This window comes from Rhinolophus ferrumequinum, assembly GCF_004115265.2.
Source record: "Rhinolophus ferrumequinum isolate MPI-CBG mRhiFer1 chromosome 15 unlocalized genomic scaffold, mRhiFer1_v1.p scaffold_54_arrow_ctg1_1, whole genome shotgun sequence".
In the NCBI taxonomy this organism is placed as follows: Eukaryota; Metazoa; Chordata; class Mammalia; order Chiroptera; family Rhinolophidae; genus Rhinolophus; species Rhinolophus ferrumequinum.
This window is the reverse complement of record NW_022680357.1, coordinates 12,654,863-12,943,220: the sequence shown is the minus strand read 5'-3', so window position 1 is coordinate 12,943,220 and position 288,358 is coordinate 12,654,863. Positions and strand designations below refer to the sequence as shown.

The 288,358-nt window shown below is 44.3% G+C and overlaps 1 protein-coding gene, 1 long non-coding RNA gene and 1 other non-coding gene across 8 annotated transcripts; 1 reads left to right on the top strand and 2 right to left on the bottom strand.

Annotated features, from left to right (window-relative positions):
* Window positions 1-75,956: 75,956 nt before the first annotated feature.
* On the bottom strand, window positions 75,957-76,028 carry TRNAT-CGU (transfer RNA threonine (anticodon CGU)). The gene has a single exon. It is a non-coding gene; the product is annotated as a tRNA-Thr (tRNA).
* Window positions 76,029-77,803: 1,775 nt separating this feature from the next.
* Window positions 77,804-135,223, top strand: LOC117019848 (uncharacterized). The gene is made up of 3 exons (XR_004422577.1): window positions 77,804-77,898; window positions 122,272-122,334; window positions 134,512-135,223. It is a non-coding gene; the product is annotated as an uncharacterized LOC117019848 (long non-coding RNA).
* On the bottom strand, window positions 95,670-263,971 carry MRTFB (myocardin related transcription factor B). Of its 6 annotated transcripts, none has more exons than XM_033102063.1 (18): window positions 263,799-263,971; window positions 255,970-256,033; window positions 200,036-200,250; window positions 193,991-194,053; window positions 140,633-140,698; window positions 139,142-139,197; window positions 137,960-138,035; window positions 133,498-133,659; window positions 131,758-131,936; window positions 119,505-119,642; window positions 115,958-116,208; window positions 111,350-111,482; window positions 109,548-110,597; window positions 107,940-108,077; window positions 105,295-105,453; window positions 104,829-104,966; window positions 99,811-99,871; window positions 95,670-97,899 (listed from the first exon to the last, which is right to left on the bottom strand). In XM_033102063.1, the coding sequence occupies exons 3-18, from the start codon at window positions 200,187-200,189 to the stop codon at window positions 97,364-97,366; spliced, it is 3,360 nt and encodes a 1,119-aa protein (XP_032957954.1). In that variant the 5' UTR covers window positions 200,190-200,250; window positions 255,970-256,033; window positions 263,799-263,971; the 3' UTR covers window positions 95,670-97,363. The 6 variants fall into 6 exon arrangements, with proteins under 6 accessions (XP_032957954.1, XP_032957953.1, XP_032957955.1 ...); XM_033102062.1 differs by lacking the exon at window positions 263,799-263,971 and adding an exon at window positions 263,527-263,572; XM_033102064.1 differs by lacking the exon at window positions 263,799-263,971 and adding an exon at window positions 263,527-263,572 and having other exon boundaries at window positions 107,949-108,077.
* Between the last annotated feature and the right edge of the window lie 24,387 nt (window positions 263,972-288,358).

Here is a 288,358-nt window from a genome sequence, read left to right as displayed (position 1 = left end):
CCTTCTGCGCGGAGCCAGAAGGATCAAAGGAGGGGATAAGAAGATGGAAACAGAGGTTGGAGTAACGCGCTTTGAAGGTGCAGAAAGGTGCCGTGAGCCAAGCCGTGCAGGCGGCTTCCAGAAGCTGGAAAACGCAAGACTGCTTCTCCCGTGGAGCCCCCAGGAGGAGCGCGGCCCCGCCGACACCTTGCGTTTAGACTTGTGACCTCCAGAACTGTAACTGAATATGTTTATTCACTTATTGTAAGTCACTCACTCTGTGGTGGTTGTCACAGCAGCAGCAGGAGAAGAATTTAGCTGCCTTTAGTGTCTTATTCCTGGGTTGTTACACGTTGAGTGGTGGCTCTGCCCTCTACCCATTAAGTTGCTTCAGGCGTCATTGAATCTCTGCAGAATGGAGGTAATGATTCTTCCTTCCTCACGTCATTGTGGGGCGTCAGTGAGACGATGCACGTGCAGTGGCTCTGAATGTCAGCTGCCATAATTGTTGACCTGGTTTGAGCAGGGGTCGTGGCTGGGGCTGGCTCCTGTGTGACTTTGGGCACGTTACTGAACGGCTCTGCCTGCCTCTGGGGGCAGTTGGGAAGCTGCACTGAGACCCTGGGCCGGACTCCGGGCCCAGGCCTCGTGGAGCAGAACACAGCTGTGTTGGTGGCTGACTTGGGGAGTGTGGAAGGGGATCTCGGGACTTGGGGGCCCCTCGAGGAGCTCTGATCCAAGCGGTCTGAATGCTGGCTGCCGCCGGGTCCTAGGGGAGAAGGACTCTGCTGGCCTTGCTGTGCCCGGGAGCCAAAGGGCCACCTCCACCCTGTTGCCTTTTGCTATAGCTGCGGCATCCCCTCCATGGGGCTCATTCTGGCTGGCCAAGGAGGGGGAAGGGGCTGCTGAGCCAGGGAGGGGCCCAGGGTTCCAGAATCCAGGGTTCCTCCTGTGCTGTGACCCGGGTTCCTGTGGGGTGACGGGGAGTCAGCATGCCAAGGCCAGGCCTCCCTTTCTAGCCAGGCTGGCCTTGTCAGGCTTTGCCGCGCTAAGTTCTAGGCTTGGTTCCCTTGGAGCATATGTTCCACTGGGTTAAAACTGTTTGTCTCTGGAGGGGGTTCCTGGAAGGCAAGAACTTGTTAGATTTAATGCATAGGCTCCCGGCACCCAGCACGGGTCCTGGCTCACAGAAATTGTTTCCTGGACCAGAGAATACATGACCAAAGGGACTGAGAGTTCCCGGCACAAACAAAAAGGGCACTCTTGGTAGTGGCCCCTCTGATAGCCCTCAGGGAATGCCGGTTGGCCAGGTGTGCCCCTGGGAGTCGCTGAAGTGGCCTTAAGGCTCTAAGGATTGAAGGTAGCATTTTACTGAGCTCCTACTGTGTGCAGGTGTGATGCTGAGCGCTGATCTTCTCATCCTGGCCTATCCCCTAATCCCAGGAGGGCACTCTCAGTTCCCTGTGTGTCAGAGATGGGAAGCTTGGAGAAGTTAAATACTGCACCCAGGGGTCTGAGGCAGGTGCTGGGGGTTGCCCAGCTAAGCATCTGGAGGTGTTCTGTAGGAAACAAGGACCACTGAAGGCTTACTTTTTTGGGGGGTGGGGGAGGAAGGCAGGGGGTTGCTACTTTCCTTCTAACATTTTATTATGAAAATGTTCTAACATATAGCAACATTGATTTGTTAACATTTTATTAAACTTGACTTATCACATACCCGTCCATTGCTCTGTACATCCATCCATTGTCCTATTTTTGGTGCATTGTTTGTATTTTGTTAGGAATTTTTTTTTAATTACAGTTGACATAGAATATTAACTTTAGTTTCAGGTGTACAGCAGAGTGATTAGACATTTATATAACTTACGAAGTGATCGCCCTGCTAAATCCAGTACCCGTCTGACAGCAGACATAGTTATTACAATGTCATTCACTGTAATCCTTATGCTGTACCCTACATCCCCATGTCTGCTTTGTAACTGCCAATGGTACTTCTTACTCCCTGCCGCTTTTCCACCCAACCCTCCCCACCCCCCTCCCATCTGGCAACCATCAGTTTGTTCTCTGTATCTATCAATCTATTTCTGTTTTGTCTGTTTGTTTATTTTGTTTTTTAGATTCCGTATACGTGAAATCATATGGTATCTATCTTTCTCTGTCTGATTTACTTCACTCAGCACAATACCCTCTAGGTCCAACCATGTTTTTGCAGACGGCATTATTTCATTCTTTTTATGGCTGAGTAATAGTCCATTGTCTGTATGCACTACTTCTTTATCCATTCTTCCATCTGCCTCCCAGTCTTGGCCATTGTAAACAATGCGGCAGTGAACATATGGATGCACACATCCCCTCAAAGTAGTATTTTGGGTTTCTTCAGATAAATACTCAGAAGTGGGATTACTGGGTCCTTCTTTGTCTCTATCATAGCCTTTGTTTTAAAGTCTATTTTGTCTGGTATAAGTATCGCAGGAAACTTTTCAACATATACGAACTGGGGAAAATAACACAATAAATTCCGACGTGCCCAGCTTGTGACGTCGTAGACATCTTGCCTATTCCCTCTATCCTCTTTCTCCCTGGTTTTTATTTTTTTTTTCCCCTGGAGGATTTTAAGCAAATCCTAGGGACTGTATTCCTGTAAATTTTTCATGAAAAGGCTTGATGTAGAATCGTCTTTAGTTACCACCAGGTAATTGGGCCCCTGGGCCCTATAGGAGGCTGGGGCCGATAGCCCACCAGCCTAGTGGCCTGAGCTGAGCTGACCTGATTGGCCAAGACAGCCTGGCCCGAGCAGGTCAGGCCGTGACCACCCCATCCTGAAGGGCTCCCTTCTGTACCTGTCCTGTAAGGCCGGCCCTTGGACAGCTGCACGTGGAGACAGGGCCACGGTGCAGGTTACATTGGGGGTCATCTTACTTGTTCCTCTCTGCCATTGTACCAGGGGCCCAGGACGCTGCCTGGGTGACATTCAGGTGCCTTCCAGGTCTCAGTATTATTAACAAGGCACCCTTTTCTTTTTTTTAATATATGTAACATAAAATTAACCATTAGAAAATGAACAGTTCAGTGACATGTCATGTATTTACAATATGGTGTGACCATCACCTCCATGTAATTCCCAAACATTTTCATCTCCCTGAATGAGACCCCGTACCCGTTGAGCAGTCCCTCCCCATTCCTGCTCCCCCAGCCCCTGAAAACCACCAGTCTGCTCTCTGTCTCTCTGGATTTACTGATTCCTTCCTATAGAAGGAATGGTGCCACAGGTGGCTTCTGTGTCGGGCATCTTTCATTTTGCATCAGTCTTTGAGGGTCACTCATGTTGGAGCCTGGATCTCATCTCATTCCCAACGGGCATCCTTTTACATGTCTCCAGGGAAACCCCCAGAAGTGGGGTTGCAGCGGCATAGGTGTGTGTACCTCACCTGCCCTCCCAAATATCTGTATCCTTGGGCACTGAAAGGGTCATTTCCCACCACCAAGGCCGGTGGTTGTTACCATTTGGGCCCATCTGAGGAGTGAAAAATAGTATCTCATTTTAATTTGCCTTTTCCTGATTGGTAGCAGGCTTGAGAATCTTTCGGAAATCTTACTCTAATGTGACGTTCCAGTGCTTGTGGCTGAGAAACAAAGGAGGTGAGATACTCTGGGAATCGAGGCCCTTCGGACACCCTCAAATCTCACCAATTGCTCGGGTTGCCCAGGACTGTCCTGGCTTTAGCTCTGACATTCCCACGTCCAAGGAAATCGCTTTGTTCCAGGCAAACAGGGATGATTGCTCACCCCTAGAACTTTCCTGCTGCCCCTGAACTTGGACCATGGGGCTGAGGGCAGGACAGTGGTGCTGAGTGGGAGCCAGGGAGGAGACGGAGATGGTGATGGCACAAGTGTGTGCTGCCCACGGTGGAACCTTCTCGTGGGGGTTTGCACCCAGGACCAGCTCATCCCATACCTGTGCTGACCTGCCCAGTCAGGGCCTGGCAGCTGAGACGCATGTCTGGGGATAGGGGCTCCCTCCACCGTACCCACCCTGGCTGCCACTGCCCGGCTCCTGGAGCTCTCAGGAGACAGGCAGCCTGGCTTCCTCCTGCCAGCTGTGCCTCTATCTGGTGCTTCCCGCAGCGCCTCACTTGTGCCTTAAATATTTGCTCCTACTTCTGGGTCCCCTTCCACGGGCAGAGTTGACATAGGGGTGGTGGACAGGTGCTGAACTGTTGGAGAGTCAGGGGCTGCCCTGCATCTCAGGAGTTGGGGATGGGCCAGGATCCTGATGGAGGGGGCTCCTGGGTGCCCCCCCTGTAGAGAAGTGGAGAAGGTGGGGAGAAAGCCAGAGGCTTGCTTCCGTCTGCTCCTCTGTCTAGGAGGCATGTCTCTGGTCCATCAGCCAGCCAGGCTCCTGAAGATGCGGCAGGAGGACTAGGCTATGTCTGCTTCTGGGTGACGGGGGGAGATGTGAACTGTTTGCCCCCAAATCAGGCCTGGGGAATGGCAGGTGGGGAAAGGAACCAAGCTGGGAGGTGGGGGTTTGGGAAGCAGGCAGCTCTGGGCTTGGCTGCGGCTGTGTTTACGTGTCTCTGTGTCTGGAATGCCAGCAGCTTTAGGACAAGGACGTGTCCCCTACGCCTCCCGCTCATCACAGGACAGGACACATGTAGATACCCAGCAAATCACTTCCGGGTGGGTGGATATAAAAACGTGTCCAACTTCTCAGGCGAGAGGGCAAGTCACTTCTCCCCTGTGCGTCTGCCTCCTCCTCTGTGGGGTGGACCCAGGGGATCCCTCACACTTCTCACAGCTACAACCCAAGCTGACCCCTCCCGCCCCAGCCCAGTTTTGACCCTGACGTGGTTTGTGGACATAGCCCTGCCCTTCAGGGGAAGCCAGGCCGGTCCTGCATCTGGCCTTGGGAGGGGCTGTGCTTGTGGGGGACCAGGGCCAGGCCTGCGCTCCCTCCTTGAGAGACAGTTAGCCGATGGTGTCAGGTCTAGCTTAAAACCCTCGTCCACCCCCCAGTACAGCTGAGATCGAATCCAACCTCCAGATTGTGCCCTGGCCCTGGCGAACCTCCGACACCTCCACCCCCGCCCCTCTCTGGTTCTCTCGTGTCTCAGAGCCTCTGCAGTGCTGTTCCCACTACCTGGAATTTCCCCTCCTCCGTTCTTCCTTTCACTGCCCGTTGGGGGCCTTCCCTGAGCCCCCTGCCAAGTAGACCTCCCACCCACGACTCTCCATCCAGCACCCTGTATTTTCCCTTCATAGGATTATTACAATTATATATACATTGATTTTAGGAAAGCTCAGCTTTCCACCTGCGTGTCTCCTTTACTCTCACGCAGAGCACTTTACTTCTGACCCTTCTGGTCACCGAGTATCTGGTCACGAGCACTTCTCTGTGATGTCCTACAATTCAATCCAATTCTAACACTAACTGGAGTCAGTGTAGACCCTGCAAGTTACGGGCTCAGTCCGAGGAGATGGCCCCCCACCCGCTTCAGACATAAATCAAACTAGTCCTCAGATTACCCACAACTTCTGTCCGACTGGGCTACAAATCAGAGGTTCCCACCGCCCGTCCTCAGCGCCGACTAACGTGCTAGAGCCGCTCACAGAACTCAGGGAAACCCTTACTTACATTTCCCAGGGTGTGGAAGGACAGGCTACAGGGCTCACATCAAGCCGGAGGAAGAGATACAGAGGGCGAGGTCCGGGAGGGTCCCCGAGCGCTGGAGTTTCTGTCCCCATGGCGTTGGGGTGTGTCAGCCTCTGGTACGTGGATGTGGTCACCCACCTGGAAGCTCCCCACACCCCACACTGCTGGGATTGTACACAGGCGTTCTCACGTCGTCAGTTAACCCCACTTTCAGCCTTCCCCCACCCCCTCAAGAAAATAGATAGGCGGGGGAGAGAAATTCCAAGCGTCTGATCATGGCGTGGCCTGTCTGGTGACCAGCCCCCGTCCAGGAGCCACCCAGGAGCCACCTAGGGTCCCCGCATTAGATGCTCCTACTGCTCTTATCACTTCGGAAATTACAAGGGTTTCAGGAGCTCCGTGCCAGGAACCGGGGGCAGAGACAAATGTATATTTTTTTCTGTTATCTCACATTACTTATTCATTTTCTTTGGCCGGCCGGACTGGGACTGTCTGGTTCCCTTCTGTGTCCCCCGTCTGGCACAGCGTACATGCTTAATAAGTGTTTGTTGAACGAAAGCACGAATAAGACCATTACTGGTCTTTGCTCTCCTGCCACCCCCGTCGTATTTCAACATTTTCTGACTGACCTAGGGCTTCTTTTGTGCCAGGTGCTGTGCTAAGCTTTCTGTGTAGCAACCCTCTGAGGGAGGTACCCTTAGTTCCCACACTTCACAGAGGTGTTCACTGAGGCTCAGAGAGGCGAGGGGACAGGCCCCATGTCACACAGCATGGAGCGGGGGGCGTAGGGCCCAATGGAAGTTGCTCCAACTCCGAGGCCCAGGCTTTAAATCTGCACCCAGCCATCCTGAGGTGGGGCCCCTTCCCGGCCCCTGCCCTCTGCAGAAGCAAAGCTAGAGGAGTCTAAGGGCCCCGATGCCCTACCTGGACCGTGGCCTGGCTCAGGCTCGATCCGCCTCCAGGCTCCGGCTTATATTCCGCTGCTCCCCACTGCCTCCCAAATTAGTTCCACGTCCTGCCCAGGGCCCGTGGTTTCCACTTGTTTTCTGTAACCAGAGCTTCCCCAGTGGTTGGCGCTGAGATCCAGAACTTGGCGTCGGCTCAGGTTCCTGATTTCCTTGGATGTCGAGATGTTGTCAAATGATTTCACTGGCAGAGGAAGCCCAGCTGGGGGTCAGTGGGCAGGTCGCCCCCCTCCCCATACTCAGGAGCACAATGCATGGCAGTGCCTGCTTTTCTCATTTCATCCTGGCAACAGATGTTGAAACGAGAGCTCGGAGAGGTTGGGTGATTCGCCCAGTGTCACACAGCAGATGAGTGGCAGGGCAGAATTTGCACCCAGCACCCAAGCTCCTCCTCCCAGATGTCTTTCTAGCTCCAGGCTGCAGACAAAACTGGACCCTGGGGATCCAGAATGCTGAAAACCCAGACTTTGCCCTCAAAGTGCTCCGAAAAAGACCAGATGGAGTGCAAACAGTGATCAAAGCAGTGCCCGCCAACATGAGACAATATGTATTTTTAGACAGAGAGTGAGTCAGTCCTTGATGATTCACAGGCCTGGCTGGGCTCGCAGGGCAGCCCCAGGCCACCAAGGGCAGGGCAGGAGATCAGCCACTCCGGGGGACAGGGGGGCTGGGAAAGGGTTGAGGGCCATTCCAGGTGAGGCTCCCTTGTTCTCCATTATTCTGTCCATGGTTGGATACTTACCGCCTTGTCTGGAAGATGCATTTTTGAATAAATACTTGAAAGTAGATCACGTTAACAGAACTAGAAAGTGATGTTCTAAGCAGCTTCCCATCACTCTATAGCCATGGACACTGGGCTGGACCCTGTACTAGGAGCTGGGGAGACAGCAGAGAACGGAACTGACAAAGCTATAACCGCCTGCAACTTGTAAACCGGTGTAGGCATGCTTTCTCTGTACAGGGCCAGGTAGTAAGTATCGCATGCTCTGTGGGCTGTACACTCTCTATCAACTACTCAGCTCTGCTGTTGTAGCCGAAAAGCAGCCATAGGCATTATGTCAATGAATGTGTGGCCGTGTTCCAATAAAACTTTATTTATAAAAACAAGAAGTGGGCCTGATTTGTCCTGAGGGCCATAGTTTGTTCACCCTGTTCTTGAAGATGCTTTCATCCACCCCGTGGATCCCGTCATTTTCCTTCCATTGTGTGGCTAATAAAACCCCACCATGACCTTCCTAAAACTGTCACCTCCCAGGTGACTTGCTAATTCTGCAGGTAAAAACTTCTACAACACTCTACTGTCAATGAAAAAGTGTTCTTTTTAGGCCTCACAAGCCCCTTACTTGCAGGGATTTACAGATCACATGGGACTCCGGCCTCCGGGAGCAGCAGCATTTGTGTATCACTGTGTCTAGCCTAGTGCTCGGGGCTTGGGACCGAGGAGGGGTGGACGAGCATTTGCAGAACAGACACCCCCAAGGCCGTGCCCAACCCTGTCTGTTTTCTTTACTTCAGTTAGAACCTGGCAAAAATAAATGGGGGACGGGGGTGGTTTGTAACAGACTAGGGCCTCCTCTGGTCTTCTCTGTTCTACCCTCAGTGTCCCTTCCCCACCCCCGTTCACATGACGACAGTCTAGCAGGACAGAGGTGGGGGGCAGGAGGAAGGGCCCTGGCCTGGGGCACTGTGGGCCCAGAAATCACTGTGTCCGCTCAGCCTCTGAAATTCACGGGCGCTCTTCCAAGCGTGCCTCTCAGCTCCACTCTTACAGACCAGTTTACAGGGACTTGGGGCGTTGAGGGGCTGGCTTGAGGTCCCAGCCAGCCAGTACAAGGCGGGGTTCAGACGCGGCCTCCCTGGGCCACCCTGTGTGAGTCAGTGCCATGGGATGGGCACCCTGTGAGTCTCCCTTTGCTGGCACCTGCTACTCCTGGCAACAGCTTTTTCTCTCACCCCCTCCCGCCCTCCAACCCCCATCCCCACCGTTCAGCTGCCAGGCCCGGAACAAGGGTCCTCACCGCCTTGTGGGTGTTTCTGGAGGGAGAGAGGAACCGCGCCCCTAATGGTTCCAGGTGCCTGCATTCTGGGGGAGGGGCTGCAGCACTGGCGGACTCGGGTGCGAATGCCATGTCCAAGGCAGCTAGTGTCGAGATCTTGGAAAGGCACTGAGCTCCCCAAACCAGTTTACTCTATACACACACACACACACACACACTCACACACACCCACCACCTCCACCCTTGTTATTCCCGGTCGTTATATTCTATGTAGTTACTGCAAACACCGAGTTAGCAAATCCTGAACCATTGCTCTTAGGGGAAATACAGGGCTAGGTTCCTGCCAGCCTCTGGTCACATTTTTGTCAATTGGTCATTTACAGCCCTGTGTTGTGTGTGTTTCTGTTTAAAGACACCTCACTCACTTGATTTAATTTACATTGTTGAGTCACTGACATTGAACTCACAGCCCTAACTTGGGCCTGAATGAAGTTGATCTAACGTGTCTTTTCTCTGTGAGGCACATGCCAGCTTTCTTGCACTTGCGAACACCAGGCAGCACTTCAGCACAGACCACAGGAAAGAGTTTTGTCTGCAGGGTGAGAGCTGAAACACGAAGGCAGAGTGTGGCTTTGTTCAGCCTCAGCTGGGAAGGTGCACAGGCGCTGGCTCAAAATTTGTTGCCATTTCATACACATCCGTGAATGACCACAGAAGCATCACGACTATGGATTTGGGGTTGTAAATAAATTCTAATGAGTAGACAATTTTACAAATACAGAATCTGCTATTAAATAATGAGGATTGATTGCATGTGTGTATATATGTGTATACATATATGTGCATAAATGTAGGCGATACATAAATATGGGATATATATATATATATATATACACATACATGTATGGCATCCATCCCCCTTAGGCAGAGGACTTAGTGACCTGCGGCACTCAGCCATTGGTCAGAAGCCACCTATGGAAAGGTGATCTGTTCTTTCTGCACCTAAAAACCTATAACACTATTGAGAAATTGCTTTGTGCCAATCTGAGCTAAGCCCTTCACAGGGCTTATCTGACGTAATCCCCAAACAGTCCTGTGAGTTTGGTACTGTTATTGTCACCATGTTACAGATAAGGCACAGAGAGGTTAAGTAAGTTCTCTGTAGTCACACAGCCAGCAAAAAGGATGCAAACCTGGGCAACTGGACACACCATGCACACAACACCCTTCGCACAGGGCCTGGCATTGAGTGGTAGTAATGACAGCTGGCATGTTTTGACCAGGAGCTGGACCCAGACCTATCTGGATACAAAGTGTACCACAGTGTAGGAGACGAATACATTATTATCCCCAAGAAAAGTAACACAGTTTCAATATCATCTAGTATCCAGTCCACATTCAGATGTTCCCACACTATAAAAATATATTTTATAGTTGCCTTTTAAAACCAGGATCCTATCACACACGGTTCCCACCTTGTATTTGGTTACATCTTTTCAATCTTGTAGTCTGTTTTGTTCCTGCCGTCTTCCCCCCACTCCCCATGACATTAACCTTTAGAAGAATCGAGGTCTTTTATCTTGAAGATTATCTCAAATTCTGTATTTGTTTAATTATTTCTTCAATGAGATTGTTTAATGTTTCTCTGTCGCCTGTAACCTGGAAGTTAGATCTAGAGGCTTGGCTAGATTCTGACGCAATGTTATTAGAAAGAATACCCCCTGGGTAACGGACGTTACATCCATCGTGTTAGGGAACTCACACTGGCGGGTTATAGCATTCCGTGAGGCTGCCTGCCTGGTTTCTCCATCATAAACGCTGTTGTCCCCAGTAAAATAAGTAACTTGTAGGGTGATGGCGTGGCGCCGGGTGAATATCCTGCCGCCCACTGGCCTTTCCCCCAGTGCTTTCATGGCCGGTAGTGGTCCTTGCCCGAATCAGTTATTGCTCCCGCATTTGCAAAACGGTGATGTTGCTATCATTCCTTCTACATTCTTAGCTGGTATTCTCCCACTTTTATTTTTTTAAGTACAATCCTCATTACACGTGGTAGTTACTCGTATGTTCTGTTGAGTCATCGCAAACCCTGAACCATTTGCTCCTAGAGGAAATTCAGGGCTAGGTTCCTGTGAGCCTCTGATCACAACACTTTCAACTGATCCATACATAACCTTGTTTTATGAGTGTTTCTATTTAAAGACATTTTATTTAATATGTGCTTTAGTTTTATTATCAGTGAACTCATGGCCAGCAGCACTGTAAGTTGTGCTGAATGAAGCTTTCCCCGCACACACACATACGTGCCACAAGGCACGTCACGGCCTCCTTGCCCTCGGAACACAAGACAGCACTTCAGCACTGTGCTGGAGGGCGGTTTTAAGCAGCAAAATCACCACCACCAACACCCACAAAACATGCAAAAAGCCTTTCGCATGCAAAACATGCAAAAAGGATTCTTGCTTTCGGCTCTCCGTGTAAGAGCTAAAGCCAGAAGGCAGAGCCCTGTCTGGTTCAGCCTCAGTGGGAACGTGTGTGTCAGGCGACTCAGACTTTTTACCACTCTGCGTTTCTGAGAATGACGGAAAGTATTGATTTTGAGGTTACAATTACATTTGAGCAAGTAGGCAAATTTGCAAGTACAGAATCCATGAATAATGAGGGTCACCTGTGTCAGTATAAACACAGGGTTTTTTATTTATTGAATGTGTTACAGTTCACTGTAGTCACTATGCTTTCAGAGGATCCCAAGTCCCAGTTTGGCGAAGGGGAGTCTCACTGAGTGAGGGTCTAGTTCAAATTCAGTCACGTGCCCAAGCCGTTCAGATGGCACGTTCAGGCGACACCTTCTGTCCAGGCACTATTTTCTAGGCCAAAGAAACAAAGATGACGAGGGCAAGTCCCCCAGGCCATCAAGGATGGCTGCTATGGGGTTGGAGCCAAGTTTTAAAAGTTCAGTACAGTTTTCTGGGTAGAGAAGAGGGAAAGGCTGTTGGAATAGCATGTGGCAAAACAAGGAGCCCTCCGAGGAGAGGAGTCAGGTCCAAGTCCCGAAGGCTGAGATGGGTGGGGAGAGGGGTGTCCCCAGTGCTGGGGGCTAGGGAGCCACCGAAGGTTTCATAGCAGCAGAGGGGCCTGGTTTGGGGAGATGGAGCCGGGGCTGGGGAGCAGCTGCCCAGAGGGCCGGCAAAGGCCTATCTCAGAGGTGCCCCATTTTCCCCAGGTCACTCTGGGCTCTTCGATTCAGAGCCAAGGACAACTCCGGCGTGTCCTGGGGCCTCTCCCTCCCCTCCTGCCTCACCCCTGCCTCTGGGATGGGTTAGGGAGTGTCTCCACCCTGTGGCCTGAGGTCCTCTCCCTCATACTCCACCTGTAGAAAGATGTGGGCCAGGTTGAAATGTTGCGACCACTGCCGGGGGCGGGGAGTCCTGCCCTCAAGCTCCCAGCTCCTTCTCACTCTGAGGCAGCAGCCTTCATGGTGCTTGTACTGGTGAAACGTATGATGGTTTCAGGTGGTACGTGGAGCCGTGTTTTATTTCTATAGTTATTTATTTACTGTAAAGCTGTGGAGTGGGTGGCAGTGGGACAATAAGTAGCTCCTCAGACTCTAATTTCAGCAGGTAGTGATGGAATATTTCCATTGCACGTGAATAATGAATATTTTTTTGAAGTGACCCTATTACGAAGGGTATTAGGTAACTTGTGGCGGAGATCAGATACGTGGGTATAGCAGACGTCAAGGGGCTGGGGAGCCTGGATGAAGTTTGGCAAGTGTGGCCTTGGTGGAAGCAGCTGGAAGCAAAGACCCACAGTCTTCTCTACCCTGCGCCTCCCGCTCTGGCTGCAGCCAAGCTCTGCTGATGGGGTCGGAAAGAATGACTCCCAGCTGGCCTGCCTCAGAGGTCAGGTCACCATGAGCTGGGTCCTGTGCCCACTTCTCAGCCACTCACCCAGCCTGGCCTGCAGCTCCCATGGCCCTTGAGTGGGTCCCATGCCTGGGTCTGGTCCCCATGGAGCAGACTGCCTCTGTCGACACCTGGTGAACACCTTAGGGCTGCATTGACTCCCCTCTGGGCCATCCCGCTGCTTGTGTGGGCCTCAGGCTGGCCCACACGTGGGGTGTCGTCCTCTTGGCAGGGCTCTGTTCTTCATTCATGACCATTTTGGGACATCAAGCTTTGGATTGTGTGCAGAGAGCCAGGTGACAGGGTAGCATTTCCACCCACCCGGAGCCCCTTCCTTGCTCTGGCCTGTGCCAAGTCCGGATGATGGAAGGTGGTGTCTAGTAGATGGAGAAATGGGACAGAGACCCTTGGACGGTCAGCCTGGCTGGGGGGAGGGGTCACCCTTGTCACTGCTTCACTCTGAGGGCGGGAGATGCCTCTTGTAGGAGACGGGTCCCCAGGTAAAGGCTGGGAGGAAGAAGGCAGCTTCCAGGGGGTCGTCCTATGGGTTTGGTATCAGCCAGTGGTGGGGACACCTAGCGTGCCATCCCCTGGACGCTGTGCAGTGAGATGTCCTTCCATCACGGGCTTTTTTTTTTTTTTTTAAAGATTTTATTGGGGAAGGGGAACAGGACTTTATTGGGGGAACAGTGTGCACTTCCAGGCCTGTTTTTCCAAGTCAAGTTGTTGTCCTTTCAATCCCAGCTGTGTCGGGCGCAGCTCAGCTCCAGGTCCAGTCGCCATTTTTTTTTTCTAGTTGCAGGGCACAGCCCACCATCCCTTGCTGGCGTTGAACCAGTAACCTTGTGGTTGAGAAGACGCACTCCAACTAACTGAGCCATCAGGGAGGCAGCTCAGCTCAAGGTGCCGTGTTCAATCTCAGTTGCAGGGGGCGGAGCTCACCATCCCCTGCGGGACTCGAGGAATTGAGCTGGCAACCTTGTGGTTGAGAGCCCACTGGCCCATGTGGGAATCGAACCGGCAGCCTTCGGAGTTAGGAGCATGGAGCTCCAACCGCCTGAGCCACCGGGCCGGCCCACGGGCGTGTCTTCTTGATAACAAACACTCCCTCAACTCTTCCCAGGTGTCAGGGGTGTGGCCAAGGGGTGCCGCCGTAAACACTGCTGAATGGGATCCACTTTTAGAGACAGAATCGACACTGGATACATAGGGGCTAATTCTGCCAGGGGAGAGAGGGGTGGAAAGGGGTCAGGGAAAGCTTAGGGGGGAAATGTCTGCAAAGGAGTTGGTCTTGGGACAAAGAAAAGAAGGTACTCCAGGCAGAGGGAGCAGCCTGTGCAAAGGCCCTGGGGTAGGAAGGAGCCCGTGATGTCGGCCCACTCAGGTGGGTTGAAGCTCATCAAGCTGTTGTTGCTTTACAGATGGGGTAAGGTTGGGGTTCACTCAGAGATGGGCGCTCGCGGCTCAAGTCGCACGGTCACTGGTTTCTGTAGAAAATGTCTGTCCCTTTCTTTATCTCTGATGAACGTCATCATCTGGGCTCTAAAGAAGAGACTGAGACTCTTAGTGTTTCCTGCTTTTGGAGATCAGCCAAGAGGGCAGCTTGTCCCCGGGTCTGGGGGCAAAGGCCGTGTCCCTAGAGACTGGCTGTCCACTTGCCAGACCCTGCTGGTCCACTGCCTGTTTGGGTGGATTACAACATTGCCGCAGCAAGGCCAGCCTCTGGGGCCACCCCAGCAGGGCCTCACAGAAGCTGCTCCCTGGCCTGGGCGTAAGGGCTCCTGGCTTCCAGCTGGTTCTTTCCTCTTCCCCCATGCAGCTGGGGGAGGGGCCGGCTCCAGAACCTTTTCTGGGGCCAAAGCCCTGGGGTGGGGTCCCAGCTCTGCCCTCAGAAGCTGCGTGACTCTGGGTGTAAGACCTTTAGCCTAATGAGCCTCAGGTTCCTCAGCTGAAAACTGAGGACAACGCCGCCAGCCTCCTGGGTCTGTTACCAGTGTGATACAGCAGGCGGTGTTTGCCCAGAGCCCACAGAGCTGGACTGGGGACCCAGGCAGCTGGCTCTGGGGGAGACACTTCAACCTCCGCAGAGGGAATGACCTGGAAATGGGGGTCACGGCATGGAGCCATTGAGCTGCCTCCTGGCTAGGCCTGGCGCTGGGCACAAGGCGCGTAGAGGAAAACAACACAGGCGTGTCCTGGCTGGGTGAGGGGCACCGAGGGGCACACATTTCAGACCCAGTGTTGTCTTGCCTCTAAGACGGGTTTTTTCCTCAGATGTGGCTAATTTCCCAAATCTGAATGTCTTCCAAATAGCGAGCCTGTTTAATGGGCGTTGGCATAGCATGCGTTTATGGGCCTGCACGGAGGGCCGTGTGCTCGGGGGGCCCGGGCGATGTAGCAGGGGAGACACAGGAAGCCCCTGGCTGTGTGGAGGCCACGTCCAAGGGGGGAGATGGAGAGAAAGGATGACGTCAGGGAGCCACGGGTTCCAGAAGGAAATAAAAGAATGCAAAGGGATGGACAGTAACTGGGAGGGGTCTTGGGCGACCTGCCCTGGAGAGTTTGCATGGAGGGCTTCTCTAAGGAGGTGACTTTTGAACGGAGCCCGGAAGGGGAGAATTGATACCGGCTCCAAAGGGGTTAATTTTACTGGTGTGAGGGAGAGGAAACCCCTGAGGAGTTGGTCTTGGGACAAAGTGGAAACAGGCCTCCCTTGCTGAGGGATCTGCCTGGGCAAAGGCCCTGAGGTGTGAAATGTGACGGTGGCCTGATTGGGTGGCTTGAGACCAGTGAAGGGTCACTTTACAAAGGAATAAGGTTGGGGATCCTGAGAGATGTGTGCTCCCTTCCATACACCCCCAGCCCAACCTCTGGCAAGACCTACTGGGAAAGTATTTCAGGCAGACGGAATGGTACGTGCAAAGGTCCTGAGGCAGGAGAGAGCTTGGCACATTCAGGGGCTGAAATAAGGTCAGTGAGGCTGTTGCATAGTAACATGAGGGAGGGAGTAAAATTCAGAGAAGTTGCCAGGGGCCACATCACACTGGACCTGTAGGCCTTGGAGATGAGCTGGGATTTTAACACGTGTGTGTGTGTGTGTGTGTGTGTGTGTGTGTGTTCTCTCTGGGTGCTGTTATCAGATCAACAATGGCTTACAATGGAGGAAGGGAGTTTGAATTAACTGAATCGTCCCATGTGCTACATGCTTTTAGTAGAGGCCCCCTCTGAGTGTCCCCAGGGAACTGAGTCCCCGCACCCTGGAAGCTCAGGGTACTTTTCTGTGAGGTGAGGTTCGCAGGCTGAGGGGTGGCAGAGGAAGGTGGAAACCACTGGCCGGTCCAGGGAGCTGGTGCTACTTCAGGATTCCTTGTGATCTCGAGAGAGGGGAGAAGGGACCTGGGGAGGTGGCCAGTGACCAGGCCACCAGGGCTCAACTTCATCTGAGGCCAAAGGGAAGAGCTAACCACAGATGGGCTTAGGTGTGGCTTGTACAGCATCTAGATCTCTATTTGAGGGGAATTGCAGTGTTTAGAGATCAGGATAAGAAAACAATCCAGATTTCTGACTTGCTTGAACAATGGAAAACTCGAGCAGCTCTGGACCCACCTCCCACAGGACAAGCACCGGTTGGAGCTGAGTGACATCTGCCTGGCGATGGGGGCCTGTGAGCTCCTGTTGTCCAGTGTCCACCAGTGCCACTGTCTCTGCCCAGCCTCCAGCACTTCTTGGTCCCCAGCCGGGTTCCTGAGTGCACGTGAGTGTATGGTTCCTGCGGGGGATAACACGTTAGGGTGGGCCGCTGAGGCTGGAGTGGGGGCTTGGAGGGGACAAGGTGTGCCAGGAACAGGGCTTTGTGGTCACCACCCCCCCCTGGTGCCGACAAGTCTTGACCGCAGGCAGTGGGTGCAGGATGGAAAGATGGCGCCTGCCAGCCTCCGGCCCAGACTGGTCGTGCTGGGTTTCTCATGGGGACACTCTTGAGGGCTCATCTCCTTTTCCCAGGCTGTCTCCATCCCCTCCCCATCAAGCCCTCCCAGCTGACCTTCCATCCCCCAAGGGACCTCTTCGTGAGGGGATCAGACTCTCCATGAACTGAGCCGGTCAGAAGGTTGTCATCAGCCGTAATGGAAGGCTTTCCACCCAACTCTGGGCTCCCCTTGCGCCTTCCTTCCTGGACGCGTGGGGGGCAGGGGGGCCTCTGTGCGGTCCCCAGGGCTTTGCTGTCCTTGCACCTCACTCCCTGTTGTCATGAACCACCGACCAAGGTTCTCGGTGACTCAGCACCCACCTGACAGTGTCTGTGCAAACCAAGCTCCTCCGAGCTCTGTGGAGGGAGGCTGTGGGGCCCGAGACGTGACGTGCAGTCCGGTCTGCCCTGCACCGCTGGGGAGGGCACAGGAGGCAGCTGAGTGGAGCTGAGCACCCCGCGTGGGTCTCACCCTGAGCACGGACGTTCATGTCCCCACAGGCCTCGGGCTGGAGACGTCACTTCTAGTTGCTTCTAACTGCTCATCTCCCTGCACACGGCCCTTTTGTTCCCGTGGGGTGTGGTCTTTTCTTCTTTATGAGGAAGAAGTGCTTCAGGAAGGAAGGATAGTCACGATGGCTGTGGAAGGCTGTGGGCACTGGGCTAATCTCAACGCCACCTGGATGGTAGGCCTGGCTGGCCTAGGGTACAGAGGGGGAAACTGAGACTCGGTCACAGGGTGATGAGTGAGGGCGCGTTGCTTCCGAGCCTGGCAGCCAGGGGTCCTCCCTGCACCCGGAAGCCCCTGCTGCCATTCCCTTGCTCCTCTGTGACATATGCTATTGACAGGGCCACACACGGTAGTGGACCGGGCTGGGGGATCCCTCCTTGCTCCCTCCACTCCAGCTTTCCAGAACTGACTGGCCCTTTCTGGTGGGAGCGCTGGTCTTTGGCCTGGGTTGGGGGCTGGGCCTGGGGACTGGGCTAGCCGGGCCCTTCCAGTCCCCAGCCAGGGCCAAGCAGATGGCAGGTCTTTAAGTGGACCAGAGAGCCATGTTCTGTCCTGTGTTTCCCGCCCAACAAGGGCCTCAGCTAGGAACGTGCTTTATAACTTAAAATCGTCATCATCTTAACATTTACCAGGGGCCTTGAAGTCAGTGCTTTACCTGCAGGTTTGAATCACACACAGCTCCTCAACCTAATGCCTGCGTGACCTTGGGCAAGTTTCTCAACCTCTCTGTGCCTTAGTTTCTCTTCTGGAAAATGTGGGTGGTAACAGTGCCATACTCGTGTACTGACGGGTTTAATAGGCGTAGAGTCCCTCGTGCAGGGCCCGGCTCTGAGTGAGCTCCGTGCGTCTGTGTCCACCTCACTTGACTTCCCAGCAACCCTGTGAGATTTGTATTGTTATTAGACCCATGTTCTAGGTGAGGAAACTGAGGTTTGGAGCAAGAAGTGAAGTGACTCCTCTCAAGATCAGGCCATCATTTTAAAATTTCTTGAAGTAATTACGACATTGAGGGATCAAGCAAGATGGACTGGTACTAGCCATCCCCCCAGTGAACACTGAGGGGCCCCCTCCTCTACCCATCAGTGACATGACCCTTCCCCAGCCTCCCCCTGCCTGGTAGCCAACTTCTCCCCGTCTCCCAGACCCTGGGGCCAGCTGGGGAAACTGTGCTGTGCATCCCACCTCTTCTGGGGAGTCTTCCCCTCCCAACACCCTCTCCCCTCAGGAGCCATCTCAGTCACCCAGCCCCTATCCAATTTCCAGAAAGTTCTCTCTGGGAGTTCCAACAGCGCTGGACCCCTTTTGGCGCTACCCTGCGCATGGCTTGACCAACGTGTGCGCTGGCGTGGCTGGATTCCACAATGGTGGTTAAGCGTTTCTTTAATGCACATGTGTACACATCCGGCTGTTTGGGAGAATTCCTGGGCTGATAGTGAGCCGTGAGTCAGCGCTCTGGGCACCTGCCTGCGCGTGGGTGTCTGAGCGTCCGAGAACCCACCCCTGCATATCAGCATTTTTGATTTAATAGCTTCATTCTGGAAAATTTCAAACACGCACAGAAGTCGGGAGGACCAGGCAAGCAATTCCGCCCTCAGTGTTGTTCGTCGTTGGCAAACGTTTTGCATCTTTTTTTCAATCACCTCCTTGTTGAGCTCCCTCTCCTGCTTTTCCCCCCGTTTGGCTGGAGTGTTTGAAAGCCAACTGCAGACATGATACCATGCGTGTCATTTTAAAACACTTTTCATTTTGAAGGCACAGAAGGTACGAACTTCCAGTGATAAAATAAATAAGTCCTGGGTCTGTCCCATGTGGCATGGTGACCGTAGTTAATGCTGTATCGCGTATTGGGTACAATACAATTAAAAATTTTCATCACTAGAGAAGCCCTGCAGTGGGGGACTCCCCACCGAGCTCTGTCTTCACCCTAGACCCTGCAGCCCGCCCCTATCAGCCGGAGAAGCTGTGGGGACCGCACAGAAAACCCGTTCTTTGCTATCCATCCTTTCCTGGAGGAACTCTGAGCTTCCCTCCTCCTGGACAGTGCTTTGGCATCATGAAGTTGCCACTGGTGACAAGGAGAGTAAAACCTGCCATTTGTTGGGCATCGCAGCTGGTGCTTGAATAACTCACCTCCTGTGATTGTCATGACCACCTTGCGGGCTTCAGAGATGCATTCAGAGGCTCACCCAGCTTGCAAGTGGCAGAAGTAGGATTCAGAACTGTTCCTCTGGCCCAAACCTGGGCATCTCCCAGCTGAGCCATTTAGGACATTCTCTCTCCAACTCTGCTGATGGAGGCTTGTCTTTCATGCCCAGGATGGGGCATCCTGGAACCTGAGATATCTAGACTCAGCACAGGTGGTCCATCTGCCTGGCTGTGGGTCCTTGGTGGTCCAGGTGGCACAGAGGGGCGCTTGGGATGAAATCTCCGCCCCACCCAAGGTTCCAGGCCTGCCCTTCTCTCCTGCCGGCCACTCCCTACCTTACACCTTACCTTTGAAGCTGTGTGAGGCCAGGTAGGTGACTTGGGCTCTCTGAGCCTCCTGTCTCTTCTGTGTGGGAAAATCACTCTTTCCCCTCCTGGACAGGCCTAGCTCTCAACAGATTCCTAACCTGAAAAACACCTACTGGTCAGAAGGAGGACGAGAGCCTGGCAGATGAGGTTCCTACACCAGGTTCCCAGCCCTGAGCCTGGTCCCAACACCCGGCATGACCCTGAGCAAGTCACTTAGCTCACGGCCTCTGTTCCCACTTAGCAAAGGTGGTTATTATGACAGGATTTGCTGAGTTGACTCATGTGACAGCTCTTTGTAAACCGTGAGACACTACATAAATATGGGGCTTTTCTGTTCTATCACACCACGGGTTGGGAGCTCTGTGTTTCCATTTCTGAGCCTGCTTCTCTTTTGTGCCTCCGATTTTGTTTTTTAGAGTTGAGTTGGGCAAGTGAATTTCTGATCAAATCACATTATCTGTATGCTGGGGTAGTGGGGAACGGAATTCTTTCCTCCTGTGCTTGGTTTGGTTCAGTGGCATTTCCTGAGCACCACTGTGTGCCAGGCTCAGCACTGGGGATGGAGAGGGGATCCAGGCATGGTCTCTGCCCTCAAGGGGCCCACAGCCCACTGGGAAGCCAGGCCATCTCGATACAGGGTGGTCTGCGTGGCAGTGGACTGGTGCTCAGGGGCTGAATCCAGCCCAGCCAGGTTAGGGGAGGAGGGCCCATCAGGGGACTTCCTGGAGACACAGAAGCCCAAACTGAGTCGTAAAAGGCTGAGTAGGAGCTGGGCAGGCAAGAAGTGGAGAAGGATGTTCCAGGCAGAAGGAATAGCACAGGCCAAGGCCTGGGGGGAAGCGCGTGCAGTCATGCCCCCTCCCCCTTCTCCGTGTGTCCCAGGTGTGTGATTGCCCAAGTCACCCTCCACTGTGCTCCCTGCTGGAAGCCAAAAGGATTACCTGAAGCCTGGGCTGCTTCCAACATGCGCAGTCTGTGCCTCGGGCCTGCAACATGTCCTCTGTCCTTACAGATTTACAGCTCATCCCTCCACCTGTCCATCTGTTCTTCTGTCTGTCCATCCATCCATCCATCCATCCATCCATCCATCCATCCATGAATCTGTCTGTCTATCTGTCCAACCATCTATTCATCCAGCCGGCCAGTTGTTCATTCGATAAGCATTTATTGAGGGCTGATGGTGGCCAGGCCCTGCCGGGCAGAGTCTTCTCTGGGGAGGTGCAGGGCAGGTGATGAGCAGACGTGGGCTGAGGTTTGCTTCACTCCCTGCTGGGAGGCTGCCCATGACGGGCACAGACTTGCCCCTGGAGTTTCTCCCGCTCCTGGGCTGCCTGGTCTTGTTAGGACGGAGGCAGCCCGCGCCTCTCAGCTTGGGAAACTGCCCCTGACAATCTGCTCTTGAGAGCGTCACCTCCCCAGACAGAGGGTGAGGAAATCAACCCAGACGACAGGCAGCTGCACACTCTCCAGGACGTGGGCCTCCCGCCGGCCCCTGCTGAGAACCCCACCCCTCCCTGCCTTTCTAGGGCTGTGAGCCCCGGGCATACTTAGTCATGGCTTTGTCTCCCCACCCCAGGCCTGTGGGTTTCCAGACACAACTCCAAATGTTCACGCTGCCCATCGAGCCTCTTCCCAGCTGGTCCCGGAGCCTCACAGCAGCCGTTTTAGTTCCATGACTCAAAGCAAGTCCCCCCTGGTGGTGCTGGGAAAAACCGGAATCCTCACTGCCCTCACTTTGGCCCCTGCTGGTGTCCTGAGCCTGGCGTTCCAAGACCTGGGCTGCTATCTGGCCACTGAGAGATGTGGAAAATGTGAGTCCTGTTTTAAAGCAGGGCCTTTTTGTGCCGAAGTATGATACCTGCCTTCTCCTGCAAACGGGAGGATCAGCCAACACGGTGTCCACGTGCCTGCCTGTCGGGGCGGGTGGGGCGCAGCAGGACTGCCCCTTCAGGTGGGGTGTGGACTCCCCAGTATCGGGCTGCGTGGCGGAGAACAGTGCAGAGAGGCGGGACTGAGGTGGCAAAGGTCAAGCGAGAGGAGACACTTGCTGCCTCCCATGGGTGCTCGTGGCACCTGAGTGACTGTGGAAGTCACGATGCTACTGCCTCAGGGTCCAGTGTGATGGGCATTATTTCAGCTGGAGGGCGGGGTGGGCTTTCCACCCCTCATCCAGGAGGAAATCGGCCTGGGCCAGGGATGTGGCCTGAGGACAGGAAGCCTCAGGGCAGGTGACAAGTGGCCTCCTGAGGCTCTGGGACATCGTGGGCCTGGATCTCGGAGGGGTGAAAGCACTGCACCTCCTTTGAGATGGGAGGTGGGTTCAGAGGGGCCCTGAAGATGGGCCTGGGGGCTTTGGGCGGAGTGTCGTCCGTGACTGGTAAAGGCCGGAGCAGCACGTCTGAGCCCCCAGCCCTGGGCACAGAGGAGGGAGCATAACTTGGCAGCTTGGATGAAGTTTCCATGCTCGTGGGATCCTGGCAGAGTCAGTGTCATTTGGACGCGTAATAAAAATCCCACCCTTCGTTGGCACAGGCCCTGTCTTTAGGATGTAATTTATCTGATGCATGTTCATTGTGTACCCACTTTTGGGGTTCCACAGATAAACCAAACCACCATTCCTCCCTCACGGAAAACGTAGCCTTGGGGGCATAGGGCGGGTTTCTTGGAGGAGGTGATGCACCTCCCTGGGAGTTGTAAAGGATGAAGCGAGCATTTCGCCAGGTGAAACTACAAGGAGAAAGGGGCCAGGCAAAGGGAACAGAGGTGCAGAGGGAGACGGCACTGAGGCAAGATGGTGTCCCCTGTTGGGGACAGGGGGACTGAGGTGAATTGGCTCTGGGGGCTGAGGCCGGAGGGAGGTGAGGCAGGTGCTGTAAGTGGTCCCTGGAGGCCTTGTGGCGGCGGCTCAGGAAGCTGCAGTTAGAAATTTACCCTGGTGGCAACGGGGAGTGGTGAAAGGGCTTTTAGTAAGAAAGTGGGGGTGTGTTTCATAGTGTGGGGAACAGAGGGCTGGGTGAGGAGGAACGAGATGTGGGAGACGTTTAGAGGGGGCCCTGGGGACCTATGGCCAGTGGATGAAAGAGGAGGTGTCTTCTCTAGGACGCAGGGAAGCAGAGCCAGGACCCCTGGTGACAGTGGCTCAGGACAGGTCCCTGCAAGCCCCTCCCCCAAACACCACAAGGAGAGATCACGAGATCACTGGCGTTCCAACGGTACGTGGTGTGGGGATCTGAAGGATGACGATGAGCTGGGCACATGTCCAGGAGGGAGTGGGGACGTCTGTGGCGGGTGGCCCAGCATATGCTAAGGCTCTGTGGCCATAGAGACCGAGAGGAGCGGGGCTGGACAGGGAGCGAGGAGTGAGATGAGGATGGAGCGTGCCAGAGCCAGACCATAGGGACAGTGGGAGCCACGGAAGTGCTTTTGGTGGTGACAGCATCTGATGTGTCTGCAGTTGTCACCAGGCTGCAGAAGGTGAGCTTCTTAGATCAGCCCAGGTGCTAGAGCATGTGTCCAGGTGAGAAGTGAACTCATGACTTTCATAGAAAAAAATGTTCAACTGCATATACCATATGTATTCACTTCCTTGGGCTGCCATGACAGAGTGCCACAAACAAGGTGGCTCAAACAACAGAACTTGGTTTGCTCAGGGCTGTGAGGCTAACAGTCTGAAATCAGGGTGTCAGCCAGCCCCCTCTGAAAGCTCTAGGTGAAGAATTCTTCCTTGTCTCTTCTAGCTCCTGGAAGTTGCCCGCAATCTTTCCAGCTCTGTAGCTGCGTCACTCTGATCTCTGCCTCTACCATCTCATGGCCTTCTTCCCTGTGTGTCTGTCTCATCTTAGAAGGACCCCACTCACTGAATCAGAGCCCACCCTCATCCAGTATGACCTCGTCTTGACTTGATTACATCATGGGATCCTGCCTGTGTTTCAAAGGCACACGCCTGCTCATGTTCTGTTTCTTGATTTGGATGCTCGTTATGTGTGAGATTTCACTCTGAAAATTCATCAACTTATACACTTATGACCCATGTACTTTTCTGCACGTGCATTATATTTTAATTAGCATCCTGACATATAGACACTTGCTGAAAACAGACTGGCGGCTGCTGTACCATGAGGTTAATAGAGGCTTCCCCCGGGGGGTGGGTTTGTGGGTTCATCTCATTTTCCAATATGGCCCACATTTTCTGCCTTAAGTATGCGTTACCTTTATCGAATGATAAATCCATGTGTCTCCTAGAAGAGCAGGATGGAACCCTCACTCAACCTACCAGTCCTTCCCTGTCCCCAAAGCTGTTGTAACAGGAGGTGGGGGTTTGAGTGGGGACTTGACCTGCCCTGAGAATCTGTTCCAAATAAATATTTTTAGCCCCATTACCCACCCTCTTCAGATGTCCTTCTCATGATTTGTGGCCCTGATGGCTGTGGGGCGTGGGCTTGGCAGTTACCTCACCTGTGTCCTCTCGGGAGGATGGAGGACGGAGGTATTAATAGAACTGACCTCACGGGTGGCTGGGAGGCTTAATTGGGATAATGCACGTGAAACCCTTTGCAGGGGCCCTGGCACAGGGACGGGCTGCCACGAATACCCTCCTGATTAGAAAATGTCCAGAGTATGCGGCAGGCGTCTCAGTGTCCCAGTTTAATGGTTCAGCTTGTCGGGAAAAGTCCAGTAAAATGATACCTCACCCCGTTGCACATGGTCATCCCTGGGGGACAGACAGGGGTGGCGGAGGCTTCCCTCCCCCGGCGTCTTCTTGCTTTGTTCCCTTTGAACACGTCACCTGTGGTGGCTGTGTGCTGTTTCATCGTGTGTGCATTTAAGGAAATGTGCTGCCAGGACGGGTAAGCCATCTCTGGAAGATTTAGAGGAAGCAGGTGGGAGTGAGATGGCGAGATGGTGGCTGGACTGTAGGTGACATTCAGGGGGGAGGTGCTCTTTCTGCCCTTCAGACACTGCCCCCTGCCCGGGTCCCCTCCCCTGGACCACGCCCTTTGGAGGTGGTATCACAGCTGGTCTCTGCTTCCACCTGCATCCCTAGGGCTTTGGAATTTGGGCTGTGCCCTGTTTGGAACCTGGTCGCTTTTGGCAAGATCTGTCCAAATTATAAATGCAGGAACCCTCTGTCCTGCTGGGCTGCGGCCCAACAAAAATCCTACAGATAAATTGGGGCTTGTGGCACATTATTTAAGTCCAAGGTGATATCCTTTGCTACACTGTGTAAAAGAGAAAGATTGAAAACAACCCAAACCCCCAGCAGCAGGGGTCTGATTAGAGAAACTGGCACAATCTATATAATGGAATTCTGTTTGTGCAGGTATAAAGAGTAGTAAGAAACCATCGCTAAACTTTATTAGGTGAGAAAAACAGGGTTCAAACAGTGTATGTACCTCTTTGCATAAAATAGGCGGGATAAGAATTTATATTTATATTAGCTTATGTTTTCATATAGAAACTGTGGTTACCCACAGAATGACTAAATGTCACCTGAGGAAGTGGGGGTGAAACTTAGTGGTTGGGGGACACAAAGAGGGGAGGGGACACAGATTTGTTCATTGCCTTTTTTCTTCTTTTGAACCCATGTGAACTTACCACTTTTCAAAATTTCAAATTGAAAAAAAGTAGCATCTTTGAAACAATGCATGTTTTAAAGCAGCCGCTTGGGCTCAAGGGTCACACTGAGTATTGTTTCAGCCTCTCATAGCTGCGTGACCTTGGGCAAGTTACTCAACCTCTCTGTTTCAGTTCCTCCATCGATGTAATGGGAGTAAAAATAGTTCCAACCTTGGGCCGTGGGAGGATTAAATGAGCTCATTTGTGCCCAGTGCCTGGCATTCAGGAGGCAAGCAACGGAGTGTATGGTGGTGGTGGTGGGCTTCCTGGAGGAGCCGCAGAACACTGTGAGCTCTCTCTGTCTAGTTTCTGTGTCTTCCCTCTGCGGCAGGGCCCTGGCCGGATGGGAGCCACTTGCCAAGGGACAGTGGGGCCTTCTCCACCCATCTGTCACTACTCAGAGAGCATGGGGAGACTTTGCAGGCTTGAGTCCTGGGCACAGGGGCTAGTTCTGAGGGCACAGCATGGAGAGTCCCTCTCGGAGCAGCTCTGGCCTCCTGCCCTGCCTGTTTCTTTGGCTCTGCTTCCTGGAAACCCCAAGAGTGAGGAGCCCAGCATGCAGTCCATGGCACCGTACCTCATGCCTGCCCTAGCGCTCATGCCGCACCAATGACACCAGCAGAGGGGCACCGCCTGCCCAAAGTCAAGCAGTAAACAAACAGACAGTGTGCCAGATCGTGGCACTCAGCTCAGAGGTCATCTTACTTCCTGCCCAGCGTGGGCTTTTTCCAGAAGGTTCTACTCACATGGCTTTGGGGGCTGGTTTCACTGAAACCTCCCTTTGTTCACCTGTGCAATGGGGGAAAGAACTATCCAGCCTCCTCCCTGTGGGGACAAGCAAGGCTGGAGGCTACTTTGGATGGAACAGGAACCAAGGTACCGGTAGTCTTCTTTGCGTGTCTGCCTCTGCCCAGTGGAGGTGTTCCTGAAATGTGAGCCGACAGGACTGTGTCACATGATCGCTCTTTAAAATAAGGTGGACTTGGGCAGGTGTCTAAGACACACCTTCAGGCTCGGGTATGCTGGAATTCTAGTTTTGTATAAATTAATTTAGTTTCTGTTTAAGCCACCATCCTGCCAAGCTGGCAGAAAAGTTAAGACTCTGGTTTTCAGGGCTAGCCCAGCTCTTGGAGTTCACACGTCGTGCTCTGGCCCTGACACACATAGGTAACGTAGGGGAGGGGCAGTGTCACGGACCCCTTGAGATACGAAGTTCAGGGCTGCTTCGGACAGGACACTGTGCTCAGGGTCATCCCTTCTCCCTCTGGAGGTCTCTTTGTCCCTCAAGAATCAAAATGGATTCCCTTCCTCCCGTTCCTCTCCTACTCAGTGACATCTTTACCCTTTTGCTTCCAGCATGTTCCTGGCCCCAACGTGGTACCCTGGTGTCAGTTCCCTGAAGCCCCCTAGGGCTTGGACAGGGATTGGCAAACTTTCTGGAAAGTGCCAGAGAGTAAAAACTTCAGGCTTTGCTGGCTATATAGTCTCTGTAGCAGTGACTCAACACTGCAATTGTAGGTCAAAAGGCAATACGTAAACCATTGAGCATGGCTGTATTCCAGTAAAGCTTTATTTACAAAAATAGCATAGCAAAAGAAACAATTGACTTGGTAAACAGTATGGCAGTTCCTCACAAAATTAAAAATACAACTGCCTTATGTCCCAGCAGTTCCCCTTCTGGGTATTTATCCGAGGAAAATGAAAACACTAATTTGGAAAGCTGTCTGCACCCCCATGCCTTTTGCAGGGTTATTCGCAGTCGCCAAGATATGGAAATAAACTAAGTGGCCACTGATGGATGAATGGTGAAAGAAAAGGTGACACATACGACACAGTGGAATATTATTCAGGCTTAAAAAAGACACAAATCCTGCCATATGCAACAACAACATGCATGGACCTAGAGCACGTTATGCTGAGTGAAATAAGCCAGTCCCAGAAGGATAAAGACTGTATGATCTCACTTATATGAGGAATATAAAATAGTCAAACTCATGGAAGCAGAGGGTAGAATGAATGGCGGTTGCCAGGGGCTGGGGGCGGGGAAGAGGTGGTCGCTGGTCGGTGGGTGTAGCATTTCAGTTTTCCAAAACGAGTAAGTTCTGCTGTGTAAGGTCGTGCCTGTAGTTAGCAATGCTGTATGGTACACTTACAGCGTAGACCTCGTGTTAGGTGTTCTTGTCACCACCACCACCACCACCACCTCAATAAAAATAACAGAGGGGCAGTGGGCGGAGCTTGGGCCCCAGGCTGTGGTCGGCTGCCCCGGGCCTAGGCCTTGGGAAGCCAAAGTCACAAAGGCCCAGAGAGTCTCTGTCTCCCTCCCGGTGGCACCTCTCGTGGAGGCAGTGAGCAGGGGCCAGCTCTCTGCTTAGTAAGAAGGAAAAGGAGAAAATATCCAGAGGACTGAAAAGAGAATCTCATATTCATCCGAAATCCGGCTCCTTTGTGAAGACTTTTGTAAGTCAAATAGCACTCCCTAGTTTCCCTTTGTGGGGAAGATACATTTCCCTACTGTGATTTGCCTAAAGCTACCTGTGCTCTATGCTGCCGTCACCAGATTCTCGACAGCTCTTCTGTGAACATCTGAGCCTTTGCTCGGCCCACGCACTCGGATGTGTGGCTCAGGTCTCTTGCTGGGAGGTCCAGCCGGTCTGGAGTGGAGTCCTGGTCACGCCACTTTCAGCCTGTGTGACCTTGAGTACGAGATTCTGCCTCTCTGTGCCTTGGTTGCCACATCTGTAAACTGGTGAAAACTCCTGGCGCCAATGCTCAGAGTTGTCACAGGATCACATGACACAAGGGTTTTCAGATGCTCAGCACGGGGCCTGGTGAAGGTGGGCATTTAACAAACTGGCATTGACAACCCGGCATCACACTCTAATTATTGTGGGGACAGACGTGAGGCAACGCATTCGAGAGATGGTTAGAAGATAGAAAGGGCAGGATTCGGCACGGGGGATGGATTATCGTTCAAATGTCATTTAATTCTGTGTGTCCAGAGGCTAGTGGTGTAACTTCTCTGAGCCTGTTTCCTCTTCTGAGAAACAGGGATAATAAGTAGGACCAACTTTTTAAGGACTTCAGGGAGCCAGGGTGCAGTGCCTGGAATACAGTGGGTGCCTGAAGAGCGGGGAGCTATTTAGTGTTTCCCCGTCCTGGGACCTTTCCTCATTGCCTTGCGCTTACGCGTATGTTGGTGGATCTCGGTTTCCCCACCAGCCAGGGACGCCCTGAAGACAGGGTCTGGGTCTTGGCTGCAGCAGGGAGGGTGCTCCAGCGCTTGGATCACTCAGGGAGGAGGTCATGCTGGGACGTCACGCACCCAGACCCTGGATGCCTGGCCGTGCTGGAGTTCATACCATCACTTCATCTTCATTGTCTCCATTGACTCAACTCTCTTCTCATGGCCAGTGGCCCAGGCTTTCCGCTGTGATCAGCGTGGGACGAATCCTTTAAGAATTTTTTTTCAAAATGAGTTTGTTTTTAAAAATGTATGAAGCAGAGAAGGAGTACAGGAGGAAAAACCATACATGACTCAAGTTTGGGAAGCCCTGGAGTAGAATCAAGAGCAGGGCTGGGTAACATGGTGGGGGGCTTGGGGAGGTGAGATAGGAACCAGATTTCAGGGGAGGGGTGTTAAGTTAGTTACTTAACATTTCTGGGCCTCAGTTTCATCATCTGTAAAATGGGGGTGGTGGTGATTATGAGAATTCACTGAGGCCAAGCACAGGGCTTGGGACGTCCCAATACTCAGGTATTAATTTTTAGGATGGGAGAGTGAGCTAAACGCCATGCGGTACCCTGGATTGGGTCCTGGAAGAGAAGAGGGCATTGGTGGAAGTATGGGGACGTCTGAAGAAAGTCTGGAGTGTGGTGAATCGTAACGTCCTAATGTTAACGTCTTGGTTTTGACCATAGTCCCCTAGTTAGGCAAGGCGTCGCCATGAGGGGAAGTGGGGTGGAGGCTGTGCGGGGATTCACATCTGTAAACCCCCAAATTTTCCCCAATGAAGTTTGTTTAGAGGAATTAAAATGGATGTGACAGAGGCTGTAGTTAGTCAGGGAAGGGGAGGTACTGAGTCGCGTGGAGAGGGGAAGGCCGAGTCTTGGGGGAGAAAAGGAGCGACGAGTGTTGCCCACGGAGGGAACAGCTGTCTCCAAGTGGGGGAGCATGGATGCAAGCCCGTCCCCACCTGGCCTTTGCAGCTGCTGTCCCCGCACCTGGAAAAGGCGCTCTGACTCACCTTCATCTGGTCCAAGGCAAATGTCACCCCCTCAAAGAGCTCTCGGGTCCCATTCACTGTCACACACTCTCAGGGGCCCTGTCTTTTCACTTCTCAGCCTGATGAACGAGTTCTTTACGAGATTCGGGGCCGGCTCTGTGGGTGTAGAGCCTGTACAGTGCCCATAGCCCCCACCTTGGTTGAATGCTTTGCTGTCGCCGTTGTGAAATTCTTATTAATTTTTGAACCAAGGGCCCTGCATTTTCATTTTGTACTGAGTCCCCTCACAAGTTATGTATCTGGCCCTGGAGGGATTGGTAGGTGACACCATTCCATTAGTTTCCTGTGGCTGCTCCAATAAATTACCTCAGAGTGAGGGACTTAAAACAAGGCAGATGTTAGTATCTTACAATTCTGGAGGTTTGCAGTCTACGTGGAGCCCCAGCGCTGGTTCCCTCAAGAGACTCTTAGGGAGAAATCGCTGCCCTGCCTTTCCCAGCCTCTCCAGACTGCGTGCATTTGTCGGCCCCTGGTCTCTTTCCTCTATCTTCAAAGCTGACATCATAGCATCGTCTCTCCTCTCTGACCTCTACTCCCACCCTCACTGACTCTGGCCCTCCTGCGTCCCTCCTATAAGGACTCGTGATTAGGCTGAGCCCTGCCCCCAGATAATCCAGGATAATCTCCCCATCTCAAAATCTCACATTTGGTCTCCTCGGCAAAGTCCCTTTTACCACGTAAGTTAACACATGCACAGGTTCTGGGGACCAGGATGGGGAAGTTTTTGGGAAGCCATTGATCAGACTGCAGCAACCGTGATCGCAGGGAGGGCAGGACCTCGTCTGCCCGCCACTGTATCCCCCTGACCTAGCACGGAGCGGTTTATAGTGGATGCTCAGTAAATAATTGGTGAATGAATGAATGAGGCATTGTGTGCACCCTGTGTGAGGACCAGGAGGGCCCTGCGCAGTCACTTTGCTGGGCTGGAGCTCTAGCTCAGGGTGTGGGCAGTGGCCACCGAGAAGCTAGCCCGTGGGGTGATGCGACCTTCCTTCCCTCTCCAGCCTTCCTATAGGAATGTATGTGTCTCTACCATTCTTGTTTATTAGTAGTAGCTGCCAGACCTTTATTCATCCATCTGACTCTCATTTACTGTGGACCTACTATGTGGCACCCGCTGTTCTGGGAGTGGAGGGTCCCGCAGTGAGCGAAAGGCTGTTGTGGTTAGAGCGGGCCGGCTTGAACATGCGAGGGTGGCGGTGGAGTTCCTGGCGAGACGGCATGACTTCCAGTCACTGGCCATAGGAAGGACTGGGGTGTCACCCCAGGGGGTGGGTGGCTGAGACAGGGTGAAGGATGGCACCCTGGAGCCAGGATTAAAGACCCTAGAGGTTCATGGATGGTCAACAAGGATGATGGCAGGAGTGGAGGTGGGGAGAGAGGTGGGCGGGAGCTCTTAGCACCACCTGCACCCCACCACCTCTTGCTGAATCCTCACAGTGAACCTACTGTCCCCATTTCATAGATGTGGAGACTGAGATGCAGATAGAGCTGACAACTTACCTGAGGTCACACCTTGGTCTCTCACTTTGTGAAATTCCGATGGCATCTCTTCCGTGCCATGGCTCAGCCTGTGCCAGACCTCCCGGCACCTCAGGTCAAAGCAGTCTTGTCCAGAGGCTTCTCTGACCACCTGGCTCCCCAGGGCAGGCAGCCTTCTGCTCTGTCTCCATATGATTTCCTAACCTTACTTGTGTTGGCCTTGGAGCCACCGCCTGTCCCCTGGAGCACTGACAAGGGATGAGGGTGACATTTATCTTCATTTGTGTCTGGCGTGGAGATGGCCATGAGACCAGCCTTGTGCTGGGAAGTGATGCCCCGTGAAAATCCAGAACTGGGGTCGTCTGCAGTGCCCACCCATGCTCTTGGTTCTCCGGGTCTTTCTCAGGCTCCCAAAGTAGGACATAGGGCTTTCTGTTTCCCTGCTGGTATGTGAAACTGTGTCCCTTTTGTTGGCTGGAGTGGATGTCTGCCTACTGCTGAGACGCCAGTGAGCTTCTGGAGACAGCAGAATAAATGCCGGGCCGCCCAGGATCGGTCACTCAACACATTCACGTGGCAGCACATTTTTATTAAAAACACAAAACAAAAACTGTACCCACTGACCCCCTAACCACACTTTGGGGAACTTTGCTGTAGAAATGAGCAGGCAGACCCATGGGTATCAGTGCAGCAGGGCTGGATGAGTGAAGGACTGGAAACAGCCTAAGCAGCCGTCAGCAAGGGTGGGGCCGATACCTTGAAATACAGGGAGGTTCACTGCCAATGGGGAATATTAGGAAGCTGCTGAAAAGAATGAGGTTGATTTCTGTCGTAGCGTCCTGGGAAAATATGGATGGAATTAGCTCATTTCTGTAAAAATGAAACAAATTAACCACATGTATGCAAATACGTGACTGTGCGAGGAGAAAGGTTTGGAAGGAAGAATGCCCACCTGTTAGCTTATCCAGGGGCACCTAGGGGGTGTGATGGGGGAAGTGAGGTTGGAGTGAAGGGGAAAAAGGAGATTTGGCCTTTTCCTCTACTCGCCGCTGCTCTTTGGCTTGTTTCAAGGAGCATATATTGCTTCTGTAGCTCAGACAGAAAATCCAATAAAACATATTTTTAGAAATTTCCCGAGCTAGGTTCTGTGCTAACGGCGGTAGCTGCTACATTTTTCCAGCGTGTTCTCTGTGCCCTGCTCTGCACTCAGCACTCACTCACAGACCTTTATGAACTCTCTGGGGAGGGTGCTATCATCACCCCACTATTTCAGTTGAGGAAACTGAGGACCAGGGCGGTTGCGTGAATGACCCAAGAGGGCACAGCTGGCAAGTACGTGTCAGAGCTGGAGCCTGCGGGTGAGAGAGGTCTTACATTATCCAGGCACCCTGTTTGGGGGGTACAGTGGGTTGGCATGGAAGAACAGCCTTGGCTTTCTCGGGGTTGGGTGGGAACACCTCCATCTGCAATACCTGCTGAGTGGCTAGGCTGTCACTCATATGGTAGGAAGGGAATGGCCATTCATATTTGATTGAGCCTTACATGTCCCAGTCTTCCCACTCCACTTAGTGTCTCTGCATAAATCAGCGTTCACGTGGCCAGGAGGAGAAAAGCCACAAGGCACAGTCCCCTCTTTTCCTCCCCCTGCTCCAGAGAAGAGCTGTCAGTCTAGGGACTGGGTCAGAAACCATGGGGATCTGGGAGGCAGAGCGTCCCTCTCCCCCCGCCTCCCATGTAGCCACGGGTCCCAGTGTCCAGGGTCTGGCCAGGGAGGGTCAGGCCAACAGGTGGGCAGCTCCAGGCAGGGCCGTGAGGTGGACCCAGCTCTGACGATTGCTGTCGGGTTCAGTTTCTTTCCAGAGCCTCAGCAAACGGTATTGGACACTTACAAAACCAAGGGCGCTGGGTCACGTATGAAGAACTCTGCCAATGTGCTCACTTCGAGATGGGGCAAAATTAGAACCTGGCTAACAATGAGAATGGTGGGAAATATCTAGCCCTGGTTAGAAACCATATGCGGAAACAAGGTCTTTGTCAGTACTAGCAGTTCAGTCACTATGTTGAGTGCCTCCTAGACCTCAGGCATGTTGTAGACACTGCTGGTGGCGTCTGGTGATGAAGGAGAACCAAGTCTCAGCCTCGGGCAGCTTGGTGTGGGCAGGCAGTAAGTTAGCATTGGAGTTGAGACTCCAATGTGATGAGAAGCAATCAGTTCTGTAGGAAGCTGGGAGAAATGGTATTCCAGGCAGGAGGAGGAGCACGTGCAAGGGCCCAGGGGCAGGAATAAGCTAGAGGAGAGTGGCAGGGGTAGGTTTGGAGATGTGGGCGGGGGAACTTGCAGGCCAAGGGAAGAGCTCGGATGTTGTTATCACGGTGGGCGGCAGGCCCTGAAGGTAGTAAGCTGGGCTGTGGTGTGGTCTGGTTCCCCATAAATGGTCACTCTGGCTGCTGTGCAGAGGGGGAACACAGGGAGGGGCGTCGAGAGGTTGCTCCAGGCAAGAGGTAGGTGGTGGTGGCTAAGATGATGGTGGTGGCACTGGAGGCTGCGAAACTTGGTTGAATTCAGGATATTTTGAGTCAATAGGATTGGATGTTGGGGTATGGGAAAGGGGAGGACGTTGTGAATGACTCCTGGGTTTGGGATCTGAATGACAGTGTTGAATGGAGAGTGGAGAAGAGCACGTTTGGGGGTTGGCTGTCAGAAATAGTGCCATCCAAGAGTCTGGTGACATCAGGACTGTCATGGGGGAAGAAAGAGCCACTGAGGTGGGGAACACTGTCAATAAACCCTATATCTGATAGTGTCTGAGACTACATGAAACTAGAACTTCCGCTTCTCCCAACCAGGAACACACAGGCCATTGCTGATGGTGGCAGACGCAGCTGGTAACTCGTCCACATCCAATCAGCCTCTCTTGCCTCAGGGGCCCTGGCCTGGCTTCCAAATGCAGGACCTGCATTTCTCTGTCTGAGGACATTCTCAGGTTCCTGGAGCCTGCTCTGCCCTCTCACGTGCCAAGAGAGAGTGTGGGAAATTCACATACTCTGGGAGCAGCCCTCAACCAGTGCCTGGAGAGATCTGGGGTATGCAAACCCCAGCTCCCTCGCCTCTCACATGGACTGTTCTGAGGAGTGTGCTCAGCACGGTCGCCCCAGGTTCCTCAGTGGGACAGACCTCCCGTTGCCCACAGAGATAACTTGCTTCATCACCCGCTCCTGTGGTTTCCTTTCTTGTCTCACTTCCCCCACCCCCCACCCAGCCTCCTAGGATCCCCCGCTGCACAGATTTCTTCCACCACAACGATGCAAATCCTTGCCTCGGGGTCTGCTTCTGGGGGAGCTCGAGCTGACATCTGCTACTTCTTTCACCCTCCCCCATCCAATCTTTAAGTCCTATCAAGTCTTCTTCCAAAGCAAATCTCAAATCCCTTTTTCAACCTCACAGCCACCACCCTGGTCCAAGCCACCAACATATCTGCCTGGACAACTGCAGTGACATCTTTATTCATATCCCTTCTTGCATGGCCTCCCCACACCAGAGGTCTCTCTTTAAAATCTCTATAAAATCATGTTCCTCTTCTACTCAAAACTTCCCGTTACTTTTCTAATATACGTGGAGAGAATTTCCACTTCTTTCCCATACCCTCTGCTATAAATTGTACGTTTGTGTGCCCTGAAAATGAGTATGTGAAATGGAATCCTCAGTGTGATGGTTTTAGGGGGTGGAGCCTTGGGGGGTTGTTAGGGGATGCGGATGGAGCCCTCACACATGGGATTAGTGCCCTTACAAAAGACACCCCACAGAGCTCCCTTCCCTTTCGGCCGTGCGAAGACACCATGAGAACATGGCTGTCTATAAACCAGGAAGAGGGTTCACCAGACACCACGTTGGCCGGCACCTCGACCTTGGACTTTCCAGCATCCAGAACTGTGAAGAATACATTTCGTTGTTTCTGAGGCACCCAGTCTGTGGTATTTTAGTTATAGGCCATCTGAATGGAGCGAGACAGCTGCCAGGGTCTGGCCTGGCCCCTCCTTCCATCCTTGCCTTCATCCACTCTCCTCCTCACCCACTCTGCTCCTGCCTTCCTGGAAATTCCAGCCTCTGTTCTTCCTCAGGGCTTTTGCTCATGTAGTTCCTTCCACTTGGGTTATTTTTCCTGTAACTTTTTTTTTTTTTTTACTTATTGGGGAACAGTGTGTTTTCCCAGGATGTCAAGTTGTTGTTTTTCAATCTAGTTGTGGAGGGTGCAGCTCACTGGTCCATGTGGGAACCGAACCGGCAACCTTGGTGGTATGAGCACCGTGCTCCAACCACTGAGCCAACCGGCCGCCCACTAGCGGCTCAGCTGCAAGCTCAAGCCATTGTTTTCCATCTAGCTGTGGAGGGCGCAGCTGACAGTGACCCTTGTGGGAATCGAACCGGCAACCTTGTCGTTAAGAGCTCGCACTCTAACCAACTGAGCTGTCGGCTGCCCTTCCTGTAACTTTTTGCATGTCTCTTTGTCATTCTGGTGGCCCTACTTAAATACCGCCTTCTTGGAGAAATCTTTCCTGATCACTTTATCTCGAGTTATTCTACCTCGTTAGTTTTTGTCCCCAGAGCCTGTTGGTTTCGCAACACTCTTCACCATTTGTAATTGCTTGGTTAGTGGTTTACTTTTGTCTGTCTTCTTCCTTAAATGTTAAGCTTCCTGAGATCAGAGACCATGTCTGTTGCTCGCTGCCACATACCCAACACCTAGGATAGTGACTGTCACTCGATAGGTGTGCAGCAATTGGCTGCTGTATAAGTGAAACAAATAGGTCAGTGTCCTGAGAACCCACGCGGGGACACCCCTCCTGCTGCCCGGGTGCCCCAGCAAGGTCTTTATTGAAGTGTCTGTTCCCTGGGGTCCCCCGCACTCAAGGACTGTGTCTTTTTCAGCTCTGTGGTCTGTCTCTGTCTCTGAGAGGCCCAGATTCTAGAAATGGGAGACCTGAGTTAGAAGCCTGGCTTGGCCTCTTACAATGTGATTCACTTAGTCTTGGCTGCATAACAAATAACCCCCAAAATATAGTTGCTTAAAACAATAATTTATTATTTTTCATAAATCTGTGGATTAGCTGGTGGTTCCTCTGCTGGTTAAGCCTGGGCTCACTCAGCTAGAGGGTTAGCTGGGCCAAAAGGTCCAGACGGCCTCCCTCACCTGTGTGGCAGCCGGTGCTGGCTGTTGGCTGGGTGGCCTCAGTGGCCTCTCATCTTCTAGTAGGTGAGACCTGCTCCCTTTAGTGGAGGCTTCAGGCCAGCATTCCAAGTCGGCAAAGACAGAAGCTGCCAGGCTCCTTGAGACCTGGGCTTGGGGCTCACACAACACTTCTGGCACACGTTCTCTTTGTCAGAGCAAGTCACGAGGCTACCCTAGATTTAGGGAAGTGGAGAAATCACTCTACCTCTTGGAGGGGGAGCAGCAGGGAATATCTGGCTATGTTTAATGTACCATAGTAGGTTGTGAAGTCTTAGGCCAGTGACATAACCTCTCTGTGCCTCACTTTTTTCCTCTGTGAACTGTGTCTATTGGCATTTATTTTATAGAATTGTTTGTGAGAATTTAACAGATGATGCATGCGAAGTGCTTAGCACACAGTCTGTCTGTCAGAAAGTGCCCCCTGAATAGGAACCATCGTTATTATTGCTGTCATTAATATTATTACAGTAATTATAGTGGAAACTTAGCAAATGTTGGATGGATGGATGGATGGATGGGTGGACGGACAGATAGGTGGATGGACAAGTGGAAGAATTGGTGAATGGATGGATGGATAGGTGGGTAGGTTAGATGAATTGGTGAATGGGTGGCTGGGGGGCTGGATGGATAGATGGATGGATTAGCAGACAGATGGCTTTGGCATTCAGGTAGTATACAGCCCTGACGACTTAGCTGATGGTGAGAAGTCATCACATTTCACGGAGTTTAGGATAAACAACAGCTCTTTGATGTTGAGTTCAAACACTCTGATTTCTAAAGAGACCTTGACCTCGTACTCATCATCTGTATTGATGAGTAAGGGGGGGTGTGGGTTCAGGCAATTCTGCTGCAAGCTTTGTGCACAAGAGATGATATACAGCTCTCTCTGTCTCTCTCTCTCTCTCTCTCTCTCTCTCTCTCTCTCACACACACACACACACACACACATCCACATACACACACACACACACACACACACACACACACACACACCTCCACGGCCTTGGTTAAACATAACCAAATACTAACAATCGTGACAAAAACAAGCTTCCCACTGGAAAGCTGAGCAGCAAACCGCATGAGGTTGGAGCACAGAGAGTTTGTTGACACACATCCCTCCAGGCGCTGGCTGCTGGCTGTTGTCCTGGTGAGGCCGGGGTGGACAGCCGTGAGGGGCTCCCCACCTGGGCCTTCCGGAGCAGAGCCCACTTCTTCCAGGTCCTGCTTTAGGGACCTGGCATACCCGCCCCTAGAGTCAGAGCCTGTCCCCAGGGCTGCCATGGGCAAGGGTGGAGGTGACCTTTTTGGAAAAGATGACCTTCGAGAGCATTTTGGCCCTGGGGTTGGCCAGGTGAACTGTGAGGGGGTGAGCAATGTTGCCACCTGCTCGTGACATTTTTTCTTGCACCAGCCTGACAACAGGAGAAGTCAGACCTGGCCTTCTAGGTTGTAGCAAAGGCATGTTTGTCAAAGAGAGAGGTTAGAACAGATTTTCTATACATGGTTTCTTAGCCTGACTTACAACTTTAAATCTAGTTGTACAGTACATGGGCCTCCATTTCTACTCTTGCCCTGGGTCCTGTGCATGTTACAGGCTGAATTGAGAGGGAGGCATCTGGAAGCTCTGGACTCAGTGTCTGAGAATCACCCTTGGTGTCGTCACCCTCTGGATTATGTCGTGTGTGCACGCACACGTGTGAGTATCTGACTTGTTTTTGTCGGTCTCTCTCACCAGCATATAAACTCCATGAGAAAAGGGACCTTTTTATTCCCATCTGTAAAATGGGATTAATAACAGTCACAGCTTTATAGGGCTGCTGGTGGAGTGAGCGAGTGAGTGGGTGTGAAGCACAGAGCGCAGGGCCCAGCCTGAGGCAGGTGCACTGAGAGGCCCACTCGGGTGGCCGCTGGCCAGCTCTGGAGCCCCAGCACAATGCGTGGTGTCTGGGAGTGCTAGCAGCTATTTGTGAAATAAAGGATGAAATGACTGGATGGGTGCAGGGAGCTGTGTCCGCCCTGCTTTTGGGCTTGAAGACTTTGAGCCCAAAAGTCAGGTGGGACCAAGGTGTTGCCTGCCTCTCAAAACCTCCCCAGAGGCAAATGTGTGTCATCAGATCATCAAACCCAGCCCCCCAACCCCAAGCAAGAATATGTGATCAGATTGGCATTTTGAGGCAGTTCCTCTGGGTGCCAATGGCAGGGCATCTGTTGCCTATGGTGAGCCCTGAATGGGTCCAGGGCATCTCTGTCGCAGACCCCACACCCAGTGACTCGGGGACACCATGTTTTACCAGAGGGCATCCCAGGACCTCTGACATCCCCCCACAGCCTGCTCTCTGGAGAGAGGCAGGCAAGCTCAAGAGAACAGGTTTTGCAGAGTTAGACAAAGATCTTTGCGGTTCATAACGTCAGCGAGAAACTTCCAGAACCCCCCGGGCAAGCTGTGATGTGGATGCTCCTTTCAGCAACCCACTTCTGATTGGAGCTGCAGGGAGCTCCCTGCCAATTGGCATGGGCGCTGTGAATCCTGGAACTTTATAGCTTAGCAACGAGAAATCTGGAGGAACTCTGGAATTAATTTAAGGAAAGGGGAAGAAAAAAAAAACAACCAAGAAGGTAATTAGTAGCCAAATAATCAGGCTGCATGGTTTTATTATTACCTTTCCAGCCAAGGCAAGTCATGAACATTTTCAGCATTAATTACAAGCAGAGAGGAAACCAGCCAGCTATCTTGTCTCAAACTCTGGGGCTAATGTTTTTGTTCTGTTTTGTTTTTTTCCTGAGCTGGTGATGGGGTAGGGATGTGAACAGAGCCAAGAAAGAGTGTAAACACAGGTATAATAATTAAAGGGAAAGCCTACCTGCTCCTGGCTGCCCTAACTCCCTGCAGGAGCCTTCCGGCCAGTCTTTTTCTGGGATCATCTTCTGTCATGTGACATCATGGCTACCAACCTATCTGAAATGGGAACTGGAGGTCAAGGTGGCCAGAACGGCTTTCTGTGATTGCAGATGGAGGCTTGGTTGGAGGTGACGGTGGCATTGGTTGGTCCGTTCGATGACTACTTATTGAGCGTATTCATGTGTCACCACTGAGTCGGGGGCTGTAAAACAGAAGTGAACATCACACACCGGTCCCTGCCCCATGGGCTGACGGACTAGCCAGGGGTGAGGAGACTGGATCTTCATGATCAGTTAATTATACAAACAGCTATGTGATTATAACTGTGCTGATTCTGTGGCAGAATAGGGTGGGGTGCTAGGAAAAGGGTAAATGGGTAAGGCGGGTACAGTTAGAAGGTCTCTGGCTATCCTGGTCCTGCTTGGAATATCACAGCAGTGGGGTGGGTTCAACAGGGAGGCTGGGCAGCCAGACTGGGCAAGCCCACCCAGGGGGCTTCCTGGGCCTGCAAAATGTAGTTTGTGCTAAAACAATCGGAAAAATGAGAAACTCTTTAGGCTTGTAAACTGGGGCATTGAGCGCCTAGATTTACAGTTCAGGAAGAGCACTGTGGTTGTTGGGTGGGGATAGACTGGAGAGGCAGGCGTAAGAGAGGGTGTTGGGCGATGGGCCACTCCAGAAGCTGCTGACATGACATGTGGGTGGTACCTCCAGGGACCAAAGGCATGAAACATAGAAGCACTTCTACAGGACCTCGTTGGCAGTTCTCCTCGGCCAGCTCCCTCCCGGGACCTTGTGTCCTGGAAAACATCCCGTTAGGCACCCCGCTGTGAGATAGCGTGACCAACTCATCCCGGCTGGCCCAGGACTTTCCTGGATTTAGCTCCTAAAGTCCCCTGTCCCAGGATACCCCAGGATGGTTGGTCACCCCACTCTGGGACAGGATTAAATGGGGCAGTAAGAGTCGGCTTCCTTCACCTTCTCCTCAAGCAGCCTGGAGACAGGTTCAGCAGCTAATCCTCTGTGTGGCCCAGGACAAGTTGCTTGGCTTCTCTGGGCCACTGTTGCCTCATTTGTAAAATGGAGTTTGTCCTGGAGAGCTTGGTAGTCTCCTGGCAGCCCTGATTTTTCTGGTGCTGCTGCCACACTTGAGAGCTTAATCAAAGCAGAGTGTAGAGCATAGAAGACAGGGCCCTGTCCCCACGGTGCAGCCTTGGGCAAGGAACCCTGCCTCTTTGTCCTTACTTTCCTCCTTCACAATGTGGGGACAATGGTATTTACCCAAAGGAAATGCGAGCGCTAGGTTAAGTGAGCTTATTTTGTGTGTTTGGATTGCTGGACACTCAGCAGTTGGAAAGTGTGGACATCTCTGGTTAATGAAAAGTATGGTTGAGAGTTAAGATATTTCCTAAGTAGTGGCTGCCAGTTTTCAAAAATCTTGGGATATGACTGAGCACACTTACATCTCCAATTTCACACGTGCTTTTTCATAGCACTTTATACTCTATTAAGACTACCTTTCACCTCTGAATGTCTAGTTTCAAGAGGTAGAGACGAGGTCCTTTTTGCTACTGTCCCCCATAATATATATTGAGTTCGTTTGCGGTCACATTGTGCCCATTTTATAGATGAGAAAAATGAGGCTTAGGATGGTTACAGGTCCTGCTGTTAAGTGGGAAAGTCATAATTTGAACCTGAATCCAGTTCAGTGTCCTGTTCTCTCCCCTGATGGGTCTGTTTCCTCAGGGGGTGCAGAGGGAGGGCAAGAGTGACAGGGAGGTGATGCAAGGAGGCAGATCTGGTGGGGGGCTCCCTATGAAGATCTGACTAGGAATTCTCCAAAGGAAGCAGCTGTGGTGGGCCTGGCATGCTGCTGGCAGCTTGGCCTGATCCTCATGGGGACAGGAACCTTTTGGATGCTGTTTTCTCACCTCGCTCGTTGTCATGGATATAGGAGGAGGTGTGTGTGTGCATGCTGAGATGTGCCTCAAACCTGCTACCCAGGCTTGCCTCAAAGATGCCAGCAGTGGGTGGGAAAACCAACCCGATACCCTTGAGAGAAGGGAAGGAAAAGGCTCGTCTTTACTTCTTTATTTATTTTTATTATGAAAAACTTGAAGCCTACACACGACTAGATTATATGGTGCAGGGAATCCCAGCTACCCATCACCCGGCTTCAGCCCTCACCAATTCTCGGCCAATCTTGTTCCATCTAAACGCCTTTCATTCCTCCCTCACCTCAGATATTTAGAAGCAAAATCCAGACAGCAATCACGTCTTTCACACATATTTCAGTATATGACTCCCAAAAAAGGGATAGGGTTTATACCATCATTGTACCTAGTAAAACTAACAGTAATGCCTTAGTATCAGCAAATATCTAATCAGTGTTCGAATTTCTCTGGTTGTCTCATACATGTTTTCTTACAGTTGGTTAAAATCAGGATCCATACAGGGTTCATCCATTGTGATAGGTTGCTATGTCTCTTACGTCTCTCTCAATCTGTAAGTTCTCTCTCTCTCCCTTTTCCTTCCCTTGCGATGTCTTCGTTGAAGACATTGGGTTGGTTGTTCTCTACATTGTTCTACAGCCTGAATTTTGCTTATTGCATCCCCATTTTGGAGTTACACGTGTTCCCCTTTCCCCTATATTTTTTGTAAACCAGTAGTTAGACCTAGAAGCTCATTTAGATTCATGTTTGTTTTGTGTGTGTGTGTGTGTGTGTGTGGCAGTTTTGTGTTTCCACGTGAAGGCACATAATGTCTGGTGATGTTAGCAGTTGATGATCACTGTCCGGGCCCGTCAGAGGTTGCAAAATGGTGGCAAATTAATTCTATCTGTCTGTCTTTGTTTGTTAGCTGGAGTACTTCTATAAAAAGAAACTTCCCTTATCAAGTGTTTAGTTATTGTAAGGTATGGTTCATACCAGAAAGGAGAAATGCTTGATTCTTTCCCTTTACTTGACCGTTTTTAAAATAATGAGTTTGTTTCCAGCATCCTCCAAAGATGACAAATGAGTTTACGTTTTTCCTTTTTTATAAATGTCATTATGAACTTGTAGATTTGTGCATATACAACACGATTCAATCCACTGCAGTTATTCTTCCCACTGATGCTCCAACCGTCCCATCTTTGGCCAGCTGTCACACTGACTGTCCCCTGCATCCTTTCTGACATGATGCCGGAAGTCTTTGAGCGCTTCCAACCTGAGTGGCAGGATGTTCCAGGCTCATCTTGCACGTGTCCTGCCTCAGACCTGGAATCAACTGTATCTGCACAGGACCCTGATTTCTCCTTAGAAGTGGTATTTAGAGACCCTAATCTGGGTGCTGGCAGAGCTCACTGCTACTGAACTGGTCATGATTTCTAACGTTTTCAGTGGACAGAGACCTAGGAAACATCCTCTATTCCGTAAGGTAAAATCGAGCCTGAGTTCATACTGATGCTTCCAATTCAAACTTGGGACTGCAGGTTTCCCGCTTTGTCTCCCTGGTCTCATACCCCATTTCCCTTCTCCCGTGACAGTGTAACAAAGCCTGTTTCTGAAAGCAGAGCCCCTCACTGTGTCTCCCATCGAGCAGGAAGTGTGTGAGAAAGCACTTGAGTCTTTCCCTCAGAAACGAACGAACTGTCTGATGAAAAGGCTTAGACGTGGCCCTGGGAGAAACCCATTTCGGGCTCACAAGGTACCCTCTTCTCACGGCAGAGAAACCAGCTCCTTCCACCATCCTAGAGATGGGTCCTCTCACCTAGCTGCTCTCAATCCTGGCTGAACATTTGAGTCCCACAGGGTATCATAAAAACCCCTCATGCCAGTCCCCGGCTTCCAACACACACATCACAATTAAGTCAGAATCTGGGGCCAGGAGCCTACTACCGTCAGTCCTTTTAACAGCCGTCCACGTAATTTTAATGTGCAGCCAGAGCCTAGAATCCCTGCTCTAAAGGAAGGGGATTTATGAGTACACTCAGCCAAAGGAAGAGAAGAAGGAAGCAAAGGGAAATGATGGAATGACGCTGCCTTCAAAGCGCCTTAGCTCTGGTTTGAATGCTGCCCAGTTTCTACCTGTGAAATCTCTGGAACCGCACTGATCCATAGAACGCTCTACAACAATCGAAACAGTCTCTATCTGCACTCTCACTCGTGGCTCGTGGGCACTGGAACCAGTGACAAGGGCAACCTAGGAAGTGAATAGTTAACATTTTAACTGATTCACCCATAAACAGCCACAAGTGGCGAGTAGCTACCACCCTGGACAGTGCAAATTACTTAACACCTAGGAACCTCGTATCCGTAAAACAGGGACTAATAAGAGTTACTTCATTGGGTTGTTGATGGGATTAGGGATCTTGTATATTACGCGCCTGGTGCACATAAGGCACTCAATAAAATGCCGCTTATGAGCCTTTCACTCTTAAAATAAAAAAGTTTGCATGGAAAAAGGAGTGTTCAGAAACACCCCATCACAGAGACAAAAAATTCTAAGCTGTTCCAGAAAAACCCTCGGAAAATATTCCTTAATTGTCAAGTTCAATTGCAGCAGGAGGCTATCAGTTGCAAGGGCTGTATTTCATTACAGATCTCGCCGCAGCTCAATAAATTAAGCAATCACTCAAAATAACATGTTGCTTTAATCCCCTCTTGGAACAATTTCAAGTTGTTTGGTTTTATATTAGCACAGACTTGAAAGGCGACTCACACTGGCCTCGTTTCTTTTTCCTCAATTCATCAGCTCCTCTGGATATATCTTTGTGTCTCCTGACCAGCAGGAGGGAGGGTTCCAAGGTGAGCAGACCTCCTTTTATCAAAACTGGAGCGTTTTCCATCCTCTGGCCTTTACACGGTCCGCGTTTCATTCGCTGAAATTACTGGCAGGTTTATCTGCAACTAAGACAGAAAGAGACACCTCTCAGCAGCCCAGATCTGGACGTGTCAAGCTAACTTGCAGTGGCTTTTCCATTCTCCTCTTCTCTCTAGTGGTTTATAATCTCACAGTAGAATTTCGTTTCCCTTAGAAACTTGGCAGTGGAGGTGTCAGCCCGGGAACATATTTGTTTGTGTAAATTAGAAGAAAAATATGTTTTGACCATATTTAAGTTCTAACTGCACTAAAAAAATAAATACTGGGTTGTACAACGCTTCTCGCTGCACGGTCCTGGCTCATCTCCTCAAACTCTGCCTTTGTTTATAAAACCCAAGCTAACGAGAACTCTGAACAGCTTGTCACCTCAGAGGGCTGCAGGGACGACCTCAGAGGCCCTGTCCAACCTACCCAGGCCCACATGGAAAGTCTACTTACCGCATTTGGGGTTTGCTTCCCGACACGCTGCGTCCTTGCCAGGGTGGGCGAGGGTATTGGAAGCAGGCACCCTCACACATGCGTTGTTAATGGATATGGGGATGATACCACGTTTTTGAAGGGCCCTGGGCAACAGCTGTAGAAATTAAAAATGCACATATCCTCTGACCAAGAAATGCCACTTCTAGGAACGTATCCTATGAGTACACTTGGACACACGCCAAAAGGCACGTACGTTATCACAGCAAAATCCTGGCGTTGACTGAAGTGTTGGCCAGTGTGGGACAGGTTAGGTAGGTGCAGCCCTAGAAGTCACTAGAAAGAATGAGGTGGGTTGGAGGACTGTCGTGTCTTTAGGATATATTGTAACGCCCCCAACTTTTGTAATGCTAGGTGCAAACAGGTATATGCACTTGAATATGCTTAGAAAATTTATGAGGATTATGCAAACTGCACAGAAGGGTTACTTGTTAGGAAGTGCAGTTGGACTTGGCGTAAACACTGCAAAAGGGCTCCTTTATTTCGCACATTATGCTCTTCTGTGCTATTTTTCTTACCATACGTATGGTATTATTTTTCAAAATTGGGATAATTAAAAAACACAGACTGGTATTTTAAAAATCATTTCCATACTCTGATTGGAGCAACATAGTACAACAAAAATACTCTTGTCATTTCATAGCTGTCAGGCCAGTGCAGGAGTGGTGGGAAGCTTTGTCTTTCTGGTCTTTGTGCAAATAACCTGTAGTGGGATGATTGGTGGCCCCCAGGGAGATAAGACATGTCAATTCCCAATTCCAGAAGCTGTGAGTATTACTCAGATGGCACAAATGTGATTAAGTTAAGGGTCTTGAGAGGAGGAGTGTATCCTGGGTTATCTGGATGGGCACTAAACACGACCACATGCATCCTTATAAGAGAGAAGCAGAGACAGACACAGAGAGGACAGTAAGAAGATAGGCAGAGATTGGCGTAATGCAGCCTCAAGTCAAAGAACATTGGCACCACCAGAAGCGGGAAGAGGCAAGGAATGGATTATCCCCCGAGGCACCTGTGGGGAGCATAACCCTGCCAGGTCTGGGACTTCTGTGAAATAAGATATTTCTGTTGTTTTAAGCCGCTCAGTTTGTAGTACAGTTGACCCTTGAACAATGCAGGGTTAGGAGCACCAACCTCCTATACAGTCAAAAGCCATGTTTAAATTTTGATTCCCGAAAACTTAGTTGTCCCGCGGTATCTTCAGCAGAGTGGTTCCAGGACCCCCACGGATACAAAACGTTGCCGATGCTCAAGTCCCCTGTAAAGTGGCACAAATCAATGCATACAGTCGGCCCCCCTGAGTCTGCGGATTCCCAACCTCGGATCGAAAACAGCACAGGCAGGGATTTCTTGAAAACAATCCGTGTATAAGTGGACCCGTGCAGTCAAACCCATGTTGTTCAAGGGTCAGCTGTCCTTTGTTACAGCAGCCCTGGGAAACAAACACGTCACCCGACTTTCACAGCACCTGTGAAATGCATGATGTGCACAGGCCCTTTAAGAAACGAGTCTGGTAGAACTGTTCTTTGGGTGAACACAAAGAATTCATTCATCCATCCACAGATATTTACTGAGCACCTGCTAGGTGACAGGCCGAGTTCCAGGTGTTGAGGAGACAGCAGAGAACAAAGCAGAGATACATGTCTACCTGGAGCTGGCATTTCAGTGAGAGAGAAATAGTAACTAAAACAAATGGAACATGGGGAAGGAAGGATGGTAGCAGAAGGTGCTAAAGAGAATAAGAAAGCACAGAAGAGGGAAGGGGACTGGGAGAATGCAGGTCACCCGGAAGGTGACACTGGAGTACAGGAAACCAATACAGAACTTGACCCTCCAAGTAACCCACTGGTTGGACCAGAATAAATAGGAATGAGAGCCCCTTTCTCTCCTCCTTCCTTCCCTGCCTCTCTCCCTCCCATGTTTGCTGCCTGCCTGCTGTGTGCCAGCAGCTGGGGGTGAAAAGATGAGTGAGACATGGGTTCCAATGCTTTTAAGGTCAGCACGCATGGGGAGAACAGTCATAAACAAATCATTACAGATATAACATGGTGGGCGTCAGAGCAGAGGCCAGCAAAAGCTTCATGCTCTGTCCATGGTGGAGGGAGAGCAGGGTAGGAGGAGAAGTGGGTGTGTTGGGGATGAGGTCGGGGAAATGGAAGCAAGCAGGAATAGGATGGGACTCAAGTTCAAAAGCAAGTGTTTAGTGCTGATTCAATGGGAAATTAATTTGGGGGGGAGCACATGGAGCTATGTCTGGAGATTCTTTTATTCTCATATACAGCAGGCACACCTAGGAGAGAATGAGTTCTCAGGATAACCTGCCCCCGTTTTGTTTCACACAATCCATGGAGAGGGAAACAGTCTCCGAGTCTGGAACTGGGATGCTTTGTGCTGCACAGAAACCAGAGTTGATCTTATTGGGGTAAAATAGGGGCGTTATTCACTTGGAATAAATAGTTACTTGGGTAACTACGATGAAGAAAGGGGAAGGCTGAGCTGCTCTTGGATCCAGAGGTTAGAAGGCTCTGGGGTCCGAACCAGCGCCAGTGTCTCTTATACTCCGCTACCTCCATCCATCCCATCTCACATTTTCCTTCTCTCTGCTCATTGGCCTCTATCTCTGGGGCTACAGGTAGATCTGGATGCTGCAGAGGGGGCATGCCAGCCCGTTAGGACAATGTTGGGTTGGCCCTGCTTGTGTCACATGACCACTCCTGGACCAATCACTGTGGCTGAGGGATGGCCGTAGTGGGTGGCCATCTTCCCACTGGATGTTAGGTCTGTTACCAGAAGGGGGACAGAAAATGCTGGCAGGAAAAAAACAAAAACAGAACCACCTACCTCTGGAGCCTTCTCTCCTGGCTGTGCTGCTTCTACAGTCACTCTGCTGAGAATTGCCTCAATCCTGAGCTGGGCCTTGCTTTAAGATTCACTCTGGCTCTCTATAAACCCCAAAGCTGCCAGGATTTACTCAGACCTTATTATTGTAGTTGATTTTTGTAACTGTCATTATTTTAATCACATTTAAAGTGTTTTGTTCCCCTTTGGTTTATGATTGCTTCTCCTGCCTCTATGGAGAAGAACGGCATTTTTCTTGTTGGTTACTGTATTGCCCAGGCCCCTTATGTATCACAGGTCCTCAAATGAAAGAATGAATGAATGAACAGTCGCTGATTCACTGAACATTCACCCCCAGAGAACAGGAGGCGCTGCAGTGTCCTTGCCTGTTCTCTTCTCAATGAGCCCCTTTCCCTCCCTCTTCCCAGTCGTGTTGTATACCCCTTCATAACAAGGTTGTTTGTGTAAGTGCATCCTTAGGTGTCATCCTGACTCACACTGAAGGCTCTGAATCTCTGGCTGAATGCTTGGGTTGCGAGTCTAGATAAGTGCAGGAAATAAGGTTCGTTTGGTTGGGGGAGGCTCCCCTTTGAGGAGGATCCTGGAACTACCTGAGCTGGGAAGGACTGGGTGCCATGACTGGTTGCCAATGTCTGCCATGGGCACCTGCCTCTAAAGGGCATCTCTGGTCCTGCTGCTGCTCTGGGTTGTTTGCTAAGCAGCGGGCCTCTGTTTTGAAGCCTGCAGCCCTGTCACTTGCTGTGATACCAGAGTACACTCAGAGTCCAGGACAAAATGGTGCGGCCAAGTAAAACAACTGCAGGCTCTTAGGGAAGAAGGCTTAAGACAAATGGCTATTTTTTTAAGTACTTATAACCCACATGTCAGCTGGGGTCATGTTATTTTTGGAGATTTAAATGTAGTGTGTTTGAACCCTGTCCTACGTGCCATGGGAGACCCAACTTTTCTTGGAACCTTTCCATGAGTTGGGGGTGAGGGGTGCTTATGTGTCTGTCTGCTAGGCACCCAAGACTCTACATTCCTATGTCCAGTGAGTCAGTTCTGCCTGCGTACCCTTTTGCTGGCCTCCTGGGCACGTGACCTCTGCAGCTACATAGGGCCTACATTTGGTTTTGTGCTCTGCTGTCATCTTGAACTTGATTTTTGAACAAAGGGTTCCACACCTTCATTTTGCAAATTATGTAGCCAGTCCTGCTCCGCCCAGGAGCCGTTCCTTTCCCACCCCACAATGACCCACTCTAGACTCTGCCCCGGTTCCTCCATTCTCCCCAAATTCCATCCACACAAGCATGTGGGTGGAGGAGACTTGAACTGAAAGTTTGGCACAAAAGAAAATGTTGACCTGTCAGCCACGTTAACAACACAAAGCGCCATGTTCAAACTGGCATCCAGCTCCTCAGTGGGAAGCAAAGTAGAGAAGGGAAGGCTGATGAATCAAGACTGGCCAAAGGTTGATAATTGTTGAACCTGGATGATGAGTATGGGTGTTTGTTACAGTGTTTTCTCTGCTTTCAGTATGGTAAGAAATTTCCAGAATTCAAAATTGAAAAAGACAATATAAGACGTGCCTCTGGCAGTTCCTCGGAATGTAAAACATGGAGTTACCATGTGACCCAGCAATTCTGCTCCTAGGTATAGACCTAAGAGAAATGAAAAGGTATGTTCACACAGAAATTTACACACAAATGTTCATAGCTGCAGGGTTTATAAAAGCTGAAAAGTGTAAACAAACGTCTATTAACTGACAACTGGATACATTAAATGTGGCTGATACTCAGCCATGAAGAGGAGTGACGTTCTGATCCGTACTACAGCCTGGATGGACCGTGAGAACATTGTGATCAGTGAAAGAAGCCAGGCAGAAAGGATCACATACTTTATGATTCCATTTGGAATACCCAGAACAGGCAAATCTCTAGAGACAGAAAGTAGATTAGTGCTTGCTTAGGGCCGGGGTGGGGACTTGGGGGTGTTGGAGGATTGGGGGGAAGGGGGTGGGGGATGCCAAAGGGTACCGAGTTTCTTTCTGAGGTGATGAAAATATTCTAAAATTGTTATGATGGTTACCCAACTCTGAATATACGCAAAGCCACTGAATTATATACTTGAAATGGGTGAACTCTGTCTACGCAGATTTCCTCATCAGTAAGCCAGATAGAACAGTGCTTCCCTTATATGTTGCTTATGCAACTAAAATGACTTCATACGTGTAAAGTGCCTGGTTCATGTAAAGCACTCAGTATATGTTGGTGGTTATAATGTAATTTAGAAAATGGGGACAGTAACTCCTACTTCACAGGGTTATCTCAAGCAATGAAGACAATGCCTGTGAAAACAGTTGGCAAAAAAGTCTACGTTTTATTATTGTTATAAATCTCTTAAAGGCTTTTGAGAGGATTCTTTACTTCTTAGTAATATTTAAAACTTGGAGATTTGAGAGTGTAGAAGAACTCTACTTTCAGAGATAAAAGGACCTTTAATCCAAAAATCCAAACTCTGTCATTTAACAGTTCAGGAAACTGTGCCCCCGACCCCTGGGATTTGAACCTGCCCACAACGAAAACCTGAGTATTCTTTCAGCTGAATGCTGCATGTTCCCCAGTAACAGGCACTCGAGAACCCAGGCCCACGTGTCTTTAAATACTCGTGTTGTCTCTGAGCTTCCCCCCAGAACCTGTTAAATAGTAATCTGCTACAGGGTTTTGCAGGCAGGTTTAGGGCGGGGAGAGGAAACAGACCTGTGTCTCTCCATACCCTTCAGGGGCTGTCCACAAAGAAGCCTGCTGAGGTGGCCAGGGCTGATACTGCCCCAATGACGACTTGCTTTCCTGGAAGGTGTCATCTAAATAGGCTTGGTTCTGGAGATATAGCAGCCTCCCATTCATTGCTTGTATCAGTTATTAACCGAGCTAATACATGCCAGGCCCTGGGGACACAGCCATGAATGAGTCACGGCCCCTGACTTTGGCAGTTGCCCTGCCTGCCTTCTAATAGGGACAACAGACAAATAGGCATTTGGGCAGTTCAGCTCCATAATAACTCTTCATGTTCTCCCCGGGATTTCAGCCCCACCCTGAACATTGTATTGACTGGAAAACGACTCTGGGCCTGGCTGTGTGGTGTATGGATTGTAGGAGGTAAGAGTGATAGCTTCTGAGTAAGTCAGATCTGGGCAGGACTGGCTCGACATTTGCAAAATGAAAACCCGAGCCCCTGGTTCCAAAATGATTAAGAATTTCAAGATGACAACGGCAGAGCATGAAACCAAGTGCAGGGCCCCCAACCATGAAGTCGGCCCTGCACGTGGGGTGAAAATCCTTTCCCGCTGGGTACCCAAGGGCACATCTCTTCTTCTGCCTGGTCCTTCCCACCACCAGGCCCTTCAGCCTAAGTTTCTTCACCTGACCAGGAGATGGTAAGGCCCACCTGAGGGTTGACTGTGGCTGTTAAAGTGAGATGAGGCACGTAGAGTGCTTAGCAGGGAGGAGGGACTAACAACCTTATCTTACCGATGTCCTCAGCCTGCTGTGACTGCCACGTGGCCTCCCGTAAGGAGAGTGCACATTTATTATTCTTAGGTAAGAGCTAAGACGTATATAGCACTTGGTCGATATGCCAGGCACTGTCCTTAGTTCTTTAGGGGTGTTCGTTTATTTCATCCTCCTTGCAGCCGTATCACGTAGGTACTTTTATTCCAGCACCTTCAGATGGGGAAACTGAGGCCCAAAGACGACTGGAAACTTGCTTGAGGGTTACTGAGGTCACACACTGGTCAGTGGAAGAATCCAGATGCAAACAGGGGACTGGGTCTGGCGCCTGGGTCTGTGTTCTTAACCTACCTGTGTGTCCCAAGAGTTGACACATTACTGGCACGCACACGTGCATACACACGCCGTGTATGCACGTCCCTTCCCTGAGAAGCTAACACCAAGCGTAGAGTATGGAATTTTCCCCATAGCATGGGATTCTTTCTTTCTTTGCTTACTCTTCTATTTCCCCCAACTCCACTGGGAGCCTGATGAGGGCAGGGGCTGTCTTGCTCCCTGCTGTACTTCCGTCAGCTGGTATAGCACTTAGCACACAGTAGGCCTTCAATAGACAAGTGCCCAGTGTTGGGAGTCAGAAAGCAAGTGTCTAGACAGAGAACTCTGATCCAGAATCAACAGAAACCATCTCACCCCCTGTCCTGGCTTTTCTTATTGGGGTTCTCCCTAATCTGTGGGGTAGGGGCACCCTGAGGACCCCCCAATCCTGGCAGGCTGCAGGGCGGGCTGGGTGTGGGTTGTGCTCTGGCAGCTGAGCTGGCAGCTGTCTGCCCGCCTCCCAGTGCCCGCCCCAGCTGGCCAGCTGGGCCCCAATGCCACCCCCCACCCCATGACACAGCAGAAAGTGAAACCAGAGTCCGCCCCTGCCTGCTGGGACCCAGCACACGCTGTTTTCCCCCAAAAGCTACCATCCCAGGGGCAGGTGGGGAGCTGGTACTCAAGCCTGACACAGGGCGGCCTGTCTGAAGAGTGGCGCCTCTGGACCAAGGGCACTGCTATGCCCCTGCCCGTCCCAGGGCCACTGGCGCCCTGTTTGTGAACCATCGTAGCTGCCTGATGAGCCCCTGCTCTGAGGCAGAGCGTTTATTATGCTCCCCATTTCACTGAGAAAAACTGAGGCTCAGAGAGGTGCCCTGGCCAGGAAGGAGGGCGCTGGGCATCACGGGCCTGAAATGCGAGACAGATCAAAGCTATGGGTGGGTGTAGGGGTGGAGGCCTGAGGGGTCTCATTGGTGTCAGTGAGCAGGGGAGGGGTTGTCCCCCTAAAGGAAGAAGACATGTGACACACAGGTTGTCATGGGTGGAGCCCTCCGCTGATTTGAACTGGCCGCCTGCCCTCCTGCCCCACCCCTCCACACCCCAACAACCACATGGGGTCATCTTGAAACTCTGAAATAAACACAAACTCTTAGGTAAGTGGACCTATGAAACTTTAAAACCACCATCCTGATTTCTGCCCCGTCCTCAAACCACCTGTCCTTTCTTTGCTTAATGTTTTTCTTTCAAGCAACTCCCCCTTTTCCACTCATATAAATTGATGTAAAAAAGGGCCTTTCTATCCCTACCCGCAATTGAAAACCAACTGTTTGCTGCAAATAGAAATCAGGTGTGTACCGAGACAGGCCTATTAGCATAACTGACACCTTTAGCCAGGTAGTACTGAAAATCGCCGAGTGGACGAGCACATCAGACTCCGGCAACCTCGATTCCTAAACGTGGGATTCATGCGCGAGGAAATGGAGGCCCAGGGAGGTTGAGTCACCTACCTGGGGTGACACAGGGAGAGTGGCAGAGCTTGGGCTGGCTGCTTCCAGAAGCCAGAGCTTCTCCTTTGCACTAACACCCTCCCCGTTGAAGGCTCTAACTGCCCCATTTTCAAAGCACCTTCAGAGCTGGCGTAGCACTTGCACTTATTATAACATTAGGGGCAACCAAGAACCCTTTGAGGCCAGAGCATGGGGTGCTGCCCCTCCCTTGGCAGACAGGGAAACTGAGGCAGAGAGTGGGGAAAGTGGTCCGTCTCACATTGCTGCTGAGTAAGCCAGGACTGTACAAGGGCTCCTGCCAAGGTGATGATCCCAGTGGTGGCTGGAAGGACCAGGCTGAGGGTGAAATTCGCCTGTCAAACAGGTGGCACTTGTTTCTTTCCCACTTTTCCCAGCTCCCCCCTGGAGCCCCCAGAGCAAATGCTGACGGGAGCCACAGTTGGCCCTGTTCCGCAGGCCTGATCTCCAACATCCCGCCTTTGGAGGGCAAGAAGCATGTTTAATGGGTGGCGTCTTTTTATTTCTCGTGGTAGTAAGCAGTTCTGAGTGCTGTGAGGAGAGATCTATCAGGGACCAGAAGGGAGCACTGGGGGGACCCCTTTCTCTCTTCTTTCGGTGCTGGAGGAAGTCCAAGCTGCGGTCCCAGCCCGGGGACCCCGAGGAATACTGCAAGAGCAATAAGGATTTTTAGGGGCATTATGATAGTGGAATGGAAACACATCTGCCCCCAAAAGTCCCTCATTTTCCCTGCGGTAATGAACCAGCTGGGCGGCAAGTGGTGGCTCTCAGAGCACCCAGAGCCAAAACTAAAAAGGAAAAAATGTACAAAGTTAGAGCAAACTTGCAACAAGCCAAGGCTTTTATGGTGTACGGCGGCTCCACCCAGGCTCCTAAAAAGCTGATAATGTTTGCCTGATACTTGGCTAAATGGGTCTCCATACAGTGGCTTCAATACAGACGCGCCTCCTCTGTGCCCCGAAACCAGGGCAGGTTACAGGCGTCATTCCCTAAAGCCAGGCCATTCCCAGAGCCTGTGCCGTTCCCCCAAGACCCCGAATGGGTACCCCAAACGCTCTATGATCTCAGTGAGCCACGAATCCTCCTCTGGAATGTGGGGGTTAGTCAACTGGGAAAGCAGATGAAAATATCTGGAAAGAGAGCAACTGTTTCCTTGGCTGTACAAGAATCAAGGGCGAAGGCTTGGGTAGGGGAGTCTAGTGGTTATTGCCGATGGGGTTAAAAAGGGAGAAATCACTGCTAAGGTCCAGGGTGCCACCTCTCAGGTCCCGCCACTAATGGCTGAGGATAAGGAGTCCATGGCAGTGGCTCCCCCGGGGCATGTGGCCTTTGAGATCTCTGCAGGCAGGGGCCGCCATGCCAGCCAGCACCCCAGGCCGTGAAAGAGTTAACCCCTCCAACAGTGGCTGACACCCGAGGACGAGGCGGCTCACCCAGCAGCTGGCATATCGCACTGGGCCATCGCAAATGCGAGGGGCTGAAAACAGCCTCTGTGAGTTCTGTGAATGGAAGTGGCCTTATCGCCATCAGAACGAAAACGGGGCGAAAAGCCTTCCCGACACAGAACCGACTACCCGGGTGCTCGCTGGCTCCTTGGCACCTGTCGCGTGGCCCCGGAGCTCTGGCAGGGACTCCGGCATCTGTGCCGGTGAGCACCCGGCCGTCTGGGCCAGGCCTGCGAGGAAGCGATTCTACACTCGCCATGTGACAGCCGGCAACCAGATCTCTTCTTTCAAGCAGCACCTAAAATATTCTTCGGGTGAGCCTAAGGCTAAATATGGCATGGCCTGCAAGTGCCTGGTCTGGACCTTTTAATGCCATTCTAAGATATAATCAGGAACCCACGAGGCCTTTGGGTGGCCTGGAGTCCAGTTACTGGGGCCAAATGGGAGTCCCGTGGGAATGGCTGACTCAGGGCTGGGTGCAGCTTCCCCAGCGGGTTCGTTCTGGTGCCAAGGCAGAGCAGGCTTTTCTTTCCTGCATGTTTTACCCCAGAATGCCCATCCAGTTGTTTCTCTCTCTCTTCACCCCCGGGGGGGCTTAGATGGAAGTCCCCTCATCTGCCCAGCTGACCCTCTGATGGCCCTCCCAAAACCTTCTCCCCATTCCAAGGCTGCACCCCTGCCCTCCTGGCCCGGGTTTTCCTCACTGCCCAGTGAAAGAAGAGGGCTCAGCTCCCTGGTGGATGGGAGGCCCGCTGGCTGGAGGACAGGAGCAAACACGTACGCAGGTAGCTGGCCGGTAGCTTAGCTGTGTGCGTGCTCCGTTGCTGACCCTGTGCCACAACCCCTCAGCTGACCCCAACTGGAAGGCTTGCAGCCCTGTTGGAGAGCCTCAGCCTGGGCTGCGAAAGTACAGCTCTGCTCCTGAACCTTCTAGACTTGAGTCTACTCTCGCACAGGCTGCTTTGCTCCAAGCTGGGAGGACGGCCTCATCTGCTTCCCTTTGAGCATTCAGAACACTGCTTATTTAGGAAAGTGGGGTTCTGCCCTCACGCAGGCCCACTAACTGATAAACCCTGCAGAGCCTCAGAGGAGGCTGCCCTGGGGAGCCAAACACCCCACTTCGGGCCAAGAAATGCTGCGACTAGGTCCCAGGAGGAGAGACCCCCACTCCCACCCTGGGCACCTGTCTGGGGCTTGTTTGTTCTCCGGTGGTGGCTTTAAGGCCACGTTCAGGCCTGGGCTGGCAGTGGTCCAGGCTGTCTTGGGCAGAAATGCCAACAGGCCTGGGCACTGATCTCACGCATGATTCCAACAAGACAGCCTAGCTTTCTGCACGCCTCTGAGGAAACTTTCACACCAGGCTGCACAGCTAACTGAAGGCTCCAGCCAGCAGCCGCTCACTCCTTTCCCAGCCTGGGCCAAATCCTCAGGCAGAGGCTGAATCTGCCCCCATCTTCCCAGTGCATTTTTTAAATGGCTTTGTGGTGACACCAACAGCAGTTTTCGTTTACTAGGTGTGTCTCCCGTTCATCTACTGGTGCAGCCATTCGAGGACACAGAACCAAGTTGGCTGTGTGGGTCCTTAAATGTTTTATATAAGGAAGGTGATGTTAAATCAGAAACTTTAAGTCTTTGTGAATATTTGCTCACACCCCCTACAACTGAGGACACTAAGAAAGCAGCACCTGATGACTGGCTGCTTTGAAAAGAGACCACAAAGAGGGCTAGGGGACTTAGGGTGACAGAGGGACCCCCAAATCCACTCCTTCCAAATTCTCTTCAACACCTATCCTTTTGCCTGAAAAATCTATGGTTGTTTATATCCTGTTTGTGCCGGTGCTTTTGTTCAGGGTTTATTTTCACTCATTCTAAAAATAAGCAAAAAGAACTTCACATTTTCCTGAGTTTGGGATGCTGGGCAAGAAAGAAAATTCCAGTTTCACTGAACTCTGATCAATGTTTTCTATTGTTTGTATACGCCCTCAGTTCCTGGCATGTGATGGTAAGGACCGAGTTTGCCTTAACTTTCCGTCAGATTAGTTTCTATCGTCGTGTCTGAAATAGCTGTATTTACTCTACAATCCCAATTAAAAGAGGGTGAACCCATCTATTAGGACGCTGTAAGTTTTTTATCTGGCAAGAATCTTCTTTCTGTTCTTAATATAAGGTTGGGGGGGGGGCTGGGAAACAAGAAACAGAGGGAGTGTTCTCTCGTAGGGACTTTTCCAGTTTTCATTGGTTTGAGTCATAAATGCATGTTTTAGTTTTAAGGAAATAGTAGTCTTATTGCAGCACGACCTCTAAAAATTTTACAAACCCCCCTCCCTTGCTATACCCTATTCTTTTCTATCGGAACTTTTTTTTTTTTCCCTGAGATTTGCTATGGCTTGTGTATTTCTAAGAACAAAATTCAGAGTTGCTATTTTTTTCTTTTCTTCTAAATCCACTCTTCTTTGGGTAGTAGGGATAGCAACTGCTTGATGAAATTCCACGCAGAGGAGGAATAAAGGAGAAAAGGCAAAATGTCAGTGTGTTCATCAGTTCCATGTTGGGGTTTTTTTTTTTCTTATTGGGTGGGGGGAGGGGCGGTGGTAAGACTATGAAAAGAAGCTGTGATTCTTTGCCGAATTAATGACTGCTCACTTGCAAAGTGCTGACTTATAATCTCTTCATCATACTACTTTGCCTGTTCCCAGACTCGGAGGGTGAGGGGACGTTTCCTAAACGTTTTCATAGTTACATGCCTGGTTTCAGAGGGCTGAATCTAAGCAGTGACTTCTGTACTGGGGCAAACGCCTGCCTTCACATTCAGCACGAAATCCTGCCTGATTTTCCACACGTAACAATTCAGTAATTTCAACATACGGCTTCATCGCCTCGATAATAGCTTAGGATCTTGGCGCATAGCATTCAGTGTTCTGGCCTTGGTAATTCACGGAAAACGCCCTATTTGTAGAAGTATCATTAAAGGCTAATTTGGTGAGATATCCTTATTTAGCAGAGCAAATAGGAACTGACAGCTTGCCAGTGCTCCTATGGGGGTGACGACTCAGCAAAGCACAAACACAATTTTATTTCACAACATGACAATTTCCCATCACCCAGACATGCTGGAATTGTGGACTCCTGAAAATTGTGCTGTTTCATGGTGTCCCGTAACAAAGCGGAGAACTCTGGACATAAAAAACTGCTTTTGCTAAGGCCCCGGGAGTGCAGCTGTCACCTGTGTGTCCCTGCGCCATGTCTATTAAATGCTGAGCCTTAGATCAAGGACTTCGTGTTCAAAAGTTTTCAGGTACAGCTTACTTTTCTATTCCCTGTTGTGAACAGCTGATTGAAACCAGGTTTGCAGATACATAAATTTAAGGTATATGGCTGTCTATGTAGGTTACAACTGGAAGGCAGGGATGTGTGTGTAAATTGATACAACTAAATAAGGTTAATGAACTTAACCTTATTTTGGGAGGGGCATTTGTCCCCCACCATCCTAGCCTTAGAGGGATTTCCTGTGAACACCTTACGCAGAGTGTCTTATAAAATGACTTAGAGCGAGGTAGCAAAGAGCTGCAAAGGAATATTGTGATTCCACGTGGAAGTAAGTAGAGGGTTGCTTCTCTGACAAATCTAATGTAATTACGGTTCACAATTCCAGCGGTGTTTGATTTTGGGGGTGACCTGTACGCTACTCATTCCCTTCAAATCCTATCCACGAAAACACCTCATCAAACCACTTTTCATATCTCCTTTTGGCCTCCCAAAGAATGAGGCCCTTGAAAACACAGCAGGTTCAACAAACTGAGAAAACACACTCATAAAGAATATCCCCCCAAGTGGCCTTTCACTTTTGCCAAAGGTAGCCAACCTGCCTTACAGGAGCCGCTTGGGATGTCAGCTCTCTCCCTCGCTCTCCAGGGGCAGCTGGCGCCTGAATCCCGCGCTGTTGAGAATGACCCCAAAAGCGGGACTTTGTGGGCCAGTTGGATAAAACATAAACTCATCTCGCCCTCAAAACCCCGATTCTGGGACCACAGCCTCCAAAATCTCCTTTCTCAAGAAGTGACCCCTCCCCAGCTCATAGGACTGGGGCAGGCTGACTTTGAGGCAGGATTTTGGAGAATCCTGGCTAATTGAAGGAATCATTACAGGGTTTTCCTGTAGGCATGATAGTTCAGCTCATGGAAAAGCAGGGTCCTGTGTAGGGAGGGGGATGGGTCTGCCCGCCCCCGGGGAGGATCTTTTCCCCTTCTGGCCTCCAACCCCACACCTGGGCTTGGAATCTTTTCAGGAAAGAAGACGCTAGGTGCCCCAAATGTCCCTAAGAAGAGAGCAAAGGAGCGCCCGTGGTGCCTGGTACACTTCCGGCAATTGCCCCCCCCCCCAATCCAGCTAAAGTTTAGTTATTTGTGCCCTTAATTGTCTCTCATTAAAGTCAAATTTGCTGCTTGCCCAGATTTCCATCTTAATAGCTCATTTAGCCTCTGGGTTCTGGAAGGGCCGCCCCCGTATACACACCTTTTCTCCCCACTTGAAACCCCCTCCCTTTTTCACAACTTCTCCTAAAAATAAATTATAAATATGGATGTGTCCTCAGAGGATCTGAGAGGCACATTCCAACGCTCCCCGCCGAGGGGACTGGAAGCAGGAGAAACCAGAAACGCCACTCCCCCACGCCCAAATCAAAATGCCTTTCCCCTTTTTCAGTCTCCCCTAACTTTTGCCAGAGCAACTTGGTGTGGTCTCGGGCCGTGACACCCCGATCCGCACCCTAGAACCTGGCTTTTTAACTCTTGCCCAGCAAAAGCTAAAACCAACGTGCTATGGCCGCCTGCTCCAGGAAGGGAGGAGGGAACAGAGGGAGGGGGCGGCCAACTTAACTTCGGGGAGGTGGTAACTCTCTGGGGACTGTCCTCCCCCGCTCTTCCGGATGTCCCCAGGGCCGGGCGCTGCCCCCCCGCGCCCCCCGCCCGTGCCAGCGCGCGGCCCTGTGCGCACGTGGAGTGGCGGGTGCGGTGGGCGCGGACCCGCAAGCAGGCGGCCTGCTCTCCGCACAGCATTGATATCGGGGTCACGCAGCGAGTCAGTTTCCCGAACGGGCTTTCCAGGGTGGGGGCGGGGTGGCTGCCTTTCCAGCCTCCACGTTAATTTCCCAGCCCTCGTATCGAGAAGGTGGGGGTCTGCCTCGCCCCCATTCCATCTCGACCAACACGCCCCTCTCGGAAGCCAGGGAGAAGGCTGGGGGGTAGCCAACACGCCGCCTCGGGGTGGCGGATCGCAGCCCAGACAAGCGTCTAGCGCCGGGTCCCGGGAGAGCCGCGCGCTACCCCGGCCGCCACCTCCCGGCTCCCATTCCCACTCGCCTCCCAGGCAGCCACCCCGCAGCACTTTCAGCCCCGGGTGCCTGGGCACCCACCTGCCGCGGATCCTGTCCTGACCCGGGGGAGGGTGCCATGCAGAAAAAAAGGGGAGACTCACCGCCGCTGCCTCCTGCGGGCGTGCAGGGGGCCCCCCGGGGCTGCGCCTGGCGGGGCAGTGGGTGCCCCGCGGGCCCTGCAGCCTCCGCCTCGATTGGAGCCCAGTCTCAAATCCTTCTCCGAGGGGTGGGGGGCAGACTTCCAGAAAAAAAATCCCACCCCTCCCCAGACAAGATCTAAGTGACGGGCGGAGGGGGGGGCGTAGAAAATCCTTTTCTGCTGAGAGCACGGAGCCGACCGGGCTGCACCCGGCCTCCACTGTCCGCGGCCGCCACAAAGCCGCGCCCCCGTCCCCCCCTCCCGGCCCAGTCCCCCCTCCCCCGCTCCCCCCACGCCCTGTGGCCGGCCCGGGGCGGGGGCTGGGCCAGCCCGGGGTTGGCCGCTCTGGGGAGGCGGCGGGGCGGCTCCTCCCCAGCCGGCCCTAGAGAGAGAGGGCGAGAGCCTTGAGCAGAGGGCGCCCGCGCCCGCCTGCCCAGAGTGGGGGCTGGGGCGGGGGCCAGGGGGTGCCTTCCTAGAAACCCTCGCCAAATATAGTCAGCGGATAGGGGCATTCCTAGAAATGCGGCAGCGGCGGCGGCGACGTCAGCCTCAACCTATGGAGGGCAGAGCTTGGGGTTCTCCAAACTGGGGGGACGAGGAAGGGGGAACATTCCCCACTTCCAATTTCCTCATGGCCTGGAGGAGGGAGCCCAGGCTGGGTCTCCATTCCTCCAAATGCGCTCCAGGCATCCCTCAGCTGGGGGCGCAGGGGTACCTGAATGGGGACACATCTACTTAAGATTCAGACCCACCCCCGATCTTCCTCCCCCTTTGGGAACACCAGTGACTGTGCCAGAACTCGCTTTTAGCCCTTCCTCCAATTTTCAGCACTCCCCCTACCCCTAGGAACAAACAGTAGAAGTAGGAATGGCACCCAGACTGGCCCACTTGCCTTGGCATGCCCTAATCTCCTTTGGGATGACCAGTGTCCTGGAAGCCTCAGGTTTGAAACTGGACAGACATGCTCTGTTCCCAAGAACTCCCCAAAATACCAACCCAGCTTCAAGCCAAAAGATAAAGTTGTGTTCACCCCTCCCCATTCTAATGTGGCTTTGTTGCTGTTGTCACAGCCCCAGGCGCTGGGAAATACTTGGGAAGTTGGGGTAGGGGCATGCGGGCACCCTGTCCACCTGGCAAAGATCTGGCCTCTGGCGCTGACACCCACCCCCTCCCCAGAAACTACTCTCCCTCCAGAAACTACCTCAGGTTTCACAGTAAGGGGTCCGTCCCCCACACTCAACCACCTCCTGACATCTGCCTCACCTGCACCCCTTGCTCCGGGACCCCCAGATCATGGCAGAAATGTCCCTTCTTGCCTAACGAGGATCCAAATAACTGAGACATGACTTGTCCGTCCTGACCGCACAGCCTCTTTTTGAGTGAACGTGACTGGACTGAGCTTCCGAGGATCATAAAAAATGTATTTGCTGTCCTCTGTTGGCCAACGCGTGTCACACTCAGAAAACACATCACCCAACCCAGTGGGTGCTCCTGCTGCATCAGGGGGCTCCCAGGGGCCCCAGCCAGAAGGAGTGGGTCAGAGAACCCCCTCCTCTCCTTCTGCACGAGCTTCACTCGTACTTCCCCTGATGGGTGTCAGGGAGGAAGGTCCTGGCTTGCAGCCGCTGTCCAGGACTTTGACCCACTGGCCTTGTGGGTCATATCCTTCTCCCTTGTTGAGCCCTAATTCCATAAGCCTGAAGGACCCATGCTCAAGGGGTGGCGGGCTGGCTTCACTCCGGGGCCGGGGGACTCCTAGAGGATGGTTTCTCTAGTAGCAAATGGGAGAGGGAATGTGGTGACAGGGGAATAGGTCAGGTCCCTCTTAAGGCAAAGGGAGGATCGATGATAATCATCAGTCTCCAGTTTTTCTCGAACCTACTACCCTGTTTCCCCGAAAATAAGACCGAGCCAGACAATCAGCTTTAATGCATCTCTTGGAGCAAAAATTAATATGAGACCCAGTATTATATATTATATTATATTATATTATATTATATTATATTATATTATATTATATTATATGAAAGGCCGGTCTTATAGTAACATAAAACTGGGTCTTATATTAATTTTTGCTCCAAAAGACGCATTAGAGCTGATTGTCCGGCTAGCTCTTATTTTGGGGGAAACACGGTCTGTGCCAAGCACATGGCATATACTATCTAACCAAACTCACCCCATTTTCCAGATGAGAAGACTGAGGCTTGGAGGTCAGTTGTTGGTTGATCAGCCGCTTGTTTGCCCTCTGTGTACCAAGCACAGAGATGCTGGAGCCACAGTGACAAACAGGACAGACCCCTGCTCTCAAGGAACTCATTGGCTCAGGCACCATGAGAGTCTCGGGCTGGGCCGGGATATCCCACCAGCTGGGAGACCCTGGGCACTGCTTAGCCTCTCTGGGCCTCAGTTTCCTCATCTGTAAAATAGGAGTTATAATTCCTGCCTTACAGGACTTTTAGGGGGATAAAATGAAACAAAGTCTGGGTAGGGGTATTTGGCAATTTATTTTCCATTTCCTCCTATACATAGTATTTTCCTTTTTTTTGTTCTATGTTTAGAAGTTGCAGTTTTAAGTACTATTAGCAGAAAATACATAACAAAGGCTTCCTAACAAGTGAAAAAAATAATTATAAATGCTAGAAAAATTGGCCTCATTAACATATTGACTTGTCCTTGACACATATTTATTTCATTGGAAATTAGTTCTACGACATCTAGACAAGCATCAACATTTCCAAAGCACTCTGAGTAGTGAGGACATGGGTTCTTTGTCATCTAAATACAACGTAGACAGTCACTCTATGTCTGAATGGAATATGGACAAGTGTCACAGGTGGTCCTTCTGACATACTGCCGACCTACTGTTCCATTCCATCTCCCCGAGATGTTCCTGGTGAGTAAGGGTCCTTCCGCTTTGTTTTCCTCTTTGCTTTGATCTTCCTGCAGCTTCAGAATTATGTTTTGGATTTCTTTTCTCTTTTTGTTCTCATTCCTGGGGAGGGAGACCAGTTTGCCAAATTCAGAGGATAGCTCAGAATTGAGAATTGGATTACTCTTAGAATTTTAACCTTTGACTGAGAAGGGCCTCTGAGTGACTTCACCAGGTGGTTGATTGTGCTTGGTGTTATTACCTGGAGGAGAGGGTGTCTGAACTGAGACGGGAAAGAGTAAAACAACTGGGCCAGCGGGAGGGGTGGAGTCCGGGCATTAGGTACAGTACGTGCAAAGGCCGGGCCCCTCCGAGAGCTGAAATAGTGCCCTCCTGCCAGAGCAGCTCTGGCTCAGGGTCTTGCAGGAGCTGACCCCCATCCACATCCGTGCACTGAGCCTTGCGATTCTGGAAGCTCCCATTGCACCCCCAGTTCAGGCCCTAAGAGCTGGAAGCAGAAGGGAAAGGCAGAGCCTGTGGGCGAGGTCCCACTGAAGGCAGCCAGGGCACTTTCAAAGGCCCCTCAAAGATGCCCCCGATCTTTTGAGGCCGGCTCTTGCCCATTCTGGCTCAGCTACCCGTGACTCAAGCTAGAGCCAGGCCTGAAATCCAGTTAAGCACCGGAAGCGCCGCCAGACTCGGGAAAACAACCCGCTGTCCTGCCGGAAGCCCCAGAGGCCTGCTCTGGCCTTCTCCCAGGAAGGAGCCCCACCCGCACCCAGGTTCTGGCCTGGGGATGATGCCGAGGCCTAGGCCAGAAGTGTAGAGCAGCCACGCCAGGCAGAAGCCGCGTTGGGGAAAGACCTGGACTCCTGGCTCCCAGGAGGGGGAAGGAAGGGAGAGAGGAAGACAGAGAGAGAGACACACGCAGGCCTCACCCTGCCTCTCTATGTTTCCTTGGGGCCTGCAAGACAGAGACAGGAAGAGGGTGCCGATGCCCTCTCACTGCTGTCTCCTGAGACTCCCAGAGTATCAAAAAGGACAAACTTCCAGAGTAGGCCTGCAAAAATTATTGTACCAGAGGTTTTAAACGTTTGCATTGAAAAAAGTATGCGCTTAAAACACACACACACACACACACACACACACACACACACACGCACACACACAGTAATGTAGTAATCGCAACGTAGGTATGCCAGACATGGAACAATGATAGGATTTACAGAAAATACGTTTTTCTGTGCTTCCAGCGATGGTCACAGGACACAGGGTTTGAAGTGACACGATGTCTGTCTTCCTCCCTCGACCCCATCAGAAGGAGGCTGTGACCACCCTCGGGATATCTTCTGGAGATAAAGTTAAGAATCTAGCCTAAAACAAATTTTTCTGAATATGAGGACTCGGGCCAAGTGGTCTTCACAAGTTAGGACCAAAGCACCCTGAAAACCAGAGGTCACCCCGCCCTTGCCTCGGATGCTGAGTGTGGGAACAACTCCACGGCCTTTCATTTTGCCCTGCCCACCTGCCTAGTGGTGTCTGCTCCCTGGAAGGAACAGAGCCCTCGGGCTCCGCAGTGGCAGGCGGGGAGAGTTCCTGGCCTGCCTGGGTTTCCTGAAGACCACCCAGAGCCACAGGTCCCTGTGGGCCTACAGCCTTGAGTTTCTTTATGAAATAAGAAACTCGCTCGTGTCCTGTAGCCCTGTTACCCTGTCCTGTCTGGCACATGGTACAGCAAATAAAGGTTTGTTCAAAAATGAATAAAAGAAGGAAGCAAAAGTACTGGAAGAGAGATTGTGGGGCTGGAATTGTGGTGACATCCTGTTTGTGAGGCCATCGAGACTCCCAGGAGGCAGAGAACTCCAGGTCCTAGGTGGACAGAAGACAGACGGTCATGTGGTGAGACCAGTGGCCTGGGAACAAGACCCTGACCCGCTCAGGTTCTCATGACCCAGGCACTCAAAAGGCTGGTTGAGAAAGGCTATGCAATGAAACAGAAGCGAAAGATCGGTCGGTGAGCTGGGACAGACCCTCCGCCCTCACTGGCAGCAACAGGGATGTGAAAAGGATCAAACTGCCACTTTACACGAAGTCTTTGTCGGGGTCTGGCACGTACTAAGTGCTCAATAAATTGTAGCCGTTATCATGAGCCATTAAATGGGGGTGATGAACCGTCCAGGCCTGTGGATGCTACGAACAGATTTACAAGTGTGAGGTGTTCTCCCTTCTCTCCTGTAAGATGTGGTTGGTGTCCCTGGCGTCAGGTTCGTTCTTGCTCCTCAGCCCAGTGGAATCAAGGTGGAAGTGGCACTGTGGTCTGAGAGGGTGGCCCAGTCTGGCCCGACTGGACCTGGTCACCTACAAATGCAGACTTGGCTTCTTGGAGTTTCAGCAGGGCGGCCAAATTGTGTCGCGAAACTAGAAGAATGCTTCACACATCCAGCCCCAGGGGAAATGGAAGAGTTGCTCCACAGGTCCATCAGCATAGAACCCTTGTCTGGAACCCGCGTGACTGTGAGCCTAGCACCACCTCTCAGACCAATGCCAACTTATGCTGTTGGCTTTGAGTTTTTTGATCAGAGGTTGCAACTGGCAGCCCACAGGCCAAGTGGAGCCCACAGATGTGTTGCATTTGGCCTGCAGAGCGTTTAAAATTGTAATAATAAATTTGATTTGGCTGCCAACATTTTTAAATCAGGAAATTTCGTTTTGAAAAAAATCCAGATTTCTGGCTTCTCTTAAAAAAATCAGATGATCAAAAGATTTGGCAGCAGCGCGCCTGCATTCCCACAGGGCAACAGCTGGTTGGAGCAGAGTAGAGGATAATAGAATATTCGTCAGCGAAGGCTCTCTGCTGTAATGAACAATCCCAAGCTTTCAGTGGCTTACCACAATACAATTTTATTTCTTGCTTATATCACAGTCCAAGAAGGAGGGGGGTTGGGGTGTCCACAGTTATTTAGGAACCCAGGTGTCTTCCATTTCGTGGCTCTGATATCTCCAAGGATTTCCTTCTTTCTAACTGAGCTGGAGGATGGTGAAGGAGGATGTGGAGAAAACAGACCGGTTTTTAATTGCATCAGCTAAGAAATGTCCCAGGTTGGTGAGAACCAGTCATGAGGCCCAACAGGGACCCAAGGGGGCTGTGCAATGTGGTGCCTGGCTCGGGGCCCAGGAGGAACAGAAGAACACAGAAGCTTATAAGCACCAGTGTCTCTGTTTCAAGTGGCTGCCCTACATGCTTTCTCTGCTTGGTCATGGAAGTTCTATTCTTCTCATTGTCCTTCCTCTCATTTCCCCAGCACAGCCATTTGGCTCAGGGGAAACCACCGGTCATTGGTTGAGGAATGGTCATGTGATATAGTCCCAACCAATGAGACGGGATGAATTCGGATGTGATGTCTGGCACTGTAGCAGCCACATTGGGACCAGCCTTGGGGTGAAGCCAACATGGTGATGGCAGAGAAGAGAGATGGAAGGAACCTGAGTCTCTGGTGGCCTGGTGGAGTTGCTTACAACCAGTCCAGAAACCCACTCTACCTCCAGACGTCCTGATGAATGTGTAATAAATTCCCTTACTGGTTAAGGCTGTTTTGAGCCGGAGGAGCTCCTGTTCCTTGTATTCATAGAATAACGTATCCAAACTGGTAAGAGTGTAGTCCCTGCCTGGCTGGAGTCACATAGGTTCATCTGCCTGGCTGTGTACGTATTTGGGTTTTGACCCAACGATTTAAAATTCTTTCTTCCTCCAAGGCAGAGCTGAGGTCAGTTTGGCCAGCCCTGACCTTCATGGCCTAGAATAGAAATGACCCAGTGTCTACCCCCGGAGGGTGCAATGTGCAAGTGTCAGTGTGGTACCATCCAGGGTCTGGATCTCCATGGGCACCTTGGGGATACAGCAGTCCAGGTGTGACACCGACTACAACATGAACACGTGTGTGGGTTTGAGACCAGGCTCCTCCACTTCTTAGCTGTGTGAATTTAGGCAGCCAGGTTATCTCTCAGAGCTTCAGTTTCCTCAGCTGTGCATGGAGCTACCACTTGGATTCCTGTGATCGTCGCCGAACGATTTGATGACTAGATGTGTGAAGGGTCTTGCCCAAGGCTCGGCACCCAGAGAGTTCACAGTAGATACTGGCTGGTGGTCACCGCCCAGCGGCTGAGACCACGGAGTGGTCAGGTGGTGGAAGGCTTGCTTGCTGCCAACTACAGGGTCACTGGGGAAATCCAGCCCTAAAGCACGGGGCCGAATGGTGGAACAAGGTCAGTATTTGATCCTGTTAGAGAAGGCGTTAGATAGCTCTGAAAAACCTAGTAAAAATGTATTCCCTTTTCAGTTTTCTTATCTTCCTCCTGACCTTGTGAAGGAGAAAGTCTCGTTTGTGTGCTTCTCGGTATTTAACCTTTTCCCAACACTTAGTAAACTCCTGTTAAGGAAGGGAACCCAGGCTTCCGGCTTAGAGCATTTCATCGGTAGCATTGGGACGGAATATGTTTGCACCCTTTTGTTTTTGTTGCATTTTGAAATAATCATCTATTTATGGCAGATGGTGCTCTCTTTCCATTTGTGGACTTGAGAGAACATTTCCTTTTGAAATAAAATGGTTCAGGTTATAAAAGCGAGTTAAGTTAAATAAAAATAGTAGTGGAATATACTGCAGGAGGTACATGATACGGCAGAAATCTGGAAGGTGGGGTGTGAAAGACTCAAGCTTGAGGCACTCATCAGGGAAAAACTATGGGGCATGAGGGTCCAGCATAGGCAGGGCCTTTCTGGGTGGTCAGAGGCTGGCGGTCATTCCTAACAGGAGCGATGAGAGCTGTGGTGGCCTGTCCCCAAGCCCTTAAGAGAGTCCCTGAGATGACATTCAAACTGGCTTCCTTCGGAAGGAAGCACAGGTAGGATGACCGATCATCTGTGTCATGAGGAACTGAGGGGTTTCCAGGGTCATTGGACTTTCAGTGATAAAACGGGGTCAGTCCCACATGAGCCGGGGCAGTGGGTCACCCTCCCAGTCTTGAACAGGGGGTGTGTGAGGGCGAACAGTTATTGGTTCATGTCTGTGAGAGTGGCCAGCATTGTGGAAGGGAAGAAAGCAATCTCTAAATACCCACAGCCTCTCCCCAAAGACTCCGAAGAATTCGGAGTCTCGGTATGCCCTTAAGGGTGATGGTTGAGGGGACCAGTCCAAAGGAACCTAGACAGGTTGGAGATACATTGAGTCTGACAAAGAGAATAGATCGTGTATGTGACTATTGCGGGGCTGGTCAGACAGAGGAGAGTCAGCCTGGCTGACAGAGTCTGGGGAGAGGCCAGAGGCGGCTTCCTTCTGACACAGGGCCAGTGGGGAAACAAGAGTGGGAGAATTTGTAAAGCCGTTGAGTTGTGTTATTTTGGAGTTCCTCCCGGCCAACACGCCCTCTGATATCTTCTGGGAGTCCATAGTGGAGATTTAAATAGCTGTTCAGTTTCTTTCTGATATTGGACTGGTGTGGCCTTGGAATGCCACATTTTGCAAAGGTTGCATAAATCTGAGCCAGGGAGGGCTGGTTCTGGGGGAGGCCCAGGGATGGGCTATTTCTACATCTGCCCACGCTTCTCCAACTCTGTAACGAATACCAAGAAACCATCCGGAACCTGGGGAAAAGACCTCCTTTCTCTTTCTCTCAATTACTCCGTCTGGAAAATGAAAGTAGTATGTTCCTTGTCATTTATGTGCCAAGCTCTGTGCTAGGTGGTAAGATTGGGTTAGACCACACTAGGCCCCCTTTTTGTTTTGCTTTTAATTATGATATATTTCAAGCCAACCAAGAAAAGATCTAAAATAAATGAACAGACACCCATGTGCCTTACCAGCCAGCTTAATTAATACATAAATCAAATCGAGATTGCTCTAAGATCCTTCTGTGTCCTTTCTCAGCACATTGTCTGGCATCCCCACTGACTACACCTTCCTGAGTGTAGACTTTATCACTCTCAGGCATGTTGTGATGCTTTTACTACCTACGTAGCTAGAAGCAACAAATAGGGTGTTGTTTGTATAATCTTGACTCTGTATGAATCGTATGGTGGTGTAGCATCTTTCTATGCCTGCCTTTTTTTTTTGTTCCACATTTTGTGAGTCTTACCCATGTCAAGCCATGTTGTCATAGTTTATTCATTTAAACTGCTGAATTTGATTCAAGTCTGTGAGCCTACCACCGTTTGGTTTCCCACCCTCCTCAGTGCTGCTGTGAATGGCCTACTGTACACACATGAGAATTTCTGCACCGTGTACATCTCGCTGTAGGATTCCTGGGGCTCGTCTACATGGGGTTTTTGGAAATGGTGTGGCTTTTAACTAGGCATGTTCCCGCAACTTTTCCTCAGTCCCCACTAGTCCGTGTTGTCTTACAGCCAAGTGGTTTCGTTTCACATGTTCGCATGATCTGTCTGGCCCCTGTGGGCATTTGAGCTTTCAACCTCTGGTCTCTTAAGAGATACAAGGCCACGTAAGCTTGTGATAGGTGCACGAAAGCAGTAAACACAAGGTGCTGGTGGTGCACAGAGGAAATAAAAACTAATTCCACCTGAGAGGTTGAGGAAGGATTCAAATTCATAGTTAATTTAGTAATAGTTAGGTAAGGTTTTGTGGCATGAGTTGGAGTTTTTCTGGAAGATGAGGGTGGAGAAAGGACATTATAGGCAGAGGGAACAGCATATGCATAGGCACAGAGGACTAAGAAACAAGTGGAAGTGAAGGAATAACAAAGGCTGGTGTGACAAGAGGAAGAGAGAGCAAGGTGGGAGGCACAAAGGGGGCCGGAGCTGGGATTTATCCTGGTGGTGGTGGCCTCTTGTGAAGGACTGAAGGATGAGAGAGACATGTTCGCTGCTGTATTTGAGAGAGGTCAGGTGACAGGGACGCAGGATGGAAGACTGAAAGCAAGCAAGACCAGTAAGGAGCCTACTACAGCGTCCAGGCACCAGGCATCAAAGAAGTGGGACAGTGAAGGCTTGAAGCAACACAGAGGTGACTGTTTGGAGAGAGGTTTAGGCCGTGACCAATTGTCTGAGCGGGTGAGGATGGAGGGGTGCATAAGGGATTGGGGTCAGCAGGATAATGCTCTCCCAGGTGCGTCCACACCCTCATCCCTGGAACCTAGGAATATGTTATGTTTCACGACAAAAGGGACTTTGCCGAGGTCACTAAGATGACATACTTTTCAATAGGGAGATTAGTCCAGATGATCTGGATGGGCGCAACCTAAATCCATAAGCCCTGACACGCACAGAACTTGCTTTGGCTCACAGGAGGGAGGTGTAGGAGAGGGAGGAGGCAGAGAGATGGGAACGCGAGATGTAGACGCAAGGATGCCGTGGACTGGAGAGAAGCTTCTAGGAGCCAGCCACACGGCACCGAGTCCTCCCAGCGCAAGGAACTCACTTTGCCAACAATAGGAGTAAACGTGGAAGCAGACTCTTCCCAGAGCCTCCTGATAACAGCCCCCAGGTCAACACCTTGACTTTGACCTTGGGAAACCCAGAGCAGAGTAACCAGCCAAGCCAGCCTAGGCTTCTGACCCAGAGAAACTGTGCTGTTTTAAGCCGCTCTGGTTGTGGTAAGTGTGTGTGTGTGTGTGTGTGTGTGTGTGTGTGTTAGGGGACCTGCATGGAAGATCAGATTTTGGTGTTCCCTATCGGACTCTTCCTGTGTTAGTGACCTGTTACTGCATAGCAATACGACCACAGACTCAGCGGCTGACATTGCAAACAAACAATACACTTTATGGTCTCCTAGTGTTTTGGGTCAGGAGTCCGGCCCAGCCTAGCTGGGTCCTCTGCAAGGAAGCCTGCAGTCAAGGTGTTGGCTGGGTTCTCCTCGGAACGCTCAGCCAGTGTCGCCGTCGGTTTGGCCTGCTGTAATAAAAATACCACGGACTGGGCGGCTTAAAAACAAACATTGATTTCCCAGCTCTGGAGGCTGGGGAGTTTAACACCACGGTGCTGGCACATTTGCTATTTGGTGTGAGCCCGCTTCCTGGCTTGCAAATGGTCGCCTTCTCACTGCGTCCTCTCACAATGCAGGGAGAGAGAGAACCTTCTCATGTCTGGTCCTCTTTTTATAAGGCATTAATTCTACCAATAAGGGCTTCACCCTCGTGACCTCATCTAACCCTAGACACCCCCCAAAGGCCTCACCTCCAATTACATTAGGGTTAGGGCTTTGGCATCTGAATTTGGGGGTACACAAGCATTCAGCCCATAGCTCCGAGAAAGGACTTACTTTCAAGCTCACACAGCTGTTGACAGAATTCAGTTCCTTGTGGCCTGTTGGGCTGAGGGCTTCACTTTTTTCCTGGTTGTTGGCCAGATGAGGCCCTCTGGTTTTTGTCATCCTGGGTCTTCCCAACATGGCTACCTGTTTCATCAAACCAGTAAGAGAGTCTGCTAGCAAGATGGGTGTTGCCATCTTATATAACAGACAAGCGACATCGTGTCACCTTTGCTGTACTCTGTTGTTGGAAGCAGGTCACAGTCCCACTCACGCTTAAGAGGAAAAAATTATACGAGGGTGTGAATACCTGAAGGGAAGGATGACTGGGGACATCTTAGAGTCTATCCTCCAACACTTCTCAGAGGGAGATGTGGGTTTCTTTTCTGGGTGTATTTCAAGAATTGATAGATTTTTCATCCAGCGAGGCGTCGGGTTCCAGGATTCTTTTTTGCCCACAGGAAGTGAAAATCAGCTCCACTCACCTGAGTTGGAAGGGCAGGGCTGGGGGCCGAAGGGAACACAGTCTCGGGAAATGTTCGTCATGTGCCAGCCTGGTGATTTGCTAAGCAAAACTCCAGTTGATGTGACATAAACAACGTCTGCTGCTTCCAGGGGCCTGCCACAATATTTTCTCTTAAGTGCTACTCATGCCTGAAATACGCTTCTGGTTTTGAAATGTGGTTCTCAGCTCATGCACGACTACAAACCACTCACTCCCTTATTAAGAGTCCCATTTTTTATCCTTTAATGTAGGTTTTCCAAGAGCGTGACGTCAGCCCAGATGGGAGAGGTGCCAGGGCACTGGCTTGGAGGCCTCTCCTTGGAGAGGGTCAGTCCAGACGACAAGAGCAAGCGTTTCCACTGCAAAGCTGGCATCTTACCCATGCAGTGCCAGCTCTCTGTTAATGTGTGTGCTCTCCAGAGCCCTGACGTTTGTTTACTCTTTACATTTTCTCTTTTTTCTGTTGTTAGCTTTGTAAGTTTTTGCTGCAAAAGCGGTGAATCCAAGAGGAACATAGATTCCCTTTCCGATGCTACGCTCTCATCGTAAATTAGTAATTGGGATAAAATAGGGAAAAATTAGTAATTGTCTCTGCAATTCCTCCCTACCTCTCACCCCACCTGGGGGTCAGTAGCATGATGTGGAAACTTCCGCGTGGGGTGTGGACTTCCTTCTCATTCTGAGAAACCAATATATACATCCATACATGTATTGATAAATATGCTTATTTATTTTTACAAAAATGACATCAGCTAAAGTTACTGTTTTACAAGATGAATAAACTCTAGACGTTGCCTGCCAGCTCGGTGCTTTTAGTTAACAGTGCTGTACTGTGCGCTGACAGATTTGTTACAAGGGTAGATGCCATGTTAAGTGTCCTATCACATGCAGAAAGAGCAAAGGGATGCAGGAAATGCGGAGGTGGTGGATATGTCTGTTATCATGGTATCCCAGGTGTATGCTTACGTCCAAACTCATTAAATTATATACATTAAATATGTGCAATATTTTGGGTGTGTCAATTATACCTCAAAAAAGCAGCAAAACAAAAACTGAAAAGCAGGACATCAGCTTTTCTCATTTAATGGCATTGCATTATCACCTCTTAGATCAATAAATCATGCTTTTTTAATGGCGACCCGTAATGCCATGATGTGGATGGGTCAGCACTGACATCCCGGCCGGTGGATGTTCACAAGGTTGTCGTCAGGACAACTGCATGAGAGGGGAAGCCAGTGAATGTGTGTCATTCCAGTTTTAGAATGGGAGAAACTGAGGCAGAGAGAGGGTCAGTGGTGGGTCCATGGCTCCCTCCAGTTCCTTAAGGGTGTGGACAGAGAATTGATGTAATGCTGCTCTTGCTTCATGCTGCCACATAGGGGCGCTGTTGAAACTTGCTGCTGTGCAGCCTCTGTTGATACTCAGCCCTTCCCTCCATCTACGGTTTCAAAATTCTTATTAAACCTTTTTCTTTTAATTGGGGAATATTGGGGAACAGTGTGTTACTCCGGGGCCCATCAGCTCCAAGTCATTATCCTTCAGTCTAGTTGTGGAGGGCGCAGCTCATCTCCAAGTCCAGTCGCCATTTTCAGTCTTTAGTTGCAGGAGATGCAGCCCACCATCCCATGTGGGAATTGAACCAGCAACGTTGTTGTGTGTTAAGAGCTCGTGCTCTAACCATCTGGCCACCCCTCTGGCAGCTCAGCGGCAGCTTATTGTCTTCAATCTAGTTGTGGAGGGCACAGCTCACTGGCCCATGTGGGAATCGAACTGGCAACCCTGTTGTTCAGAGCTCGTGCTCTAACTACCACCAGCCATCATGATCTATCCTTACAGGTCTCTCTAACTTTGAATAACAAGGATGTGGGCTGGAAGAGTTTAATTTCTTCTTTCTCAGAAAGCCCTGGGCTGCTTATGAAAATCCACTTTTTCTCCCCACTAGTCAAGTTCGCATATCGAAGTCTCAGAGGGTCTCTCTAGGCTCAGTTACACCTGCCTTTCCTCCCAGCTCCCGCATGGAGGGCCTTAGCTTCCCTTTATATATCTAAAGGAGACCAGACAGTGATTCTTCACAAAACAAAGACTGCCAACTTCAAGGTGACTTTCAGACATGAAATTCATACAAAGTCACAGAAATCCAAACATAGCTTTATATACAGAGGGTGCCAAAAAAAGTATACACATTTTAAGAAAGGAAAACTGTATTAAAGTTGTAATACTCAATATATACCGATAACAAAAGATGAATACAAGTCACATGTGACTTCTGCAATTACAAGAGGTGCTCAAAGTGGTTACCATCAGCGTCCAGACACTTCTGATGATGGCGAACTACTGCTTGAGCAACGTTGACCAAAGTATCCACTTGTATACATTTTTTTTGGCACCCCCGGTGTTCACAAACGCAAGTGGCTTAAATCAACATAAAACGTCTTGCTTATTTAGACACTTTACCCCTTTAAGTGTCAACAGGACCAGAATTCAGGATTTTGCCCAGTAGTGTCTGATTCTCCAGCCTGTGCAAAATGGTTTTACAGCTTCGTGGCACCCCCAGATTTCAACCACAGGTGACAGTTTAGGGATTCATGTGTAATCTTCCAGGCTTAAAAACAAAACAGAACAGCAAGTAATTCTCCACACACGAATATTTATCCTTAGATATCTTGTGCAATTGGGTGGGGGGGAGGCATTAATGGTATCTACAGTACGTTATGTAAACTATCTTTTTCTAAAGTCCATTCTTCACCTGGGCAGGATGTGAGGTGCACTGGGTGGGGTGGGGGCAGTGGTGGGGGTGGATGACAATAGGCTCTTTCCTAAGATGATGTCACAGGGGAGTGCTGCTTCACTCTTTGGGGAGGACAGGAAAATCTGTGTGGACAAGCTCCCCAGATTCTGGCCTACCTGTGGGGGGCAGTGTGGTCCTTTTTATTTTTTAATGGGAGGAACATAAGTGTTCTTTTGTGGCACATCTTATAAGAGAAATTAGTGGACTCCGCAGTGGAGAGAAGAGATCACTCAGTCATTTCTTTGTCTTAATTCTGGATGATTCTAATAGGTTATCTTTGTGTTTGTGGGCTTTGTTGATTCTAGGGGAAAAAAATTACACATGTGATACAGTCATCTTGCAGGAAATCCAAACAATATGCAAGTTTACAGGGTAAGAAGTGCAGTCCTTTCAATAGTTCCCCCACGCTACTTCCCTTGGGAGAGACAACAACTGTTATTTTGGTGTGGATCCTTTTGTCCCCTGGTTACTCAGTGAGGGCGGGCAACAGCCACACCAGACAACAGAGTCAGAACCTGCATTTTAACACGTGTTGAGTATGAGAAGCACTGGCGTTCGTTCGTTCAGTTTTTTATTTAATTAAAAAAAAATTTTTATTGGGGAACAGTGTGTTTCTCCAGGGCCCATCAGCTCCAAGTCGTTGTCTTCAATCTAGCTGTGGAGGGTGCAGCTCACTGGCCCATGTGGGAATCGAATCGGCAACCCTGTTGTTCAGAGCTCAGGGTTGTTCAGAGCTCGCGCTTTAACCCACTGAGCCATCCGGCCCCCTCACCTCCATTCACTGTTTTTATATGTGTTGTCTTACGTATGTATATACATGCAAACATGTGCTCCTGGGTTTAGAATGCGGCTTTAGAATATGGCTCTCTCCGGAAGACTGGTCTCAGTGTGGTTCAACAGTAGCCGGGTCAGCACCACCTGGGAGGTAGTTAGACATGCAGATGTCAGGCCCCAGCTCAGACTAACTGAATGCAGCTGCTCTGGAGGTGTTTCAACAAGCCCTCCAGAGGTGCTGATGAACCTCAAGTGTTAGAATTGGGACTCTAACCCCCTGGCCGCTGGTGCCAGGCTCTGGGCCCCCATCACATCCATCTCCCTCCTCTCTGTCAGAGATAGCCCGCCCTGATCTGGCTGATTCACTGAGGAACCCCCAGATCCGGCTCCGCTAAGCATACACCAGGCACACCATGAGTGCTTCCTTCAGTTAGGAATCTTGGGCTGATACAGGTTTTCAGATAATGCAACACCCCAGTTCCTGAAGACTGAGATCATGGCATAGTCTCTTTCAATGCTTTCCAGAGGCCCCTGCATCCTTTCAGGGTGCAAAGGGAGACAAGTGTCATTGGACGGTAGCTCCATTTACTGAGGCCTGTCACTCTGGCAGCTGCTTTACCAACGCCAGCGCTGGCCAAAGACCCATTTTACAGAGGGGCAAACGGAGGCCCAGAGGGAGAGAGGGGAAAGGGAGAAAGAGAGAGAGAGTTAGTTCTGTTTTTATGTCAGAGCTGCTCCAAATCTGGGCAGGATTTCCTCTCTCTAACGCAGTAGCTACAATGGATTTCCTTTTAAAAATAGCAAGCCAGACGCCAGCTGACTCTGGGTGTGGGCCCGGTGTCAGGCAACAGAGTTCTATCTTTAGAGGACAAAATTGGACTTCAGCAAAAAAATACTTAGTGGCTCTGCAGTGTCTTGCCCGAAGGTGATGGGCATTCGCGGGGTTCGTGGTTTCCAGGTGATCCCTGGGACACTGGAGTTTGCGAGCCCCGCCCACCCGGAGCCCTCCACCCTCCCCTCTCCCCAGACCACCAGGTGCCCGGGGATCTCCGTAGGGTGCAATGTCCCGCGTGGTAAATTTGTGCGCTGGCTGGGACACCCGGACCGCAAGGGCGGGAGGAAGGCGACTTTGAACCTAAACTGAGTGAAAACAGTTGGTCGGCTCGAGCTCGGCTCGGGTCTGAACGCGGAATCCAAGGGGGTGCAGAATACTGAGGAACACTTTGGAAAAGTGGTGTCACCCCTAAAAAGTCTCCCTTCCCCGCGAGGAAGACCTAAGTGGCAGGCACGGACGGGGTTCGAACCCGTGATCTTCGGTTTACGAGACCGACGCCTTACCACTTGGCCACCGCGCCTGCGTTAGAATGGCGGCTCCGCGAGCCTCTATCTTGGCGCCGCTCCCGTGAGCTCGCCCGACGTGCACGAGCACGAAAGGGAGCGCGTCGGCCCGGCTCGCGCGGCCCCGCCCCTCGCCGCGGCCGGGAGATAAGGCGGGGCTCCAGCGGCCGCACGCCGGCTACTTCTCTCGGGCTCCGAGCGGCCTGCCCGGCTGAGGGTCCCTCGGCCCCCGCCTGCCGGGGCGCGGAGTCCCTGGAAGCCCCGTGGCCTTGCCAGGAGGCGTGTCTGGAACTCGGGAGCGGGAGGGACGCTTGTCGACGTCTCAGAGCCTGGTGTTCGAAACCCAGGTCGGCCAGAATCTCTGCGCGACCTCGGACGACCGGACTCGGAGCCTCAGTTTCCCCTTTAGGCGGAGGAATGGTGGCGTGCTCTGCCCGAGCAGGCACTCTGCAAGGGTTGTTGAATGAATACATAAGTCTTCGGAAATGAAAACCCCAAAGCTCCTCCGCTCCCACGTTGCCCGTGTAGCCCAGGGTGTGTGCGGGTCCCGCAACCAGCAGCCTCACCTGGGAGCTGGTTAGAAATGCGGCCCCTCCCGCTCACCCAGACCTGCCCAATTAGACCTGCGAGTGGAGCTCAGCCATCGGGGTTTTAATTAGTCCTCCAGGTGATGCTGATGCTGAGTCCCACGGCTCCGGAGAATTGGTGCGCACCTGCCTATTTATAGATTCAAACGTGCCCTGTCGTTTGTTAGCAAATGGGATGACTTTATAGTTCTCTGTACTTTGATCCTTCATGAATTAATGTGTGATGTGTTAAGTAATACAATGGCTTGCGGTACATAATACAATATTACAATAATCCATATTTAATAAATATAATCAATAACTTCTATTAATGTGAGGTAGAATCTTACAATATTGTGTGGTAAATTAAACTGCAGAATAGACTGTAATATTATGCATAAATTACTGTATTCTCTTTTTTAGCTGCCTGGTTTCCTATTCAGTGGCTGTATCACAATTGATTTAATCAGTTAGACTTTGAGTTATGTGCAGCTTTTTTGCGGCACAGAACATTCTACATGTGTCTTTGCTGCCTGGCACCAGTGATGCTTGTAGGTTATATAGAGACAAAAACTGAGAATGTCCACAGCCCACCAGGCAGGTGTGTAGGCAAATAGGAAACTTAATGCCAGGGAGTTGTGTTCACCAAGTTGCTTTAAACGTCAAGATTTGGGCAAGTGAGTGGAAAAGGCCCCGACATTTACCGTCAGGCACTGACTGGGACAGGAGCCCTGAGACCTTGCACCCACAGTGCTTGATGTCTGCATGCAAACCTCACTGCAGCCCCCTAATAAAAAAAAAAATTGAAGAACATTTTCAAAATTAAAACATGTATTACCGAACATTGCTTCCGACTAGTTGATGATAAAATTGGTTCCATTGTCCCCTTCCTTTTTTGGTGTTGAGTTGTTGGAAATATTGTGCAAAAGTGACAGTGGCTTATAAAATGGGAAAGAACTTAGCAAAATGAGAGAAAATCACATGGGAGCTCAGCCCAGAATTCACTGGCAGGTAGAATGGGAATCAGAGTCTAACAGGTGCTTTTCTCAGCTTTGTCTTAGGAGGGAGGGAAGGAGAGAATGGAATGATGCAGGTGCATCTGTACCTTGGTGGGCAGGTGGGAGGCCAAAGTATCCAGGGCCAGATGTGGGAGGCCTGAGAGAGGCTGACCATCCAACCTTCTATGAGCCCTCAGGTGCTGGGTGGTCTGACCCTATTTATCTTACAGGTGTAAGGAGCCCGGGGAAGCCACAGGTCTTGGACACCGGGATGGAGGGTCTGCCTGTCCTGGCCGCGGTGTTTTAGAGTGATGCTGCACAAGGTAGGTCCTTAAAAAGTATTATAGAAGGAATTAACGTGCGGGATTCTTTTCAACGTGGTCCTTCCATGTGGTTCTGGGGAAGCTCCTTGGCCGGTGCCCACCAACCACAGTGCCAGGACAGCCCTGGCATTGAAATTCTTATAAACCCTTCCCCAATCAAGCAGAAACTTTCAACTTCTCAGTGATAAGGAGCTGTCCGTTGTTCACCCTTACAGAAGGAAACATTTCCTGTGCCCTTACAGAGTCCCTGGGGCAGGTGGGTCCTGACGGCACAAATAATTTTGACTGGAACCCAGGCTTCCCAAATGTTAGGGCAAGAAACCAGAACTGAGTAAAGCAGATGGTACTTTGAGGAGTGTGGAAAGGTGACTTTTTAAGTGAGAAAGCGTCAAAACTAATCTGGTGACAAGGCCAGGTGACATGATAGAATACTTTTGATCTTTTTGTTTCATCTGTATGATTAAGTTGCCTAGGTCTGAACAATTTATAAGCATTTATATTTCTTTCGTGTTGAGACTTCATCACTTATTTCCATTTTAGAAAAAATATACTAGTCTCAGATTGGGTGGGTTTTTTTGTTTTGTTTTTCTCTCTGCACCTGTTTCTGTGTGCCTGTCTCCAAAGCAGGAATTCCTAACCTAAACTCCAGACCAGAAAATCTGTGAATCCCCCAAGAGTATGGGAAACGAATGTGTGTGTCTGGGAAAAGGAGGTCACAAGTTTTTTTCAGGTTTTCAAACTGGCCTCCTGTAGGTCTTAGGTTTGAAGTGATTTTTACTTCCTTGGTTCTCTTCCTGTGGTCCGTGACTCGCCGAAACCCCCCTGAGATGCGGTATCTTTTTGTTTTCTATTTTTTTAATATTTATGTTTTCAGTTATAATTGACATACAATATTAGTTTCAGGTGTACAACACAGTGATTAGAGATTTATATACCTTATGAAATGATACATGAGGTATACAAAACCTCACTTTGTAAGGTATGTAATTGGCTCTCCTGTGTTTTTTTTTTTATTAGTTTTAGGTGTACAAAACAATTTAATAAGACATGTATGCTCCTCACAAAGTGATAACCTCCCTCCCCAACCTACTACCCCTCTGACATCGTATATGGCCGTTACAGTTCCATTGACTCTATTCGTATGCTGTACTCCACGTCCTGTGACTGTGTATATATATTAAATTATAGTTGACATTTATTATTCAGCTTCAGGTGTACACTGCAGTGGTCAGGCATCTACACTGCCCGTGAAGTGGTCTCCATAATGAGTCAAGTGCCCATCGGACACCGTACAAAATCTTTACACATTATTGATTATGTTCCCCAAACTGTCTTCCGTATCCCCGTGGCCATCTTGTGGTTACGGATTGTGCCTCTAATCCCCTCTCCTTCTCCCTCGTCTCCACCCCCCTCCCATCTAGCACCCCTCAGTTTTTTCTCTATATCTCTCAGATCTTAATTGTTTAGCCACAGTTGAGGTTGCTTGAAAAAATAAGGAAGATGTCTCCGCGCCACTCAACCTTTTGCAGGGTCGACTCCTGCTGCAGCCAGTGCCCCGGCCCTGGCCACCCTAGTCCCTGCGGGCTGCCTCCACAGGGCAAGGATTGCATCCATTTTAGCTGTGAGGGGCTTTCACCTGTGTTACCTCAAAGGCGCCTTAGCTGTGGCCTCACAGGGCTTCTCTGGCTGGCAGCTGCACGGCTCATGAAGATGCAGACTGACCAGGCAGGTCTGGGCTGGGCCTGAGGTTCTGCCTTCTAACCTCCCAGATCACGCTGACGTGGCTGGGTCAGGCCCTCACTTGAACAACGCCTGCTCTAAAGTATTCTTGGGGAAATTCAATTGTATGAGAAAGAGGGTGGAAAAAAGCACCTTCCAGGCTTGGATATTTATGCCACCTGAGATAGTGACAGCAGGCTTTTTACTATTAATAATTACCTAAGTCAAGCCTTTACCTCAGAAAAGCTCACTTCGCTGATAATCATAGCATCCCAGCAAATGGATTGTTAGTGATGGCAGGTTTTGAACCCAGGACCAGAGACAGAAAACACAGCCCTTCAATGATTTCAAGCAGCCTGGGCACCTCAAATGCTTGGAGGGGCCAGCCAGGCAGGGTATATAAAGCTGGGAACTGAGCATGTGTAGGACACGGGGGGGCAAGGGGCCCCAGAGCCAGGTGATGCCATTGTTCCTTCCGTCAGAAATAGGACTTCTGGCGACTTCACACTTTCCCGTCCTGTCTTTTTAGTTTTAGCTCTTCTAGTGAGTGTGTGTTTTAATTTGCATTTTTCTCACGACTGATGGTGGGAAGCACCTTTCCATGTGCTTGGTCGCTGTTTGTCACATCTTGTGTGAAGTGTCTGCTCCAATTTTTGTCCACTTTTATAGCTTGTCTTCCTATTATTGACCTTCGGGGTTCGTTGTATATTCCAGATACAAGTCTTTCGTCAGATAGGTGTATTGTGAATATTTTCTCCTCTGTGGTTTGCCTTAACAGTGTCAGTCAGAGTAGTGAAGTTGCTTAATTTTGATGAAGTCCAGGTTATTGGTGCTTTTCTTCTGTGTGCCATGCTTTGTGTGTCCTAAGACATCTTTGTCTACCTAGGTCGCGAAGGTTTGCTCCTAGAATTTTGATCATTTTAGCCTTCATGTTTAGGTCTGGGATCCAATATTTGTGTGCGGTTTCTGGTTGGGTTTGCCGTTCGTTTTCCCCCAGGTGGCTGTCCAGCACCGTTTGCTGACGTGGTTACCTCCTGTCCGTGGGATTGCCGCGGTACCTTTGTTCACTTTCGGCTGACTGCGTCTGTGTGGGCTGTGCCTGCAGTTCGTCTCGTGTTCTCCTGAACTGCATGTCTAGCTTTATACCAATCACCACAGTCTCGATAATTGTATTTTATGGGGAGTTTTGACATCAAGCATTGTAAATCCTCCAAGTTGGTCCTTCTTTTACAAAACTGGTGTGCCTGTTCTCGGCCTTGGCGTTTCCATGTGAGTTTTAGACTCGTTTCATCACTTTCTACAAAATGCCTGCTGGATTTTGATGGGGATTGCCTTGACTCTATAGATGAGTTGGGGGGAACTTGTTGTCTTAACGCTATTGAGCCCTCCTGTCCGTGACTATTTCAGTCGTTTGTTGTTGGGGCCTGTGGGTCTTGGAGTCTAAATTCCTTTCTTTGGCATTTCATTATGTGAGTTCCCGTGATTTTCAGTGGAAGAGTAGTTGGAGTGTTTGTGGTAGCTGTGTTCACCTCCTTTTGACACTCCATCCAAGCACAGATCCCTGATATGTGTAGGAATTGTGTGGGCCCCCCATGAGACACCCCAAGGTGAGGAGGGAAGCAAGATGTGTTGCCTGAGAACTGCTGTGACAAGATTCAGAAGTAAAGGTGTCCAGCCTAGGCGATTATTGTGTCATCGCTGTGAACAGATCATGCCAGCCACACACAAAATGTTGTCAAGACAAAAAGGAAATTTTTTCTGCAGAAAAATGACAGTGGTTCAGATGCCCTGGTATCACCTCAGTCCAGTCAATCTTAGAACCTCCAACCTTGGAAAGTATGTTTCAGTTGGTTCATTCCCAAGACAGAATAAGATCAAGTGGGCAGCTATGAATAATACAAAGTTTTGTTCTTTCCTTTTTCCCTTTTGTTTTTTCCAGAGAAACTCTAAAAAGGTCAACCAGATTAGCTGAGGTACATGCAGAGTTGACAACAGCTTCGTGTATATAGAAAGTGGTAGACAGTAACAGAATGAAATTACTACTTATTGTTCTTCTGCATTTAGCAGAGGACCCTAATCTCCCAGCTCTCCCTTCCCTCTTTCCCTCCCTCCCCCTCCTCCTTTTCCAAGAGACCACTATTATGAGTTTATTTTAGATCTCTCCATACCTTTTTCTTTGCCTTTGTGTTGATCCATGTTTCTGCACAGGAAATGTAGTGTTTGGGGTGGGATTTTTCTCCCCACAAGTGCTATCATAGTGTATATGTTATTTGACATACCTCTTTTTTTACGCTATAAAGCTTCGGAGGTCCAGCCGTATCCTTCCCTATGACTCTAGTTCATTCCTTTTAACTCCTGCATTTTAGTCTACTGAGTGATTGCCACAGAGTTTTTAATAAATCCCCATTGCTGGCCACCTAGGTTGTTTCTGATTTTTCTTCATTACAAACACAGCTGCTCTTGCATCTTTGCACATGCCTCCCTCTGTACAGGTGTGGAGGGGTCGTTGCTCTCCTAAGATAACTTTTCTTTTGTATTTTAGCAGTCCTGAGCAAACAGTTCTGCAAAGGACTGCTTGCCTGTGAGTGAGCCAGCCCTCAGGGCCACTGGGCTACAGGAGCAATATGTGCTTTTGCTCACATCTCTCCTTTTTAACTGTGTGTGGAGTTGGTTGAGGGGAGGCAAAAATAATCAGCCACACACTGTGTGACAGCATGGCTGGGGTCTACCCAACTGGTGGAGACGTGTCATGGGAGTGAGTGTGTCAGAATCAAACTGGACAAATTCCTTGGGTGTTTTGCAGTAGTATGAGCTTGTAAGAAGCAATATGTGAATGTCCAAATTGGTTCCTTCACATATGGTACCACTTTCTATAAAGTAGTACCAACATCTCACACACAAATGACACACGGTGTGTGTTTCTCAATACAACCAAGAATTATTTTCTTTAGATTTCTTAGTATTATGATATTTCAAAAACTCAAACCTTTACTCATATTAACCAGGCAGTCCTTTTGATAGACAGACAGACCTTTTGCTAGGCCTTGTATTTTAAGATCACTGTTAACATAAGTGACACATGACCTACTTGGTTGCAATGTGTTTTTAAACCAGTACAAAGTTTTTGATGAATTTAATGCTGGCTCTTGGGCCATCTTCCACATATATTCCCTCTCCCCCTTTTAAAATATGGGAGTTAAAGCAGTATATACATGGTTAAAGATGAAATATATGGTGCGAAGTTGAAAGTGACTGTTTAAAAATGTCATTTCCCATCATCAGAAGCCAGTTATCATGTCCTAGTGTTTGGCATGGGAGGTGATTATTCCCAGGGCTGTTCTTGGCAACGTGAAAAGATAAATGGGTGGAAGGAAACGAGAGCTCATGTGATGATAAATTGACTTACAGAGAAGAACAGGCCTTTCACGGTTTTCCCTTGTGGCTTTACTTTAGTTGTAAAGCAGTAAATGTATGTGTAAAGCTCAGGTGAAAAACTGTCGAGCACGAAACGTGACTTTTTCCTTCCTTCTCATTCCGTTATGCACATTTTAGAATTTATTTTATGGAAACACGAATAAGATTTTATCGGAAACATTTTTTGTTAACCTTTCTCATTTCCCAATTCTTAGAAAGCTGTCACTGTTTTCTTGTAATGCTTTCTCTCTGTGTAGCTGCTGCTTGGATGTCAGCTAGATGCCTGGAAGGGTGAATGGGTTGCTTCACGTTTACCTCTGTGTGTTTGCCAGTTGCCATGGTATATTAGTGAGTGCTTTTTAATCCTATGCTATCTTTAAAAAGTACCCAAGGGAAAATATTTGGAGAAAGTATAAACACTACACCCAGACCAAAGCTTATCACAAACAAAAGCTGCTTCCTAGTCTTATTCAGATAAAAGCACCCGTAGAAATCCCGGGTGTCTTCGTTCTTTTTTTTTTCTTTTCTCTCTTTTTTTTATTAGTTTCAGGTGTGCAAAACAATGTACTAGTTAGACATTTATACCACTCACAAAGTGGTCACTGTCCTCCCCCAATCTACTACCCCTCTGACATCGTGTATGGCTGTTACAGTTCCATTGACTCTATTCGTATGCTGTACTCCACGTCCTGTGACTATATATATAGTTGACATTCAGTATTATTCAGCGTCAGGTGTACACTGCAGTGGTCAGGCATCTACACTGCCCGTGAAGTGGTCTCCCTAATGGGACAAGTGCCCATCGGACACCCTACAAAATCTTTACAACATTATTGATTATGTTCCCCACGCTGTCTTCCGTATCCCCGTGGCATCTTGTGGTTACGGATTGTGCCTCTAATCCCCTCTCCTTCTCCCTCATCCCCACCCCCTGCCATCCAGCACCCCTCAGTTTTTTTCTCTATCACTGAGACTCTTGCTGATTAGTTTGCTCATTTATTCTGTCCTTTAGATTCCGGGTGCCTTCTTTCTTTTGAATTGGGTTGTTTGATGTATTTGGTTGTTATTTTCATGCCCTGTTGTAATCCTTCTCTCCCATCCCCCTAATAACCACCGGTCTGCTTTTCGTCACTGTGTGTTAGTTTGCATATCCTAGAGTTTTATAGAAATGAAATCAAACAGTATGCTTTTTTGGGGGGTGGGGGCTTCTTCACTCAGCAAAATTATTTCAAGATTCATCCATATTGTACGTTATTGTGTACCAAGAATTTGTTGCTTATTATCACTGAGTGGTGTGGACATTTGGGTTTCCTGTTTTAGGCAATTGCAAATATAGCTACTATGAACATTCATGTATAGACCTTTGAAAGAACACTAAAAGGCTTTCATTTCTCTTGGGTAAATACGTTAGAATAAAATGCCTGGATCATACATTTACCTTTACAAGAAATTGACAAAACTGTTTCCCAAAGTGGTGGTGCCATTTTACATTCCCACGAGTGTTACAGGGGAGTTCCAGTTCCTTCACATCCTCGCTAACACTTGGTGTCGTCAATGTTTTTAATTTAGTCATTCTAGCAAGTGTGCAGTGGTATTTCATTGTAGTTTTAATTTGCATTTTTCTAATGACGGATGATGTTGAGCATTTTTTCATATGTTTATTTACTATTCCTCTATCTTCTTTGGAGAAGTGTCTGTTCAAATCCCTAATGCATTTTTTTTTAATTGGGTTGTTTGTTATTATTAAATTTTGAAATTTCTCCATGTTTTCTGGATACAAATCCTTTATCAGATATGATTTCCAAATATTTTCTCCTGTTCTGTGGCTCTTTTCATTCTCTTAACAGTGTTGCTTTTAGTTAATTAAGAGAAGTTTTAGATTTTGATAAAATCCAATTTATCTGTTTATTCCTTTGTGTATAATTCTTTTTTTGTTATGTCTAAGATATCTTTGCCTAATTGAAAGCCACAAAGGTTTTTTTTTCCCTCTGGTAGTTTTGTAATTGTAGATTTTTACATTTAGTCTATGATCCATTTAGAGTTGATTTTGTATATGACGTAAATAATGAATTGAAGTGCACTTTTTTTGCATATACATGTAAAATTGTTCCAATATCTTTTGTTGAAAAGACCATCCTTTCTTCACTCTGAATTCCCTTTGCACCTTTGTTGAAAACAAGTTGTCCATGTATGTGTGGATCTGTTTCTGGGCTCTATTTTGTTCCATTGATCTATTTGTCTATTTTTACCCTAGTTCCACGCTGTCTTAATTAATGTAGCTTTATAATGTCTTGAAATCAGGTGGTATTAGTATTTCAACTTTGTTCTTTTGGACTATTCTAGTTCCCTTGCATTTCCATGTGAATTTTAGAATCCGGTAAAAATTTCTACAAAAAGCTTCTTGGGAATGCATTAAATCTGTAGGTCAATTTGGAGAGAACTGACATATTGACAATATCGAGTCTTCCAATCCATGGACTTAATATATTTCTTGATTTATTTAGGTCTTCTTTAATTTCTCTAAGCAGTGTTTTGTAGTTTTCCGTGTATATGTCTTTCATACCTATTGTCAGACTTATCCCTGTGTATTTCATATTTTTGATGCTGTTATAAATGATACAATTTAAAATTTTTAATTCCTGATTGTTCATTACTAGTAGTTAGAAGTACACTTAAGGTTTTTATACTGACCTTATATTCTGTCACCTTGTTAAACTCGCATCTTAGTAGTTTTTTGGTACATTATTTGGATTTCTACAAATGCAGTCATGTCCTCTGTGAATAATGACTGTTTCACTTCATTGTCGTGTTCCTGAACGTAGAGCAAAGGGCTTCAGTTTTTCACCGTTAATTATGATATTAACCGAGGGTTTGTCCTATATGGCCTTTATTATGTTAAGTTATTTTCCTTCTATACCTATTTTATTAAGTGTTTTAATTATAAATGGATGTTGTATCTTGTCAAATGCTTCTTCTGCATCAATTGATATAATCATATGATTTTTGTCCTTTATTTTGTTTATGTGATGTATCACATCAATGGATCTGCGGATGTTGAACCATCCTTGTGCCCCGGGGATGAACCCCACTTGGTTGTAATGAATCATCTTTTTAATGTATTATTGCATTCAATTTGCTAGAATTTTGTTTAGGATTTTTACATCTGTATTCATCAGAGATATTTGTCTGTAGTTTTCCTTTTTTGTGTTGTCCTTACCAGGTTTTGGTATCAGGGTAATGTTGGCCTCATAAAATGAGTTAGGGAGTATTCTCTCTTCTTCAATTTTTTGGAAGAGTTTGAGCAGGATTGGTATTAGATCCTCTTTGAAGGTTTGGTAGAATTCACCAGTGACACCACTGTTCTTTGTTGGTAGTTATTTAAATTATTCAGTTTCGTGTTATAAGTCTAGTCAAATTTTCTGTTTCTTGTTGAGTAGTTTTTTGGTAGTTTGTGTCATTCTAGGAATTTGCCTGGTTTTTCTTAGTTAACTAATTTATTGGCATGCAGTTATTAATGGTGTTCCCTTGTAATACTTTTTACTTTTAAACTAATCTTTTTGTACATGAAATATTTCCAACTCATAGAAAAGAATGGGGGAGAATAAAGAAATCAACTGCCAGTGAATAAATATTTTTTTAGATGGCTATAGAATTATTAAAGGAATAAAATATAGATGAAATTAAAGAAATAAAATATTCAATGTTAATCGAAGCCTACATTACACTCTCCACAATCTAATTCCTTTTTTCCCCAGAAGTTATCATGCATCTTGATATTGACATGAGTCCTTACTACCTATTTTTTTTTACTTTAAATCTTTATATATAGAAAAATACACAGCATTATTTTAATTTTTTAAAATTTTTTATTTTTCAATTGCAGTTTACATACAATATTAGTTTCAGGTGTACAACATAGTGATTAAACATTTATATATCTGGCCTTTGATTCTAAATGATAGCTTTGCTGGGTAGAGTAATCTTGGTTGTAGGTCCTTGCTTTTCATCACTTTGAATATTTTATGTTAATCCCTTCCAGCCTGCAAAGTTTCTGTTGAAAAATCAGCTGACAGTCTTATGGGAACTCCCTTGTAGGTAGCTAACTGCTTTTCTCTTGCTGCTTTTAAGATCCTCTGTCTTTAATCTTTGGCATTTTAATTATGATGTGTCTTGGTGTTGTCCTCTTTGGGTTCATCTTTTTTTGGACTCTGCACTTTCTATGCAGGTCTGTCTATTTCCTTCACCAGGTTATGGAAATTTTCTGTCATCATTTCTTTAAATAGGTTTTTAATCCCTTGCTCTCTCTCTTCTTCTTCTGGTACCCTTGTGATAACCTTGACGTCCCAGAGGTCCCTTAAACTCTCTTTTTTTATTGGGGGGGTGGGAATTCGTTTTTCTCTGTGCTGTTCTCATTGGGTGTTTTCTGCTTCTTTGTCTTCCAAATCACTGATTCAGGTCTCTGCTTCATCTAATCTGTTGATTCCAATATATTCTTCATTTCAGTTATTGTATTATTTATTTCTGACTGGTTCTTTTTTATGTTTTCTGTCTCAATTTTTATGCTTTCTATCTCTTTGTTGAAGCTTTTCCTGAGATCACTGAGCACACTTATAACTAGTGATTTGAACTCTGCATGTGGCAGATTGCTTGTCTCCATTTTGTTTAGTTCTTTTTCTGGAGCTTTGTTCTGATATTTCATTTGGGCCATTTTCTTTGTCTCCTTATATTGACTGCCTCCTGTGTTTGTTTCTATGTATTAGAAACATAGTAGCCGAACTACTAAACCTCCCGGTCTTGGTAGAGTGGCCTTATGCAGTAGGTGTCCTGTGGGGCCTCGTAGTGCAGTCTCCCTGGGCACCTGAGCTGGGTGCTCCAGGTGTGTCCCTTGTGTGGGTTGTGTTGTAGTTGAACCTTGATTGCTATTGGCATGTTAACGGGAGGGATTTGCCCTCAGTTGGTTGTGAGGACTGGCTGTGACTACAGCAGAAGAGCTGTGGTGCAGGGCTGACCCGTGCAGCAGAGTTCACTTTAGTGGGGCTCTGGTACCTGCCCAGCCTGCCCTTTGGGTTTGTCATTTGTGGAGGTGGTAGGGCAGTGCTTTGGTGTTGTCTGAAGCTGGCCACCAAGTGTGTTGGTTCTGGGGCCTCTTGGGAGGGGCTCTGTTGCAGGCCAAGGTCAGCCACTGCCTGTGCCCTCCCTGGGGCTGCTTGGTATGAGCTACAACGTGGTCTGCAGACAGTCGCCACTAGTGCTGGGCTTCACGCTGCTTAGCGGGAGGTACGGCCTATGCCAAGGCGAGATGCTGCTTGTTTGGGGTTTGAGAACCTTTGAGAGATTTTGAAATTCTGCAGCATGAGCCAAGACAGGCCGTTTGCATGGAAAAGCCACTGGAAGCAGCTTGTGTGGGCTTGCAGGTTGGGTGTGACAGGGTCTCAGGGAATCAGCTGGGCAGGGTGAACGCTGTTAGCAGTTTGACGGAGACGCAGATATGATGCCTGCCTGTGTCTGCACGTGGGGTTGGGGGAGGGATTAACAAAGGAACAATGGCTGCTGCCAGCACTTCTGTCTGGGACAAAGGTGCCCCTCCAGCCCTTGCACTGACGCCAGACAATTCAGTTCCTCCCAGTATATCCTTGGCAGCTTTCCAGCTGCTGCCCCAGTGCTGGAGCTCAGAGCCAGGGAGTCTGTCAGCAAGTAAATCCATGTGTAAGACCTTTAAGAGGAGCGCCTGGCACTCCAGCTTCCCTCTGTCGCACTCAGCCACAATCTCCCCTGGTTTTCACAGCCAGAAGTTGTGGGGACTTCTCTCCCTGGCCGTGGAGCCCTGGGCTGGATGCCTGGTGTGAGGCTGGGACCCCCCCCCCCCGCTCCTCAGGGGGAGACCTCGGCAGCTGAGATATCGCTCCAAATTTTTTAATGGTCACATGCAGGTGTCAGACCAGACTGTTGTGAATCTCCACCCTCCTGCTAGACCCCACGTGGCTTTAGTTATAAGACTTCTGTTCAGCTAGACCTCAGCTGATTGTCAGTGATGGTGGTTCTGTAGTTTAGTTGTAATTTTGACGTGGTCGTGGGAGCAGGCGAGCACAGCGTTTACTCTGCTATCTTGACTGGAAGCCCCAATTTCACAGCATTATTCTTTAAAAATATTACGGGAATTATGTAGGCTTCATGCTGTACTTTTCTTCCCCTGAGCAGTTTATTTCAAGATTCTTTTACGTTGTCACGTTAGATTTAGTTCATTTATGTAAATTGCTATGTTGAAACGTTCTCCAAATGAAAGGCATACAGGTTGTTTTCAATGTTTGCTGTGTAAACGATGCTTTAGTGTGAATTCTTGCACGTGATTGCCTGTGTGCATGTGTGTTTCTCAAGGATGTGAACCAAAACAGTTGAGTTTTTGTATCTTTAACTGCACTAGGTACTGTAAAGTTGTTTTATGACTTTCGGGCTTTTGGATGTGCTCAGGTAGCGGCAGAAGTCCCAGACAGACAGACAGTGTCTCAGAACGGGTCATTGCGTGTGGCCAGGTCAGTGGCTTTCAGGGAAGGTGCCCCAGGCTTGTAACCCAGGTTCTGGTTGGAGTAGCTACTTTTAAAAACGTGTGAGGTTGAGGAGACTGGGGGACACCCAGTTAGGGTGAACCCCAAGATTGATATCAGTTAGGTCAGCGATAACCGGTTGAATTATAGTGTATTTGAACAAAGATGGAGAGTTGTATGTACTGCATACCACCCAGAAATGGTCTGGGTTCTGAGGCGTCAGAGCGTGGTTTCAAATCCATGCTCTGCTTCCTTTGTCATTTCAGGCATGCCATTTCCCCTCTCTGTCCCTAACTGCCACCTCTGTAAAATGGGGATAATAAGAGTTCCTAGCTCTTAGACTTATAGCTGCATGAGGGTACGTATATAAAGTGTGTGGTGCAGGGCCTGGCGTCTAGCAACATTGATGACGTTTGCTGCTATTCTGTCATCCTCTCTCCGACTGTATTCTGTTCCCTGGTACTGTGTGCAGGGGCGTCGGGAGAAGGTTTTGGTCATGGCGCCTTTCATTTGGTCTCCCTACTGTAGCTTCTGTATCTTGAGTGAATGTGACACCTGGGCCAACTTTCCAAGTTGCTTAGCAGACATGATGTAAGTAAAGAACGTAAGAGTACTTGTTTAAACAGCTCTGCAGACCTTTTCTAGTGCTTAAAGGAGTCCTGTAACAAAACCACTGTAACCTCACTCTTTGTCTAGAGAACTTCATGTAGACAGCTTGTTTGTCACTCTGCTTGGCGTGACGTGGACTCCAGCCAGCTGTGGTGAAAAAACAACAACGCTCTCAAAGGCCTGTACTTGAGCCTCTGATGGGAAACCCTTTCAGTTCTTATCTGTCAACCTGGATAAAAGCCCTTCCTCACCATCAATCAAACCGGCTTTGTACAGGACAGCGCCAGCCTTGATATCCGTCGGGTTTTGGGTGGTTTTGAGTCTCCTGTCTGGGCAGCACAGGAGTGAGTACCCTGGAGTTACCACCTGCAGGGCCATCCTTGGAGGTTTCCCTCCTGGAATGATCTGTCACACAATCATAGCCAAGAGGGGAATTCAAAAAGGGACTGAGTGTCCCTGGGTTTTTTTGGTCCTATTATACAATGTGGGTTTAGTTTTAATAACTTGTCATACAAATTAGTGGAAGTGATAGCCAGGTGTCAGATGAGGTTTCTTTCTGAACGTCAGTCTCTATCAGAAATGGAAGATAAGCTGTGTGTGGAAGGAGAGGTGAAGGAATGGTCGTTAGGTGACTTGGGAAATCTTCAGGATTATGTTTTGACACCTGAAATTGTCGGTGACATATGGTTTTCATCTGTCCTGAAGTTGGTCTTCTCTGGGCTCCATGGTGCCGTTTTATTGTGATGTAGCCCAGCTGTCACTCATTTCAGCCATCGCTAAGTGTGTGGGTGTGTCGGCATTTTCAAATGCTTTGGTTTTTACCTTGATCTTGGAGCAAACGTGCTGTAGCCGATTATAAAGATGCTGCAGGTTGACGGTATCCAGTATCTGGAAAGCTTTCCAAGGCCCTGTATTACCCAAAGAGAACAGTTACCTACAGAAGAGTCTCAGTCCTTCAGGGACACTGGGATCCTGGAATGCCCAGCTGTGTCCTGCCTTTCCAGAAGGTCCTGCAGCACTTCCTGCATGGGTCTGGCCCACGGCCTGGCAAGAGCAGGGCCTCACCTCAACCAACATCTCATTAGCTTTGACCTTCCCCAACCTGTTTTCTTTGCTTGGAATGTTCTTTCCGTGTCCCTTCTCTTCCATGAACATCCCTAAAGCTCCCAGCTCGGTCCCTTTCTGTGTTCCCTCCATCCTCTTCTCTCCCATGAGTCATGTCCACATTGTCTCTCCCTGAGGTCAGAATCTTGGCTGGTAACATAACATTACAAATGTTTTTGCCCCTAGAAAGCATCGTCTACCTACTGGTCCGTTGCGTTTGCTCTCTGGGTCTCTAAATGTCAGATAATGAAATCTTCCTGTATTTAGCAGTGATCTTTTGTTTTTCTGTGGTTGATATGGTGCCCATTTTCATAATGAGGTATTTATGTGAAGTTAGGGTCGTCAGTCCTGTTTTCTCATTACTATGTTATTTCATCGAAGCAAGGAGGAAACTAGAATGCTGTTCTCCTGAAAACTATTGTAACTGTGCGCTTTTGGGTTGAAAATTAAATGCTATCTTACTAAAAGAATAGTGAAATCTAAAGAGATCATTTTGTGTGGTCTATAAAAATGCATCATATAAATAGTTGCTTTTGAAACTTGGCTCAACTGAAGGATTATTTGGATCTTTCAGAAGTGGTGGTGGTGGTACAGTGGTTATCATCAAAGCACGTCAGGCTTCGCGCATGTATCAGTCCCCAGGGAACTAGTATTTATCATGACTTTCGTTTACTGTCTTCTTCCTTAAGACTGTGGAAGAAGGAACATGATTTTGGTGTAAATCTTGTCAAGGTCAATTTCAGCTAGTGCCTGTTTCTAGTCTATATACCAGGGTCCTGGACCTGGGGCAGGGTGGGGCCTCCTTCCATATCCTCCCCGCCACACCCCACCGGTTACTGTGGCAATCCTGACCCTGAGGTCGCTCTTTTCTCTGCATAGCAAGAATCATAATACATCAAAATGTTTTTTATTTGAGACACAAAAATGCAAAATTGCTGAGATATCAAACATTTTCCGATCAGCTACAATACTGCCACTATGTACAAAAGATCTGATAAATGTGCACACATATAAAAATACAGTATGCATTACCTATGTACAGTACATGTGCAAAATGTATGGCCTTCAAACATGATATGGAATTGATCTCAGGGGTACAAACAGCAAATACAAAGGCATCATGGTTTTTCTTTTAAAAAACAACATAAAGGCAATACCTGAATGGACCCCCGATTGCCATAATATTTTGTTTCTTAAATGAGCGCTGGACTAAGCAGGGCTCTGTAGACTGGTATCTTTCTCCTTTTTTTCATAAAGTGAGATGCTAAGACGTAATGTGACAATGAAAATAAGAAGAGAAACACCTATCACGTTGCATTTCTATTGCAAGCAGGAAAAGAAGAAAACTAATTTGTACGTAGAAAGGAAAAACCTTTGTATTACTACTAAATATGTACTATACCTAAACCAACAAAACAAATCTATACTATTTTACATGAAAACAATAGTGAAATATCTACATCTTTGTGAAAATTATAACCTTAAGTGGGTAATACCTTTTGGGACTGATTTTTGAGATCTCATTAGTCTCAAATGTTAAATAAAAAGTGCCTCCTCCTTTTGGCAAATACTTGGCAATGCCTTTGGTTCCTTGAAAGCAAGTTTGCATTCCTGTTGGTTACTTGAGGTGAAGTACGTTAGGTCGATACTAAACCCTTCCCTAAATGCTTCTTCCTCCTACCAGATCAGCAGGTTTTCTTACAGCACAATGTCGAGAGGTAATCGTTAGGAGTCTCAGTGAGTCCATGACCTCAGTTAAAGCTTTGTCTTAGTGTTGGCACAAAGCTCTGTGAAACACCACCGCTGGGTCTCATCGCCAATGACAGATTTTATCTGATTCCAGACAGCACCTTGGAGATCTGAGATTGCCATCCTGTGGTCACCAAGTTGTGACATTTTTCAGCAGTGAGTCACAGAGCAATGTGTTCGTGCGGAGGGTAAGAGCGCTTTTGTAAACATGTGCAGCTTTTTGAATTACAGGCCTCCAACCACAGATTTCTGGTAGAAACCCTCCCTTTGCAATGATGCATTTCGTCAAATACTGAAAGAAAGGGTGAACGGGGAAAACATGTATGTAGACCTGCTTATTGCCATGCGGACAATCACTTCACAAATAAAAACGTAGCCTGGGAAGGTCACTGAGCAAGACACAGAGAGTCTGAAAAGAGTTCCTACATCGGAATTGTTATCTTCCAGTTTTGACCGAAGCCACTTAACAGACGAGTGAAGTGCAGTTAGGGAGCTCTCCAGGTACAGCCGTGCTTCTTGACAAAGCTGACCTTCCAGTTCATGTTGGTTTGATGATTTGGGTGAATTTTGTGGCCTCAGGGCAGTGGACAGTCTGTTTGGTATTCTGCTTCCTTGCCTGTAGGCAGGATTCGTGTTTGGGATGGATGGCAAAAAGAGAGGGTTAGCTGGGAACGCGGTGCAATGGGCCTGTGCTGCTGGACACCCAGTGGCCGTTCTCCCCAAGTTCCCTACAACGCCCGCGCGCCCTGCGTGACAGCAGCGTGGGCGAGGCTCGCCCCAGGCGGCCCCTGGGACCCCGTGCGCTGTGGACCGAACACAGCACTTCCCTACGGCCACGTCTGTCTGCAGACAGTGGAAGGACTGTCCGTCACGTGTGGGGACAGCTGTTTTGTCAGCTGGTGTGGCTGGTTTCAGCCCGGGAGTTCTGAAGGACTCTGAGGGGAGCTGTGCGGCCTGGAATGCTGGGGGGCGGAGAGGGGAGGAGGCGCGAGTCACCTTTGCTGAGTGGGGAGCGCGCGCCTGCTCCAGCGGCTGCCCGCTGGCGGCACAGCTCGCGGCGCTGTCTCACTGCCGTGACCGCCGTCAGCGGGCGGCAGCGCGAGGCAGCGCCACACTGGCCTTGCCACTGGCCTTAAGCTGCACTTACAAAAGTGTCAGTTACAAGGGTCACAGGACCGTGCAGTTTTCTAAAAGGAAATTTAAATAGATCTCTTTAGTATTATAAAAATATTCATATAAAACAAACACGACTAGTATCTGAGCAAGAAACACCATGAACTCAGAATACATCTATGTACAAATATGTGGCAAATACTCTACAGTAGATTGCACATTTCAGGAAAAACCCTAGAACATGAACGAGTAACACTGTCCAAGGGTTTCCAGTACATGCACTGCTGAAATGTACAAGGCGACCACATACCCCTCCACTTGCAAGGGCTCTGGAGAAGCTTTGGTGTAACTTGCTGTTCACCTCACCCCAGCGACATGACCTGAGGCCTACAGACACGAGAAAGGTAAGCTTGACTTCCTGCTTCAGGAACATTTGGGGAGGTAAGACTGGATGTGACACGGTATGTTTCTAGGAGTTACTCGTTTTCTTGGCAATAGGATATTCTGCAAGATGACATACAACCACCTCTAAGCTACACACATGCAACCAGCTGTTCCAACTGGGTTTAATGGCCGTGGGACTCACCTCGAACACTCAGAACAGTCCTGTTTAGTAAACACTCACCCTTCCCACTGAGTACGCTGAGTGAGGTCAGAGGGGCCCTGGTTGGTGTGTCATTTGGTCACGTCACTTGCTGCGTGTGGTCTGTGTCCTCACTCGCACCGGGAACGTGTGCTGGGGCCCCGGCGAGCAGCACAGGGACCAGGCTCAGTGCTCCAGCCAGGACGGGCGGGCCCAGCGGAATGGTGCGAGTGGTGGCCGGGAGGCTCCGTCACTAGAGACGCCGTGCCTGCCTTTCGAAGGAAACGCTGGTACGTGAAGTGTGCACCTCAGCAACATGGTGAGGAGAGGGCAGGCTCAGGAGATGGCATTCTGTGCCCTGCAGGGAGTGTGTTTGGAGAGCAGCCTTCTGGGCAGATTTCAAACCCTATTTTAAAAAGCACTAATGGGAGCTGAGGGCTATAAAACGATCTATGTACACAACTCGGAAAGATGGAGACAGACAGGTATTCAACAGGAGTGAGCAGCACTGGCTGTTCAGTCGCCGCCTACAATCCCACTGAGCCTTGGTGCTAAGAAGCCATTTCCATCTGAGCATCTGAATGACGAAGATGCTCAGAGTCTAACTGTGGACCAGATAAGCGCCGGCCAAAACCCCACCGCTAAGACCTTCCTCGGTCAGTAACCTGCCTGGACACAGGCCCTTCTTTCCGAGAGGAACTGACTCCAGGTGCGCGGCCCGCCCAGGAGGCGTAACTCTTGCTCGGCTTGGTCAGATGGTGGCGTTCTGGTCAGCGGTTACTGGATCACCAATTTCTAAACACTTCAGCTACCGTGTGTCCCCGAAAATAAGACCCAACCGGAAAATCAGCCCTAGCATGAATTTTCAGGATGCCGTCCCCTGAACAGAAGCCCCAAAGCGTATCTTGGAGCAAGAATTAACATAAGACCCGGTCGTATTTTCGGGGACACGGAGCTCACCACAGAGCACACTGAGCACAACCGCCTCTGCCTTGAAACGTTCACCGGCGTTTTGTTACCAGGGCTGCAGTTTCTGGGCGACTGAATTCTGGGAAAACGGACTTTTCTTACATGTAGTGAAATTTACAAACTGCAATACAAATTTGAAATCAGATCAGCACTTAGGCAAAAACAAGCCCAGAAATGATTCACAAATTCTTTCCAAATACCAGGTCAGGTTGTCTTTGCACATCACTGTGAGGTCACCACTTACTGACCCAGAGAAAGCAGCCTGACCCGAGTGCTTACACAGGTGAGGTGGAGAGCACAACAATATTTAGTAAGAACCTCCACACTTTGTGGTAGATACAAAGAGTTTTTTTTTTTTTTCAGTTATATATACATTTTGTCATATACTTAAATGACTACTTTGAAATTATTTTGGAAATTCTGTGATAGTTGGCATTTTAGAAAATTCTTAAACTACTCAACAAATTATGTGGTAACTTTTGGTCTATATAAAAAATAACTAATAAAACCTCCAGTTTTTCAAAATCTAGTGAGAGCTCGGGCATGACATCCAGTTACAAGCCTGTCAAATGGTGACCAGGATAAGCGATGGCGAAGGGGACAGCCAGAGCTGGGGCCCGAGGCCACCCTGGTGACAGTCCAGCCTGGGACTGGGCCTGGGACGCTCTCCCTCGCCCTCGCTTTGCCACTCTCCAGCTCAGAAAGGTGTTTTACGCTAAAGCCTTTTCTTGGTTCTTTGAGATGGGTCTGGTTACCTGAAAGCTAGTCAGTGATTCTTTAAATACAGAAATACACGTGGCTCAAGTACTCTAGAAAAATGCGCGTTATTGAGAGAAATAGGGCCACTGGGGATACCCAATTCCTTACCCCAACACAGGCTGTACAAATCCCAACTTCAGAGTGGACATACAAATGTCTTCTTTACACATTAAATCAATCTGATCAACCCAGAGGGTTGCGGATAGAATTTTCAGTGTTATCAATAGACCTGGACTTTTTACAGTGGATTGTTTATGACAGTATTTTGTAGACATTGTCTGCTTATGGTGAAAGAGCTTCCATTTAAATTTAAATTTGGAAATCTAAAGTAAGATTCCCAAAATCATAAAATAAACTGCAACACAAAACAATTACACTGGTTTCTGAATGGAAGCAAAAGTCATCAGCTGGAAGCTGGCGCCGACCAGCGGGGCTCTGGCTGTGCACCGGGCCGGGCTCAGGCCCTTTCTGGGAACTGCATGTGCCCTAAAAACCGGCGTGCTGCTTTGAGTGGAGCCGTCTGCCTTTCAGTTAGAGCCCGAAAGTGACCCCAGAGGTTTGAATGTAGTTGATTACCAGAGAACCCTCGTGTCCTTATCCTGTGCACGTGACTCTTCTGTATGTTTTTATCTAAGATACTTTCCATTTGTTATTGGAGTCTGGAGAAACAGATGAGTCTTCCTGGACGGAGGTTTTTCAGAAGGCCCGGAGCCGTGCCAGGTTGCAGACACTCACTGCTGGAGCCAGTGAAATGGTCTCCAACTTGGTTTCCAGGCTGTGACCATCCGTTCTTTCTGTGACAATGTATTTTAATTGCAACAGTGGATCTGTCTCTAAACTGACCTTCTAGAATCACATTCATCCTCTTAAACCTCATGAACTGGGAGACGAGAAGCCTGTGATGTTAGTCCCATGGCAGCGGTAGGTCTTGGGGATCTAGAAAGTCAGCAGAGAACATGCTGGGCGCAGTGGCGCTGAGAGGAGTGAGGCCCGACGACGAGGTGGGCATCGTGATGTCTAACCACTCCATGTTGTCCAAGTTTGAGTCGGAAAGGTCAAGTGACAGACAGGGAGTACTCGCAGCAAACTGGGCCTCGGATGTCTCCATGGGTGAGTGCGAATGGTCCAGCACGCTCGAGTGACTCAGCAGATCGTTCTGCAGGTCCTGCATCAGAGAGAAGGGCTCTCTGTCTTCACTGCTGCTTTGTAGTGGAGCAATTTCATTGGCTGAAGGTAAAGTTCCATCCAAGAAAGCTTCCAGTTGGTTCTCTAAGCTGACAGATAAGCTGCTCATAGGCTCTAAGGATATGGGTGGTGCCATTTGCACCTGAGGTGGTGGCCGGGACACCACGGTGCTGACGGGCATTGTGGTGATGCTGGCTGTCACTGGTCTCATTTTGGAAATAGGAGAAGGCTCTTCCTTTATGGGGAGGGAAATCTCTGTGCAAAACAACGCAAGTAGTTAGTAAGCAAAGATTTACTATTTACAATTCTTACTAATTACTAAGACAATTATTTTGCTATTTTGCGGTGACTTATACACAGTCCATCTTAGAGGTAGGCATCTTAGACACTGTCTTTGGTCCTTGATAACCGCTTGGATGACAGATCATTTTAGTTAAACAGATAAACGTTTGTTTCTAACATTCTGATATGCGTTCAATTCTTTTTAGTAAGAGGAAGCAACAGAAGCAGTTATAGACGACTTGGTCCTTGGGCCCTATTCTCAGCCATTTTGGGCTTCAGACGGGGCCCCTGACCCCACTCTGTCTCGCGGATGTGCCTCCACAGACACACAGCGCTCCCAGGTGAGCGTGGAGATGCACCCCAAGAGGGTGCAGCCTGAGGCACACCCCTCACACCGTGAGAAGCCTTTGTTGTTGCTGCTGAACTGTGTGCCCTTCTAGCCATCTTACGTCACTACAAAGTGCAGCTAACACATGGCTCTTCTGACCTTGTTTTGCTCCCTTTTTTGGTCTTGTTTTCTAAATCGATATAAAATCTTGAGGATGGTAAATGTCTTAATAAGCACTAATTATGTGTTATTTCTTGTCAGATTCAGCAAATTAATGGACCATCTGCTATAGATAGCAGTGTTCACTTAGTTACATATTTGAATGAAGTATCTTTTTTACTTTTGTGGGTCTGATTTGGTTTTATTACATGCAGATACACTAGGAAAAATGGAGGTAATGACAGCTCTTACAACTCAATGGTTGGGATGCGTAAATAAGTGAGAAAAACCTGAAGATTTGCTTCCTCTATATGAAATGTCCACTCTGTGTACTGTGTGTGGTTTTAGGACAGTTTGTTCTTTCTATTCTCTGTAGTCATCTCTGGAATTGTTTTGAAAGCTGAAAGTGCAATCTAAGTAACTAGTCTTATATTCAACTATTTAAATATGTTCTCATCATTACTGGTATTAGTTTACAATAAGATGAAGTAACGTACTCATTGGATACTTTGCCATAAAAAATCATTCCTTTTAGAAAATAACTCACTTGTGTGATAATTTTGTCACATCTTAATTTCCAAGTTTAGGCAGTAAAAATTATTTTTTTAATCACTAAAAAGTCTATTTTCACATTTGGTAAAAAGCATTTTTTAAAATCTTAAATTCAGAGCATGGAATGTCTATTTCTCTGAATTTAAATTTTTTTGCAAGGTCAATATAGTTCTTAGCAAAAAAAAAAAAAAACTGTTTGCACATGCAGTCCAATATCAAACATTACAACAAGGTCATTAACCTCAAAATCAAATAGTACCTGGTACGAGTGGAGAGATTTTATGACTATTAAAAAATCAGAATAAAACCCTTTTCATTAGGGAAATTTAAGAATAAATATTCCAAAATAGCATTTGCATTTTTGAAATACTGATTTTATACTTATTTTTCAAGATATGTAAGCTGAGGCAGAGAGCTCCTTGATGGTGTGTGTATGTGTGGTTAGGTCCCTTATCCCTTTTAACAAAGTTATTAGAATCCAAGCTAGGTAACTTGGTTGTGACAAAATGACCTCATGAATTGGGATGTTTTTATCCCATCCCCAGTGAAGGATACAACGTACAGAACAAATTTGAGGTTTCTCAGTGTGGCGTTTAAATCGGGTTCTACTTTGCTATTTTGAGATGGTTTTTTTTTTTTCCAGCGGTGTATATGTATGGATAAATCTAACACTGTCTAACTTTTTTAACCTGAAACAATGGCTTTTCCTCCACATATAAGTTGTTCTAATGGCCTAACTTGAACAGATTTTTAAACAGTAACTGCAGTTAGAGTTAGAACGCGTGAGCTCTTGAGGAAAGCTCTCGTGCTGAGAAGAGGGGCGTGGTGTGGCTGACCGGACCCACCTCCACTCTTGATGAGAATGTCAAAGAGGTCGTCCATCTGCTGGCTGTGGGCGCTGGAAACCTACGACAAAGCAGAATCGAGATTAGCTCGCTTTCACACAAACTTGGAAGCGTCAGGCACCTGGCAGCACTAAGGGACCTTACAGAATGTCTAGTTCTAAGCATTTGGTAACTTTGAGGTCCCCCTGAGAAGTTAAACCATTTATTCAAAGTATCACAGCTGGTTAATTGACAGCAAGAATGGGGCTAGTACCCAGCTCAGCTGACTTGTACACTGATTGCATTTTGAGAGGTTTCTGTACTTTATTTTAAAAATGTCTTTATTTATTTGCGTTTAGGTAAAAATACAAAGTGTACGGATAAGTGAGCATGCTGTTTCTTCAGCTTTATTGAGAGGAACCTTACATACAGTAAACTGCACTTTTATGAAGTAGACAATTTGACGAGTTCTGACGTACGCATTCACCCATAGGACTGTCAGCAAAATCAAGATAACGAATGTATCCACTGCTCTTAGGTTCCTCAGGCTCCTTTGTAATAATGCTTCCCTCATCCCAGATTAGTTTACATTTTCTAGAGTTTTATATAAATGGATTCATATAGTACGTACTCATTTCTAGGGGGAAGGGATAGCTTCTTTCACTGAATATAATTTTGAGATTTATCCATGTTGTACAGTAGATCTTAGAAATAGTTCACTCCTTTCTATTGCTGAGAAGATTTTCTTTGTAAGGAAATACCAGTTTGTTTGGGTTGTTTCTAGTTTTCGGCTATTACAGATAAAGTTGCTGTGAGAATTTGTGTACAAGTCTTTGTACAGACATATGGTTTCTTTTCCATAAATACAGAAATGACTGTTTACAAATAATTTATCATTCAATTACACTTGACATACAATATTATATTAATTTCAGGTGTACAACATAGTGGTTAGACATTTCTATCCCTGATCTGCTATCATGCACAGTTATTACAATATTACTGACTATATTGCCTCTGCTGTATTTTATATTCCTGTGACTCTTTTATAACTGGCAATTTGTACTTCTTAATCTCTCCCTCTTTTTCACCCAGCCTCCTGCAACCCAAACCCCTGGCACCCATCAGTTTGTTCTCTGTATCTGTGAGTTTTGTTTGTTCGTTTGTTTTAGATTCTACATATAAATGAAACCATATGGTATTTATCTTTGTCTGTCTTATTTCACTTAGCATAATACCTTCTAGTCCCATCCATGTTGTCACAAATAGCAAAATTTCATTCTTTTTATTGCTGAGTAATAGTCCATTGTATCTGTATGCCACATCTTCTTTATCTAATTGTCTACTGATGGACACTTAGGTTGCTTCCATATCTTGTCTATTGTGAATAGTGCTGCAGTGAACACAGGGTGCATATATCTTTTCAAATTAGTGTTTTAGATTTCTTCAGATAAATACCCACGAGTGGAATTGCTGGGTCATAAGGTAGTTTTATTTTTAATTTTTTGAGGACCCTCCATACTGCTTTCCATAGCGGCTGCACCAATTTGAAATCCCACCAACAGTGCACGTGAGCTCCCTTTTCTCCACATCCTAGCCAGCACTTGTTGATTTATTAATGACGGTCATTCTGACTGCTGTGAAGTGATATCTCATTGTGGTTTTAATTTGCATTTTTCTGATGATTAGTGATGTTGAGCATTTTCCATATGTCTATTGGTCATCTGTATGTCCTCTTTGGAGAGATGTTTGTTCAGGTCCTCTGCCCATTTGTTAATTAGATTGTTTGGTTTTTTGGTGATAAGTTTATGAATTCCTTATATATTGGATATTAACCCCTTATTGGATGTATCATTGGCGAATATCTTCTCCCATTCAGTAGGTTGTCTTTGCATTTTGTTGGTTTCCTTTGCTGTGCAAAACTTTTTAGTTTGGTATAGTCCCATTTGTTTTTTCTTTTCCCTTGCCCGAGGAGACATCTAAAAAAATATTACTAAGAGCAGTGTCAGCGAGTTTACTGTCTATGTTTTCTTCTAGGAGTTCTATGGTTTTAAGTTTTCCATTTAAGTCTTTAATCCATTTTTTTTTTACATATAGTGTAAGAAAGTGATCTAGCTCCATTTTTTTGCATGTATCCAGTTTTCTAAACATCATTTATTGAAGAGACTACTTCCCCCCATTGTATAGTCTTGCTTTCTTTGTCATAGATTGACCACACAGGCGTGGGTTTATTTCTGGACTCTTGAGTCTGATAATCAGTGGCTAAGTGTGGGACTGCATCATATACATGTTCCCTCAGTTATTCTCTGCCCAGTGATTCTAGAACATTCATTATATGCATGCCAGGTGTGTCTGTTACTGAGGAATCTTGTCAGTTGAGGCACATAATCACTTAGCCAAAGCTAACTGAATTTTAGATATGCAGAAAGAAATAAAACTCAAATCACCAGGGGGAAAAATAATCAAAACTGTCAATTTTTTTAAAAAGGAGGTAAAAAAGCAAAATGAAATTGATTTATATCCAAAGCCCAAAGTGTGGCATCTGGATTTGTTAAGAAGGATAAAAATCAGACAGACATGGAAAGAAGACATCACCTCACTCTCTAACCACACTACAGGTAATGCCTCTGTCTTTCATTATGTGGTGAACGTCGTTATCTAGACTCAGCTTTTCAGAGGCCCAGGGAGAGAAACTGCACCCAGCCTTCTGGACGGCATCTTTAGAGAGAGGTGTTGCAAAGCTTGGGGGAAGGTCCAAAACACTGAGATAAACCTGTTCTTGCCTTAGTCAGGATCTTACCAGAAATGCCTGAAAGCTCCTGAGGAAAGTGATTCCTTTCAGCTCCTGACATGCAAGGAGCTTGGATGGCTCACAAAAGATTCTGATAAGCATCTGGCCATCCTGGTTCAGGTCCAGGCCAGACTTTACTTCCTGAGGTGCGTCCATCCATGCTCATTATACTGTCAACAAGTGTGGATGAAAGGCACGTAATAAAATGTCTTGGCACCTATTGTCCATCCTTAACAGAGAAGTGAGGGAGTTCCTTTCTGTGGACAAATGTGGACTGTACATTTGGTCCATCCATCAAACAAGCCAGAAATCTAAAGAGATCCCCGTTCTTCCTCTTTCTGAAAGGAAAAATGAGCCCAGATTTGTAGGCTAGGCACCCATCCCCGAGCAGAGAGGCTTGTGCCAAGCAGATCTGAAAGGTACTCTCTCTCTTACAGTGTCTGGAGGAAAAGGCCTCCCAGGACTGAGTCAGGGTTTCAGCTGCTCTCACCTGTGGACGGTCCCGTCTCGCCTCATTAGCCATTAAATCACAGCCACAAATTCCTTCCCTGAGGTCCTAAAATTACCCGTCCATCGGGAGACAATGGCATTATGTTGTCAGTGCCCATAACAGAACGCTAAGCAGAGATTGGGGGTTCCCCTAGGAACACGGGATGGGGAAAGCGGATGGCCGCGGATGGCCTCTTGCCTGCAAATTCAGGAATCAAGCACCACATCTAAGGGCCACTGCCTCCCAGAAAGGAAATGGAGTTCCTTTCTTCCCTTTTCCTTCAGACATGATTCATATTTAACATTTGTGATCTCCTGTGTTTGAATTTTTATAAGCTGCTTGGTGTTGGCAGAAGTGTTAATCCTTTTAAAAGAAAGCTTCAGCTCTCTTCTTTCCAGCAGCCTGAGTGAGTAGTAATCAAACATCTGAGCAGAGCCACTGCCGTGTTCTTATTCCACAATGGCTTCTCCCCTGATTTTGACCTCCAGGGTGTTCAGTGCATTCCAGGAGAGGAAGGGAAAGGAGGTGGGTGAAGAATGGCAGAGAGGTGGAGGAGAAAAAGGTGGGGAGACTGAGTTTTTGGTGTATTTCCACTGAGGAAAGAGGCGAGAAGATGGTGAACAAAGGGCCTCTAAGACAGACTGTCATCTACATCTGGGAGGAGCTGTGGGTCCAGAAATAAATCAGACGTCATCAGTATCTTGTAGGAAGTCACCGTCTAATGGAAAGAAAACATGCAAAGCACTGATCTGAACTCGCTTCTGTAATAAGTACTTTGAGATGCCAGAGGAAGGCTCGAGCTTCGCCGGGAGGGTCTCGGGGTAAACCTGCCGAGACAATACCTGGAACAGATGTTAAGTTGGCCACGTGAGGCGGGGGAGGAAGACTACCAAGAACAAAGAGAGGTGGGAAACCAGTACAGGGGTATTGGTCGAGGTGTAAAGACTTGGGTGAAGGGAAGGTGGGGTGCTGCAGTCAGCCAACTGAACTAGACCTGAATGTTGTTTCACCAAAACGATCAGCTCTGTGGAGAGGACTGTACCTAGCCCATTCAATAAACATTTAAAAAATTATGTTTTAGTTTCCCAAATATATTTTTAAAAATTCTAAGGACATAAAAATGGACTAATATATATAGCAGAATGTTAATACAAGGACTTTGGGACCACTGGTGATTGTTTTTCTATTGCACTTTCCTGGGATTTCCAAATTTTCTAAATGAATAACACATTTTTATAATTAGAAAACAAGTTACGCACACAGAAATGTTAAGTGACACATTAGTGACAAGCTCTTCAGGAGCGTGCTAGCACTTCCCTTGAAGGAAAAGCTGACAGCAGACTGTTTCAAAACTTTAGACATACCAACATCTCTCTGAATCTATGAGAATTTAGGAGACCTGGTCAGTGCTTAGATTTGTCTTCATTTTCCATGACTAGCAAGGTGTCAGTTTCACGTAGGGGGGAGGAGTTTATGTAGGAGAAAAAGAAGGACCTGTGTAACAATCACCTCTAACCTAAATGAGCCAGCCCCAGGCCCCATAGAAAAACTTAAAAGGTGAACCCGGAATTTGAGTAATTGCAGGTTAGAGCTGCTGAAATCGGTTTGGAAGTCAGAGTGTTCATAGTAAAGGATATTTTCATTTTAAATTGCATTTAAAATGAAAAGAAGGCTCCTGTGAAACTTATTTTTCTACTGAGGCAAGTCAGAAAAGGGATTCAATCCAATGCAGGAACCCGAGGCCAGGCCCTCACTTACCTCTGGGAGGGAGGACTGGGCACTGCGCGTCTGCTTGATGGCCTCCTCGTAGCGGGGAGGGTCTTTTGTCTTGGGGATGGGGCTCCCAAACAGAGAGTGCTGGACAACAAACTGCTGGGGTGGAGGGGGCGAACTGGGCTGTGACAAACAGAGGAGCACAAGTCAGTTGTGGGCAGTAAGCTTCCTCGTGGCCTGGCCGGGCTCAGCCCTACCGTTCCTTACGCGGTGGCCAAACCATGGAATTCCTAAGCCACCCAGCCTTCCGACCTAAGCTCTATGCGGCTGACAGCACAGGTGGGCATCTTCACTGTAACGCCGGCCGAGCCGCCCCAACAGCGATCATCGGGGTATTTCCGGCTACTTCCCCCATGAATGCGGAACCTCAGTGGCCCCAAGCCTGACGCTGCGGGCCTTGCACCGGGCCACCCAGGGAGCGTGTCACTGCCGACCCCACAGGACGACCTACCTTGCTGGGAGGCTTCAGCCCATTCTGCAGGGCTGGCAGGGGCCCGCTTCTGGACTGGAGAGCGCTGCTGGGGGCCTTGTTAGTGAAGGGCTGGGGGCCCGCTGGGGCGGGTGGTCGCTGATACGGGACAACAGGAGCGGCCACCGAATTTGCAAACACCTGCAGTGGAGAAATGCCTTCCCCTCAGTATGTTCTTTGGCTTTTCCTACTAAAGGAAACCACATTTCAAACAGGTTGGCAAACGATTTCTACAAAGGGCCGGAGAGTATATAGTTTAGGGTCTGCGGGCTGTGTGGTCTCTGGTGATTGCTCACGTCTCCCGCTGCAGGTAAAGGCAGCCGGACAGTAAAACACACACACACACACACACACGAGTGGGCTGGTTTTCCCTAGAACTGGATCTACCTAGCAGGCGGCCCACAGCCACGTTTGCCCCCGGATCTTCCATCAGTGGTCCCTTTACTCAGTGGCCGGCTTTGATGGCAGTGGGACAGTGCTTTGTGGGAAAGCAGCATTTGCTCAGTGGAATTTTCCTTGTGACAGCTGAGTTGGTACCATTCCTCACTAGGGTGATCTCGTCTCCTCTCCTGGCTTTAGTTAATGTTCACGATTAATCTGGTAATCCCCAAGCCCACCTCTCTTCCAGCCTTGCTCCCAACTGCCCGGCCACACTTACATTTACAAACATAAATTTGGGACATTGCACATCGAATATATTCCAAACTAAATTTCCTCCTTTCTTCTCTCCACCCCCAGCCTTAGAGGGAAAGTAAATCCTGGTTGTGCGATTTAAACTTTAGGAATTGGAGCCATCAGTCCAGCCTGCCTTCTGCCCCCACTGCTTCCACTTCTTAGAAAAGCCTCTTCAGTCAGGCCTGTTCTCTGCTGTCCTGATCCAGGCCCTTACCACCTCTCCCTGGAATCTGCCTGCACCTGCCTGCCTCCACCGCGGTGAGCCTTGGCACACACACCTGCTGGAGCCCCCACGCTCACTGGCTCCTCTGTCTTTGCGGTAAAATCCCCATCTTTGGCTGGTGTGCAAACTTCCTTACTACCCGGCCCCCTTTCCAATCCTACCCAAAAGGCTACACATACTGTGGCCACACTCAGTTTTCTAGTTTCTTGAAAATCTCTCCAAATCCTTAAAAGGCCCCATTTACAGTCTGCCGCCTTCCAAGAAGCCATCTTCTGCTCTGTCAGGCAGAGGGGAGCACCTCATCCTGTGGAACTACAAAGTGTTTTGTTTAGGCCTCAGCAAGAGCCAGAAGTTTTAAGGTCTTTTACAAAATATGGCCATGATATTTAACTGTATTTCACAGAACTGGTTTGCTTATAAAAATACTTACTATACTTTATGCCACTAGTATCCTGAAAGTGAAAATTTTATCCCCTATATTTTTACTATAAATATACATAAATATTTCTTAAGCATGAACGTATAAATGTGTCTGCTTATATCACTGCGAACAGTACAACTGTGGGTGATGAGTTCTGTAAGTATACTCTTTGCAAAGGTGAATTTCCTTGTATTTGGTAAAAAAAATTCTTCCTTTAAATTGGAAGTAATAATTCCTAATTCTAGTATTTGGAGACTTAATGAATAAGCCCTTATTATCCTGTCTATAAATTGTTTCTCTTCCCTAAAACAAAACTGTCTTAACGTTTGAACGTTCACTAAGCTTATCACTACACTAAAACGTTACTTTGAGCCCAAATGAAGTAAAATGCAAGAACTCCTTGCTCCCTGCATCTCTCAGAGGAGGGTCCAAGAGAGCGTGGGTGCTGGTGTGACCACTGATGGCCGAGAAGTCGTTTCTGTCTGCCCCTCAAGTTGTCATAGCAGACAGCTCACACCACCCTGGGGGTATCTACAAGTGCACCTAATATCCAGGTTCTTTTATGCTGAAGATGAAAACTCGGGGACTAACTGTTCTCAAGGTTTAAAATAGTAAGACCTATTTTTGAGGCCTTAAGATTTTTCTGGCAAGGAGATGTACACACAACGCCACCTGCTGGATAAGTGGGAATTTTGGTAACTTTGGGGGCTATTTAAACATCCGAACTTTCGGGTGGGAACTTGGGTGGAGGACACTTAGCCAGAGATCACCACCATCACTGTATAGATGAGGAAACTGACACTCAGAGAAAGAAAGTGAACTGTGTGTAAGGCCCAACATATAAGACCCAACAGGTAGGCAGTGGTGACCCAGGACGACAGCCAGACCTAGACCTTCCGGCTCTTAACCTGTGAGATGGCAGACTCTGAAAATACGAAGATCTTACTCCAGATAACATTTCAGAAAGTATTTTTTTCATCTTCAAATATCTTTTCCCAGGAAACAGCACTTTTTTGTTTTCACAAAATGAGTAATTTGACCCAGGAAATTCTATATATATAAGGATAAAAAAAACACCTTTGAAAATTTTACTTGGAAAAGGGGTTTAACTGTTAAGACGAGCTACCTTTTAGTAACAGAGGACTCTTTCTGTCTCCCAAATAACTGGATAACCTGCAGTCAAATGGCATCTGACCTGAGGCTCCCGTGATGGTGGATGGATCGCAGAAAAGAACAAACAGGAATGTCACCGGAGGACAAGACGAGAGGACAAAGCAGAAAGTCTGCCACTGGTTAGCATTCACCAACCTTTCTGACCTGCTGTGGCTGGCTGAGCACACGCGGCATGAATGGGTCTTGTTTCTGAGGCCCAGTCTGGGCCAAGCCCGAGGACAAAGCAGCGGTCGCTATCTGAGGCTGAGTCTGGATTCCTGTTTGCGGTGGAGTCTAGGAGGCAAAAAAATAAATACAATAATTGTCAAAATCAAAGTTAGAATCAAGAGTTCAGATGTAGAAGAACTGGTCACTTGGGGACAGATCTGAAATAAGATAAAATGTTTACAGATGCACAGTGCAACTCACCACCACCTAAATTTGAGCCTCAACAATTCTAAACCAGAGTTAAACACCAGACAGTTATTTTCATGCTCTTATTGTTCCTTAAGTGGCTCAGATTTTCCTTTGAAAATTTTGGGAAAATAGGAAATAAAAAAACCACAGCAGGTCTACCTACACCTAGTAGGTCACGTGTTGTAATAATTTTGAGAAATGTGTGAGGGTTAACTGTCCAGAGTCCTGCTTTGAAGGACACTCGCTGGGGACAGACAGCCAGGAGGCAGGCACACACGCCCAGAAGGAAACGCGGTTCTTCCTCCCAGAACATCAACTCTAGTGGAAGATTTGGACAGAAAAGAACGTTTAGAAAAACTAAAGAACAGACTGCATTTCACAGACACTCTAAAGATTAAACAGGGGAGTTAGGATTTTTGCGAATGCCTTTGGGTCATGCCTCCTAAACCCAGGGGTTCACTCTGCTGGGAAGGGGGTCTGGGGGGTCAGGTTGAGCAGCACTGCGGCAAATGGTTTCTGTTTACTGGGGCCATTTTGTTCAAACCTACCCGGATCACGTCACATGCAAATAGCTTAAGGTCAGGGCACAGGTTATGTGGGCCTAAAAGGCAACCTCACCAATGACATCTCTCAGTAACACCCTCCTGCCAGGTTTGGGTCCCGTTTTCCTTAGGGCAGGCATCTTGAGTTAATGGAGTCCTTTGAGAACTGCATTTGGGAGGCAGAATAGAGGAGGGAACGCAGTGGGCCAGACGGCCTCTGTGCAAACACGAGGCTGTCCCTGGGCAACCTGCCAAACCCTCAAGGACCTGTTTCCTCACCTACAAACGGGCTTTAACACTAGGATCTTTGGGGGGTGGGGGGATAAATGAAGTAAGCCATTTAAAGTACTTGGTGCTGTACCATGTGAACAAAAAGTACACAGTGACAGCAGCTACTGACGTTATCATAATGTCACAGGCATTTAAAAATGTCCACCTGTATGATATTGTGTCAAAGGTAACAGGTACAAAATAAAGAAGCGCCCCGGGGGTGGCCGCTTAGCTCAGCTGGTTAAAGCGCGGTGCTCTTAACACCAAGGTTGCCGGTTCGATCCCCGCATGGGCCAGTGAGCTGCACCCTCCTTAAAGAAAAAAAGAAGCACCCCTTGTTTGTTTTTACTGTATAAAAACAGTGCTATTCAAATTTTTGAACATCCCACACACATACTCCTCTCTCCACCCCGCCCCCGCATCTCCGAAGCCTGACTGGCCTGCATCTGCATCTATGGGGAGCCTGGTGTTCCCATCAGCAGCGTCTCCATTCTCGCAGCTGGCGGGCACAGCACTGAGAAGACGCCCTGCACACCTGGAGTTGGAGGCCGCCCACGGGGAGCTGCACCGACGTGACGCTGGAGCCCTGGATGGACACGGGCAGCAGCAGCTGAGCAGTCTGCGTGGCCAGCAAGGCCTGAGGCTGGGCGACGACGGCAGGCGGCGGCTGGCCCTGGGCACTCACGTAGAACTGCGGGACGATGGCCTGCTGCTCGGCCTGGGCCGCGGGCACCTCCTGCTTGATCACGACAGCTGTTGTGGCACCGAGGGTCTGGCCACCTGCAGAGACGGGCGGGGCTGCAGAGTGGCTGGCTCCGGGGACAGGGACGGGCTGCCTGGGGCTGGAGCAGTCATTGAGCGAGGACGTCTCGTCTTTGACAGAGGAAGCCACAGCGCCATGCGTCTCTAACTTACTGACAGAATTCCCTGGGGCGCTGGGCTGGCACTCCAGGGGCCGCGGCTGCTGCTGCTGGCCTCGTTTTTCAACCTCCAGTTGCATTTTCAGAACCTCCACGAGCTTCTGCTCTTGTTCCAGTTTCCTCTTCAGCTCTTCGATCTGCTTTTCTTTCTCCTGCAGCTTGCGGTCCTTCTCAGCTGCATCCAGTTCCAGGCTGGACAGAGTGCTGCTGGTGGGGCTCAGGCTGTCCTCGTTACTCGTCACTCTCAAAGGAGAGGAGCACAGGAACTGGGAAGGGGACATCATGGTCAGAATCTCGGTGAAAGTGTCCGCCATGTTTGTGTCCTCGGCACTGAGACTGGACTGCTCGGAGGGAGACGGCGAGATTGGCAGAGGCGAACTAACATTTTCCACGTGGGCCGTGCTGCTGCTGCCAGCGGATGGCAATTCTGCCTTGAAAGTGGAGCCTGCACTAGTCACAGAGCTGTGCAGTGCGGTCACTGGCAGTGCCTTGGTGACTTCTGGGCTGCTGGTGACAACGGCAGATGTGGACACCGCCACGATGCCATCAGTGGCAGCGCTGCTGCTGGTCGCTTCCTGGAAGGGTTTCAGGCGCTCGATCAGGTTGGGCTTGGTGCCCGACACCGGAAGACCCCTCAGCTTCAGCTCCGTCTTCAGTTCCGATACCTGGAAGTACAAACAAATCAGCTCTCTGCTCTGGTGTCACAACTTTTTGACAAACCTACAGGATACTTTCTGTGACAGAAAAAAGGCTCTTACATCTGTCAGACAATCCATATTACAGCACATCTGAAAGTGGGACAATTTCTTTTTCTTTTTTAACACACAACTACATACCTGAAGAACTTGAAAGGCTTGTGATAATAAAGCAAGGGTTTTCAGAGGGTAACTCCTGTTATAACAGCTACATTTACTGAGCAATTGCTATGTACCAGGCGGTGTCGGAAGTGCTTTATTTTTTCAGTTACGCTTCACATGAGGTGTAGATTATTATTCTTATTCCCATTTTATAGATAAGGAGATTGAGGCAGAGAGAGTTCAGTCACTCGTCCAAGCTACCAGATTGCTGAGCTGGGGTAGAAACCCAGAAAGGGTGGCCTTGGAGATCAGGTTTTTAACTGTTACATGTTTCTGCTTCTCCCAAACTTGGCAATGAGCAAGGAAGAAAAACAATCTGCCTCTGGAGTCAGAACTGGTATGGAACCAGCACATGGTATGTGTTCAATAACTGCGAGTTACTACTGGCCATTCTAAAAGACACTTACTGGACGTAAGAGGAAAGTACCTCTCTAAGGCCTGTCACAGTGTTGGGGGAGGTGAATGTCTATTGAAAACTCCCTACGTCCGCCTGACAAACCTGGCAGATCATTACATTTCTGGGGTGCTTATGGTGAATAAACTCCCCTGAGAATTATCACCTTTAAGTCGTCCAGGCTAGAAGGCAGGGGTCCTGGCTTTCTCACAGGAGCACATGTGTTCTGTCTGGCTGCGTTAGGTGTCGTATTGTTCAAAGCCGAATTCCCACTGTTGTTAGTTTTGTCATTGAGTGGCCTTCAAAAGAAAACGATAGAGTTTATTATAATTTCTGGACCTGACATTGCTTCCACTAAAAATTTGACTGTTAGTTTATATAGAGAGAAAAAAAAAACACAAAAATACCCCCATGGTCATGGATTGGAAATCTCAATATGGTAAAGATGTCAATCAAATTAGATCCCACGAAAAATACGTGCAGGTTTTGTCTGTTGGCCTGGTAGAGATTTACAGGGTGATTCTAAGCTTTACATGGAAATGCAGAGGACCAAAAATGGCCATGGCATCCTTGAAGAAGAAAAGCAAAGCTGGGAGAGTCATGCCACTATATGCCAATATCTCCGACAAAGCCAGTTAGCGAGACGGCATGATGCTGGTGCCAGAGCAGGACAGCAGCCCAGCGGGAGAGAAAGGTGGATCTGGAAAACAATAATGCTTTTAGAAGAAAACTGAGGATACTACCTTCATGGTTTCTTAAGCAGGACAGAAAAAGCACTAACTAAAAGGGACACCTTTACGAGGGTGAAAAGTCAAGCCACAGGAGAAATATCTGTAACAACACTTTTCTGACAAAGGCCTCATATCTATAATATACAAAGAAGTCCTGCAAGTCAGTAAGAAAAAGACAGAAAACCCAATGGGAAAATCTTGAACAAGCATACCACGAGAAAATTTGCCCAAATGGTCAGTAAATAAGTGACCAAAGTCTTCACCTCAGCAGGTGTAAGGAAAATGAAAATCACACCTAGAAGGATCACTGCTGCAATGAGCAAGACTGACCATACCAAGTACTTGGAGCAGCCAGGGCTCGCAGACCCCACGGGGACACCCACTTTGGAGAACTATTTCATAGCATCTACTAAACAAAAGCCCACCAATTCCATTCCTAGGCAGACACCTGACAAAGACAGCTGGCAGCCAAAAGACGCAGTCTAGAATGATTACGGCATCCTTCATAACATCCTCAACTGGAAGGAGCCCAATGGTCCATCAAGAGAATGATGGGTGGAGAAGGCAATAAAGACTGACCGCTGCTAGCTGCACCAATAAAGATGCGTCTCACAAACAACGTGGAGCAAGGAGCCAGACACACACGTGTACTGTGGGGTTGCATTTATATAATGTCAGTCGGTAGCAGGCAAAATCATCTGTGGGACAGACGTCAGCATGGTCACCCAGAGGGACGCAACAGGCTCTTTCAGACACCGGGAACGTTCCATTCTTTGATTTAGATGGTAGTTACAGGGGGTTGCTTACTTTGGCATCAGTTTTCACTTATGATTTTATGGGCTTCTCTGTATATAAGTTATACTTCATTATTTAAAAAATGTTGGTGAACTAGTTGTGAAGGTCCAGAGTTAGGTGCTTTCGTACTAATTTCCCTAAACCCCTTTCCATGTCACCCCCACCCCCACTTTCTGACGCGACAGTCCTGGCAATGGTGGCGTTTCCTTTTCTGGTGGTTGATACATATTAAAGAAAGGTGAAACAATGGCTGACGCTGTACAGCCAATTCCGTTGCAGCCTCAGGCTTTGTCATCATGTAAGCCCTGGCACTGAAGCCAGACCGACTCTGCGTTCCACGTCCTGAAATAGGGTTTGAGGTGGGCAGCTCAGAGGTGAGGATGGCCTGGATGAGTTTTACGAAGCCTGTGTTTGAAACCAGTTCTGGGCGGGCTTGTCAGCTGCTAACTCGTCACATTCATTCAAGTCTTTTGAAACCTGCCTGAAATTTTGTTCAGGTTAACTATCTGAAATGAAGTTTCTTGGATTTTGGATGAAATGACAAATATTTTCGTATCATTGTTTTCGTTTCTAAAAATTCAATTTGTAAATCTTTTTGAATATGAAAACATTTTATTTCTATCAGTTTCTCAACCTTATATTCATTATTGTCCCAACCAGGAACCTTTGTAGACACTTTTTTCCTGATCACTCTCCCTATGAGATTTTAATACCGTAGACATACTGCACATTTATGTATTGTATGTGTCTGTGATTTATTGAATACAAAGTTGTATTCAATAAATCATGTAAGAATGCATGATTTCAGTTAATTATTCTATTCACCGCCTTTTTGGTTGCGATTCTACAATACTGTTACTGATGAACAGTTCAGTGTTTAATTCAACCTTTAAAATAACAGAAATACGTTGATCTATTTTTTTCCCCAAATCAAGAGAAAGGAGGGGTGGCTGACGAATGTGATCACGTACAGAAGAGAAACCTGAAGCTGAGACACAGAGTGGCCTCCAGGGCCCTCCAGCCAGTGGCCACACTGGGGCAACGTGTCTTCGGGCTCTCGCCCTCTCCCTGGTACCAAAGGGCTGTGACCAGAAAACACCCCCTGCTGCGGGCACTACTGGACTTCCACATTCAGTTTCTTGCAATGAATTTTGGTAAAAATAAAGTGTGTTAAAAAACAACATCTCCATTTTTAGGACCTGGGAATTAAACAGAACTGATGTTCAGTCTTTGAGTGGTGAAATAATCCTCCAAACTAAGTGATCCTTGCTCGTGCTGGTTCCTGGATCTTTTCCTTGGGCGGGTGCTTGGTCACTTTGGTGGTGGGAGCATCTGAGGGGGGAGGGGCCCGAAGCCTTGATGGAGAGACGGAGCACTGTGTGGAGTTCGGGACCCCACACGTTGGGTGCATCCTTCCCATCTACAGTCGGCCCCACACAGCCCGGTTCCTTCATACAGGAAAGACTGTTTCATAGACAGACAGCACCAAAACAACCCCCCCGGGGATTTCAGTTCAACAACTTCCTCATCTGGGAGTGGGCTCAACAGCATCCGTCTTCCTAGAGTCACTGCGGGGATGGACGGAGATGACATGCAGGGTTGAGCACAGCGCTCAGAGCGCCGGAAGGAGGCCAGTAAACGTGAGCCGTCACCAGCACCACCGGTGCCAGCCAGCGCAGCGCAGGGCAGTGGGATGCCTCCCAGGGCGTGGAGAGGCGGTACAGCAGTGGCCCTTTGTCTCTGATGCGCTCCCAGTTCTCTTTGGCTTTCCCTGGTCCCCTGCCAATGTCAGCAGCTCCCTCAGGCCTGCTCGCTCTTAAAATAACAACATGCTCCAAAAATTCTTCCTTCCTTCGTGTCTGTGTCCTGATGTTTTAGATTTAAGTGCTTCACAGTAAGGCCTGAATGACTAATCCATCCAATCTTCTTGAGATATTTAGTTCTTGAAAGAAGCAAGTCAACTGACAATCACTAGCATGTGAGGAGATATTTCTTACAGAGAAGGTTTTTAGGGGGTCTTCACTGGTTTCTACCCTGTGGAGGAATGCTGAGCCTACATGGAGAAAACAGAAGCAAAGTCTCTCTAGATCACATGATTACAGAGAATAATTTTTCCTTGTAATGAGACTTGATTTTTTTCTAGAGATTCTTTTATCAAGTTGAATGTAAATATCCCTTTCTCCTGAAAAGTGAACAAAATGAAGGACATTTTTATCTGTTTCCCAGAAAAGGCATGTTGAGGATGTATATATAGAAGTTTCCTTTGTTACGTAATTAAAATAAGCTAAGTAAGATGTCTTGCTATGAATTCAGCCTCAGAAATTGTGAGAACTCCCTTGCTCTGTCCCTCCCAGCTGGGCTCAAACTCCGGAAACAAGCTCCTTCGCCACCGCCTTGGTTACCGCGCACGACTGCCTGCCTGGACCGCCTGTCCTCTGCCCCTTCACTTCCGTTATCAGTGCCCTTCCATCTTCTCGCATCAACTTGACTTCAGAATTTCCAACTGGTTTTCCCGTTTCCAGGCTCCCCTCCAGTACTGGACTCAAACTGTTCTTTCTTGGTTTTGATTTCACCAGGTCACTGCGGCCTCCGAAACACCCACCCCCTCAGGATAAGGGTCTGCTCACCTTCAGGGTCCGCCGGACACTGGCTCCACTTTTCTAAAAGTTAACCATATGTTATTTAACAGGGCACTTTGCCCACCATCCTGCAAACAGGCATTGCTACGCCTGCCTCGCTACCTGTGCGCACATCACTGCCCTTTTGCTTGGAGGGGCCCCTCCCAACTTGAAGGCTCTTTCCCACATACGCAGCCTGCCTTTTTCATAAAGCTTTCCTTGACCACTCCAGCTTTTCTGCTCATTGTTTTAAAAAAACCGTTTGTATCACGTTCTTATACTTATGGTTTTCTCACAGCATTTAACACTACCCGAGTAAATGATAGGCAAATCTTTCCTGAGTGAGTAACTGAAAAGTCACTTCTAACTTGAAAAGTCCAGACAAAACTCCTCTGGAGGACAAACGCTGGACTGGCACACAGGCCACTCTCCCACTGTGTGACAAGCTCTGATGACAACGAAATGAAAAGAATCACTGAACACAAATCAATCTCAACATCCCACGTTCAGTGACTAGTGGTTCCGCTTAAAGAACCACGGCGGCGCGGTCTCCCCCCGCCCCCCACCGCACGGAGCCGGCCCCGGCCCCGCCCCGCCGGCCCCGCCCACGAGGAGCCCCGCCCCCCGTACTTGAGTGGCGCGGGCAGGATGGTCTGGTAGTTGTAGTGCTGCTGCTGCTGCTGGCTCAGGATCTGCAGCTGCAGGAAGAGCTGCTGCTGCTGGAGCAGGCGCGCGTAGTTGGAGTCCAGCGGCGGCTCGCTCTTCTCGCCTTTCTGGTCTGGTGGAATGTACTGGTGGTACTTCAGCTTCTTCACCCGGGGTTTGGGGTCTTTGCACTTTTTGCTGCGGTGCTTGTCGTTCGGATTCTTGGGGTGGCTTTGCTATTTGCGAGAAAAAGGAGATAACATTGTAAGCGATGCCGCCACCGCACGCGCGCAATCGGTCCTACTGCGCCTCGGCGGTTTGCAATGAAATAGCAGTGCGCCTTCGGAACCGGTAGAGCCACCCTGGAAAGCAATATACTAGACACATTTCAATAGCCAGGAAAGCATCTGCATGCGCCCGTGACCAAGAAATCTTGCTCCTAAGAACTTATTTCACCTGCTGCCGTGCTCCCTTAGCCCAAGGGCCAGAAGCTCAGCTCTGCATTATCTATCTATTCAAGTCCAGCAGACATTCACTTTGCGTCTCCTTGTGTGGACACACTGCTGGGAGCCTACGTATATTATCTCCTAGTGAAAAACAGGTTGTATACTACATATTCAATAGAAAAAAGATTAGGTATATTTCACTATAACTATGTAATGTTTTTTTTTTTTTTGTAATGTTTTATAATCATTAAAAACTCTATGGAGAATATGCAAAACCAGAAAAAGGCTTCTAATGAGAATAAAGCAGAATATACAGCCATGTGTTTCTGTGGAAAATATACAAAAAAGAAAATCGTAATGTGAATATGAATTTAAAGAAATTTTTCAAAAATACTACATTTTTTTCAAAGTGGGGTGTAAGACCCCTACTTATTAAGAATCAGATGTCTTTTTCCTGAGTTCTTTTCTTGTTAATTTATTAGTTGTCACATCACTTTCTACTTTTTAGTTATTCATATTATAACTTCATCTGGAAAAAAAAGTCCACTAGCAAAACAAAACAAGGTATAGGAAATTATTCCTAAGCTGCTTTAGGTAAAATACTCAAGACAACTCTGAGAAGTACTAAATTAAATATAGTTACAGAGGGGGCCAAAAAAATGTATACACATTTTAAAAAAGGAAAAAACGGTATTAAAATTACGCTTTTGGTAACCACTTTGAGCACCGTTTATAATCGCAGAAGTTAAACGTATTCATCTCGTTACAATTTTAAACAATTTTTTCCTTTCTTAAAATGCGTATACATTTGTTTTGGCATCCTCTGTACTGGTGTGATGTTATATGTGTTCTCATTCAAAGAATTGGGACATTTCAAAAACAATCCCCCAAAAAACAAAGAAGAAAATAAAAATCGCCATATTCTACAGAGCAGAGATTGTCACTGTTAATATCTACTTTTTACTCCTTGGCCATCTCTGTTCAGTCATACTGGCGTCCTTGTTCAGTGACTTCCGGTTTTCTTCCCACAGACAATCTCATGGCAACTCCCTCACCTTTCAGATCTCTGCCCCAATGTCCTCAGCTGCTTTTGCCCGAGCCCTCTATTTGAAATAAACGTCTCCTCCTGTCTCCCCAGCAACCCCTAGACTCACTTTATTCTTCACCACCCACTCCCTTTGTTTTGTCCTGTTTACCTCCCACTCCTAATCAAGGAGGGGGATGCTTTGTGATCTTTTCGTCACTGCGTTGTTTGCTCCTCGTGCCCAGAACTGCCTGGCACACAGAAGGTGCTCAATAAGTATCTGCTGAATAAATGAATGATGAATTTGTATGCTATTTAGAAATCACTTGGATTACCAGGGACTTGAAATACATCACAATGTCAGACAATATTCTTGCCTGCTAAAAATCCTCCTGCGCTGTCACAATATTAATCAATTCCCTGTCACCTGCTTATTTTGTTACCAAGAAATTTTATTTCTAGTCTTTTCAAACTGATCATAACAACGGATGGGGTCTGGGTTAAGGAGGTTTGACTATTATTGTTATGTGATGACAAAGAGACCCAGCCACAATCAGAAAGGGACCTGTTGAAGAGGGAGGGGCACATAAACACAAGAACCAATATTCCTCAGACCAAATCCGCTGTGGCCTATTAGCCAGCACATGTCTGTTCTCTCGGGTAGTGAGGGTGGGAAGCAGCTCTCCTCACAGCAGGACCCCGATACGTGCCTGTCCTCTGCTGCCACAGTCCCAGGGCTCCCCACCTGAGCCAGTGTCCCACAGTCTGAAGCAGTGCCAGCTGCCCTAGAACCAAGCCAGACACCCATGAAGAGCAGAATGTCAGGGACCAGGAGAGGCAGAGAACAAATATTCAGTATCTGCATCCAAACCCTCTTTGCACCATTAGTGGTCCCTGCTTGGGGATGTGGGAAGAGGACGGAAGAGCTGATTTGACTGGCACAGTTGCCAATTGCCACCTTCTGGAATTTGTGGCACTAACACTAAGTGATGGAAGATGGTGAAATACCCTCTGCCCTGAAGCCACATACACTCGGCCACACCGACGGAGAGCCTGGAATAGAAAGAGAGCCATCTCTCCAGGAAGGTCAAGGACAAGGGCCAGTGCAGGGGACAGGAGGAGGTGAGGACTATGCGCCAGGCTAACCGCTTCCGAGGTGTCCTGTAACAGGTGAGCCCAGAAGGCGGCACGAAGGGTGGCCTGGAATTCAGGAGGCTGGTCTGTCCTGGCTTCGTCGCTTCTTCGCTTCTTTGGGCCTCAGTCTCCTCATCTGAATGGTGAGGGTCAGCTAGCTCTCTAATGTCCTTTTTTAGTTCCAAATGTTTGAGATCTGTGTCTGCTAGTTTTGGCAAAAGCCACACCTGACAAGATTAAACTATTCTTCAGTTTATTCCCCCCACCCCCTTCATTTAGCAGTTCTAAATACTAAACACTTGAAAAATGTACTATATATTAAAATTTTTAATCTTCCGTGGGATTTATTCTAACTGAATAATTTTGACCAAGTAAAATGCAGGGAACAGTGCCACAGATCTGCAGCTTATCTGAAGAACAAGCTAAGCTTCAATGGGCCAAATCAGCTAAATCACAAAAACATATTTGCTTCTCTAAAACCTTTAACCTATCGTGTAATATATCTGGAATAGCACTGCGTTTGACCTTGTGTACAAAGCCCCAAATCATGTAACCACTAAAGACATCTGTTGGTGAGAGTCATGCTTCTCGTGCTGTGTTAAGGCAGCGCCACCTTCCTCTGTCCCCCATGCTGTGTCTTGGTGGCCTGGATGAGGCAGGATGGTCCCGAAGGCCCTCTGCGCTGCTCCAAAGTTTCACACAGACTACCTTGTGTGCTCTTCTGTGACTACAGAATAACAGGTCATTTGTTGAAGGTGGCAGTTTCAAATTGTAAAGCCTGGTCTAGCAAGTCCTCCCGTGGTTTTGTTTTCAGGCTTCAGGCTACAAGGCAGGCGGGCGAGGCGGACACATGCCTTTGTCCTCTGTGCACAGGGCTACAGACGATAGTCACGGTACAGACAGTCCTGCGTGTGTGCGGGGTACCCACCTTCACCAGTGCTGGCCCAGGCTTTGCTGAGGACACAGTGTTTGTGGGGAGCACAGGAGCTGTGGACCTTGGGGGGGGCTGATCCGCAGGAGTGGGAGTTTTCAAGAATTCAGGAACTGCTGGGGACACTGAAGTAAACTGGTGGAAAAGGCAGAAAGGGAACAAGTCTGTGAAATCAATGACAGTAAAAATAGGAAAACCAGAATTATAAGAGAATGACCTCATTTTTCTTTTTTTCTTTTAAGTCCACTAGAAAAGAAACAAAAGAAAAGCATACTAGTACTTCTGAGACCCAAACGGAGGAAGAACATGCATCACCCTGGTGAAGCCAATTATTTAGTCTTTGCCCCAACAGCAACGAGAAGCTAAAGCTAAATAAGGCTAGACTGGCTGAACTGCACAACTGTTTTCTCAGAAATACGGTCAGAACCACCCTTTTTTGGCAGAAAAGACATCCACGGCTCTTGTAAAAATGTTCAAAACAATACATGGTATTCATAGGTTTTCCTGCCGTGCAGGTCATGCTAATCTGGCCTAATTCAAATGTCATGTTGAAGTGCTCGGGCACCGGCCGAATCCCCTGCCACACCCAGGTCCGGTCGGCCCGTCGGGGAGGAAGGCTCCACTCCTGCCCCGTGGCTGGGGCTCCCACCTGCAAACCCGACTGGTACTCTTGTTAACCACTTCTCCCCATTCCTGCAATGGGATACATTCTGGGAAGACGGACCTTGTCACTGACTGTCCCCTCACACTTAAAGCAAGAAGTCAGTGTGTCACCTAGACCCAGATAAGCAATTTCTGAATCTCAACCTGGAGTCATACATGAACAAAGGAGCGACAGAAGGCTTTGTGAGGTTTCTATCAACCACCTCACAGCCTCTTCCCACTGGCAACCTGCTTTAAGTAGATTTCAAGTATTCATTTACTGGAAAGAGATACCACTATTACAAGACATCAGTTAAATGCTGCCTATTGATTACTACTTGGACTTACTATTGCCAGCCTTATCTTAAGGAAAAACGTCTTCTTCCTTTATCACTTTCACTTCCCTGAACAACTCTTCAATTCATTACAACCATCAAAATCAGTTCTCCTGTTGAAGTATTTGGGTTTAAAAATAGCAAACTGTATTTTCCCTCCTGAAAATAAATGACCTGAAAAGTCAGAGGGCTATTAGCAACAAGAAATATGAAGCTTGGCGCGTACTAGTTACTCAATAAATATTTGTTTAATGGGTGAATGGGAATTCTTTGTGGCTTTACTCATGCTAGGTCACACTCGCGAGCCCGCTGAGACTGTGAGTACGTGAGTGAGTGTGCAATTAATTGTGCGTGCCCATGGCGGCTCTCTCCCTGAGGCTTGTTTTCACTTTGCCATGGCTTTCAGCTCTTAAGTAATTATCAGTAACTGTAAGTGCTAACAATGTAAAAGACTTGACCTTTTAAAGATGGCTATCCTCCATTTCATTTTCAAACAGAAAGGAAAGGACTTATCCAACAGTTTTGACACCTGTGTTCCAGCAGACTTCCACCCCAGATAGCTCCTCAGTGAACCTCTGACAGGAAGTGGAAGATGACAGCGCTGATCACTGCTTTAAGGGACAGGGTTTTATGTTACTTGTTTTCCTTTCACTTAGCACATTTTGGGGACATTGGGATACTTATCTCTGGGATAATTTTCACACAAGGGAAACATTCCTTGGCTATTAAATAATTGGCATACGAAATAGAATCAGATATTTGAATTTTGAAATATATGTATTTCCTTGCAGATAAATTCTACTAACCTGGCAAGCTATTTTACCAGTCCAGCCCCACTGACTGATGTGATAGTGGTGACACATTTGAGAGCAGTGTTAATAATCTGAAAAATAACCCAGGAACACGAATGTGCTATCAATTGTGAGATTTATGAAAATGTTTTGCCTGTAATTCTAGACCCTGCCTAGCTGACCTCAGCCTTAATTACTGATATTCCCATCTTAATAGCTCTTTTGGTATTTCAGTGTGACTTTGCTACCCAGAAAACCACAGACTCCAGCATAACACAAGAATAACTCAACTGAGATATAGTGATAAACTTTACCTAACGTAGAGATAAATTCCGGTTAAAAAGGGAGAAGTATCTAAACACTTCTTTACATTTTGCCAGCCTTTTTTTCTGTGCCTTAGAAAGGACCTCCCCAAAACACCTTGGATCATATCTAGATGTTAGAATCCTAGTGGTTAGGGTCCCCCCACCCCCAAATCTAAATATTAATGCTTTTGAAATTACAGTATTCCAAAAAGGATTAAAAGAATATCCAAGCCATAGAGGTGACCACACTTATTTTGTTTCATAGTATGCGATATGTTAAAATCTTTTTTAAAAAAATCTTTAAATATGTTTAAATCACCACCAAACTTGTTTACGTTATGTACTATCAAAATTTAACCTCAAAATGATTCAGAATCTCTTCTGCAAAAAACACACAAAAACCCACAAAAAACAAAAAAGCCCAAAACTTTGTTTTGCGGCATCTAAGAGCTATTATTATCCTAAGTTAGAGGTCTCATGACCACCAGTTCTTGTTATCCTAACACACGAAATGTCAGAGAAACACTTGTTTTATGATGGGTATTTATGTATTAAATAAAATTCAAAAGAAAGCACTTCCAATCTTAAAGACTGTCCTCTTATTAGATATTGTTATGGGAAAGTCCTGTGACAAAAGAAGCGCATGACAGAAAAAATGTTTATGCTGATTTAAAGTTATGTAACATTTCAGGTGTCTGCAGTGGTTCGTTCTGAAAAGATGACACACTTGCCCAGGACCGATCAATGTCCTCTGGTAAGTTTCTTTTCCACTAGAATTTCTTTATGCAATTCAGAGGGACAGAAACTACATATTTAAAAACACTGCTTTTTTTGTTCTGTAGATTTAAAAATCTATAATAAATGTGTTTTTATTTAGGATGCAGCAGAAATCTTAATTAAGATGGCAAAATGCAAATAAATTCAAATTACAGTTATTCTTTAAATATTGTTTCCATATTCCAATCCCCAGACAAATAAAACGAACACTAGTCAATGAATGAGTTGAATACAAATAAAAAACATATGCTTTGTGCATTTAATAGATGGATATTTTCTGTAAAAGTCAAGCTTTGTTAAAACATATCACCTAGAACTGACCACTTGTTCCTATAATATATAGTTATAAGTTTAAACATTTCATTTTTAGAACAAGTCACTGAACATTAAAAGGGAATTAAATGACCCATCAGCACAACAGTTAGTGGACATTTACCTGATTATTAGTAAGGACTTGCACACACCTCGCATTTAAAAAAATCTATTATTTAAAAAAATTGTGGTAAAACACACAACATAAAATTTACCACTTACACCATTTAAAGCGCATAGTTCCACGGCCGTAAGGACATTTGCATTGTTCTGCAACCATCACCACCATCCGTCTTCATTTGCTGCTGGCTATCCAGTTTTCTCAACACCATTTTTTGAAAAGACCGTCCTTTCCCCATTGAGTGACCTTGGTACCCTTGTCGAAAATCATTTAATCATAAAAAAGAAGATTTGTTTCTGGGCTCTCTATTCTATTCCATTGGTCTCTCTCTCTGTCTTTATGCCAGAACCACACTGTTTCGATTACTGTAGCTCTTTGGTACATTTTGAAATCAGGAAATGTGACACCTCCAACTCTGTTTTTGTTTAAGAATGTTTTGGCTATCTAGGGTCCCTTGAGATTCCATGTGAATTTTAGGATGAATTTTTGTACTTCTGCAAAAAATTTGCATTGTGATGTTGATAGAATAGCACTGAATCTGCAGATTGCTTTGTGTAGTACTGACATCTCAATTAAGTCTAATCCTTGAACACGGGATACCTTTCCATTTATGTTTTTGGCTGATTTTCTGTAGTGACTCCTTTCTCGTTTCCTTTGTGCGTATTCTATAGATATGTCCTTTGTGGTTACCATGGGGATTATATATAACATCCTAAAGCTATGACTGCCACCTTCTATTGATACCAACTTCAGTTACACACAAAACTACTTCACAGCTACGTTCCTCCACTTTATGTTACAGATGTCACAAATTATATCTTTATATACTGTGTGGCCATTAATATAGTTATGATTCTTTTGTGCATTGGTCGCTTAAACCCTGTAGAAAACAAAAGAGGATTTGCAAACGAACTCACACCCCGTTGTCTGTGGGCCTCGTTCCCTCCACACTTCCACATGCCACGCTTCCTGCCACTCCCGTCCACGGCTTCACAGCCAAACCATGTGCTTTTCCCTGAGTTCTGAGTCAGACAAGACAGAAACCAGTCCCTCGGGCAGCCCACAGACAGGCCGGAATGCTGCAAACAAGTGCTGCTGGGCTCCTTCCGTCCTGAGGGAGGGAGCCAGCCAGGTACTGGGCCGCTTCTTTCTGACTGTGCCTAGTGGGAGGAGGTGAGCGAGGGTGGCATGTTCTCTACCCTCCTGAAGGTGGCTGGGTGTCCGTGTGGTTGGTATAGTCTGCTGACCGGTTTCCAGAGCTCTTACAAAGTTATTTCAGTCAGCCTGTAGTTTATTTAATGTTTCTGTGGGAGAGCGAGGGCCTGGGCCTTCCTGCATTAGCTTCCAAAGTGAGATTTTCTGTCACTTGTGAGACAGTGGTAAGCATGCAAAGACATGCACAAAAATCTAAAATGTGAGTCTATTTATTTAGTGCTAAATTTTAATATTTCGATTATGACCAATACTGCAACAACGAGAAATGCTACAAAGCTGCAAGGTGATTAGTCACTTAAAATATCACCAATCTTTGGGTGGTAAGTTCACAGAAGGATCAACATAAAGATTTCGTTAATACTTAGGACAACTTTGGAAACTCTTAATGTCCACCTCATTTAAGTATAGTCCTCTTTATAAAGATGTCACATATTATGTATTATATCCTGCCGAATCATACCGAATGTCTGTTACCACCTTGGTGTGACCCTGTTGGGGATTCACCAGTTAGTTAAAGTGACCATGGGGGGCCAGAATGTGGAAGCACACTAAGTATTAGAATTACTGTTATTCATTTTTGGTAACTGAGTTATGATACTTGACTAGACTGTACAGGAGAGGAAACAATGGCATGCATGTATTTCTTGGATGAGACAAACTAGAGCTGTCACTGGGACTCATAACAGGATGACCCCGGGTGATGTGTTAGACACTCACCTGCAGAAAAATCTCAAACCGTTGGCCTGATAAGAAGTCGTACGTTCAAACCCTGTGTGGGCCACACAGGTGCCCACACTTCCCGACATCTGCCCCAGGAGATGCACGGAGGACATGGAGCTCAGTGCTGGCTCGTTAGGTGCTCGGCAAGCGTTGGCCGTTATTCCTTATCATTGTCTCGATGGCATTCGATAAACGTTTCTTTATTTCCAGAGAAATGGAAAAGGCCTATTGTGCGTAATGCACTACCTTTGGCCCTTCCCATACTGGTCACAGGGGAGTTAAGACTTGGGATGGAAGACAACTTCACAGCTAACGCTGGACACCAACTCAAATCTAAGTGTGAATAGCGGCAGAGTCCTTTTTTTTTTTCTTCCTGTTGTTGTTCATTTACTTTGTTCTTTAGATTCCACAAATAAGTGAGAGCATATGGTATTTGTCTTTCTCTGTCTGACTTATTTCACTTAGCATAATACCCTCTAGGTCCATCCATGTTGCAAATGGTAAGATTTTATTCTTTTTATGGCTGAGTAACGTTCCATTTTATATACATACCACCTCTTCTTTATCCAGTCTTCTGTTGATGGACATTTGGGTTGCTTCCATATCTTTTTTTTTTTTTAATTAATCAGGTGCACAAGACAAAGTACTACTTAGACGTTTATCCTTTATATCCCTCACACAGTGACAACCCCCCTGCCCCCATCCACTACCCCTCTGACATCGCACAGAGCCATTACATTTCCACTGTCTCTATTCCTAATGCTGTACTCCGCTTCTTGCAAGTATGTACATACATATATATACATATACATATATATATATGTATGAAATTATAGTGGACATTATTGTTCAGCTTCAGCTTCAGGTGTACAGTGCGGCAATCAGGCATCTATCTACATCATCCCTGAGGTGGTGGCAGAGTCCTCTTGACACTTGCTATAAAAGGCATAGCTGAAGGGGTAACAATAGAAATTACTACAGTCTGTATCTCTGCTACCTTACTCAGAATTTTATCGCTGAGTATTTCTAATAAGTTTGTTTAATTCTGGTTATCTATATATGGGTGCATGGCTGGCCTATTAGACCTTGCTCATTTTCTTTGTTAGCTTAAACCCAAGGTCTCTATATTATAAATTGGCTGAAGGTTGTCTACCTGAAAAGTTGCTTGATACAATGGGAAAAAATAGATAGTAGATAAGTTTACCAAATTCTCCTGAGCTTGTCTTCCGGAAAATATGCAGAGTAACTGACCAACAAGGTTCCTTTCAGCACAACTTTGAATTCAGCACAGGCTCTGTTCTTGTAGCCCAGGCTTGAAAATTAACACAGATCCTGTCAGATCACAGGATAAATATCTGTGTTTATCATATTAATAAATGATTAATTAAGCGGCTTACGAAATTGCTCAGAGGAAAGTCTTCAGCTTAAAAGAACCAGTGTAACGGCTCCTGGTCCCCCCTGCGGCTAGCTGTCCTTAATTTCCTACAGCTTCTCATTGTTCATGCATAAAGGAAGCTGAGCTCCAATGTGTGATGTGTGTTCCATTAATATTTTGCCCAATTTCTTTCCAGCTGTACTTTGATCAGAACTAAAAAGACAAAAGAGCCCAAGGAAAAGCAGTTTTAGTCTCTTACAGGCCACACAGAAATATGTTTTTTCACTGTTAAAATTTACATTTTGAAGGAAGGACATGGTGGTGTATTGCACTGTCCACATTGCAAGGTCATTAGCATTTTAGCTCTGAGACTGCAAGACAAGTGCTTGAAAAAATCTTTTCTTTCCTAGATATTAGGTGGTAATTTTTTTTTTTTTTTGGTAGGGGATGTTTCTTTTACTTGCATACTTCCCTATAGGACTTAATCCCCCGGTATCTGTGTGTTCTGAAAAGAATTAAGGAGACTCTGTGTCCTAAGACATTTTGGAATAAGCAAAGCATTAAGAAATCTTGAGCCTAATTTCCTCTCAACTAATTATCTGTAAATATAATTTTTGAAGAACCTAAAAGAAATTCCCTACACTGCCTTGAACTATACATTAGGCCAAGTATTTAAAGAACTGAACAGGGAAATTAGAAGAATGTATTTAAGCCATAGGATTAAACATGCAGTATGAAATGATTAATCAACATATGAGAAAAACTTGGGTTAGGTAAACAGGAAGCGAAGTGAAATCTATGGCAGAGCTACGGAGAATGTGGTCTGTAGACCTTTGTTACTTGCCTGCGACAAGCACAGGAACTCTTACAGAAATCTGGTGGCACCCCACAATTTTTATTGTATTTTACAAGAGGATTAGCCCACTATGCACTAGAAATCAAACAAACCATATAAACAACAAACACACACTAGTCCTCCCTTACAAGCAATGTGAGAACCACCAGTCTATAGTAACTAACTTCACCATCCAACCCTTAAACCAAGTGTCCATTTTAAAGATTAAAAATTAAGAATCTCAAAGCATACCCAAAATACAAGACATTTATGTCTCTCTTTTATTATCTTTGCTTTGTAAGGACTATTTTAATAATAGTGATGAGACTGATTTTTCAGAGGTGGGGGTTCAATGACAATTCTAAAGCAGGAAAAAATAAATTGCAGAGGATTTTTCATTCATTAAAGCAATAGCACTTGCTGTGTGTTGGACCCCGTGTGTTCGGTATGAAGTTACCAAGACAAAATGAAGGGACACCCCTGCCTTCTGGAAACTTGATGTCTGATGAGAAGCAATGTTTTCAGGTACTTTCCTCTTCAACTACAAATGTGAAAGTATTATATTTAGGGATATATATATATATGTATATATATATATATATAGTTATTTTATATCAAGTGAGATGTCTGGACAAATTCTATAAACAAACACTAGAACAGTGAAAATAATTAAAGTACAAAATTTGCCAAAATGAGACCTAATTATCACTTCTAGATGACACAAAAATCTAAAAGATTTTATAGGCATCATAAAGTTTGCCTCTGTAGTTGATTAAAAAAACAAAAGGGGGCCAGCCCGGTGGCTCAGGCAATTAGAGCTCCATGCTCCTAACTCCGAAGGCTGCAGGTTCGATTCCCACATGGGCCAGTGGGCTCTCAACCACAAGGTTGCCAGTTCGATTCCTCGAGTCCCGTAAGGGATGGTGGGCAGCGCCCCTGCAACTAAGACTGAACACGGCACCTTGAGCTGAGCTGCCGCTGAGCTCCCGGATGGCTCAGTTAGTTGGAGCGCGTCCTCTCAACCACAAGGTTGCCGGTTCGACTCCCGCGACCCCTGCAACTAGAAACGGCAGCTGGACGTGGAGCTGAGCTTCGCCCTCCACAACTAAGACTGAAAGGACAATAACTTGAAGCTGAACGGTAACCTCCACAACTGAGATTGAAAGGACAACAACTTGACGTGGAAAAAAGTCCTGGAAGTACACACTGTTCCCCAATAAAGTCCTGTTCCCCTTCCCCAATGTAATCTTTAAAAAAAAAAAAACCACACAGAAAAACAAACAAAAGCCTACAACAATCCTACTTAAGGATTATCTTTCTTCCATATCCATGTAGCACAGTTAACAGAGAGATGTTTCTTTAATTGCATAAATAAAAGTATAGCAAGACTTTGTCCGATTCCTTACTTATAAATATGAAAACGTGCAACACAAGGGAATTTTATGAAGGACACAATTTAAGAAAGCCTCGAGGTACATGGCACAGGAATTACGTGCCAGGTCAAGCTGAGGGAACCAGCTCTGCTTCTAGATTCTCTGACTTATTTGAAGGTCTAAGTAAGGAGGGTACCATTCTCTAAAGTGGGGCTTCCCCCAGGCCTGGTGACAGGTCAGAGTGGTGGTGGTCTGCACACAGACAGAACAGGTGCTGCAGCAACGCTAGTGTGTTATCAAAACTAATGTCACGCTCAGGAAAGACCCGAGTCTCAGTGTGTGTTGCACTGATGACAAATAGACCATATTTATTCTTCAAGAAACACTGCTATTCCTTTTTTCCTTCACGGAATTCTGGAATGTCAGCCCACTGGGTGTGACTGCCTCTGGTTAAAGCTTCTCACTTATGAACTTAGCTGGAGACCAAGTTTCATGAGCAAAGTTAAAAACCCAACAGTGCAAGCAATGTTGGGACAAGGAGAATGCCATCTCCTACAGGTGGTGGTGTCATGAAGCCATCACTAGGTAGACAGTGACAAGGTCTGTGTTACTACAAGCTAAGGCCATGCTAATAGCTGTCTGATATCCTGACCTACTCAGCCAGAAGCAGAGAACAGACAGCCCCCATGGATAAGTACAACTGTTTTTTATGGTATTTACTTGCATACTTGACATTCTTGTTAGCCCTATTTTTAAAGCTCAAAACCGGGTGCAGCAAACATGTGAGAATACAGGAGGGGCTGGTCTCCCTCACCCTCCCTTTCTGCCTGAGACCTCAGGCCACGGGTTGGTCACTGACGCTCATCCTTCTGCCAGGCCAGCAAAGCCGAGAGGTTAGTCATTGCTGCCATGTAAGCTTCAACAGGACAATATGAGCTGTCACTACCCACACGACCTTTGATGAACTCAAGATGGAGAGGCTCTACTCTCAGACGGAGGGACACAAACACACGCGGCTTGCACAGTGGGCGTCAGCCAGCGCTCACGGTGCGGAATTCGATTCAACATTTCCTACGCACTTTTCTGTACCAGGCCCCGTGCGAGATGTTGCACATGTATGCACACGTGTGCACACACACACACACACGTAGTTCTTGTCCTCTCAGAGGCCCTCTCCTCATAGGCTCACATTTTCCTTAGAGGCATATACACAATAAACACATAAGTTAATATATTTCAGATCAAGGGTGGTAAGTGCAAGGAAGAAAACACTAACGACATAGTCACTAACAAATAGATATTCATGTATGAGAAGTGCTGTCAGAAAACATGCCAACATCTTGAATCCCCAAACTTCCATACCTCTGTGAACTCAGGCCTCCCTTGGGGTAAGGGTTGAGGCTGACACCTGCTGACTTCCTTTCTAACTCAAACATGCTATGATGCTAGGCTTTAACAAGAACATTTTCTACTGAACTTGACCAATCACATTAAGTAGGTCAATAGTTCTGACTTTAAAATAACAAAATACTATTCAAGTTTCAGTTAAGTCAAAAACACCATACGGAGAGATGAAAAACAAGTTATGTGCAGCATAGGAGTTCTTATAAAACCAACAGATACATGAACATGCATGGAAAAATAAGAAATGTTAATTTCCAATCAAAAAAAATTATTAGATTCCTTTGCATGCACTGGACGCAGTCCCCCATACAATCTGACACATAATAGGTGCTCAATAAATATTTGTTGAACAAATGAATTCAATCTTACCAAAATGAAGGAGCCAATTAAAACACTCAAAACTCCCAGCAGTGTGCAAGGCTTAAGGTAATATTACCTATGTGTGGTAAAGACATAGTGAGTGGAAATCTGTATTACCTTCCAGGAAGGCAGTTCAAGTGTCTATCTTCTGCCTACCGAAAGATCCACGTCCATTTCAGTATCTGGTAGTTATCCAAAGAAATGATGAGACAAGTACCCAACAAAAACCAGGGTATAGCAAATGTGACAGAATACAATAGAGGCTCTTGTTGTTTGTAGAAGAGTGAAAAATAGGAAACAACTCCAAATAACCAACAACAGGGAATTGGTTCAAGAAGACACAGTACATCAGTTCAAGTGAATACCATGTAGCAATTAAAGTGATATAAGTATCTATTTACTGACCAGAGACTATATCAAACTTAAAACTTCTATGCATTAGAGGACACTATCAACAGAGTGAAAAGGTGACACATGGGAGAAAATATTTGCAAATCATATATCTGACATGAGGTTAGCATCTAGAATATATAAAGAAGTACAACTCAACAATAGGAAAACCTGAAATAAAAAATAACCTGATTGAAAAACAGGCAAAGGACTTGAACAGACATTTCTCCAAAGATAATAAACAGATGGCCAATAAGCACACGAAAAGATGCTCAACATCACTAAGCATTAGAGAAATGCAACTCAAAACCACAAAGAGGTATGACTTCATACCACTGGAATGGCTAATTATCAAAAGAACATAAATCAACAAGTGTCAGCAAGGATGTGGAGAAACTGGGACCCCTGTCACTGTCGGGAGTATGAAATGGTGCAACCACTGTGGAAACCAGTGTGGAGGTTCCTTAACAAATTAAAAATAGAACGGCCATATGATCCAGCAATCCCACTGCTGGGTATATGCCCAAAAGATCTGAAAGTGGGGTCTCGAAGAGATGTTTCCACACCATGTTCACAGCACCATTATTCACAATAGCCACGAGATGGGAGCCCCCCCAACGGCTCTGACCGATGGGTAGACACCAGGGGCGTTGGCCATACAATGACAACTTATGCGGCCTTAAAAATAAAGGCGATCCTGTCACACGCTACAATATGGAGGAATCTTGAGCACATTACGTTAAGTGAAGTAAGCCGGTTACAAAAAGACAAATGCTGTGATTCCATGCAGATGTCTAAAGTAGTCAAACTCACAGAGAGAGAAACAGAACGGTGGGTACCAGGCCTGGGGGCAGGCAGGAACTGGGACTTGTTCAATGGGTATAGTTTCAGTTTTGCACGATGAAGAAGTTCTGGTGATGGTTGCACAACAAGGAGAGTACACGTAACACTACTGGACTGAACACCTTAAAATGGTGAAGATAATAAAAATAATAAGGTGGATTTTATGGTATGTGAATTATAGCCCCCAAAAAAGTTAGGTGGAAAAAATGTTAAAAGTGAGTTACAAAACTGTAAAATAAAAATGCATGTATAGGACAGAAATAAAATATAAGATTCTATTGAAAAATGTTAACAGTGGTTAGATTACAGGTGGGAAATCTTTACTTTCTTATATTTTCAGACTTGTCTTCTGGTGAGAATGTACTGATATGTAAAACACAAGATATATACTTGACATGTGAAAAACAAGACACATTCTCTATTTAAGGGTAAAAAAAAAAGAAAGGTCATACCTGGGCTGGAGTGTTTGCAGTAGCAGGAGATGGCGACTCATTCGCTTTTGGCTCACTTGGGGACGCGGCTGACCCCTGCGACTCCTGGCTGGCTGGCTGGTCTGGAGACAAAGCGTCACTGCTGTCTTCATCAAATGAGAAATCACCCTGAGTTTGGGGATACTCCTCCTTCCCAACACCTAAAGAAAGAAATGATACTTAACTTGTCTTGCCCTTGGAATACTAAGCTTAAAGTGAAAAAAGGAGGAGAAAGATTGTTTACTGTAAGAACTTAAGAAGCTGGTTCAAAAAAAAATAAACAAACATACTGTACTTCCCAATGGAAGGACCCCACTACCTATGATGAGTAGTTGGAAAAAATAAACCTGAATCAGATCAAGCCTCTGGCTCCAACTACCAGCGACAGGAAGTACAGGAAACACGAAAAGTTTTAGTGACACCTGGGAACACGTATGCATCCAGTGGAATCCAGAATGCGGAGATGCTAGAGGACAAAACAAGCTCGTCCATCACCTAATAAACAGAGACGGGAGGCGGCGGACTACCCACCCAAAAGAGTAAGACTTCAGAGGTGCATCAGCCAACGCAACGTGTGGGCCTCGTCTGGATCCTGATTTTGAGCTCAGCTGCTAAAACCCACTCCGAGGCAACGGGGAAAATGGGGCCATGACTGGGTCTCTTGTTAAGTCCCACGTCACAGAGCAGCCCGGCTATACTGTCACCTTATTTGGGGGCCCATTTTCTTGTGATTGAATGGAGTCATATTTAATTGTACTAAGAATTTTTGACTACAAGCTGCCTAAGTTTGAAACTCATACTAATGCAAAATAAGAAGTCCCAGCGTGTCATGGAACTATCATAGTGGAAAAAAAAGTGGGGGGGCATTAGTAACCAGGTAGCTAAGAGATGAAATGGATGGGTACTACCTTTTTTAACGGATACAACTACATTCATCTGCTGGTCGCCTTCCTGAACTAACACTAAACAAGCTGTTTATCTTTCCTGGAAGTAAACAGAACGAAAATAATGAAAAGTTGCAAAACTTATACAGAAACTCACCAGTATAATAGAGTAAGTTTGGCTTAGAAAACATGCTAATGAAATCAGAACTTAAAGACTAAAACCTCAGATATAAGTAGAATCTGTTCTTTGGTTAGAGACGCTGGTTTGTAATGCATAATACACAGCTGGCCCTCTGTACCGGCAGGTTCTGCATCCCCAGACTCGAATAGCCCCAGATTGCAAATATTGGGGGGGGGGGGAGAGTTACATTGTTGCTGACGTGCACTGTGTAGTCAGGCCTGGGATGGTTACATCTGTATTGAACTCCTACAGACTGTTTTCCTTGTCATGATCCCCTACACAATACAGTATAACAACTATGTACACAGCATTTACATTGTATTAGGTATTTATTACAAGTAATCGAGATGATTTCAAGTATGCAAGGTCGGGGGGAGGGGGAAATGTGTGTAGGTTATATGCAAATACCACGCCATTTTCTCTAGGGCACTTGGGCATCTGAGCACTGTGGTACCCACGGGGGCTCCTGGAACTAATCCACCTGGGACACCGAGGGACGACTACAGTAACAATAACGGAAATCAGTCTAGTGTCAATTTCTACTTCACCCAGAAAACAATCCTCATGATTGGTGCTGGGCTTTTTAACTCAATGTGTTTTAACCTAAAAATCACGAGAGTGTCTTCTCCCAGAAAAGGGTCCCGTTTAGAGACTTGCCTATAATTGCTTCCTTGACACTGGAGTCGACAGGCAGGATGTTCTTCTCCACCAGCTCCATAGGACCAGGCCTTTGTGCAATCTTTTCATTCAGATCATCGGCTAGACGAGCTCTTTTCAACTTCATCTGAGTGGCCTGCAGGGACGGCTCTGCAAACGTTTCTAAAGGAAGAAACACAGTTTAACCATGACTTGAATCACTATCTCTATTCCATAAAGCTATTTCAGGGCAACAAATTTAATTTAAACTGGCTTAAACATATGTGTGTGTTCTCAAGATATTTACGGCAAGAGAAGATGACTGTTTAAGAATGCTCCAGAATACAGCTTATATTTTTAGTCCTGAGTAGCTTTATCTTGTCTATGCAACATGGATGCCCTCAGACTCAAATTCACGTGAATTCAAGTGGAGAATGGGGCACTGCTATAGCTCATTTATGAAAAGAGGGCCCTATTCACATTTATTAGGTGTTGGGGACACAGAGGATGGACAAGACAGAGGTGGTCCACGGCCCAAGAAGTCACTGTTTTAGATTTGGCTTCATTGGAAAGTCAATTCCTAGAGGGGGGACGTCGTGTCTTAGGATGTAAGTGTCTCTGCAGGACTCACTGGGAAAAGCTACGAATTCCTGGATGGAGCCCTGTGTGTCTGAGCCGATCGATTGCTGTAATTAAGGATCTGGCTTTATTTCTGAATACATAACCTTGTATCTGTCAGGAACAGTCAAGTACTGTACATAGTAACAAATGTGCAGACGGAAGCATCAACTCATCTACTTACAAATTCATCAAGCTGTACAACAGATAAATATAACTTGTTCATTTACATAATTCTGTCAATTACTTGTGTTTATGGTAACTCTATCATTTTATTACATTGTCCTCAAATAATGATCAGGTGTTAGCCCAAAATTCCGAGTTGCAAGTTGCTTGTGTCTTAAATTATATACTAGGTCTTTTAATGAAATTCCCCATAGACATTCTCAGGATTAACTGATATTCTCCATTTTGTAGGTAAAACGTCCTGGGTGAAGCCCGAAGCTTACTCAAAGCCTGTGACCGATGAACTACTTTCCAGCAGGTCTGGGACAGCTGACCCTTGAACAACATGGGGGATTAGGGGCGCCGACTCCCCATACAGTCAAAAGTCCACGTATAATGTTTTTCTCCCCAAAAATTTAACTACTAATAGTCTACTGTTGACCAGAAGCCTGACTGACAACATACAGTCAACAAACACATATTTTGTATGTTATACATATATCACCTACTGCATTCTCACACTAGAGTAAGCCAGAAAAAAGAAAATGCTATTAAGAAAAACATAAGGAAGAGAAAATACATTTACCTTATTTTTTGAAATAAATAAGTGGACTTGCACAGTTCAAAGCCGTGCTGTTCAAGGGTCAACTGTACTTCTCTTTCCACTAGCTGAGTTACACGCTTACCAAGAGTCAACCCTGACTGCCCATAAAATAGTTCAAATCTGTTGGGATTGCAACTGTCAATACATATTTAACTAACATATTGACAATTTCATGGGAAAATGATAAACTTCAAAAATATAATTACTATTTCTTGGAAACCTAAGTTAAATGCTTTGGAACAACTTGATAAAGGTGAGTCATTAAAAAAAAAATCACTGTCAAAATAGGGCAATTAGCAAAGATTTGGGAAAACATTGGAAAATGTAGGATTTTTTTTTAGGACTTTATTGGGGAAGAGTGTGTACTTCTAGGACTTTTTTCTCTTTTTTCCAAGTCAAGTTGTTGTCCTTTCAGTCTTAGTTGTGGAGGGTGCAGCTCAGCTACAGGTCCAGCCACCACTGCCTGTTGCAGGGGGCACAGCCCACAATCCCTTGTGGGAGTCGAACCGGCAACCTTGTGGTTGAGAGGACGCGCTCCAACCAACTGAGCCATCCGGGAGCTCAGCGGCAGCTCAGCTCAAGGTGCCGTGTTCAATCTTAGTTGCAGGGGGCAGGGCCCACCATTCCTTGCAGGACTCAAGGAGTTGAACCGGCAACCTTATGGTTGAGAGCCCACTGGCCCATGTGGGAATCGAACCGGTAGCCTTCGGAGTTAGGAGCATGGAGCTCTAACCGCCTGAGCCACCGGGCAGGCCTCGAAAATGTAGGATTTTAAAACTCAGATTGCTTTTCAAGTCGTTAAGTTTTTGTTCCACTAAATGGAAGTGGTGGGAGATGTACAATAACTGTGCTTTGTTCAGGAAGGAGAACGTGGACTCCATTCATTAAAGCCTTTCCCAAAGGCAGAATTTTGGCAAATAAATGTACATTTCTGTAAGTTAAAATAACGTGTGGTCTTCTCATTTTATACTTTTCCTATATAACCATATAACCAACTGTGGCCCCAATCTTGTTATAAAACACTTCTAACCACCCAGGAAGGTGACAGGTGCAGACCACTGTTAGGGTGATATTTAATGCTTTTGTTAAGATCTCGGTAGGATAGTCTTCTGCCTTTCTGCTCTCTCCCACTAAGGCCATCTGAGAGGTATCAGGAATACGTTTGGAAAGAAAATATCTCAAAAGTAAACCATCAGAGGCTGGCATTTTGGTTCGTGTCTGTTCATAGTATGAACACAGTAGGAACCTCCTCATGTCCCTGAGATCGAACCTGGCTTTTAGCCGCTGAACTTCAGAAAATAATTAAGACTTTTGCCTGCCAAACATCCAATTCAATCCTAATTGGGATAATGTTAAAATAAGTGTGTGTGGGGGGGGTAAGGTGGGGGGAGGGTTTAAGGTAATTTTCAAATTATAGATGACATGTTAGTTCCTACTTCAAAAATCCCAACTTGAGAACAGATGTCCTAAAAGCATCACTTATGGTTCATTCATATACATGGTTAGGTTTTTAAACGTTGGGTAGTCTTCTTTTAAAAAAAAGCAAATATGATCCCTTTTGATAGTTAAATGTGTTTGTCTTTGTTTTAATTATATTAATAATACCTGTTATAGTCAGAAGGCAAGTGGAAAGAGACAGCACTTCTCCTACTAAAATGTCCCTTGTAGGGCAAGATATTTTCAGGCAGAGAAGGAGCCATGTATCGAGTTATTTACCAGGAAACTTGCTTCTCTGAAGATGTACTTTTCTCTGACAGCTGGTAGCTGCTCCTACCCAACCACTGGAGTTGTGGAAAAGCTTTTTTAGTCTAGTGGACTTCTGAGAACACAACCCAAAGTAGAGAAAGGCATATACCTCTCACCTCCTGCCCCAGATCTGAAGACAGATGCATAATTGTAGATTCTCTGGATTAGAAGAGACCCCACTTGGGGTTACAGAGACAAACGTGATACGTGGAACTTCTTTATAATATCCTTGATGTGCTTATTCCCTATCTCAGCAGCCTGTTTATTCCCTATAAAGCACTTTGACACTCTGTAATTATTTGTTTGGCCTGTTTCTTACCTGTCTGTGCCATTAGAATGTAAGCCCCGTGAGGACAAGCGTCCACCTGGCTCACCTGCTGGGCATCTGGCTCACTGGCCAGTGAATGAATGAGCACCTCTGATAACAGCAACCAAATCACTTCCTGACGATTTTATGTTGGGACACGTCTGACCATTAGGACATTATTCCTTCTGTTGAGCTACAACCTAAAACTTTGTAAAATCAACCTAACTCGGACACTAACGCTGTCATCAGGACAGAGAGAACAAACTGAAAGTTCCTCTTCCCTAATAATCGTTTCTAAATGTCTGAGAGTTTTCAGATTCTTTCTGTATCTTCTCAAGGTTTAACACACTCAGGGCTAGCACAGGCTTAAGGGCCTCGTCTTGTCCAGTAAATTGGTCAGAGAAGCAAAACAATGGCAGAAAATGTAACTTGGGGAATTTACAGTGCAAAACCAGAATGCATTGTCTTTAGAAAGAAAAACACCTGGCCTGAGCCGTGCGTCTCACCAAAGAGCTGACCCCACCAGCTTCACACGGGATGAGGCTAGCTCATCGAGAAAGTCTGGCCCCGTGAAGGGGGTGTGTGCTGACGGTCGGAGAGAGCTGGATTGTGCGTAAGCAGCAACCGAGAGAAAACGTGAGGTGTGGGTGTCATAGCAGGCAGACATAAAAGGGTCCAAGGAGCTGGAAATCTAGGGTTAGGCTTGTGGCTCTCACACCCTTTCTGACTCAGTGAGAGGGCACGTGTCCTTCACTGATGACAAAATCTTCCGGACCAAAAATGTTTTTCCACAACAGTGTGGTAGAGAAACCTATGGTACCAGCTGGTGGGGAAGAGTCAGTCCAGCAGCTGGTTATTTGGAGAATGAAACCTTCCCCATGTCTCTAACATAACATTTAACTTTGGCTCTTTATGCTGCTCTCCGATTTGGAGGATATCAGCCTGTGGGGTAAAAAGTTACTAAAGTGGGAACACACAGAAACAGCATTCTCACTTCTTCCCTTGAGCAAAATTCAGCAAAATAACAGAAATAAAACCTTCACCTTCTAAAATGTGCATCCTGACAAGTTCAGAGCGATCTGGCCGGCTCCTGATCTTGTGCTTCAAAAAGTTTTCGGTCTTAAAAAAAAAAGAGAAAGTCTTACCATAAATTGTTTATGACTTATTGTGGTTTTACATTTTTTCTCTCAAGGTACTTCATTTAAATAAATTGATATACTTTTGGTCATGATTTTAAGAGGAAGAAAAGAGTAGACATTAGTACTCTGAGAAACTATTATCCAATACATGATTTAAACTGCAGCCTTCAAAATCGTACGGGGATGTGAAATGTATGATGGTACAAACACTTTAAAACTTGGGAAAGGCATAACTTTGAAGTTGATTTTTTAACAGACATAGGATTTTGATCATTTTAAATATCTGAAATCAATAAAATCTACACTTCAGGTCAAGTAAAAATCCACCTAGATAATTTCCTAAAAGTTCTCATGTATTTTCTTGGATGAGTTAATATCTTTGATCATATTTTCTTATTCAGAACTGTACTCAACTCCAAACAATAAGTCTTTAAAATAGGTTTTATATTTTATAAGACTTTTAGAGATCATTTTGCATCCTGGGAAAAATCTTAAGGAATTTTTGGAACATGCTTTTCATAACACATGATAGAAGTTTTCCCTAAAATAAAAAGCATAGATGTGCATAACGGTATTTTTAAAGAAAAATATTAAACATTAGTTTGATGTGCAGCTATGACAGAGTCAACTCAAAGTCTTACGCAGAGTTGAACGTAGCAATATTCTTTCATTCAGCCAAATTCTCTCACTCTTGGTCAAATACACGCTCAGTAGGGAAACCACCAAAGAATCTGGTATCAGTATCTCACTGGGACAGCCTGTCTGCTAGGGTGACAAATGGCAGAATTACTCCACTATTATTCTAAAAACTGTGGTTAGACTCTGTAAGCAAGAAAGTGAAGAGGTGTGATGTGTCCTGTATGTACAAAAATTAGTTACTAGTTTTAAAAGAACAAAATGTGAACGTCACGTATTTTCTTCAAACTTCCAACATAAAACTACCCCAGAATATATTACCCTGTTTGCCATGTGTCCTGAAAATACACCGCATTTTCTCTACTGACATATGTGGAAGTAAGGTCACTAGTCCACAGGTACTTTAAAATACGAGAGAGAAGGAGAACATTTCAAACTGAGATTTCTTACTCTGGCTCGTTCCAAGCTTTTTATCTGCTCATGGAATGCCGCTGGGCTCTTCAAAGCTGTGAGAGGAAAAGAAATCATTTCCATGGTATAAATGGAGGAGTTCAGCCTTCAGCCAAATGTTACAGTACATCTTGTTGCTGTTTCCTCTTAATCTTATTAGTTTGCATCTACAGTTTCATTTATTTACTAGTTCCTTTAGGAGATCTGTAAAATGTGGAACCTTAAATGTTTCAGAATTGTGTATTTCACAAATAAAACAGGTGTACATTTAAAACAGAGTTGTATACATCATGACAATGCAAATATCAGGTCAGACTAGTTCTAACCAGTAGTTGGGGCAAATTACCATTACCGAGGGAACTGTGATGATTCCGTGACAGATTTTTGCTTTTGATGGAAATAATAAGCTACTGGGAAAAGCCCAGTGTCCTCGGGATATTTAACACTGAGTGATCTAACCTTGAACATGAGGACACTCTGCAGTGTTTACTAAAATATCACTCAACTATTGTTATTAATTGTCTTTGTAAAATTTTTTGCGTGTCTACCGTGTTTCCCCGAAAATAAGACCTAGCCAGGCAATCAGCTCTAATGAGTCTTTTGGAGCAAAAATTAATATAAGACCCGGTACTATATTATATTATACCTGGTATTATATGATATGATATGATATGGTATGATATGATATATTATATGGGACCCAGTCTTATAGTAAAATAAGACCGGATCTTACATTAATGTTTGCTCCAAAAGATGCACTGGAGCTGATGATCCGGCTAGGTCTTATTTTCGGGGAAGCAGGTATCCATCACTGTCTGATATAACGCCGTGCACTTACGACTCCGGGCAGTTAGATGACGGATGGGATGTAAGACTAGGCTTACTTGCTCCGTCACTTCCCAACCCTAACCCATCAGTCTCGGTAGCATTATGACTGTCAGGTCTGCTGGTACGTGAAGTGCTGCAAAGACGCCCAGCCCAAACAGGTTTGGCACCAGCTTCCAAAAGCGGAGCAGAGCCGGCTCGGCAGTGGTGTCTTACATGTCACAATTTGATCCTGCTTGATTGATCCTGTTCAGGAATGCAGTGCTGGCGAAATCGGGCAGATTATGAAACAAGCTTTGACTCTGTCACAATGTTAGCTTTAAGATAGTTAGCTACTCCATTAATAGGGGTCCAGAAAACAAAGTCTCATTGGGAAATAACTACTGCAGAGGAAAATTGTTCTGTATCATAAAGCAATACATTGTCCTATCAATGGTTCAGAAGATTGGCAGGCATAAAAGCGTAATTCCTTTCTTGATTTTTAAAGCAAAATAAGTTACTTCTTAGGTTGGCGACACTGAAGCCCGGTGCTTCCTTACAAACTCGTTTGGTAACTAAATACTGATTAAATGGCTACAACTGAAAGTGGAGTGGGACACAGGTGCTTCTTGGACATGCCCATTTTGTTACATCACGTGAGAGATGACAAAGACATTTAAATCTTACGTGGCATGATGCCCTGGTCCACTAGTTGCTCTCGCGTCCTCCTTTGTTGCAGCCTCAGCTGGAGCACTGTGGAAAGGAAATAAGCACCATTGGAGTTTAGAAGCAACTTACGAAGTTCCAGAGGAGACATAACTGAGCTTCACTGCACACCTTCTAATTCATAACTGAATAAGGATACTACCTGGCACCATCCACCTGTAAAAAGAACTTCAGTTCATGCTTTCTGCCTGTTTGGTGAACCTGGAAATTCTCTCGGAATATTTTCATTTTCTTAGTTAATAATCTTAATTTGATGAATAAAGCTAAGTACAGAGGATGCCAAAACAATGTATACACATTTTACAAAAGGAAAAAAACTGAATTAAAATTGTAATACTCAATATATACCAATAACAAAAGATGAATACAAGTCACGTTTGACTTCTGCAAATACAAGAGGTGCTCCAACTGGTTACCATCAACGTAATTTTAATACAGTGTTTTGCTTTCTTAAAGTGTGCATACTTTTTTTTTTGGCACCCAAAATACAAACACAATTGGCAAACAAACAAAAACAATTGGCTCATCCATTGTCTTATTTGTAGGAAGAGAAATGTGAAATTCTTTGACTTTCCTTAGTTTTATTCTTTTAAACGAGTTATAGCAAAAAACGTGTTTTAAGACTGACTTCTTTGGAGGGTCTTACGCCATCTGGAACAAATTTTAAATAGCTTTAATGAAGGTCAACTGCATAATAAAAAGTAGACCTACGAGCTATTACAAATGACCCCAGGGAAATCTTCTAAATTAAGAACTTAAAGTTTAATAATCTTTGCACAAACAAAACACCGTGTCTCGTTCCACAAGTTCTAAGAAATTCCCAAATTGATGGACACCTGATCATTTTAATAAAAAGAGTAAATAAATCATTAGGACTCGTACAAAACAAAGCATATATCACAAAATGTGGAAATCCAGTTTGCCAAATTTAATAAAAATAGACCCCCCCCCGCCCCCCTCCAGGTATCTCAAGTGGATTCTTTTCACAGCATCTCTGTATTTTTATCTGGAAAATGAGCCAATTTCAAAAAAGAGGAATATATGAAGTAACTTTGAAAAATACTTTCCATGGTTTACCTTACATTCAATTTTAGGTTTCCATTTTTATTTTTGTTTTAAACCCTGGATGAAAACCAAGGTTAGGATTATAAAGGGTCTGCTTAGCCAATTAAAAAAAAAAATTACCTATGTGTATTTCTTAAATGGCAGAGAAGGAAGACAGAGAATTTCCTAGTAAGGGGGTGCTGGCTGGACCAGCGGGCCGCCTTGCACCAGTCTCTACCCAGGCCTGAGTGCAGTACACAGGATGGCTCCTACCTGCAATAAACCCCCGAGGCCTGAAGATGCAGGGCCCGTGGCCTCATCCCTTTGCTTTCTGCTTGCCTGCGTGCTGATTCCAGAGCACAGCACAATCTTAGATGTGCTTCGAAAAGAGGCTAGACTGTAAAACAGCTTTTAAACATATTTTCTTATTCATTGGTAGATATGAATGTCATCCTTTATTAAAAACTGAAAACAAGTTTTTTTGCTTCTTTTGGGGGCCATCGGATCACAAAGTTTCATGACATCCCATTTAGAACTGAAGTAATTGACATAAGATTCTATTACACAAAGCAAAAGAAAAATGTAATGAGTCAAAAAAATATACTTATGTGTTTCTCACATTAAACTGTTTTGTGATACTTTGAATCAGTTATGCTCCAACACAAAGATCTTTTCCCTGATAATTTACAGTTTACTGAGGATAGTATGTTCCCAGTGTACTTTAGTAGGGACAAAAATAACCAAGGAGTGACCTGCAGATCGGATAGTACCCAAATGCCTGCATTCTCTAACAGTCTCCCGTGAATGTTAGAGTCAGTATTTGTCTAAAATTAAGATGGTCATAGTCAAGAGGTACAAATCCCAAGGAAAGGATTACTGAGAGGAGAAAATGGTCAGAACAATCCCCAGTTCAAAGGCTGACACTTCTGGAACACGGTGGTCCGTGTCTGTCGGAGAATCTCTAGCAGTCTCTTTCTTTTCTCCCAAGGGAGTCCTCAGAGAAAGGAGTAAAAAGAAAGGGTAATGAAAACATCAATAGCCCCCTTCTTTGGTTTAAAACAAACAAACAAACAAACAAAGCACTATACTTGTGAGACAAACGCGTCAAACACAACGTCTGCTTTTGGGCAAGGGCATGTTGGAATGATGGGCACATCTGCAACAATCTGATTTGCAAACCAACACTACGGCCACAGGTAGTCTCGGAGCCTCTCCTGATTCTACACTGGTCAGCCGCTCTCACGCACCTCGAGAGCAGCCCTGTCAGCTCTACTGTCTTTGATTAGAAATCACACTTTCGTGCTGACGTGCAAAGATATCTGCTACCATGAGGGTAACACACAAAATGAACGCATGTCACCTACCACCAATTGTTAAAACAAAACAAAAAACAGCCAAACGCAAACCATTTGTGTTTGCCATCCGGTCTGTTTGATGGCAAAACAAACAGTGGGTCCTACTTTGGTCAAAATGCTCGAAGGTAGGAGAGCAGTCTCCCCAATCAGCTCTCATCACTGCCTACATCCCCTTCCCAAGAAGCGACACCACACAAAAGGGTTACTCAGAGCAGCGCAGCAGGCAGTCTCCCCCAGGCAGGCTCATTTCTGAAGACATTAGGAAGAACACGTTGTACCAAGAGGAGGCACGTAAGCAGTCGTGTTGTGCAGGCGGTTGATGACCCTGCTTGATTTAGCTTCATCTGCACCAGTAGCTGGGCAGTCCTGGGCACTTTATATTGAAATGAGGCACCGGGCCCCATCAAGAGACGGGTGCACTGCCACTTTGGGTTCATGTTGAAACACAATTAGAGGATTTGTTCTTATGAAATATAACCAGTCACTCACAACTTGATAGAGGCTCTTCTGAGAACAAGTAATAGTTATCAAAAGAACTGATCAAATAGGTACAGACTCCTAATTCTGGAAAATATCGAACTTCCTTTTAGTACTTCCCACTCAACAAATTTGTAAAAAAGTTAATGTATAATAAATGACAACGGACATCTGAATCTCACAGAAGGTCCAAGGCCGGGAACAAGGCTTGAATGATGTGGACAGCTGAACTGCCCTGCAACGCTGGAAAACTAGACTCGGGCAGCACATGGCAGTGCTTATCCAGTACTGTGAAGGGGTAAGAGATCCTGCAAACCCGACTCCCTTAATGACCGGTTGTGGGATCAAGGTGCTTTACCAGGTTTTTGTGGGACCTTTCTGAATTAAGCCTGGAGATCAACTTCCTCCCTTTGCATCCCCCACACGCATGTCTGCATGGAAGGAGGGAAGGCCCAGATCACCAAATGCTACCAGGCCTGTCCCACAGATATAGTTCTTAAGACCACTGAGGACACCGGCACGCTGGCTGATCTGTGGACAACCTGGCACTGCAGTGTGGATGGGACCGCGTTTCTGTAGTCCAAGCTGAAGCCCAGGTGCTGGCCCAGCTCTGCTCTCCTTCACTGGCATGGGTGGTGGTGGTACAGCTGCCTAGGAAGCCAGTCTTCCCGGCCATCACCTCGTGTCCGAAAACTGAACCTGAGAACAGTCTCCCCCGGAGCCTGGCTGAGCTGATGAACTGTATTACAGGGCTGACATCATAGCTTCCGTCCTACTAGTGAACTCACTAAAACTCAGTATCCCCCATGGCCATCCTGCCACTAACTAACTACAAGCAAGAGAAGAAAACAGGTAAGTCTACAGAATTGTCAGGGAGAAAAAAGTTCAAAACACCCAGTGAGCGAGCGGCTACATCCTTTCAGAAAACAGAGGACACAGTCATCATAAGACTTGAAATAGAATTCATGTCACAATTGCTCACCTTTGAAAGTTTTCAGAGAATGTCTTTATCTTTGAAAAATAAACGAAAAGAATCTAACATATGGTCCTAAGAAATCCTCAAGTTTAAAATGGTTGGCTTTAAACCTGTTTAATCTTCCCCAAAAGGCTGGAGGGCAAATACAAAAAAGTGCACGCAGCTAGCATACAGCTGGCATTGTATCCTCGGTGCAGAAACAGGACACGGTGAGATGCAGGAACGGCTGTGTTTCCCGATGGCCAAGCTCACGAGAGGATGCAAAGGACCTGACCATCGCCAGGACGTGAGGTTCTCGGGGCACCTGCTTCCGGTGTGTTTCACATCTTTCTTAATTAGCCTCAGTCCAAGGCCTTTATTTGTTACTAAAAAATCTTTTCGCCTATTATGAAAGTCATAATATGTTCCCCATCCCCATGAGGTCCCTATCAGGCCTGGCCATAAGGAAAGGAGGCCAATTTCTCTGTGTGCAGACGATCATCTTTGAAATTAGAGTAGATGTGTCAGAATATGGATACAGACTATTCTACATTCTCTGCGTTTAGAGAAAACAAATTTAATTGTCGAATTTTTCCAAGGTGATGTGTCGTATTATTATCTCTTAGGACTAATGTTATGGTTTCCTATTATATTTCAACAAAGAGAAAAATACATGTACTTTTGAAAATTCTACTTAGTGTTATAGCAGATAAAAACTATATTGTGTCAACAGAACTGTTTTGAACTTGCTCTTTTTTTATCCAAGAAAAGTAAAAATTCAATTTTAACCACCATTCCAAAAAATGAAACGTAGCTTATCTAACGGTAAAGATGAAATGTCATTCTTATTCTGCATCACAAATAGTTCAGCTATTTAAAGTATCTTCTTTTAGTTCCTTACCCTGCTTCTTAAATGGTTTAAAGTGCTTTTAGAACAGAATTTTAGGATTCGTTTCCAATATGAAAACCCTTAAAATACAATACTGTCTTTCACATAATACTTATGCCTCACTTCAAAATTTCCAGCTGCTTTGGGAACCAAGATGATATGTCTATTCTCTTTTGCTTCTATAAGTAGAATGTTTGAAATGTTTCCTTAATATGACGTTATCAAAGGGCCTTTTCACAAGAAAGAAAAAAGAACCACATTATGTAGCATTTTAATAACATATAGCAGTTTAGCATGAATTGAATATACCAAAACGAAGCAGAGTTTTGGCCCAGGGGGTTTGTAAGGGGACATCTGAGGACTGTATATTATAAAAACAAGGCAGAAATGACATTTTCTGGGAAGCAGTATGGCAGACAGCCATTGTCTTGGAAATTCTTTATATAAATAGCTAGTTTTGGGGTATGAAGGGGGGTGGGTTGAGAAGGGGAGGGGAGGTGAGCAGCTGTCTGAAAGCTAGAGAGAGGACCCATGTATATTATTTAATTATGTGACACTGGACAGAATTAATGACAATGCAGAATCACGAGGGGTGAAAAAACAAAAATACCGGAGCAGTCAAGTGACAGTTGGGAAAACCAGAGGTAAAAGCAAAGATGGGAAGCTAAAGAATTGGAATTGACTACGTATAGATTCTCAAGTCAATACGAGGGAAAAAACAAAAAGAACCCAGACCCTAGTTTCGGGTTTTTAAAATATTTTCAAACAGATGTTTGAGTAGTTAAGAGAATAAAGTGGTTGGACTTTGGCATTGTTTAAATAGCATTAAATTAGGGGCTTGATCTTATAAAACAAGACAATTCAGAAAAGCCAACATCCTCACCCTCTTTTGAACTTAGCGCAGGAGGCTTATCCAGGCCTAAGTACCGCCTCAGGGCAGTTAATCGTGACGGCCCCTTCAGTTGGGTCCCAGCGTTTTATCAGCAGCAGTTCAGCAGTCAAGTTCACAACTGCATTTATTTCTTCAGGTAGGGGCAAAAGACATCTTAAAAAATTTATATTGAAAGGGCAAAAGACTGATGAACTACTCTTCCTTTACCTTAAAAATAAATGTGGAAATGTTGTTATTGTTAATATTACTGCTATTACTTTAGATACCTGCACAAGATAACCACTTTTTCCCAGATATAAAGCCATCAAGATTTTTTAAAAGACGTAATTTTTCAGAGCAGTTTTAGGTTTACAACAGAACTGAAAGGGAGGTACAGAGATTTCCCATACACCCCTGCTTCCCCCATCATCAGCAGGATTTTTAAAAAACGTAATTCCACAAAGATTCACGTATTTCGAGTTCTTTGCTGTGAATGGTTTACTTTGCAGTCAAGGGGTAAAAAGTCACATCCTGACGGATTTCCTACTGAGCCTGGGGCTCAGAAATACGCCACTATATGTACCACGAATACCTCTATTTAAAAATCTGTATTTTATAAGAAATTTTTCTATTTATTTGTTAAAATAAAGGTGACACATGCACATGAAAAAGGCATTAAAAAGTGAAAGTGCATGCCACCCTGGACCTTCAGTTCTTCTCCACAGGAGTAACCACTGTTAAATTCCTATGGCTCCAGAAAATCCTTTGTAAATATTTGGCAATATTAAATATAAAACATGCAAAGGAAATACATGGGGTTACATCATACTAGTCATGCACTTTGGTCATGTGGTTTGGAAAACATGAAATCTAGCTCATTCTTCTCACTGATTGTATCAATGGCTGTATCTGACATACGGATGTGTCAATTATATACACTTAAGTTTCTAGATATTTTGCCATTATAAACAATGCTGCAATGCTTATCCTGATTCATTTGTTGGCATGCTTTGATTTTATACACACACACACACACACACACACACACACACACACGCCTATTACATTTCTAATAATGGAACACACATTTAAAATTTTAATAGGGGCACTTTGTAATCCAAATGGTTCTACCAATTTGTATTCCCACTTACAAGGTTAAGGGTATACCTTTTTGGTCATTCCCTTCCCCACAATGTAAATCATCACATTTTAAAGTAACTTTAAATTCACTTCCTCTTACCTAAAATTACTGGTAATATCATCCCGAAATAACAGTAAAATTTGGTACACTTAATAAGCAGTAAAGGACCAAAAGACATCAAAAGAATCAGTGAGGGTTACGTGGGGCTGGGGGTTTGACTGGTCGTCAGAAGCTCAAGTTAAGCTTTCTCTTGTAAACCACACACTTATTTACAAATTTGGTAGAATTTTTCGGACGTTCTAGAGTAGAAACTTTAAGCACAAGACTTCCCATTTTTTATTTCAACTCCAACACAGCTGAGAGGGTGTAATGGCCAAATCTGAGATCTATTTACAATAAAAGCAACAGTGTGCGGTAAGGGATTGATGTTGTGTTTGAAGGAGAAAGACAAAACAAAGATGACCGCTGGGTTTCTGGCTAAAGCACCTGGTAGACCATTTACTGAGCTAAAGAGCACGGGCGGCCATCAGGGAGTTCAGTCTTGGACACGCTGGAATCGGAAGTGGAGCTCTGAAAGTGACAGCGGCTCTATGGGTCCAGATTCCAGAAGGCAGCTCTTGGCAGGAGCTTGGAATTTGGAAATTGTCACTTATGGAGTATTTGAAGCCACAGGAGTTTGCCAAGGTAGAGAATGTAGAAAGGCGAGGCAAGAAGCAGCCCATGCCTGCGCTCCTAGGAACCCCAACAACTCAAAGCACATTTGTAGGTCAGTTAGGAGATGAAGACACAACAAAGACGTCCGAGGAAGCTGCCCAGGAGGAGGAGCCTGGAGGGGTGTGCAAAGTGTTTCCAGAAAGGCGCCATGACCAACTGGTCCAAATGCTGCTGTTTTCATGCACGGAGGAGCTCCTTTTTGGAGTGATGGGTGGAAGTCACACTGGAGCAGGTTAAGGAAGAAAGGAGGAGCACAAGTGTGAATGACATGAATGGAAGCGATATTTTCAAGATGCCGCCCATGAAAGGTACCAAGGAGGGTGAAAAGGTTGGTGTGGCACTTCAGGCTGGAACATAGCTGAGCAAGCTTGTAAGATGAAGAGCGAGAGAGCGGAGGGGAGGGAGAGAGTGGGAATGAATGAATATGAATGAGAATGAACAAGAGACAAGAGGCAGCAGGTCCCTGGAAGGGGAGGGAGTTGGGAGCACACAGGACTGGCTTTGCGAAGAGACCCTTCCTCCATCAGAACAGGAAGGCAGAGAGGACTGGACGCAGCTGCAAATCGGTTTACAGCCTTGGTCTGGGAACCCAGGGAGTTCCCAGAGGATGGCTTTTAATTTCTCAGAGGAGGAAGAAGAAAGGTCATCTCTTGAAAGTGAGAGGAACGAAGGAAAAGTTAGTTTTGAGGCCAGTGAAACAGGTATGAAATAAATTGCAGACTCTGAAGAAAAAGCTGAGAAGACAAATGTGGTCATTTATTACCGAGATGCTTCAACTAATAATGGCGAAGCTTGGAGGAGAGAAGTTAGTCAGGAAACTGGCAAGTCACTCATTGGCTCCGAACTGCATCATTTTTATGAGAGAAAAAGACCGCAACATATAAAATAAGAACATTGGCAGCTCTTTCTAAAGCTCATTATATGAAATTTTAGCTACGAACAGTTAGTTGCAGCCTAGCGATTCCACCTCTAGGTGAACTGAAAAAATGGAAAACAGGGACTCACACACACATGCACGTACACACACGTTCACAGCAGTATTATTCACAACAGCCAGATGGTGGGGACAGGTGGATAGACGTATGGCCACAGTGGTCTGTCCATCCTACGGAATGTTACTCAGCCAGAAACACATACGAAACACTGGTACACGCTACCACATGCACGAACCTGAAAAACGGTCTGTGGGGTGAAAAAGGCCAGGCACAAAAGGCCACATATTACATGACTGCACACGTGTGAAACATCCAGAACTGGTATACCCCCCGAGACAGAGCCTGATTGGTGGCTGCCAGGAACTGGGGGCAACAGGGCATGGGAGTAACTGCTTAATGGCTACAGGGTTTTCTTCTTGGGAGATGGAAATGTTTGGGAGCAAGAGGTGTGTGTGTACAACACTGTGAAGATTACTAGATGCCTCTGGATCATTCATCTTAAAATGGTTGATTTTATGTTCCGTGAATTTTATCTCAAAGAAAAAGAACAGTTAGAACAACGGATTTTAAGAAACTAATTATGCAGCAATTAAATTTCCTATTTTTCCCACCACCCCCCATAATTATATTGACCACTAATGGTGATTTCATCTTTTAATGATTTGGCAAGTACAATAACACTACATTATATATTCCTGATCAAACTGAATTCTAGGTTTTGGTGTGTGTGTGTGTGTGTGTGTGTGTGTGTGTGTGTGTGTTGGCCTCTCTTGCCCCTTCTAGACCTCATACTTATATTCTAGCACCCTCTACAATGCTCACTAGAAATCTTAATAAACACATTTTATTTAATTTTGCATATTTATATAAAATATTAATATATAACTGAGTTACTATTTTCTAAGGAAAGAATACGAGGCTAGATTTAAATACAACTCACCAAAAGGATTTTCTATGGGCAAGTGATTATCACGGGGCAGAACCAACACTGTTTTGCTTTGGTGTAGGAATTTGGGGCTCAGTGTATTTTTTAATTGATATTGGTGGTACAACAGAAGACAAAATCTAATTATGATGTTTTGAAGGGTAAAAGAAGGCTAAAAAAGGGTAAAAGAAGACTAAGGGTAAAGGGGTGAAGAGCACCATGGAAAACTGGTAGATACTAGTCCCTTTTCATTTCCACTCACAATTAATGTGAAATTCATGCTGCATTAAAGAAAGAATACTTAAGTACTCTCACAGATGACAAAAAGTAGCAACCAAAGATTACAGACCTTTGGTTATACTTTCAGGGGTCTAGTTTGCCAATTACAAACTAAGGTTCTTCAAGTAATTTTTAAAAAATGGAATGCAAAGAGGCCAAAAATAAAATGATGCTTGGTCCTGTGAGAGCCACGCTATTTGCATGGATTAAAGCAAACGTCCATCACCATTTCCTGTGTGAAGCAACACGGAGTTAGTTACACGGTGTGCACGTAAGTCGAAACCCCCAACAGCAGGATGAGCAAACAGCATTTTGATCAGGAATTTTTATATAATGGTTATTTTCCACTGAAAAAAAGGGAGAGACAACGTCAACTAAAAACAAAAACAAAAAACCAAAAACTGCGCAAGTTAGTGTTTGAGAAAGTTAGGCGTTAGACTACGTAGAAAATACTGCTTTTCGTTCCAATGTCAGAAAATCTCCTGCATCCTTATGAAATCCATTGGGGTGGGGGGCGTGGGGGAAGACGCAGGTGGTACAAACGGTGGAATTCTAAATGGCCGACAGTCCCTTACTGGTAAGGGGGTCACCGTCTGGAATGCAGCATTTACCCTCTACTTGGATTAAAAGAGCAAAAATGAAGTCAAAGCTAAGATGCCAGCAGTCCAGGCTAACACACTGCAGCTTTCCTGCATTAATCTGCAGCATGAGGTCAGGAAGACAATGTTTTCAATACTGTGCCTTGGAAATTTACAGGCACTTTGATAACTCTGTGGTTGGCTGCTGCTTCTGTCACCATGGAAACAGACTGCTAAAAATGGGGCATGTTTCTTTAAACTGATCATACCTTCGCACAAATTCCCTTCTCCTTTTTGTCAAAAGTTGGAATGAATTTAAAGTATGCTCTCGTGGTATGACACCGTGAGGTTAACCCATGGGCCTGGTACGGACGCAGGGATAATATTAGCCTGTGGCAGACATACAGAAAGCTATTACACGTACATGCATTTTTAAAAGTCTCATTTGGTTAAAAATTGGTGAAAATAAAGTACACAGTGGGGTAAAATGGAAGTATAATACATACAACAGGCACTTTAAAAGCAAAATCATCCACTTAATTGCTCGATCGCCAGCTACAGTGCAGAGGAGAGGTTGAAACAATCCTTGATTTGTTTTTTTCGGACAATTAGTTTTTAATCTGTAGGACTGTGCTTTTTCTACACTCAAACTTCTAGATTTCTTACCCTACGTATTCCAACAGAAGATAACGTTTATACTTCTTATTTGGGGGGCAACTCTACCACTGTGTTAGGATTTCACTGCGCAGCTATAGCTAGAAGTGTTTATGGGTGAAAGCTCTTTCCTAATCCCTCTAAAATGGGAAAATGTACGTTGTAGAAAAGTACGACAGAGGCAGAGCCTCACTCAGAAAAGGGGTCCGCGTCGAGGGTGGGGGTGAGGTGGAGGTGGGGGGCAGGAGCAGCTGGGCGGCTTCATCCCTACTTGAGTAGAGATTGGATTTGAGGAAGGGGACCTGGTAGTGGCTCTGGTGCAGCAGTGCTGTGGGTAAGTTGTGGACAATGAAATCGTTTTGAGGCAGAAGTGACCGATTTGGTAGCGGGATTTGATGACAGGTTTTGAGGAGGAGGTGAAGGAAGGTGTTAAGGTGGCTCCCGCTCGGGGCCCTAGTGTGAGCCAACGGCTGGGCAGAGGTGCCCTTAACGAGACAGGAAACCCGGAGGGATGGACGTGTTTCAGGGGAAGGATACGGGCCCCACCGCAGACGCCAGGGACGCAGAGGGCTGGCCGGGTCGCCGCACAGGACGGAGGCCTGGCCCCTGCACTCTGTGACCCTCATCGTTCCGACCGAAGCACACCCGGTTTCTTCTGTATCCCTTTTATGCGTGTGAGTATTCTAAGTCCTACGCCATCGTTTCATTTCTCGCTTTTTACGCTAGGAGCTCCATGGATGTCGTGGCTTAGAGGGTTACAACCTCTGACATCATGCTGTGTAGCAGCACGCAAATTTCTGCCCTATGAAACGATTTCTAATTAAAAATTAAACTATTTCATTTCATCTCAGAAGTAGCATGCGCCCATTTAAAAAAAATTGAATCATTTAAATGTATTATAAGGACCATATCTTACTTTTCAGATTTATTTTTTAAAAACATTAATTTAGTGATACCTCACTTGTACACCACTTCCAATCACGTAGAACAGTGGCAGAAAATGAAAAAAGAAAAATTCCCAGAGAAATTAAAACAGGCATTGCCAAATTCATGTGCTTTACTTATAAAAGAGGTGTTGTAGTGTTCTTTATTTCAACTGTCCATTAGCTTCTCCCACTATGGCTCCATACATTTCAGGTGAAACAATAGAATCAGAATTCCATTACCACATTTCATTAATTTTTTGCTTAAAGTAGAAGCTGCAAATCAGAAAAAGGAAAGCAGCTGGAAGTGGAAGATGACACAAATCAAATAATAAATACTAATTCTAGTAACCTACTGTGTTTCCCCGAAAATGAGATCTAGCCAGACCATCAGCTCTAATGCGTCTTTTGGAGCAAAAATTAATATAAGACCCAGTATTATATTTTATATTATATTATATTATATATTATATTTTATTATATAAGACCCGGTCTTATATTATAATAAAATAAGACCGGGTTTTATATTAATTTTTGCTTCAAAAGATGCATTAGAGCTGACAGTCCGGCTAGGTCTTATTTTCGGGGAAACACGGTAGTAATGACCTAGGGGTCCTTCTGGCCAATAGGCAGACAACCCCCTACACCCCAACACGGCCTCCAGCCCCAATGCATTACATTTGGGGCTCGCTATTCATTTATAATTGAATTATAAATTATATTTGAAGGTCATAGTTCAAATTACATTCTCTTTCAGAAGGCAGGGAGGGGTACAGTACTCTTTAAATACTTGTGGCATAATAATAATGAGTCTATGAGATGCAGGACGCTGGGGTGAGCTAGCAAAATGATCCAAAGAGCGATTCCATCTCCAGGAAATATCATGGTCTAATAATGAAGCCAGTACTGACATCTATCACATGGCAAAAGCTGAAAAGCCATAAAGAGATGCAGATCAATTATCAGGAATATGGGGGAGAGAAAAACTTATTTTTAGCTGACAGGATCAAGTGACTTTCTTTAGGAAATGGAAAGGGGAGAGGGTTACGGGCCTTTGAGCCTGCACAGCGGGGCGAGAGCAACACTGAGCAAAGGCTTGGAGGAGGGATGTGAGCAGCTGCTCTGTCCAGCAGCACCTCACGCAGTGATGACAACGCTGTACAATCCGCACTGTGCAGCGCAGCCGCCACTAACCACATACGGCTACTGAGTAGCTGACACGTGGCTCATGGGACCAAGGAGCTGAAGTTTCAAAAAATTTATTTCGCTTTAATTATTTTAAACAGCCATATGTGGCTAAAAGGGAGCACAGGTAGAGTATGAGTGACATGGTTTCCATCACTTAAAAACGTTCTGGTGTTTTGATAAAGGTATTTATTTAATCTATTTCCCCAGGTTGGATTCCTCAAAATATCTCAGACAAACGTGCATTTTTTCATAAACAGACCTACATAGCCACGTCCCAGCACCACGTTAATCTACTCCGCTGTCTACTACACAATCTGCCACAAACTTCCACATGCTTTCTCTCAACGGTTACTGACCAGCCTGGGAAAGACTGGGAAGGTGGTCCCCCAAATCTGTAACTCCTTCCCCCTCCTCCTGTGCCCGAGACACACAATGAAAGGAGCCCAGATCCCCGAGTCACTTTTTGAGGACAGCTGACTCAGACAGCTGTCCAATCCACCTTGGATATGTTTTGAGCAAGAAAAGCACTTTGGTTGGTTAAAACACTGAGTCTGGGGTTGTTTGTTAGAGCAGTGAGTTTAGCCCAGGTAATTAACATGCAACCCGGTTTTCTTTCTGTGGCTTTTCATTTTGACCACAGGAGAGCTCTGCATACTGGACATCAACTCTTCCTCTTTAAACCCACTTTGTCTTTAATATGGGGTATAACTAGCTGGTAGCACCGGTAGGACGACTCCTTGTCTCAATAATGACTCATATTAAGCCATTTATCTGAATGAAACCACTTCAATTTATTTGCTTTCCCCTCAAAATTCATAATTAGTAATTCTTAAATTGTCGAGTCAGTGATTTGTAATATCCTTCTTTAGTGGTAGAATCAGAAATTAAATGTAAATCTCAGCATGTTGAACATTAGAAAATGTTCTAACCCTTTTACGGCTAAGTCAAAAATTGAGATTCCCTATCGCTGCTTTGACAAAAGAAACTAGTCTAAGGAAAATTCCCTATTTTGAAATTGATCAGAATTCATGACATTTACTGCTAGTGTCACTTAAAGCAAAAAATACTTAAATTCTCCGACGACACACATGGGTTGGTATTTATCACAGTTTACATACATGAGCACTAACAAAGCTGTGAGGTGAGACGCTTTGTTATCCAAACAGGCCGCATCCCCTGGCGTGTGATGACAACCACTCACAGATGGCACACACTTGAGCAGTTTCAATAGGTAGCACTGAACTTTCTTGTGAAGGTGTCACACAATCTCTCGGAACCTAGTATGAGGACGTTTCCCCCCAGTAATAATTGCAGCCGACTGGCACTGTCATCAACAGTGGGAATTCCAATCTACCCCAACATAAGCCAGACGAGAGCGACTGCCTGTGGGGCAGTGTGACCTCAAGTCCTTAAAGGAGCCACTTGTGAGAAGCAGCAGGGAGACCGACCTGAGAACTGAACGGACCCAAATTATCCTTCCTTCATTAGCTGGAAACTTATGAAATTTCCAGATATTAAAAAAAATCTTAGCGGTTGCTCTTTCCAACAAACAAAACCAAAAACCAATGTTGCCAAAACTGAGTGGAAAATCAACCACGGGTGACGCGAACTGTCATACTTTCGGTGTCCCCTAACCATGAGGCATAAACCATTAGGCATTACTAACATCATATATATTCATCCTTCCTGACAGAACAGCAGAGCATTTCATTAGACCCTAGGGTGTTCAGTGTTTCAACAGCGGCAGCCACATCAGTCAACTTGCGTGGATCACTAGAGCTGACGTCTGAGCCGAGGCTGAACGGCACACGAAGCTCTGCAGTGGCTTGTCCCTTGTTTGATTCCACGCGTCTGATAAGCTGAGTGCTGGTGCTCACCTGCAAGCAGTGATGGGACACTGAATTCCAGGAGCTCACTCTCACCTAGGAACCAAGTTACGTTCCTACTCCTCCAGATAAAAAAAGCAGCTTTCTGCAAAATTCCTCCTATGTTTTCTGTTCTCATTAAACCCGGGTCAAATCTTTTTTCCCTGTCACTAACTTTGAGGTACCTGATCACCCCCAATATCCGTATGTTTTTTGCCCTCAGCGCTGGCTGGGGCAGAATATGAGTAGAAATACAGTCTGTTGAGATAGAAAGCAAAACCCAGTTCTACACAACTGTGGGGAGACGGATGAATTGTATCATGCAGTCACTTCTGTGGAATGTTTTAAAATACAAATTTCTCTCCCCTTACCTCTTTATACCCATGAATCTACATAACACTAAAATATAAAATACTTTCCAGTTTTGTCAACATCGATAGGATTTTAAAAATTTAATCTTAAATAGAAAAGTAACAAAGGGTTAAAACAAAAAGCAAGTAAGAAAAGGGATGACAAACTGGCATAAAGCCAGGCAGCTCACAAAAACACTATGAAGTGCGTATGGTCTCCCCTCATCGTACAAAACTTGTCCAGAGTCACAAAGTGAGAAAACGGTGACCTGGGACCTGACCCTGAGTATGTATGTCATTTGTAAGTCCACGCTCTTGCCCTCTGACGTTCTGGTATCACACATGTAAAAATAAACGGAGAGCGTGGTCATTGTTAGGGAAACAAGCTATTATGTCAGCATCTCAGCTCTGCTCGGCTGTCCCTGGTGATAACCCCCGTCCCGTTTTTATACTTTTAACCCTTGCTTTCTATGCTCCTTCATCATATTCTGCTGTTGCGACACCTCTTTATTTTCCTATTCCATTTTCCTCTACTTGCTCAGTTTTTCAAGTAGCATGAAAATTGTTTTAAATTTAAGGTATTAATAGTAGCTTAACACTTGAACTTGACTTAAATGATGCATAGATACTGCTTAACTTTTTTTTAAGGGGATGATTTAAAAAATTTTAAGTGCCCCTCACTGAGTATCTAGAATGTGTCCTAAAAAGTCCACCGGTATTGATTCTGTAAGAACCTACAAAGAGGCTTCCTGTGCACCAGCAGAGGCGACCCCATTGTGTGGTTCCTGGCATAGCTATTTATACCTCATTGTGTGTCGTTTGCTTCCATCAGGATGTTTTTTCTGCCCAGACCCAAAAGTAGTTCATCTCTATCTAGCAAGTCCAACTACTGTTTCTTATCATTCTCTTTTAAATCGGTAACAACCTATCGTGCTCATATTCTAAATGAGAAAACCAGGAGGACTGTCCTTTTGGAGAAAGCTCAGACTGCTACTTAGGCGGCGAACTCTTACATTTCCTCTCTGGGTCTCTATAAGCCGAGCAAGAGCCAGTGGAGATGAGGGGGCGGCCAATGGCAGGAGCTGAAAGCAGATAAAATGGAAGGAGGTTGTCGTGGGGCTTTTCCTCCCAAAGAACACTAGAAAATCAAATTTCAAATGAAACCAGTATTGAGAGAAGTGACCTTCGTATCTCCAAAGCAGGAAGAACTTATTCTGTACATCGTGAATTTCTTGCACCGGGGTCCTCGATCTCCAGTTGCTACAGTAAGCGCTTGTGCACAGGTCCTGTCACCTTCCGTATGCCAGGACACAGGGCAGCAGAGAACACACCTCTGCCCTTTTCTTAAACCAATCAGTGAGGTACCTGTGCAGTGGCCACGAACAGTAATTGACAGTATTCTTAAGCTCATTCTTTGCTTTGTTAAAAAAAAGAAAGACCACAAAACTATGCAATAAATAGCAATAACTGTGCTTTGAAAAACAGACGGATGCACTGTGCATCACGACCAATTAAACTAATCGTTTAAAAATATAATTAAGAAAGAGCGAGCTACCTTCCTCGTTTCAAACAATAAGAAACGTAAACATGTCAATTGGAAAAAATTAATTTTCCTGGAATTGTGTGTTTGTAAACCTAAAAGAAGCAGTGTTCTGAATAATATTGAAAAGGAAATGGCCTCTCCAAAGAGGGGGTGGCAAAAACTAGGGAACCCGAGAAAATATACAAAATGAAGGATTTTACTGAAACGAGGACTGGCTTCATCAGTCCCCTTACTGTAGTAATTATTGCAAAATCCCTCGAGTTCTATCAGTTAATGAATCTTTAGAGAGAGCTAACCAAGAAAAGCATTAAGCTTTCATTCCACAGAACTTACAGCCTGTAAGGGAGGTACAGGGGTTCACACAGAGAGCGGACGCACAGCATGGGAAGCAGACACGCGCTCAGCCTGGTGGATGGGAACAGAAATCCGGCAGCTTTGCCCCTGTCCACAGACAGACTGACCTTCCTTGAGACTTTTCTGGTTGCTCCCCTCAAGGCATTCCTTTTCTTTTAATGGCTCGAAATCCCCAGCCGTTAAAATCTCTGGGAAGCCCTGTTGCCGCTTCTTGGAGCTATCGATCATGGTGAGAGGCTTCTGCAGACAGGCAGCGCCCAGCAGGAGGAGAGCTCAATCTGCCGAGCAGCAGAGGCCGGCGCTCAGAGTACCTTGGTCCCTGGGTCCGGGGCGCCTCGGCACAAGGCCCGGTCAGCACTGGGCAGTTACGTCTTGAAGCAGAGCAAGGCAGCCATCAGCCTGCAGTCCCCAGCCCGACCTGCACACGGTCATGCTGCTGGAAGCCCTCAACTCTCTCCCACGTTGGGAGGCACAGCCACGGAGGCACGATGCTCAAGCCCCGCCCCTTTCCCAGCCAGCCCCCCTCCCTTGCCATTGCAGCTCCCCCCGCCCCGCCGGGCGCTTCACTCTGCATGCAGTTCGATGGTCCGAATCATCTGACACACACACTGAGTCAAGCAGTTAAAAATAAATCCTCTAGTTGTTAAAAGAGAAGACTCTGCTGATACCTAAGAGGACAAATTGCTGCCTGTGGCCTCGCTCCCGCTCTCTATAAACACAGCCGCAGGCGGTGGAAATACTTTCTATCAGCCAGACCAGTACATTCATTACTCATTAAGGTCTCCAGCTAAACACACGGCAGCCCAGGGCATCTGCAGGAAGCGGGTCTTATCTCGGCAGAGGCACCACGCTGAATAACCCTGCTCGGAGCCCATCTGGATCAAGGCTGTGCGCTGCACCAGCAAAGAGCGGTCCGTGGGGTGCTTTCTGCAGCGGCCAGCTCTCCCTGGCAAAGCCGTGCTCTTTGTAACAGGGACACACGTGTACTGTCATTGCAGCTTTCTGCACCGCCAGTTCAGACCTGAGCAGCACTTTTCCTCGGTACCACTCGTTGGCCGAGAGAGTTAATATCGCCATTGTTGTTCTAAGGAAACCTCCTCCCTGGTATTAAAAGCAGAGACGCAGAGAGCTTCTATTTCATAACAGACTCAACCAGCGACCAGCCCAAGTTGAATTTCACATGAGCTATCAACAACTGGCACCTCTCCTGCAAATCAGAGTGCTGGCCACTAGACACAGGGATCCGGCCTGAAGGAAACCTCTAGGGATGACCGTTCCAGGCAGATGTGGAGTTAAGCCTGTTTTCCTATACCCCAAACATACACTTAGCTGTAGCTGGAGCCAAAAGAATCTAATTGTTTTAATGGCTCAAAGTCAGCTTCTTTGCAAAGAGCTCCCACGAAGCCCATCAGAGGTTTAAGGGCAGTACACTGAATCCTCTCCCACCAGGGAGTGACCTGTTTTGTTCATGTTTTTATAACCAACATCTAGCAGACTGCCTGGAATATTAGGAGTTGTCAATAAATACATGTTGCAGGAGTGAGGGAATTAATTAAAGCAGAAGAAAGTGCAACAGGAAAACTTTTACTAATCTGCAACAGTCCAAAACTGGAATATTAGGAGTTGTCAATAAATACATGTTGCAGGAGTGAGTGAATTAATTAAAGCAGAAGAAAGTGCAACAGGAAAACTTTTACTAATCTGCAACAGTTCTAAAGAAGTCCTAGATCAATGACCAAGAGTCACTAATTTTAGACGAACTAAATGTTCTCTAAAGGAGGCACATTTTCTCTTTAAAAGAAAAAAATTTTGATTATGCATCTGACACGATCCTTCTGCGGGATAAACAGAGGCTTCCATTTTTCCATCCAGAAAAGTCAATGTTCTCCTCTCCGTTTAAACATAGATGGGAACTAGATGAAGAGTCTGTCCATTGTCCCTGGTTCCAAAGCTAGTATGCACGAACCCCGTGCTGTTCTAGAAAGATAGTTATCTACCCTTCTCCAGCTTCTCTCGAGAATGGGATTACACAACACATGACATGCTCCTTGTCAACTGAAATTCCTTCTGAAGCAATTTAAGCCCATCGTGGGTAGTCTAAACCTCTGCAGGAACAAACAGCTACAACGAGCTTATCACACTTCTCAAAAATGCCCTCAGATGCTCTGCTACTGTTTCTAATCCTAAGGCCTTTATTCTTCTAAATTAACTGTTCCTGCACCTTAAAGGAGTAAGGAAAAGAACCATCATTTTTTGAGGACATTCTTTAGGTTGGTCAATTTATTAGAAGTTTTGCAAAATTTGTCTTCATTTAACCTCCAACAGCCCTTGGGATCTCTATGATTATTTGTACATAGACATTTGACAGACCAAGACCAAAGTTACAAAGCTTCTAAGTGGCAGGTCTGAAATTCAACTCAAGTCTGAGTTCTGTGAAGCCCAAGTCTTTTTTCTTTTGCATTACAATGCCTGCTGTCTTCTAGCATATGCTCCATTTCCAGGCTTTAGCTGGATCCTGGGACAGGTTTAACAGCAGAGGCCATAACTTTTATGGCCTCCTAATAATTCTCCTGGCGAAGGAGAAAGAAGCCAACATAATCATACAAGAAGGGTTTTGTGAAAGCACTTTAACTTTTCCTGAAATAACAACAGCAGCAGCCAGCTTTACTTAGTGCTTATACAGCCTAAGGGCTTTTCGTATATTATCTCATTTATTCTGTTGACAGATTTATGAGTTCAACATTATCACCCTGATTTACAGATGAGAAAACTGAGGCCTAGAAAAATCAAATCCTTTGTCAGAGGTCCTGTATCTTGTAAGTGCAGGCCAGAACTCCAAACAGGAAGCTTGGCTCTAGGGCCTACATTCTTAATTACCTTGCAAAAAGAACAAAAACAATAAACCCCAACATTCGCTTTTTCAGGATGTTGCTTTTTAAAATCCTGTCCAACTGTTTTCAGGCCACAAGTTTAGAAACCTGAGTAGATACACAGCTATACCAGTCACTTTAAATCCTTTACTGGCTTTCGGGTGGGTGGGTGGGTGGGTGTGTGTGTGTGTGTGTGTGTGTGTGTGTGTGTGTGTGTGTGTGTTGCATGTATGTCGAGTGGGTTAAAAAAATAAAACAGTTCTCTTCATTTAAGGATTCTCTGTTTTATTATTTTTGTATCTGATAAATATCAAAAAATCACAATAAGGAAATAGACCTGCTGTAGGTTTACATCAAAAGTCTTGTCTCTGTAGTTTTGAAAGGATATAATCTCTAGTGGTAAATATGCCTGACAGAACATTTGTTTTGCAATTTTATAAAATCTGAAATAACTTCAAGTTCGCAGAGCATTTTTTCTTGAGCTGTCTTTGAGTAGGCTCTGACATGACACCTCCTCTCTACTTCCAGTGCTCGGGTGTGTAAGTCTTACAAACAAGGATATGCTCCTTTCTAACCATAATATAACCATCAATGACAGGAAGTTAACAGATGTACTGCTACCATCTAATCCACAGACTCCACGTGAGTCCCACCGATTGTCCCTACGACGTCCCCAAAAGCAAAAGGATCCAGGGCAGGACCACAAGCGGCACTGAATTAGCAAGTCTCTACTTTTTTGCATCTTTCTTGACTTTCCTTGAATTTTGAAGATTACAGACATGTTATTTTGTGGAATTACCCTCAATTTAAGTTTGTCTGGCGTGTCTTCATGATTAGATCCAGGTGATGGCAGAGATATTTTGGGCAGGAATGCCACAAAATGACACGTTCTTTGCATCCTATCAGGGTGTGCACAAATTCAATCTGTCTCATAACTGATCATGTTTATTTTCACTAGCTGATCAAGACAGTACCGGCCAGCCTTCTTCATTGTACAACGTTTCCTGTTTGTAATTATTTTCTGGGGTTGAATTAATTATTACTATGATGATTGTCAAATGGTGATTTTGAAAATTCTATCATTCCTTCTACATTTATTAGTGACACATCCTACTGTAAAAAGAATTTTCTTTATCTGGTTTATGGTATCCATTTATATCAGCATGGACTCATGGGTTCCTGTTTTATTCAATGGGTTATAACATGTTTCTATCCTGATTTATTTTGATGTGAATTATTCCAGGTTTGGCCTTCCAGCTGGCTTCAATTTCCAGCTGTCATGATCTATCCTCCTTTGAGCACTTGTTTTGCTCTCTGGCACAAGATGTCCCAGGCTCACCTTTTCTGCCTCCTGCTCCGCTGAGAAACCAGGATGCGGACACTAGGTGTGCTCATGGGCGTAGGGTGTCACTGTTCCCCAGCACTCTCTGTAGGTGAGTTAGGGACTATGTCGGTGAGTTACGTGCGTGTACGTGTGCAAACACACACATTTACATCCCTCTGGAGATTACCAGATGTGCAATGTAGGTCTGTGTTTAACTACATACCTTTACACTTATCTTATACTGAAAACCAGGAGTTCACCCTGATGCTCCAACTTGAATCCAATGCCACAGGTTCCCTCTTGTCTGTATTTGTGACCCTCTTCTCCTGTAATGAGAACGCTGTCTCCCACGGTCTCCAGCACGCACCCCCCAACCCCCCATGGATACACTGTTCACCTCCTTACGGTCACTGCTGCAGCCAAACCCTGCCTGTGCCCTGAAGCCCCCCTCCCACAAGGCAGCTGCCTTGCTTCGCCCCACACAATGTCTTCTGGATTGAATGAGGAACGAAGGGCAGAAGGAAGAGAAGCCCATGGTTGTCACAGGAATTGCCTTCCAGTAGGTCTGCCCTTGTTCCTTACTCTGTGTGCTCCATCATCTTCAGTGTCATTCGGCTCTATTGTCATGAGTGACATTTAACTTCAAATGATAGGTGATTCAAGTCACTTTGGCTGATAAATCTGCTTCTGCAGGTTCGCGTGTACACACCCAGAAGAGCTGTGTTCATATAAAACAGATTGCTAAATCAAGTCAATGTTCCCACTACCCCCCAGCACAGACACTTAAGAAGCGTGAGAAAAACTGTATGGCTTGGGGAGGAGGAACAATCCAAGAAAGGCTTCAGGGAATCAGAACAGAAACAAACACGGCTCAAGGGACCTACACAAAAAACTTGGCAGAGTCAATATATGCGTATAAAACTGCTGATAAAAGATTATCTCTGTGACGAGCTGGACTTCAATGAGGAAAAACCTGAGAATATGACCAAGTGGGCAACGTTTCACCGATGTAAAAACTGCCAAAAATAATGGCTGATGTAATTAGAAACCGAGTGCAGAGAGAGCGCTCAGTACTGAGGGTCCGAGGGCCTCTCTTGTAGTGCTCCTGACACTGCGACAGGAGGCAGTGCCTTCTGCTTTGCATTTTCCACATCTCGGTCCTTCATAACAGGTGCTCAAGTAGCCAATCACGGAAGCAAATGCGGGGACACTCTAGGGCTTCCCTTACACAGTCTGAATCGCAGGATTACAAACTTTACGCAGAGTCAATTAGACTCGATACATTTAAGGAGAAAAACTTCAGTTGAGGTTACGCCTCAATTTTTTTTCCTAAGCATACCATATTTTTAGAAAAATACATATTTGATCCTTGATTTTCTCCTATTTACATTATAAAACACCACTATAAAATATATCTTCAGATAATTACTAAATGGTAATGGTGCCCAGTATAATAATTATTAAGCCCAACTTAATAATCCTGATAATTTAAAAATATTTTTTTTGTAAAAAAGGATGATTCAAGACTGCTATATCTGAAATCAGACAGCATACCTTCAAACTCCTTGAGTTTTCTAATTTTTTAAATGCACAGATATCACACACATAGTATGTCAGGTATAAAGAGATTAACAAGTTAGCTTCTATGGAAGCCACTGTTTCATGAGAAAGGATACATTTTTCTGACATTTCTAAGATAATAAGAGTTTAAAGGAATATCAATGATTTGGGCAATTAAGTACTGCAGCATAATTGAACACTACAACAGGGCAAAACGGCCTAATCATTGGGTTTGTAATTTGGGCTCATTGTCACCTTTCATTCTAGAAGACAGACAAGCCTGGCACAGATGGCACGACCCTCCTGTGTCTGCTTTACCCTCCTGAAGACGGGAACTGCAACTCTGGCAAGGTTTTCCAGGATTGGGGTTTTACCATCAATGGTTTGCTGACTGATCTCTGCTTCGACTGAGAAGAGCACTTGGTGGGAACGGGGGTGAGGGGCACACATCACAGCTCGCCTTCAGGCCGTCACATTATGATGGCACCGCCCAAGCCCAGTGATCCGGCGGTACCTACCTAGTGACCGGTGCCGCGTGTCTTCGCCTGCCCAGATCTTTAGTGCGGACAGTCAGGAGATGACAGAATATACTCCATCAGCTTTAAGACAGTCATGCAGACCCTTTCTCTATTTCTGAGTTTTACAGTTACTTATAAACATATCAATACAGACAACTGGCTGGAAGATTACAACAAAGAGCTTTCCTTCGATTATGTATCTTCAGTGCAGTCTCCTGCAAATTCCGAACTGTGGACTTCACAGGGAGAATGAACTACTACAGCTTTGAAGGTTTAGCAGAGGTAGCAGTGAGGAGTGGCAAGGTAAGAGGGTCAAATCCTAGCAAAGACTGGAGGTGATGTCAGGAAGTGACGATCGTGTGATCTGAGGCCAGCACTTGTCATGATGGGGAATCTGCCTACACAGTGTTTCTCAAACTGGTTTTACACCGTTGTCCCTATCTCTCGAGCCTCCTCTATATGCTTTTTTCCCTACACACGTTCCATGAAAGTGTAACACCACATATCTGGTTATGCACTGTCCGTGCATCTGTACCTTCTACATTAAAAACAGAGATTTGGGCGTATCCACCAAGAACCAATTCTCACCCTGCTGAGAATGCTTAATCTACAAGACCGAAAACCAATGTCCCCTATTTTGCTGAGAAAAAATAAAATAAGAGTGAACTGTACATGGGACACCCTCAATGAGAAAATAAGTGTTCACCTGTGACAGTGATTTTAGATTACAAGTATATTTAGTGTATCTTTTGAGGATCTTTTGATTCTTAGCAATTCTGAGGTAGAGGAAACATATATTCATACTTGTTTTGATAAGAAAAAAAAAAGGAAAGAAAAAAACTGCAGTCCAGATATGAAATGATGTGTTTCCATGTCGCTCTACTAGTGAACACATATCTTTAATCTGGGTTTTCTGAGTTGAACATTCTTTTCACCAAAAGCAAAAGCCTGTATGTCTTCCCCCCTGCCTTTTTTTCTAAATTTATATGTGATTTTCAGAGGCATGCATTTTAAATAATAGATCATTTAATTTCAGATGGATAACATCACAGATGGATTTATGAAGGTTAGAGGCAGGATGGTTTTGTGAAAGGAAGACTTCAGACTTAAACACAATTCAGCTGCGAGATCTAGAAAAAGTGGCAACAGCCTTGTGCTGGGCCTGCCTCATCTATAGAAACGAAGTAACAGCAGCAAGAGCTGTTTTCTGTGATTACAAAAATTAGGGGAAAATGCATTTATTAGGAAAATATGCATTTACGATACCTCACATAAGCATGAGGGGTACTCCCCAAATGTCAGGGTCTGTTAGAACGCATTTCTGGAATGATCTTCCTTCTGTTATCCCCTAGGCTACATGTTTAATAGGTTTGGGGTTTCTGTAGCAAGACACACACAAGTTCCACAATTTCCAGCCACGCCCCCTGAGGCTACAGCAGAGTGCAGGTAAAGTGCATTATTTTTTGGTTTGGAACTTAATACCTTCTGGTGAATTCCTACTACTTGAAATTTCACTTTTAAATTTAAAATTTTTATACATGCAGAAAACCCTGCTGACACTTTTTCACTTAAATGGAGTAATGAAATAGAAAAATTGCCCCCAGATGACTAACCATGGCCAAGTAACTCATACAACTTAACACTCAAAAAACAAACAACCTGATCAAAAAATGGACAGAAGACCTGAACAGACATTTCTCCAAAGAGAACACACAGATGGCCAATAGACATATGAAAGGATGCTCAACATCACTAATCATCAGAGAAATGCAAATGAAAACCACCATGAGATATCACCTCACACCTGTCAGGATGGCTATCATCAGTAAATCAACAAATAACAAGTGTTGGCAAGGATGTGGAGAAATGGGTACCCTCGTGCACTGTTGGTGGGATTGCAAATTGGTGCAGCCACTGTGGTAAACAGTATGGAGGTTCCTCAAAAAAATAAAACTAGAACTACCATATGGCTCAGCAATTCCACTTCTGCGTATTTATCTGAAGAACCCAAAACATTAATTTGAAAAGATATATGCATCCCTATGTTCACTGCAGCATTATTTACAATAGCCAAGATATGGCAGCAACCTACGTGTCCATCGATAGACAACGATGGAATATTACTTGGCCATCAAAAAGAAGGTAATCTTGCTATTTGCAATGGCATGGATGGACCTAAGTGAAATAACTCAGACAAAGACAAGAATCATGATTTCACTTATATGCGGAATCCAAAACACAAAATAAATGAATAAACAAAACAGAAACAAACTCATAGATACAGAAAACAAACTGCTGGTTGCCAAAGGGGAGGAGGGATCGAGGGCTGGGTGAAAAAGGGGAAGGGATTAAGACAGAAACCCCAGTCATGGGGATGTAAAGGACAGCATAGGAAATAGAGTCAATAACATTGGAATAACTATGGATGGTGTCAGGTGGGTACTAGACTTATTGTGGGGATCACTTTGTAAGTTATATAAATGTCTAATCTGTATGTTGTACACCCGAAATACAGTATTGCTTGTCAACTGTAACTGAAAAATAAATTTTGAAAAAGAACACTAGGTCATAATATCAGGAATCTAAGCATAGATTCTCAGATGTGTTCTTGAATGAATTCTTTATGAAAATTTAAAAAGTTGTTTTCATTTTGTTAACCTTGAAAAAAAATTGAAGTGTTGCCATATAAGAATGAAGCGTAGAGAGCTGGTCATTGTGATGACACAGTCAAGCCTAGGAAAGGCGAAACAGGATGCAGTCTGCAGTAGTTTGAATAGAGAAATGGGGTGGGAAAAATGAGTCGCCGGCACGGGCCGTGCAGGCTTGAGCCTGTGCTAGAGCAGTGGGCGCCATCGTCCAGCCGCAGTCACATTTATGCAAAACACACGTCATGTCACAGTGAATTGATTTAAATTTTGCTAGCTTTGTAGATTTTTGTAAGTAATATGCAAAAGGGTTTCTGTTTTGTAGTTGTGAAAGTGCTAAGCTCAAGGAGTTTATACTTCATTTATGGTAGTACATAATTCAGCAATATTATACTAATAAAAATTAAGTGATCTGGGCCTTAAGTCGTTTTTCTTTGCGCTCGGCCCACTCCTAATTCTTTGGAGTATACTAGCTCTTCTAATAAACTTTTTTTCACCACTTTAAAAAGAAAAAAGATGAAATCATCTACCCATAGTTTTTAAAGGGTCTGTGTATTAAGTTCATGAAACACTAGTTCACGGTGCAACTGAAATGGGGAGATGGGACCTATTTACTCTGCTGCTTAGCTTCCACGACGTTATCCTGAGGTGGGAATTAAACACTTACCTTTGTTTACCTGATCTGACCTGGTGGCTTACTTTGCCGTCTTGGGAGTCATGACAAAGGTGGAGACAACACCAAGCATCCTTGAGCGCTTAGGGAGGCAGGAAGACCATTATAACACCATCGAAAATCATGTCATGGCCTCACACATGCTCGAAAATGCTTCCTTTGTCACTTACTGACTCTACTTTGAACTGTGTCATTGTCCCCAAAACACTTCCATTTCCCTCAAGGCTGCACTACACGACCGCCTCATGCCTTTCTCAGCAAGTAACTGGGCCCCGGTATTAACTCATACTGAGGTCTTCAGACACTAAGCTCCACTCTGCTTTCTCACTCCCATTCTACCTCCTCTCTTTCAGGAAAAAGTAATCTTTTTTCTGGCCAAAGGGAATCCAGACACTCTGCTTCTACCAACTTACAAACCTGTTATCAATAAATTACACTTCTCCACTAAGATCCTTCATGCCTACCAAGATGTCTGCAGCTCCCTGTTCTCCTCTCTTTTCTAACCTCCTAAGACGTTGACTATTCCGAACGCTCTCCCTTATTAATTCCATCCTTTGCACTGGCATTGACCATAAACTCTAAACACCTCCTCTGTACACACAAACACAATACCTCACCCTCTGGATCATGCACTTCTTGCTTTCTCAATGGCTTTCTAAAGCTCCTGCAGTTAAGATACCCTTGATTTTAAGATTATACGCTATACTCACGACTAAATGATCTCTAATTTTATAACATAGGCTTTGCTTGACTTTCATGGAAAAACAAAAAATTTTTTAAAAAGGGCAAGTGATTCGCTGGCATTGACCTCATGCTGGGCCAGCTCCAGACAATGCACTTCAAAATCAATCCGCACTGTCTTATTCATTCTTGTGGACCTAATAGATGGGACACTGTGACTGCTCAGTTCATGCTGCCTGCATAAACAAGGAATGTCTCTCAGCCGACAGAAACTCATCGGGGCCTCTCCCATACTCAACCTAATTCTGCCCACATTTCTTCACTTTGGCACACAAAGCCATCGATGCTTTGTCACCACTTCCTCATACAGCGTTATTAACCTCCGACGTGTTCCCTATGCTTCAGCTAAGTCAAACTGCTTAACACTCCCAAATATGCTGAGTTTTCCTTGGCTCTGCTCAAGTTTTTTCTTCTGCCTGCAATTCCCTATTTCTGATCTCTGCCCATGCAAAAGTGTGCTCAAGCAATCTTCAAGAATTATTTCTAGTACCAGTCTCCCCGAGAAAATTTCCAGGGTGTCTGTCAACATCCCCAAAGAGGCAGGTCTTTTTCCTCTGCACACTCTGAACACTCGTGATACCTGTCGTGGGAGGACTCAGCATTCTGTGAATGATAATGAAGGAGACAACCGATGCTGGTCACTAACGCATACATGTCACTTGTCACTTCCTGTGCCCTGGAGTGCTCAATTCATCCATGGCATGAAGTGTTTAAATATATTCATTCAGTTTCCTCTTCCCAATCACTCTCTCTACTGCCAGCTCCATGTTAGAGTGAGACACCGAAGTCCACTAGTCCAGCTCCACAGCTTTTAAGGAGTAGAAGACATTTTTAACGTAGGCAGTACAGCAGGCTTCAGTCTACTAGCTCTTCTCACTGGGTCCTATGAGAGAATTAAGCCCTAATGCCCAAAAGTGTCCACTGTACAGAATGAATTAACCTCTCTCCTATGTGTCTAAAATGGTATTAGCTATGTCATCCTTGAGATAATTGAGAAAACACTCGCTCTAATCACATTTGTAAAGATTGATTTTCCCACAGAGCCTTAGTTGAGAAAGACTGGGTGCTTTTAACCACTCCTCTAGGCTTTCTCTAGCACTTGTCTGAATAATTTTCATATTCTTGACATCCCTTCTCCACCTCGGTAAATTTCACAAACGCTGGAACTGCATCTCACTCATCTTTTTATTTCCCGTGAGAGCTAGTCCCGTGCTGTAATTGTGTTCACATGGTCAAGTTTCTCTTTAAGTAAATTCTTATATACCCAGCAGTCCAGGCTAGGCGATAAGTGTCTTCCTTGTAATAAACTAACAATTAAAAATACCTGTTATAATTATGTGGTTCTGCCTGACCATTAAAAATCACAGGTATGAAGACAATAAGATACACCCATGTAAAGGTGTACCTGGGTGGGCTGTGATGGAGGCACACACCTGTGAAGCCACCGCCACGTCCAAGATAAACAACATTTCCACCATTCCCAAGTTTCTTCTTGCCCCTTTGCAGTACATCCTTCTGTTACGCCCATCATTACTGATCTGCTGTCCACCATGATAGATTCGTTTGCCTTTTCTAGAATTTCAAGGAGGCGAAATCATACAGTGTGTAGTCTTTTGTGTTTGAACGCTTTCACCTCACCTAATGATTCTGCAGTTCATCCACGTTGTTGAATGTATCAGCTTTCCTATTATTGAGTAGTAATCCGTTGTATGGACATACCACAGTATGTTTATCAATTCAACTGTTGATGGACATTTGAGCAGTTTCCAGTTTTGAGCTACATGAATAGACCTGTCATGAACATTTATGTATAAATGTTCGTGTAGATACTCACACTCCTTTCTTCTGTATAGAGGCTTTGTCATATAGGAGGTGTACGCTCAGCTTTTGAAGAAACTATGGTTTCTTCAACAGAACTTTATCGGCACCTTTATTTGTAACAGCCAAAAACTGCAAATAACCATCCATGCATATGTGAATGAATAAATAAATTTTAGTATACCCATAGAATGGAATACTACTCAGCAATTAAAAAGAACTTACAACAATAGTGATAAATATCAAAATAATTATGCTGAATGAAAAAAACCAGACAAAAAAGAGCACATGTATACATATTTCCACATAGAAAATACTGGAAAATGGAAACTAATCTACGGTGACAGAAAAGAGACCAGCAGTTGCCTGGAAAGAGGACTGGATTACAAAGCGACATGAGGACATTCTTAAGGGCGATGAAAATGTTATCTTGATTGTGGTGATGTCAAAATTCCTCAAGTTGAATATTTTAAATATGCGCATTTATTGTATGTCAATTATACTTCAATAAATGTGTTTAAAAAAACACAATGGTACTTGTGGGAACAGACAGAGAAATTCCTTTATGTAACATGATAACTCCTAAACTGTCTCTGCTATTTAAAAAACTTTAATGCAATAGATTATTATTTATCTGGGCGTCTAAAATGTGAAAGCAACTATCCAGCAGAACTGCTCTAAAAAATCTTAAAAACAAACAAACAAACAAAAAAAAACAGAAAGGAAAAAGAAAAACCAAACCAACAAACCTATTTATCTACTAAAATAAAGAAAGTGATATGAATCCCAAGTGTAATAACAAGGGTTTCTCAGTGTGTGCTTGGTGACCTGCGTGCTGTGACTGGCGGGTGGGACGACTGGGTGTTCTGACAGGCGCTGCAGGTCAGGGCGGGCAAGAGGCCGTGTTCCTGAGCACAGAAGACAGAATTCAAGCAACAAACATTACACGTGACAAAAAAGGACGCCTAGTAATACCAGAAGCCATATCGATAATAAGCATATAACAGCCATGATTATGCCCAGAACAACATAACCACGGTTATCAAACGAAAATAACAGGAGATACAATCTGACATAGACAGAAACATGCAAATAACCTGCCATTCCCAGTACAAACAGAGGAAGCAGGCGAAGAATCAGTGAGGAGATATAGATACACACACACATGCACATACAAGGTTAACTACGGGGAACTTTACACCTTGATGATAGAGAAAACACCCTCTTGAACATACATGGAATATTTAAAAACGATCACATAATAGTTCACAAGGAAAACTTGAGCGACTTCCATAAAATAAAAAATATTATAAACAACATATACTAGAAACAAAATGAAAAAATTAAAAAGGCCTGTATATGAAAATTAGTAACATTTATTAGCTCATAGAAAAAAGGGGAAAAAAATGAAAGAACTTCTGAAAATAGTGGAGTTTTCTGTATAATCAGAATCAAAGGCATTTATTTAAAGCAGTGATCAGAGAAAAATTCAAATCCATAAACCATATCAATGAATATGAAAGTAAACTACTTGCCTAAGAGGAAAAAAAAAAAGATTAAAACCCCCCAAAGAACAGAGTCCCAGTGACCCATGGGATGGTATCATAAGGTCTATCTTATGTGCAATTGGAGTTCCACAGGAAAGCTGAGAGAAGGGGGAGGAAAAGATATTTGCAAAAATAATGCCTGAGAATTCCCCAAATTTGATGAAATACATAAATCCACAAGTTCAAGAAACCTGGCAAACTTCAGGTAGGATAAATTCAAACACATACAGAAATCAGGAGGCTTCAGATCCACGAACAGTAAGCAGTTGGAGACTAGAACAGTAGAGGAAACCTATTAGGAACAGCAACACAGAAGATAAGCCCTCAGGAGTAAACAAGAAATGGGCACAACACCTGGAAAACACAAGTCGACTTGAACAAATAGAAAGACAGACCTTGTTCTTAGGTGGAATAATACTACATCATAATAATGTTAGTTTTCTGCATGTTAATTTACAAATTTAAAGCAATCTCAATAAAAACAACAGCAAGCTTTTTAAAGGAGCTAGACAAGTTGATACTTAAGTTCATGTGGAAAAAATAAAACCAAGGAAAACACAGAAGAAAAAACAAGTTGCTTTAGGGAGGGAGAAAGAGCCTTATGAGATAAAATTAAACTTCAAGTAGATTGGGCATAAAAAATGTTTTAAATCAGGTACGATACGATCATGGTGGACTTATCATGGTGATCATTTCTTTAGGTATGTAAATGTTGAATAACTACGGTGTACCCCTGAAACTAATATAATGTTGTATGTTACTATTTTTAATAAAAGTATTTTTAAAAATCAGACCATATAGCACTCTAAGTAAATATAGATGGGATTCTCCAATAACCTGAACATAGGAAAAAGTTTTCTAACTTTGACCTCGAAACAAAAGCAATAAAAGACTATAAATTTGGCCATATTTCAAAAAAGAAAAAAATTGAAGAGGAAGGGTTAGTCTCCATAATACATAAATAACTCTTTAAAAATTAAAGTTTAAAAACCTGACAGAGAAATGAACAGGTAATTCACACTCTACTCCAAAAAAAGATTCTGAAATGGCACTTACACATACAAAAAGATGTTGAACCTTACTCATAGCTAGAGAAAGGCAATTAAAATTACAATAAAATACCAGATGGCAAAAAAAAAAAAAAGAAAAAATATATTACAACACATTCTGTTGGTTAGGCTGTGGGGGAAATGAATATTCTCATACACTGCTGATTGGAATGCGACTGGCACAACCCTTTGGGAGAGGAATTCGGCAATATCTTTAAACAAACTACAACAATGCATTTACCTTTTGACCCAGCAATCCCATTTTTAAGAATTTAGCTGCAAGATATACTTCCAACATTATAAAATGGTACATGCCAAAAGTTATTTATTGCGGCATTACCTGTAAAATACTGGGAACAATTTAAATGCCCATACACAGGAGATTGGTTGAATAAACAAACTATGGTACATCCACACCACAGAGTACTATACGGCTGTAAAAAGGACTAAAGAAGATCTCAATGCACTATTATGAGGTGGTCTTCAGATGTTACGTGAAATAGGCAAACAAAAACAGGATCACTGTTACCTCCGGTGTAAAGAAAGAGGGGAAACAAGAAAATGCACTTATAGCTGCTTGTTTGAGAGGAAAAATATGAAAGGAAGAATAAACTAGAAACCAATGTCTGTGGGGAAACAGCACAGGAAGGATGGGGATAGAAGAGAGAGGTGGGCAGTGACACTTCTCTACGGACTTTTTTTTTTTTTGTAGAGTTTTGACTTTTAGAACCTTGTTAGTATATCACATACCCAAAAACAAAAATGGGGGAACATCCAAATTTGAATACAAACACAATCAGTGAACCCAACTGTATTTCAAATAAATGCCACGGAGACACTGACGAGGGGATAGAACCAATCACAGCAACCTTTGAATACAGTATTTTGAGTGCATACCTTTCGGCTCAAGACAAAAAAGAATGTAAACAACTATTCAACTCCAGTTAGCAAATATTTTTAAACAGCTTCACTGAGATGTAACTTACAGACTATAAAGTTTAGCAGAGTTATTTTTCACAGTGGTATGAATTAGCAAGTCTGAAACTGATTTGTGTATTCTAGAGTTAAACACGTAAGAAAATCTACTGTAGATGATGGGGGCAGGTTTCTCACTGTCAGAGAAGGGCCTTACAAATATGAAAGGGAAAAGGCTGGACTGAACCCTTGATTGGGGGGCTGAAAGCATGCCTGATGTTCAATATTCACCTGAATTTAGGTACACAAGAATGGATGGAGACCTAAGTGTGTGTGTGTGTGTGTGTGTGTGTGTGTGTGTGTGTGTGTGTGTGTGTGTGTGAATAAACACATGTGTTTCCTGTCTACTGAGAGGATCTGGAAGCAATGAACCAACGGTAGCAATGAACACAGCTACTAGTTCTTGGTTTATAAATACTCCACTGAAATGAACCAGACTTCCTAGGAGAAATGGCTGATTCCAGGGCTGGGGTGGGAACAGCACAAGTCGAGCCTAGATGATCCTGCTGTGCCAAAAAGCAAAGAAGTACTCAGAGAACGACAGGAACCTATCGAAAGGACATAGAAGCCAGCTTGAAGAAGCTCCCACTGGCCGAATCTAAGACAACGTGAGCTCCAAAATAAGTAATAATAGCAGTACTATTAGTAAACAGCACTATTTATTAATAAATATGCGTCCATGATGCCATACTGATATAAATTAATTAATAAAGAGAGCAGAAAGGAAAGCTTGTCTTTAAAGTAGAATGTCAGCTAATAAATGTTATTTTCGAATGGCTTTATTCTCAATGTTTAAACAAGAAATGTCAGGCATAACTTGTTTGCCAAATAACATAGAGAATGACGATAGTGAGTACTGTACCCGAGTCATTTCCTGGAATAATATCAGAATTACATGAGGTAAGGAAGTATCTCGCCTGCAAAGAGTCAGAATATAATGATTTGTTGACAGGCCTGATAAAACAAATTACTCATTTCTTCTCCATCTTAAATCCATAGAAATGCTTTAAAACTGTTAAATACTTTCTCAATAGCTGTCTTACTTTTTTCTCAAATAGAGGTATATATCTGCTTATCTAGAATTATAACACCTTAACATTTATTTCAATGAATTATATACAGGCTGTTACTATTATGAGACAGTTTGGATTACCAATTCAAAATAATTTTAATATAGAAAATATCTTACTAAGGTTTAATCTTCTTTCATCATAAATATAATGCATGTTCATTTTAGACCATTTTTAAAATTCAGAAAGATAAAAAGCAGAGCACGTAAGTAAACTATAAGTCCTAGGTACCACTCAGTATTTTGTCCTGGTCTTTTTTTCATTCATATAATTTTTAGAAAACAAAATGGAGACCATGCTGAACACACATTTTTATGATCTTCTTTTCTCCTCTCAGCATTACAGTAAACATTTTTCCATGTTATTATCTATTCCTCTGGAAATAAAATCACTTTTTACTTCTTTGGCTCAACTGTAAGGACCCAATAATTATTTTTCTATTTTAAAGCCATTATTTCAGTGGCTGTACAATATATCATTGTGTATGTACCATAATTTTATTACTCCCATGTGTATTCATATTTGGATCACGTTCTGGATTTTGCTGCTATGGTTAATAGTAGGATGGACATCATTGTACATAAATCGTTTTAAATATATAAATAAATAGTCCAGAGTATTTCTTTAGAATAAAGTCATAGATATCGAATTACAGGGTCAGAGAGTTTAAACCTCTTTCTGGGATAATATACTTCTAATGGCTTTCTAGAACTATGATACCAATTTTCACTTTTATTGGTAGTGTTTGACAAGATTCACAGCATTCTTATCTACTTGAAAAATTTTTGTCATTAATTTTTTTTATAGTTGAGCTATATTTTATATACACTAAAATGCATAGATCTGAAATGTACAGTTTGATGAGTTTTTTAAAACTTTATTTGGAAATAATTTCTGATTTACAGGAAAAGTTGCAAAATAGTCCAAAGAATTCCTGTATCTCCTCTCCCCAAATTCCCTGAATGTTAGTTTCTTAATCATACTTGCTTTGTCATGCTCGTTCTGTATCTATATCTAATGTTCCCTGAACCATTTGAGAGTAAGTTACAGAATGTTGCCTTTTTACCTCTAAACACTTTGTTCCCTAAAAATAAGGATATTCTCTTAGATAAACACAGTACAATTATTTAAATCAGTAACTAACATTGATTCAATACTATTTACTACGGAAAGGAAAATAAGTTTTCTCCTTTTCACGATCCAGTCCAGGTTCACACGTTGCATTTGACTGTCAGGTCTCTCAGTCTCCTTTAAAATGGAACAGTTATGTCGTCTTAAATCTTTCCACGCCCCCCCCCCCTTTTTTTGTCTTTTATCACATTTGTGAAGAGTATAGGTCAGTTATTTTGTGTGATGACACTCAATTTGCGTTCATCTCTTGGTTCCTTGAGATTTGATCAGGTTACAGACCAGAGGTGATGCGTCTTCTTGGTGGCACAGGATTACCAGTTTGACCCACCCCAGTGATGTTAAGTTTGGTCACGTGGTTAAGGTGGCGTCTTCCAGGTTTCTCCACTCTGACGTCACTACTTTTTCCCTCTAATGTTGTCGTTAACAAGTATATTGGGAGGAACTATTTTGGCATGAAATCCTTGTCCTCATCAAACTGTGAACTATACTAAGTAGCTTTAGTCTCTATCGGTAATTGTTGCCTAAAACAATTATTATGCTGGTAATTGCCAAGTGATGACTTTCTAATCTTTCTGAATTTTAAAAATGGTCTAAAATGAACACGCATTATATTTAGATGACAGAAGACTAAACCCTGCTGAGATATTTCCTACATTAAAGTGTTTTCATTTGGTAATACAAACTGTCTCCTAATAGCAACGGCATATAATTCACTGAAATAAATGTTAAGGTATTATAGTTCTAGATAAGCAAATAGATACTTCTATTCTAAAAAGCAGCAAGAAAGACGGCCATTGAAAAAGTACTTAACAATTTTAAAGCATTTTTCCGGATTTAAAATTGAGAAGAAATAAGTAATTTATTTCATCAGACCTGTCACCAAATCATTATACTCTTTGCAAAATAGATATCTTCTTACGTCATGTTACTGTTATTGTTCTGATATTGTTCTAGGAAATGACTCTATGTTATTTGGCAAATAAGTTATGTCTGACATTTCTAGTTTAAACATTAAGGATAAAGACATTTGAAAATAATTAACAAGATTAAAAAAAAAAGAACTTCTACATAACATGAATTCCACCTAGTTTGAATATCTGAGGGACAGTCAGATGACATAATATACTACCAAGCTCAATGCCACATTTTTGTAAAGCAGTCTAATAATGCTACAGAAGAACATTTTAATGGAGTCTATGAGTAACGAGCATTCCAGAATTCTAACTACAAAATTAATTTATAACGAGGACTTCTGCCATCTCATATACTGAAATTCTCTTGTTTACCATGTAAACGTAATTTGATGAACTACAAACACAGGAGACGGCATATTAGGCATAATATATAAATTAGACTAAGGTTCACTTTAACTAATCCTTCATTCCTGTGAAATAGAAACAGTTCAACACTAATAATTACTACAGATTTTCTATTGAGCACTAACTGTATGAGACACGGTGTTAAGAACTTTGCTTCATTTCATTTAATTCCCTCAACAACGCTAACAGATAGATACGTTTATTATACTTTCATCCCGATTTATAGACGAAGAAACCAAAACAGTGGTAAGGAAACTTAGAACTGTCCGTGCCCAAAGTTCGTGCTCTTAGCTAGAATACATCTTAAAACTTTATCTGACCTAACTACATAAGGAATACTTTAACACACGGAACTAAAATGTATGTTAACAGTTTCAAAAGTGATAGGACAAAAATTTTAATCTATGGCAAAAAAAAAAATCAATAAATAAAAACAATTTAAGTTTCTAAGCATAAGGATTTGCTTAACTGAACTGTATGTGATGCACTCCCTTGAGCTAGTATGCAGTAATTAAAGTGCTGCTCATGAAGCAAAAAATTACCAAAAAATATGTAAAATTGAAAAAAAAATCAGGAAATTAATTTACACCAGTGACATTTTAAAACCAAACAGTCTATCCAGAAAAAAGATTAAGGAGACACTACAGAATTTAACAGTGATTATCTGAGGATAAGTATGTATTAACCTTTGGCCTCTCCTTTTCTTCTTTCTCACAAATTTACCGTAATATATCCTACTACCATTTTAGATTGAATAATCAAACTATTTTTAAAAGAGCTAGTAGGCTAAGTCTCTAAGCAGCAGAAAAGACCAACGAAAATGCAAAACGAAGAGGGAGAAGTACAAACAATGACTGACAATGAAAACATGTCTCATAAAAGTTGATGTCAGCTATTTATTTATGTATGATCACAATGGTTTCTCTTCCAGAGTAATGTGTTTGTTACGGTTTCAACTTTTCCCTAAATATTATTTTTGGAAACATAAAGGTTTTTTGTTTTTGTTTTAAACTTTAGAGAACATTACTTTCATGTTAACTTAAGAGGACATGGAAGTTTCAAGGAGGAGGGTGCAAGCTTCTCACAAGGAGAAACAGGAAAGAAAATAGGAAATACAAGGGCAAACTCACCTAAAGCACTGTCAAAGAGGAATATTTTCTTAGTCACAACATTGGAGACTATACACAGAATGCAAACATAAACAAAAAAATTTAAGAAGAAAATGAGAAGTGGAATATGAGGTGTAGTCAAGCTGTATTAAGAAGATTTTACATGCACACATACACATAAACAATATTTAATAAGGATGAACAAAAAACCTTCAGAAATAACATGACGAAGTCCATCTCTATTGTTTTTATGAGACTGCATACAATTTTCAAATAAACCAAGAAAAAAGGCTGGAAAACTAGAATACTCTAGAAATAGTCTCACCCTAACAGGGTAAATTCTTGAACGTAGAGCTTTATAAAGTGCTAAATTGTGCATAGCTAAATACATGCAGCTTAGCACGATACTGCTGTCAGCAGTAATCGTGAATTCTTTTCCAAATGCGGTGCACTAGCACTTGAGAACACTCATGACAGCGCGGAAGTCCGCGCAGCACACAGCCCAAACGACGTCCTCTTCCAGCCTAACCAGTCTTCCCAGCGGCGTGCCTGCTGCTGGTACTATGAATCAGGGCGGGAAAAAGTGGATTTCCTAATGTATGGGTCAACTCGGACAGTAATTTTCAGCCACAAATGGCAAGGCTGCTGGGAGATATTCACTGACTGTATATAGGGTCCTACTAAACACTGAAACAAGTTAAAGAAAACAGTATGCTGTTCAGTAATAATATAGAAGCCTTATTTTTATCAGATAAAAAATATTTCCAAAAACATGTGTTTTTCTTGGGTTTCTTTATATTTGCTTGCTGTTTCTGTAGCAAGCACACCACCAGTGACGCTTATCAGTGGTTGCAGAATGAATTAATAAACTGTCAGACTGTTCCTTGAGAGAAGAAACTGTAACTTCCCCCCTTGCAGCCCTAGCACGTCAGAGACCACCATTTAATGTATGTTACATCAATAAACAATAATAAACCAGTTAGGTCAAAATGCATCCACTGACAATGATGGTAATATAACAGCTACCCATTGTTTTCTTTAAAATACACACATGTCTACACACTCATACATGACCATAACACACAGGCACAAATAAACTCACTCTGGGAGGTTTCTAGCAGTTTTGGCAGAAATAAATTATCTGAACTGATGCAGAACGAAATGTCTTTCAAAGGAGTTTTTACCCTATGCTTCACAGAAGCATAAATTAATATGTGACTTCCTGAATCAGTGACAATTAGTTAAGAAATGGTTATTAGAAGTCTACAAAATTATCAGCAAAGAAGAGCAAAAAGCAATGTTTAGGTCTTAAAGTCAGAGTATCTAAAATGAAATTTAAAAATCAATTTCATGGACAATACTGTCAAAATAGATTTAGGTACAAGACCTCTGTACTAAAAACTAGGAAACACGGCTGAGAGAAACGAAGGAAAGCCTCCACAAATGGAGAGCTACACGGATGGGCTGGGATTAAGATGTCAGTTCACTCCACATTAATCTATAGATTGAACACATTCCCAATCATACTCATGCTAGTTCTTAAAAAAAAAAAAAAAGCTGATTCTAAAATAGAAATGAAAATGCAAAGGACCTAGAACATCCACAGCAACACTGTAAAAGGAGAACAAAGTTGGGTGACTTACTCTACCTGATTTCAAGACTAACTGTAAAGCTACCGAAATCAGGGCAGTGTAGTGTGGGCATAGGATAAAGAAACAGATGAATGGAACATAACTCAGAGAGCCCAGGAACAGATAGATCCACACTTAAATGACCACTGGGTTTTAGACAAAGGTGCCAAAGCAATCCAATGGGGAAAGGGCGACTTTTTAACAAATAGTGTTGAAACAACCAGAAATCCACATGAAAAAAGATGAACCTCAACCCCTATCTCATACTAGACACAAAAGATAATTTGAAGTGTATCAAAGACATAAATGTAAATTCAAACCTATAAAGCCTTTGGAAGAACATAAAGGTAGGCACAAGTTTCTTAGGATACAGAAAGCAATGATCATAATAAAACGGATAAATTAAGACTATATCAAAAATTAAAACTTTTGCTTATCAAAAGAAACTTTAAGAAAATGAACCAGGGAAGTCACGGACTGGGAGAACATTATTTGCAAAACATGTTACTTGACAAGTATCAAGGACAAAAACTCCAATAATTTCATGATAAACAGACAGACAACCCAATTTAAAAATGGGCAAAAGTGTTTTGGGCAAAAGTACTGTATGGTTTTAAGAAATCTTCAGAATCAGATCTGAGGGGGACTGACTAATCTAGAGTGCTGCTGGCCAGGAAAGGGGGGCGATGGATTGGGGTTGAAGGAACAGGAGAAGCAGGAGCACAGACAATTTGTTCTCACACTAAGACTCTCCCAAATAAATACTGACTTCTAGGTTGATGACAGACTACAGACGTCTTTAAGGAGAGGTGTACAGATGCCTGCAATTTTGGGGGAAAAACACACTGATGGTTAGACTGATGGTTAGAGGGAGAGAGATGATTGATTGTACACGAGATAAAACAAGCATGGTGAAATAGTAATGGCAGAACCCAGGTTGTGTATCTAGGAATGCTGACTGTAAAATGCGTTTAGTTTCACCACATGAAATATTGTAAAAAGTTGGAAAAATGGGCAAAAGGTTTGAAAAAAACCTTTCACAGAAACAACCAATAAGTACAGTCAAAAGTGCTTATTGGTTGATATTTAACATCAACCAATGGTATTTAATAAACATCATTAAATATCACAGAAATGCAAACTCAGACCACAAGGAGATAGCACTGCATACCAACTGAAATGCTTAAAATGAAAAAGACTAACTGCCAAATGTTGAAAATGTGGCACAATTAGAATACTTTTGGGGAGTGGGGGTGTAAAATAGTACAGCCCCTTTTGAAAAAGGTCTGCAGCTTTTTATAAAACTAAACACCCAGCAGCTCTTCTCCCACATATATACCTAAAGAAATAAGTACTTGTGCGGTATATTCATAGCAACTTTACTCGCACTAGCCCCAAACTGAAACAATCCACGTGTCCACTAAAAGGAAAACGGATAAACAAACCGCGATGTACTCATACAGTGGAGTACAACTAAGGGAAAAAAAAAAAAAAGGAGGAGGTATGACACATACAACGAATCTCAGAAACAAGCTGAGTTCAACAAGCCACTTACACAAAAGAGCACACAACACTGTATAATTCTACTGACATAAAACTCCAAAAAAGATAACCCTAATCTGTGGTGAACAAAACCAGAACAGTGGTTATCTCTGAGGGTTTGAGGTGAAGACTGACTGGGAGAGGTCTGAAGAAACTTTCTGGGGTGACAGCAATGGTGCATATCTTGATTGACAAGGCTGTGGGATACATATGTATATACAAAAACTCAGCTGACGGTGTACTTTAAATCGGCCCATTTCATTACACACACATATATTTTGCCTTACAAAATGTAAACCACTATTGAATTTTATACAATGATGCTCATTCTGCAGGGTTTAGAGGTAAAATGTACAGATGTCCACAACTTTTTTGGAAGTACGACAAAAACTTAATGGATTGATAAGTGGACAGAGGACGTATTCATAATAAATTATAGAAAACTGTTACTTACAAAATCTAGGTGTATGGGTATTTAGTGTACAATGCTTTCAACCTTTCAGTACAGTTGAATTTTTCCAAAATAAGATGTTGGCAAAAAAACAAATTAAGAAACCCAGGGTATCCTTTAATTTTTGTAACAAGAGAATCATCCTATTTTTGCAAGAAGACTGACATGTACACTTGCAAACAGCTGCTCTGTTTTGCACAGAAAGCAAATATGACCACAGTTTCTTCCTTCAAAGTTATTATGTTCTATTTCTTACTTCAACTCCAGGGAAGGAAGGGGGAAATAGAAACATACGGCTTTAACTGCAGCAAAACTATGCCTCTTGTCATTTCAAGTAAAACATTCAGAGAAGGTTAAATTACAACATAGTATCTGGAGAACAAGGAATGCTAAATATTTTATATAACAAAGTGTCCCAACACTGAGGAGATATGACATAATGGTAATCACAGATTCGGGCTTGACACGCAAGGCAAAGACGCTTTTATGGTTTAGAATGACCAACTGACAATGACATGCTCCGACTCATCCAGCTGGATGAAAGCCGTTTATGGTACAGCACGACAAGTAGGAGCGCAGGGAGCTGGTGCCACCGAACAAAGCTGTGGGAGTGCGAAGGGAGAAGGGAAGGCCAGAGAACCTGCGCAGGAAGGCAGGGACCGTGTACGAGGGAGGATACAGAATCCCCAGAGTGAAGAGTGTGGACCTCGGACTCAGCAAGGCTGGAGCACAGGTGCGAATGGCACAAGAGGAGACCGGACAGCCAGGCGAGGGGCAGGAAAAGGTCCCTAAGGGCTTTGGGCCTCAGGGGGCAAGGGGACCACACCTCCACATGCGCAGTAGAAAGGTCCCAGCAGCTGTGTGGAGTGGAGGAGGGTCAGACTCAAGCGGAACAGACCAGTGAGCAGTCTATTGCAATCCTCCATGACGGCAAAGTTGGGAGGCGGAGGAGCAGATCAGAAAGCAATCCCTGTCGTTTCCCGGATAATCTTCACATTAACCATGAGATCTGTCCTCAGTTGGCAGTGCTGACTCAACGTTAGAGCGACACAGCAAGCAATTACACCATCGAACTTACAGCCTCCTAATACCACATACACCCCCATGTTAAAGAAAACTCGGTCTTGGGACAAAAGGTCGGTAATTCAGCATGAAAACTACATTTCCAGGAGCAAAGAGAGCATCAATCGTCTGACCTTTTTTAGTTTGGAAAGAAGTGCTAAAATCTCAAACCTGAAACTTGAAAAGAAAGACGTAATTCGAAATACCATTTTTCTTTGTCTTCTGTTTGTCTCTTTTCTTCTTTATACAGAGTCAACCCTAAACCCCAATTAAAAACCATTTTACTCTAAGAACAGGAAAAATGCTCATAATTGATCATCAGCTTTGGCGGAGCCACAAAGATCTGGGTTCAGATAAATCCCGATCTGCCACCTGCAGCCATGTAACTTTGGGTAAGCTTGCAAATCTCTCGAAGCTTCACTTCTATTAGTTCCTTATTTGTAAAACAGGATTGCTGGGAGGATTAATGGGGTCATGCACGAGAAGCATCCAGTGCAGTGCCCACCGCAGAAGCAGCCATCAATACACACAGGTACCCATTTCACTCTTCCTAGTGCCTCTGTTTCCTAGTGAAAATAACTAAGAGAAAAAAGGATAAAGGTTTGTTCTTTCAAGTGCAATAAAAACACGTGAGCTATTTGGGAAAATGGTTTTTGCTTGGCCTTTATCATTCGATGAACAACATTACTTAAAAGTAAATACCCTATTTAATAAAAATGGAGCCTGGGCTTAGAGCTAGTGTAAACTGATAGATGATGCTAAAATATTGGGAAATGTGTTGACAGAAGTCAAATAACTGATTGTGCCTACAAAAAAAGTGGCAATTCCTTCCTTGTAATTCTGTTGTAAACCTAAAAATGCTCTGAAAAAAACTGAAGTCTTTTTTTTAAAAAGTAGGGGAAATGTTTTAGATGAGAAGAAATTAAGGCATATGACAACTAAATGCATTAGTGATGCTTCATTAGATCCTGCTTTAAAAAACTAATAAAGAGCATTACTGAGAAAAGTGGTGAAATGTGAATATGGGCTGTGTGTTTCATATGTGACCGTACTGATGCTAGTGTTTTGAGAATGACAACCGTTTTGGGGTGTGCAGAGGGTTTATTTATTCTTAGAAGATACATGCTAACCTAGTTAGGCACGCCTGCAACTTGCTTGTAAACGGTTCTTAAGTAAAAGGTTAATAAATTGCTCTAAGTTCAGGAGTTAAAAAGTGAAAAGAGTGTTTCTCTATTACAGGAAATTAGAAGAGAAAAATATCTATTTATGTTTTTCTATAGAAAAGATACAACTGATTTATGGAACAAGTAAAAGTAGGTTTGTGTTTTAGTCTTTAAATGTCAAATACTTTATTAAGAAATAAACTGCCATTAAAAGGATGATCTATTATTAGGCTCTACATTTTACTAGCAAATCTGAAAATATATTTGTTTAAAAGGTTAAAAAGAACAAAATGACTATTTGAACATCTTCCACTAGAGGAATTTAACAAATACCTTCATTCATTTAGCTGAGTACCTTCAAAAGGACTAAGTTAGAATGAAGAGAGAAACAAAAGTGACTTGAGTTCGCTGTAATTCTTCCTAGCATGGTAGTATCTGCAAGGTGTGCAAAGTAACATGTGACATGAGAAGAGAATATTGAACATGCCTCTGAGTTTTTCTTTTTTGTATGAATGTCCACATAAATAAACTTCACACAGCACCCATTGTAGAGGGTGGTGAAACTTAAACCAACAGGAGGCAATCCTGACAGATTCGATGAGGTTGGAGGCCACCGTAAAATATCTTTTTCTTCAACAGGCTTTCAAAGTAAAATGATTCTGCTCAAGTAAAATCTTAACATTTAAAATTGTAGCTTTGTATGTGGCCATATTTATATCTTTTTTAACTACTTTCTTTATATAAACGTTAACAGCAATGATCTATCTTAAAATACCTTTGCTTGAACTTTCTTCTAAATAAAATTTACCTTTCCTATTGTAATAGTATTCTTTATAACCTTAGAGTCAGCCATAACTGTAAAATTTTTTCCTTTGTAGCAGCTTGTCCTTGTATTATTTAACCTCTCTGACCCTCAGTTTATAGGTCTTATAAAGTAGAAACAATTAAGACCTACTACCTCATAAGGGAAAATGCCTTTCCCTATTCAGGGGAGAAAACCTCTCTTTACTGGCAGAATTCAGTACTTTACATTCGTTCTTTACCAGTTTGGGTTCTAGGCCAACTGTGACGGCAATAGGTAGAAACACGTGGCAAAAACCTAACACAGTGCCTCGTTTGTAGGTGATTTAAAAAAAAATCTATGTATCGATTGGTTATATCATAGAAGGGAGTGAGAAAAACAGTGGTTTGTTTTTGTAAGAAGACACAGGGTAACTAAGAAAGTCAGTCCCCCCTTATCTGTGGGGGATACATTCAAGACCCCCAGTGGACACGTGAAAGCACAGATAGTACTAAACCCTATATATACCACGTTTTCTCCTAGACATACATACACACATATGATAAAGTTTATTAAAAAGGCACAGTAAGAGATTAACAATAATGAAAAATCAAATACAGCAATTACAACATTATACTGTAATGAAAGTTATGTGAATGTGGTCTCTCTCAAAAAATCTTATTACACTGTACTCACCCTTCTTCTTGTGACGGTGTGAGACGATACAATGCCTACGTGATGAGAGGAAGTGATGTGAATGACGCAGCCATTGTGACGTGGTGTTGGGCTGGCTACTTGTAAGGGTCACGGGAGATACTGCAAAAGTCGATCAGATAACTGAGATGGCCGCTAAGTGACTAACGGGTGGCTGCACTGGACAAAGGATGATTCGCATCTCTGGTGGGAAAGAGCGCGACTCACAAGGTTTCCTCATGCACTTCAGAATGGCATGCAAGAAATTTGAGAATTGTTTATTTCTGGAATTTTCTGTTTAATATTTTCGAGCCATGGTTGACCAGGTATTAGGTTGGTGGAAAAGTAACTGCGGTTTATAGGTTAAAAAATGGCCAAAACTGCAATTGCTTTTGCACCAACCTAATAACTACGACTGTGTAAAGCGAAACCACAGATAAAGGAAGACTCCTGTATGTGTGTAAGGTGTTTAATTTACACAATTATAGTCCTTAAAAAGGCAAAGGTCGGGAACAGCACCTTATAAAAAGTGCACAGCTTAAAAATAAAAATTCTATTGGAAAGTTTCTGCATTAGCATATTTAAAACACTTAACACATTAATTCAAATAATTATGTTTTCAAACACTAGGGCCAATAAAACACAATAGTACACATGGAACTTGCCTGGTAAAAAAACAAACATAATATATTCTCAAATGTACAGAATCAGTACATATTGACGATTTTAATTTTCAAAAACTTGTTCAGGCCTTTTAATTTCCATTTATTTAACAGTGTCGTATGTATTTGGTGTCTATCTGCCATTATCAACAGGTCAGCTGCGAGAACAACCCGGCAGCTCTTTCATGGAGCTGCCTACCAGCTCCACACTCTCCTTCTTCTGGCCCTCTGGGGCCAGCTGTGACACCTAAGCCTCACTCACCCTGACCACTATGAGGGACTCCCATCTGTTCTTTGCCTCCTAACCCACTCGGGCCTCTCAGTGACCGAGAGAGCCACACAAGGGCACAGGTGGACAGCAGAGTGACCGTGTCAGCCGGGATGGGAGCCCTCAACCTCTGAGCCCCAAGGTAAAGCACCAAGTACAGACTGTGGGGAAGCAGACCACAGAGATTTTGGTCAAATTGTACTCCTATGATTCCCAAAGAAACTCCGTGATATTCTACTTTACTTGCATTATACCGCACAAAAGTGTTTCCCAACACACTCCTTTTAAAGCTGTTCTGCAGCAGAGGGGATCTGCGACGCGTTGTGCAGGTACACCCTGACATGTATGTAGCTGGTTCTAAGTAGAATCCCCCCAATATCATAATATAATCATCAGGTACCAAATAACGCTGACAGTCCTCGTTATATAATGTGGCATGTTTTCAAATGCCATTTGATGTACAGTACTGTATGTGCATTATGAAAAACGCAAAGTATAGAAAAGAAAGCAGGTGGAGTGGTGTATGTAACTGCCAAAAATAATTTGACAGAATTCATTCCAGGGCATTTTTCCCCTATATCGAGGCTTTCTGTTTTGGAGGAAGGAAGAGGTAGTTGATGGGAGGATTAAAGAGGACGGTGACACTCGTGATAAATCTACAGTGTTCCTCCTTGCTTTCTCACTTAATATAACCTATGTATTCTTGACACGAAAATCCCCATTAATACACATGTGAGAAGAAAAATATAATCCTTAGTTATCTCTTCTAAAGGCTGGCTCTTTTGCCAAGTTGAATCAAATTCAAATACTGAGGCAAAAAGAATTTTCTTAGATTCAGCATTTCTGTAAAGAGAAAGCAATATCTAAGAAGTCCTTTGTGGATGAAGAATGGATTCTGCTAACCAGTGAAAGCCTTCCTTCTTGAGGAGCCCCCGTCCAAAGGATGACGTCCTGAACCAACTTCCTAACGAGCCATTGGCTCCTGGAGATCCAAGGGACCCTCCCGGAGTCTCTTTTATGATCGTCTTGCTGACTGTTCCGTGCCAACAGCAAAAGGTGGAAAGCTACTTGCCACGAAAACCAACCATAACCAACAGCCTCAGTCTTTCACCAAGATTTTGGTTTCATTCACTCACTCATCAAAAAGCCAGGAGCAAGCTGGGGTGCTCAGTAAGGTCTAAGTGTTTGGGCAGATCCAAAAATAAAATGACAGTGCTGCTGTAGTCTAGTCAGAAAGCTAAGTTACATGTATTGAGAGAGGAAACATGGTTCAGTGGAAAAGCACAGTCCTCGTGTTAAAATCCCAATGCCAGACTCCCGCTTTCAGCTATGATGGACTACCAAGAACTGTATTTAACCTCTCACAGTAAGAAACTAGAAGACTGGACGGAGTGCGTGAAACAATTGCTTTGGGAAACAGGCAAAGCAGGATTGACCCCTAACAGAAGGAAAACAAATGAGATAAGCCTTACAGCGCCCTAGCTTTCTGCCTGGAGGCAATTTCCAGACTGTGAGTGGTGGGGGAGGGTGGGTAGGTAATTCAGACAGAGCTCCTTAGGCTAGCTGAGCTGTCAGGCTGAATTGAGGAGACATAGACTGGAGAGAGAGCGAGAGAGCGTGGGAGGCTAAGGCAGCAGGAAGCTGCAGGGCAAACTGCTGAAAAGGAGAGTCCGATGCTGAAAAACAGCCCTAGAAATCTACATAAGGGTGCCTTTGAGACTTTGCTGAGTACTAAGCTATATGTGCATAGCGTGAAATTTCACAAGGCTGGGCAAGAAATGCAATGTGAGCTAAACAATACCCAAAGCACACCCAAAGCTCGGGATGTTCAAGCTCCAACCAGCCCCAGTGAAAAGCCCTCCCCGGGGCATTTATCAGGCCATTCAGCAGAAATTCCAAAGGGGGTCAGCCCCTAGGAGTTCAAGCACCATCCCCAGCATGAATGCTACCCTACATCTTTCCTAAGGAGCTTAGAAAAGGCCTTGAGTGTGAGCCAAAAGTCCAACATTCTTACTAAACCAAAGCCCAACACTCTTTAAAGGAAGACAACGAAAACAAAATCCAGCCACCCAGCAACGCAACATTCACAACGTTACATCAAGAAAATAAATAAATAATTAGGCAGACTACTTGCTAAGAGGCAGGAAAATGGGAAAATGTCTCTTTTATAGAAGAAAAAACTGTCAATAAAAGCAGACCCAGAAATGACAGAAAAAAGGGAACTACTAACAGGTGTTCTAACTATGTACAAATATTTAAAGGAAAACATGACAATATGGCAACGAGAAATGGACAATGCAGGAGAAAAGAAGTGAAGCTTGCAGAAATAAAAATTATACATACTATCTAAGATAAACATTTTATTAGATGGGAGCAGCAGCATATTAGACCTGCATTAGGAAAGATCAGTGAACACTTGAAAATAAAAAGTATAGCTAATTAAGATGTAAAAATAATGAAACACTAAAAAAGGAATTAAATTTTTTAAAAAGGCAAGAAAGAGGAATAGAGGAAGAGAGAAGAGACTGGACAAATATACATCAAAATGACAGATTTAAACTCAATTATGGTAGGTCAGGCCTAAGAGTCCCCAGTGATTCCTGCCTTCTGGTATTTATACAGCCTTTCCCCTTCAGTGATTTGTTGCTAATCAATAAAATTAGGCACTGTTGAGGAAATGTTGCAAAAATTTCTCACTTTGTCTTGCTAGCAGGCTTCTCTCTTACTGGCTTTGCTAAATTAAAGTAAGCTGTCATATTGGAGAGGCCCATGTGGCCTCCAAGGAACTAAGGGTCCAACAAGCGCGAAAGAGACTGAATCTCACCAAGAACAATGTAACTAAGTTTGGAAGTGGATCCTTCCCCAGTTGCACCTTCAGATGAAACCCCAGAATTGGCTGACACCCAAACGCAGGCTTGTGAGAGACCTTAAGGTACCCAGCTCAGCTGTGCCTGAATATCTGACCCACAGAAACTGTAAGATGATAAATGTGCCCTGTGTTAAGCTGCTACAGTATAATTTGTTACACAGCAATAGATAATTTGTTACCAATATATCAATAATTATCTTAAATGTGAACACATTGTAACTGAAAGACAGAGATTGTCATACTAAATTAAAAAAAAAGAAAGACCCAGCTCTATGCTGTCCAAAAGAAACGTACTTTACATGTAAAGGTACAGATGGGTTAAAAGTCAAAGCTGGGAAAAGATACATCATGCAATGCTCAACATAAGAAATTCAGAGGGGCTATCTTAATATGAAACAAAGAAGACTTGAGGAGAAGAATCATTACCAAGGATGGAAGGACACTTCATAATGTAAAGGGATCAATTCAGCAAGAACACGTAACAGCGTCTCAAAATACATGAAGGAAAAACAAAACTGAAATGAGAAACAAACAAATCTACAACAGTAGTTTGGAGTTTTCAACATACCTGTCTGAGTCACTGACAGAACAAATAAGATCAGTAAGGATATGTAAGACTTGAACAACCTTTATAAAATAACTGGACCTAACTTACATTTATCTAACATTCCCCCCCTCAAGATACATGAAACATTCATGGTCATTTAAGAAATGTATACATTTTCATGAGAGAGTACACCTTGAATAGTTTCAGTGCAATAGGTGAAGGAAATGAAAGCCAAAGTACACTTGACCCTTGAACAACGGGGGGTGGGGGTGGGGTTAGGGACGCTGACTCCTGTGCGTTGAAAATCATGTATAACTTAGGTTGGCCCTTTGCATTTGTGGATTCCCAAGCGAGGATCGAAAACACTGTTTTCAGTCCACAGCTGGTTGAGTCCACAGATGCGAAACCTGGGGATACAGAGGGCCGAGTGCATATTTACTGGAAACGATCCATGTACAGTGGACCCGCACAGCTCTGAAATTCACAGTTTAGGACTAAGTTCGTGGATTTCTTTAAATTTCCATTTGTTTAGTCCTAACTTGATCTGATTTGTATAAGTTTAAATTCCCTTATCTGGAAAATTCTCCAAATTATACTATTTAGGTGTCCAGATAAAATCTTCAACTTTTTGAAGGAAGCTTTTTGTTTCTGTTGCAGGTTCAGAAAGCATTCAGCAATCAGCCGGGTAGCGACTCTACTTCTGTGCACAAATAAACAAGCACATAATTATGCAGCCAGAGATTTCACTGGTTTATCAGCAAGTTGTTATTTAACCAAATTCCATTTCTTTGAAAAATGAAGGGACTATCTAACAGAAACAGATAGTAAGAGATAGAAAAGTAAATGTTAGGAAAATATAGTATTAGAAAGTTAATACTTTCTCATACCAAGAGCACGACTAGTTAAATATCACTTTGTTATTCTTGGCCTGAGAAAAACAGTAACATAAACATATATATCTTTTTCATCATGTGTATTTTATACAGCAATCAAGAGCCGCACAATTCCTTAGTACATTCAATAATTATCTGTGACCAATTACTGTGCAACTTACTACATCATATTTGTTTCCATTTGATTTTACTAAGAGACCTCTGACATATCCTGGGTTCCTGACAGGTTATTAGAATATGATAAAACAAATTTTATTTTTAGTACTAATTTTAAGAGGCTTGGTTGAGATCGTACGTCAATTTATTTGCCTGTGTCCCATTTTTAAATTTGTTCAAAATATGTTACCGTCCTACAACAGAATGAGGTATCAAATCATAAGAAAGTTTTGGTTGTGTAGAATTCTTTAATAGCTAAAACTTTATACATTCATCCAAAAGATTAACTCATTGAAAAGAAACACGTAAAGAAGAAAACAAACCACACAGAATCTCCCAATAAACCTGACCCTTCAAACGAGGAATGCTGCTCACCTCTGGAATGTCACACATGCCACGCACAGACTTCAGATTGTGACAACCCTGAGGCTGCAGAACTAAAGGCCAACCGTAAACCAAGTAAGGCCTAATGACCCATTTCCTAAGCTGTCCAGGCTCCAAATCTCTTGGGTTCTGCCCTTCTCATTTATTTTTAGGAGTATATTCTTTTTTTAAAAAAAAGAAATGCATAATAATACACAGTAAAATATTTTAAGAGGATTCAGATGAATTGAAAAACAATTTATAGACCCGCCCCCAGCCACGGTCATCTTACAGCGCCCTCTACACAGCTGCCTTCGCAGCAAGATTTCATAGGAGACTCTACGACTCTAAAATTGTCTGTTTTCACATATTCCAAAGGTCATTCATTGGGAAACAAGTTAAGCACACACATATTTTAACATATGCATATTTTTTAAAAGATCATTTCTGAATTTAGTCAATTTCTTTGTTAAATAACTAGGTTAATAATGAGAAAAATTTAATTTAAAGAGATGGTTATGACATAGATTTCCTGGAAGCAAAAAGAAATTTACATGACAACTCAGAGCAAGAAATCTCTTTCAACCTAACAAATCACCGTTTTATTACTTCAAAATACCAACCGTCTTCTGTATAGTACTTATCATATACATCAAACGCCTTGAAAGAGTCTCAGCAACAGTATCTATGATCTTAATCTCTTCAGACCGAGGACATGAGAAGAAGAAAAATCTATAAATCAGTCCTTGGTGACAGAGGGGCTGTGTAGGAGTTTACCACATGGAATGACCCTGCTGGGATTCCTTCCAGCAGCCTGTGAAAATGTCAGAACGGAGTCTGTTTCGGAGGTCACAGTCCCTAGGGAGCTCTGAGTTTGGGCCTGTTTGTCTTTTCACATGCTTTAATATTTGAAAACCATTCCTTGCAGACACTGACTGATGCCCAGGGAATGCAAGGATTGTGGGAACGGGCAGTACCAACACGAGGGACAAACTCCATGGGAAATCAGTGCCTACTTCACTTGCCCTCTCAGCTCTCATCAGGTAAGTTGCTCTTCAAATGTTACGAAGGCACATGGCGAGACATGAAGAAACTGCATGTCACTTTGACATCTTTAAAAAGAAATACTTGGGGAAAATGGGGGGCATTGAATAATGGGGCTATTGAAAGAAACACCAAGTTGTAAAACACCGTGGTGGAACCCTGAAAAGTGATAATCACTTAGCATGACTGAAATACTGCCTTCTCAAAAGATGTACATTCATAACGAATATTAATGTTCTGAGTGTGCCAATTAGATGCTGACACTGTTGTAAATACTTGACTTAAATGATCTCATTTATATCCTCATCGCAACCCTAGGAAGCAGGAACTAGCAGGACCCCCGTTTTGCGGATGAGGAAATTGAGGCAAAGGGAAGATGAGCGAATTTGTTCAAGTTCACATGACTGGTGACGCTGTGGCCAGTGGCCAGGATCTGCACACACACGGCGTCTCCTGTGCCGGTGGCCCTGACCACTGGCAGGTACGTTTACATCAGGCATGCAAGGCCGGCTAACAGCAACGTGTACTGAGCACTTAGGACACGCCGTTACTGTGAACGCTTCATTCCATTCATGCCGCCCAGAAACCTCTGGGTACATCTAACGTGATTCCCATTTACAGAGGAGAGACAGGCTTCACCTGGCCTGCCATGGCCCATCTCGTGCAATGGAGCGGCTCTAGGCTTCACTCAGCAGCCATCCTTCTGTAAAACTAGCTTCCTCTTCCTCTCAGTTATCTGCAAGAATCGTCTCTAAATTAATTTTCTGTATACAGTTGGGGGAATGACTTTCAAAGATCGGTGTTTATGAGAATATGAGAATATACTACATTTTGAGCTGCCAACATTGTACTAGAGGCTTAAAAATCTAAGAATTATTTTAAGGTAAGAGACACAAAGATCATTCAGTAAACGTTCTCTAACAAAAAAAAGTATCCCCATTTCCACTCTTGATTTTTTTTTTTAACTACTTTGGGAGAGCTGAGTATTCTGATATGGCAAACTTTTCTTTTATATAATACATGATGTTTGATCAAGTAGTTCAGTGGTATGCTTCTTCACTGATATGTCAGGATCAAGGATTCTGTCAAAGAGGGTCTCCTAGTTTGTAGCTATGAACCTCCAATCTCCAGAGTGCTGACAAACTCGAATAGTTGTTAAGGTTTTAAACTCAGCCTATAAGAACCAAAGGTAAGTTATGAAGAAGGCTTTTTGCTTTTCTTGTTAAACTGTTATTAAACAGAGAGGTTATACGTCAAAAACTCAAGTTGGTGAAACAGACACCCAACTATTAACATTTTTTTAATGAAAAAACAACATAAGTAACCAGCATAGAACATGAAGAATTTGGGCTTGAAAAAAACAAAAACAACTATAATACTGTTTTAACTGACAGTCTGATGCTATTATAAAAATGTTAATACATACCTGCCAACCCTCGAAAACCATGAATAGGAAGATACAGCATATTCCAAATGAGATACACTATTTTTGAGGATAACTCAAACTGAGTCAATTTCTCTTTCCTTTTCAGTATGCGGGCAAGTCTGACTAGTTGAGCGAGTTGGCATGTATGTGTAACAATACATCCGTGAGGAACGTATTAAACAGCAACATTCCTCTGAGATGGAAGTTACCTTCTATTCTTTCTGTTTCTGTTGCCCCATGAATAGCACATGGCAAAAGTGATGATGCGATATAAGAACATGTGATGTAATGAGGGAGGGCAGCAGAGAGAGACACACGGGCCGAAAGCTGCCACACGGAGAGTACAATAAGCAGACCGTGACACAGAGCTGAGACTTACCCGTGCTCACGGACTGAGTCAGCAGAAGAGGCTGGAGTCCTGACTCCCCAAAGACTACACTTCCTGTTAATAACAGGGAGGGCAGCAGGTGAGGGTCGCAGACAGTATGGATTAATTGAAAGGAGTTAGAAAAACAAAGGGCCTGATATTTACCAGTTAATCTGAGTGATTACTGACTACAAGCCCATCAGAAAATTCTAATACATCTGTTATTCCAACATATTTGTCTTGTTGCTTGTCACAATAGTACTTTATTACTGATGTCTTAAAATAAAATAACAAAGGAAGAAACCTAATCGTGGATCATTTTTTATCTTCCAGTACAGTTCCTACATTTATCAGGCGCTTGTAGAGAGCAGGTATCCAGTATCTACCCTTTCTCTTCCTTTTTAGCTGGAAGAGGTGAGTGCGGTGGGATTCGGTGGCAACATAAGGAAAAAGAGCCCTGACTTAATTTTAATGAAGTTTCTTGGCCCAGCACAGGGTTTGATTGAACTATTCAGCTATAAACTAACTATCCAGTTCCAAGTAGCCACGAATGGTCTAACTGGTGAGAGGGTTATAGCTGAATGAAATGTATTAACTACTCATTCATATTTTATACATTACCTCCTAAAATTGCTTTCTGAGCAACAGGAAAGACTGTTCACTAATAATAAATTAGTTTAATAAATAATAATAATTTCAGGTTATTCACTGGTCCAGTGCCTAATATAAATCATAGGGTGAACTCTAGTTTTATGAAAATTAATCTCAAATAATCTATATAAGAAATAATGTACTTCTATGACATTAGTAATTCTAGAAAAGCTTTGTAAAAATTTTAGGCAAATATTTTTATAAGTTTAAGATAATGCTTGATTAATCATGCTTGATTAAACTGCTAATTATTATTACGTTCTAATCTTTTCATATAAATACATTACTTGCTGACACTCCAAGAGGACACAATTTGAAGACTGAATACATAACGCAAAATGAAGCTGCAGGGGCGCTTTGGAAACTACCCCTCAACGACAACCAAAACTCGCCCATGTCGGTGTTCTGACAATGAGACTGTAACTGAATGACTGCCCACTGCCTGGGGGGCCAGCAAGCTAATCTCCTCGGTGACAACAAAACATCTAAGTGAGAAACTCCGAGTTGAAAAAAGAAGGTGGGCAGGAACCCAGGTGCTTGTTTACATTGTGAAACAAAACATGCTATTTAATAGGAGGCTTTACAAAGCTCATTGTGAAGACAGCACCGCACCTTTAAGCTGCTTACACGGCTTCTTTTTCATTCTGAAGGTTCAAGAGATTGTCACAAACAAAAACAAGATGAGAGCTGCTGCCCCAACTAATCAAGAATTTCACCTGCAATTGTCAGGAGGTTCACAGTTGGCTTTTAAACTTCATAACTGTGTTTAGTAGAAGTCCTCAAGGCTAATTTTCAAAAAATATTAGAAACTGACTAAGGAAAATTATAGTCAAGGAGTACGTATCTCTCTCCTCACTTTAACTACTCTTAAGTAACTCCTGAAAGCAGGCAAAGAAATTATCTAAATTATCAGAATGTTTATTAACGTCTCTGAGAATTATTTTAAACACTCAAGATCCTAAATATGTTAACAGTAAAGCCAGTAACAAGATAATTTTACAGAAATTTACTCATTTCTACTACCTTCAGCTGAAGAAAGGGAAGCAAGAAACCCATAGTTCCATGTCTTGGTTATTTAGCATCTAATTCTTTCTTTCCCATTTACAACACTGAGAATTTTATGCCTGGTGGTCTGTTCCAGAGAAAAGAAGATATACTCTTTCTCCCTCATCAGCCTCCATCAGGACGTCCTCTGTCTCCCTCACCAGCCTCCATCAGGACGTCCTCTCCCCTCACCAGCCTCCATCAGGCCACACCAGCTGTGCACATTCTAAGGAACAAGCTGTACTCCAAACGCCCATCACTTCTGTGCATTTCCAAACACCTGGACTGACAGTAAGTCTAACAGGCTAATGAGGGATGGGGAAATGTTTTCGAAGTAAAACGCAAAGACAAGACCAGCGGTGAACACATGTTATTAACTACTTTCCAGGGTACAAGGCAAGTGGTTTTCTTGGTCTGGGTTCCGTGGCTAGGCCAAGTGCATCTGACTGTTATCAAATGTACTGAATCCAATACAAAGAGATGCCTTGTGTGCAAGAAATTTTGAATAAATTGTTTTCCCTCTAGCAGGTGATCATTCCAGAAGAGAACAGGAGATGGTCTAAAATTGTTCAGTGTGATAAACATAATGGATGGAAACTCTTAGGGGAAAAAAATTCAGGATTAAATTATAAGTTCAAAAACCTAAAACTGCAGTAACTAGTATACCAAGTTTAAAAATAAGGATGATGTGTAAGTCTCTCCTCTTCACTGAGGCCTAAAACGCGCTGACCATTTCATAGTAAATACAGCTGCGAAGAGCCCGTTCATATGGGAAGAGCCGGTTCATATGGCAGATGCTTACTTTCCCCCGACTCGACACTAGTGATAGCTGGCCCGCGGTGTGTCTGTGGCCACGTGAACATGACTGAGCCCCGTCTTGAGACGTACCAAGAAGGACTGAAATGCCAAGCCGTCTGATAAAAGGGGAGTCTGCGTGTCTTACGAGCTTACATTCACCAGCCGGCATACATCAGTCCTGCACATGACGTCACGAGTGCAGAGCTGCTTCTTCATGGTCTCATCTGGGGGAGGGGAGCACCCGCGAAAGAGCCTCTGCTGTCAGGTGTGTTGTCTCCGTCTACTTTCCTTTCCCTGCTTTTATAAAACTACACTCAAGTCGTAGCACCTGAGCTTTTCCCATTTTAACAATACAAGACCTAACTGTCCCCATGACTGATTTCCCTTTTATTCCCAGGGGTAACCATCCGAAGGAATGTTAATATTGAAACATGAAAAGGGATGTATTGTGTATATAAAATGTCAAGACAAAGCTCAATTTCCCTGTGTATGCACTGTTTCACATTTTTATGTGTTTCTGTATATCCACTATCTTTTATGAAGGGCTCACTTGTTGGGAAGAATTAATTATTAAATGGCTGCCTGACTTTTGAGGTGCCACTAACTACAGAATTATTTTGGCCACATTCATGGGTAAAGGAAAACCCTAGCTTATCTTCACTGAACATCTTTCATGTTTACTCCAGTAGTGGGAATATTCTGCCACTCCACTACCACTGCCAAGATAAACATTAATCGAAAGTAAGGGGAGATCCTGGAATCGTTACTTAAATGTCAACTTTATGTCCCTTGCAAAGTTTATTTATAAACTAAAAGTGATACAATCCTCCTACACACTAATTCCAAATTGAAATACCTTCATTTTCTCCCAACAGAAAATAATTCTAACACGTGCAATTCAAATGTGTAGGAATAACAATAAAACACAATCACCAAGAAAACATTTAAATTTGATTATCTCAAAATATCTAAAATGTACTTTGTATTAATTCTGAGGCAAACATCTACATTCGGTATATGATATGATTTAAACATGGCACTAAGAAGGCCTAAAAAAATGAAGAATAAACTTGAAAAAATCATTAAGGTAAGAAAGTTATGGTTCTTCCATCTATCCTGTTTAATGTGGTTCTACCATACTCATATAACTGTATCAAAAACCTAGACTTCTGATAGCTGTACCAGGATTCCATTTATGCCTTGGAATGTATATGCAAATTGTGCTAATACATCATAAGCCTGAAATTAGAGTGTACGCCTAAATAGAAGGTTTTTAACTTGAAGTCGTGTTAGAAAAAAGGAGATTGTCTCATATTCGAGTCCTTACACAGTATCTCATATTATGAGCTGTTCTTTCAATTACTTAATATTAAACAAAAAAGTATTTGAGAAAACTGCATTAGCTTAAAAATCAACTTCATATGAAGCTGGTTTTAGAATGCTTACAGAAATAATAGAATCAGAAAAAAAAAGTGGGAGAAAAAATCAACACATTATTTTAAAATTGAAAAGCGTTGGATGCTGTTACAAAGAAGACTTTTCAAAACTGCCTTTTAAAAAGTCATCAAATACTATTCTCTCAGAAAGGACACAAGTGACAGTTACTAATTCTAGGGAAGTAATTGGCTAGCTAAGGGACAGCGCTGGGAGGGTGGCTGACTTTTTACTGTGTACCCATTTGTGCCATTTACATTGTAAGCCATGTGAATGTATTACTACTCAAAAAAGAAGATAGAATTCTAAAACAGAAACTACAGCCCCATAAAATGTTATAACCAATCACTGATCAAACATGAGTGGTTATGTTATAGAGATTATAAATATACAACTATAACACACACACACACACACACCCATACAGAGAAAAGAAAAGAAAAAGAAACCCAGCCGCTCTATTCTGTGAATGGCACGTCTGGTTAAGACATAAAATCTTCATTGTCAGATCGTGCATGTATTCAAAAACTGCCATAATCAAACAAAAGAGACAGAAATGAAGATGCACCCTGGATTTCAGTGCTAGATGGATGATGCAAAGGGGTTCCACTGATGATAAAACGCCACTAAGATTCAAGGATAGAGTTTGAGCAAGATGGTTTTATGAAATATGAGTGTGGATAAAACAGTCCTTCTATATTACTGCACTGCTTCATAAAATGTGACTTAAATTGTGTACATGTAACTAAATTAATAAATTAAAACTTTCCTCATTTCATCTACCTCCCTTAAATTGTATGAGGGGAGACGACCCTAGATTGAGCTCACCTTATATTCAAGCATACATAATCAAGAGAACATTCTAGTGAGGGAGCATGGTAAGCTGGATCAAATAAATCACCACTAAGTATAAACTCTCCCCACACACTTCTCTCCTCTGTTACGTGTGACCATTTGCTTGAGCAATTGAATATTACCGCAGTGTTATACCTATTCAATTCATTTTTGATGGGTAATTATTTAACCCTATAGTGGTCCAAGTGTGAATCTGATCACATTTGTCATGTTTCAGTAAATGCGGTTATACTGTCTCAGCCCTAACATAAAGCTAGGCTCCTAACTGATGGAAGGTTCTAGAGCCATCACCAGTCAACCACAGCCTCCTGAAGGCTCTGACAGCACCTTAGCCAAAGTGTTCCATACCAACCAAACTGCACAAGGCTTGTGCCTAATAACAAGTATCAGATACAAGTGTCAAGTATCACATTGGAAAGGAGAATAAGTTATACCCTAAAGACATGTACCAAAGAACTGAGAATAGCAGCATGTATCTTTCACCCGTTTTCCTGAATAAGATAAGGCCCATAATGAAAAGAATTGGGAAATACTCATGTTTTAAATATTAAAAATAACTGCATACCATCTCTAATTCATTTATGTTAAAAACTGGCAGTATTGTGTTTCCTGAAAACTGTGGGACGCCTCCGTGATCAATGAAAATTTCCTGAATAGATACAAATTAGTAGAAAATACTCATTTTGTATACAAGGATGAGACAGCCAAAGACTAAGAATATGGTCATATCCAACACCCATTCACACAAAAACCACTCAAATAAAAACTTAGTGCTTTCTGAGTGATCATTTGAGATAGCGTCAATTTTGCCAATTCTGAAATTAAGGTGCAATGCATGGAGATGGGGAAAATAGGGGAGGGGGAAATCTATTCAAACCCACAGTCTATTGAAACCACCTCAACGCCATTCTAGCATGAAATCTTCTGCTTATGCTATTAGGTTGGTGCAAAAGTAATTGCGGTTTAAAAGGTTAAAAATAACTGCAAAAACCACAATTACTTTTGCACCAACCTAATAAAATGGTTGAATCTAAAGCTGATTTCCAAAGAAAAGGTTGCTACCAAAGATACTGGGGAAATAAGGAAAGAATTGGATGAAGAGTGAAATTCTGCCTGTCACTCAAAACCAGCCAGGGCCCCTATGAGGTTGGCTCCTCCGTGGCGGACGGCCGGACGTAACCGGCATGAAAATTACCACCAAAGAGGAATATACTGGGCTCACAAAGAGGCACGTCTGCAAAACCAAGTCCCCACCGCTCGTGTCGAAGGACTCACCATTCTTCCGCTCGTGCAGAGGGGGTAGGTACTGACTGGACTGCAGGGAGAGTTCCTGGAATTCGTGGGCAACGGCTTCGCTCTGAGGACTCGGGGCGAGATGGGCTAAAGGGCCCAGTTCATCCTCGGTGTCCAGTGCCCCTGTGGGATCCATTGTGTTCCAGCCGCCGGTAACGGGGGACGAGACACCTCTTAAACGTGGTCTGTTGAAGAGACTGTCAAAATAAAGAATGTGTGAATCGATGGTGCATTTATTTTTTTCCAACGTGCACAAAAACATTAAAATGGGAACCGTTGGTTCTAGTTCAGTGTCACTGCTGTGTGGCGACTGCCAATGCGTTTATCCTCTCTGACATCACAGGAACACACAGGAATAATGTACTTCCACCTAAAAAAGCACTTACTGCTTGAATACAAGTTGAAAGTATTTTGTATAGTTTTTTGTACTATGGACTAAAGAAAGTTATTGGTGTCACTACTTAAAAGATTTTAATGCACCCTAAAATGAGGCAAGTCAACTAATGCTGATGAAATAAAAAAGCACCTTCTCTGGAAAATCTATCTTAACTCCTACAAATCAAAGAACTTTACATTAAGTCAACAGTCACAGCCCTGAGCAATGGTTTCAGATCAATAACTCCTCCTCCATCAGCCTGGGCCTCAGAGTGAGAACAGGGAACAGAGCTCTCAGCTAACCTGCAATGAACATAGAATTCGTGACAAAGAAAAAACACTTTATTTTAAGCCCCTGGGTTGTTTATCATCACAGCATAAACTCGCCTGTTCTGACTGATACAGAAATCGGTAACCCAAGTGCCAAACACACAACAAAAACCCTACATACATGACACTGGTATAGAGGCTGAGCGGTGGGCAGCAAGAAAACTGTTACTGAAAGCAAGCAGGATGGTGGACCGTATTATGCAGTGGCAAAACATCTGACAAAACCTGGCCTGCTGAGTGGCATTTCATACTACAGCTTGCTTCTCCATTCACCTACTGGTGGACTTCTGAGTTGTTCCCAGGTTTTGAGGATCACACATAAAGATGCTACGAACATTCTCGTACGCATATTTATATGGACGTATGCTTTCACTTCTCGGGTAAAACCTAGGAGTGAAATGGCTCGATTTTATGGCAGCTGCATGTTTAAATTGTAAAGAAACTGAGTTTTCCAAAATGGCTGTGCACTTTTGTATTTTTACCAGCAATGAATGAGAGTTCTTCATGTTCCACATTCTCACCAGCACTTAATTATGGTCAATCTTTTTTATTTTAGTAATTTTAATGGCTACGTAGTGGTATTTCATTGTGGTTTAATTTGCATTTCCCTAAAGATTTTGAGCATCTTTTAATGTTTATTTGCTATCTGTATATCTTTGGTTAAGTAACTCATCAAATCTCTTTGTTCATTTTTAAAATTAGGTGGTTTATTTTCTTATCATTGTTTTGAGAGTTCTTTATGTATTCTGGACAAAAGTCCTCTATCAGATAAGCAATTGGCAAATATTTTCTCCCAGTCTACGACTTATCTTTATATGCTCTTAATAGTGTTTTGTAAAGAACAGATGTTTTTAATTTGATGAAGTCCAATTTATCAATTTTTTCTTTTATAGATTGTTTTTAATGTCATTGCTAAGAAATCTTTGATTAACCCAAGGTCACAAAGTTTATCTCCTATGTTTTCTTTTAGACAGTTTCTAGTTTTGGTTTTACATTTAAATATATGATCCACTTTGAGTTCATTTGTATATGCTGTGAGATCTGAATCAAAGTTTTTTGTTTTTGGCACAAGGACATCTAATTGTCTCAGCACCAATTGTTGAAAAGGTCATCTTTTATTCACGAAATTGCCTTTGCACCTTTGTTGCAAGCCAAGTGACCATGTATACATGGATCAATTTCTTGACTCTACGTTTCGTTCCCAGAAAGGAGAGAGCCACAAAGGAGCCCCTAAACTCTGTGTCTAAACTCTGTCCAAGTCTCTGGTTGACCCCTAAGGATGTACACGGAGGGCAGACTCCCACAGCCTTTGTTACGGCAATGGGAACAGGACTGAGATTTCAGCTGCTGCTCACCACGGGAAAGAGAGTGTGCGCAAAAGTGAGCTCAGCAAAGTTAACTGCCTCTAAAAATAAAACAATACTCTTAAGAGGGAACCTTGCAGAATCCAGAGCCTCTATAACTGTCCATCCAGAATTCCATACTCAACAGAAAAATCCTTTAATAGCGAAGGCAAAATTGTCACCAGCAGACACACACTACAAGAAATGCTAAAAGAATTTCTTCAGGCTGAAGGGCAATGTTACCAGACAGAAACTTGGATCTTAGGAATGAAAAGCATCAGAAATGGTAAGTATGTAGATAAATACCAAAGACTAATTTTTCCTCTTGATATTTTTAATGTTATGATTCAAAGTAAAAATTATAACACCGTGTTATGAGGTTTATAATGTATGTAGGTGTAGTGTATATGAAAGTTATAGCATAAAGGATGGGTGAGGGGTGACCGTATTACAACGTTCTTACTTTTCTATACATTTCATTATAAGGAAGTTGTACAATTTTAACTTGAACTAGACTGAGAAGTTAAGGCTGTATATTGTAATTCCTAGAGAAACCCTTAAAAAATACAAATATTTTTAGCCAAAAAGCCAATAGGGAAATTAAAAAGGAATTCTAAAAATCCTCAACCTAAAAAGAAAGAATAAACAAAACAAAAAAAAGGAAAAACAATACACATAGTAAAATAGACCTAAGTCCAACCTTATCAATAATTTTATTAAATGTAAATGGACTAAACACTATTATTAAAAGACAGAGATTGACAGAATGAATTTTAAAAAGTCTAAAAACATATGCCAATAAGTGACATACTTTAAATATGGAGATATAAATAGGATGGAAGTAAATGGATAGAAAAAGACAGTCCATGCAAGCAAAAATCCCAGGAAGGCTGGCATGACTTACATTAACCTCAAAAAGATGTTAGATAGGTGAATATGAATGTAAAATGACTATTTTGCTATGAAACATTAACATATAACTCCTAGAGTTTTTTCAAAACTATGTATTTTCATTTCAAATTATTTATTCATATAAAATAAAATATGTTCACAGCAAATTAGCTCTGAGATACAGGTACAGGTACCATATGTCCAATAAAAGCAAGAGGTACAAACTCTGACATTAATGCTAACAATTTGGAAGATCCTTTGGGAACAAAATTTTAAAACATTTTCATGCAATATTATCTGTTCTTCACATAGAAGAATTTTTTCAACCTATTATTCCTTGACATGCTCACCTTAAACGCCCATACATCCCTCCAAATTAAGAAAATAAGCTTAGAAAATCTTTACAAAATGTAACAAAAGTAAAATAAGTATTAATCTATTCTGAAATTCTACTACCAAATTTGCAAGCTGTCACCTACTATCTATTTAACTGCTTGATAGTTTTCTTTCGACACTGAAATACAACGTCAAACAAAGAAACACTCTGTCCAGTAGTCTCTAATTGAGCTGTTCAAGACATGGCATTAGAACAGATTTTTTTCATTGGGTCATAATTTAGTTGTGAAAGTAAAGCAATCACTTAGCTTTAATTAAAATGTGATAAAACATTGTCTTGAACTGACAGAATGAATGAATATGAATTTAACGTCTTACCTATCCCAAAACTTTATTCCAAAATGAAACTAATCAAACATTTATCCAGCACTTGGTCAAAGCACAGCACAACACTACATAGTAAAACCAACCTGGGATATGGCTTCTGCTCTCAAAAAACAAAACCCTTCATTATCAGATACTATGCCAGAGACAGATAATATAGTGCAGGAAAAAAACAAGAGGCATCATTTCATTTGTTCATCTTTTGATTCACTCATATCTTTTTTTCTGAATGGAGTCAAGATAACACCAATAATGACCTTATGTTTAAAAACATGCTGGGCTATTAATAGGCTAAGGTAGTCCCAAAATCAATGCTAACATATGTTTTGAATTGAGTGAGGTCCAAAGGCAAATCTCTTTCCACTATGCCTTATTGCTCACAATGACTAATTCACATGAAATATGAGTAAATAAATTGGTTTATAACCACTGCTATATAAATGAAACGCTAATAAAGGAATTCAAAGAACATCAATATCAAACTTCAGAAGTTGAATATAAAATAAGCCAAATGCAGACAGGTAGAATATCCAAATGTACTTAACAAAAAAAATGTTTTTGCAACAGCAAAACTGTTGTCTCTGCCCTTTAAAGCTCCCGTGAATTACAAACATTAAGAAAATAACCAACAAACAGTAAAAATAAATTTCTAAATTCAAGTAAGATAAAACTTGAATTAATAAATTCAAACACAAAATTTTCCACACGCACAAAGTAACTGCCTACATTAGAAGTGTATTTACAATTAAGCCCTATGATCAAACAAGTTGAAAATTTCCTATCAAATACACTTTTGAGAAACAGAGTTTTGTGTCATTGGGTTAGGTACATAACTGATGTCAGCCTTGGATTATTTTATGTTATCTGTTTTTCCTCCAAAGCTCCTGGTGACAATTTATTTTCTAATATAAGAACAAACTTTGTCAACTGTATATATGAAAATATTTTCTTAATAATATTGTTATTTCTGTATTGTCTTCTAAATGAAACTTCTTAAGGGCATCAAGAATTCAGGATCAAATCTGTTTACATTTTTGTATAAATAACATTCGTCTCCCAGTTTTCTAATTGAGGAAAAAAAGAATTGCAGAAAGAAACACTTTATCCAATCTGTCCATATTCAGTTTTAACAATTAGGATGGAACCAGAAAATCAGAGTTCTAAAATTACATGTTTCTACACAAATATTATTTTATTACATACTACTTTTCCTTAACTTTTATCATACAAAGTGTTTTTGTTCCCCTATTTTTTTAAATTTAATTCTTGGTTTGATTACTTGAATGCTCTTAAATTTAAAAAGACTGTAAATTCATAGAACAGACAATTTTAGCTTAAAAGTATCTCTTATTAAAGTTTAGTGGGGTGACAATGGTTGATAAAGTTACATAGGTTTCAAGTGTACGACATCTTTACTACATCATCTATAAATCCCATTGTGTGTTCACTATCCAGAGTTAGTTCTCCCTCCATCACCATATATTTGATCCCCTTTACCCTCACCTACCACCCTCTTCCCCCCTTACCCTCTGGTAACCACTAAACTATTATCTGTGTCTATGAGTTTTTGTTTCTTCATTTGTTTGTCTTGTTCCTTTGTTGCTTTCAGTTTTATATCCCACATATCAGTGAAATCATATGGTTCTCGACTTTTTGTCTGACTTATTTCGCTTAGCATAATAATCTGAAATGTATCTTAAAACCAAGGTCTAGTATAAGTGCTTCTCAGCCTTCCTCACCATATAATAATCATTTGAGGAACTTTAAAAACAAAACAAAACAAAAAAAACCAACCTGACAAGTGAGGGTAAAGGGAGAGGGTCTCCAGAGATGTTGATACAATTGGTCTTAGATGGAGTGATTCTAACGTGTAGCCAGTGTTGAGAATCATTAATCTTGTGGAACCCCCTTATTTTATAGAGAATAAATCATCTGCCCAATGAGTGGGAAGAGAGAACAGAAGCTGATTATTACTGCATGTGTTAAAAATAATAGACTGTAGGGGCCGGCCCGGTGGCTCAGGCGGTTAGAGCTCTATGCTCCTAACTCCGAAGGCTGCTGGTTCGATTCCCACATGGGCCAGTGGGCTCTCAACCACAAGGTTGCCAGTTCAACTCCTCGAGTCCCGCAAGGGATGGTGGGTCCGCCCCCTGCAACTAATATTGAATACGGCACCTTGAGCTGAGCTGCTCCCGGATGGTTCAGTTGAGCTGAGCTGCCACTGAGCTCCCGGATGGCTCTGTTGGTTGGAGCGCATCCTCTCAACCACAAGGTTGCCAGTTCAACTCCTGCAAGGGATGGTGGGCTGCGCCCCCTGCAACTAGCAACGGCAACTGGACTGGGAGCTGAGCTGCGCCCTCCACAACTAAGACTGAAAGGACAACAACTTGAAGCTGAACGGTACCCTCCACAACTAAGATTGAAAGGACAACAACTTGACTTGGAAAACAGGCCTGGAAGTACACACTGTTCCCCAATAAAGTCCTGTTCCCTTCCCCAATAAAATCTTTTAAAAAAATAATAATAATAGACTGTAAATTGGTACAAAGTAGTGCTGTGGGAAGTTTAATAATTGTCTAATTGTATTGGGGTAAGTCAGGAAAGTCTTCAAGGATGAACAGGAGTCTGCAGGCACAGAAGTTTTTCTCATCAGTACAGCGGCATGAACAGTTACCACCTACAGCTAAGGACATGCATTGGCAGAAGACAAGGCTGGCGTGGTGCGTTAAAGCACAACTGTGAAGGAACGTGCACTCACAAACTGATATGATCACTCTGGTATTTTAGAAAGGTAATTCTGGCCGAGGCAGAGTACTGTTAAAATCTCATGCTGAAATGTTGAGGGACTAAATTAAGATGGTGCAAATGGAGAAAAGGGAATGAATTCAAATAATACTTAAGAGGCAAAATTTCAAGGCTTGATGATGGACTGGCTCCTTTGAAAGGTAAAGGGGAATAACGAACTGAGATTTGTGCAGTTGGAAAGGCTGGGCTGAGTCGCGGGGAAGATGAATAAGCCCTCAGGAGGGAGCTCTGAAGAAAAAGATGTGGCTGAAGAGACAGATTTAATTTCTGGAAAGTCACTTAGCTGCCCAATTTTTAAAAAATGAGAATGACAAATGAAAAGAAGGAAAGACTATTTACTACATTTCTACTCAGCTTGGCACTAAGTCTGTCTTATGTTTTCCTTAATTTTGCCCTAATGGCCTCTCTATGGGCAAGTATTACTCCCATTTTACAGATGAGAAAACTAAAGCTTGGAAAAATTAAAATGTGAGAGACTAGCATCAAAGCCAGGATTACCAACTTTAGAGCTCATATTCTTTTCACAATAACACAACATTTATGTGACAATATGCAAATAAGTTGGAGCAAATAATTGGGAGAGACAGAAAACACTGGGGGAGGAGGGAATCTTGAGGAAGAGGAAGATGATGCTGTGAAATGATCCATTTGCACAATTCTTTCACACTCACATTGAAAGCCCAGCGCATTAGGCACTGTGATGGGTACTGGGGATCCAACGACAACACAATCCTACTCCCACGTCTTCTGGAAGTAAAGACCTTGTCAACCAGGCAATTACCACACCACATAGTGCTGCACAGGAGCTAGTGGACACACTTGCTTCGTGGCAGATGAAGGAAACACTCTCCTCTTATTGTTCCATTTTAGCAAAGTGAGAGTGTAACTAGTATTAAACTCCAGACCAGAAGAAAATGAAATCTAGTCATAGATGTACTGAATATAAAAGGACCTATCTGTGACATCAGGTTACAAGTAGTTTCAAATAAACAACTCCTAAGAAGGGATTTTATTTGTAGCAGCTGGATTTTTATGTATACCAACTAAATATCCAGCAAAAATATATTATTAATATACCAAATACCGACAATACACTGTATAGAAAAAAATTATATAACTGTTCTATGCTTGGAGTGGCTGTTATAGTTCTAAAAATGCCAATGTGATGACTTACTTTTTAACTGTTTAATGCAATTTGTTTCAAATGAATATAACATAAAGCAAATTTCTACTTAACACCCTCCAAAATGATGTATTCTTCTTTTTTTTTTTTTTTTTAAGATTTTTATTGGGGAAAGGGAACAGGACCTTATTGGGAAACAGTGTGTGCCTCTGGGTACCTTTCCAAGTCAAGCTGTCATCCCCTCAATCTCAGTTGTGTAGGGCGCAGCTCAGTTCCAGTTGCCGTTGCTAGTTGCAGGGAGCACAGCCCACCATCCCTTGTGGGAGTCGAACCGGCAACCTTGTGGTTGAGAGGACGTGCTCCAACCAACTGAGCCATCCGGGAGCTCAGCGGCAGCTCAGCTCAAGGTGCCATGTTCAATCTTAGTTGCAGGCGACGGAGCCCACCATCCCTTGCGGGACTCGAGGAATCGAACTGGCAACCTTGTGGTTTGAGAGCCCACTGGCCCATGTGGGAATTGAACCAGGAGCCCCGGAGGCAGGAGCACGGAGCTCCAACTGCCTGAGCCACCGGGCCGGCGGACCGGCCCAAAATGATGTATTCTCAAGTACTATAACTGGTACTTAAGTAAACAATGTTTCTGAAATAGTCATTGTGACCCATCTATAAATAAAAATTTGAATTAGCAAAAGTCTAAAACACATGTGGCTTTTAAATTACCATATAAAAAAACAAAGACCTAGAAAATTTTATTTGTTCTCCAAGTAAAATGGCCAAAACTCAAGTCTCTAGCTCGAACAACTGTATTTTCCAAGTTTATCTGAAATGAGGATTCTCAGAGAGTAAGAATTGATTGGAGGATTAATTTTAAGCTAAGGTGATTTTTGTATTCAGCAAATATTAGATTAAAAACAAACTAATTTTTTTGAACCATAAATTAGCATTTGTTTTAAATGCTAAAAGTAAATATTTGAAAATAGATTAAACAAATGTTGTTATTTAGCAGATAAAAATTATACTGTGTTCCTATTTTCAAGTTCTGTAAGGCAGGGAGGGAAGAAGGAAAGGAAAAGGAAGGGAAAAGGGAAAGAGAAAAAGAGAGAAAGAAAGGAGAAAATAAAGGGACACTAAAAAGAGAAATCTCTTTGTTTTCTAGCTCTTTATTCTTCTTGATTTTAGGAATCACTAGGATTTAAATTTAAACAAAGACATTTTGTTAAATTCAAAAACATTGCAAAATACATGAAAAAAAAATCTAAGTTTAATTTACTTGTCCAAGGTATCACGAGTAGTTAAGTAGCAGAGCTGGAACCATGAGTTCTTTAACTTGTAATCCAATTCTTTGGCTCCTAATTAACTAGAGGAGAAAACAACCTGTTTAAAGCAACCATGCCAGGTAGTTAGTTGGTAAATTGAAAAACTCAGTTAAAAGAGGAGTCATTAAAAATGATACACGTAATTCTGACAATATTTTCTTTTAAAGTGCGTAAATGTCCATTTGTTTGTCAGCCTTCCAGTAAAGGGTCAAGACCTCCTATGCCAGATGTGTCAGCTCTCTGGCATAAACCACCACTGTCAATGATTTCTAGTTTCTGTTTATTTAAAGTGGAACAAAAATTTAAAGGATTATGAGCACAGAATGCATCTACATTTTTACAATTTTTAACCCAATTATTTTAGTTTCTTGCCTACACCTGACTCGATAGTATTAAGTAACATGCCTTTGTGTTTGCAAACATCCAACTTTTGTGCACTCGTATTTCACCAGTTTACATAACATTTAAACTACATCATTATGATTCCTACTACTATTGGCATAAACAGATTTAGGAATAAACACAGCTGACTTTTGGTTTGCATACAACTTAGTGAGAACAGATGCAGCGCCAGCTTCAGTGTCATGTCCTAGCCATGACCACTCAGTATGTCCAGGGATAAAGGGAACGGAGGGGGTGGGTAATCCAGCAAACTGGACAAGCAGAGGATGGAGAAGAGAGGTTCTACACAAAGCATATTAAAGATTTATGCTGATACCAAGGACACCAGGTAGCTTCAACTAAGCAGCGAGAAGCCAGCACGAGTGGCGGCTGATCTCAGCTCACACTGCAGTGCCCACCAAAGGGTCTCAAGCCGGGACTAGTGGCAATCAGCCTAGTTCTCAGCACAGCCTCTCCCAAGTGCCTCCAATCCCAGCACAAGTGGCGGCTGACCTTGGCCTGCACCAGAGCCCCTCCCAGGAGGTTGCAGAATCAACACATGCGGCGGTCACCTTAAGGCCACATCGTATCATCACCCAACCAGTTCAACAAATGACATACATGAAGGGTGGACTCGGCTGGCACCATAGTCCTGCTAAAGAGACACCGGCCCATGAGGTCAGTCCGCCTTGCAACAGCTTGTCTGCTACTGTCACAGCCAGCCCTGACAGCTAACCAGCCTGAGGGTCAACCCCACCCACTCACATGCCAACAGCAATCACGGCTCAACTACAACATAAGGGCACACTCAACCCACACAAGGGATACGCCTGGACCACCCAGCTCTGGTGAACAGAGAGACTGTGCTACTCAGCCCCCATAGAACAACTGCCGAAACCAGAAGGGAGCAAGAAATCGAAAACATTTTTGAAGAAATGGTGATGAAAAACTCCTCCAACCTGGCAAAGGAAATAGACATACCAGTCCCAGTGGGAAGCACAGAGTCCCAAACAAGATGAACCCAAAGAGGCCCACACCAAGATACATAATGAAAATGCCAAAGGTTAAAAACAAAGAGAATCTTAAAAGCAGCAAGAGAAAAGCAGTTAGTTACCTACAAGGGAGCGCCCATAAGACTGTCATATGATTTCTCAACAGAAAATTTGCAGGCCAGAAGGGATTGGCACAAAATATTGAAAGCGATGAAAAACAAAGATCTACAACCTAGATGACTCTACCCAGCAAGGTTATCACTTAGAATCAAAGGAAAGATAAAAGTTTCCTAGACAAGAAAAAGCTAAAGGAGTTCATCACCACTAAACCAGTATTACAAGAGACATTAAAGAAACTTCCTTAAAAAGATAAAAAATATGAATAAGAAAATAGGAAAGAAAAAATTCTCACTGACAAAGGCAAACAGTACAAGCACAGTTGATCGACTAACTATAAATCTAGAACAAAGGTTACAAGGCAAAAGTAGGAACATCATGTGTAATTACAACAATAAATTAAGGATACACACAAACATGCACACACAAAAGAATAATGACAAAAACAAACATGTAGGGGGTGAGTAAATGTTGTAGTGATTTTACAATGCATTCTAACTTATGTGACCATCACCTTAAAATAAGACTGCTATAAACATACATAGCTTGGTATATATGAAGCACAAACCAAAAATCTACAGGCAATATGCAAGAAATAAAAAGAATCCAAACACAACACTACAGAAAGTCATCAACACACAAGAAAAGAGAGCAAGAGAATAGAAAGGGACAAAGAACTACGAAAACAATAAAATGGCAATAACTACATACCTATCAATAATTACTTTAAATGTAAATGGACTAAATGCTCCAATCAAAAGACATAAGGGGGCTTAATGCATTAGAAAAATAAAAAGACTAGTACAGATGCTGTCTACAAGAGACCCACTTCAGATTGAAAGACACGCACAGACTGAAAGTAAAAGGATGGAAAATGATTGTTCCATGCAAATAAAAACAAACCTAAAAGCTGAGTAGCAATACTTATATCAGGCAATATTGACTCTGAAACGAGCTGTAACAAGGACAAAGGGCATTTCATAATGATCAAGTGATCAATTCAACAAGGGTTCATTAACACTCATAAACATCCATGCACCTGATGTAAGAGCAGCTAAATATATAAAGCAAATATTGACAGACATAAAGGGGGAGATCAACAGTAATACAGCCGTAGTAGGGGACTTCAACACCCCATGGACATCAGTGAATAGCTCATCCAGGCAGAAAATTAATAAGGAAACAGTGGCCTTAAATGACACATTAGACCAGACGGGCTTAATTGCTATTTTTAGGACATTTCGCCCAAAAGCAGCAGAATATATATTATTTTCAAGTGCACATGGAACACATGATAGCCCACAAAACAAGTCTCAGTAAATTGAAGAACACTGAAATCATAGCAAGCATCTTCTCCAATCTTAATGGTATGAAACGAGAAATCAATTACAAGAAAACTGAAAACCACACAAGGAGGCTAAACGACACGCTACTAAACAATGAACGGGTTAACAACGAGATCAAGGAAGAAATCAAAAGGTACCTTGAGACAAATGAAAATGAAAACCCAGCAACCACCTCTTCCCGTAAGCAGCCTGAGGTGACCTCTGAAAATGATTCGCTGTTTACTTGACCCAGAGAACCCCACAAAATCATGTAAATCGAGAGGTTCAAATCTTCACGTTCACATTAAGAAACTTCCCAGGCCCTCAAAGGTATGCATATCTGAAAAACCACCAAGTGTTAAAAGGACGTCACATTACAGAAGCAGTAAGTGCCATTTCGTCGTCACAATGGTGGAGTTGATAGGCGTGCCCAAGCCAAACAGTGGGGCTAGACGCAGGTCAGAGGCCCAAAGAGTGAATTTTTACTGCACAGGCTTAAAAATGGAGAGAGTGATGCTGAACTTATGGGTTTAGATGTAGACTCTCTGATCACTGAGCACATCCCGGTGAACAAAGCTCCCAGGATGCGGTGCTTAACTTACAGAGCTCACGGGCAGATTAACCCATAATGAGCTCTCCCTGTCACATTGAGGTGATCCTAATTAAAACAGAACAGACTGCTCCTAAACCCGAATAAGAGGCTGCACAGAAAAAACAGATATCCCCCAGAAGAGACTGAAAAAACAGACTTATGGCCCTGGAGTAAATTCAGTATCAAATAAATACTACAATTTTTTGTAGTAAAAAATACAAAAATTTTACTTTTACAAATAAAAGTAAAAGCAAGAAAACAAACCCCACAATGGCCCCAAATCTATAGGATACAGCCAAAGAAATTCTGAGAGAGAAACTAACAGCAATTCAGACCTATCTCAAAGAACAAGGAAAATCTCAAATAAACAATCAAACTTTACACTTAAAGTTAACTAGCAAAACAACAAGAAACATAGCCCAAAGTGAGAAGGATGGAAATGATAAAGATGAGAATGGAAATAAATGAAACAGAGTCTAAAAAAACAATAGAAAAGATAAATAAAACCAAGATCCGGTTCTTTGAAAAGATAAACAAAACTGATAAACCATTAGCCAGACTCATAAAGAATAAAAAGAGAGGACCCAAATAAATGAAATAAAAAATGAAACAGAAGTGACAACTGACACCACAGAAATACAAAGGATTAAGAAATATTACGAACAATTATATGCCAACAAATTGGACAACCTAAAAGAAATGGATAAATTCCTAGAAACATACAATCTTCTAAGAGTGAATTGGAAAGAAACAGAACATTTCAACAGACCAATAACTACTACCAAAATCAAATCAGTAATAAAAAAAATCTCCCATAAACAGAAGTCCTGGACCAGATGGCTTCAGAGGTGAATTTTACAAAATATTCAAAGAAGAATTAATACCTATTCTTCTCAAACTATTCCAAAAAATGGAAGAGGAGAGAAGGCTCCCAAACTCATTTTGCAATAGCATCACATTTTTACAAAACCAGGTAAAAATCCTCAACAAAACATTAGCAAACTGAATTCAGCTATACATTAAAAAAATCATACACCATGATCAAGTGGGATTTATTGCTGGGATGCAAGGTTGTTCAATATCCACAAGTCAATTAAAGTGACACACCACATAAACAAAATAAAAGAGATAAATCATATGATCATATCAATAGATACAGAAAAAGCATTTGACAAAATCCAACTTCCATTTATGAAAAAAAGTCTCAGCAAAGTGGGGATAGAGGAAACATCCCTCAACATAATAAAGGCTACATATGACAAACCCACAGCCAACATCATACTCAATTGTGAAAAGCTCAAAACTTTTCCTTTAAGACCAGGAACAAGACATAGATGTCCACTTTTACCACTTTTATTCAACATATTATTGGAAGTCCTAACCACAGCAATCACACAAGAAATAAAAGGGATCCGAATGGGAAAGGAAGAAGTAAAACTTACATTACTTGCAGGGGATATAATACTACATATAGACAACTCTAAAGATTCCACCAAATAACTATAGGCTATAGTCATCAAAACAGCATGGTACTGGCATAAAAATAGACACATAGACCTAACGGAACAGAATAGAGAGCCCAGAAATAAACTCACACCTATATGGACATTTAATCTATGACAAAGGAAGCAAGAATCCAAGGGGGGTAAATACAGCCTGTTCAGTAAATGGTTCTGGGAAAACTGGATACATACATGCAAAATATAAAAAAATGAAACCGGACCTCCTTCTTACTCCATATACAAGAATACACTCAAAATAGATTAAAGACTTAAATGTAAGACTTGAAACCACAAAACCCCTAGAAGAAAATATAGGCAGTAAACGCTTTCCCATTGCTCTTAGCAATATATATTTGGATATGTCTCCTCGGACAAGGGAGACAAAAGGAAAAATAAATGGGACTACAACAAAAAAAATGGGACTACAACAAAAGTTTTTGCACAGCAAAGGAAACCATCAATAAAACAAAAACACAGCCTACTAAATGGGAGAAGATATTCGCCATTGATATATCTGATAAGGAGTTAATATAAAAAATATACAAGAATAAAACTTAACACCAAAAACAAACAAACAAACAAAACACCCACACTCCATTAAAAATTGGACAGAGGGCCTGAATAGACATTTCTTCAAAGAGGACATACAGATGGCCAACAGACATAAGAAAAGATACTCAATGTCACTAATCATCAGGCAAATGCAAATTAAAACCACAATGAGATAATCACCTCACACCTGTCAGAATGGCTGTCATCAATAAATCAACAAACAAGTGTTGATAAGGATGTGGAGAAAAGGGAACCGTCCTGCACAGTTGGTGGGATTGCAAATTGATACGGCCACAATGGAAAGCAGTATGGAGATTCCTCAGAAACTTAAAAATACAAGTATCATATGACCCAGCAATCCCACTTCTGGATATTTACCTGAGGAAATCCAAAACATTAATTCGAAAAGATATGTTCATTACAGAATTACCCCTATGTTCATTGCAGAATTACTTACAATAGCCAAGATATGGAAGCAACCTAAGTGTCTATCGATGGATGAATGGATAAAGAAGATGTGGTACATTTATAAAATAGAATATTACTTAGCCATAAAAAAGAATAAAATATTGCCATTTGCAATAAATTGGATGGACTTAGAGGGTATTATGCTAAGTGAAATAAGTCAGAGAAAGACAAATACCATGTCGTTTCACCTATATGTGGAATCTAAAAAAACAAAATAAATGAACAAACAAAAAAGAAACAAACTCACAGATACAGAGAACTGATGTGCCTGAGGGGAGGGAGGTTGCAGGTACAGGTGAAAAAGGTGAAGGGATTGAGAAGTACAAATTGACAGTTACAAAATAGCCACGGGGATGTAAAGTACAGCATAGGGAACAGAGTCAATATTGTAATAACTATGTTTGGTGTCAGATGTATGGTACTAGACTTATTAGGGTGATCACTTCATAAGTGATCACTATGTTATACCTGAAACTAATATTGTATGTCAACTGTAATTGAAAAATAAAGTAAGTTTTAAGAAGCAGATAGGTTAAATAAATTATTGTACATCAATAGAATATAATACTACGCAGTTACAAGAAAGAATGAGACAGCTGTCCCAGTAATGCTGATATGGAAAGATACCTGATTTACTGCTAATCAAACAGTACATTAGAAAAAGAGAAAGAAGAATATAAATACTGAGGGCGCCAAAAAAATGTACACACGACTTGTGTTCATCTTTTGTTATCAGTATATATTGAGTATTACAATTTTAATACAGTTTTTTCCTTTCTAAAAAAATGTGTATACTTTTTTGGCACCCTCTGTATTTTCATTTTTCTAAAATGAAACTGGATGAATACACAAGAACGTAATAGAGCCGTTTTCAATTGTGTGAGTGTGAGTGGGGTGTGTGAAGGAGTGGGTGTTGGCAGAGGTGAGAGCGGGTTTTAGGACTGTTTTATTATATTTGAACATGTGAATGTATTACTTATGTGTAAAAAGGAAACAAACCAAAAAGATTTTTTTGAATATTTTTCCATATATACACACACACACATATACTCTCTCTCAGCTTTGTGTCATTTGACATTTGTTTGCCTTTTGTATATTCATCTTAGTCAATGATTATAATATTGAACTAAACAGAACTAGGGAAATCCTTGTAATACACTAATAAAACTCTTTCTTAAATTGATGTTAATCCATTACTCTGCCCTATCCCAACTTCACAAGTTACAAGAAGCACGACTGTGGGCAAGTTATTTAACCTCTGCAAGCTGCTTTGTAAAATGGGTACAAATCGTAAATCCCTTGCAGCGTACAAATTAAATGAGACAATGCATGTCCAGTGCTTGGAACCACACGCTCGGCACTGACAGGCATGCAATAGCTGCTCACTGGCTTCATTTCCAGTTATGATTGTTTCCTGGCTGATGTATCCACCTAACTGCCATAGTATTCAGCCCGTATTTCATGAGAGGCCTTGTCACGTCAGCCCTGTGGTGGTGAAAACTTTCTCTGCTTTCTGTAGGGCTGCTCAGGTTCCAATTCCAGCTCTGAAATGTTCTAGTTGGTGGGCAAGCCACTTCAACTTTCAAAGCCGCAGAATCTTCAGTTAAAAATGTGGGTGACAAAGGTACTTAGTTCACAGGATTAAAGGGAGAACTGAAGAGACATAAGATGTGAGTGCACAGCAGGGTTTTGGGCACATAGTAGGCAGTCAATAAATGCTAGCAATTCGTGCTATTATTTTGTCTACCACATTCCCGGTTCCCTATTATGTGAAATAACAGAAAGTATTGCTGTTATTATCTAAATTTTGTAAAAACCTCATGCTAAATGTCACTTTGAGCTGTCTTGACTTTTTAATTACATGTCAAACTTCCAAATAAAAAGATTATTCCTACCAACTGTTCTGACATACACACAGAGACACACACAGACACACACACACACACACAAATATTCTGGTGAATAAATAATACTAGGGTTTAAAATTTTCCCTAACACAGGCATAACACAGTCTAGCTCTAAAAGTAACACAGGCTGAAATCAGTATCTCTATTTTGTATTGTTTCCTCCAACATTTAGAATTTAACAGGCTTTGGATTTCTAGATATTTGACAATATAACATGACTACATGTATAAACTAAGATTTTCTGAAGAAAAAAACCCCAAAAAACTCTGATTTTTAAAGAGAAGGTACTGTTCCTGTAGTCACTTCTTAAAACTAGGTATGCCAACTGATTTCAGTGGATTATAAGAATTTCCCAAAGTCGGGTTTTGTTTCGTCTTGTTTTTTTTTGGTACAATCAGTAAAATAAAAGCTCTCCATGTACATTTTATTCTTTATAATATTGTTATCTTTTTAGCTTTTTCTTAAAGTAGCCAAAGATGTTCAGGATTTTGAATTTAGTCCTTGAAAGTAATTATTTAGGGTTACAATTTCTGTACTGGAAATGACTAAACTAATGAGGGGAAGGCAGCTCGGATTTCTGTGTTCCGCAAGCCCTTTGTTTTTCAAGCAGCGTTATTTTAATTATTTCCTATAAATACATCATTGTCCTTAAGAAAAATATTTTTCAGATAAAGACTAAAATTCTTTAATCATCAGCTGGAACATCACTTGGAAATGACCTCAGCATATTACTAACCTTCAAAACAGACTTAGTGTGTGAAAACCCATTTGCCAAATAAGAAAAGTTAACTACTATGTGGAATTTCATTAAACAAGTTATTTTAAAAAGACTGAAAGGTTTTTATCAGATGAGGGGCAACAGAATATTTTTAGAAAATTCTGGGATGGATGGCAAAAAACCGGACTGGTCAGAACTGAGGTGTGGTAGCCAGACAAGGTTCCTGCTGACCCTCACCGAGCCCCACCGCTTCCCTCAACTTCCCTGAGGTCTCCCCTCCAAGCTGCCCCCTTTGGCTGATATGACCATTCTCTTTGCCAGGCCAGGATTTTTCCATTTAACCTGGGGGTAGGTATTAAAATTTCCTTTGAAATGAGAGACCTGGAGACCCAAGTATTCATCCCCAGTGGAATTCTGACCAGGAAGCAAAGATGCCCTTTCTGGAGGGGCTGGGCAGAGGGTGTGCCCGGTGCTGCCATGACATACACCCTTGCCAGGATGGACTCGAGAAAGGTAGAGGCAGCCGCACCCGGCAGACCTATGTGAGACAGACCGACAGCCGTGGGCAGCAGCCGTCTCGTCTCTTTCTCCTCAGCATGCTGCACTTTGAAGACTCAGCCTTCTCCCAGTCGTGAGGCTGCAGGCAGTGATGCCAGAGGGGCCTCTATGTGAAGTGCTAAGGGAATTCCAATAGGCACCAAAGTACAAAACCACCCAACCCCACGCACAGCAGCAAGGTACTCAAAGAACACACAGGAAACAATAGGGAAAAGTGTACCAGTCTAAAAAATATTTATAGAGAAAAACTGAAAACAACCTAATGTCCATCAGTAGGTTAAATGGATATTGGTATATTCATTCCACTGAAATTATGCTATAATTGAAGAAAAACAAACCCAGATATACTGTATGTACTGAAAAGGGAAAATGTCCATGATTTATAAAGTAGAAAACCTGGCTACTGAACACAATGGATTTGTGTGTATAGAACACACAGAAAGCAAGAGAACGAGCAGGGCAGGGAGGGAGGGCAGCAGGTAGGCTGGCAGACAAGGGCACGCAGGCTGAGTGACAAAGAAACAGAGAACGGGGGAGGGAAAGAGACAGGCAGGAGACAGACAGAGAGAAGAAATGGGCAGGACGCAGACAGAGAGACCAACAGGTACAGGGGGACAGACAGGAAGTGTCCACTCCAAACTGGCTGTCGCTCTGAGTGTCCCATACGGTAGCCACTAGACACAGGTGTCTGTCTAAATTTAAATTACTTAGAAGTAAATTAAAAATTCCATTCTGCAAGCGCACTGGTCAGATTTCACGTGCTCAACAACCACATGTGGTCAACGGCTCCGGGTGGGCAGCGCCGAGCAGGACATCTCCATCATTACAGAAAGTTCTGCTAGGCACTGCTGTTCTGTACCCTTTGGTAGTCTAAATTTTTCATGCATTTATAGTCTGCGAGGAGAATAAAGATATTTCCAGTTTGAAAAAAGATAGGGGGTTGTTTTTGTGTGTATTTTTAAAAATTTTCTCCTCATTCTGCACTTCTTTCAATAGGTCTTTTTCAAATATCACAGAAGCCCCCGAGATTTCGTCAGGGCCTAATGACCTGTGTACTGCCAACTTTCTCTAAGTTATTTGATTCTGACTAACTCACTTGTACCTAATAAGAGTTCAAATGCCACCAAAACAAGGACATACATTTGGAGCATCGTGACATCGCTCTTGTTCTGCAGAATCAAAAAAGGTCACGTTACTCATCTTGGCAAAAGCAAACAAGCACAGCTGACAGAAACCCCTCGCAGTTTACACAAACATTTTAAATCGAACCTTTTCTTCAAAGGAATAATAGCATTTAAAAATAGCATTCATTTTTTTTCTGACTCAATTCAGTGCAAAGTAGAAAAGAAGAAAAAAAAAGCAAACCTAAAGCGCTAAAAAAAGTGCCACATCAACTAAAAAAGGAAATGGCAACGCTAAGAACCAGTTTTCAAATTCAGGCTATAACACCAAAGCAATAAATGTTCATAATAACCTCATTCTAAAGGCTTTCTCATGTAATACATGAGAAATACAAGTTTGAAGCCCCCAGTGAGATTTTAACAGGGTGACATTTTAAGGAAAAGTTAATAGAAAAGTGTCCAGAGAAAAATTTAAGGCATATATACAAGTTTGTGAGGAATGTGCAGATAATAACACTTTGACATTCTTAGTCTCCCTTGAAAACACCATTGATCGCTACTGAAAGATCACCGCCCAGTCCCTCCTGCTGTCCCCACCGACATCCAGTGACCCACGGGTCCCACAGGCAGATCTAATCCGTGTCCTCAAAACCCTCCACCACATCACGTCCACCTATTTTCCTAATGCGACCACCCACCATTCTATCGCGAGACCCTGAGTTCCAACCATAACTATCTATTCAGGGTTCTTATGCTAAGGCCCTACATCGTGTATAAATCTACAAAGCCACAGTCATTAAGACGGGGGAGAAGTGACACAAGAATATATTAGAGACCAGCGGGCAGACCCGTGCACACAGAGCGATCCAAATGCAAGACCCAGTGGCATTACGACGCAGTGGGGGACAGATGGACTAAGCATCAGGCGCTGGCTTGTGCAACGAGTTCACTCACACGGAAAACCATTCCCTACCTCAAACCCACACACATAAATACACTTCATGTGGATCAGACTTATGCTGAAGAGCACAACAAACTTTCAGAAGAAAATATGGTAGGATCTCTTTATGACCCCAAATACTCAGAGTAGGGAGGGATTTATTAAACACGATGAAAAAGCACCAACCATACATGAACAGACTAATAAATATGACTTGATTAAAATGCAAGACTTGAACACAACAAAGTGCACCATAAACAAAGTGGAAAGATAAGCCACTGGGAGAACACATTTTCAATGTAAAGTATCAACAAAATATAAATAGCCAGAATATATAAAGAACTAAAGCTATAGAAGGGGGGGAAGCAATCCAATAGAAAAATATACAAAAGAGGAAATGGAAAAAGCCAAATAAACATAAGAAATGATGCTCAAACACACTAGAAATCAAGGAAATACACGATTTCAAAGTAGCAAATATGCACAAGTCTGAAAACACCAAGGCTTGGTGCGGATATGGAGCAATGGGGACCCTTGGACAGTGCTGTTAGGGGCTGAGGTTTGTACAAATGATCTGGTGACACGTAGAGAAGTCAAGCGTGCACACACCCTTTGTCCCAGCAATTGTACCGCCAGGTACAGCCCTAGAGAAGCTGTTCACCATGGACAAGAAAATACAGACCCCATGTTCACAGCAACATTGTTTAATAGCAAAGCAAGGAAATAAGGAAAACTTCCAAGGATGAGGGAGAATGAATGAGCTATCGAGTATAATTCTTGAACACCATATAGCAAAACCGAAGGAATTCCTGCACACACATCGACACGGATATATTGCATATGTAATGTTAAATGAAAAAGCAAGTTGCAGAAATAGACACACAGTATGATATCATACTGTACAAGGTTCAAGATGCACGAACTAAATATTCTGCTTACAAATTCACATGCATGAAAAAGTGGGAAGCCATGCAAGGGAATGACACACACTCACTCCAGGATGACATTCTCTGCAGAAGGAAATGGGGAAACGGCATCCGGGAGGGGGACCCAGGGCATCAACTCCATGTGCAATGTCTTACTTTATACCATTTTAAGCTTTTAATGGACAGCGAAGGTAGAACAACAGTAAGATTCGACTATACTGTACAGAGGTTGTATTATTTTATTTTTTCTGTATTCATAAACGATCTCAAAGCATGAAGTAACTTGTATTTATTTTAAAGAAAGAGAGAAAGCAGCAGAGGCTGAAACTTACCAAAATGGTTGTCTCCTGATACTGAGCCTTTGGCTATGGACAGCTTTTCTTTTTCCCTTTCCAGTCTTCTGTATTTTCTAATTTTTTTTCCCCCATAAAGTCAACCCAGATACTTCTAGCCCAATTTATTCTCCCATCTTACTCCCCAAAACAACACTGCACTTCTCTGCTCCTTTGGAACAGAACTTGGCAGCGAAATCCACAGTCTCCTCCACTCGGGCCTGGGTCCTTGGAGAGCCCTCCCCAGGAATTCTCGTCCCGATATGAATTACGTATTGAATGCCCGCAAGGCACCAGTTACTGTGTCAGGAGCTAGAGAAACGTGAAGGAACAGAACATACACTGTCCCTTCTGCCACAGTTTAGTCTCAAGGAATGGAAACATTACATAACAGAAAAAAACTATATAATTGTGAAGACCGGTATGGAGGAAAAGGATCGGTGCTATGGGACCATCCAATACAAAGGCCTAACAGAACCAGGTTGGAGAGGAGAAGCAGGCATATGCCAGGAAGGGACGGGTGGAGGGCCTTCTGGACGGACACAATACCCAGCAGTGGCTCTGTCACGGCGGCAGCTCCCCGAGGGCTTCTCATCGGTACCTGCGCCCACTACTTACACCGCTTAACAAATGCCTCCTGGTTGGTTCTAAGGCACCTCTGAGCATCAGGAGATGCTGTGCCTGCAGCTCTAAGGCAGGAAAGCAGGCCTTGGGGGACGAGCTGGTGGGCAAAGGAGAGGTCAGAGAGGCAGGAAGGGCAGTGTGTGGTCGCTGTCCCCCAGCGAGCACTTGCTGTACATTCTCTCACCCCCACATCGTGAGAGAGCGAACCTGACTCTCTTCATCTGTCCACACACCCGTCCCTTTCTTGCCCAGTCTCCTCCTCCCCACCTTACTCCACAATTGAATTCAGTACATTTAAGGGGACCCATGTGTGCCAAACTAGGGATACGAAGACCCACACAAGCACAGCCTCTGCCTCAAAGGCCTTTCCTTCTAGACCAGTGGAACTCAACTAGGGGTGACTGTGTCCCCAGAGGACATGTTGTCACATTGGGGCGGAGGTGGGGGGTGGGCGTGGTGTGGGGGTGCGCCTGGCACCCGGTGGGTAGAGTCCAGGGTTGGAGGCTGCTAAATCAGCCTACAATGGTGCCCCACAATGACAGCCCCACAACAGACAATGATCTGGCCCCAAATGTCAACAAGGTCAGGATAGCAAAACCTGGTAGAGGTTATCAGAAGCATGTCTAGAAGTTGACTGCCAAAGCAGGGCAAATGTCAGAGGCCAAGTGTCAGAGGCCTAGCAGAGCATCCAAAACCAGGTCATTAGACAAGCCTAGGAAAAAAGTCACCAGCGCTGAGGCCGAGAAAGTTGCTGCCGAGAAACAGCAGCATAATCCCAGCCATCCTAGCACCAGGACAAGGCGTCGCCGCAGACAGCTGAGGCACCCAGTCCAGAACTGCGGTGGAAACGCTTCCTGACATGGAACAGCTGATTCCAAACCTGAAAAACAGACGCGTCAGAAAGGGGTGTGAGGACGGAGGCAGGACAGAGGTGCCACTCCAGGCAGAAAGGACAGCCAGTAGGCAAGTGGGACTATGACGTGAAAGAAGTATGTCTGCAGTGACGAGTGCAGAGTGGCCTGAGAAGGGCTGGAGAGGGAAACGGCCCACACCACAGTGAGCTTGTAGGATGGGTGAAGAAATGGGGACTTCATCTTTAGGACAATAGAAGCCACTGAGAGCATTTACACAGGGGAGTGACACGCCCGGAGCTTGTCTTAGGACACTTGCTCTGGAGAAGGGGACCTGCAATCCAGGTGGCAGGGTCCTGGCTTGACCTAATGGTGGTCTGAGTATGGAGGGGGTCATTCAGGAGATGCTGAGACGGTGAGCGTCACACAAGGTGTGCACCTATCACGGTTCTCTGCCTAGGAATTCCCAAGCTCCCAAACTCCCAAACCTAAACGTTTTTTCATAATTCATCTGTGGCCCAGTCGAACCAGAATTATGTGGCAGCAAGGCCAGCATCTGAACTGACTTGAGGCCACTCATCGTACACTTACCCTATTTAATGTGAATACTTCAAGGCGGAAGCACTAATGTTTGATTATGGGGTGCCACCCCAGACCCCACCGGCTAGTACATTAACTTTTTTTAAATTAAAAAAGTCTGTATTCCAAAATGCAACTGGGACCAAGGGTTTAAGATAAGGGACTGTGGACCTACACAAGTTGCTGAATAAACTTCTGTCGAACTACCCTGAATTGGACAAAGTGGGTTACTGAGCGACTGTGTGTTCGGAATACTTTTCTAAATCACCGTCCTTACTAACAACAGTATGGAACTTCCAGATACTCCATATATACCTACCATATGACTCACTTTGTGGAACTTTGCCTTAAAAACCTAAAAATTTGGCATGTGATCCTAGCAGACTCACAGTAGTGGGATTTGGGGAAAGATGAGAAAAAAATTACTTAACGGAAATCTATTTATTTCCTTTATAATTCCTCCTCCTGGAATCACCACACAGGAAAAAGAGTTAGAAGAACCACCAACATATCAGTGACTTAACTTTCTCCGTAGAGACCGGGCCCTTCCTGTAACGTGTGCCATGGGCTGCAAATACTTGTATCAAGTGGTCACTGGTCACAGCTGAAGTGGCAAGGGCGGGCGGGCCCAGGCCTCAGTCCCATTCACTCGTTCACTCCTTCACCCAACACACATCTGTGGAGAGCTGTGTGTGCGCCAGGCACTGGTGAGCCCCGGAGCCGAGGACGCGGCGACTCAGGAGGCAGACATGGCTCCTCCGAGGGTATGGCACACGGATATGAAGCACATCATGGAAATAAAACGTACAAAGTCACGAGGCGGAAAGTGTAGTGATGACAATATACAGCAGCGGAACCGAGTGTAGTAGGAAGGAAAGAATCCAGGACGATCTCCCTGAGAAAGTGATATTGAAACGGAGATGGAAAGGATAATTAGGAATTATTGATCTTAAGGGACTAGAAAGAGAGAAAGAAACTGAACTGAAGCAAACCAGAAAACAGGAGAAAGCCAGAGAACAGGGGAAAATAATGGTTGAAAGCTGTGGGTGGGAGGCGGAAATCAGTGACGCTCAGAGCCAGAAGAAACATGGAGGGACTCAGCCTCCAGCGTAGCTCGAAGGAGCTACTACCTGGGAGAAAGCCTACTGGAAACTGGCGTACACTGTCTGATGTCCTGCAAGGTACTTTGCACCTAAAAATGTTTTTTAAATGTGGGAAGTGGGGTTTAAAATACTTAAACCTGTATTTTGTGCTTATTTGGGCTGGGTGAAAGCAATCCTTCTATGTAATAAAGTACACCTAAAATGCCCTTCAAGTGGACAAAATGAACACTTGTATGTCCAAAAGCTTAGAGCACTTACAATGAGTTTGAATAATAACTTAGGTCATCATCAACACGCTGCCAACTCTGTAAAGCACTATGGTCTGGCAGGCTGTTTTAAAATAATAAATTTACCAGAAACATAATTGAGATATTCAGATGTCAATTGGGAAGACTTTGGCGACATTCAAGTTTCCAACCACAAATATATCAGTATAAATCATACTCTCTATTTTGAAGCTATGACAGCTTGAAAAGAAAATGCTAGTACTCTCCCCCAAAGATCCGAAGAAACGAGCCATCCACAGCAACTATTTTTATTGACAGACTCTGGTTATCCCAGCCAGAGGACCAGACCTCGAAAATCCAGTGTTAGCACATTTTAGTCCTATCTACTACTTTTTATCCTAAAAAAAACTCAAAGGACCTACTAATCTAAAAGTGCTCACATTTAACTAAATGCACACGGTAGAATTTGGGGGCGGGGAGAGAATCAAGCTTGCGGTTAAGCTGAGGCAGCTCTTCACAACTGTTACTTAGTTGCTTTGGGGATACACTTTTTTTTTTAACCATCTCCCCCCCTCCCCGCAGTTTTTGTTAGTCATCTATTTGTCCACCCAGACTCTCCTAAATTCCTCAGTGACTGGGCCTGATTTATAGCTTTCCACTCTATGTAATCTCTTGCCATAATGCTAGAGAAGTTGGAATTCCCTCTACTTACGCCGTGTCCCAGTAATTCAACTTTCTCAACAAGAACCTTCCCGTTCTCTCCAACCTCCCACAGTAACAATCACATCCTAGACCCACCCTGGAACTTGCATTCTGAAATAACATCCTGTGGCTACATTGTTTCCTCCTCCTTTGTGCCTCCTAAACAAACTCATTCCTCCGTCCACCCCTCCATCTGCCTGTCATCCATCCATCCATCCATCCATCCATCCATCCATCCATCCATCCATCCATCCTACATTCAACTTACATTCATTAAATATCTGCCTTTTGCTCAGTGCAGGGGGAAACACTTTATTTAAAAATAAAGATATAATAACCCAGACAGAAATCTCTCCCCGCTCCCATGGAATATACAAATAAGCAAATAAGTAAAATGTATCTGTCAAATAGGTCAAAAGTGATAGATGCTGGAGAGAAGAACAGAAAAGCAGACCCAGACTGTTAGTGCTCAGCGAGAGGAGCACCAGCCCATCAGGTGGCAGAAAAGCCCGGAGGAGGAGACTCCTGGATGCCCGAACCCTGAAGGAAGCGGGGGACCAAGCAACAGGGGACTCTAAGACGGAAAGGAGACGACGGGGCTTCTGCTATGAAACAGTCGCTCCGGCTGCTGAGCTCAGAACAGACTGTGGTGGCAAAAGAGCAGAAGAAAACCTGGCTCTCACCTTGCTTCCTCTGCAGCCCTTTCAGGTGGTGGTGTTTCTCTCCCGCCACAGCCCTACTGGGCTAGAAGGTGGGGTGGGTGTCATCCTTCCCATCACTGTCTCCAAACCTCTCTCCCTCCCTCCGCCCTGAAGTCCCTCAGCTTTGACTCTCATACCATCAAACTGTCACCACGACGGTGGCTGTTTTCCAGCAGCCCCGCATCCTCTCACCCCCATCACCATTCGCCAAGAACACACCTTCACCATCACAATTCCCTGCATTGACTGCCCACCACCACCTACATTTCCAGCCCACTTTGTTTTCAACTCTGGATCCAACCATCGTTCACCTTCCTGAGGTCGCCACGGCACTGATCCTACCACCTTTTTACTGTCCCTCATTCCTACATATGGTCTCTCCCCTCTTCTACTTCATGGTCAAACTCCATGGCTTCTTTGCACCTGCCTGGCAGACCCTCAGCACTGATTAACCCCCATTCCATTCCTGCTCCACACCTTCCCCTGAACAGGGACAACTGAGGGGGTGGAGGACGCCCCAACTCAGCAGAGCGAAGCTCCTGAGTAGCTCAGAGGGGATGGTAACCAGTAGAGAAGGAACGCCTTGGACGGGGCAGGGAGCGCTTCCTCACAGGAGGGATGGAAAGCTGCGTGCAGGGCACACGTCTATTCAGGTGGGCAGGTTTGGCAGAAGCCTGAGGACGTTCTCTTGTGGTTATTTCTGTCCTCGAGGAATAGCAGCAAGGCCATCAAATGAACCTCGTGAGGTGAGGAAAGACGCGTCAGAGGACTCAGAAAAGAAGAAAACAGCAGTGGGAGAAGGAGAGGACGTGGGACCTCTCAGAAGCTGCAGCACCTCCCTCTTCGAAGTGAACCAGCCGTCTCGTCTCCTGCCCTCACTTACCCCTTCATCCAGTCTAGAACTGGTCAGGGAGTGGCCGAGGGGACAAAGCCACTACAGTGATACCCATACCCAACTCTGGGTTTCCCCATCGAGACCCCGAAATCCAAGCCCTGCTGAACAAATTCAGAAAACTGCCGAGCCCATCATAAACTATGTTAATTAACTCATTTCAACAGGATTCTCAACATCTCTCAGGCCATCCTTCATTCATCTCTGGATAACGCGCATCTCAAAGCCCACAGCAAGTGTGAATTTTCTGCTTTATTCAGATCCGAGGGCCTCCCACCCCCGCCCCCCTAATCACACTGAGTAGACGAACTTGGCTTCTATTTGATTGAGGGCGAAGACCACTTGATGTGAGTGAGCTTCTTTAAAGCTTCCTTTCTCTGTGACTCAAAATCTCTGCATGCCAACATCTATTTGCCCGTCCCTCCTGGCTCCCAAAAATGTTCCTGCCTTTGGTCCATGGCTAACCCCAGTCCTCTTTCCACCACTCCCACCCCCAATCCACAGAGCTTTATTCAGTTACTCTACCTTTCTTGCATCTTGAATTTGTTCAATTTATAGGTTATGAAAAGATATTCCAGATGAAAAAAATGTGAATAAGTTACATGAGTAGGAAAGAACAGGAAATGCTTGGGAAAAGTGATAAACCTGGTCTTTTTACACAGCGAGGTGTGCTGGAAAGTGATAGAAAATCAAAGTTAGATGGACAGGATGGGACAAGACTACAGAGTCTCTTAAAAGCCACACAGTGTGGGTTGATGATTTCTGAACAAGGAAATGCGCACAATGAGCACAGTGTTTAAGGGAGATGAGCCTCAGAGCACAGGGTGGGGTGGGTGGGGTGGGAAAGGAGGAATTTACCTGGGAACAGGAGCAGGATGGGAAGTGGGGGCAGGGACGCTGGAAGGCAAGATGGCAAGGCAACCATCCTGACAGGCATCACGAGAACCTGTCAAATGTGCAAGAAGAGAGAAATGGACAGGGCCTGGTGACGGACAGCACACTGTGGCTCAATTTCAGCCTAAGTTTCTAGAGAGGGGCGGGGTCATGGCTACCAGGGGGAAGGCGGAAGGCACAGAGCTGCACTGGGGAAGTTCCCAGAATCACAGCGCTTGGAGGCTGGAAGGGGCCAGAACCCTGGAGATGAAGGGACTCAGCACCCTCATTTTATAAATGAGGAAGCAGAGGCCCAAAGAAGTGAGGGTATTTGTCCAAAGGCACAAAGCAAGTTGCTGAGAGAGCTGAGACTGGAGCCCGTCTTTTGTCTGCCTTCGGTGCTCGTTCCACTGCAGGCTGCTGCCTCTTCTAGAACCCACTGTAAGCTCCCTATGTGTCCATAGGGGTCTCCCTATGTGTTTCGAGACCCCGGGCTGTCGAAACCTACACTAGGGAACTAGCCACCTGATCACGGCCTCGGCACATATCCGGTCAGGAGAGTTGCTTAGCTCTCAGCCACCGGGGCTTCAAAGCTGCGGCACTGACTCTGCCCCAGGATTTCCTGGAGATAAGCCTGCCTTGTCCTTTCATGGGGAGCCTTGCTCAGACTATGCTACATCTCCAGACACTGTTTTGAAATTTCTAGTAAGTCTCAAGGCAATAGAGTAAATAAGACACACGCCTACTCTAAGGACCATTAAAGTGATTTTGAGATTAAAGGGCAAAGCCTACTGACCCTTCCTGTTTCCTTCTTCCCCTCTTATTCCGACTCAGTAACAGAATTTAACATGCTGTTTGCCTCATTTGCGATGGAAACCTTGAGCCATGTGTTAGATTCCCTGGCAAAGGCTGGAATTTGTGTTTGGTATTCTTCATACTCTCAGATCCTAGAACTCTGCTGATAACAGAAATATTCTATAATATTCCCAGCAGGGTTTCTACATTTTTTTCCAGACATTTATTAGTAAAATAGGAGTTTCTAAGTAAGTTCCTAGTGAACTTTGAGCCTTAACAGAAGTTAATAGGAATATAGCTTCCAATGTTTTATGGAAACCAAACACGGTAATTTACACTAAATAAATATGGACAACTTGGCTGTCTCATTTCCTCTGTCAGTACTAAGAAGGACCTGGCGACAACTTGGATGGATCTGGATGGTATTGTGCTACGTGAAATAAGTCAGGCAGAGAAAGACAAACACCAAATGATCTTACTTACATGTGGAATCTAAAGAACAAAATAAATGTACGAACAAAACAGACTTATAGATACAGAGAACATTTTGATGGTTGTTAGATGGGCGGGGACTTGCACTGGGTGAAAAAGGGGAAGGGATTAAGAAGTACAAATTGGTAGTTACAAAATACTCATGCGGATGTAAAGCGCAGCATAAGGATTTTAGTTAATAATATTGTAAAAACTATGCGTGGTGCCAAGAAGGTACTAGATTAACTGGCGGGAATCACTTCATAAATTATATAAACGTCTAACCACTATGCTGTACACCTGAAACTAATATAAAATAATATTGAATGTCAACTGTAATTGAAAAAAAAAATGAGGGCTTAAAAACTTCATGGTTCTCTTTTCCCAAAAATTGAGTGACACTATTAATTGATGAATATGTCTGTTCAAATTTAAATTTCAAATACAGTCCTCAGCTAGTTTATCTCCTTAATGTCACATATGGTTTAAGCAGTCAAACTTTTAGAAAAAAAAGACGTAGAGATATTTAAATGGTTCCTTTTCTAAACTAACGGCAGACAGTGCATTCTTAAGACCTCTGTGGGAGGTTAGTTTAGCAACCAGAAAAAGAACCTTCTGTTTTAAGAATAAATTTATGTTTGGTCACTTTAGACTATAATCATGGGACGTACCTCTCTGAAACACATCAAAAATATTCATATGGGAGATAACGGTATTGTGGTTAGAGATCCATACTGAAATGTTTGATGATGAAATGATGTGATGTCTAGGACTGCTTCAAAAGAAAGCGGGTGGGGCATAGTTGCGGGAAGAAACAAAATTAGTTATGAATGGATAACTGTTGAAGCTAGATGATGGGAAAATGGGAATTCATTTTGCTACTGTTTTCATATTGGTTTGAAATTCACCATAATAAAAAGTATAAAAAGTAGAACAAAACAAAACAAAAAACACAATGTCTTTTAGTTGTAAGGTATGAGGTAGGAATCTAAACTGTTTTCAGCATGACTAGCCATTATTCCAACATCACTTTATTGACTAATTAATCTTTTTTCAACTAATTTGAAATGTCTCCTCTGTGTATATTAATTTTGAAAATGTATTTTGGCCTATTTTTGGAATTTTTTTCCATTGCTCTGTTTGACTATTCATGCCAAATTTTTCATATTTCACTTTAAAATAAGTTTCGGTATTTTGCAGGGCTAGTTCTCCCTCTCTTCAGCTTGTTATTTTTCTGTTTCAGAAATTTCCTTGCTATTCTTGCTTTTAAAGTTAGTGTAAAATTTTAACTTTTGATTGCATAGCTCCAAGACACAGCTTATTGGCATTATGATTTAAATTGTATTAAATTTATAGATTGATCCCCTAAGATGTTGCATCTTCCTACTTGAATAAACATGTTCTATTTGTGCAAAAACAAACAAAATAAGCTCTCCATATTAAAACACATATTTAGAGTAGACTGTTCTAAACTATTTGAACTTATTAATAGCTACCTGAATGAAATTAATAGGTAATACTGAATACTGTTGTAAATATTTAGTATTGTTTATTTTTTTTCTCCTCTTGCTTTCCCAAAGAGTTATAATAACAAATTTTTTAAAAAGAAAGAAAAACTATAAAATATGCTAATCCTTCTTTGGAGAAATACTGACAATTGTGTGTTTTCAAGGACCAATTTTCAACATACCAGTGCCTGCAGTAATGGCAGGGTTGCGATTAAAATGTACAAGAGTCAGGTATGAAACCTGATCCCTTGATTTATGTTTTCTTCTAACTTTATTTCCTCATACTATTCCTTTTGAAATTTATTATTTTTTTTTTCCACATGCTTTGAGCATCTCAAAAGCTTGAAGTGAGTACATCTGTTTGCTTAGCAGCCTTAAGACATTCTCTATTGTGACTAAGCGGCAGGTGCTGTTCAGTTTATTTTCATACACGTAAACTAAGCCCTTGAACTTGGAGTGAGGAAAAGCATTGGGCTTAAACTTTAGAAAGGAAGGAACTGCACAACAGCTTCCTTTAGAACAGCCTGCTTTTTCAGCTTCCTGTATGAAAATAATACTGTATTTTTATATGAATTGCTAAGAAACAAAGAAGAAATTATATTTCAGCCTTTAGACGACAGTTAAGGTTCAAATTCTTTAAAGAGCAAACAATTTCTTCCAATAATTTTGATTTTCAAATCAAGCCAGGAACACAGAGAGATTAATAAAATAGAAATATGATACAAAGTTTAATATGGATTATGCAATTTTTAAATTACTATAAGAAGTTCACTTTCTAAAGCCAAAAGTCTTAATTTCTATCATTTACTTCCCAATAAATTATAGAAATTAAGACTTTTGGCTTTAGAACCCTCATACACTGTTGGTGGCAATGCAGACTGGTAGAGCCGCTATGGAAGGCAGTGTGGAAGTTCCTCAAAAAATTAAGAATAAAATTACCACATGACCTAGCAATCCCTTCTCCTGGGTATCTACTCAAAAAATCTGAAAACATTTATCCATAAAGATATATCTGCTCCAATTGTTAATTGCAACTTTATTTATGGTATCCAAGACATGGAAACAACCAGTGTCCTTTGATAGATGAATGGATAAAGAAGTTGTGCTATATATACACAATGGAATACTATTCTGCATTAAGAAAAGATGAAATACTACCATTTGTGACAACATGGATGGATCTTGAGATTATTATGCTGAGCGAAGTCAGACAGAAAAAGTCGAGAACCATATGATTTCACTGATATGTGGGATATAAAACTGAAAACAACAAAAGAACAAGACAAATGAAGGAAAAAAACTCATTGACACAGACAATAGTTTAGTGGTTACCAGAGGGTCAGGGGGTAGGGGAGTGGTAGAAGAGGGCAAAGGGGATCAAATATATGGTGATGGGTGGAGCACTGACTCTGGGTGGTGAGCACGCAATGTGAGACATAGATGATGTACAGAATTGTACACCTGGAATCTATGTAACTTTCTAACAATTGTCATCCCAATAAACTTTAATTAAAAACAAAACAAAACAGACTTTTGGCTTTAAAAGTCCCAAATATCAAGCTACTTTAGTAGAATGACGGGGGAAAGGTTTTCTTTGTTGGTGAGGATGCAGCTATTGTTATTATGAAACTGTTTTGATCAAAACACACACCAAGTTAATCAACTAAAAACAGCTTTTCAGATTCTAACTGAACCAGAGATAACTATTCTTTAAAAATAAAATGCATGCAGAATCTCAAATTCTAGGGGAGAGAAAAGTAACCTCCTTGGGGTACAGGCCTAAAATGTCCCCTCAAACTTCTACGAAGGTAGCAGAATTATTCCCCAGCAGGCTGTTTCCATGGCATCTCTCACATATGGATTTCCACAGCTGACACGGCCATAGCCAGAAAGATGACGTCACTGTGATCAGCTGAGTTCTCTGCGTATAACTCAGTATGTTACCACCATGCACTGAGAAACTCTGTCAAGGGCTGTTCAATGAACTAAAGCTTATAATGAAATTCAACCTCTCATTCTCACAGTATTCTTCCCTGAAAGCAAACATTCCATCTTGCTCAGATATTCAAGATTCAAGTGTCACAGAAAATTCCCATCACTTGGACTGTTTAGGAGAGAGCACTACAGACGTGGGGAAGACACTGTAACTTCCTGGATGTTCTTTAACCAGCCCAGTCTGACTCCGGCACAGCATCCAGCATCAGACCCAGCTGCTGTTTCAAACCTAGAGCTCAGAGAAGCCTGTGGCCCTGGCCTAGGAGCCCAAAGCCAGGTGGACAGCGTCTCCACCCACTGTAAGCTCCGCCCGCTGTGAGCTCCGCCCGCGGTAAGCTCCGCCCACGGTAAGCTCCACCCCGCTGTGCGCTCCGCCCGCTGTGAGCTCCGCCTTCTGTAAGCTCCACCTATGGTAAGCTCCACCCCACGGTAAGCTCCACCCGCTGTAAGCTCCACCCAGAAGCACTGTGTCCACTGCTGGGACCTGGACCCAGTGAAGCAAATAGCTCCCTGGAGGAGAAACAGTGGTGGACCGAGAAGGCGGTGGTGGCTGGTGTCTGGAACGTGGGCTCAGGGCTTCCTGTCCCCACCTGGAATCAGACACTGGCAGAAGACAATAAAGGACGTGTGTTTTCTAGGGTTCCCAACAACCCTCACTGTGCCAACCCCCCACCGGTGCACGATGCTGCCATTGACCCATCTGCACCCTCCTTTCCAGCAACCGCCACCCACGTGCACCACATTGATCTGTTTGCCTGTCTCTGCATCTGCTCATAAGCCTCAGGTCACTGAGGTGGAGGAGCTCAGCTTTTCATCTCTGTATCTATCGCTCATTTCTAGAAGAGTAGTGGATGCAAGGCAGTCGTTCAGTATTTGTTCTTGAACTTTCTGTTGGAGAGTTGTTAGCAAAATTAAGTCTGTCTCCTAGTATGTTCGCAGCCCCCCCAACTGTGTCCAACCCCTACGCTACTGCATAGTGTTCAGTCCTTACAGCTGATCAAAAACCACTATCAGGAGAGGACGTAATAAATCCCTTCATTCTAAAGGAAAGTGACAGCTGTGTGGTGGACCCGTCTTAGTGGCCCTGCGTTTCCATCACCTAGACGCGAATGGGAGAGGCTGTAGGCAGCAGCCCGGGACTCACACCAAGGGCGGCTGCTTCGCTCTGACACCAGGCAGGCCCCCCACACAGAAAGGTTTTCTGTGTAATTTCTTTTCTGAGTCTTCAGTTCCTGCGGTTCTGCCTAACTGCTATCTCTATTCTCTAGTCTCTCTCTGATAACCTATGCCTAGACCCCCTTGAAAACAGTAACTGGGCCACACAAGCACCTACACTCCTTTAATCAATACACTGAACAATTACACAGATACGCAGCCATCCAGTTACTTTATTTCGTATTTGTCCATTTTCATCCCAAACGATATTGGAAGCTGCCTAAGGAAGGAGCTACATGCCCTTCCCCATACTGAGTCTGAGCCCAGGGCTGAGCACATACTAGGTATTCAACGGGGCACCACAAGCAAGACTTGTAATCCAGCAAGCATAGACAATGTTTTGCACAGCAACCTCACTGTTACAAAAGCATCCAAAATTACCAGAAAGCTAGCATGAACAATGGTAATCCTGATGCTGCTAAAAAGCAACTGACATTGATTTAGAATTTACTAAGTGCCAAACTTTGACCTACACCCTTCACAGTCTCTCATTTAATCCTCACGAGGTTTGGAGGTTAAATATCTCACAGTTACCTGTCAAGGGGCAGCTGGCAGGCTGATCCAGAATCTACATTCAACCACTCACGAATTCAAAAATTTAAGATTCCCCCAGTTCCTAACAATATGGCTAAGAAGACATAGTGACTTAAAAATACTGCTCTCAAATAGCTCTTCGCCTCTTAGCTCCTACCCACGCCGCTTCCTTCATGGGAACATCATCTTCGTCCAGCCTCCCTGTCCGTCAGGCAAACCCCACACACCCATAAAGTTGCCTGAAGCTTTCCCTAACTCCCTTCTGCCAACACCCCACTGCACCTGCACACACTGACATTCTGTCAATGGGCCTGCTCTCGTCATCCACGTGTCTGTTTGGTATTTCCCCTTGAGAATCTGAGCTCCTCGAGTTGAGAACCTTGTCTTTTCATCTGTGTACCCAGGTCTCTAACATGGTACCTACCACACAACAAATGCAAGATCGGTGTCTGTTCTTGAAGTTGTGGGAGTTGCATGAAGATCCTTAGTTTGCAACACCTATCTTTCACGGCACATCTGCATCAAGATGTACATCATAACTCTCAACTCAATAATTTAAATGTGTTTCCATAGTAACTAGACAAAGTGCTTCTTACAATACCAGGAACGGCGAACTCTAACATCAGGTTCAACCCACGAAACACTTCAGTCATTTGCTTTTGTTCTTAGTGTGAAGAGACAGAATGACAGCATCTAACTTTCTGTAACTTCCTCTCTCTTTAAAAACACTTTAACTTGACCGCTAACAATAAAACCAAAACGTATTTTTTCAAACACAACTAGACTATAATTTCCACTCATAAAAGGACAGCATCTCATCAATGTCTATAAGAGAAGTTCTAATCAGGCCGCAGCTATCATTCCGACTCTGACAGACCAGAACATATCAATTGTGACATTTCATTTTTAAAGTAAGCATCACTCCTTTTTGACAACTGACATTTTATAGAAGATATCATGGCCCATCCTATCAGAAAGAGCTTATAGGAGAGACCTCTCTGGGCTAGTTTAAAACATGGCCTAAATTAGGCCCAGGGAGGTTAAAAGACAACTTCTCAAGGCCTCTTCCAGTTTAGTAACATGAAGTCAAAGAAAAATGGGTTCAACTTTTCATTCTTAATTAGCTGCTTACTTTCTGAAAGTTTGCTGATTTCCGTGACATTAAATTTCAACTTCTGGAAAAAAAAAATTCAACTTCTGGGCATTCATTTACATCTTTAAGAAAAATAAAATAAAATATATGGTCTCCTTCCTTTCCATCCACTTCATCTACTCTAATCACCAGACCAATAAAAAGCACTGGGTGTGTGTGCCTAGACAGCCCTAAGTTCTTAGAAGGATAACAAAGCAGAAATGTAAATACACCTCAGCTCAAGGAGAGGCTAACTATACTCGGCTATAATTTCCTCAGCATGGAAGCCAATGAAACATAGATGGTGATCACACATCCTAACAGAAATACTGATGTAAATCTTTAAAACAATCCCTCCAGGGAAAATGGACTACTGTGCCAAAGGCCCCGAGTTAATTAAATCCTAAAGGAAAAGACCTCATCTGAAATTGACTGAGTCTCTCAAAGCTTACATTTTAAAAATGTCTTTCTCAAAATTTACTACTGGAAATAACTGTATATGAGTTAAAACAATTCTCATTTTTTGGTTTTGACCTTTTATGACAAATGGAATGCTGTTGGGTTTATAAACCCAACAATTTATATATCGAAGACTTCAAGTAATACTAAGACTTACTGACACAGTTAAAAGCTAAGATTCAGCTAGATCAATACATAACAGAATTTCGGGCAGGCCTCGTGGCTCAGGCGGTTAGAGCTCCGTGCTCCTAACTCCGAAGGCTGCCGGTTCGATTCCCACATGGGCCAGTGGGCTCTCAACCACAAGGTTGCCAGTTCAATTCCTCGAGTCCCACAAGAGATGGTGGGCTCCGCCCCCTGCAACTAAGATTGAACACGGCACCTTGAGCTGAGCTGCCGCTGAGCTCCCAGATGGCTCAGTTGGTTGGAGCACGTCTTCTCAACCACAAGGTTGCCAGTTCAATTCCTCGACTCCCGCAAGGGATGGTGGGCTGCGCCCCTTGCAACTAGCAATGGCAACTGGACCTGGAGCTGAGCTGCGCCCTCCACAACTAAGACTGAAAGGACAACAACTTGGAAAAAAGTTCTGGAAGTACACACTGTTCCCCCAATTCAGTCCTGTTCCCCTTCCCCAATAAAAATCTTAAAAAAAAAACAAAAACCAAAAAAAAACCCAGAATTTCACCACGTTATCTGGCAGAGAGCAAAATACCAGACTCCAAGCTACTGCACGAGCTTCCTTATCACGTTGGCTCAGCTGCTTCTGAATAGCATCCAACGATCGTGAATTTGAGAAAGAAGTTAGGAGACTCTCAGGAAGTCTCTGTCAGAAACTCGAAATGGTGAAAGGGAAAGAATGAGAAAATATGCTCAGCCCAGACATTCAAACAAATTAGGCCTTTGGAGGTCCCTCCCTACCTGAATGAATGGACAATGTTCAGTCTTTCTGGCAAAGTCTGGCTCAGGAATCTCATACCCACACACTCTCTACACCAGGAGTATTGTATATCATTACAAACGAATATCAAAATTCACTTGTAAATTGTCTTCTATAATTTTTCCCCCCATTCTGGTTCAAGAGCACCCTTTGAAAAGACACTGTCACTCATTAACTAGGCAGATTATATGTTAACACAAATATCACGTTGTGTAGTTTCATTATTTTTTCTGCCAACATTAGCCAATAATCAATCATGATTTCTATGCCTTACGTGGCATCTCAGAACCAGGCAGACACCCACAGGGAAGCAAAGCATTCACCTGATGGACGACCACAGAGCGTTAATTCTCTGTACTATTATTCCACAGCACAGAAAAGAGAGGTGGGGCCAGCTGCCTCTTTAAAAGTTTTATTCTTTCAATTTTAATATTTCCATTTCCACACTAATTTCCTGCAGCTTTGCTGGACTGGCTTTGTGAAGGCATTAAAAGCAAACTGTTTGGACCCAACTGGTCTGTATGCTTCAGGCACGTGCAGCTACATCACTGCGCGATTCCAGGCTGACGGCCGCGGTGCACACAGGAATCCACGCATGTACCCCAGGGTACTGCAGAGGTCCCTGGATCTAACAAGCACCGAGCGACACCACAAAGGGTGTCAGTGACACTAGAAAAAGCCCTGAGCTCATTCTTGTAGCTCAGGCGTTTCCTTAGTGAAAAACAAACAAGAGGCTGGAATATGGCAGAAATACCTTTGTTAGATAAATAGTATATTCTTATCATTCTCTGAACCTAATTCATCAAGCTGAAGGCTTCCTACCCAACACAACTTCTCTGAGCACCTTTAATGGGGAGTCGTGCTGGGATATGGAGATGAGTAAGACCAAGTCTCTTAAGGTTTGTTAGGAAGATAGACAAGAAAGCAATCACAACACAGTGTGGTAAAGAACATTAGATGAGAGCAAGGTTTTAAGGGAGCATTGGGGGAGGAGGGATGGGGACTCAACTAGGCAAGAGGGTCAGCACAGGGACCCCACGATATGAAATACAGGTCTGACAATGAAATTCATGACCTTGCTGCAACGATGTTGCCAACCTTTTTTGATGAATTTGTACCAACTGGACAGTTAACCGAGTTTACTGTTTGGAAATGCTGAAAAGGCTGCACGAATAAATTAGACGACCTGAACTTTTCGCCAACAATTCATGGCTCTTGCATCACGACAATGCACCAGCTCACATGGCACTGTCTGTGAGGGAGTTTTTAGCCAGTAAACAAATAACTGGATTGGAACATCCTCCCTACTACTGATCTGGCCCCCGATGACTTCTTTCTTGACCCGAAGATAAAGGAAATCTTGAAAGGAAGACATTTTGATGACATTCAGGACATCAAGGGTAATACGACGACAGCTCTCACGGCCATTCCAGAAAGAGTTCCAAAACTGCTTTGAAGGGTGAACTAGACACTGGCATCAGTGCATAGCTTCCCAAGGGGGGTACTTCGAAGGTGACCGTAGTGATATTCAGCAATGAGGTATACCTCATAGTGATGAGGTATGTAGCACTTTTTCTAGGATGAGTTTGTGAACTTAATTGTCCAACCTCTTAAGCAATGGAGCTACATCTTAAAGAACAAAATAGGGAAGGATAGAAGGTGAGAACAGGAGGAGGCAATCCAGGCAGAGGGAGCTGATGTGCAAATGATTTCTCTACTCTAAGACTTTTTATCACTCAACGTTCTCCCCCTCACTACCCTCCTTTCACCTGAAAGCTAAAGCAACAGAAAGCCCCAAAATAGAGAAAAATGCACATTCCAAAGTACCCATCTTACAGTGTGACTGTTATATAAACTTCGACTTGTGACATGAGAGAAAGCAACATTTGTGTTAGCACATATTGTTTGCTGGCTACATTGTTACGAAGTTTGAGGCCAAACAAAACTGAAGAGCTAAGAGGTTTAAAAGCATTTATAAAGCATGGAAATTCAGGTGCATTCGTTTAAGTAGAAAAAAAGTTACTTGTAATTCTAAAAGTGGATGGAGTGGGTGAGGTACAATCACTTTAGAAAACAAAAAACTACATTAAGTAGCTTCTTATCTGCATATGACCCTTAATTATTTCCTGGATTCCTTGAGAGGGGGAAATGATTCTCTACCCAAAATAGCATTGAACCTTGACTGAGTGATACTGCACACATTTTCTCATTTCAACCACAACCAGAAGAAAAGTACCATTATCATCTCCATTTTACAGATGAAAGAGGCGAGGCTAAGCTCCTGGTTGCACAGAGCATAGAGAGAGGCAGGACTAGAAACAATGCAGGTTTTCTGACCCAAGAATCTGGGCTCTGGTCCTGGCACCACCACAAGCTAGCTGTTGAATATCCCACTATGGTTTTCTCCTCTACAAAACTAAGGAATTGAAAATTTTATAACTTTGAGAAGCAAGCTGTTCAAGGAGTAGCTTGCTCTTCAACCATCATTTTTTTAAAGGATCGGGTTCGTGTTGGATGATGATGATGAAGAAACTAAAATAATGCACATAACCCTTGACCCTCATGGCCGTTTAAAATAACTCCTTTATTTCCCCTCTTTTGTTTCTTCCCTACAACTGACCATTGGCCATACTGATGCACCCCAGCAAAAAGCTGTTATATATTTTCAAAATCCCTAAATATAGTAAGTACTATGATTCAAATTGGAGAGGAACTCAACCTTCTAATATGGACTTTCAGAAGATGTTATTATATTATGCTGGTTTCACTCCATTAATAAAATAATTATAGAGTTAAGCCTTTTTAATGATAATCCTTTTTACAAAAGTTTTAACATGTTAAACAAGGAATAGTTGGTTAAATACTAGTTACTACGTGAATACACTGCAGTGAAATACTGATGTAAATCTTTAAAACAATCCCTCCACATTCCGCCCCCAGATTTTCCTCCTGTTCAACATAATCTTGTCAGCAACACCTGCCACTACTGTTACAGCTACAGTTACCATGACCACCGCACACAGCCTTAATAGAAATAAAAAGGGGACTTGGCAATCAAACCCAAGAGAACATTAGCTGTCTGCAGAATTAGTCTCGGACTATTCTAACTCATTTTTCAGAATACAGCAACCAAGATGGAGGTGTGCAGCCAATGCAAAATAAACCTTAAGAAGTACGACTTGGGGTTTGGTCTCAGATACTTCAACAAAATGACGTCCCTCAGACACCACCTTCCCCAAGGAGGCCCTCCCATTGGACTCTGACAGGCAAAGCCCCCATCTTACTCCTGCTGTGCTCTTACATGCCTGTGTCACGGCATTCACTACCCTTCACGTCAAGAGAGCGTGAGGCTGTGCATTGTAACTGCTTGTCTCGCACAGCTTCTCTGAGCCTCAATATCCTCCGTTGTCTTGGGGACGACACAGTTTAAATCAAGAACTTAAAAGAACCATATTGTATAAAATTGAAATATAATTAATTGAAATAAAATTGAAATATAATTTCAATTTTATAAATAAATTGTATAAATAAATAAAATTGAAATATAATTGAAAATTGAAATATAATTGTACCAAAGGAAATATAATTAAAATTATACACAATACAGTAAGAAGAAAAGAAATAATGAAGATCAGAGCAGAAAAACCAATGAAATAAAGAGAGAGAAATGAAGGAAACCAGAAGCTGGTTTTTGTTTGTTTGTTTGTTTTTATTGAGAATGTAAATAAAATTGATAAGCCTCCAATTAGACTGAGCAGAAAAAGGAAGATACAAAATACCAATATAAGGAATGACAGAGGTGATATCACCACTGATTCTACAAATATAAAAAGGACAATAAGGGACAATTGCGAAAAACTTTATGACAATAAAGTCAACAATTTAGATGAAATGGACAAATTCTTTGATACAAAGTATCAAAACAATCTCAAAATGCAACAGATAACCTGAATAGCCCTAGATCTATTTTTAAAATTGAATTTGTAGTTTAAAATCTTCCCTCAAAAAAAACTCTGGATCCAGATGGCCTTACTGGTGAATTCTAACAAACACTTAAGAAAAAAATAGTACCAATTCTACACAAATTCTTTCAGAAAACTGAACGGGAGGAAATCATTTCCAAATTATCCTATGAGGCCAGCATTAACCTAATACTAAAGCTAGACAAAGACTGTTATGTCTTTTATGAACACAGATGCAAAAATCCTTAACAAAATTTTAGCAAATCAAATCCGACAATGTATAAAAAGGATAATATATCACGACCAAGTAGGGTTCATTCCACGAATGCAAGGCTGGTTTACCATTCAAAATACAATCAATGTCATTTACCATATTGACAAACTAATAAATAAAAACCATATGATCATCCCAATACACACACACACACACAATCTACAGTTAACATCCCATAATGGTGAAAGACTGAATGATTTCCCTCTAAGATTAGAAACAAGACCAGGATGTCCACTCTCATTACTTCTAGCCAATATATTAGAGGTCCTGGTCAGCGCAACAAGGCAAGAAAAATAACAGGCATCCAGATTAGAAAGGAAGAAATAAACTGTATTCAAAAATGACATGATTATTTATGTAGAAAATCCAATGGACTCCACAAAAAAAGCTACTAGAACTAATAAGTGAGTTTAGCAAAGTTGCAGGACATATAAAACTGAATTGTATTTTTATGCTAGTAATGAATAAGTTTATATTGAAAAATTTAAAGTATCATTTATAATGCCAAAAATATGACTTAGTGACACATATGATGCAAGACCTGTACTTCACAACACTGCTGAGACAAATTAAAGATATAAATAAATGGAGAGAAATAACATGTTCATAGGTTGGAAGACTCAGTGTTAAGAAGTCAATTCTCTCCAAACTGACATACAGATTCAATATAATCCCAAGCAAAACCCCAGCAGGCTGTTTTGTATAAATTGATAAGCTGATTCTAAACTTCATATGGATATTCACAGGATGTAGAATAGCCAAAACAACTTTGAAAAAAAATTGGAGGACTAACACTATGCAATTTCCAAACTTATTATCAAGCTACAGTAATTAAGACAGTGTGGCACTAATGTAGAGAGAGACAAATAGATCAATGGAACAAAACAGAGTCCAAAATAGACCCATATATATGGACAACTGATTTTTGACAAAACTGCAAAGGCAATTCAATGAAGAGAGAACGATCATTTCAACAAATGGTGCTGGAATAACTAGATACTATATGCAAAAAATATGAACTTTGATCCACACCTTGATCACAAAAAATATGAACTTTGATCACACACAAAAATTAAGTCAAAATGGACCATATACCTAAAAATAAAACCTAAAACCACAAAATTTCTACAAGGAAATGTAGGAGATAATCTCTGTGAATTGGGGTTAGGTAAAGCTTTCTTAAATATGATACCAAAAGCATAACCCATAAAAGAACAAACTGATAAACTGAACTTCATCAAAATTAAGAACTACTTTTTGAAAGAGAATTAAAAGACAAAGCAGACCAGGAGAAAATATTTGCAGAGCATATACCTGATAAGGACTCTATATCCAGAATACATTATACAAAGAACTCTCAAAACTCAGTAATAAGAAGATAAACAATCCAATAAATAAACGGGTAAAAGATCTGACACTTCACAGAGAAATGGCAAGTAAGTACATGAAAATATGTTCAACACATTAGGCTTTAAGAAAATGCGAATTAAAAGCACAATAGATACCACTACACACTTATTAGAACGGCTAAAATTAAAAAGACTGACCACAGCAAGTGCTAACAGAGATGTGGAGAAACTGGAACTCTCATGTATTGCTGGTGGGGAATGTAAATAATTTGAAAATAATTTGGCAGCTTCAAGAAAAGTGAAAAAGTACTACCACACAATCCAGCCATCTCACTCCTAGGCATTTGCCTAAGAGCAAAGAAAGCAAATGTCCATACAAAGACTTGTATGTAAATGTTCAGATCAGTTTCATTTGTAATAGCCAGAAACTGGAAACACTGAAACAGCTATCGCTGGTGAAGAGATATACAAATCATGGAATATCCATCTTTCTCAGTAATAAAAAGGAATAAACTATTGACACACTTAACAATATGAATGAATCTCAAAATAATTATGCTGAGTAAAAGAGGTCAGACCAAAAAAAAAAAAAAAATCCACAACAAAACAAAACGAAAAGAGTATATACTATACAAACCCAGTTATATAAAACCCTGGAACTGGCAAACTAATCTACAGTGACAGAAAGCACATCAGTGATTGCCTGGGGATGGGGACAGAGGGGCGTAAGGGGAAGATGACAACGGGGCACAAAGACACTGTGGGGGAGATGAGTATCCTCAGAATTCTTACTGTGGTGGTTGGTGCTGGTGTGGGTGTACATGTGTTAGAACTGACTAAACTGGAGACTTGAAACATGTGCCGTTTATTGCATGTCAATCATGTCTCAATAAAGCTGGAAAAAATAATTGCCTAAATTTTATAGTATCCATTTTAAATTGCCCTTTTTTCATCAGCATACTGAAAATCATTGCAGCAAAGCAATTTATGTAACTGCCTCAAATACCTTTTCCTTTGACCTTTACTCTATATAAACACAACTGTGAAAGTAAATTACTATTGGATGGAAAAGTGAACAAACTGGTCTCTCTGGATTGCACAGTGGTCTGTTTATTGGCTTCAAATGAAGCCTGAATATTTAGCTAAACTACCAGTACTGAAGGCTTTGTCATTTAATATTGAAAATATTATAACCACAAGCTGCCCAAGTGCAATTCATTAATTCAAATAAACATTTATTGCATATGTATTCTGTCTGGCATTGTTGTAAGAGTTGGATTTCGTGAAGAATGGTCAGTACCAAATTACAGAGCCATTCCAAATCTACTCTGGAAATAATGTGTAAGGTTTTAGTCACCGCATTTAAATAATACGACTAAAGAATAACAGTGGAAATAAGCTAACTCTTTTAATACAGTGAAAGTTAAAATAATAAATGCTAGTGATGATTAAATAATTGTACATTGACAGCTCAGAATTCCACAGTGAAGGTTATCTGTTAAAACCTAAGCGACTTTAGCACAAATATTTAAAAAGTACTTCCATACACAACTGGCGGAGTGGGGCATCTCAGCTCCAAGCCCTTCCAGCATGGAAATACAAAAAGATGTGAAAAACTTAGGTAGAAAGATCCAAAATGATTGACATAAAGAAAGTAACAACCAGGAGGCTCTAAGTAAATCCCCTAAATGTTAGCATCAAAGACAATGCTCTATCTCAGCACATTCTTTACTGCTGATTTTAAAGAGTTCTCTGCTAACTGGACCAAGGAAGGTAATGACACCTGATAAAAGACGTAAGCTTATTTACTCATCACAAATACAACTTCATAGGGCCACGTCTCATGTCCCAAATATGTAAGATATCCTACAGCCTATCAAGGGTATCCATGTGAAAACCTTTTACTGTCTTTTTTCCCTGCAGTGGCACTTCTTCACATGTTTTCCACAAAACAATCAATGAACTCATGCAACGGACATAAAGTCAATAAATATCCCTTGTTAGAGATAACTGTTGATGACATCGTGCTTCAGATGCCCTTAGAAATTATATTCCTTTTGTAAAATGCTCAGATTGCCTCTGAACTGTCATATTTTGTGTCCTCAAAGGAATAATTTTACTAAACGATAAGCTTTTAGTGAATTTTGACTGACATAATGATTCCCTGCCACACGTTCTAAACATGATATCCAAGTTCATATCCGCATTATAAAACACAGCTAATCTTCTAAATATTCAGTAACCATAGCATTCCAGACCACAGGTCCTACAAGCACAGTCTGTAAATGTTCTCATTCCCACAGAGAAGCAATAACTGTTAAAACAAAAGATGAAAAAACAAACCACAGTATTCAGTCATTTTACCTTGTTGTTTGTTTTTCAAATTAAAAAAAAAATGAAAATAGCTCTGTTTTAGGTAAAATGCTAAGAAAAGTATCCAAAAAGTAGAAGCATTCAATGGCTGATAGTGAACATAAACTTCCCATTATGGAATTTTTCCATCTCACCTCCAATATTTACTTTAATTAAAATGATAAAGTGACATCTGATGCACTTTGAGTTCCACTCAAGCTGGGAACCAAGTTGTGTTCCTTCACGACACCTCCACTGTAGTTACTGCCCTACTGTTATATTTCCTTGTGGAGGAAAATACTGTTCTACAGCCTAACGTCTCCCGGCAATTTATAACGTGCCAGGCACTATGCCATATACGTCGTGTGCAACATTTCCCCTCAGTCTCACGACAACCCTATGATGGAGCATCTTACAGCTAGGTAGTGTCAGTGACCTTAAGAACTTGCCCAAGGTCACAGAGCTATTTCCCAGGACTAACCGTACAGAAGAACTCTTGAACCATTTGGCAGTGAGTCTCCCAATCCAGTCCCCAAAAGGAACCACAAGTGTCTGCGAATGGGGGCTCAGTAACCATGAGCACTTGCTATTTAGTTATTCTCAGGGTGGTTGCTCTCTAATTCACTGTATGTCTTAACATGGAAGTGAAACGTCAGGCCAGGACGAGGTGTATATGACACTTTATCTTCCGTGCTTTGGCGTCCAGGTACCCTGTTATCATAATCTTGCAAAATCAGACGCGGTCTCTGTTGTAAGAAGACAAGACGATTTTAGGACTGCGGGGAGCCTAACTAGCAGTGTGACGACTAGTAGTGTGACGACTAGTGGTTCTGACCACGTGTAAAGTGGTATTAAATATTTTTTAAAATTCTGATTTTAAATCGTATCAGTGTTTATCATACAAGCAAGTAATCAGTATAAAGTTATAACGAACAGGCTACATAAATGAGTAACGTATGCCTCATTCCTCCCACGCTTTGCCATTTCATTAATGAGAGCATGAAACACGTTACAGATGATGCTCCCAGTCCAGCTATTTTGCTGTCTCTGAGATGTAGACTGAAACTTAAATTCAGACTTTAGCAAACCAGGAGCAAGGACTGATTGCCTGGCTTCTGCATTTGCTTTGACTGTTAAAGACTGCTCAGCAGAGAGCATAAAAGAGATGTCGGCTACTTAAACGACAAAAAGTGAAGTTAAAGCACACTAGGGTACCTAATCACATACAAAATATATACATGTTACTTAGAATCCGTTATCAAATTCTTTCTAACTGCTTGGCAACACATTAGCCTAAATTCTAGCCACTTAGACACACATCTCTACTGTTTTGTATTTTCCATATCTCAAACAAATTCTTCTCAGTTAGACTAAATCTAGGTAGAGATAAAATGTTTGGGTTCCCCCAACCCTGTTATTTAATGCTCTTTTTTAAATTATATTTACCAGTCATAGAAAAATCCAAAAATGAATTGAGTGGAAATTCTGTGTGTGTGAATGTGGCCTTGCGGTTTTAGGGGGCGCCATACAGGAGTGACCCTGACAAGCGCAGAACCCACCACAGAAAGGAGGGAGGGAGGGACGGAGGACTCAGGCCTCTTTCTCCAGGGTCACGCGCTTACCACTGTCTGTAAGAGCTGCGTACTCCCTCCCTGACATCTAGGCTGTGCCTTTTCTATTTTGAATGATGCTACCTTTGAGGAATTAATTAGTAAAGAACAAAGCTAACTACCACTTAAGAATAAAATCATTTCAGAATATAGAATAAGCTGTACTGTATCAGATGCATTTTAACTATTTTCTTCCAGGAGCTGATAAGGGGGTGCCTCCAGAAATCAACATTCTTTCATTTCAGATCTGATTTCAAAGGGGATATAATTTGCAGGGGCCTGGGGTCTCAGCACCAAGATTGTCCCAGGTAATTGTGTTCTGAATTAATCTATGCAAGAATCAAACCCATGACTTTGCTCTCATTATGACTAAAATCCGAATGTACTCTCCCAGTCTTCGAACAACTTTGGTAAAATTCAGAATACACAAAGTCTTAAGTCTGTTAGATATCTGTTGAAACTCTATCTGAAAGAACAAGCGTTAATCTATAAACCAAACGAAAATTATCTGGGTTAAATGTTACATACACACACACACACACACACACACACACACACACACACACACAAACACATACCTTTAGCGTAATTTCAAAAGCTGAAATGCTACTCAATTTGAGTTCTTAGAAATGCTCTATTAAATAAAAGCTTGCTAAAAGACACTGGCCTACATTCAGAGTCTGGTGAACTTTGTGGAAGTTCTTTGGAGAAAAATTAAATAAATTTTTAAAAATGGGTCACATATCTACTGCAGGGGGGAAAGAAAAGAATCCGGGCAAAAAACAAAGACACTAAAAATATACGTAATTTACTGTAAAATCTTGTCACATGTCAGGTTGGTAGGATGGGATTGTTCACCCTACTACAAAGTAATACAATTGTATTTGTGTCTTAAAATGAAATTTAAAAAAACACACAAAAAAAACCACCTCTCCCAAGTGCGAACATAATATTACTATTTTGTATAAACACAACTATGTTTTTCTAATATTTAAATAGTAAATAGTATGGCATATCCAAACTCCCAGTGGCTCGGTTTCCCTGAATGTAGAAGGTAGACAGAGCTGGAGGGACACTCACCTCAAAATTAAAGGGTGAAAAACCAAAGTCAAATTCCATTTTGAGACTAGTGTTCCAATGGTTATTAAGAGATTAGAATCAGGAGTCAGATTTCAAGATGCCAAGATTTGAAATCTGCAATTCGTTTTATTTTTATATAAAAGATGAAACTAAGATAACATCTGCTATTCAAAATACAAAATAAAGTCTTCACATGAACTGAATTCCTACATTTAAGGTGAACTTCCAGTCCTTTCCATTCACAAATGGACTTGATTTATTAAGTCCCCTGCTTTGTATCTCCAGAGTTGATCAAAGCACATTTTCTTAGTACAATCTGTATTGTTCCAAGTGTTTTATAAACATCTTTTGTGAGAGTTTACAGGAGTGATCTGAAATCATATCCAAGGTTTCATCCTGTGAGTCAGTTATTCTTAAAAGAAACCAGAATCTTTCTGTCTTTGTCACCTTTATTTCCCTATCACAAAGCGAATTCCAATCTGTCACAAAATTAATAAAAAAGCATTGGCAGGATTGTCAGATAATTGGTGGCATTACATGCTAGGCAGGGCAGAGAAGAAAAAAGACCCAATTTCATTACCTGGACATGAAAATGACAGGTCTACACAATATCTGAACTTCAGACCTTTAGCCAGCGAGAAGAACTCTCCGGGCGTGTCTACCATGCAGCCTTCAGGGAAGCTCCCAAATCGGCATTTCCTTCCCTCCCGTGCGATCCGCACTGTCCATTCAGCTGCCTGCTCACCTAAACACCCACTGCGTCCAAGGGCAGTTTGCCAGGCTTTGGAGTCACAGCAAAGTGAACAGCAGCCTGTCCTCACAGCACTTCTAACTGTGCAGGAAGCCAGAGCAGCCCACACAGAATCACAAAACTAGGTACGTGACCCACAGACTGCGATGGGCCCTGTGTCCCAGGTGGTCTCAGCGTGTCTACAACCGAACTCAGCTACTCACTGCACTTCGGCCCGCTTGCCCCCGAACGCTTATCCTTGGGTGGTGCCATCATGGCCACAAACTTGGAAGACCTTCCTGCCCTCCGTTGTTCCTCACATCTTCTCCATCTCTGGGTCGGGAGTCTCTGAATTCCCAGAGTAGATGGGCAGGTCGTCTCCGCCCAGAACAATCTTTTCCCCACTTCTTTTGGAATTCCCCACGTGATGGTGGTAGAGAGCTTCCACACAGACCCCAGTGCCTAGAGAAGGCACAAAACCCAAAGCCAGGAGAGCCCCTGGGAGGGAACAGCGCTTGCTTCCTCTCGGGGGAAGAGTGTGAAGAGGGCCTACACCGTGGAGAAACGTCGGGGAACAAAGATGGAGAAAGACTCCCTGTACAAACAAGGACCGCTTCCAATCCCCCAGGCCGCGGAGGTCCTGGTCCCCGCAGCATTTCATTCCTTTTGTGACCTTCTCCAGGAACCTTCCAATGAACCCCCTTTCAACTTAACTTAGTCTGAGCAGGCTCTCTTCTCACATTGAATTAGATGAGAATATTTGAAAACACAAAAGATGTTTAATACCTCTAATCCACTGTATGGTTAGTTAACTAGCTGACTATTCAATTTTGCATCAGTTTTTTAAATAGATGTCTAGCAATAAGGTATGATTTTTTTAACTTACAGAAAATTTCAGAGAGAAGACTGCACAAGCAACCAAAGACAAATAGATAAATTGGACTTCATCAAAATTAAAAGCATTTTGCTTTCAAGAACAACATCAAGAAAGTGAAAAAACAATCCACAGACTAGGAAGAGAATTACAATTCATATATCTGATAAGGTTATGTATGTGTGTGTGTGTGTGTGTGTGTGTGTGTGTGTGTGTATACCCACAATATATAAAGAACTATTACAACTCAACAATAAAAAGACAACTGATTTAAAAATGGGAAAAAGAATTTGAATGGTATTTCTCTAACAAAGATATATAAGTGGCCAATAAGCACATGAAAAGATGTTCAACATCATTAGTCATTGCAGAAATGCAAATCAAAACTACAATGAGATGTCTTTTTACACCCACTGGGATAGCTGCTATAAAAAAAAAAATCAGAAGTAACAAATGTTGGCAAGGATGTGAAGAAATTGGAATCCTCTAACATTGCTGATGGAAATGTAAAATGAGGCAGCCTCTTCGGAAAACAGTTGGGCAATTTCTCAAGAAGAGTTATCATCAGACCCAGCAATTCAATTTCTAGGTAAATATCCAAGAGAAATGAAAACATAGGTCCTCCCAAAAACTGGTACACGAATGTTCACAGCATCGATATTTATAATAGCCAAAATGTGTAAAGCACCCAAATGTCCATCAACGGATGAACAAAATGCAGGCAATAGAATATTACAGATAATAGAATATTATCCATGCAATAGAATATTATTCGGCAACAAAAAGGAATGAAATTCTGATACACGCTGCAACACAGATGAACCTCAAAAACATGCTAAGTGAAAAAAGCCAGACACAAAAGGCCACATCTTGTGTGACTGTTTCCATGAGACGTCCAGAATAGGCAAATCCACAGACACAGACAGTGGTTGCCAGGGGCCAGAGTGACTGCTAACGGGTATGGGGTTTCCTTTTGGGGTGATGAAGCGTTCTGGAATCAGACAGTGAGGATCAGGGCACAACACTGTGAATACACTAAAATCCACTGACGTGCATTCTTTAAATGGGGGAACTTTATGGTATGTGAATTATATCTCAATAGAGCTGTTATTTAAAAAATGACTGAACAAAATCATATAGTGACACCTCTGTGCAGGGGCCTGGCTCAATCACTGTGCCTGCTACAGGGTAACAACCTGCTGTAAAAAAAAAACACACAGTCTGTTCAAATGAGGAAATGATTTCTTTTCCTACCACTAAATCCCTACAACAGTCAATCGTAAAATCAAACCCAAAAAGAGGAAAGAACAAAAGAGCATACAATTTGCAATTCCCTGGCAGGTATGAAATGGGAATTAACCAAAGACTGCATAAAGGAAAATGTTTATCAGAACTGTTCACTTCCCTTTGATTACGCAGATTTAAACAAGTCAAAATCCTTTTTAACTCATGAGAAAATGTGCCAGCTTCTTTATTAGCACAGAGCAAGGAAAAACAGCATTCTCTCCTCTGACAGACTCAGCATCCCACAGATGGCCTGTTTGTTCTTGGCCATCATGAACCTTTCATCTCCGAGCTCTGTGAAATTAAACAAGCCTATGTCGTATTGAACACAGTGAGCCAGACACCCTGGCAGGCTCCGAGACTTCACCAGCCGGTGTTGAAGAACATTAGAAATAAAGACGATGGGGAGAATGATGGAGATGGTGATGACAAAGTAGCTTTCTCTTCATTCTGTCCAACATTTCAATTATCTACAGTAATGGAAATATTCTAACAACTGTGAGACCCCCTTCTCTGCCAACGTGCATAAGAGACCACCAACTTTGGAGCCAGGGAGATCTGGATTTAAGGCATTTTGTTTGTAAACATTATTAAGCCGCATGAGCAAGGGCAAACTTCATAACTGAGGCTTCCTGTTCTCTAAGACCAGGGTGATTATCCTCTCGGAGTTGTGAGAACGAAAGGAGGGAATACACACAAAGGGTAGAGCCCAACGCCTGGCATGCACACCCCCCAGTGAAAAAGCTCCTTGCTTTCAACTCTGCAAACACAGACTCACTCACTCTAGAGCTCAGAGCACCGGGCAAGTAACTTACATCAGCCATCCCTCTTCTACCCCAAGGACATCTAAACAACCGAAAGACCCTATGAAGAGTTCACATTAGATAAATTATTCCCCTTTTCAGAGAACTGAAGGCAAGAAAGCTATCAGTAAAGTCTTTTTTAAAAGTATTAAATCAGGGCATGACACAAAGCATTCATTCACCTCACAGGTGAATTTAAAAGCCCTGAACTGAGAGAGACACACCAAGAGAAACACTTACTATTACAGAAAATGCATATTTTTCAGTGCAATAATTGGTAACCTTTCCATAAAGATTGATACAATCTGATTATAATTCCCAAGTGTCAGTAATCAGTTCTTAAGGTAAAAGAAAAAGGAAGTGGGAGGTTTCAAGCACTCCAGAAAAGATGTAGGAGGATATCCTTTCCCACTGACAGCAATTCATGTTTGAGTGATGGCTGCTAGAACATTCAGACTGAAAAACTTTGCTACATTAGAATAGACTGAAATCTATTTAAAACAAAACTTACTGGGTTTAACACACACACACACACACACACACACACACCCTCACCATGAACTAGATGTCCTCTCTGAATAGACTGGCAAGCAGGAGAAACTTGCGTGGAACTCCCATAGATGTCATTACATTGCTGTGAAACGAGGAAACGATGGTGGTCAGCCACACTCCCATGATGGCAGTCTACTGAAAACAGAATCTGGACTCTGCAGGAAGAGGCAGTCCGACTCCGCTGCCCAGTCCCTGACACACGTCCATCATGCCACAACACTAGGCAAAGCTTCCATGGTGAGGAAGGAAGACAATTTCTCAAGGGGGATAGGACATCCAAAGGCTGGGATATCCCTGGGGTGTCTCACTAAGCACTGTGCTCATTCTGGAACTTGTGGCCCAAAGCTACTGTTCTCCACCCCCTTTTCCCAAAACTCTACTTAAGATTCTGAGTTAATAAGACATTTGTGCGAGACCAACTCAGTTACAGATAGTACAGAAGCCAGAGTGTTAGCTCCGCGAGGGATCTATCATCTACTGCACACAAGCCCTTAAAACAGTTTTAGGAGAACATACAGTTCTACATGTTAACTGATCATAACAGTTTCATCTGAATATTCTGCCACCACAAATTCTGTATATGAAGGCAGAACCACTCCTCTTTCCAACTTTCCAATCAAATAACCACTTACACTGCCAGTTTAAACTTTAAGTTTTATGCCTAAAATAGGAAGAAACTGTTACAAATGCACGAAATCCAACTCATTAAATATGTAACCATGCCTTAAAATCTGTTTTAAAACAGAATAAAAATTTTTATAAATGCAGCTAAGAGGAGAACTAAATGATAAAGTCTTAATTTTAATTGAGACTTCAGTTTAACTACTAGTATTTCCTCACTTTCCAGGAGTATTTTTAGAATTAGAATTTTGAAGCAGGGTTTAAAGAAATTAACTCATCAGTGAAACGGAAGATACCAACAAACAAATTCCTATTATTGCCACAGAAGAGAGATTCAAGAACCCAGAACTTTGGTTATTTATAAAACAAATACAAGATTAGACCATTAGCCATAATGAGGTATCAGAGAGAAAAGTCTACAAAATCTCATTGATTTAGACCCGACTAACAAACATCCACTAATTTCAAGTCAACCTACATTTAACTTTGGACTATTAAGGAAAAGGGCTGTTAAGCAAATTAAAGTACAAATAAAAATCACTAGGGAATTATTTAATCTTTTAAAAAATCTTTTACATCCAAATAACTGTTGCTGAAAGACTAGTTAAAACTAGCTCATGCATTCTTTAGAATCCCATATTCCAGTGGAAACAAAATGCATGAAACAAGAGTCCACAATCCTGCTTAAATCTATTAGATAATTTTTCCATCTTTTCTGTTTATTTTGGCTGTGCAAAACTGGTGTAGGAGTCAGAAAAGCTTAATAGGCAGGATATGGGACAAAGATTTATACATTCTTCTCAATGGCTGGCAATCTACTTCTCTACTTTTATTTTTAATAAATGCGAGACCACACAATTAAAATACAACTCAGTTTCTCTCCATTAGAACTGAAAACATATTTGGGGGCATTCACTTTATCCTTGTCTTCAAATAAAAAAACTGAAAAATATCCCCATGTCTATAAGATGAAACATAAATCGGATTCTTTAATAAGATCTAGTATCTTACCTAGTTTAGATACTACTTTGCTCTGAACAGCAACAAAACCAAAAAGAAAAAAAGATTTAAAACAGAGTAGCGTATGTGATTCCAAAAAAAAAAAAGGGATATAGTCCAAATCAATAATCTGAACAAAACATCACAAAATGTTATGGAAGCAAGTGTCACTGCAATTACTTTTGTCTGTATTTAGGTGCATTTAAAAGTCACAAGTGCTGGTTTTCTTCTGCAAGAAATTAAATTTCTTCATTAAAATGAAAGGTATTTCTCATTCACATCTTAATTCTAATTTAGCAATGACAATACACACACTCAAAAACTATTTAAGTGCCTGCCATGTAGGTGCCAGGTTATCATGCTAGCTGCTAGATGTAAGCTGGTGAAACACCACACTTGGTCCAGCCTCACCAATGTTAATTTGGAGTGAAAAGCACCCACATAAAAGGCAATCTATCTTACAAGAATATGAATTTTATGCTTAGGAAAAAAATAATTTTAAATGGCTTTTGATTACGTTAAAGAACAAACAGTAGGTCAATGACAAAGCTGGTGTGTTTCATGTGAGATCTTAACCCTTATGTGATCAAAATAAAATCTAAAGCAAACATAAAATTAGAGCTCACATTCATATCAGAAACTGGCAAAATCCTTTGGACAGATGACACAACATCTGATCAATATTCATAGGTTTACATGTGAACACATATTCATGCAATTCACATAACTCAATAATATTCCATGATCACTCAAGTTTGTAAATCATATTCTGTATGCTATTCTGCAATTGGTATCCATGTTTGAAATACGTTAAGAAGTTTTGGGGGCCGGCCGGGTGGCTCAGGCAGTTGGAGCTCCGTGCTCCTAACTCCAAAGGTTGCCGGTATGATTCCCACATGGGCCAGTGGGCTCTCAACCACAAGGTTGCCAGTTGGACTCCCGCAAGGGATGGTGGGCTGTGCCCCCTGCAACTAGCAATGGCAACTGGACCTGGAGCTGAGCTGCGCCCTCCACAACTAAGACTAAAAGGACAACTTGACATGGAAAAAAGTCCTGGAAGTACACACTGTTCCCCAATAAAGTCCTGTTCCCCTTCCCCAATAATAAAACTCTTAAAAAAAAAAAGTTTAAAATTTTTGAAACTTCATTAAGCTCCACTATACATTAATAAAAAACAGGTACTATACTCTATAAAGGAAAACTTTTTGTATCCAAAATGACTAATTAGTTGTCAATAATTTTAAAATATTTATAATGAGTTAGTCAGGGAAGTAGACATAAAAACAAAGAACTCAACATATTTCAACATTTTCATGACATTTAAAGTTCAAGACTGTCTCACTTATGCATGAGAATCACAGGTATGTTCTCTAGAAGGAAATTTTTCATCGAAGTAAGAATATCAACTGAAAGGTCTTTGGAAACATAAAAGGTTTATTCCAGTCTATCTCAAAAAGATACAATTTTTCCTCCTATTGGACAGCAAAGATTTAAAAAGATTAAAAAACTCAGTGTGTGCAGGGGTATGGAAAACAGGATTCCGCCAGGGATCTGGGTGGAGCTGGGGGGTGGGCAGTGATAAAGTGGCCGTCCTTAAACAGAACAGTTCAGCCATATGTAGCAACACTTAAAATGTGTATAATCTTTGACTCAGCAGTTATATGTCTAAGTAGATAAATAAGTACAGGAGATAAATAAGTAAGAAGATGATGCAAGTACAGGATTGATCAACACGCCATTATCTTATTATCCACTAGAAAACATCTAAATTTTTGTCATCGGAGGAGTGATTAAATCAAGTATGGTGCCCCAAAACAATGGCATATTATGTGGCCAGTAAAATGATCCTGTATGGTCATGCATGTCTTTTATAATCTGTAGAGATGTACAAAACATATTGTTGCATTAAAAAAAAAGACTACCATACATAATGTAAACCAATTTATTTAAAGATTTGTATATAAATATTTTTCTATCCATAAATTTCTAAAAGTATGTTCACTAAAATATTAATGGCAGTCATTTCAGGGTGGTAGGAGTTGGGTGTTTACTTTGGACGTTATGTTTTTTCATACTGATGGACATTCTCATTATTATAATAAAAAAATACAACATGTTTTCATTTAAGAAAAAGAAGTGTTGCTATCTCACCAAAAGTAACTTCCAATCCCTTCAACTCCCTATTTAAAAGAACAAAATTTTCACTGAATGTTGCAAGTACATGTAACAGCCAGCCAGCTTATGGGTTTCCACTTGCCAGATCACTCTCAGTACCTGCTCTGAAACACTGAGATAAGGGGAATTTAAATGACCTTATTCAAACAGCCCTTGCTTGTGGCATGCAGCCACCTTAACCCCAGGTTCTATGAACTTAAATACTCCTAAAACACTCTCCCCCGCTTACATCTTAAGCAAGCGGGCTATGGAGAGGAATTTTTAAAAACTAGTCAGAAGTTTCTTTTCTTAAAAAAAATCAAATCATAAAAAAACTTACCTCGGTCAAATATTTAATTCTTTTCCTGTCTTACATTCTCCTTCTTAGCACCTTTATTGTGAACCTGGACCAAAAAAAAAAAAAAAAAAAGTAAAAATTACTTTTCATTGAACACCTACTACACACCAGGCAGGATGGTCAGATAAAGCCTCCTGGAGAACATGGAGTCAGAGACAAATGAGACAGAACAAAACAGAAGTTCTAATGAAATAACTTCTCTCTCAAGGACCTGTGTAAATGACTGCACTCAATGAGCAGGCGCAGAGCCCTGACACAGGTAAATTGGGGGCTGCCAGACTCAACCTCTGTGTCTGAACCCCAGCTCTCCCACTTCCCAGCCTGTGTGCTCTAGAGCGAGTCCCCAGACCTCTCTGTGCCTCGTGTTCCCATCTGTATAGTGACAGCACTCAACTCGTAGGGCTGCTGAGGATTATGTGAGACAATCCCCTTCAGGACTTTATAACACTTCCTGCCACATAATAAACGTTCAATGAATGTTAATTACTGCTTTGATTATTATATGCTTTCATATAATAACCTGCCTCTCATCCCTTGTACCACCATTACTGTTGTTATTGTTGTTATTATTATTGAGAAATGGCATTCACCTTGTCTTCAAGGGGCTTCCAGGGCACTGGGAGAGGTAAGAGCCGCCCAGATGCATAATATACAACAAAACAAAGGTGCGAGTCAATTACTGTTCATTTGTTAACAAATTTGGGCGTCTATTCGTTGCCAGGCATTTTGCTGGACATTCTCTGTGGACAGGAGGGACACAGTTTCTCTCCTCACAGTTTCCAGTCTATCCAGGGCCCCCCTGCAGGACAGATGAGCTACGCGAGGAGACAGACGTGTGTTCCTGGCTGCAGGGCGGTGTGTCTGAACTGGCAGAGCTGGGAAGCAGAACATTCTAGGTGGAAAGGATGGTGTGACAGGAAACACAGGGCCGCTGGGGAATGCTAAGTTGCCTCATTGTCAGGGTACATCCAAGGGACACTCAGCAGGAAGGCTAGAAAGCACGAGAGGACTCACAGGTGGGGCTGGCTTTGTTCTCTCCTCAATACATTGATTAACCCGCTCAAATGGAACCACTGCAGTTTTAATCTTTTATCTGTTTTAATTTTAATCCTAGTATCTTTTCGTTGTTTTTCTTCATGGTTTCTTTTTTTCTCCTTTTTAAGGTGAGAGGACTAAGAGTAGAAAAAAGATAAAAAGGACAGCAACCTCAACCCATGCTGGCATGGGTGATGATGGTGGAGGACGTGGCAATAAGTGATGAGTTTCTCGTGTTTTTTTTTTTTTTAATTCTCCCAATATTCTAACAAAGATAGAATTGTTCCTTTTACAGATCAGGAAACTGAGGCTCAGAGAAGTCAAAACAGATCCCTTGATGTCCACAGAGCTAGTAAATGCAGACACAGAATTAAACTGCAACTTTGACTTCCACGCCTTTCTTTCTCTTAGGCAAAAATGTACAAGGGATTTTGCAGAATTTAAAGTCTGTCAAAAACTACTTATAACTTCAGGGTATATCAATTTCTGGACTTATATATAAATAAACAACCTTCATACATACAATCAAAACGACTTAGAAAAATGAAAAAAAGATCTACTTAGAAAGGCAACAAGATACATAAGATATCTTACATAAGATAAATTTAACAGAAATGGGCAGAACCTATATGAGAAAAACTTTAAAATGCTTCAGAAGGGTTCAATTGTAAAATCACACAAATGAAAGTATATACAATGTTCTTGGATCGGAAAATTCAACACCAGAAAGATATCAATTCCCCCTATGTTAGTTTATAAATTTAACTTGATCTCAATTTTTTTAAGTGTTTTTTTCTGGAATGAGGCAAAATGATTCTAAAGTTCACATGGAAAAATAAACAAGCAAGAATTGCCAGGAAAATGAAGGGCAACAGGGGAAAACTAGTTTTACAAGATATTAAAACATTTTATAAAACCAATAATGTGTACTGGAGTATGAATAGAAAGACTAATGGAACAGAACAGAAAGTCCAAAGGTATACCCCAATACATGAGGAAGTTTGGAAGACAATAAAGGTATATGGCATTCTGATCTTAATGGGTAAAGATAACTAGTACCCACATGGAAAAAGATAAAGTTGAATCTATACATCATCACTAAACACCAGAATAAATTCTACATGGATCAAAGAGTTAACTGTAAAAATGAAACCTTATATGTACTAAAAGAAAACATGGGCAAATTCCAAGTCTTGAAGGCCTTTCTGTGACTCAAAATCCAGAACCATAAAAGATTAATATTAACTACCTAAAATTTAAAGATAAAACTTTTAAGCCTGTCCTATACCAAAATACATGAAAGGGAAAAAAAAAAGTGACACCTGGGGGAAACTGCAACTGACATCACAAAGAGCTAATCTCTCTAATTCACAAATTCTAAGAAATTAATTAGAAAAGAGCAATCCAAATGAAAATGTGTAAAGTGCAAAGGGCAAGAACAGATAGTTTACAGAAAAAGAAATAGAAACAGGCTCTAAGCATATGAGAAGGTGCTCAGCCTCTTTCATAATCAAAGTGATACACGTTAAGACTACACCGAGTTATCGTTTTTCACCTATCAGACTGCTATAAATCCAAAGGTGGTTAAACACGGTCTGTTGGAGAGGCCATGGAGAAACAGGTATTCTACTGTATTATTTGTGGGAGTTCAAAATGGAACCCTGAAGGAGGGCAGCACTAATCAAAATTATAACTGCACTGCTCACTGACCCAGCAATCCTACTTCTGCCAAGAGATCCTACACAGACACCTCACATACACGAAATGACGTGTGTGCAAGGCTATTCATGCCAGGTTATCTGCCATTGTCGGAGACTAGAAAAAACTCGAATGTGCATCAATGAGGGCTAGTTCAATAAACTATGACACAGGCATACAATGGAATATTCTGAAGCTGTTAAATATTTATTTTCTAATACACTAATATGGGAAGATCCCAAAGGTGTATTCCTAAAAATAGCAAGGGGCAGAATAATTTACACAGTATGCTACATTTTATTTAAAACGGAGAGAGTGCAAACGTACGAGTAGTATACAGGAATTCGTGTCTATCTACACAAAGAAACAATAGACATCGGTAGGAAATAAAGAAGTTTACTGTGGGGCCAGGGGACAGGTTAGACAAGACAAAGTTGTTAGATTCCTTAAGATATGCTGTTTTAATTTTTGAACCATATGAACATTTTATTTATACAAAGGAATTTTAAAGTATTAAAAGTATAACTCAGAAAGAAAAGAAAGAGAACTATCCATAAATCAGAGTCAAAAATCCAACAGGCATTTAAAGAGATTTTTTTTCCTCTGAAAATAGATAGTGACAAACAATTTTAATGTGGACACTAAAAATTACAAAAGACAATGTAATTATTTTCTTCATCCAAGCTAAAGCATATGACTACAAGATCTATTACAAAGTTACTTGGAGGAGTGAGGAATTGGAACACACGTGGGTGCCATGGAAAGGATGCTTTAGTCTCATGGCTCTCAAACCAGCAGCATCAGCATCACCTGAGAACCTGTTGAAAATTCTCAGGCCCCAACCCACATCTACCGAACCAGAAACTTGGGGAGCAACAGGTAGCAATCCCTACACTCAAGTCTGAGAGCCCCCAATAAGGTCCAGAGCTTCCCACGCATTCGTGGGCATCGCTTGGAAGAGCAGCTTGTAAAAAGGCAGATTGCAGTTGAGTAGGGCAGGGTGGGCCCCCGAGTCTGCATTTCTAACAAGCTCCAGGTGCTGCTGATGTGCTGCTTGTTTGGGGACCACACTCTGAGAAGAAAAGCTGAAGTCCACCTGTGCAACAGGCAAACAGTCTTCATGTCGTTGAGTTTCCTATGGAACCTCCCCTCAATATAAGATGGAAAAAGTCCTTACACTGGTTTCCTTGCTACCATGTAGCTTCCTCTACAAATTCTGTGCTTAACACGTAGTAAATATATTCTCAAACATATTTCTTACTAAAACATCATCAACAATGAATTGTTGAAATCCAATTTAAGGATGTCCCATTTGAAAACATTTTCATTTATAAGTGGACCTAAGACCCTTCCAGAAGGGAAAAACAAAAAACCATATTCATACATCTGCCTGGTTATACTGTCTGATTAACTTTACCTTAAACACATTAACCACACCATCTGCTCTCCATGAAAAATCACCAAGCAGTTTGTTTCCTTCTAAACATTTCCAAAAAAAAAAAATGGTTGTTATATTTACAAACACTGATTCTCCATTTGTTCTACATGGGGGAAAATCTTTACAGGAATCTTCTGAGTAAAGAATTCTGGTTTAGGTGGAAGGATCTAGAACTGCTGTGTATGTTCGTTTTGCAAGTCATCCCTTGGATCAAGTTGTTGGGGTTAGAGATTAATCAATGCACTGAATTTCTACATATTTCCTATTTCACAGAATTTAAGATGCTGTGATTTTCAGACACACTGTTTTATGTACCACTAAGAAAAGTTTCCAATTAAACCATGACACGCCAATTTTAAGATACCATTCCATCTTAGCTATGTATCTTTAAAATCAGTGAAATTGCTTAATTATAAATCTCAGAGGTATGTGCACAGTAAATTACTCATTTTCATCCACAGGCATGGATTTTTGCTCATTCAACAATGTATCCTCCATGCCTAAAAACTGGAACAGTTTCCATGTCTGTGCAATTCATATTCTTTGTTTAGTTTTGTACAGATGACTATTAAAAAAAAAAAGCAGTCATTTATTTTAAAAGTAGGTAAGGAAAAAAATAAAAGTAGTGACCTCTTTTTATCCTGGAATGTGATACTGCTTGCTCAAAGTAATAAAAATTCAGTACTCTCAAATCGGATAATTTTCCAATCCAAAGGTATTCAGTGTATCTACCTCTAGACAAAGTATATTCTTCTGTTTTGACAAGTCTTTAATTACATGTTTGTCTCCAAAGTAACAATTGATGAACAATAAACAAACATCTTACAGCAAGAAACAATTTATCCATTCAACTTGCTTTGTAGATTTAACAAGAGTTAAAGAAATTTATAATGTTACACTGTAGCTATTTAATAGTCTGAGTTGAACTTTCTTAACTCAATTTGCATTTTTCCCTGAAGCAGCATGACTAACAGAATCTCAAATGAAAAGACAATTTCTAACGAACCATACCAGGAGGACTGGGGACATCTGTGATTATAGGTCATTGTAATTTTCACCTTTGCACACAGCTACATTTTCTAAATTCTCTAATGTGGATATTAGTAAGTAGGAATGAAGGTTATTTAAAAGGTGGTTATAGAGTACTAATTTGTATTTTATTAACTCAGGCCTTTTTACTTATTCTGCACATTATTGCTTTCACTTCCCAACTCCATTCTAATCTCAAACTGCTCATTGATTCAAGGGTTTAGTTGTCAACATTAACATTAAACAAATTTTTCAGACAAAGGGACATAGGGACTAACCTTGTCTCCCATCTGAGATTCTAAAATAATCAATCAAAGTGTCACTTGCTAAGAGCCTACCTTTTTGGTATGTCAGACACTAGGAATGGGCGGTGGGGGGGGTGGGGAATTCCCCCCAAAAATTAAGTGTCAGTTAAATTCTGGCCCCTTTCCTGTAATAATTGAGTGGACAATTGTTCATCAAAGTGGACCTCAAGGAGACTGGTGCTGTCTCCTAAGAGACAAGCTTAGTTATCAAAGTGACTGAAGGAAACCACTTCCGGGACACTGGCCTTCACACAATGAGTGTGACAGACTCTCATAATGAAGATTTATCCTGGTCCTGCGACTCTTTTAAATGTCGAGCCAAATTAATCACTATAAATTGGCATTACTTTAGGAACGTAATACTGAAACGTTTTCATAGGATATCATGGGGGGAAACCCCAGTAATTCAGGAGAGGCAGCTAATGTGAAGAAAGTCAGCATGAAATAACAACTAACATCTGAAAATTAGTGACCATTTCCTCATATGTATATATTATATGCATAACGTATAACTGCAGTGTAATATACTGAGCATATACTGAGCATATCTACTAGTGAGATACTGGCACTGAATCCTTAAATTACAATCTTGTCAATACTTTATTCACAATTAGTGGTAGGAGTCCAACGTTGTTTTTCAAAGTAGCAGTACCCCAAAGCTTGTGACACAAAAGGTGCCCTACAATGTAGTTTGAAAATATGGCATCCATGGAGGGATTATATTAACATTATTTGTGTTGGTTGAGATAGTCTGTAATTCTTCTTGGCATGTTATCCCTAATTCACCCGTAGGCCGTTTCTCCATTATAATAAACAGGTCACCCCCGACACAAATACTGAGTCCATCTGTATCTCTGGCCCTTCCTTCTTGTTTGAAATGGCACCTGGTATTTTTACTGCTCTTCAATCAAAAGGCACTCATTAGAAGCAGGTGCGAGCACTGCTGCATTAGGCTATCCTGCAGCACAGTCGTAGGCGCTAGAGGTAAACGATATGGCAATGCATGTCATACACGGTTCTCCTTTTAGTCCCCCCTTGCATTTTACTGGAGCATATACTGACTCTCAATTACGTGTATTTCATGATGAATTTAATAACCGGGCAGTGTAAAGTGGGCTTCACAAACGTCTGCTGCAAAGGGGAGGGGCCTTGATTCTGACAAGGTTGAGCACCGCGCTCCCAAGAGTAGAATCACGTGCTTAACAATAATCAAACTTAAAAAGTTTCCTTCGCCCAACTAAGGCAAGCCCTGGGCTCAATGGGCCTGACACCCCCCGGCCCACACCGCTGCCCGAAGCCCGCTTCTGCTCTCTAACAGGGCCAGACAAGAGCTCTTGACCATTTCGGGATCAGGGAACCTTTGGAGAGTTTGACAAAAGCCAAGGACTCTCTCCCAGGCAACTCATATGCCATGCTGCATTCAATTTCGGGGGGTAGGGGGAGAGGGGCTCCCAGACACACGCTCTGCAGCCCAATCCAGACCCGAGGAACAGAACGCGAACCCTAAAGAAGCCCTGCGGGTGGGGGTGGGGAGAAGGATGGAGGCGAGGACGGGCGTGGGCGCTGGAGTCGGTGTGCCCGGGCTGTGCACCCCCGTCCCCCCTCCCAGCAGTGTGACTGTGGGAAGGCGCTCCACCTCCCGGTGCAGCGCTGGAGTGGAGCCGCGCAAGTGAAGTGCCGGGAGTCCAGTCAAGGCTCAGACGGTGCTGCCGCAGCCAGCAGCACCGCGTCCTCGGCGCAGTCCCGCCGCCCGAGGGGACGGAGGGGCGCCCCGGGTCGCACCCGAGCGCAGGGACTGGCTGCAGGGGGACTGGCCCGGGCGGCCCCGCGGCCCCGGCCCGGCCGCCCCGCCCCGTACGCGCGCGTCCCGGGACGGGGCAGACCCGTGGCTCCGCTGCAGCCGCAGGACGAGCTGAGGCCGCCGCCCCGCACGCCGGCCGCCCGCCCGGCCCGCTCCCCAGCCCGGACCTCGGTCCTCGCCGCTCTCACCCCCGCCTCGGCCCCCAACGGCCGCCGCCGCCGCCCGCAGCTCACCTCCCCGGCTGCCGCCGTCGCCGCCGCTACCGCCAGCGAGCGCGATCTCGCGAGATTTTATCCCCCTCGGCGCTCCCCCGCCCTCCCGCGGCGCGGCGCGCGCGGACCCCGTCCTGGAACCGGCTCGGCGCGCTCGCCAGCAGCCGCCCCCCGCCTTGGGTCAGGCCTAGCGGTGCTCGCGACCCCGCGCCCCGGTCCCTGCATCCATCCCGCCCACCTCCGTGACCGGGAAGGGTTAAAACCCAGGTGCGAGTCGGCCGCCGGGCTCTCACCTGGCCGCCGGTGCGCGTGCGCAGGCGCGCGCCCGGGGCCCCGAAACGGCCAGCCTTTGCCGAGGTTCTGACCGCGGCGGTAACGATGATCCCCGCAGCCGGCGTGGCAGAGCACACTGGGTGCCCACTGCTTTTACAGCTCCCCTTGGGTCCAAGCAACAGCCCCAACAAATGGGTATTACCACCCTCCCCGTTCCGGAGAGGAAGAAACGGAGGCTTGGCAAGGTTAAGTCACTAGCCCCAGGTCACACGGCTAGGAATTGGCATCCGGGGTTGTCTGACTCCCAAGCCAAAGACAGCCCCCTTTTCCCGCCTCTTGACAAGCCCCAGGCCCTGGCCCTGGCCCTGCTTTCGCTGAGGGCGCCTCGGCTCAGCCCCAGCCTTGCCTTCCCTCCCAAGGTGAGAGGAGGTGCCCCACCAGCTGGTCAGCTGCCACAATCCTTCTGGTTTGATGGAGCTGCTGTCAGGAAAATGCTTCTCTCTCTTTACACGGACTTCCTAAGGCCTCCCTGTGTAAGGCCCTGAAAACCATGTGACTACATCGGATTCTGTCTCCTCTTCAGACCAGTGGCGTTTTCAGGGTAGAGCCCAGTAGGATGGGACACGGGACATAGAACCAGAACGTGCAATGATAGTAGGGGGTTCGGAGAACTGTGTGATTTCTTCCTAAAGGTAAAATCTTAACACTATATACAGTAGTCTCCCCTTATCCAGGGCTTTGGTCTCTACAGTTTCAGTTAGCTGTGATCAACCGCAATCCGAAAATATTAAATGGAAAATTCTAGAAGTCATTCATAAGTTTTAAAGTGCGCACTATTCTGAGTAGTGTGATGAAATCTGGAGCCTTCCCGCTCTGTCCCCACCGGGACGTGAATCATCTCCTCTGTTCAGCATTTCTACACCGTATGGGCTCCCCTCCTATTAGTCACTTAGCAGCCGCCTCCGTTATCACCTCGACTGCCTCAGGACCTCAGTGCTTATGTTCAATCACCCTTATTTTACTTTATCATAGGTATGGATGGATGTATGTACAGGAGAAAACAGTATATATAGGGTTCAGTACTATCTGAGCTTTCAGGCACCCACTGCGGGTCTTGGAATGGATTCCCCGCAGATAAGGGGGGCTACCATAATGGTTTCTAAAGAAGAGGGGCTAGCATGTATGGAGGGCATTTCAAGGTCATTACCAATAGTCTTCCAAGTTAAGTCACAGAAAAATGGAGACTCCGGGAGATGAAGAAATTGGCCTAAGGTTCCAGAGTGAGACAGGACTTGAACCCGAATCCGAGTCCAGCCCCTAGTACTGTCTTACATAAAGGTCCCATGAACTAGATGTGAATAGATGTGAAGCTTGTAGAAAAGTGCCTTGCACAGATTAAGCTCTCAGTACATAATAGCTATTATTACCACGGGTGGGATGTCTGTGATATTTTTCATTCTTTCTTCATCTTCCCATATAAACTCCAAATCAAGTTGGAGGACATGACCTTATCTGTTCAGGCATGGGAAGAAAATTAGTTTCTGGCATACGGGAAACAATAAGTGCTCCTTAATGAACAAAATTCCCCCCATACTTCCTCCTGATCGTGGAAAAAGCCCAGACTCTTCTGAAGCTCTTCCCAGTTTCCTGGGAGACTGGCAGCCAGTTTTATAAAAGGCTCCCCTGATATGGGAAAAGCCACCCAAATGTTTTTAACTTGTTGGCAAAAAAAAAAAAAAAATTAAGCTGAAACTTCTTAAGAGAATTTTGGCGAGGCTGGGCGTTACTATAACTACAGTGACACGATGGAAGGGAAAGTTTTTATAGGAATTTAAGCTGCCACCACCTCAAGCCATGGTACCCCACAGTAAGGTTTCTCCCCTGACACAATCCATGCCACAGGTTCCATCAATGCCAATGGCTCACTGTGGAAGTGACCCTCGTCATGGGAGGGGTGGACAGAATAGGATCCAGTGAAGGCATTACCGTTTGACAAACAAAACAGGAAAAAACCGGGGTGATTCTAATATGCCCACCTCTAAGGGCTTAACGTACGGTTCCCAAACAATGCTATTAAAATGTCTTTTGCGCCAAGAGGGATTTTATAAATGCCTCTAATGGGATTCGTTTAATGCTCATTCATTCCGTATAAACTTATTAAGTACTTATGAGCCAGTTACTGTGTTCGTAGCTCTGATCAAGACAAACAGTCCAAGTTCTCACCATATTTGTGGCCTGGAGGGAGAGAGAGGTGTTAATGAGTGAAATGAGTTAATTGAAATGTTATGGGGTAAGTAGAACGGTGCATCCCAGGGAACTAGGCAAGGAGGAGAGGGGCGAGAACATTCTAGAGATAGGGATGGCACGGATCAGCAAGGAGAAGGTAAGTGGTGGGGGCTGGGAGGCAGGAGGAAGGCGAGGCCTTAGGAGGTATCTCAGACACGTGTGCACCCTGAGTACATGGGGAGAGGGGAGAGAACCCATGGGTCCCCACACGCCCATTCTGCCCTGTTGGCAATCCCAGCTCATTATGGAGTCCCACCAGTGCTTGGTCAAAGATGGCCAAGTTGTAGTGACATACTGTCCGATCTCTAGCCGATCTGTATTTGAGGAAACCGCACTTTATAAGTCCCAGCACCCCAGAATGGACATCAGGATGCAAATCTCGTGCCTCCTTTGCAACTAGGACAACAGATATGACGTAGGCTGTGTCGGCCAGAGGCACCGCATGAGACTAAATCCGATCACGAGCCTTGGTTCTGTTGATGTGACCAGTGGCCAAAGCAGCCAGCTTTGAGGACAGCAGTTGCAGGGCTGAGCTTCCCATGGAGAACCCGCACGGGTGCTGACGGCAGCGGCGGTTGCAGTGAGGGCAGGCTCTGGCAGGATGGTGGTTAGCTCACCGTGCCAGGCCCGCAGTGTGGTTTGGGGCATTTTTCCTAGAAGCTTAGCTTTAAGTTCTTTTCTCCAGCCCTCCCAACAATTCTGTGGGATATCTAACATCCTTTATTACATTCCCCATTCTGCCTAAACCAGCTAAAGTTTCCACCAAGAACGCTGACCCCTCACAGGCCAAAGCCAATTGGAGCCAACAAGGCTTGGAGAGAGGGCACTGGCAAGGGGAACGTTCTTTGCTGTAAGACAGAGCCTGAGGAAGCCAGCTCTCTCTCCCTGTCTGACCTGGACCTCAGGTGCCACCAATGGCTTTTCCCTCAACTGTGGGTAAGACAGGCCCTGCACCACAGAGAGCAGAGCAGAGCAACCAAAAGATCCTGAGTCCTTAACTACATCACTGAGCGTCTGGACTGGCCCCAGACATACCAGGCCCTGGGCATCCCCTTCCCTGAGCTAATGCATGTGGTTAAATCAGCTTGAGTTGGCTTCTCTGTTCCCTGCAGCCCAAACACTCACAGTGGTGCAGGGAGGGAGGAAGCAACTTATGAGGAACAGGCGTGTACCATTCCTGGCTGTGTCAGGAGCCGCCCCAAATCCTGGGCAACCTTTTACATCTACATCCCTCCCCAAACACACACACACACACACACACACACTCACACACACACACTCCCACTCAATATCAACACCACTCAGATAAGCCCTACCTGGCTTCAAACACTTAGTTCCAGAAAACACTCCCTTCCTTAGCCCTTCCCATCTTTTGACCATCTCTTTGACGGGCAAAAAGTGGTTCTGTTACTTGCCCAGCTCACACATCTGGTAAGTGGCACAGCTGAAGGTCTGGAGGCAATCCAGATGCTAGGCTTTTAACCACTAAGTTTAATGCCATGCACCATCTTGCCTCATTACATTAAAAAAAAAAAAATTATGGCCTTGAACCAGGAAAAAAATAGAAAAAGAGCTCAAATCCAGCTCCGTATTTGCTCTCTGGCCTTGAGCAAGCTTCTTTAGTCTCAATTTGAAATGAAAATGAAGTTGATGGTGCCAGCTTCAGAGTCTGGCAGTCATCTGTGCTGTTCGCCCATGACTTCTGGCTTCCCACCCTCTGGGCAGGACTGTACTTCCTGGTCCACTTGGGCGGAGTCACGTGACTAGTCCTAGCCAAGGAGTGTGAATGGGGGGAGTATGTGTTACTTCTGGGCCACTGCTCTGTTGAGCCGAGCCCCCAGCCAATCCATCGTGGACATAAAATATGGGCAAAAACCCCCCAAACATTTCTTGTTTTAAGCCACTGAGAGCTGGGGGCGGACAGTTGTCATAGCATGTACTAGCCTGTCTCAATTAATACACATAGTACGGTGACTTGCTCACTTATTCACTCAACAAACACTTTCCTGTTGCGGTTCAAATTCCCAGCTGGACAAGAGAGAAAGCTCAAGGCTGCAGGCCTGAAGATTCTAGTTCGCTTTGTCTGGCATGAGGTCCAGACCTCTACACGTTGAGCATTTCTGAACCCCTGGCAAGCCTGAGCCCCTTGCATAGCTACTGGCCCACCAGGGGATGGTAGAGTAGGAGAGGGTCCCTACCCTTGAGAGCCACGTAGGCTGGGGACGACAGGCGCAGAGATAGAAAAATTACAATGCGAACATGGTTAGTGATCTGACGTCGGTGAAATTGAGAATGTATAGGAGCTTTACGAGCTATAAAACTGTATGTGTGATAGAAAGTAGATGGCTATCCTGGTACATTCATTCATCAACTCGGGGACCCAAGGCCAGGTACCTGGGCTCTCTGGGCCTCCGCTTCCTCATCCTAACTCACATAGCATATCATTTGTCTCTCTTTTCCAAATATGAGAATTGAAACTCGGAAAAGTTCTAAAACGCAGCCCATGGTCACATAGCTAGTGTGTGGCTGAACTGGAATTCACCCCAGGTCCTTCTGTATCTACACCCCACGTTCTAAAACACTGAGTTTAGCTGGTTCATGCAAGGCGCCTGCTTCTCTCTCCAGCTACAGCTCTCGTCTAACCCCTTCCCCTACCACCGCATCTTCCAGCCACACCATGCTACTCATCCCTCCGTGCTTTTGTTCATGCTGGTCCTTCTCTGTGTCATACCCTCCCTGTGTTCCTACTGCCCTGCCTCCAAACACTGGCCAAATCCTTGGCTGCCCATTGGACGACCCCATCCTTGGTGTAGTGACCATCCCTCACAGTGTGGTCCTGTGAATGGCCCTGCCTGTGCCCCCTCCATTAGACTGCAGCCTTGTAGGGGGAGGAGCCTTGGGTTCCTTCCTCTGGACCATCTGACCAATACTGTGCGCACCTGTGCGAAAGCATCAGTCACGGCTACCTGAATAACCAGCTCAGAAAAACCAAAGCCCTACCGCTTACAAGACAGACTCTCCCCAGAAGACCACATAGCAAAGGATTTCAGAAAGTGGGTTCAGGATGTTAATCCAGCCCTCACCGCTTTGTAGCTTTGTGACCCCAAGCGACAGACAGTTTCTCGGACATAAAATGGGACTAACGACAGCACCTGCTTCACACAATTGTGAGAATTCAATGAGATATGATGAGTACAGTAAAAGTATGCGCACTGCCTGCCTTATCAGGAAGAACTGACTGAAATTGCAGCCACCTTCGTGGTCATCATTGCTGTTGTGTCCTACTTATTAGTATTATTATTACTATTTAGCATGTCCCCACAGCTATCATTATTACTCACCACATGCTCCCTCCCTTCCTGCCAGCCCTATGTGACTTGGCTAAGCATTCCTTCCAAGAGAGGAGAGTATTCTTGGAATTCTTGAAATGGGTTCTTCATGGTCTCATTAATGGTTCATTGCCCACGATGATTTTGCACACCCGAGGTCCCCAGGAAGCTGCCCAGTTGGCTCCCCAGGAAGTTTGTGGCTGCCAAGACCTTTCCATCCAGGCTTCCTGGATACGGCTAAGAAAATATGGGCTCTCCTGAGACTCTCTCTCTCTCACTGACTTGACATCATCTCATTCTAGGGTGTTCTGGGTTCATTCCTGGGGGCCACCTAGCTATGGGAGTAGCAGAATCCCATAAAAACAGGCTTGTGAGCTTCTGGAATCATTGATAAAAGTAAAAGGAATAATACCTGGAACGGCTTATTTCTTTTTTCCTGGAGGGAGCTAAAAGAGTCAGGCATTTGAGTTTCAAATAACAAATGCTCCATACGTCATCAGAGAGAGCAACTCTTGCCCTTCCTAACTTCTCTCTCACACATCCGGAGCATGGTGGGCAAAGTTTGGGTTTTCAGTATAGCAGTCCCTGAGGTGTCATGCTGAACAGCTCCAAGCTGCTAGGAAAGGACAGAAGAACAGAAAACTCCCCCAAGAACAGGGAACCGAAGAGAAAAACCAAACCTCCAACAACAAAATAAAGGAAAACGTAAACTCAGCTTTTCGGATTGAAAAAGATTCCGGAGACACAGCTGTGAAGGATTTCTCCTAGGACCTACTTTTCGGTGAACATTTATAGAGTCTGTGGAAAGGGAAATAAAGATAGGAAGTCAGAGGGAAAGGGAATAACATGTATACTGGGAGAGGGAGGAGGCAGAGATCAGTGAGCAGACAAGGAGGCAGCCAGCAAGATGCAAGGTGCTTCCAGGAGCAAGGAGAGTGGTCCCGAGGAGAGGACCACTGGGTGAGTATTCTCCAAGCGGACAGAGCAGAGAACAGGCAAACCTTTTTTTCCCCCCCTGAATCATGTTGATACAGAACTGTTCAAACAAATTAATATTCCCATCTCAAGTGACTCATTTGGCTGGAACAATGAGCTCACATTCCAGAGCCTTCGGCTGACCCTCATGCATCCCACTGCCAATAAAATATAAAGTGTGCAATTAGTACTTTTTACATTCAGAAGGTCCATGGAATCTGCTGGGTTCTCTTGTGTCTAGCTTCTGACAGCAACATCTAGCATTCAATGTTGTATTTTCATATGAGCCATTTCCAGGTGAGAAAGGATGAGAGGAAGGACAAGATGGAAACCTTTTTTATAATTTATCAAGATTTAAGGATCAGCTCTTCAATTAAAAAACAAACAAAGATAAATAAGGAAACTTACAAATAAAGAGGGAGGCAAGACTTGGCCTTAGGGTGATAAATTGAAATCAGGAGTATTTTGGTATGAAAAACTAAAGTTTTTTTTTAAAACATATACAGACACAGATACAGATATAAATACACTAGATGTGTATAAACATGGATATGCATGGATTGCTACACATAATATATCTCCAAGCTCTGAACACGGAGAGGGCCTACATGCAAGAGCTTCCCAGCAGCAATGAGCATACACCACCCAGATGCGGGTTTCTAAACTCCAGTCTCCAATAAAAGGGACCAGGGCTCCTTGGAGAAGAAAGAGGCTGATTCCAGGGCTGGGGCAGGGAAAGCACAAGATAAGTCTGGAACACCTTGTGGTGTTAGAAGAAGTGCTCCTAAGGGAAGGGGACGTGTTCAAAGGACCTAAGAGCCAATGCAAGATGCTCTGAATGCTCACGGCTGGAACCATCTGAGCAATATAATAAGGATAGGATTGTATCCCAAGCCATAGACTAAAATAAATACCCACGAGTCCATATTAATTATAGACATCACATTAATTAAGTGATTGAGGTTAATATCACCAGTAATAAGTCATATTGCTAGGACTTTTTTAATTGGTAAGATTTGATGACAAGGGCGCTTCACCTCTGTCTTCCCCAGAACCCGTGGCATCAGGAGAAAACACTAGGTAAACCCAAACTGAGAGGCATTCTACAAAATACCTGACCAGTATTTTTATTATTATTATTATTATTACATATATTAAAGTCATGAAAGACAAGGAAAGACTGAGGAATCATCACAGAATTGGAGGAGACTAACAGGACATATGACTAAATGCAGTGTGGGACCCTGGACAGAAAAGGACATTAGAGGAAAATACTGGTAAAATCTGAACGACGTCTATGGGTTAGTTAATATTGTACTCATGTGAATTTCTTAGTTTTGATAATTGTCCTGTAGTTATAAAAGACACTAACATAGGAGACGCTGGGTGAAGAGTACATTGAAATACTCTGCTGTGTTTCTAACTTTTCTGTAAGTCTAAAATTCTTTTAAAAAAAAAAGTTTTTAGAAACGAGGTGCTAAGTTTTCCTAGTTATTGCTGATAGAATTTTCTAGGAGCAACCTGGACACCATCCATTCTGAAACTGGTATACTTATTAACCATTGTTACCCCAGTAACTTTAATCAAAAAACAAAAACAAAGCAAAACTGGTATAGGTAGTAAGGTCCTTATGAGCTATGCATTTCTTGGGAGAGGGACGTGTGGGGGGGTTTCGTTCAACAACAACTGTTTATGGAGATACAATGGCGAACATGAGACGTGGTTGCCATCCTCAGAGACCTTACTATCTAGGGGAGGAGAACAGACCAAAAATAAAGTACAAACGATAAATAACTGTGAGTTATAACGGCCCTGAGGTTGAGACCTAAAGAATGGAAGGAGCTAATATACCAAGGACGGGAGAAGAAACCCGAACAGAGGGAACAACATGTGCAAAGAAAGCCCCGAGCCAGGAAAGCGCTCAGCGTGTTGGAACAAACGGGGCACAAGTCACCAGGAATACTAGGCCACACGCGTACACACCACGTCTGCTACCACCGCGCTTCACGTGGACCTCCCGGCAGTGGACTCCCAGGTGAATGAACCCACCAGCACCACCAGCACCAGTACAATTCCTCTCTCAGTGGTAATAACACAACGGAATGCAATGACACGCTATGGTCTCAATGTTTGTGCCCCCCAGCCCCAAATTCAGATGTTGAAACCTAATTTTCTATGCGATGATAGTAGGTGGTGGGCCTTTGGGAGGTGATTAGGTCACGAGGGTGGCGCCTCACGAATAGGATTAGTGCTCTTATAGAAGAGATCCCACAGAGTTCCCTCGCCAGCTCTGCCATGTGAGCACACGGTGAGTAGATGGCCATCTATGTATAAATCAAGACGTAGGCCATCACGAGACACCCAATCTGCTGGCGCCATGATCTTGGACGTGCAGCCTCCAGACCTGTGAGAAAGAAATGCTTGTTGTTGAAGAGCCACCTGCTCTATGATCTTTTCTTATAGCGGCCCAAATGGACCAAGGCGCCATGCCAGTACTCCACGGTGGCGTGAGGCCGTGCGGCACAGCTCACATCAGTGGGGAAATTATTAGACATGCCGCTCTTTTCCCCTTGCAAAACCTGAGCAGAGAGGAAGAGACATTCATGAGAAAGGAGACATGCAAAGCGGCATCCAGAGCAGACTTTGAAATTAGAGGATTGAGAAGAAATGAGTTGTTCTGGTAAGAAAAAAAAGTGAAGAAGAATATGTGGGGGCGGGGGGAAGAAAAGTAAGAAAGGGAAGCATGTTCAGGGGACCTTAAAGGAAGATGCTTAATGCTCATTTATAAGTTGTGCGCATTGAACACTTTTTCCAGACCCCCAGGTACTTGTAAAGTCTACCACATGCTCAGGTGTGGTGTGTGTGTATCCGTGCACGTGCCTGACTGTGCACGCATGTGGGTGCGTCTGTGTCTGTGCATGTGTGTGCACGTGCCTGACTATGCACACATGTGGGTGTGTCTGAGTCTGTGCATGTGTGTGCACGTGCCTGTGCACGCATGTGGGTGTGTCTGTGCATGCATGTGTGTGCACGTGCCTGTGCACGCATGTGGGTGTGTCTGAGTGTGTCTGTGAACGTTTCTAAGTTTGTTCATGTGTCTGTGCTTGGGTATCCATTTTTATGTGCCTCTGTTTGTGAGTTTGTGTCTGTATCGGTGGCTCTCTGTCTATATCTGGGTGTGTTTGTGTGTGTCTTTGTCGTTGTGTGTTTTGGAAATCACAGCAGGGACTGAATGCCTGCAGAGTCAAGACAAATGAATTGCCAGGAGAGACAGAGGGAGAAGGAGAAGTCTGCACAGAGACAGGAGGAAGTCGGGGTCAGGTGACAGTGAGAATGGAAGGCCCTAGGAATTCGATGACATCTTTCCAAGGACTTTGGAATTTCCCTAGGACTTGGAATGCAGTGGGGGTGGCAAGTCAGGTTAGTATTATCTAGAAACTTCAAAGAGCAGGACAACCCACCCCCAAATTGGCACCAGGCTTCCAGTGTGTTATCTCCATTCTGTAGCTGAGCAAACCGAGTCTTACATTTTGAGTCTTAAGGCCAGGACTTTCCTACGACTGAAGAGAAATACCCACCGCTGAGGTTCCAGGGGCTTTGAAAGGTGGACAGACCCTTGGCTGAAAACACTGAACTGCAGATTGAAAAAAAAAAAAATCATCCCTCTTTCAATTTGTTTTCAATCCTTCTGCTGAGAAAGTCTCTTGTTGGTGCTACTCTATCTTGAACACCTCTGTAACACTTAAAAGTAAAACTATATTTTTTAAGTTATTCATCAAGAGCGTCCCAGATTCAGGCACACTGACTGGAACATATTCTCTCACAGCTGTGCAGATACCACAACTCTGCAGATACGTGATGTCATAAGAGCAGGAAACCCCCACAAAACAATTCTAGTGCCATTCTTTAGCTAATTGGCTGTCATATCAACACAAATGTAATGGCATGGAAGACATTTTTCCATTTGGTAGACATCTTCATTTTTGCCAACTATTTTTGGGAGTAAAATACGAAGGGTTCAACTCGTTAGTAACTAATATTGAAGCCCTCCTGAGCTTTGAAAAACGTTGACGCTTTTGTGATAGTGATAGAGGTGTGCTCAGGAGAGGTCTTTTGTTTGTTTTCTGGCTTTTCATTTATTTGGCAAAAATCCAAATCTATAGAAAAATTGCAAGAACAGTACAATCAACTCATATTCTTCACCTAGATTCACCAACTGTTTCTATTTTTGCCACATTTGCTGTCTTGGTGTGTGTCTATGTATATGAATAAGTGTATGTGTATATACACACTTACACATATGTACACATGATATACACACATGTACGTATATACATGATATAGACACACACACACACACATATATATATACAAATACATAAACCCACATACACATACTATTCTAAAAGCATTTGAGAATTGCCAATATCATGATCTTTTACTCCTAAAGACTTCGTGTATCTCCTAAGAATAAGGATATTTCCTTACGTAAGCACAGTAGTTACTAAATTCAGGCAATGTCCTACTGATACCATGCCAGTATCTAACACGTAGTCCATATTCAAAGTTTGCCAATTGTCCCAATGAAGACATTTCAATAGCTTTTGTTTTTCTGATCCAGGATCTGGTCCAGAATTATACTGCGTCATTCTGTCATTTCTCTTTAGTCTGCTTTAATCTGAAACAGCTCCTCGGTGTTTCTTGGTCTTTCGTGTCATTGAACAGAGCCCCTTCATAACAGAAGGAAACTCAGAGCTTTGAACTGAGAACAATATGCAGCTAGAATATATCTGGCTTTTATCTTCTGAGTGTTTATCTTCCCAAGGATCTTCTATTTACGGCAAGGTGACACTAGTTTTTTATTTATGGTAGTGATAGATGGTTTCTCTAAAATTTTGAAACTTTAAAAAGTGAATGACTTTAAAGGGAAATACTAAGGAAATAATAGAACAGGTACGTGGATCTACTCCAGGTCCTCTCCACCTCATTGCTGCTGTCGTTTCGGGCCGATGATTGTGTCCTTTGAGCAGTTGTCCTGCGCACCGTACGAGGTGTGATCAAAAGAGACGGTGAATGTTTAAATAAAAAAAATGACGTATTGCCGTCGATCCCCTCACTTCTGACCATATCCCTCACTTCGAACACACTGATCCCATCGTTCTGGCCACGTTCTGAAGCACTTCTGGAAGTCCTCTTTGGTGTCTTTACTTCATCCTCCATCATGACAATGCTCCATGTCACACATCGCTTCTGGTACGGCAATTTCTGTCAAACACAAACATTACGGTATGTCCTCATCCACCTTTTTCACCGGATCTGGCACCGGGTGACTTCAGGCTCTTCCCCAAAGTCAAAATGACCATGAAAGATAAATGTTTTGAATCTATTCAGGACGTCAAGGCAGCCATGACAGTGCAACTAAGGACACAAAAGAGGACTTCCAGAAGTGCTTCACAAAGTGGCAAGAATGATGGGATAAGTGTGTTCGAAGTGAGGGGGAGTATTTTGAGGGGGATTAATGGCCATGTGTCTTTGACTGTAATAAATTTGTTTTAAACATTCACTGATCACACCTCGTAGTATGTTTTAGCAGCATCTCTGAGCTCTACCCAGTACCCACTAGATGCCAGGAGCATCCTTCGGTTGCGACAACCAAAAATGTTTCCAGACACTGCCAAATGCCTCCTGGGAGGCAAACTCTCTTGGTTAAGAGCCCAAAACCGTGAGAGTGGAATGCGAGTGGCCGGAGTTTGGGGACCCTGGCGTAGCTGCTCTCACCTCTGTCCTCCTGTTCAGCTCAAGTGGCGTTTACCAAGTGCTGCCACGTGCCTGGCCCTGCACTCGGTAGTGGGCAGACAGAGATCAGCACGACACTGTCCAGCTCTCCAGGAGCTGCTCTGAAACAAAAAGGGGGCAGAGGACATCCAAGAGGCAGAAAAAGTAACACCCCAGAGAAGGAGCTGGGAAACACTATACCATCCCCTAGAATTAAGTCTGCTTAAGTCTCGTGACTCTCACAACAGTTCTTCTGCCCCAATAACCCCTTTTAAGACACGAATCCGATGATTTCACTCCCCTGATTAAAAGCCTCCAGTAGCTTCCCCTCACACATCGAGTAAAATCTAAACTCCTTAGAGGACATGAATGACCTTGCCATCATCCCAGCTCCTTTTTCCTCCTCGGCCTTCTTGTGTCTTGCTCTCTCTTACTCGCAGGCTCCAGCTACGCTGCACTTCTCTCTCCCCCAAGATCTCACCATGTTGATCTCCGAACAAGGCTCTTTGCTTTGTGACATTCTCTGTGTGGAATGCTCCGTCTCCGGATCTTTGCAGGGCGGGCCCCTGGTCATCGGGTCTCTGTTCAGATGTCACCTCCCCCTACCACCCTACATATAGGAGCTCTCTCTCCCACAGTCCTGTTTGATTTCGCCTTAGTGACCACCCAGGCAGAGGTGGCCATCTGACCCAGACGTGGCCAATGACAGACGCCGGTGCTGCTCCTTCCCCCCTCGCACGTTTCTGTGGAATCCGGGGAGCTGGATGACTGCAGCTGACCCACCATTCTAGGGCCATTATGGAAAGACCATGCCAATATAGGATTCTGGAGCCACAGAACCCGTACAAGCATCCTCTTCCCAGCTTACTTCCAGGGAGTAAAAGAAACCCCAAGGGTTTATGTCACTGCAATTGGGTTTATCTGGTACTTGCAGCCAAAAGCAGCCCTAATCGAAACACATTTTGAAACTATTGTGTTGACTTGGCAGTTTGTTTTCTGACCATATCCCGCCATTACACTCTTAAGTGCCACGAGACAGGACTTCATATCTGTCTTATTCACTATGGTATATTCAGCCCGTAGGCATGGGGCCTGGCTCACAGTAACAGTCAATAACTCTGAACCAATCTGTTCCCTAGTTCCCTCACATACAAAACAGGGACAGTCACAACGTCTTGAAAGACTGTAAGGATTAAATGAGTCAGTGCACGTCTAGTGCTCAGAGCACTCTGTGCCTGGCACATGCTCACCGCTCAAAGGAGCTATGATTTGTTGAGCTAAGGGCCTAATTAACGCAGGAAAGAAAGGATTCTTTCTCTGTGTGCTTTACAGCAGCGTACTTTGGCTTCCTCTTGCTCAAATCAAAGCTGTGTTTACCTGGTGCTGACAAGTCAGGCTATTGATTAAGAAACATGACCACGGCAGTTGGAAGAAATTCACACCATTTACGGTGAGCTGCTGGATTAGCACCTTTCTGAGGTGGAGAGGGAGACAGACACTGACACACAAAAGGGCAGGGTGCGTAAAGCTTGGCATATTCCAAAATACAGGCCCAGAAATGCTGGGAAGGAAATACAATCGCAGATTTTGATGTTGTACACCGTGGGAAGAACAGAACTGTGCTTTGCAACAAAGCCTCAGCCAAAGCCCCTCAGAGGTCAGATGGAGGCAACAGGGACAAAGATTCAATGTGTGTTAGGGGGTGGGTGGGCTATAGCCCACTGGGGTCAAAGGAGTTCATTCACGCATTCACTCACTCGACGCAATATTTATTCAGCATCTACTATGAGCCATGAAAAAAGGGATCTGGCAGGGAACAATGAGTATTGCCTTAACTGGGTAATTGCAAGGGACCCCTCTGTCCTTCTTCCCTAATTATTTCCTTGCCTCCAGGTAGATTCCAGTCCAAATTTGAGAGCCCACATGACACAGTTCATGACCCAGGCTACTCCTATTAACTGACAGTTTCCAGGACTTCCTCTGTACTAGACACGATGCTGAGACCTCTTGACCAGCCACGCCAGCAGCCATTTGCCAGGAACCTACCCAACAGCCCCATCCTTCTTTCTCACTAACTGCAAATCACACTTGTATTTAGGTGGCACCAAAGAGCACTTACCCCTGAATAAAACCGGCACCCAATTTTCATTAGCAGCACGCCAACACACGTCCTAACGAACACAGGGGCATGATTTCACTTATCTCTCAGGAGTCAGGAGGTGGGAGTTAATACCGTCCCCATTTTACAGCTGAGCAAACAGGTTCAGAGAGTTGCAATGATTTGCCAAAGGTCAGACAGCTTCTAGCTGATGGAGGTGGAATGTGAACCCAAGTGGTTTGATTCCAGAACCTACACTCTTTCTATTCTTCCGGCTATTCTCCTGTGTACAGGCGCACACATATCCACGTCCCGTTTAAACCTCCCATTAACCTCGACGAGCAGTGGAATTATGTGAGTCATGAAAACCTTTAAGATGATATCCTTCCTGGGTAGATTTTCTTTTTCAGCACAGAATTGAGGAGGTCCACGAGAGGAGGCCACCAGGGCTGCAGCAGATAGGAAAGGCCTTCCATTGGACACGGCCTGCGAGTAGTGTCATGTGAGGCTGTGGCATGCTTTTGGCAGCATCAGCTAAATAGCAGACGGAGTGACTTTTCAGTCTCAGTCGCCTCCTCCAGGAAGACTTCCCTGATACCCTCAGCCTGGTTTAGGTGCCTACTCTGTCACCACAGTGTATATGTTAGTCTGTTAATTGCGGTTCTTTCACCTGAACGTGATTCTTAGCAACAAGGTTTTGTCTCATTTCATCTTCCCGTGTCCCTAGCACAGGGTCGGACCCAAGGTGGGCATTCAGGAAATCACAGGAACCCAGGTAGCTGGCACTGTACTAAGGGCTTTAGCTACCAACGTCACTGACTTCCTCAGGGTGGCCTTTTATGTCACTGCCCAGATAAGAAAAGCTAAGAAGTTTTATATCTCTTTCTTACTTCTGCATCCTTCTCTGCCAGAGTGCCTGGCCTAAATTCTTGAGGTTTGGGAACAGTATAGAGGCCCAGGGTGATAGGGCAGTCTGGCTGGGTGGGTGGCTGGGTGGGTGGCTGGGTAGGAAGAAGGAACAATAAAGAAACAGCACATGTTAGTAATTGGTATCTGTACCACATGCCAGACACAATGCATTCTCCTAGACCACCCGAGGAGAGATGGCTCATGGCCTCTGAGCGAGGGGCCTGAGCCACGGCACCGACAGGCCCCATCTGCTCACTGATTTGGAACAAATGGACGCAAGGGCGCTGGTGCTATTAGGGGCATGATGCTTCTGGCAGAAATAACGGGGGGGTGGGGGGGGAATTAAACCCTTCAACGTCCTAGCAACACGTATGGAAGTGTGCAGAGGTGAGCTGACAGGGGGTGCAGACTGACGTGAAAAATATCAGTTCTAAGAACCAAGAGGGAAGAAAACACTGCCCTGTTGTACATCCAATTTTAAAATAAAATGAAATAGGGCTACAATTTTGCTTTTTGAAGAAGGCCCAGACGGACTCCTGAAGTCTCCCAGGGGGCCTGTTCCTTTGTGGCCTTTCCTGGCCCCACGCCAGGCTACCCGTAAATCTGACCCTCTCCACGAGCAGGAGGCCGCTCGCTGGAGCCTGGAGACTCACCGGAGCAAACAACTTCACAAAAACAATCTGTCCCATAAACAAAGTCTATGGAAAGCATCCAGCCCCACACAATAGAGCTAATCTTCTGGGCACACATTTCCCGGCCGGGGTATTAGCTTAGACGCTGCTTCCTCCTCGCTGGAGGTAACACCACTTGGCCTCCAAATCCAAGAAAAATAACGCTCGGTAGATTTCCCCACTTGTCGGAGGCACCACGGCCAGGAATTCAGAAGCCAGGAGCTGCTCTTCCCCCTCCTTCCTTGTCTTAAAGGAGCATCGCAAGTGTACAGGCAGGGCTGCAAGTTTACAGGGCACCTGGGCGTATGGACCACACCACCCTGGGTGCTAGTTTGGCTCCATCACTGTCCAGCCCTGTGTTTTGGGGCAAATGATTTAATCTCTCAGAACCGTAATTTCTCCATCCTTCAAATGGGAGTGTGTAAAGATGGCCAACCTCACTCATACTCAGGGAGATGGAAAATTAAAATGTTGAACGGCCACTATTTAAAGAAAAAAACACAAAATAATATGTGATGGTGGAGAAATTGGAGGCATTGTGCACTATTGGTGAGAATGGAAAACCATGCAGCCACTGTGGAGAACACTGTGGCGTTTCCTCTAAAACTTAAAAATAAAACTACCTTACGACCCAGCAATCCTACTTCTGGGTATTTGCCCAAAAGAAGTAAACGAAGAGATATTTGTATACTCAGGTTCATAGCAGCCAAGAGATGCAAGCAAACCAAATATCCATTTATGGATGCATGGGTGAGAAAAAAAAGAGAATATCCACACAATGGAATATTATTCAACCTCAAAAAAGAAGGAAATCCTGTCACAGGTTATCACAAGAATGAACCTTGAGGACCTTATGCAAAGTGAAATAAAACAGTCATGAAAAGACAAATGCCGTCTGTTTCTACTTATACAAGTGATCTAAAGTAGGGAAACTCATAGAAACACCAAGTAGAACCGTGGTTACAGGGACTAGGGGAGGGAGAATGGGGAGTTAGTGTTCAGTAGGTACAGAATTTCAGTTTTGCGAGATGAAAAAGTTCTAGAGAGCTATTGCACAACAATGGGAATACACTTAACACTACGGAACCGTACACTTAAACACGGTTAAGATGGTAATTTTATGTGATGTGTTGTTATCACAATTCTTGAAAAATTAAAATATGGAGATACCGTTTCTCTACTCATCAGACTGGCAAAAATTAAAATGCCTGGCGACATCAAGAGTTAGTCATACGGTAGAGAAAAGGAAACATTCCGATTGTGTGGGGGCGTGTAAATGAGTCTAACTTATTGTAAAGGACCATTGGCCCCATCTAGCAAACTATAAAATGCGCATATTCTGTGAGCCAGCAACTTCTCTGCTCCTTATCTATCCTAGGACACGTACAGGGATGTCTGAGTCATCACTCTTATAAACGCAAAACACCGGAAACAATCTCAATGGCTATTAATAGGGGAATTGGTTGAGAAAAATGGTATGCACTTAGAATTTAAGGGAATGAATCAGATCTTTTTAGATCAACACAGATTGATCTCAAAAACACATTCATGAGTGAAAAAAGCAGGTTACATATTTATATAGATCATATCACTCATGTAACTGAAAAGACCACGAAGTACTAATATGTATATTCTGTGTATACAAATACAGAGGAGGTAATTAGAAAATGAGTTAATCAGAAAATAAAACCCTTATTAATTTCTGCCGTGTCAGTCTCTGAACTAGCTCCCGGGGACCCTTGCTTCCTGGCCTGCATGCCCTTGTGTGGTTCCCTCCCACAGGGAATAAGGCTGACCCGTGCCCTATTCATTCCACAGTCTCCCAATAGGACACTGTAGAAATGAGGGCGTATGACTTTTAGACTGTAAAAGGCATCGTGATTCCCTCCTTGCTCTCGTTTCCTCCACAGCTCATGCTGGAGGAAGGCAGCTGCCATGTCGTGAGGACACGTGACAAGGAACTCAGGGCTCCCTCCGACAGCCAGAACCAACTCGACCTACCTTCAAGGAGTATCCACAAGTCCGAGTCAAGCCTGCAGGGGAGCGCACCTCATGAGAAACCTTGAACCACCCAGATAAGTTGCTTCTAAATTCCTGACCCACAGAATCTGTGGACTGATCATTGTGAATTGTTGGAAGGCACTGACTGAGTTGGAGGGTAATTTGTTATTAGGGAACTAAGAACAGATACAGTTGCCTGCCTAGGCAAGGTCTGTTCCCCCTTTTACTCTGGCAGGTATCAGAAAGGTGCTGAAGGCACATTAGCACTAAACCGAACACTTTGTTCTTAATCAGAAGGATAGATTGGTTCTTCAAGGCTTATTTCTGCACTTGACGATATACCAAAGTATGAGCTCCTGCTACCGGTGGAACTGACTTTATGGGCTGAATTACAACGTCCCCCCGCCCCCGACCCACCACCAATTCATATGTTGAAATCCTAACACCCAGTACCTCAGTATGTGCCGATATATGGAGACAGAGCCTTTAAAGAGGTAATTAAGTTAAAATGGGGATATTACAGTGAGCTGGAAACCAACACGCCCAGTGTCCTTGTAAGAAGATCGGGACACAGACACACAAAGAGGGATGACCACGTGAAGACACAGGGAGAAGATGGCCAGCTGTAAGCCAAGGAGAGTTCTCACCAGAACCTGGCCATAAAGGCACCTTGAACTTCCAGCCTCCAGAATTGCGAAAAAAATGCACTTCTGTTGTTTAAGCCACCCATCTGTGGTACTTGCTTTTGGGAGCCCTAACAAACTAACACGCAGTCCAATACACTTGCCTTATGACTAATGACCTTAGGTCTAAAGGGTGGAAGTGACTTGGCCAAGGTCACAGACAGACTATAAAGCAGAACGGCAGTGACGGCCCATATCTCCTAACTGGAGTCCAGTGGTCCTTCCAATAAGAGACCAAGGTCCCACAGTGGAGGAGTATTCTCAGGAAATGCTGATGGACATCACTTGAGCTCCTCATTCCTCGTTCACGATGGCAACCGAGTGGCTTCTGCCCGCAGCCCCACCACCTCGGCGTCACGGGCGGCCATTTCTTTCTAAGAACCAGCCCCAGTTTGACTTCCCTTTTCCAGCTTCACCTCCCATAGGAAGAGCAGCCAGTTCAGGGAGTTATGCTGTTTTCCAGGAAGCAATGACAACAAGTCCTCAGAGCATCCAACATGGAGGTGGTGGCCAGAAGCCCAGGTACCTTCAGAACTCTCAAAAGGAAAGAGTTATTAAAAAAAATTAAAAAAAAAGTCTCACCTTTATGTAAAGACAAACTCTCCATGGAAGATACCCGCTCCGCACCCCTTATAAAGATCTCCTGCTCCCGTGCAACATTTCCACCTGCCTCTGGACACCTCCATCGGGAAATCTCAACACCTAATATTTGATAAGCTCACAACAGAATCCGTTTCCCTCCAACACCTCCACCTACTGTAGCCCTGATTTCATTTCATGTCATTGCCATAACAGCAGCAGTAATCCACCATCTACCGAGTGCCCGCAATATGCCAGGTAATTTGCAGAATCGTCAATCACTCAAACTCAGCTGTGCAAAGTGGGGACTCTCGTTGCCCCTGTACCGATGAGGACACCCTGGCTGCCAACGCTGGTGTGGCTGCAGCTCTCGCAGTGGCAGAGCTGTGACCCAGACCCAAGACTGCCCGACTCTGAGGCAACCTGGTGGCCCATCAGCCCCATCTGGTCTGCAGATGGGTTTTGTTGTGTTTTTGTTGCTTTTCTTTGTTTCCAATCCTAATTCGTTGCTAACATTAAAAAAAGTCAGGACAATTCCCATAAAAAGCCAGATTTCTGGAGTCTCCAGAAAAAAAAAAAAAGAAGAGGTGATCTGGCAGTATAACGTTGACGAGATAACTTCTCTTAACTCAGTAGGGATAACAGAAAGGGGGCAGCCACTGCTCAGCTCGGGATGTTTGGGGTGAGGTGGGACGGGCCCAGAGTGTCATGATGGGAGGAATGCTACAGAAATGTTTACTGTACACTCACCATGGGCCAGGGAACGTGCAGTGGAGCTGGGGTTCTAACCTAGGCCAGCCTCCCGAACACTAGGCCTCGGACACCCTGGACCATGACAGACTTCGGTAGCCTAGGTACGAGTTACCTACGGATGGCTCAGTGTTCCCTGCTAGATCGTGAGACTAGCATTCAAGACGTACTCATTTCTCTGTCTCCCCAGGTGCTGTCCAATACACGTTTGTTGAATCACATGGAGTAAGAATTGGTCACTAAGGCAAGGTTAGTTTACAGCGTGGTTGCCTACTGAAAGGATAAGCAAAGAATCATGGCAAAAATAAAACTAAACGCACCCTCCGACCCAGCAATCACACTCCAAGGTATTTATCTAAATGATACATTCACAGGCATGCGGAAATCACATGTGGGTGAGGAAATTCACGGCAGCGTAATAATAGCAAAAAAGTTGGATGCGGATCAAATGCACTCAGGCCCATCTGTCACCCAGACACTCTCAATGGGAGACTGTGACATGGGAGTAGATCACAGACTCTGAGGCTGGGGCTCAGTTCTGTCCCTTTCTAGTTGTGTGGCCTCAGGCACGTCATGTGGAGCCTCAGGTTTCACATGAGCACAAGAGGGGTAGTCACGTACCTGCATCACGGAGTCTCTGAGGATTCCCGGAGGATAAGCATTCAGACGAGCGAGCGTCTGGCATACCTTTCAGTAGCCATGCTCCACGCGTGTCAGCAGCAATAACAGCGATAATCGCAGCATCTCTACTCTGTAGCCGTCCAAAGGCTAGCTGCGCCTCTGCATTTTACACCAAGCCCACGCAAACTACCTATGCAGCAAACTACATTTTCAAGAGAGAAGGGAGGAAGGGTGCTGGGGAATAAAAGCCGAATCGGGTCAGAGGATTCCTCCCTGGGGATCTGCCACCGGCCAGCGGTGTCCCCTGCGGTCACAAAGCTTCTTGGCACCTCGCTCTCCTAGTATAGGGAAGGACATCAAGTGGTCTGGGGAGGCGCACACTCGTCTCCACTCTTTGCCAGTCGAGTTTGATGTAGGGGCTGCTACACTTGTTTAGGGTATCACGGAGCACATTTTGGTGGCTTCGGCTACTCTTGAGTTTGGGGGCATATATCTTGGGAGTACAGCCACCCCAGAAGTGAATTCTCCAAAGGGTCAAGGCTTGACCAATGCCAGGTACTTCCTGACCTGAAAGATGATGGGAAGACACATCGAGAGTGCCATCTATAAGCCAAGGGACACCTGAGGCCACCAGCAGCTAGGAGAGAGGCCTGGAGCAGATTCTCACTCCAGCCTCAAAAGGAGCCAGCCCTGCCGACACCTTGACCTTGGACTTCTGGCCTCTGAAACGGCGAGGCAACACACTTCTGTTGTTTAAGCCACCCAGCTGGTGAAACCTTGTGACAGCAGCCCTAGGCAACCAGTCAATATGAGGCCTGCAAGTGAAAAAGCCACAGCGAGGCCCTGGGCCTGGCCCTCTCTGGGCCCTGGTAGGTCAAGGTTAGGAGATGGGCAAGGTGAGACCACCTGTCAGTGCCAGGACAGACCTGAGCTCACAGCCATACTGCAGGGAGGTGGGCCGTGCGGCATCTTCCCTCTCACCTCTGTTGTCTATCCCCTTCAAGTAATGGTTTTTCTCCTTTTAACCGCCTCACGCTCCCGGCATGATTTCTGATGTCTGTTCTAAAGCACAAGGCTTTGGTGGGACCCAAGGCCCAGAACTTCTCAACTGTCAGTCACTTTTCCAACAACCTTCCTGGGTTTTGTATACCGGCCCGACTCTTTAGCGTTTCTTACCCACTTAAACAACACACTTCAATACTTCCTTTACGTTCATCTCAAGTGTAACATTCGTGTCATCATGGAGCTGATGTGCGAGGTATTTTTCCAGTATGTCGTATTAAATATATAAACTATTAAAATGGTAAATGTTGTTTAACATACCAAAGTTTGGGAAACACTGACCTCAATTAACCCTAGCCTTTGGTTTTTTTTAAATTTATTTTTTCCCTAAATGGCCAAAGAGAGGCGCCCAAGGCCACACAAGCCTTGCTTAGCCCTGCAGGCACCCTGGACACCCCACTCCGAACGTCTCGTCTCCTCAGTGGCCTACCCTTGGGTCTATCCTCGTCAGACAGTCCCCTGTCCCCTGGATGTTTCCTAACGTACAGGTTTCTCAGTTCGGGGCTACCGGCATTTGGAGCAGGACAATTCTTTATGGCAGTCTGTCCTGTGAATTGGAGGACATTTCCGATCTCCGGTCCCTTCCCACTGCACGCCAGCAGTGGGCCAGTGTCACCGTGACAAACAGAGCGTCCCATTTCCATTTCAACTTAATACCCACACACTTACTTTGTCAACCAAGTAAGGGTCCCAAGTCTTATTTCATCCTCAAAGCATGAGGTTCATACGTATGATTCCATTTCACAGATAAGAAAATGGAGGCAGAAGCCTCTGCAGCTTTGCCGCCCACAGGAAATATGGGGTGGAACCAGTGGCTGAACCTGGTTAGATTCAACTCTGTAGCAATGCGGTGAAATAGGGAGGGGAGACCAAGCGTGGGGGGCTGTTTGCTCCTGCCCATCTAGGGACATTGCCAAGCCTCCACGGACCTGTGTCCTCATCAGAAAATAAGGGCTTTGGGCTGAGTGCTTTCTGGGGCTCCTGCTGATGCCTGAGACCCTTACGTTCTGTGAGCCCCCGACAACGGGAGCAGAGGGAAAGTCCATGCCGGCCCCACGAAGGCAGCAGAAGCCCGGCCTGCAGGACACCGAGTTCCCGCCTCACCACGTCCAGTGAGGCCGCCTGCTGGCTGATCACCGGGCTTTCAAGTCTGGCCCTCCCCTGCTTGTGCCCAGGCGTCTACCCGAAGATTCTCAGGGCATCTGAGGACACGCAGGATGTTATCTGGCCCAGAACGCTGGGGCCCAGTTTCCGGGGAATGAGTCAGGTGAGGCTGCAGGTAACCCAGATAGCTGCTCTCTGCATGGTCCCCAGAGGACGCTGCCCATGAGAACCATCGTGCCCAGGGGACAGCACGCAGGGCAGCTGCCTCGGCTCCACTTTGATGGCCATGGAGTGGAGGAGGAGGCAAGTGAGCAGCCACAGATACCTGCAGATTCGATAATGCCACTCTCTCCATGAGACGCGTACCACAATTGTGCAGACCAGAGATGACAGTATTACCCCGGCCATTTATTGATCGCACCCCCCACACACATACACACAGAAACCCACGCCAAGTGCTGGGCAGGGCGCTTCCCACTCCAGAATGTTTTCTTTTTCAATATTTAATACTCACACAGCCCTTTGAGTCAGAGGCTTTTGTCCCCATTTTAGAGTGGGGAAACTGAGATTCTAAGACCTCCGAAAAGGTGCCCAGGGGTTGATAAAAAACAGAGCTGGGATTTGAACCTCGGCAGCCCAACTCCCCACCAGTTCATGGCCGCTTGCCACGCTCACTAAAGCCTGAGCACACCCCTGCCTCACTTGATGTGCTCCGAAGTCTTCCATGTCCCTTTGAGATTGCCCCGGATGCTCGTTTTCACTTACTTTAAACAGGATACAAAGGAGATGTCAGTGGAGTGGATCAGTGAGAAGAACAAACCCAGATGCTGGGCCCAACCCTCTCCACTGGCGGCCAGCGCAACATCACAAAGCGGAAGGTGAGAGGCATCACGTTCCCTGAGCGTAAATAACCTGCCTCGCCCGAAGCTCTTGACCTGAACAATCTCAATAGCCGTACAAGAGTCCAGTAAGCTAAAGGTCTATTATTCCCAATTTATGGATGGAAACACTGAGGCTCACGGAGGTGAAGTGACTTTTCTCAAGGTCACACAACTAGGAAGCCTCAGTGGGGATTGAAACCCTGGCCTAAGAGGCCCCAAGGGGGCAGTAAAATTCAAACTGTTGCAGGCAGGCAGTTCAAAGGCCAAACTTGTGCCAGGAAAAGGGGCTCCTTCTCCCCAGGGCCATCCACCCAAGCAAATGGCCAGAAAGGAAACCTGGGGAGACCATGTGCCCTGCCAGGCCTGGGCCAGCGCTGGCGTCCTCTGCCCACTTGCTTATTCCTGATCCAGGAATCCCCAGCTCTGTCACTCAGCCAAGCTGACCTCCGTCTCCAGGCTCTAGGAAACGTGATCCTGCCTGCACCTGCCCAGCCAGGATCCCAGGACGCGGCCTGGGGGAGGGGAAGTAAGGAGCATAAAGATGAAGTCTGGGCTCCTCTTTTCAGAGTCAGACTAGGGCAGACACTGCACCAAGGTTACGCATGTATTCCCCAGTCACTCGTTAAGTTCTTACTATTTGCCGTGCACTGGGGTGAGCCCTGGAGAAATAACAGTAAGAGCTGCTCCTTGTACTGTGTTTCCCCGAAAATAATACCGGGTCTTATACTAATTTTTGCTCCAAAGGACGCATTAGGGCTTATGTTCAGGAGGTGACATCCTGAAAAATCATGCTAGGGCTTCTTTTCCAGTTAGGTCTTATTTTTGGGGAAACACGGTACATAAACATACTTCATCC

Excerpts from the sequence above, each read along its gene's own strand:
- MRTFB (XM_033102063.1), bottom strand. The coding sequence starts at position 200,189 with ATGGATCCCACAGGGGCACTGGACACCGAGGATGAACTGGGCCCTTTA. Across the intron at positions 133,660-137,959 it reads CAGGATGCACATTTTAGAAG|AAACGTTTGCAGAGCCGTCC; the intron begins GTGAAGGTTTTA and ends TTCTTCCTTTAG. Across the intron at positions 104,967-105,294 it reads GGCTGAAGCCTCCCAGCAAG|CCCAGTTCGCCCCCTCCACC; the intron begins GTAGGTCGTCCT and ends TGTTTGTCACAG.